This window comes from Lates calcarifer, linkage group LG12, assembly GCF_001640805.2.
Source record: "Lates calcarifer isolate ASB-BC8 linkage group LG12, TLL_Latcal_v3, whole genome shotgun sequence".
NCBI classification, from domain to species: Eukaryota; Metazoa; Chordata; class Actinopteri; family Centropomidae; genus Lates; species Lates calcarifer.
In genome coordinates, this window is record NC_066844.1 from 22998769 (window position 1) to 23210814 (window position 212046).

The window sequence follows — 212046 nt, forward strand, 5'->3', positions numbered from 1 at the left end:
TCTTTCTTGCCATCAGGCTTAGCAGTGCCACAGCACCCACTACCTCATCACTGCTGACTGAGATAACCACACATCACTCAGTTAAATTGCTAAATCACTAAATTGTACATGTCTATACACACAGATCTATTGTATCTATTATTCCTGTTTGTTTTTTTTAATTTATTTATTTTTATTATTTGCTGTATAAGTATTTTTATACCATTGTTGTTGTTTTGGTGTTAACTACATTCTCCTGTGCTGTCAAATTTAATTTCCTCTATAGGGATTTGTAGAGGTATAACACAACAACACACAAGACACTCAATACAACACAAACTGGACACCTGTCTCAGGAAAGTGCAAATGGACTGCACTTATATAGCACTTTTCTAGTCTTATCGACCACTCAAAGCGCTTCACACTACAGGTCACATTCACCCATTCACACACTGATGACACACATCAAGCACAAATCAGGGTTCAGTGTCATGAACAGAACAGAACTTGGAGTGGGTGGCATTTTGGATACTGTACTTAGAATCTGTGTTTTTGTTTGTATTGCATATATACTCCTGTTTTGGATATCAAGTAAAATCATTGTTTATTTCCTAAGTCAGTTGGTTTGCCTGATTAATTTTTCCATCATCATGCTGACAACATCCACTTCATGGATGAAATATTATGTTCAGCAGTTGTTTGTTAAATAGATCCCTGATAGGTGAGCAGCTCAAATGACCGATGAATGTTTTAATGGGAAGGTTGATAGTGCACAAAATAATTCTATAATTTACCACAAAAATAAATTTTATTTATGATGTAATTATTTTGACTCTATTTGTCTTGCACTTCCCTTATTTATCTTGTAGGAAACTCTGCATACTGTGAAAAAGTTGACATACAGTAGCAGCTTAAATGTTGACAAAGACCACTGGCTGAGCCTGTTGAGATATGAAGTAATATTCTTTTTTTCTCAAAGATAGCTAGACCTAGTCATTGCTACAATGGCTAAACAACCTATAATTAGTCCCTAAGGTCCCCTAGTGCTAAATACCCATCAAAAGTTTTACATAAGACTTTAGGTTGGTCTGGGCTGTCTGACATATTAGTCCTATTGGTTGTAATTGATCATGAAAGACAGTGGAGCCCTGATTATGTATGTAGATATTTTCTTACTGTCTTCGGAGTTATACATCAAGTGGCTGATTTTAACAAGTAGGATAGGAGAGAGAGGAGGTGCTCTGTCATCACCAGGTTCTGTTCCTGCGGTGTAATTTTAGTGTGATACTAAAGGCTGGTACCCAGAGCCTAATGTGTTTTGGCTGGACTCTGAGGGAAACCACCTCTCTGCTAGACCTACAGAGACAGTCAGAGGTACTGGTGACCTCTGTACTATCAGCAGCAGAGTGACTGTGGAGAGGAGACACAGCAGAGTCAGATTGGCCTTACAGGTATACGTGGGTTATAAAGTCCTCACATACTCACTTTGTTAAACCAATGCAGCTGAGTTATATTGCAAGATAAATACTATTCTGTTTTGTCTTATTTCAGCTGATGACTTCCAGGCTCTGGCTGGCATTCCTGTGCGTTGGATCATTGGTCCTGGGGTGTGTAGCATGTTCGCTGAATCAGCTTTGAGCATAGAGATATAATTGAACAAGGTAACTTGCACAAACATCAGCTTCATTTTATTTCTCTTACATCTATTTTGTTTCATTGTGTGTTTCAGAATTTAAAGACTGAGGGCTAAAGTTTAAACTTTTTTAAAATCTTAAGTGCTGTTATAAAAAGTATTTTTACATCAACAGTAGATCAGGTGACTATTTTTATGTAAAATGCACCACTAAGGAACACAGTGAATTATCACCTGACTGTAGTTACATTCAGCAAAGTTTCAGCTCATCATTTGTTTGTCTGGACCACAACTTTTCTGTTCTCACCAAAAATTCTCACTCAGAAAGCCCTGCTCAGCACCAAACAGATAGTCACAGTTAGACATTAGCTGGTGAAAATAGTAGAGCATTTAACTGCTCAAGAGACCCTTTTTTTTCTCCCACAAATTGATGGAGATCCAATCCGAGTTAAATGGGTTCAGACTATTTCTGGCCTTATTCCTCTTCTTGTTTCAGCTTAAAAATATCAGTGAAAGGCCTGTCTTCAGTTTTTAGGTTAAAAGGTCAAAAAACACAATTGGTTCTTCTAACAGCACCAAATTGTATCTTGATTAAATTTTGTATGTTGTGTAAATTTAACAACCTGAGTGACCTTCAGCAGTCAGATCAAGACCTTAAGTTAGAACAAGTCATGTTTAAGTTCTGAAGCAGCCTGAAAATAAAGACTACAAATTTTAAGTTGAATTGACTTGAAATTAACAAAACAACTCCCACTAAATCCTAGTATGATTCTTTCTAGTGCCCATCATCTCTTGTAAAACTGTCACCTTTTTATTTTGTACAGATTCAACAAACAAGATAAAATATGTTAACTGACAAACTTTTGGAGGTGCTGGTAAGACAATTTCCCATTTCCAGTCTTTGTGCTAGGCTAAGCTAACAGGCTGCAGGCATTAGCTCCCTCTTTCAGCAAAAGTAAGTGTGATTCAAAATGTCATTTCAAATTAAATTGAAATTGATTTGTGTTGAAATGAAGAGCCAGTGATTTCTAAGTTTGTAATCTGGTCCCATTTATAGCAAATATCAGATTATTCCAATGCACAGTAGCGCCTCAATATCTGCAAACAGCTCTAATGCAAAATACTTAATTCAGGAAAAAAGACAAACATTTTTGAAAACTTGAAAAAGGTATTTGACTTGGCACTGATAAAAATTTGAGGTAAGATGAGAAAATGGTAGAAAACAGTTTAATCAGTAAAAACAGGAGTAGCAGAGTAAAAGACAATCCTCTGTTGGGATATATCAGTGATTGACCTGGTAGTGTTGATTCTTATGGCATGAAATGTATACATTAAATTCATATGGTTGGTAAAAATGGCATCCAAAAACATCACAGTAATTCCTAAAAACAAAAACAAAGTCTGAATGTGTGAAGGGATTTTACATATTTACTTACATTTAAAGATATGTTCTTGATTCATTTACAGGCCACTCTGTACAGTAAAAATGGATTACAGCTCAAATAGTATTACAGCACAAATCTGCATGTGTTTCATTATTTTACAAAAGACAGAAGCTCCGTAGCTAATCTATAAAATACAGCTGTTTTAGTCACAGAACTCGAATGAATGCGTTCGTCGCTCAGATAAAATGATGAAAAATGAGAGCGCTTTAAAAGTCCATAAAAAATGTGCTCTCAGTGATTTACAAAAACAAACAAAAAGATGTATCAAAAGTCCTTTGAGTCCTTTTTAATTCTATACATGCAGGTTTATCCCCTCGAAGGCTGAGCAATTTCTCCAGCTGTGCCCCTGGTAACATCCTTCATTAGTGAGAACTAGCTTATGTGGAGCATCCATGAACAGGCAGAAAACAGCGATTCCTCTGCGTCTCGATCATCCTGTGCCTCTTGGACATGTAAATTAACTCAATAACCTGAGTCTGAACTCCTCGAACCTCAGACTGGCACAAACACGAACAGCTCCAACAGTAGCATAAACAGGCAAACCAGAAAGACAAAGTAGCTATGCATGAAAAAGGAATGTCCCTGAATGTTTGCAAGTCTACAACTAAATGACCCACCCCAAAAAAACATGACCTCTTTATTGTTCCACAGTCTTCAAAACAAAATATATATCCTGGAACAAAAAAAATCCACTACAAAATAAAAAAGTAAACTGCCAACAAATTTGGGCAGTAAATTAAAAAAAGTGCATTGCTTCAAGTATGTAAACAAAATGATTTCTTTAAAGGGAGAATGAAACTCGTATCAGTGTGCGTGAGCCTGGGCCAGTGCAGTGACTCCTGAGGTTTGGCACACATGTATGAACACACACACGCTACACACACACACTCTTCTTCAGAGGATCATGATGACAAGGGGCAAATTCCTTCTTTTTCCACATCGTTTTTTTTTTTTTTTTTTTTTTTAGGGGTGGAAGTCCGGTGCTCCCTGTTTGCAGTCAGTGTTGAAGAAGGAGGCTCTATGACCTGCAAAGACACACCCCTCCGTCAACGCGGTCACATGGAGGTGTTGCAGTGGCTGCCGGGAAAACAGGGATGGTGCATGGAGGGAGGAGGAGGAGGAGGAGGGTGAGTTCAGGACAAATGCAGATGAAAGACGCACAAACCAAGAAAGAACACAAAATGAAAAAATAAACATGAGGAAATGACATGCTTCCATACAGACAAACACACAGACACACACACTCTGGCTGTGAGTGGTGACAGATGCTAAAATGATGCACCAATCTGAAGACAGTGATCCTGATTGTTTTTGAATGAGGATCAGAGCTTCATGGGATAAAATTAAAGAATAAAAATCTATGATTTTTGGAAAGAGAAAAGGGGCAAAGAAGATTGATTAGTAAACTACAATTTATTTGTTTTTTCTGCTGTATTTCAAGAAACGAGTGTTTAAAAGTGGATTTGAGATTTGCTTTTAAGAGAATTAACATGTTAATGTCTGAAGCCGACAGACTAGAGGCAGACAATCTGTTCCTCCTGTCCACGGACTATGTCTCTACCTTAAACTCACCGCTCACATGCAAAAGTACAGAGAGTGGCTAAGATTTAATTTTAGGCTTTTATATAAGCAAAGTTCTTAAACAGCTGCTTCTGCTTTAAATAAAAATATCAATTGGAATACTTTACTTGCCTTACTGGGCTACGTGAATTTCTAATTGCCATTTTTCATGTGTTCTGTAGACAAATGATTAATTGATAATAAAAAATCTTTGATTGCAGCCTAAAAGATGTTTAGATTTCTCGAAGTAAGGTATCCAAAAAGTAATTTTTTGACTTGAAGAAGTTCAAACAGTACTCAGTCTACTTAAAGATACAGTATATTGTTATTCATGCTTGCAATAAATCTGCTATTTTTGCTTTGTCATCATGTTTACGCTGAACTAGGACTGTGGATTTTTCCATGATTAATTACTTTTAAAGAAATATATCAAGCTGTCCACTATAATGACTTAAAAATGTCTACATGCTACATGAGCAGTGAGTATAAGGTAAAGAGACTTTAAAAATATAAAACTGTTCCATCAGTGAGGGTGGATAGAAGAGCTGCTGTCAAACCTGCACATTCAGTTTCTCTCTCAGAACATTTAGATTCATACAGTTGTTAAAACTTTTTTTGGATCTCTCCACATCAGCTTTTACATTGTGGGTCATAGCAGGATGGGTGCTGTCTTCATTTGGCTTAACAATAACATTTAAAATAATTAGGCGGAAATGAGACAGACTACAAGCAATGAAAACAACACTCACTGAGGACGGCAGCACAAACTGTAGTTTGACACAGACAGTTGAACGAAACACTGAACAGTAACATCGACACTGAACATGTTTACACTGACAGTGAGTTCAGTTCTGCACAAAACAACATTTGGATGGTTCATCAATTTTTTTTCTCTTATTAATATCTAATATGTATTTGTATCTTTGTGTCTTAGCTAGTGTTTATACTCACTCTGATCCTGATGAGTCTCCGTCCACCGTCCCCGCCTTGATGCTCATGGCGACACCATTCAGGTGATCCGGTAGGCTGGGTTTAGCTGGGCCGGCTCGACTGTCACTAGAGGAGGATCCGTGCGGGGACGCTGTGCCTGGGGCATTTTCACACAGTTCATTGTGGATGCGATTGAAGCCGTTCCTCTCTACGATGGGAGAAAGCTGCTTTTTCTTTAGGATCCCTACATTGGATTAAAAACAAGATGTGATGAAACACAGCAATAGACAGGGAAATAATTGGAATATCATATTTAAAATCAAATAACATGGTGGGATAAATTTAGTTGTGTAGTTCCACAACAAGATAAAGATTTGATTTATGTATATTTTTGAAAAGTATTGGAGCATATTTTCCCAACAATATGCTCATGGTAAAGGTGTGAGACTGTGTGTGTGTTCGGCTGAACTTCACCTTTGTGAGGGTGAGCGTTGAGGTTGGGCAGACTGGGCAGGAGCACTGTCATGGTGTCCGGCGTCCGGTCGTCTGATAATGTCCGGGTGTCACGGCTGAGGCCTGGCTCAAGGTTGGATAGAGTCTCTGTCTTCAGTCTGTCTGCTCCTGCGAGCTCGCTGTCGTTCACTGCTGTGTGATCTCCAGGCCAGTACATCTTATTCAGACTGTTGTCTGGAAAACAAACAAAACAAATGGATGAATGGAGTTTAATGCTACTGTACTTGCTATGATGTACTGTGTGCTAATAATGTCAGGATTAACCTGTTCAAGATGCTCGAGATGCATTAATTGTCCACTAGTGTGTTAATGAATATATGTGGGGTTAAAAAGCTAGAACGCCAGAGCCAGAAATTACAGTTGTTTGCCTGTTTTCTGAGTCACAGGTCTGGGGTAGAAACAACAGTATACTTAAATATAATTAATAAATGAGAGGCTTAAAAAGGGGCCAGCTTCAGATGAGTGTCTGTACCATGTAGTTGAGGTCTCTTGGCCACATTGGATGCTAGGTTTTCCCAGCATTCCTCTGGGGGGAGGGGACCCTCCTCATCCTCGCTGTCAGAGGAGTGCGTGGAGGCGTAGGAACCACTCTGGTCATCCTCTAGAGACAGGTCACTGTCTGAGTCGCTGTCGTGATCTGCGCAGAGAGAGTAAGCAGTCAGTCCAGTGACACCTTTTGATGCAGGCGAAGTGAATCAGAGCTGGAGAACAAGAAACGTACCGTCCAAATGCTCTTTAGTTTCGTGGAAGAGTGAAGAGTGGTCGTTCAACGCGATGTGCGCCTGACTGTTACTTAACCCATCATCCCTGGAAAGAAACAAGAAGTCAGTTCACAGCTGCTCCTGTACTGCAGCATATCCATTTAAATTCTACTTATCTCTTCCTCACCGGAGAACAAATGGGACATAACTCTGCTGGCTCTTGCCGCTCTGCATAGTGCCATTCAGAGACACGCTGGAGTCTCCGAAGGGAAGGTGGTACAACCTCCCGTCCATGTAGTTTGTGTTGCATTTGTAGCCCTGAAAATACAGAGATGAGGACAGGAAAGTCTTTAACAACTCCTATACATGATTAACAGGCTATATATTGTTTCTGGTTGTGGTTGTTTGAGCTGCTGATAAAAGACACACTGATTGTGATGCTTTAGAGATAAGCTTGGTCTGAGATCACTACAGATGTAGTGTGTGTGATTCCTCTATCGCATGAGTTATCAGTGTTTTTAGGAAAGCTCCTGACATGTGACCAAAGCTGAGCTCTACGTCCCAGAGGTGTCAGACTGAATGGAGTATCTTATCTGAGTGTGGAACTCACAGAGGCCTTAGATTTGATCATATGATCCGGGCGCTTGCGGCTGCAGCAGTACTTCATGGCATTCCTTGCTTCCTTGTTGAAGACGACGCGGAAGAAGAAAACAAAGGGACCCTGGGGTTGGAGAGCAGAAGAGAGAGGGTGGTCAGGACAAAAGACAGGATCATCCCTTCAGATGGTTTCAGGGGGAATCAGAGGGCTCACCTGCACACAGTTGAACCCAGCAAACAGGTAGTGGAAGATGATCATGTCGCTGTTGACGGACAGGAGCGCCAGGAAACATGTGACGGAAACCAATAGGAGGACGCCACCTGCGGTCTTCAGGCCTGAGCTGCAGTGTACGAATCACATGAGAGAAAGCACAAAGAAGGAGGTTAGCGAGGAGCTGTCAGCATGATTTCTATGCATTCGTTGAACCGAAGACACGAGTCGATAAGAGATGATGATAAGAGAATGCACCAAAACCAACATCAGGAGTTCAGTAAAATCAGTGAAACAGAGCAGCACGTTGTTTGTGCCATGAAGAGCTGTGATCATGAACCTGAGGACACATCAACAGGGTAAAACTAGTCGGAGTAGCAAATGCTTTTACATGTTGGTGTGAAACGAACTTGAACATAAAAACAGGCAACTTTAAACTTGTTACACTCTGTCACAACATCTACAACTGAAAACAGCTTCTCCTCTCCTGCTGTGCAATGCATTGTGGGACAGCACTGTTAACACGTATTTAAATACTCAACACTAAATTTCATCTGCTACTTACTGCATTGTATGTACTCTTTTTCTTATGTTCTGTTTAAATTTTGTCTGTTGTTTATAGAATCAAAATCAACTGCCTGTCACTTCCATTTTTATTGATGACAGGAAACGTTTGTTGGGATGTCCTCGTCATTAAACGCTGATGGGAATTCCATCACTGACCTCCTCTAAATTCTTGTTGATCTGGTTTGATCAGGAAGTTGGCTGTTACAGTCTGGGAATTTTTTATAATTTCTACAAACATCTGAACATGTTGTAATGAAATAATAAATAAATTAACTGATTAATTAAATTAGCAGCAAACTCTTTGTTAAATATGGACAAACTGAGCATGGACAAATTTCTCTGCCTGAACAGCAGCAAAGTAACTTTGACTCTCTCTACAGCAGGCAGCATGCCAACAGACGTCAGTTTGATTAAAATGTTGGGACACTCACACACGAGACTCTTTCTTCTCAATGCTGTGGTGTCTCAGGGAGCAGGAGGCTCTGGATGACAGGATGTACAGGAAGATGTTCATCTGTGGACAAAATATCAAACTGCATCACTACAAACAACACGACAGGAGTTATTTTTCAGGTGAGTGAATTTGAATATTATGCTGACGTTAATCAAGCTGAACAGTGACGGGCGTGTTCACTGTAACAACATATTTGCTGCCACTCTGATGAGATCATCATGAGTCAACATGTTACATGGACTGCAGTGCTGGGAAAGACTAAATAAGTTTCCACGTGTGGACCACAGTGATCTGCCGGGACTCACCGATACCACCATGGCGATGGGTCCAGCAAAGCTCCAGATCAGAGTGTCATACATGGAGAGCCAACAGAAGTCTGGGTTCCCATAGCCTTCAGGGTCCAGTCCCACAGCCAAACCTGGAGACAAACACAGAAAGACAAGACTGTAGCACCAAACTCTTCATGTACCAGTTTGTTAGTCATGTTTCCAGTATTTCTGACATGTACAAATAAACAACTGTTTCAATTACTTCATGTGTAAGGCATGTTAGATTCCTTGATTCATTTTTAGCTTCTGTTGAAACATTTGTCTAACCTGAGGAGGTTCATCTGAAGTAGTCAGGTGGTGTAAAACAGCTCATTTCAAAAATAAAACGACATTAAACCCTACTACTGCACAAACTGAACAACAAACTGCAACAAAACTGAACGCAGGCATAACAAATTTAGACTGACAGGAGGAGCTGTATTTGATTGCATTGTACCTAATTAAGAGGTCTCTGAGTATCTGAGTTAAAGTTGAAACCGGCTGCGTTTACAGATTTAAGATACAATTTAATGGACTTTCTGAAGCTTTTGCCCTGCACTGTGCTCTGAAAAAATGAGGTTTCAGACCTGTGATGAAGGCAGGCACTCCCCAGCCAATTAGATAGTAAAATCTCATGGGTCCATAGTTGATGTCTCGCACTTCGCTGATCATGCGGTAGACGTGCAGCCCTTCCAGGAAGAGCCAGGAGAAAGTGCAGAGGTAGAAGAAGTGCAGCAGGATGGCAATGACTGTGCACAAAAACTGCAGGGAGAAGGTGAGGAGGGAGGATTAAAACACTGAGATATGGAAGGGAACATTATAGTGTGTAGTTTATACTGTAGTAGAGTATGTTAGTAAAGATGGAAACTGATTGATTACCAGGTTGTCGGCCTGGTTGATGCCCAGGATGAAGATGAGCTCAGAGAAGAAGAGCGCTGTGGCTCCGTTGTTGATTATACTCGTCTTGTTGCACTGCATGGCTCTCAGACAGAGTAGGAAGATGGTGGTGAGGAGGAGGAAGCCCAGCGTCACGCCCACTGTGCTCCACGTCAGGATTTTGATTGGCAGGATCTCTCCGTTCTGACACAAATGTCACAATAAAGAAAAAAATCGTTGAGTAACATGATGATACTGGTGGATCAGGTGGAAATAAAAGGTTTTTTATCACTCACTTCTCTCCTGGAGATGTCCATGAGCACAGCAAAGCTGGTCATGTGATAACACTGACAGCTGATGTGGGTGCTGTTTCTGAAAACCACCTCGCAGCCTTTCGCTGACCAGCCGCCGTTACCAGCACTGACAAGATACACAAAGACCAGAGGACCAGTGTGAGGGTTACACAACTTCAACCTATTTCTCATTTCATCACCAACTCTTCGTGTGTGTGTTGTTGTACTCACAGTATACTGTGGTTCCAGAAAACACAGATGGGTTTGGAGCGCTCCTCAGTGGTGACCAGGCGGAACTGCACAGTGATGGGTTTGTCCAGCGTGTGCTGCAGCAGCTCGTCGTTGTCGTGCACAGTGATACTCACCACCGGTGTGTTGATGACCGGACGCTTTGGGACACTGAAGCAAATATAAACAAAATGATAAAGTTATAGACTGCAGAGTTTGAAAGGGTGTTTTCTGTCAACAGAGCCCATTAAAAGACTGAAACCAGCAATGTATTAGTCAGTTTTCCAATAATTTCCAGACTTCCTTGCTCAGTCTGTCGCACTCAGCTCCAACCACATTTGTTCCCACTAAAGATGTAAATCAGGGAAAACTGGTCACAATCATCTGGTCACATAACTTCATATATTAAAAAGTCTCAGTAATTTCCTAAAACAGTTGTGTGCTGCAGTTTTTACCAAACATTACACAAAAAGAAGTAATGACATGTTTAATTCTGTAACTCTTAGACACAAAGCAAGTTAGATATATCAGAAATCTTGTGCACTATTTTATAAAGTTTACACTGAAGTTGAGAACAGCCATGAAATGTCAACCGTGTAAATTTCAGCTTCTCAAGATAATTAATGTAAAATATCACATAAAACAAAAGCTCTACCAACAAAACTAGACTGGTTAAAAAAAATGGATTTAATGTGATCAAAGTGAACATGCACTGATTTTTCTGGACAATACATAAGTGTCTTCATTTGGACGTTGTGGTGGATTGTGAAGGAAATTGTGTGCTTTAAATTAAAATGTTTGAGACAACCTGATGGCTGAGAGGTTGAGACATAAACCATGTAATTATTCTATCAGCTGTCTAACAAATAAATTAATTAAAGGATTAAAATAGAGGTTTGTTTGTCATCTCTCACCGCAGACTTCTCTTGTCAGGATCGTAGCTCTCTGGTAACAGCGAGGCCAGGCTGTGGAAGATGATCACGCTGGCGATGGCGTCCTGCTGGCTGTCGTCAGGGTGCCGCTTCTTCCTGTTGGCTGAGCGGTTTCTCAGCGAGGACTCTGGGAACACATCCAGGTGTCTGTGGCCCTTGGTGTCCATGGGTGGTTGGAAGACAGAATCAGGCAGCGTGACAGCGGTCTCCAGGTCCACGGGACGGGGGCCCCTCAGGGACTGGTACCTTGGGAGTTTGGCTCCGGCAAAATTCATCTTTTTCAGACGGTCCACAGAGATGACTGAGGAGAACAGAAATACAAAAAAAAAAACTGATTTAGAACACTAGAGCACTAGAGTGAAGAAAACGTGATGCGAAGCAGTATCTCACAATGACCTTTGGCAAGGACTGACACAGATTTTGGGAATACTGTTTTCTGTTCTTAGATGATTTACTGTGAGATGTTGTCTTGCTGAATTGTGTGTTAACAGCTGAGAAACTTCTAAACACTAAACTGTAAATTTAAGCCGGCATATCTTCTGTTCCCTGGTATAACGCTCACCGATGTGTGGTGTGACGATGGTGAAGGGGCTGAGGTAGGTCTTCCTCATGTTCTGTGCCAGTGTGTTTGCATATTCTTCATAGTGGCGCAGCAACGCTGCCGTGCCTGCCCTCCGAGTGCTGGATCAGCTCCCAGTGTGGCTGAGTGTCTGGAGACAGGATGGCGCTGCCCACACGGACCAGATTCTGTCAGAAAAGCAGTGAGAGTTCAGTGTGACAGGATGTCACAGTGGAGAGTGAAATGAAGTGTGATGTATTCCCTGCAGATACAGTGTGAAAGGCTGTGATGTCCCACCAGCCAAGACAGCCCTTCTGTTTATACACTCATTTTGTTTACTGCAAGAATTACAACAATCTATTGTTTTTATTTTGCTTCATGCTGTGCTACGAATCCTACTCTCTGTGTGAGCGAGTGTCAGACAGCATGTGGCCGTTCACCTCATTGAAGTGGACGTCCTGTGTGGCGGTGAGGTTGAAGCCCTGCTGGCTGCTCTCATGCTGCAGCAGACTCTGCGTGAGCCGATAAGCCACTTTCACATCGCTGCCGTAGTATTTCTCTGTGTGCAAGGTGGCGTTGGCCAACATGGCGGCTGTCTGCTGAACATTTCCAGAGTCCAGGAGAGATGCATTTCGAGAAAATTTCTCAGACTGGAGGAAGAGAAGGAAAAACACAACCATCAAGTAACCTGTGGACACTTTAGGGATGACAGTGTCTGGAATATCAAAGTATTGGATGCATGAAATAATCATGGTTCCCAGAAAATGAGGCCTATTGACTGATGATCTCTAGTGCTACCACTACAATTGATTGACAATTTTTTACATCTATAGACAGTCATGGTCACAATGAATCCTTCAGCAATGATTTTTGGTGATCCTTTGACTATTCCTCTAGCGCCACCATAAGGTTTTAAGTGAAGTGTCTCAACAAGTTTAGATTGAATTGCCATGACATCTAGTTCAGACATTCATGGTCCTCTCAGGATGAATCATAATAACTTTGGGTCAAATTTCCTTTAAATTCTGATTAAATATCTGCAAAACTATAGTAATATTCCCATCAGCCTCAGCTGTACTTTTCTAATTTGCAATATTAGCACGGCAGCTCTAAGATGATGAACCGTGGTACATTTAACCTGCTAAACATCAGAAAGTCATAATTGTTACTGAGAATATCTTGGCATGCTGACTCAGTACTCCGCACCCTCCACCCTCCTGAATGAGGACGTTATTGTGGAAATTACATTTAAAACCAACAGAGAGGGGAGCTACACACCAGGGCTTTCAGCTTGCTGAAGGTAACGGAGGTGCAGTTGAAGAGATTGGGAGGCAGCCAGCCCTTGTGCTCATCACAGTGTCGGATCGCCGTGCCTGGGAAGGAGGAAGAGAAGGAGTTATCACATGAGAGGTGAGGAATAGACTGCAGCCGAGAGAGGGCTTGAGGCAAGTTTCATATATTGCCATTATTATATGGTAATTTGATGAGCTGCTGAGAAACCATCATACCGAGCGTTCCCTTGGGACAGGGAACCGCTGCAGGGAGACCGAACTTAGTCCTGGGCCACCAGATCCCAGCCTCGATGGCCTGAGGGCAGCTGTCATAGATTACTGAGAGAGGAAGCAGGAAGGAGAGGAGAGAGACAGCGGGAGATGATGAGGATAAAAATAGAAACTTATTTTAATATATTTGTGGCTCTAAAGAAAAAAGGATTATAAATTCAGCATTTCAGTAACGTGACAGTAATCTGATGTATTCTGACCTTCACAGCCATTGGGAGAAACCTCAGCAAAGGGGTTGTCACAGCGGTCACACTGGCGTCCAATCACGCCAGGTTTACACTGGCACTGGCCACTCTCTCGGTCGCATGCTCTGGAGAAAGAGCCGACCGGGTAGCAGTCACACAGCAGGCAGGTGTCGCTGCCGTCGGGTCGGTAGTGGTTGTCCTGGGAACGTGAGTGGAGACACGGAGCGCTGATTAACGATTTTTTTTAACATCCATTTTTCATTCCTTTTCATTTTCATACATCTGCACATATTTCTACCTGACAGCTCTGACAAGCTGCAGCTGCCGGTTCAAAACCATCTGGCAGCTCAAGGACCAGTTTCTCAATTATATTCCCACCTACGTTTTCTTGTGCTGCGTCTCAGCGCCATTTTACATACTGACTTTAAGCAGGTATTGAGTGTGTTCACACAGACAAAGCAACAATATTCACTTTACTCCAGAAAATCTGTACGCAGACTAAATGTGCTTGACTTCTAAATGTGCTGTTTAAATTTACAAATTAAATGCAGCAGGTACGGCCTCCTTTAAATTATTTAATTAAAAGAGATCCTCCTGAGAGGACATGATTTGTGTATTATAGAACTGTGGGAAAATCAATGTTGGGAATTCTGGCACATTGATTCCTAAATGTATTGATTAAGTCATAAATCAATATGTCTTCTATTTCCCACACTTATTGGCTAAAATACCTGATGAATGGACTGATCTGGACTGATGTTTATGTGTCAGAGAAAATCACTGACTTCTTGAAACCAGACTGTGTAAATATATTTAATAAACACTTTCAGTTTAATCCTTACCTCCATTGTGTTCTGTTTTAGTGATTGCCACCATTTTATTGTTCTTTTCTGTCATATTTAAAAGGTGTTTGTCTCCAGTTGGTGTCCATTTTCTGTTATGTCTATGCTCTCTTTAAAAGTCAATAAAAAGAAATTTGAAACAGTGTTGGTAGTTTAAATCCTATCAAAAACATCTGTTGTTGCACATATTGTGTAATATTCTGTTAGAATATAATACCTGCTGTACATTATTATGTTGTATGTAATGGAGACACAGCTCTAAATGTCCAGCTCAAACCTCATGCACCTTCACATTCCTTTGATTGTTACACAGTGATGACTCAGGGCTGCAGATCAGCAGACTCACCTTACAGCGACACTCTCCGCTGGTCTTGTTGCAGTCAGAGTCAAAGCCCTTATCTGTCTGACAGTTACAGGGACCACAGGTCTTATGACCCCACCAACCTCTCGGACATGGCAAGTCAGTCCTGAAGGGATACACATCATCTGTTTAGTTCAGGAACTACAACTATCAACACACACACAGTTTAATATAAACATGGAAAAATGTACTTTTTCTCGCAGTAGTGGCCGAAGTAGTTGCTGGGACAGTCACAGGTGTAACCACGAGAGGAGCTCAGCTTCCTGGTACAGGTCGACTCGTGTTCACAGGGGTTCAGTGAGCAAACGTCAGTGCAGTTGGTGCCGTAGTAGCCTGTACAGAAAAAGTGAAACAAAGGAAAATGAGTCACTGTGCTGTCACAACATGAGTAGTGCCGGTAAACAAGGATAAGAGGAAAGGAGTATGTGTAAAAGGGCAACTGTGACACACAAGCAAAAACTGTAAACTGTTATGTTTATGGGAAAAACGCAAGTCATGTTAATGTGAACTAATTTAAAACAGATTTGTTGGTGTGAATATACATTTTTACATAGAATTCGAAAAATGTTTACAAAATAGTTTTATAAAATAATTTACAATTTACAAAAAAAATTATTCAGGAGATGGGATACGACACATAACGATCATTGTTATTGGCTTTTGAATGCGTGCGTTGACTGACCATTGAGGCAGGTGCAGGAGTAGCTGTCCCAGTCGTCACTGCAGTAGCTGTTGATAGGACAGGGGTTGGAGCTGCAGGGGTCGGGCACACTGCAGCCCGGCTCCACATTCATCTTCCTGGCCTGAGACAGGCTCAGAGCTCCGCCAACACGCAGACCCTGCAGGAAAACAAATAAAACACATGCTCACTAGGTGGGCTGCTCACTGAAATAGTTTGGATATGATCTAATTTTAGACATAATCACAAAGGTAGATATGAACGGGGTCTACCAAAGAGACAAACCTGTATGCAGCCACGGAAGCCATGCTGAATTTTCCCATCAGGCCTCGCCACACCACCGACGCTCACAGTCTTCAGCTTGGAGTCCCGCAGCTTCCCATCCACCTCCATACTGGCCTGAAAAGGTATATGACACATGATTTTAAGACTGCAGCAACAGAGGAATTTAACTCATAGTGGTTTAGTATCAGACTGACCAGGTAGAATCCATGGTCCAAAGATAACACGGCTTTGTGGTGGCTCGTTGCTCCTCCCAAAGTGCTGATATCCAGCTGCAAATGATGCCAGTCTCCGTCGTTCACCAGCACCTCCTCCATGCGGGAGAGAGTTGAGTCTTCGCCTCTGTGCAGCCCCATCAACACACTGCCCCCACGCAGCTACAGCGGGAGAGGGAGAGCGCCGAGAAACAGCAGGAGGGAGATTGAACCGATGTTCAATAACAGAGGAGGGCAGCACAGAGGGGAAAAAAAGGAAGAGAAAAAAAAGACCACCAAGAAATCAGCACTGCATCACATGATGAATAGAAACAGCTCCACACTCAGAAGTCAAACCTTGAACTGCTTCACATCAGCTGGAAATAGATTGTGTGACATTTAAGAGGCGTCAAATCAAGCAAGCTCACAAAGTAGCCGAGCGCAGGGCTGATAATGTCAAAGCTTCAGATTGTTACAATGACCATCTGATCGTTTGGCATCGTTTGTCTCAGTGACATGCTGTGACTTGGGTGGCCAACAGGTGGAGCCTTATTCTTACTTTGTTCTATCTTTGTGGAACTTCAGGTGAGGAACATTGTCATGCTCTCACTGGACCTCACACCCATCAAGAAACATGTTTTCACTTTTAGTGAGTTTATTTGAATATTGAATATTGCTCTTTCAAGTGACCATAAAGAAAAATAACCTTAAAATCCTTTGTATTTATTTCCTGTGTCCTGATGGTAATTTATTCTTATTCCCTCGAAGATACATTGACATTACTGTGTATTGCAACATGACTGTAAAACTGTCCATGGAGCAGAATAATGTTATGATGCAACTTGGCCTCAAGCAGTAGGCGACCAGAGTGTAGCCACAAAGTGTGTTTGTGTGTTTTTTTGGTGTGTGTGTGTTGCTCACCTGTAGTGTGAGGTTGTGCTGCTGACCAGATGAGATGTGCAGCAGTGTGGCGCTGGCCTGACGTGTGCGGAACATCAGCTCGACGTGCCAGGGGACAGAGGCCGCCGCCGCCGCCAGGTTGTTCCACTGCAGCAGGCTGTTACCCAGGAAACGCTGCGGGCTGGCCATAACTACAGCAAAAAAAATAAATGAGAGTGTTTCACAGTAGGTGACCTGAGACAGTGAATCATTACTGTCACCCAGCAGGTCCACTGTGTTCTCCGATCACTCATGAAGATGCTTTGTGTCTGAAATCAAATCAGGTGTAGTCCGACTGGATTTAAAGACCAACACCTGCACCGAACAACAGCTTTTTAAAAACATTTAAAGTGTTTAATTCTGGGCAATCGGATTTTCATCTTTATGTTCATCGACTGTGATGTTGGAGCTTCACTGTGCAGAGCAACATATGTGCAGAGTTTGACAATAGAAGGCTGTTTTTTCATTCACCTGCTGAAGGTGGGAAAGTTTCTTGTCATGCTCACCATCTTAAGTCAGATTTAGACTTAAGATGTGAACGTAAGAGCAGGATTTAAACTAGTCTGGGAGCCAATCGTGGCACAAAATGCAACTTTCTACAAGTGTGATGCAGAAACTTGAAACCTTTAGTGCACATACACTGAGAATGGTATTTCAGTCCAATAGTTAAACATTTGAAACTGAAAGATTTTCATAAATTCTGGATTTTTCAACGAGGGAGATGAACTAGACATAATTTTAAGATTTTTTTGTTGTTGACTGAATTTTTCTTTGTGTTAAAAATGTACCTGATGTTTAAAGCCCCAAATGACTGCTCTAAATCTTTTAGTGCAACAGTGAAATTTCAGTGTCACAACATCTTAAATGTAGTTTTAGTTCATGAATCAGAAGGAAGTCGTGGTGTTTGTTCACTCATGCACTGACAGACACGTTCTGGCTTCTTCACACATCAACAAAGTGACACAAAAGGACGCTCTGCCTGATGTGCCACAGCTTCCCTCTCTTTACGCTGTCTCTGTGCAAAGTGAAGAAAAACACCTCAATCACCCAGATTGAAACAATCGATTAGTGATGGTAAATAAACCTGATTCACCGTGGCTGCTGACTGGAGAGAAGAGTGGGAGGCAAAGAGAGGAACTGGTGGTGCAGTCAGTCAAAATGTTTGAAATTTAAAACCAGTATGTAAATAAGTTAGTGTTTTTAATCCTGTGTCATGCCTCAATTTTTGCATGGCACCTTATTTTATGTGTTATATGCTATTTATAGTTTGTTTTACTTCACTTGGTTTTATAGTTTTTGTTTCTGGATGTTCGTGTCAGATTAAATTTGTGTGTTTTGTTTTTCTTCTTTTTTGGTGAATATTTTGACAGGTATGTTTATGTGTCAGTTGTTTGTGACTGAATAAAACCAAAATAAACCATTTTAGTAATTTTATCTCTCCTAATAACCTCCTGTCGGTGTGTGACTGTCAGGCCAGACAAGCCACCGTTCTCATGAATATACGTATGTATGTGCATAAACAACTGCATTTTCAAAAGGCACCTCTAACGTTGACACTGATTTCCTAAGACTGTTGTTGGTGATAATATATTCAAGTCATCAAAGCTCATTAAATCACCTTTGGAGATCAGTAACGTGATCACACTGCATTATGCCTCTCTGTCCCACTTCGATGTTCCTATCCCACTTTTCCTTAGACATACATGCTCTGTGCAGCACACCTGTTCTTATCTGAATATCCATCTCCACTCCCTTTCACTGCAACCTCTAATCCACCATTTTATACCTGATCTGCATGAACACTCGCTCCAATAAATCTTTTCTTTCTCTCACTCCACTTCAAGCTAAAAACAAAGGTGTGTTTTTTTTGTGCTACAGTTGTTTAAACAGCTCATTTCCCTTCCTGTCTCTCTTCTCAAATTGCTGTAAACCATAAATCAGCACAGAAAACAGCTGCAGCGGATCAGGTGGAACAAAAACAGACACTGGAGAACACGAGGACAGAAACATAAGCTACCCACTCTATATCTTCAAGGAGTTGTAAAGCAATTAGTCTTAAACTAGTTCAGCATATTCCAAAGCAGAGACAATTCAACATCAAGCTGATTACTTCTCAAAACTGATCCTGCTTCTGTCAGAAATCAGGCGTTAAAACTACCGTGGTGTAATCACCAGGCTTTTTCTGACTGTGCTTGTCTAAAATTACGACAGGTGTTCCCAGAAAGCTGCTATCACTGATTTGACAAGCGCCAGGAGCTGCACTGCAGACAGTTGATTTTTAAATGTAAATGCGCCCATTTCTACTACTGTCTCCACCCTGCTTATTTCACCCTGACAGATGCTGGCTTCATGCTCAACGGCAAGTTCACTCCCAGGTCACAAAGATGGAGGAAAAGTCTTGGGCCAAAGCTGCAGACAAAATCAGTGTCAGCTCTTGTTTCATATGCGGGTGCTCCCACCCCGACGCCCAGCACTTCTTTACTCATTCAAACTCGTTCACCTCTTTCACAGTTTTGTCCTCCAAATCCGAGCGGGCAGTCGCAGCTGAAGGAGCCCCACAGGTTCACGCAGGTTCCTCCGTTCAGACACGGGTTGTTGTTGCAGAAATGTCTTTTGGCAGAGCATCCTGGGAGGGCAAGAAAATAAGAGGTTGATCTCAGTGTTTGATCTATCCTGCCTCATTATTTCATCAAGGTAGTGAAGAGTCAGAGGGTAATAAACTATTCATAGCAGGCACAATGATCACTTCCCACTGACTCTACTTCCCCACTGTGCTCATTATACTCCTTGTTATTCAAACTTCTCTCGCTTGGCTGGTCTAACAGTAAACACTGTTTGACTGCAAAACCTTCACAGGAGTAAGAGATAAAGCTAGAGGATGATCTTCAGGGGCAGGTCAGAATGTCACATACCTGGCAGCGTGCCATTGTTAGCAATGAAGCTGGCCATGTCAATGTGCTGGTTGTCGATACGCAGGTTCTTCATGCAGCCCACAAACTGCCGGTTGCGAACTGGAAAATCTTCTGGAAGTTTAGGGACTCCTCCGAGGAGCAGGGGCCCGGTCAAGTCCAGAGATCTGACGACACAGAGCCCGTTAACATTAACACACCCTGAGGTTTGTCCTGCCTCAACCAAAACACACCATCAACACTAATGTGGGGGGAGGAAAAAAAACGCATGAAAAATTCATCACAGAGATAGTTTTGCTGTGTTATCCTTCCCCCAAGAGATGAAAACAGAAAAAGGATAAACATCCCAATAAAAGAAAAAAGCAAAGCTCAGCTAACACCCTGGAGATGTGGAACTTCATCTCAAAACAAGTTTACTCTTTCATTTAATGAGCTGAAGGCAAAGAAAGTAATCAATTAAATTACTGGAGTCAATACAGAAGTAACGAGGGAATCAGTAAAGCAACGAGGAAAGGTTATTTATAGAATTCCTCCTCCAGAAATTAGATTTATCTTCCATTTCTTAATGAAGGAACTCATACGTCTGCTGATTGTACTGCTTACTTTTTGGATCCTGACTGGCTGCCTTGAGCAGAGCAGGTGTAGTTTCCAATCATGTGACCGAACCTCAGGGCCACAGAGGTGTCACAGTTGTCCACCGTCACCACGACCACCTTCTGATCTGAGGGGCCCTGCGGCAGGCCGGCCTGGTTTAAGATTGGCTGTGGAGAGAGAGACAAACTCATGAATAACAAGATGAATTCTGGAGCGCATTCCTTATGTTTCTGGGGAGACTTTGGTCAAAACAGCGAGGATTAAGGACACATGATGCCTTCATGTACGCACTTTAAGTTTTAGTGTACACTTGAGAATCTGGAGAACTTTCTAATGTTTGTAGCTCCTTAGTTATTTCTTCTTCTTTCCATCCAACTGAGGATTTAACAGCAAAATCTATGTTTTTGTTTTGTTTTGAGAATTAATCAGAGAATAATAATAAAGTTTTATTTTAAGTAGTTTCCATACATACGCACACAGCTCATTATAGCTCAGTGGAAACAAGAAAAAACAGCTTGATTTAGATGGACAGATAAAAGAAAGTCATTGCTGCTTTATGCCTTATAGCATCATATTCATTCAAGAGAGATTTGACAGGAAAATCAGAAACCGTAGTGTCATGCTTCTATTTTTAAAATGCTGGAGTATTTTGGTCACTTTGTATTTATAAATAGCACTGTGAGAGGGGTTGTTATGAAAATACCTCATTATTCTGCAGCATTTAAAAAAGGATTAATCCATAAAGAAGTGCACACATTTGTGGGAATCTCAGTCACTGTTAATCTGTACAAATCTTAATGTGGCTGATTAAAAACTGGAGCTTTTAAACCAGAAAACAACCACTAAATAAGTAATATTCAGCATCACACTCGGGTTCAAACCCTGTTCAGCTGCAGCTCGCTGTTGTTGCGTATTTTAATAATTCACATCATAACAGTCAGAGCTAAAGGCAGCGGCTGGTGAGCGAACACACACAGATTGATGCACACACACACAGGAGAAGGGTTTGCTCTCTGCAGGACATCTTCCCTGTCGACAAAGGATCTTCTTCATTGTCTGAGAAATCAATAGGAGGGGGAGCAACAAAAGGAGGAGGGGTCTGCGGGGGAGAGAATGATGATCCTGTCAATAAAAGGTTGCGACCTTTTTTCAAACTGGCCAGTGTGGCTGAGGTCACGCAGAGCTCATATTAACCCTAAGTGTAGGTTCAAGCTGGTGTCACAAGCTGAGAGCAGAGAGAGCAAACGACCGCCATCGTGCACAGCTGAGCGACCGGGCCGCCTGCAGGCGAGGACGGGCTGCTGAGCTGTCAGCTGGCCCGACAGGATTTAGCAGGAATTAGCTCATCTCATGTGCAGAGATGATATGAAGAGCCGGCTGATTGCTGATGGACTGAAAACACACATAAGATTTCTGTTCTTATCTTCTGGCTATTTAGATCTCTAAAATAGATCCCTCACCACTGTCTTCATAAGCCTCAGGAATTATAATTTCCTGATCGCTCTGCTGTTTTGACTGCCTTTGTCTTTGCTGTCTGATCCCTTAATTTAAAAGCCTGCAGAAAAGACACCCAGCTACAGATATACTGTAGATTTCACTGGCTGGTGAAACAGCTTTAGCAGCTCTATCATGGTAGGTTTATTAAGACAAAACACGCTACAGCAAGCGATATGGAAATGACAAATATAATTTTGGCCTAAAGCACTGCCACAATTGAATTTCTCTCACATGATTCTCTCATTGAGTAGATTAGATTAAATCTCTGTGAGCCTCTAATAATAGGAGTCTGTCACTAAGAGGCTGCAGTTAGTTACATTCCTGCGCTCAATTTGTGTCTTGTGATCACAGTGTTATAAATGAGATGAGACCAACATTAACCCTAAACCATCTGGCTGAGTTACTCCATCCTCACACAACAACACCTCACCTGGAACACGTCATCACTCTTTGTGAAACAGAAACGTCAGCTCTCGCTGTGATGTGACAGAGTAGAAGACGAATAGAGGGCAGCTTTATTCATTAGACTTAAAGGCAGTCTATCTAATAGTTACTGTGACATTTCACAGGAGAGGAGAAAGTTACAGATTCTCTTGGGAACAAGAAAATGAATGTCTGCACCAAATATTCTGAAAACTTTGACCAGCTGGTGGCACTAGAGGAGAAGTCAGGGTGCGCAAAGTTATTAGGATTCATCCTCAGGACACCATGAACGTCTGTATCAAGCTTCATGTCGATCCTTCTGTTAGTTTTCGAAATATTTCAGACAAAAGTGGTGGATCGACTGAATCAGGTTATAGAGCTACGCTGCTAGCATAGCTAAAATTACAGCTAAAATACTTAAAGCATAAACCACTAAACATTTTTTAGTGGTGTCTTATAACGTCTCCATGAGTTCAGACAAGGAAAATACAGGATGAAAACAGTCTCAGATGTTTGTGGTGTTATTATTATGATCAGTTTAATGGCCATGCCAGCTCATTCTTCTCTAGCTCATGTGACCAAACCACCAGACCAAAACTCTCTCAGTCATATTTCCAAGATCGACTGATTCACTTGAAAGCTGTTCAGTCATCTAAGAAGATCCAGCTGTTGTGTTTGCTTCTTGAAAACATGATCATTATTTTTCCGAGAAGCTCGGTGACAGTCTCCGGCTGTGCACAGGTATTTTGAATGTTCTACCATTTCAACAACAGGCCCTGTTGTCGAGCACCGTTCCCACAGGAAGTCCCAACGATTATTCTTGACTGTGAAACTCCTCTCTGTTCAGCTCTGAAATGTTAAATGGACGGAAACAGAGACTGAAGGTGGTCTTTACTTTTCAGTCGATGCTCCTTGCGGCCAATTTGTTACAAATTTGTTGATGATGAAACAAGCAAACACGGCGTGTGAAATTGCCAAAGGTGAAATCATCCGACATGCTCTTTTCCACGGTTTTCTGTGAAAGCTCTGAAACAGGCAGCGCTCCAGATTGGACGCTCCTTTCACTGACCTCTGCTGTCATCAGTCACGGCTGTTGACTCTCCAATAATGACTGTCTGTCAGGACGTCACTCTGCTGCACAAAACCCTGTCCTGTCAGAACTGATTGGAACACACATATTTGCTCAGGACCACATTAAACAGCGCTCTCAGCCGCTGTTACAGGGGATTATGGGAATATGAGTTCCCTGTCACAGAGGGCGACAGGGGTTGCGCAGGAGGATCATGGCAGAAGGCAACACAAATATGGGGTCTAAGATTGACTGGAAATACCATAGCAACAAGAGGGGTCGGCCCTGAAGCGCAGCGTCCCCGTTCAAAGCCCGAGTCAATACTTCTCTGGGCTTTTCTTTACCCTCCTTTCGCTCCTCTCCTGCTCCACTTTTCTATCGTCGCTGGAGAACAGAGAGAGAGGGGCACCTTCCCCGGGGCCGCATCATTCACTGCCCGTGGTCCCAAAGGAAGCAGAGCCAAACACAAAGGCAGCGGTCATTGCCATTCTCCACAGTCCCCCACCATCCTGAAAGCCACATTTCAATCTAAAATGCCCCCTCCCCGCCTCACCCTGCCCCACCCCCGGCGGACAGGGATGGGTCAGAGTGAGCCAACCGTGGGATACCTCTAGTGGGAGGAGCCATGTTTCTACATCAGCAACTTACAGGATGTGGAACATGAGGAGGATTAGTTCAGCTGGAGCAGCGAGACTGCAGCTGGACCTGGACACTTGTAACAAATACACTGATTTCACTTTAAAAATATACAATAATATATCAATATTCTTATGACAATGTGAGAGTGGGAAAGAGGTCACTCATAAAGATAAACCCTGAACTATCACGTATCAGCTATACAAGTTTTGCTCATAAGTAAGCTGTAACTTTACTGTTCTGGTTCACTTGGCCTCTGTACACTGGCTGATCAGCACCAAACACTCAGTTAGAGACTGGAACATTGAGCAGCTAAACAGCCTGACAAGAGTTGGTAGAGACCGAAGACAGAGAGTTTAATTCCCTCAAACACAAGTAGCAGAAGAAAAACAGCCCTGCTCCATGTCTGCTGGATGTGTAAATAACAACTATTTGTCAACTTAAAAGGTGAGGCTATGTCAATGTTACGTTCACAGCTGGTTTCTGCTGCTCACAAGTGGCCAAAAAAACAGATACTGCAGATGCACCGATATGCAAACCTCACATTACCAGGTTAATGACTTCTTCAAAGATGCAGCACACTTACAGATGGTAAAACTTCCAGGTCAGTGAAACAACAAAAGCATCAAAGCATCATTAGATTTTGGGGTTTGGTTCAAAAGTGATTAATGAGACTATAATGTCTTGTTGGCAAAGAGCCAACTCGTTTTTACCCAAAAGTCGACAAGTCTCTCCCCCTTCATCACTTCTGCTGGCTGAAATCTGACATGGCCATGTTGTCATACACTGAAGAGAAAATGTGTGCAGCGGGGGTGTTGCCTGGCAACATCTTTATGATGCAAAGTGACTTCCTCAATAGACTAAAATGTGACATGCTGTGCATTGGTCCTGGGTGGGAAAAGCACTGAGAGAGCAGAGACAACAGCTCCATACATTCCTCCAGTGGGCGAGTTGTTGCGATGTTCTTATGGAGAAATGTATTAGTCAGAACATATTTAGTCTTATCTGAGCATGTCTGGAAAAACAGTGGATTCCCACTCTCTGGCTTTCATTCATTAACCCCCCCTTTGCGCCCCTCCCTTCACTCTCTTGTCTGTGTCTCTCCCTCCGTCAGTGTCTTGTTGGAGCGTTAGCTCTCTTCCAGATCATCAGCCTGTCAGCAGCGATTCTTCAGTCTGACAGAGCAGCAGCACTGAAGAGGCAGAACAACAAACTTACACAGCTCGGGGTTTCCTGTCTGCGCTCGGGTTTACACCCACTACAGTTAGTCCTCTATGGACGTCCTAAAGACCTATGAGAACGTACGTCAGCTGCCAGTCATCACTGCAGACTTCTCCACATGAAAACTACAGTCTGTCACCTGCAGTGGATCAAACCTGTGACCTGATTTCACTCTGAATATCTTAAATAACTCTGTCTGGCACTGAGCTGCCACACCTGAAGAGGAGAGCAGCAGCAGACAGATAAAAGGCAGGAAATGAACTGAAGCTAAAACCAAATCCTAATAAAGTGAGGGCTCACCATGCTCACATTTGTTTATAGGAATAGTTTTTGTTTTTTTGTTTTTGTTTAAAATGCAGATGTTTAACAAGCAGACAACACTTTGGATGTTCTTGAGAAATGAACAAATGAAAACTAAGATCTTAAAATCTAATCATGAACCAGGCAAATCTGCAAATTCACTGTGTTTAAGGAAAAGTTTTTCTGTTGATTAATTTTCATTGTCATACCTTGTTGTAGTAGTGAACCTCCACCACGTGCCACAGGCCATCGCTGACACCTCCAGGGATGTGAGGGGAAACTGTGGTCTTAGTCTCACCTGTGAAACGCAGAAAGAGGTGAATGACTGCGCAGCACTCAGTATGAGGCTGAAACAAAATAATTTAAGAATGAATGAGCTAATAACTGCTGTACCTGCAGAGAAGGTGAGCTGAATCTGCTCAGTTGATGATTTCCATGGCGATGAAGTCGTGTTTCTCGTTGAAGCGGCCGTTGTAGAGTAACAAGCCGTTAGGCTCTTTGGTGGCAAATCTGGAAAAAAAAAGGGGTTACATTTTTGTTCACATTTTAAACTCATCACTATTTTGTGGATGTATTTTTTGTCTTTGTTCACCCTATACTTCAAATAAGTATGGTGATATTCTACATTTTTCCAGAAATGCAATAAAGCTAATTGACTGCTCCTACAAAAATATGGTCCCTCTGTATTCCTTATTGTGCCATTGAGCTCCACTGTTTCCCAAAAACTACTAAAAACAAATAAATAAGTGACCGATACACTGGCTGACATGTTCCTTCATTTCACTAAACATGGACACTCTACTTTATTCATCATCTTGCTGCTGCAAACACTCGCTAGAGCATCAAATGTGTATTAAACCACACAAGAAATTAGTCTCCTGTTTGAGTAATGTTTGCTGCAAACTAGTGTCCAGATGTTTTAGCAAATAAAAGAGGCTTTTTACAAATTTAAGTACCTAATTGTATCCAGGTTTTTTATATACATGTATATATACATACAAGTCTTGAGCAGTAACAAAAGGTCTTATGACTTGCACAGGATTTGTTGCCACTAATAAAAAAATTACAGTAACACCCTTCTTTAAATGTAAGGAAATAAACACCATGAGTACTAACATGTACTGTAAAAGCATATGCTGTCAGCCATGCCTGTGCTCCATGTTAACGGAGAAAAAACAAGAGAAAAGAAAAGAGGGCAGTGGTCTGATTTGGCCTATTTAAAAATATCCACACTATCCCCTCACATTCACCTTGTTTTCTCCTCACACAGTGATGCAGTGTGACGTGTAATTTACTATCGTGAAGATGAGCTCAAGACTGAACAATGCTGAGGTTTTGCAAAGATCACTGAACAGATAATGAGGTTAATCGTGAGCATGAGGTCAAGTTAGATTAAAAAAAGAGTTATATTTGCATCCCAGACGCAGTCAAGGAATACAGAATCTGCGTGCCATGAATAGATATCACAAAGCCACATTTAAGGACACACTACAACACAAAGATGGAAAACTAGGGCAATGTCAAAGCATCAGGGTGGGGGGGACGCATTACCGCAAGTAAGGAAGAAGTGCACGGGGAAAGACAGTTCAGAGTAATGGTGACGACAGCTACAAAATTTATTTTCTCATGGTGGAGAACACAGACAGCTGCCAGTGCTGTAACCACAGCCTCAGTCTCAGATTTCTGTTTGCATCTCGATGGTGAAACCAGAGTGCCCCCAGGGCTGTCGTGTCGCATGATCTTCGCATATTAATGCACATTTTCAATATATCTGCACATGCATAGTTCAAACTCTGGAACCAGACTGATGACAAGCGCCTCGCTCTCTAACTGGGATCAAAGTATGTGGTGGAGCACACGGTTTAAAAATATCACGCCATACCTGTCAGCTGTGGTCTGTGGTCGTAAATCTGATCCTGTGGAAATGGGTCACTGAGATACGTGAAAGTGTGTTAAATAAAAAAATCTAGTCCTAACTACTGGATTTATTCATTATCCAGCCCACAGGGGGCCCAACAATGAGTCTCCTGTGCACATCTGCCAGCTGTGAGGCATGTATCTATACCTTCTGGTCATTTACTCCATTAACATGCAGATTTATTTTCCCAGATTAGTTGTGTTTTAAAACACTGAAAACCACAAAGTTAGTGTGACTTCCTTCTCTCTACCATCAAGGCAGTCTTTTTTTTTCTAGAGGAAGAATATCTATACATGCTCTCAGACAACATGAGCAGCCGCTCTCTCCCCCGCCTCTTTCAGTCTTCAGGGCTTGAGGCTATACTGTACACAATGCTGTTCGTGCAGTATTCTTGAGCTGCAGAGGAGCCAGAGGGCACGGTACCGCTGACCTGCTTACTGAGGAAAACGATAATCACGACCTCAGAGGAAAGAGGATGCTGATGCTCCAGCTGATAACACTGTAACCAACAGAGACAGAGTCAGACAGCTACTATACATCCAGTTAAAAAAACAAAACGCCAACTGGAATTATGATCCGGAGTCTATTTCTCTTCAGTGAGCTTCCTAGTCTTTGACGTATCGATTTAAAAGGCTGCCCCACATTGCCCCCCTGCATCTCCTGAGCCCTCTGAACTATGAGGGTAATCAGCCAGAACTAAACACTGACTCAATGGGCATCACTGTGTGCCACATTAGGCACCCATCAGTAAAAATAACAACCAGTCTGCCCTTATGTAGGGAACCATGTCACGCTATGCTAACATGCTGCAATACATAAGATGTGTGCAGTGGGGAGGAAAAAAAAAAAGAGCTCTGTGTTGATTTTACAACCTGTAAGTGTGAAATAATGATGGTTCACTTTCCAGGAAGTGCTGGGAAAGAAGAGAAGAGAACAACTTCTAGATGGATTCAGATGACATTTCTGTGCAGACATTCATGGTCCCCATGTGGTGTACTGTAATAACGCTGGTGATGCTTTAAATTTTCATCTAGTGTCATCACCACTTGATAATTTTAATTTGTTCAGTACTTTAGTTTGTGACAAAACGCCTGCAAAACTAATGACATCAGCCTCAAGTGCCGGCAGTCAGTTCAGTTCAGCCACAGTTCAGTATCAGAGACATAAAGACGTAAAAGTGAAATATCATAGTCATAATCTGTACAGATCTAGTGCTGATCCCATCACACTCTGTGCTTTTTTGTGTGAAATCTCAGCCTTAATTGCAGAGCTCCAGAGCCAAAGCTGTGATAGAAAGAGACCTAAAATTAGCTGTCACTCTGCGAGTGAACAAGATCCACATCCTGAGCCGCTCCATCATAACACAAGCTCTTTCTGAGAGAAACCCGATCGGCGGGGGCTCAGGTAACAGAGCCACTTGTTGACCTCACCTGCCTCAAGCTCTCTGTATCAGCGCCTTTTAGACAGCAGCTACTTCACAGCTTCTCTGACCTGCCAGTGACATGTAGACCGCTTTCAAAACTGGTTTGAGCAGTTCTCAATCAAAAAAGACTGTCACCTGAACCTCGCTTTAAGGAGGGCCGGGTCCATAAAGCTCACAAGGGGGATATTATTTCCACCGGCAGCCATTGTGAGTGCCAACCCCTGCCGAGCACGTCTAAGGTGACATGAATTACAATAAGTAAAGCAAAATGGCAGGACACAATCCCTGTGATACCATCCGAGAGGTGATACTTGTTGTCACTTGTTGTGACAGATATCAAACAGAACGGACAGCTTTTATCGTTGATTACATTTCATCACATGGAGGATTCATGCAGACTGGAAGTCCCGCTGTCTTTGCATGTGTTCAGTATTCACAGCTCATCTGCTCATTTCTGAAGCACCCCCACCCCCCACTACAAAACGCTCAGAGGATTATCAGATGCAAGAAATTAGACATATATGGCAAAATCAACCCTGTCTCTGAGAAATTACATTTTACAAAGAAGGTGAAGATGAAGAACTTATTATTACTTCAGTAACTTTTGCTTAGTAAAACTAGAACTATGACTGTGTTCACAGCTACAGCCATGAGGTGAAATAACAACAAAAATGAAATCTTGCAAAAAGAGAAACTGACCTAAAACTATCTTGTCTGCTTTTAAAACTAACGTAATGAAAATTGCATGAGACAGATTTTTGTGCTGTGCAGAAAGGAGGAGGAACCACGGGCTCAAATCTTCGCTATTTTCATGAAATGCTAATTATGGCATGAGATGTAGCACCTCCAGCTCTCAGGGAAAGTGCCAACGTTAGCAATGGCACCTCTGTTTACACTTCTCATGTCATAACTTTTTCCAGTCTGAAAATAGTCTGAACTGAAATTTCTTCTGAGTCTTCTCGTATTTTTTCTTGGGTGTGGCATGAAAGAAAGGGGTCAATATTTAGTCCTGCCACCTTAATGGTAGTTAAAGGAATAGTTTGCCAAATATGATACTACTACCTGCATCTGTGTGGTGAATATGCAGCTACAGCCAGTTCGCTTAGAATAAAGATTGGAAACAGGGAAACAGGGAAACAGGTAGCCTGGCTCTGTCTAAAGGGAACAAAATTGAGCAGCACGCTCTAACACTCACTCTAGTTCTCTACACTCTGTAAGAAAACAAACAAATGAATTTTCTAAAATGTTGAACTATTCCTTAAAAGATGCATTAAACAGGCAAATGAAGCAAATAATTTGTCCTTTTCCAAATCAGAAGCCTCAGTATAAAGGGAGTCATTTGTTGCCTCACAGGTAGCAAAGCCTTCTGAGACTAATTTATGTTACTGGACTATCAAATAAAATTGATTTGATGTGATTTCACTTCATCTACACTGTTCATACAAAACACCAAGAATACATGGACTATTTTCCCCAAAGTGTTAGAGACTTAGAGAACAAGAACTGAAAATAAATGACTAAAGAAATATAAAAAAAAAAAAAAAAAAAAAGAACGAAAGAAAAACCACCAAGAATACACTTAACTTAAACTGACATTAAAAGGGAAGTTAACTCTTGAAAAATGACTAAGAAGACTCCCACTCTACAGTAATGACTCATCCAAAGACGGCCTCTCTCATCAGGCTTCACCTTGATGAGGGAGATTGTGCTGAAATAGGCCAGGCGCTGGACTCACAGCTCAACGTGACCAGTGACACTGACTGTAATAAGATCAGACTCACTCTTGGCTGAAGGATTAACATCCTAATGTTATGCAAGTCTTCTCTCCAAAAACACACCTCCCCTCTTCCCGCTCACCTTCTCTTCAACACTTAGAGCACAAGCTGCACTTCATACACACCTTCAATACTGAGTATATTTTAGCAGCAGTTCTGTATTTTTAGCTCAGATGATATAATCTGACACCAAAGTGGCTCTACAGAAGATGGCTGTTGTTCAGTGATCCCATTATTGCTATTAAACACCATTATGGTTACATAAATGTGAGGGGAGGGCGGGCACACTTCAGTGGAGAAAGCGTGAATGCAGAGGTAGGTAGGATGATGTGGGGGTGGATGAGGAGTGAATCACAGATTACTGAAAAGCGATGGAGCAGGGCAGGTGATGCAGGTGATGGCGCAGCTTGGGAGGGGGTGGTAGTGGAGGTGCTTACGTGAGAGAGAGGGTGAAGTGAAAGCGCTGGCGGAGGCCCTTGAAGGTGAGGAAGGAGTGCGGGGGGAAGTTGCGCGTGGTCATCTCGCAGTAGGGCTTCTCGTAGCCGCCTGGCGGACACTCGCACTTGAACCCGCCGACCAGCAGGTTGACGCAGGAGCCGCCGTTCTTGCAGACCCCCGGGGCGCAGCGGCCGGAGCGAGACGACAGCTCACAGCGCTCACCTGGACACACGGGGAAAGGGGGGTGACGGAGGAGGAGAAAAGGTGGAGAGAAATGAGGATTAATATTGTTTGTGACAAGCAACATCGCCTCAGTCGTCCCTGTGGCTTCCACCTCAGGGGCTCCACACTGACATATGCTTTCTTTCTGTCTCCTATATGAGCCATTATAGAGTGAAACATTATCCACCTCATATCAGTGAGTGTGAAATCTACAGCTGTACAGTTTCAAACAAACAGAACTGGAAGAAAAATAAATAATGACACTGTTGAAAAAGTGAACCACAGGAAATCTGACTTTAAATCACAAACACTGTTTTCTCTTCGACTGGGTTTCAATCTTTCTCTCCCCTCTGTGTCACACCCAGCATGACTCCCCCTCTCCCCACCCCCTGGGACCACGGCTGCAGTTTGTGCTGCATTCACATTCAGTGGGACGACATGACGGCTCAAAGCAGAGAGTCGGAGGTGTTCGTGCATGCAGACTCTGAAGCCATCAGACAAAATGACTGCAGTTTCTGCAGACTGCTGTCAGCTTCTTCACACCGCAGAGACACTCTGTGAGTTCATTATTACATTACAGTGATTTTTTTTGTGATTATCTTTTTTTCTTGTGATTATCTTTTTTTCTTTTTTCTTTTGCCTTTATTGCACAGTGAGAGGTGAGGTACAGAGAGTAAATGTGGGGAGAGAGAGGAAGGTACATCATGCACAGTCAAAACAGAGATGATGCAGTTACGTGATATGTGTCTTAACCACGAGGCCATGGACACGTCCCACATTACAATGATGCTCAGAAACAAAAACCAAGCAGATGTTTCCTGCAAGTCATAATTGGTCCAAAACTGATTTACTGAAATGTTCTTTTAAAGTAAATCTGTTTTGATGATTTACATTATAAAGTCTCTGTAACTCAGAATATGTTCCCTGCTCCAAAGTCAGGTCTTGATCATAAATAATTTGTTAGTAGTTTGACACTTATTAACCCACACACGTTCTCTATTCTAAGAACTAATACACAACTAGTTAATGGTGAATAAGTGTAGCCTAATATAAAGTGTTACCAGTGAGTTAAATTTCAGTGAGCTACTGATGAGTTCAAAGACACACAGTTCATGGAGATTGATATTGAGTTGATTTGGGACAGAGAGATTCACACACACCATACCTGCAGCATCGATCACATTAGTGCTGAAACAATTAGATGATCAATCAATAAGTCAATCAACAATTTTAATTTGATTTTAATTTGACTGGAAATGTTTGCTGTTTTTTTTTCCTATGACATAAACTGCATATGTTTGGATTTTGGACTGTTGAACGACAACTGTAATAAACGATTAATCACTTTACAATTATCAATGACAAAAGTAACCATGAGCTGCAGCCCCAGATCAAACTGAGCTGAACTGTGAGCAGTGCAGTGAGACACAGGACTTTGGGTCACATCAGGCCAACAAAGCAAGAATCGAACAGCGATCACTGCGAAGAGGAAGAGCAGCACAGCGCTGGATGCACAGAGAGAGCGACAGACAGCGAGACCCTGCGAGAGGGAGTCCTCCCTCTCCTCTGTGTTTTCGGCCCAGGCTCGCATGTGGCGTTTGTCTGGATCCTCGGGATGGGAGGCTGCAGCAGTTGCTCAGGCGAGACCGCTCGCTCTCCCATGCGTGAGCTGGAATTTGTGTCAAAGCCTCTCAGCCAGCAGTGTGGAAGACTTCCGCTGTGTGCAGCACTACTGTAACACTAGCACACACACACACACACACACACACACAGCGACCCCACATCTTCATCCAACACCACTGATACACAGGCCTTTTATTTACTCTGTGTCTATTAATCACTCTATTCACAGCCCACTGAAAGCAAGTTTCTTTTTCCTCTTGTTTTGATGCTGTTGTCTGGGTGCGTCTATTCAAACTGAACTCAACAGATGCTGGTTGAGACGTTAAAGCATCTGTTCATCATCATAATAATAATATCTTAAATTTATATAGCACCTTTCACGAGACCCAATGACACTTTACAAAGACAATGTCCAAACAAAACAAAATAAAGCAAGACTAACTGCCAAAGGCAAAATGACTCTGTACAATTACTGATTTTACAACTATAGATTGAAGCAGCTTAATTTTCAGCTGCACTTCAGTTAATGTTGGCAAATGATTAATTCATGCTATATAGTTTGGTGAACCTGTTGCCAGGTTGTGTGCAGGTTGTTGGGGTGGATCTTAAATTCACAAAGGAGAGCTCCTCCGATGAACTTCTGACCTCCCACTTTCAGGAAAAGCGCAGCAGAGCATTGAGACAAAACCTTTTGTTAAACATTTACCAGCATTACTACAGGCTTGATTGTTAAGTGGGAAAACCCTCTACCTTTTATAATTGAGGGTTTTATTAATGACGGTGTCTTTGCCTTGTGTGTCCACAACCAGGCATCTCTGAGCTCTAAATGTGTTTTTTAACCATTAATAAAGGCGTCAGTGACAACTTTATAAGTACGTCTTATTCTGAAGTGGAGTAAAAAGATGTGATATGTCAGGGTGCCATGTCTCTGTGTCACTCTGTTCCAGAAATAACAAGATGGAGCATAATAGCCCCTCCGATTCTGTCAGCCTGTCATGTTCTTACTGATGCTTCCTGATGACAAATAGCCACTGCTGGCCAGCCAGCTGGAAAATAAAACCTTTCTGTTACTGTGCTGTCTGCCTCGTTATTAATTCAGCAGTGCGCTGTAGGCAATAAACTACTTATGTTTCTTTAAACTGTCACGGTGGTCAAACATTACCATCTGACACATTCAGTGGGATTTCAGTCTCAGACGCTGAGATGGACTTCACTGAGGAAAATACACATTTAACAGTTAATTTTGCTGCAGATTCAGACACCTGCACCTCACTGCTGATGCCAGATAAAATGCTCATCAGTGTTTAGTTGATACCTATGGGACGTCTCCACCACAACGGCAGCTTTATGTTGCCAGGTGAGCAGCACACAGAGCGGGGCGGCGACGGCTCAAACAGTCACACATCCACTAAATAACTTGATCAATAATTCAAACACATCTCCTCTGCTCTATTTACATCGCCCTATAAGTCCATCCCAGCGCCCACACTCTGTCTGCTGCCAGCATGAATCATTAAGGCAGCAAATCGCACAGACACCTAGAGATCCTGTTTTTATTTAGACAGCAGCTCTGCTCTTTAATATCCATAGGTTCATATGTCAAACATATAGACTGTATTTGAACTGTAGATACTGTGACTGAATTGATTAAAAGATATATTTCACAAAACTTTACCTTTGAAACTGAGTTAAAAGAAACTATGTGCATTAAAGCAAATCACACCATGGAATATAAATTTAAATATTAACACTTCTGCCCACACATCAGCAAAATTATTCTTGTTTTTCTCAAATACAAAGTTAAATGTGTCCGTTTATCTGCTCTCAAAATGTCTTTGCTGCATTTTATCATCTCTAGTTCATCCTAAATTGATCCCAGAGGATTTTCACACAGAGAATAAACAAAATGTGACAAATAAGACTAATAACTGACCCTGCTTCCTGAAATTCAAGCCACTGCTGCAGATATTCACACTTAAAAAAATCCACACCAGCTCTTATTTGTCTAAGACCGGTAAACAATCAAGAGCAGTGTTCAGTTGTTTGATACTGCATAATTAAACCTTACAAGAGAGTTATCAGAAGTCGTAGTGAAACTGTGCACCACCTGAGTGTGCAAACTGTTCCTGCAGACAAGGTTTCCTCAGAGATCTTAAACCTGAACAGGTGCGTCTACGCTGCTAGGTAACAGCAGAGCATCAGCTCTCCCTCCTGAGCGAAACAGACCGGGTGGATCCCTCCGGGCAAAACCAACAGCACCAAGCTCAGAGGAGCTGAGAGCTGAGAGACTCGGTCTGTTCAAACACTGATGATTCCTGTGTTGACGAGGAGGTCGGTGTGAGGACGGTCAAAGAGCTTCTGCAAACACTCAGGATTATGAAGGTGAATAATGAGACAAGGTGATCAATAACACGACAGACACATGACCTCGAGTTGTGACTGTGATCAAATCTCCTTATCGCATTATAGGTCATGTAGAAGCTGAGGAGCAAACACACTGAAACACTTCTCACTAACTTAATTTAAACAGGACATCAACAAAAATGACCCAAAGCAGTATCTTTTGACTAATCTGATGATAAACTATTAGCATGGATCACCATAAACTTTAGGACAGATCTTCATTGTCTCTGCAGCTGCATCATAGTAACTTTTCATGTAGACATTTTAAGCTGTCCAGTTCTTTGCTTTATGACTAAATGACTAAAAAAAAGACATTTAGTGTTAGCATGTTGATGTTAGCTTTTAGCTCAAAACACCACTGTGCCAAAGTAGAGCCTCACAGAGCTGCTTGCATGCCTGCAGACTCTCTTTTCTTATGTTTCTTCAAACACATTTTGATGTTGTAAGTGTAGCATAAATCTTTACTGCTGTGGTTTGGAAATTAAAATCACAAAGCACAGCAGAATGAATTTTACGAGAATATTTCGAGCTCTTGACAAGCCTGTACATAACTAAGGCAATCAAATGCTCTCATTTCATTTCAACAAGGCCTGTGTGTCTGGCAGCATTTTTTAAAATTAATGCCATCTCTCAGAGGCAAATTGTAGTGGCTTTCAGTGTTTGGCAGGTGTTAATTTCAAACACTGACGTGAGGAGGTTTGAAAATTGGAGTGTGAACATTTTGCCAGTTTTTGATCCAAAAGCTTCTTCTGTGCACATTAGAACCCCACAAATATATCCTCAATTATCAAATGAATTACCAGAGGAGAAAAAAAATAACATTGATATCACACAGGGAAAAGGTGGACAGTTAGGCCTGCAGTCATTTTCATACAGACAGTCGTTGAGTCTTTAATAGATGAGTGTTACTCCTGTCTGTGTGTTTTAAGACAAACGTGTGTGAGAACTAAAGGTGGATAACATCTTGTTGTTTGATGTCTACATGACTCAGCCGAGCCAAATCATTCACTCACAGAGATGATGGCTGTTATATTTTTTTTCATTTTCTTTCCTGCTACCATCTGGCAACGCCTACGGTCCAACAGCTCCCAAACACACACACACACACACACACACACACACACACATCTATGTACCATTAACACATAAACACGCCACAGATTGTTCATCCAACTTTCTTACACACATAATCGCAGCTTTTCAGCACTTAGCTACCCACCCGAAACACATTTTGTGCTCACACACACTGAGCCCCACCACAGTTTGAAGACTTGATGAGCCCGACTTGCTGGAGCAGAAAAGTGGGAGCTGCAGATCACAGAGGAAAATACATCAAATGTGACCTGCCTGAACGACCTTGTTGGATCAAACAGTCTGGCAGTGTGATTTGAAGATCTTACATCATCAACTACAGAACCACATTCAGGCACATCAGGTACCTCTAACAGCACCAGGGTCCAAACCCCCACAGCTGATGGAAATCAACGTAGCAAACTGCAGTCGATGTCGCTTTAAGTGTAACCAAACGAAAACATGCCCGCTTCACCCACTCACACATTCACTCTCTGCCGATTCACGTTAAAAGCACCTGCATTTCAGCTCCAACACCCACACCTGTGCATAAGAATATGTAAGTGGCACTCAACCTGGACTCTGAGTGACTGAGCCCACACGCTCAAACGCCGACACTATTTCAGGCTTGATAAACAGCCGCATAAATAGGTGAAAAAAAACCTTTTAATGTTTGATGAGGAATAATGGAAACGATGCCATTACTGAGAGCACAAACACAACGACGTCAATTTCTGCACCGCAGTTTAATTCTTCTGTTTTTTGAACAGGAAAAACCTTTCCTCTGCCAGTAAATGGAATTGGTGGTTTTAGTTGAAGTAATAACTTTTCAGCTCAAATCAGAGTTTTAAAAAGGAGGAAGTGAAGTGGTCCTTCAGAGCGCACAGCTGCTGAACACCTGCACATGAAATATAAATGTAATGATTCTGTCCCAAAATGACTGTTACTGAAACAACAATAACTAGGATATTTAATGTGCACAAATATAATACACCCCCAAGTCACCAGTTATATGCTGTAAACACTCAGTTTATTAGGAACACCTAATACAACAGTGCTGCAATAAATCCTCCTTCTTGATGGTTATAATGTTTCTGCTTCAACTTTATGGCCGTTTTGGAGGCTGCAGTTTGTGCTGCTGTTGAACTGTGCAATATTTTATTAAGAGGTGTTTAAGTTAAGGATTTTTTCTTTCCTTCTCTCTCTTTTTCTACTGTAAATGATTACTATTTGTGTTTAGATAAATGCTGTTAATAAATGCTTTTCTAGTCTGTAAGGTTTTCTGTTGTTACACTGTGTATCAACCATCAATAAACTCTTTAATCACAGTTATGGGCGCTTTATCAGAGAAGTTATAATTGTTGACAAATGAATGAACATAACTATATACAGCTACGTGATACTGTGTTACAAACTGTTTATATGTTGGTCATAAACGCTAAGCAGTGGGGGGATAAAGTAAAGTGTTGCTCTATAAACACAAATAACAAACCAACCAACACGGTGCTTCAAAGACAAGCTGAAACTCTAAACCACATTAAAAAGTCAGGATTTGACCCACTTAACCTCTCAACAAAAAGACGGGGCAACTTCTCTAACATTCATACTGTATAAATTTGCATATTTTAATCCTCTTCCTCTTTAAACTCTTTTTCAACTTCTCCCTTTTTCCCTCAACCACAAACCGAGGGAGCAGACAGTCTTTAACCCTGTGAGGATGTGAATAATTTTTGGATCAGAGACTGAATAATTCCTGCAACTGGTTCGCAATTCTGCTGCCAACAGTAATAAATTAATTCTTCATTATCTCTGAAAACGGAAGCTTCTGTCCTCTCCGTCTCGACACACTGTGTGCTTTGTGATATATTTTTTTCCTCATCTTAGGTATTTTTACCACGGGGCATTTCACAGCCAGGGGGACATGCTCCATCTGTGCCGTAGCCATTTATAATGAATAATTTCCTTCCTTTACTCTACTCAGCGATACTACTCTGGACAGAGAAACTGCTGTTTCTTGTTTTCTTCGCTGCGAAACACTCAACACAAAGTAAAACTCTCTCTGAAAATCCCCAGCCTCCAAAATAAGCATCAGTGAGGAAACACAGTTTGTTATATCATCGACCTTCCTGCTCTTTGGACGTCAGCTTTGAAACACCGTCCACTCCTACAGCTCAGGATGAAGTTCTGAGTGTAGGTGTAAATACAGTAAGTACGTAGGTATACAGGTTATTCAGTAGCCTCAAGAAACACAGACAGAACGAAAACAAAATGAAAAATGCAGCAAAATAAAGCAAAAACAGATCATCATAAACAGCAGAATCTGAGAAATAAACAGCAATAACATTTAGCAGATCTACTTCTAAAATCACTGATATGTATAGCAACTGTTTACAGCTCTACAGCTACAACAGCGTTAATCAAATCAATAACTCATCACTCAGCCTTTGTCTGCACAGGACAGTCTGCGTCTATAAAGAGCCAGGTTCGATAAAGAGAGAGAAAGGGGACAGATGTTGACATTAAAGCTCCCGTGGGATATTGGTGAAGGAGAAGAAATTAACATTGTGAAGGCTGCGAGTGGACAGTCTGGCAGGAAAGAGGTGCCCTTTGACCTTCTGGCGGCACTACGCATTTGAAGGCATGACATGTTATTCAGGGAGGACTCATGGGAGTCTGAAATAGACAGTTTAGAAATGTAACTAGTAATCAGCCTGCTAGATGAAGCTCAAATTCAGCTGGTGAATCTGTCACCATTATCACCATAAACTGCATATTTGCTGTGCCGTTACAGAAAGCTTGACACACATAGTAACAGTAACTAAAGGGGGTCAATAGGTTAATGAGGTGATGCTGCTTCATGAGTAATTAAGTCTATGTAAAATGAGGGCTCTCACCTGTGTAGTCCTCAAAGCACTCGCAGGTGTAGCCTCCCTCTCTGCTGCGACACACTCCATGAGCTCCGCAGGGCTTAGAGTAGCAGAGGTCGATCTCCGTCTCACAGTAGTCTCCTGTGAAGCCGGTGGGACAGCGGCAGCGCAGCCCGGCGATGGGGTGGATGGGTCTGAACAGGATGGTGTCGGATGCAACGAACGGGGCCAGGCTATCAAACTTCAGCACAGACACACACTTCATGTAGTTCTCGCACGGCTCGCGGAGGCAGATGTTGTCATCGAAGGGAAGAACTTCCTGGGAGGAGATCTGGGCAAGGAGGCTGCGGTTCAGGTACAGCCTCTCCTGAAGCTCCTCTGAGCCGAAAAACTCTCCGCCTCCACTCTCGACCCCTCTCCCGGGCCTGTCGCTTCCGTGTCCGAGGCCTCCGGGTCGTTGGTGTCCCTCCCCGAACACGGGCACGGCCACAGACAGGCTGACATTGAGGATGGGAGCGCTGACGTCCGTGTCGTCTTGGATGTTGAAGATGACGACGTCCTCGGGGGCGGCGGACAGGACGCGGGCCACGCCGATCAAGAAACTGTGCGAGCAGCAGGGAGAGGAAGTGCTCCTGGGAGGTGTTGGCCAACCTCAGCGTGATGCTGTTGGACAGCATTTCATCGGTGATGATGGTGACTTGGAGGAGACACTGGGCCGACACAGAGTGGACGCCATCTGAGGAAGACAGAAGCAGACATGAAACTAATGTCACATCACAGCAGAGTTCATCACTAATGGACTTTTTCAACAGACCCGTTTCCATGACAACAGAGGATGAGAGGTTGTAAACTCTTCTTTAAACTGATATTTCTAAAGGTCAATAATTACTTTTCATGCTTAAAGGATAAAGCTGGTGATATTTCATGTTTTGTTATTTGTCAACAAATCCCATGAAAAGACCAAAACCAACAACATGTCCTGACACTCAAACAGCAGTAAACAGTGTGTCTGTTGGGAACTATGTGTTGTTCAGTGTAATAATGTGGTTGACTGATGTGTTTTTAATAGTCAACAGTGGAGTACTATGTTACAGAGGAATAAGCTACATCAGGCTCCGTCTACACAGACAACACTTGTTAGTGGATTAAATAAATCGTTGGTTTTGGTCTTTTCATGGGATTTAATTTCAAATATCAGCAGATTTATCCTTTTTAAATGACAGGATGTTTTTATCTTCCAAAAACTGTCACCTGTTGCTGCATTACAAGATGTGTTGATAAACTTAAATTCTGTGAAACTCAAAGCAACTTGCGATTGCAGTATCAACACATGGAGCAGCTGCGTCAACAGGGCAGATGCAGGTACACGCATGGTGGAGGATTTACAAGGCAGCTGCTCCTGAAACACCAGGCCCAGGTATTTGCATAGACCCACATATGTAAACAGACTAACAACATGGTGGCAAAAAATACCAGAGATTGAAGGAATAAAGCAAAAACAATGTCACTAACCGTGTATGAACTGACACTAAACGCTTTTTAAAGTCATATTTTTGGCCCAGACAAGTGTTTTTCAGGCTGTTTCTCATGTGCCAGGACAGATGACACATGTCTGCCAAGAGCGAGAGAGGGCAAGTGTACGTTTTCTTTCAATACATTCCAAGTTTCTAATCAGCAATTTCACGCCCTTATTCACGGCTCGCTCTGTCCTTTCTTTGTCCGGAAGCAGAGATGCTACTTCATTATACATGCCATACTGAAAGCCTGAAATCTCAAATACAACAGTTAAATTATTTCTCAGCTCAGATCTCTTGTCTGTGGTCTTGTTGCTTTGATACCGGATCTTGTTCATGTTTTATCCTTTATGTTTTTAATTCTCTGGCTTTGAATGCAGACATTAGGTGATTTAAAGTCTACTATTGTACAGTAGGTGTTGATTGTACAGTGTATTAATGTGCGTGTTAGGCCTTTATTAACCAAGTCAGACTCTTAATGTAGACATTGTTGTTGGTGGATAGAATTTAAATTATTGTTTTCATTGTAACATGATGTCTGTTTCATCATGTTTCATCATGTTAGGCCCTGCATGATGAACATACTACAGCCTATGATGTGCTCTATTTACACTCACTTACTTTCTTTGATGTTTTTCTTCTATAACCACATTTACAATAAAAATGAAAACTGCTTATCATCCAGTTTCAGCTGAGAGTCACTGACAGGAGCAGTCAGAGCACTCTGCTCACTGAGGAGTAAAATTATAATGAAAACAGCCTCGTTCTAAACTGTCCAATCACGAAGAACAAAAAGAACACACAGGGAAGTTCAGTGTGTCGCTAACAAGCATAAAACCTAGAGATCTCTGTCTGTTACAGCGTCTCTAAATTCTCTAAATCATGCAGAGAGAGAAACAAATGCAACAAATGTACAAGTCTGCCCAGTGACAAGGAGCCCAGGTCGTCACATAGTCGCACAACAAACAGTTTGCATAGAGTCTGTCCAAAACTAAACTCTGCACCTGAAAACGTCACAGTTAAACATCGGAACCAGTCCAGACGTCACATTTCACTGATCTCACTTTGTTCTCCCGTCATAACTAACCAACAGCTGATCTCATTGTCTGCAGATGGAGCTTTTAATGTCTGGGGAATAAAACCGCCTAAACATTTTCCATATAGACCATAAATATGAATCTGACATTTTCTGATTCTGGACAGTCTCAAGTAGAAAAAAGAGGCCACTATCATATTGTCTTCTTTCACCGCTGGCCTGTAGGTTTCTGTAGGAGCAAACACAGAACAGGCCCAATCAAATCAAATGTGTGATGAAAACAAGCCTCGGCCTCTCCCTCCAAAATGATCAATGGGCCACTTTGTGTTGGGGCGTCTGGAAGCTGGCCAGAGAGCAGAACCTGTGAGCAGAACTCACAAACAAACAGCACTGCCCAAAGTTACCAGATCCCTGTTTGGCACCGGGTGAGTTTAAACACAGAGTGCCAAGGGAGGGGGGAGGAAAAAAAAGAGGAGGGGGGGGTAGAGAGCGAGGGGGTCATAGAGGAAGTGAGACAGAGAAGCATGTTTGACACGGCTTTAATCCCTCTGCTTTCAGTCAAGCGCTTCCAGAACAGTAATAATACAGGGCCTTAGCAGAGGAAGTGGGGGAAAAAAAATCAAAGGAGAGACACAAACAGGGTCACTCCTCTAATTCACACTTTACTGTAAAAACACACACACACACACACACACACACACACACCTGTGTACACAAGAAAACACTTGCATATGACAGAGGAGAAGACAAAGGCACAAAACTGGAGGTTCTTTACTTTCTCACAGAGATGACAAGTTTACAACCAGAGAAGCAGCTGCTGATTGTTTTCATCATCAGCTGATCTGCTGGGTGTTTCTATGATAAGTAAGGCGGCGCTTCCTCATCTCTTGATTGTTAAATGAAATAATGGTTAGTTTTATTTCTTCTTCTCTTTCGTATTTCACTGACAGATCTGTATTGATGACATTGATCCAGTTTCACAAGTCACAGGGCAAAACGGTTGGGAACTGGTTTACAGTTAAATATTGAGTCCTTAAGACAGTTTAACAGATGATGTCTTCTGATAACTTGTTTTGTCTGACTAACAAATCTGCTAATTATTTTTTGCATTATTGCGAACTTTACATGTGATTTTAAGACATTAAATTCAAAATATTTTTGATTCATTGTGCATAGGGCTGCAACCAATGATTGTTTATAATTATTAATTAATCAGTAAGATGTTAGAAAATAGTGGGAGATAGCCTTTACATTTTCCCACAGCATACGTTTATTTATAGTCTGGTCCAACCAGCAGTTCTAGACTTAAAAAAGAAACTGGATAAGAAAACCATCAAATATTTACATCAGAGAAGCTGGAACCACAGAATCTTTGGCATTAAAAAAATTGACTTTAATCAAAATCTACTAGTTGATTTTTCAGACCTACATTACTGTCCGGAGATAAATTTGTGAAAAAATATTTGTACATGAACAGGGAGATGTAAACACAGTGACCTGAATGACCTTGAGATGTTTACGTAGAAATCTCAGCAGAGTCGTCATCGGCCATGTAAGAAAAACATTTGATGGTAGAAACACACACACACACACACACACACACACAAAAGGCTTATTGAAGTCAAGGTGAGGTCTACGTGAATCTGTCAGTGAAAATCTGACAGTTTTGCTTCTTATGATTCCAGGTTGTAGACAGAGGAGTGTTTAATCAGCCCTTGTAGGAAACAAACACAGTATTAAGTGCTGTACAGTGAAGCAGGAGTGTTATGACACTTTCACAGACTCACACTGAAATCCTTCCTAACCTGAAGAGAAACTACCACACAACAATCTGCTTTCTACCTCAGCCAGTTTCCTTTTCATCCACTCAGGTCATATTATAACTGATACTCTGCAGCAACAGTAGCCAGAAAAACACAGCCCTCGGTGAACAGAGGCTCTTAAAGGTTAGGCCGTGTATAAGGACAGACATCGCCTTAATTGGGTCCTTTGCCAATTCACATTCTTGGTTGGGAGCTCGGGCAGAGCTCCAGACGTAGACGCAGCGCTGGGAAACTGAGCGCGAGGAGAATCTCCCCTGAAAGGGACCAGACCATCCTTCAAAGAGGTCATTCTCCACGCAAGGATACTCCGCTCAGGAACGGAGGGGTAAAGCTGGGGCATTTTGGGGCCAAAAAGGAGGAAAAGGGGGATGCTTGGTTGGTAACGAGATGAGGTGCCAGCTCTGAAGTGTGACACTGCTTTCAGCCCAGAGCTCGACCCCCTCTGGGCCTCTGGGTGCCAGGAATGCTCTCAGCTAGGAAGTGGCGCCAGGGAAAAGATTAAACACACACTGAGGCTGCAGGACTGCCAAGGCTGTGTACGGCATTGTGTGTGTGTCTGTTTGTGTGTATGTGCATGTGTGGGTGGGTGGGTGGTGGTGATCCATACGTCAATATGAGCAGAGCAGAGTGTGTACATTGAAGGAGTGGAGGTTTAGTCATCACAGATTCACTGAAAGTTGTGGGAAACAGCGAGGCTTCAGGGCATTATAATTAAAACAGCTGAGTCCGTATTAAAGATGTGATCATATGAACCTCATAACTCAAAGCTTCAGGAGAGTTTCGTGCTTTTAAATCATAAGACTGATCAAAAACACTCACACACACAAAGCTAGGGTGTTTTCTGTTTTCAAGGCTGTACCTGAAAATCCAATTTGTACCGATCGTCAGTTTCCACCTTAAAGTGGAAGCTCCCTTTCATAAACTCGAATCACTCAGCATGTAAACAACAGCTCATCTTCCTAATATACAACCAGACAGATCAACAAAGCCAGGAAGTAGACAGTTCCAATAATAAACTGAGGCATGTAAGCAAGCAGGCTCATTATTATCTACAGAGAAGAGACACACAAGGGCCACATTTGACTATAGGTTGAGGCCTCCACACATCGGCGGAGAGCATAAATTATTTGGAGGTTGTTGAGGGGAGATGTACTGCTTTTTATCTTTGAAATATTAATGAAGCCCAGTTTCAATTGTCAGGAGAATTATGAGCAGCAAATACTCCACTGACATAATGTTATATGAAGACAAAGAGCCTTCAGGATGGCGTGTTTGTTGTAAAGAAACATGATCAAACAGAGATATATGGATTCCTGTGTTAAGCCTTCTCTGGGTTTTAGTGACTGGGATAACTCGACTGCCGAGAGAGAGACAGAGGGAGAGAGAGAACAAATCGGTGAGACTGGCCTAATTAGACCACAAAGTTGCCATCAAATCTCCCAGTTGAATCCCAGAAAATGTCAACAAAGTCATGGTGGATAAAGATCAGAAAGACTCTGTGACCAAATTACTGGGGACAGAGACATCACCCACAGCAGCACGACAGTAACCCCGGCTCCTCTCCCTCGCTGATTCCCTGTCGCTGGTGAAATGACAGTTTTACTTATTTACACTCATCTCTTCATATTTAAATATTTATATTTGGGATTTTTCTGCTCTGGGAAGAGAGAAGAGACAGAGTAGGCAACAAGTTACAAATACAGCACGTCTGATCCGAATCCATGACTACATGGAGCTGCCTCCAGTGAAGAAAAGATCACAGTGTATGAAGGTGTCACTGTCAGAGGACCAGAGGTTAGCACCTCCTCTAAAGATAGGACAATCTGCAGAGGATTCACCACAGCATCATTGCAGGATCTCACAGAGAACAAAACTAATGGAGCATTAAAACAGACCTCATTAACTGAAACCAGGACTTGAAGGTACAAAAAGACAGTGATAAACACAAGCTCCATTACAGGTAGCTCAGAAAATCACCTGATAAATGGTCAAATGATGCATCCTGACTTTACAAGTTGCCAAAATGCACGATTTGGCCACTGGTTAGCTTTGTTGAACAACACTGCTCAGCTCGAAGAAACCTGCTGAGAAACCTGTCAAGTGTGAAATACAACATTTCAAATAACACCATATTGAAGTCTACGATTAAAGTGCAAGCAGAGGTATTAATTCTGCGTACAGTTTTGAGAAAACACAATCTGTTTATAAATAGTTGCCATAAAAAGAAAAGCTGGGCCTTCGACAGCTTTACCAGGCAGCTCTGCAGACCAATCACAAGCAGGTATAAATATTCACCTGTGCTCCAGGGTAAAGAGACAAGACATCCAGATTAGATTCATGCAGTAGCTGGTATTGACTCGTGTCTTGCTCAGAGGCACTTCAGCAGGTCAGCTGCTCACCTACATCCTGCCTGCTCCGCCTCCTAATGTGCAGGTTAAACACCGAGCCAATGAAAACACCCTCTAGTTATTGTGGGGAGGGGAAACACTATAAAAATACCATTTATCAACATGACAGTAGGAGAGGCGATAAATAATCGCTCTTCAACAGCTCTCTCAAGCAGCCATTCATCACATGTCTAATGGTGCCACGTTAAGAGCGCCACTCTCAAACAAAACCACGTTAATTCTGTGATCCGGAGCGACTGATAGTCCCTGAGAGGCAGCTGTGTGTTTCACTGCAGAAGTGTGTCATGTTGTGGGGTGGAGGTGGAGGGGGGGGACCTCTGGGTAAGAAGGTAATGAGGTTCAGCAGGGCCTGTCTTAGTTATTCAGCATCAGTACGCTACGAGTACTCACTACATCAAAGAGCGCAAAGCCGGGGTCCCGTTTCCAAGATCAATAGGAAGATCATAAATTAAAAATCACTTTGGAGGGATAAGGCCTGTGGATGCCTCTGCAGTTCAGAGCCTTTACAGCTCCAACCAGCGACCCACTCCGCAAATGTACAAGTTTTTAATGAGTTTGATTGGAAAATAAGTATCCCCAGTTTTACCTCGTGTTTGGCTGTTTGCTTCAGGATTTAAAGCAGTGCGATCTGAACCCAGAATTACACGTAAAAATGCTCTTAGGAGAAAAACCTTTAAGAGCAGCTCTCAAGTGATCACTCATGTATGCTCAAAACAGAAATATTCAATCACATTTGCCATAAAAGTCCTTAAATTTCAGTAAGTGACGTTAACATATGAAATTAACAACAATCTGATATATTTATAATAATAATAATAATAATAATGATAGGAAATTGTCTGAATTAGAAGCAAAAAGAAAACAATCAGAAAAATCATATTATGAGAATTTTGGATGATAATGAGGTACTGATAGTGAAATGAAATCAGTGAACCTTTATTTTTGTTGTGTGCATATCTGGGGAACTCAAACATAAAAAGTTCTCCAACATCCAAGCTCAAATAATGTTAGTGAGCTACAACTAATATAAATGCAGTGTATTGCTTCACGAATTGTTCATCATGTTCAAACTGATATTTTATACAACCAGTCTTAAGTTTGTGCTCGTCTTCATTTTTTTACTGCATCATCTCTTGTGTTTTAAGTCATAGGATGTGATATACAGCTCTTTTTTCCCTTGTGTGTGTGTGTAGAACTAAAAAAATGAAGGATTTGTACTTTTATCTTTCTGTGTCACAAATAACATCCTGGGCTCTGAAACAGAAATAACAACTGTCTCTGCCAGGCCTCTGCAGTCGGTACAAACAGTAAAAAAAAACATTTTAATGAGCTACTACACTGAAACAACTGTCACAAGTGTCATGTTTGCATGTTGCTGACAAACACTGCACTGACAGGTCCACACAAGGTCAGAGAGAGACAACACGTCCGTACCACACACCAATCAAACAAACCACAGAGCCATGACCTCAGAGTACAGTCCCCATGGGGCCAACAACAGGACACAGTTTAATTTAATTTGAATTAAATACTCTGCCCTTGGAGTGGCCTGCACTCACATACATTAATTACTCTGCTGCTGCTTGTGTGTGAGAGACCCTGACTAATGTATTGAATTCCACTTGTTCTCTCTGAAACTCAACTGTGCCGTCATCTTGACATGTTTACGGCCAGTTCGAGACCAAATTTTACAGGTCACTGGATTGTAAATCTGGACAACAGTGAAATCAGACGAGGCTGAAACACTACAGAAAACAACCGGAGCTGCAACTGTTCAACACATGATGCTGCTTCAAAGAAAAGAAAGGAGCAGCTTGTGCATTTTTGTGAAGTACAGACCATTTCCAAAGAGGTTCATTGAGGAAAATATTAAAATATGATAAGAAATTGAAGCCAAACCTGGTCTTATTTTTCATTTCTGTTGCTTTGAGATCTTTGTGATTTCATGTGAATGGACCTCAGGTGAACGTACAGGAAGAGAAAGCACGCAGCAGGACAACAGGCCTAATCCTCACCTTCATACCAGCCACCAAGCTGAGGTTCAATTAACACTCCAGAGGAGAAGAAAGAAAAAACAAACCAGTCCCGGACAGACACTAATGAGCGCTGATGTGGGTTAAAGACTGAAGGAGCAGAAGTTTTTCATGATGTTGGAGCTCTGCGGCTCAGTGCTCTGGCAGAAGTGTTTAACACACAGTCTAAAATCTGGATCAAGCTTATCAGATGTCTCCTTCATTAAAACTGAGTGCACTCTTGTTTGGTGTCAATTTAATTTAAAAGCTGGAATCTCAAGTCCTGGCGATCAAAAGGGACGCAGTAAAATGTGGCTGGGGCGGCCTGCTTGAATTAACCAGAGCTGAAAGGTGAAACACACTCAACTGCTGCTTGAATGGGGGCTGATGACTGGTTGGGGGGTGCAGGCTATGAATTCAAAGGGAAGGACAGGTTTTTCATCCCATTACCCCTGTACCAACCCCCCCGCTCCCCTCTTCCTGACCCCCCACTAGACAAGTAACGGCCGAAGCTGACACCCCCCACCACCACCACCACTTTTCGCATAAAATACTGTTAACGACTCCTGCCAGGCCTCCATCCACCTACAGCGGCTCACATCATCGTTTAGCCATCAGAAATCAAGACCAAGGCTCAGCTGACGCAGCATGCCTGCCTAAGGATTTTAGAAATATTAAGGTTATAAAATTTCTCATTTAGTTATGTTACTGAACTGAATTTTGTTTCCAAGCCTTGTCTACAGGTATGTAACTCTTGTCACTAACATGTATTGAATGTCAACCTAAAACAGACCATTTCAAAGATATTTTGTCCAATTTGAGTCGCACATATCAGAAACTGCCTTAAAAACACAAACAATATGTAATATCTGAATTTTAACCTCACATGCTGTCATTAAACCCCCAAGATTTCCAGAGTGTCCAGTGTGTTGAATGGTGGCTACAGGCCTGTGCTCACTCTCTGAACCACAGTGCAACAGACACTAAAGCGTCTTCAGGTTCTGTAATGTGACATATATCCAGGTGAAACATTTAGGTTTTTGTACATTGAACATTAAAGGTCTCCTGGCTGTAACTTCATATTTAACAAACACACATACTGACCCACGCTGTCACTCTTCTAGCTGCTGAAACCCAATAGCAAATGTCCCAAATCATATTTGATTGGATACATTCATGTTTACACACTTATGTTAAAGATGAGTCATCAGGAATATTTAAACATTTAAATGCAGATGGAAATAGTTATTTTGATAGAAAAGTACTGCTTCAAATGAAGTTTTTGGCATAAATATAAATCAATAAATAACAAGATCATAAGATTTAAACTTCAAATGTGTTTTTGATTTCACTATGTCTTTAAAATATTCATAAAAATACACTATACTATTATCCTGTCACTACACACGTTTGGTGATGTCTATATTGCCGGGGCTTTAGAAGTCAAGACGGTTAAGAAATTAAATGCCTGGAGGGTAAAACATGCCATGAGGACCGGGACATCTTGAAGCTTCTCTGATCATCCAAAACATTCTTGAACAATTGTGGCTCTGGGAATTTTCAGACCACAATGACAGCAGACCGCGGCAGATTTGTGGTTGATTTGGGATGAAAGCTCCTCACCTCCTACCAAGCTGAGAAATTATTTGTTGGTTCCATTGTTGGGGGAACAGCTGAACTAGAAAATTAAACACCAACACCTCATGTAACAGAAAAACACACTTGCAAATCTCACCCTCTAAGGAGGGAATGGGCAGCATGCTTAAACTCCCACGCAGCAGATTTTCTGTTATCTGTATCTGAGCAGTGTTAAGGCCGTTACATCAAGCAACACAAATTACACTGATCATCATAATGTGCTATTATCAATTCCTCTGTGTGTTTGTTTGAGTGTTGCTTTGTTTGAGAACAGAAGAACATACAGGTTAAATAAATATTCATACGTTTCTCTGACCTTGTTTGTGAAAGAATGGTTTAAAATAAATCCAGCCGTGCTTTAACTGGTTGTTTTATCTTCTTCTGCAGAGCAATTAAGCCCAAGTAGTTAGAAAAAAACACAAGGATCAGCTGTAATGATAATAACCACAACACAACACCACCTAATTCTTACAGTCCCTGTGTAGTCAATAACAGAAACTGCTTGTGTAGCTCAATGTCAACCCAAGGATTTCAATCTAGAGGAGTCAGAGCAGACCCACAATCCCTCTCCTGATTCCTCCATTCAGGGGAAAAAAAGCTGACGGTGTTGGAGAGAGGCCATTCGTACTCATTTGCGGACCATGCCACAGCATCCCCCTGATGACACTTTCCTGCTGTATCTCAAAAAAAAAAAAAAAAAAACCACGAGAAGAGGACATTCTTCAGATTCTTCCTCAGTAGTGAAGCAGCCTCAGAGCCACAGAAAAGGAGCTGAACTCTTCCAATCAGAACATTTGCATATCAAAAGGAAAACTGCTGTCAGCACAACAGTAAAGAGACATTAGCATGCAGAGACGTGACCAAGCATGAGGCCATTATTCAAACGTACCAATAGTCGGTTGATAGATATTAGATACTGAGCAACCAGCAGCACAATACTGACTTAAAACAGGAGGGAGGAAACACCCAGAAGCCTTAATCTAGGTTTGATGCCAGTCCTGAAAACACAACAGCTATTATACTTACTTAATCTGACAGTTCAATGTTTGAACACAGATTCATTATTTTTGGAAAGACAAACTAGAAAACAGTCAACACGTCTTAAGAGTGAGACCACCTGCATCTAAGTGAGCGTTAAAAATAGTCACTACCATTCAGTCAGTGCCACCAAACTGTGAAAGCACAATGTCACCATTGCAGTAGCTCATGAGGAAACCATCTGTTTAGTTACCCTGATGCCCTCCTGTCAGTACTAATATAAATTAGACAGAGATGAAACATCTCAAACTCACACTGCGTGCTAAGGTTCACCACCTCCACCAGTCACACGTCTTACCCTCGTGTCTGACGTGTCTGATGTTGACAGTTTGCACTCCTGAGCTGAAGCATATGAAACCAGGTCACTGTGAAATCTCGGGTCTGGTTCAATACTAAATGAGCGCAATGTAGCGTAAAGGTAACGGCCTGTTAAATAAACATAATCTGTCACGTTCACAGCGTGAGAAGCCTGTACTTGTACTGTAATGATTTCTGTACTCCAGTGGAGGTCTGGAGGAAGGAATTATTATCGCTACGCAGAGAAAAGAGAAAATACTTCATTTGTTGTACTGGATCAGTAGTTCTGAACCTTATTTGTCTGATGCCGGTGAGACTCCTGAAGACAGCAGCACTGGTGCAAACAAGTGGACACAAAGACAGAGGGGGGTGGGAGGTACGTGTTGGGGGTGGGGGGCAGCCCCAGACAGAGCCCGCTCCCATTGTCTGCTGGGGCAGCGAGGACAATGCAGGACAATGCTGAGATATATGCAAGCACCATAAAGCCTCACCCCAGCGATGCACCAGCCCTAATCCTAAACACGATTTCCCCTCCTAACACATAGATGATGTCATCCCCCCCCCCAACCCCCCGACCCCCTACCCCACACTAAACCCTCACCCCATCTCCTCCAGACCTTCAGTGCAACCGAGCATGTAGGAGCGAGGGCCCACAGGAGGATGTTCCGCTGGAGAGGAACAAGCCGGCAGCGAGAAATCGGATACCCTCTGAGCGCATCTGTGTCAACGAATCAAAGAGCTTATAGGCGACACTATCATATCACCGTGAGCTTTAAACTCTCGAGTGCTTTCAAAACAGAGGGGCCTCTGAAGTCTGTCACATGCAAGACTAGACTTTATCCCTCTGAAAGACGGCAGATGGAAAGTTTATGTCTGCAGTGCCGGTTGACTTGGTGCACGTCCTGTAACAGGACAGGTCAGTGCGACCTGGAGCACTGCAGGTCCGAAGAAAGCCTTGCATGCTTCACTGGAAAGAGGGGAGGGGGGGGGACAGTTGCTCTTTAGAACTTTATGTGCCTCCCCTCCCCCCCATCTTCCCTTCCACAAAAGGGACCTTACCCCCTTGTCCCCACCCACAAGGAATTTCTCAGGCATTGCTGGGTTCACCATGACAACTGGGTGCTTAACAAAGCATTTCTCTTAGGCATTCTTCCTTTCACAGGGTGGGGGGGGGGCAACAGTCAAAGGAGGGAGAGACAGAGAGAGAGGGAGGTGGGGGGAGGATAGGGGTAAAGAAGAGGGAGGGTGGAGGAGCTTGAAATGATGGGAGGGAACAGTGGAAGGTTGCAGGGGTGAGAGCCACAGACCCGGGCAGATAGGAGAAAAATAGGGAACGGTGACAGGCAAACAAAAAGAGGGAAAAGAGAAACAGGATCAAGGTGATAGGTGATGTAAAAGGGACAAAAAGAAGAGAAACAGCGCTACACACATTCCGAGCGGGCCTGCAAGTGTGACTAACGCCGTGCAGGGAGGGCGAGGGAGGCGCAATGAATGCAAGGTAGAGCATTAGGGGGTGACTCTGGTGGCCACATAACACGGGCGAGCGTTCCCCAAGATGTGACTTTGAATCCTGTGAATCGAGCGCGAGGCAAACAGAAAAATTCATCGAGCATAAAGAACACAGAAACCCAAGGTACGCTCTGCTTGAGTGAAATAATTATATGTTGGCGAGGAGAAAAGTAATCAGAGTGGTCCAGCTGTTGGAGGCATCACACACACACATATAGATGGCAGATTTGTGCAGCCTGATGGTGTAATGTTACAGAAACAAACCCCTGAGAAAGTCCCCCCCACAGACAGTTTCAAGGTTTAATAGATTATAATGAAATTACGCTGGCTGTGAATGCCCTGGCTCTTACTTGTACAATATGTGATGGAGCAGAGAGTCGCCCCCATTAAAATTCCAGGCCTGTAGCTTTATCTTATGCAAGGATGGTGAAGGACAGGGGCCAAGGGGGCCTAACACAGCCTGAAAACACATTGAACCATACAGAATTCTCGCTTCTAGTCTGTATCTGATTGGAAAAACTATCTGGGTCTCATCTTAATATTTAAAACAACGTAGAAAAAGACAGACAATCTTGAGAAAACAGAAAACCTGATTCATATAAGCACATCCGCTGTCTGCCCCGGTTAGTCGGGCTGAATGCCAACACGTTTGGCTCAGACAACTTAAAGACTGAAGTAGTTCAACCTTGGAGCATCCACAGCCACTTCAGACCCACACTTGAAACCTAAAAGGCTCTCCCCCTCTGGACAGTGACCAGAGAAGAGAATATATCTGCTGTCCACCATGTAATTTGAGTGTCTGTATAACCTGCAGTGTGATGTGAGCTGAATCAAATTGCCATCATTAGTTGTGGAGGCGTGTTTGTCTGTTAAATCTCTGCATTGGTGCCTTCAAAGTGAGCATGGGAGGCGTGATATTGGCTCAGGACTCAGAATTTGATTAAAACAAGGACAAAGTGTCCTGATGACACAGTTGTAATAATGTACATATTGCATGTTTTCCACACAGGGAGCTCAGATCTAACTGTGTCACTCCTCCAGAGTCTTAATAACGCAAGAAATTTACAGAAATTGACATATCAACGTAATAAAACTACAAAGGACTCAACAAATTGATCTCTCATTCACACTGCCAAGCTATAATAACATGTTCAAAAAAGAAGCATAATGAAGGATTAGCTATACTTTCTATAGGTTAATTAACAAGGCTTTGAGGATGAAAGGAAAGCAGGGAAAAATTCTTTGCCATGAAATGCAAACACCTCTTTATGCAGGCTCACGCTTGCCTAGGAAGAGTGGATCAGCCCCAGAGTGTGTCAACACTGGTCTGACAGATCCCAGGATACAGATGCAGAAAATCTAATCCCACAGACGACGACCTGCCTCTCACCCTGCGGTGTCACCACAATTCTCATCATGATCCAGAAGTGACACATGCTGAATAGCATCGTCAGATTATCATTTTTTTCCTCAACATGGCAGAAATGTCAACTTGGATTCAACAAATCTTTTATCACCACAACATCGATCAATTAGGAGATATTCCTGATATGAGTTTGAGTCTATTTTCTGTATGGAGGCAGTCCCAGCACCCACACACCACTGCTGTAAATCTGACTCCTTAACATAATTAAATGGTTATAATCACTCATTTATGCCAGCACACACAGCCAGTGCACTATAAGGCAGCAAGATGTTTATGGTTTTGAATTAATATAATGCCAGTATGAATGTCAATGAGCTTGTTTGGTGAAAACTGTATTTTACTCACTGCATGTTACTGAAATCATAAAGAAATCTATGAGCATATTGATGTGAATCTTAGTTTATCCTCTCTGTTATCTGTCCTCTCACTTCCTCATAGATCATTTCTGTGCTTTTTGTTTGGCTTCACAAGTGAACTCCTCCACAGTTTAGCATAAGGTACACAATGAAATGCTTTGCAAAGATTTTTAAAGGAGAACATAACAATCTTAACTGATGTGAATTACATCTGAAGCATATACATCAAATTTTACAGCTATTTAATCCAGACTCTCTTTTCATTAGCAGAGGATCAATATTCTCACATTCATTCCTTTAAAGTGAGATATAATCAGGAACTGGCAATGAAAGTGTACATGTCTGCCATTTTGATTTAAAGAATGATATTATTTGTATTTATTTTTGTTTTTACATCCCCTGTAGATATTACGAGTTATTAGCATGTCTGCAGCATAAACAGCATCAGGCACAATAACTCATATGCTGAGCATGATGATAGTACAGGACGCGGGTTTAACAGGGATTAACAGATTACATATTATTTACTGATGTAAAGTGATTACAATAATTTAAATACATTAAATTACAGTTACTCCACTGGTGAGATTACGGGATGATAATCCTCATGGAACTTAAGTTAATCATTCTATATATTATTTTTAAAACTTGGGATCCAATTTGATCAGAAAACTGATTACTGTACGTGAGTGAGTTGAGGCAATGCAATGGATTATATTACTGAATTCAGTTTAAAGAAGATCATCATAATCTGTGGATTATTTAAAGGTTTCCCTCCCGAAGCTCCTGCACAGGAAACACTTGAAACGTAAAGCAACGTCTGGCTGCATTCAAACCATTACATCCATTTCGATATGAAGAGCGGTGCTCAGAAACGATGTTAATCACAGTCCAACAACATACAAAAGAGCCCATCAAAAATCGTCCATCATAAGGGGCCTCTTAAACGGCAGCATAAAGGGAGAGATAATGGGAAGACTTGGGAGGTCCCTGGAGGGAGAAGCCTTTGAAAATTGGGGTCAGCAGCATCTAGAGGAGGAGCTCATCTTCCTACCACATCTCCTCCTCCAACTGTCTAATGACTTCCCTGCTGTCTTACAGTACGACTGTATTTTCCAACGTGTCTCCAGTTTACACGACCACAACTTAACCCCCCTACACCTCCTCCTTCCTCTGCCCTGCTGCCTCCCTCCATCTCCCTCTGTCTCCTGCAGGGGTGCTGACACATAAACCCCAGCAGGTGCGGGACGCGCTGGGGAGACACGGCCTCTAATTGGTCCTTGGTGGAGTCACAGCTGTTGCCCCCAACCACAGCCTGGTATGAGCTCTAGTGCCTGCCCCTGAATAGACAGCTCACTATTGTTCTCCAGAGAGGCTAAGCACAGCTCCAATCCATTGTAACAACTACCCACGCTAACCATACAGTATCTGCTCCTCAGTGTCAACTCATCAACTAACAGGAAGCCACTTGATCTACTCCTCCACTGTCTCACTCATCTCATTCAGTCAAATCAAAGCAATCCCAAGGTTCCCACCAGCTTTAATCCTCCCTGTTCTTGTTAAGTATCTGATATAATCTTTAACCTTGATGTCCAGCATCTTAACAACACTCCTGGTTCTGTTTCTCCTTCTATTAGGTTATGCCAAGGTCAGAGAGAAGGCAGATTTACAGCGGATCACACTGCGTCAAATGAGCTCCAACCGAGGGTAACAGCAACACCCCTCCCACCCCCCACTCTCTGTGGGTGCAATTCAAGTTCAGTCACATATTTGGAGCAAATAAAACTCTGTAATTTGCACTGGCATGCAAAATTAAAGGTGCAGGGGAACACAGGCGGTTTAAGACATGCAGGTTAGGAAAGAGAACACCAGCAGCAATGAACAGGATAACAATTGTTAGGCTTGTTTCAGACCTGCATGATCCTTCTTATCACATACTGAACGTGGAACAAACAGCAATTTACATTTCAACTAGCTCTTGTTGTCTTTAAAAACTCTCTCAAACCAGAACCATCATGCTTTAACACTGTTGAGTTGGGAAAATTGACAGCTATTAAATGTCAGCCATTCTGTCAAATTAGAACAAGAAAACAACCCAGTCAAACAATACAAAACCCTAAAGGACATCAACTCTTAGTTCTGACTCTAAACAAGCTATAGAAACAGGCTGTAATTGAATTAGGTCTTTCATTGTACGTGGGAAGAGGGGTCTGATGGGCAATTATGGGGCATGATCGGTCTACCCACTGATGTGGATCCCACAGGATGCAGACATGCTCAGACAAACAGCTATTTAAATCTCAGCAACAGACGAGGCTAAATCAAGCTTGTGTAAACAAGAAAAGTCCTTAATGAGGGGTCCAGAAAAACTACAGACCACCACCACCCCCCTCTTATATGAAGCAATTTACCTCACTGAATTTGAATGCTTAAATAAAGACTTGGCAATGTGTGTGATTCCTTTTTTTCCTCAAAGTGGAGTGGCTTACAAATACTCTACACTGAATATTAATCCTCCTTCATGAATATTTCTATTGTAGAAAAATCACCCTGGAATACTGAAGCCAAGAAAGACATACTTAAGTCATCATCGCTTCCATTATCTGGTGAAGTGAAGCGAAAATGTAAATGAAGAGACAGGATGTGTTAGTGGAAATACAGGAGTACACCTCAGTAATACTGGTCTTCCCTCCCTCTTTGTACTATGTTTCACTCACTGGGTGGAGTCAGTAATTACAGACAGTTATCTCACCTGACACTGAGATCCTCATGGAGGCCTCCAGGGGCCGGTTGTTATCCAGGGCCTGGCTCAGCTGGATCTCCCCCGTGCTTTGGTTCAGCAGGACCAGGTTCAGCTCGTTCCCCACCTCGAAGCTGTAGTGGAGCTGGTCCGAGACGTCGGGGTCGTGGGCCGGGATGCGGCCGATCACTCCGGTGGGGAAGCTGCTGGATTTGTCTGTGACGTAGTTGTTGAAGATGATCTGGAAGTTTTTGAGCAGGGGCACATTGTCGTTCTTGTCCACAAGTTTAATGTGGACTGTGGCGCGGCTCACCAGAGGGGCAGAGGTGGCCTGGACCACGATGACATACTCGGATCTTGTCTCATAGTCCAGGTCTATTAATGTCGTCAGTTCTCCAGAGAAGATGTCCAGCTGGAAAACCTCTGGGATGTTTCCCTCCACTATTTGGTACATAATCTGTGCATTGCTGCCTTCATCTGGATCTGTGGCTGATATGTGTGCAACCACAACTCCTATGGGGCTGTTTTCCTCCACCATAATGTCAAACTCATCTTTCTCAAACACAGGGGGGTTGTCGTTAACATCTAGGATAGTTACTTGAATGTTCACTGGTGTTTTCAGAGCCGGAAAACCTTTATCCACAGCATACGCCTGCAGGCTGTAAACAGGCATATTTTCTCTGTCTAATCTCCGCAGCGTGCGAACAATGCCAGAGGTGGATTCAATTATGAAGTCTCCGTCACCGTCCTCCCCGCCCTGGAAGGTGTAGAAGACTCGGCCGTTGAGCCCGGAGTCTCGATCGATGGCAGAAACCTGGACCACACTGGTGAACACCGGGACATCCTCCATCACAGAACCCACATAGTGGTCTCTGAGAAAGCGGGGGGAGTTGTCATTGATGTCATTAACCAGTATCTCCAGGTAGGTGGTGTCGGACTTCTGCGGGATGCCGTTGTCCCGGGCGGTGATGGCGAGAGTGTAGGAGACCTGGTCCTCATAGTCTAGCTCCGTCTGCGTGGTGACAGCTCCTGTGTCTGGGTCGATGTCAAACTGGGGGATGCTGTCGTCCATAAAGTAGGTGATGCGTGCGTTCTCACCTGTATCTTCGTCCGTGGCGCTTATCACGACGACAGTGGTGCCCACAGGCTGGTCCTCATTGATGTTGACGGTGTAATGTGAGCTCTGAAACACAGGCCGGTGTGTGTTGGCATCCGTGACGTTAACAAACACTTTGGCTGTGTCAAAGCGAGTCCCATCACTCGCAGTGACAGTGAGGATGTACTGCCGTTCCAGTTTGTAGTCTAAAGGCAGCGCCAGCGTGATCAGCCCCCCTCCGCTCTGACTCGTGATGGAGAATCTGTTGCGGGTGTTTCCGCTGGATATCTGATAGGTCACCACACTGTTGATGTCCTGGTCCACAGCTGACACTGTCACCACGCTGGTCCCCACGGCTGCATCCTCATTCAGTCGCATGTAATATGCCTTCTGAGTGAACTCTGGGTTGTTGTCGTTGACGTCAAGAATAGTCATGCTAATGCTGGCTGAAGAGGACATGACGGGGTAGCCGTGATCGCGGGCCTCCACTCCAAAGTTGTAAAAGTCTACACTCTCTCTGTCCAGCTCGGCTGCCACTACAATCCACCCTGTGCTGTTGTTGATGGCGAAGGGGAAGTTTGGCGTGGTTTCAGTGAGGCGATACTCCAGCCTGGAGTTGTCCCCAGAGTCTGCATCCACTGCCTGGATGTGGATGATGGAGTAGCCCAGAGGCATGTTCTCCAGCACGGTGGCCTGGAACGGGGTGCTGACGAAGATGGGGGCATTGTCATTGACGTCCAACACCTGCACCGTCACCAGGCCGCTGATGTTGGACAGCGGAGGCCGTCCTCCGTCCTGAGCTCTAATTCTCAGGGTGTATTCTTTGTTTGCCTCATAATCCAGGTGACTCACCAGGTCCATTTTACCTGTCTGAGCATCAATGTAAAACTGTCCCCTGGTGTTTCCACTCATGATGCTGAAGTGAACGACAGCGTTGCTCCCTCTGTCCTGATCTGTGGCGGTGACCTGCAGGATCTCTGTATTAGGCGCCATGTCCTCAGGCACCTGGACCACGTATCGTTTCTCACTGAACTGGGGAGCGTTATCATTATCGTCCTCCACCACTATGTGAACAGTAGCTGTGGCGCTGCGGGGCCCGGGGTCACGACCTTGGTCATTCGCTTCAACTAGCAACATGTACGCTTCTACCTCCTCTCTGTCTACCAGGCCTTTAGTGCGGATTACACCAGACCTCGAATCAATTTCAAACACATCATTGGACCCATTACTGTTGAGGATGTGGTAAAGGATGTTCCCATTAACAGGTGCGTCCCCATCAGTGGCCCTCACAGTTAACACCTCATAGCCTATTTCTAAATTCTCTCTGATGCTTTCCTTATAGTCCTGCTGCTCAAACACTGGGTCGTGATCATTTGTGTCACTGACTGTGACAGTAAGTGTGGCCATGGCTGTACGTCGGGGCGTGCCGTGGTCGACCGCGGTCACACGAAACACGTGGGTGTCTTTTGTTTCCCGGTCCAGCACCTCCACTGTGGACACAGCACCAGTGGCCGGGTCCACAGCAAAGAGGTTGTTGGAACGGCTATCAAAGAGAGCCTCTATGAAATACTCCAGCCTGCCTGCCTCCCCCTCATCCGCATCCACGGCTTTCAAAACAACAACAGGAGTCCCAGCTGGCTTATTCTCTGCCACAGACACTTGGTACATTGGGGGCTGAAACTGGGGGCTGCTGTTAGTGCTTCTCCTCCTCCTGCTCACAATCCCTGAATCAGATTGAGCTGCTTTTTCTAACAGTTTCCCTAGGTGGCCCTGCCTGAAGGGGCCCTGTCCCACACGCCAGTGGATGGAGATGGGGTTGATTTTAGCACTCAGCCCGTTTCCTGTGAGTACATCACAGAGCAGGTCTAGCTCCAGGAGGGTGTCCTGCCTCCAGCACAGAGTCTCAGACACAGATAAGTCCCCCTCAGAGAAGTAAAAGTCCCGGCTGTTGGTGACTTTGCAGCGGACTGGGGAGCCAGGTATCAGACCTCCCACTGGAAATAAAGCAGAGCCTGCTTGATGGCACTCTGAGCGGTGGTGGCTGTGGGCGCTAAACAAACTAAGGACCTCCATGTCCCACTGTGGTTTTCTTTTACGCTTGTTTGAACAGTTCCTACCGTGAACATGCACCTCGTACTGGCTGGTGAGGAGGTGCCTGTAGCCGGAGTCCGTGCAGTCCGCCACAGTGTACACGGTGAAGGGGTTTGAGCGCAGCGTGGGACACTTTATCGAGTCCGAGACGAACACAATGCCCGCCGCCGAGTCAGTCTCGAGAAACCGCTCCGTGAATTTGGGAGCGAGTACCTGATCCAAAGTGCACCGTGCGCCCCGCTCCACGCCGGCCACCACAGTCCCTGGCCCGGCATCCTCACTGATGTGAACGTCGTAACAATGCGCCAGCGAAACCAGTTTGCACCACCAGAAAAACAACAACAAATCCCATTTAACGAAGTGCATCGCTCCTCCGTGTGTGTTCCTCCGGGTCTCCGAGTCGGGTTCTCTGCAGCTCCTTATTCCTTTAAACTTTCCGCCTGTGAGTTTCCCTTTGTTGCAGAGGAGCCATGCTCTCAGCGGGCGCACTTATCTCCGGTCACTCCGGTTGATTTGGAAGAGGTAAAACCCGCAGTAACCTTGGCCGGAGCTGCTCACACACACTCGCACACGCCGGCGGCAACAACAACAGCGGCAGCAACACCTCCGCTCCTGTCCGCACAACTCCGCTTGAATGGTAAAAAATGGCTCCTGCTCCCCCTGCGCCTTGAGGCTCCTAATTATCATAAACCTGTGTGTGTGAGTGAGAGAGAGAGAGAGGGAGGGAGAGAGAGAGAGCAGCTCTGTTAGGAGTCTGAGGTCTTGATAGAAAACCTGCCACTGAAGATAAATGATAATCTCCCAAAATCGTCATTTATCAACAGATAACATCAACATTAGGACGCAGCGACTAGACTTTCATTGGATTTGGTAGTTTACATGACAGCCTGCCATGTTTTAATGCTACTTTACAACCATCCAACAATCTTTGTAGTGCTTCAGGTACAGATGCAGACAGTGTTTGTCTTTGTTTTAGTTTAGTTTTATACAGAGCTACAGCAAAGAGCGAGATCTTGGAGATTATGTAGTGGTGACACATAACCACCTGCAACTACCCATGATTTCATCTTATTTATTATTTCATTATGACATCTGTGTTTACTTGTTTCAGCACTTACCTCCAGAAAGAGTTTTTAGTGATCATGTTTTCATCCAAGAGAAGTGTCTGTTGTTCAACAATCTTCCAAAACAGATTTTTCATGTTCAGTTCATGGTTCCATTTGATCCAGATCCAAAAGTGGAGCAGTAAAAATAAAATAAAAGTATGATCTAATTGGAAATGTAGGGATTTTAGCACATATACTTTAGGGACAGGCACTGAGATCACAACTATTATCACTATGAGGTAAACTCTGTTACAGTGGGATTAAAAAAGGGATAAAAACAGATAGATACCAGTGAAATCTGTGAAGTCTGTGGTGAAACCTGGAGCTCAGCTGATGCGCTGAGTGTCACTGACATCTAGTGGACAAACTGTGCTCACACAGCTCAGAGAGTTTCCAGCTGCTCAGCCATTATTTATGCTGCTCTCTGCCTCACTTCAGCATCTCCATGTTGACATTTGCGTTGTAAGAAATGCAAATGTCATCATGTTGTGCTAAATCTACCTAGACTGTCAAACACTCGTCTTAATATGAAAAAAATCACTGACAGCATTTGACAAAGTCGTCTCACCACACAGTCCATTTAGTAGCTGTTCTGGAGCTTTCAAATAATGACATTCCCATCAGGCTCAGCTGTGCTTCATGTTTTGTGCGAATTATAACAGAACAGATTAAATTTGTTAAATAATTAAGTAATTCTCAGATACTAAACCTCACATAGGCCTATACACATAATGTGTTTGTCCTTTATAAAATAAAATAAAAAATATACAAAGAACTGCTTAACATTAGCACATTAACATTGTTATTGTGCATGTTGCCAGTGTTAGCATTTACCTCACTGCTGTAACTTTAGAGCCTCACACAGCTGTTAGCATGGCTGTAGACTCTTTACTTGTTTTAACTCTCTGCCCGTCTCCAAAATCCAGTTCTGATCAGGCTGTAACAGATATAAAATAAACAGGTTGACAAATACTAACTGATATAAGCAACATAATATGATCAACCTTTGGGAAGCACTTTCACTCTCCTATAACATTTATTTACCATAAATAGTTTATAGCACACTATATAATGTAGTTGTACATATATATATATATAGGATATTTTAAGTGTTTATTAATTCACAGTATTTCTTTACATTCTGTGTTACTATATTGTCATTCAGAGTCTGTTTACCTCAGCTATCACTTATGGATGCCTGCAGGAGTTACAGTAGACCACAAATACATGAGTTTTATCTACTTACATCTGCACTGTTGTTATAAGCATTATTTTAAATGTTCATATGCAGCTTTTAACTGCTCAACAGTGGACTTACAGTTAAGTGTAGCCTACCTGGGCAGCAGCGTTTGCACAGTCTTCAAATCCCTGTTCAGAAGTGTTTATTTTTTACAGCGTGACACATCAATAAGAAACGGAGAAAGAAAAATCAGAACAAGAGTAGCTTTTTACCATTTTTATTGTTGCTGGAGGCTCTAATACAATATGAATCATAAGCTTTACAAAATAAAAACAAAACAAAAATACAACAAAAGATTCCCCTCCAAAATGGAAACAGTCAAAGGTTTCCACTGAGACACAAAGACAAACTGTGACCCCCAACAAAGACATAGTAGGTGAGGATAGAGAAGAGTTGAATAAGCTTAACAGAGGGGAGGCAAACCGTCATGTTATACACAGTGTGGGGGGCAGGGTTGACGACGAAGGTTCACCCGGTGATTATAACAGTCTATCCCCCCCATGTTTGATAAGTCTACATTTCCACTGACTGCAGCCCCATGCACCCACACAGGCTCGCATGCATGCGGACAGAGTGGAGTAAAGAATAAAAACCTTCCAAAACAAACCGAAGGCCGCCCTCGTGTCCGCACCGTTTACAACGGCCAGGAAGAATGACAGTTATACACGGACAGTTATAATTTTATACAAATATATCAGGGGGGGTGTCGTAGACAAAAATAGGTGCAAGAAGTAAATTTGATGTACATAATAATAATGACAGCCCCCGCCAAGCCTACATCACCTACAGCACAGTCCATGTCCGTTTCCTCGCCACAGAGGAAGAGCAGGGCCAAAGTCACTCGTTTCAAACTGACTGAGGACGCATCAGCTGTGAGAACATCAGGGATTATTACTACAATGACCCTCACACTGTAAGATTATCGTGGTAATACTATCATTATATTCATAACATGGGAGAGAACAGACAGAGAAGAGAGGGGTGAAGAGAGACAGAGGGAGTGAATGGCTTCATGGCAGATGAGATGCAATGAAAACAAAACCAGACAGAAAAACAAAACAAAAAAAAAAAGAAAAAAAACAAATAAGCTAAGCATTTTCTCCTTTTTTGTTTTTCCACAAATAATAAACAAGAGTGCAGCACTGAAACAGGCATGGAGGGAGAGATGTAAAGAAACAGAGAAAAGATGGCAGAGATGAGGATGAGGCGGAGAGAGTGAGAGAAGTCAGAAGAGAAAAAAAAATAGACAGTAGCATCTCTAGCTGTTATGTTTGCGTTTGAGTGCCTCCATCAGGTCGTTCTTCAGAGCCTCCTGCTTTGACTTGTCAGCCAGAGTCTGAACACTCCTGTTTGGGTGAAGACACAAAGAGAGGAGAGACAATCAGCATATGCACGACTAGATAGGAGAACAACAGTGGTGGAAAAGTTTCACCAGCAAGACGGAAACACGGTCTATAAGTTCAGGAGAAAAACATAATCTGTTTAAATGTGTTAGTTTTTCAATTCTGCCTCTCTGTGAAGAATACGTATAATCACACATTAAATGTAGGCACACTGCACACATGGAACATTAATGTCAGGCAAAGGAAACCAACAGTTACAGTTATTTGTTGTCATGCAGGTGAATCATGTGCTTTACCTGCATACAGAGTCATCCAGTACATTTTGCACTTTGTTGGCTATTTTAAGATTCATGATGAAGTGAGAACAAATTAATAGAATTTTATGTGCAAATATAAAGTTGAAACACCAGAAGTCGTCACTCTGTTTGGATCAGACTCAGAGTTTCTGAACGATATCACCCTGTTAAACTGACGAGAGTGAATATTTATGCTAATGACAGATTTTATTCAACACTGTAGTTTTTCTTCTTATAGGACAAATAACTACACACAGAATAAACACACCATATATGAAAACCTTATTAGGGCAACAAGCTGCAAAACATGAGGTGACTGCTTTAAATACTCAGCTGCAGTTAGTGTGTTGCCCCCTCACACAGATCGTCCGTTTGATTAAAAGGTTGAACACAATCTGCATAACATGCCTACACAGTCACTGACTGAGCAGCTGAGGAGCATGCAAATACGTTCATACTGCATACAGTCCTGCACACACACACACACACACATATACACACACACAGTTACCTGTGAGCCTGAACTCTGACAAACACTTCAAAACCACTACATCAGCTTTGTTTGATTAGCATCAATTCTACTTTCAGTTCTGGCTCGTTGTAGATGAATAGCCACAGCAATCATAATAACTGTGCTGCATATGACAAATCCATTTTATGTGACATCTCTGCTCTGTTTTATCTCATGATGCTGAAAATATAAACAATAATCTTAACGATATAAACCTGCATGATTAACTGACTGGTCATTTCAGCTCAACTATATCATTTCTATTCAATAAACATGTTCTTTTAGGAAGTGCAGTGAATTAAAAAGAGCCAGATGTAAATGTAACAAATTTATGTTGCAGGTCTATATCATCCTATAAAAAGACTATAAAAGCATAAATCAGATTTTATGCTTCTATCAAAGAGGCTAAAACAGAGGAAACTACTGCTCATTGTTTTAACTTTGCCTTGGAGCTGCTCTTCCTAAACACACAGTGACACATCTTAAAGGAGGCCATGGACAGGGCAGCAACATTTTCTCTCGTTCATTTTCTTCTTACCAGTGCACACAAATATGAACACACAAAACAAACACACTTCTCCATGCCAGGTTGTACCTCTGACCCTAGTCAATGAAGATCTGACGCTGGGTGAGAACCTGCGACAGCTCCTTCTGGAGCTGCCGGTACTTTTGGTTATCAGGCAAAGACTCAATAGATCTGGAGCAGAGAGGAGAGGCAGCGGGGGAGGATCGGTGACAGAGGACAGACAGTGATAAAAATGGCAGCAGATATAAGAGATAAAGGGCAAGAACAAAAAAAAAAAAAAGCCTTGTTGGAGAAGTTGAGGGGAGAGGTTGGGGAAGGGGAAGGAGGTGAGGTGAATATAGAAGAAATGCAACTGAAAAGGAGGTAAAATATCAGATCGAGAAATGATAGAAATTAAAAAAAAAAAAACAGGTGAGAAAATATCTGTTTAACAAGTAAACAGATGGAGACATGGAGGTAAACTGACTCTGGCTCTCAAGGAGACCAGTGCAATTATAAAGATTCCGCAGACCCTGCAGACTGGAGGTGCTGTAAAAGAAGAAGGTGGTTCAGGTGATACAGACAGCTCATGTAGTGTTACCTTAGTCCGTTGACGATGTCCTTGGTCTTCCCAAAGTAGATTTCATTCAGTGTGGAGCGAATCTTGTTCTCCATATCCTGAAACAAGTATGGAAACACTTTTAACTTTTAGAACGACCCCTGCCTGTTTTCTGGCTGTTGACTTTTTGGACTTGGTTTGGAGGCTGAACATGAGGCACAGTGAGAGTGGCTGATTATACTATACTATTATACTGACCTCAACAAGGCGGCCGATGTTGGCGATGTGGGGTGAGGATTCTCCAACCGTCTCATCTTTTTCCATCTGTGAAACAAAGAAACAAATTGGGTTAACGGATGACTGGAGCACAGTTGGAAGCACCAGCAGTTGTTTTTCGGGTCAGTTTAACACTGTACCTGTCTTGTAAGGCTGCCACCCAGGTTCATGGTACCAGAACCGGTCTTGGTTGTCTGGAGCCACAGCATGACGGTGGAGGTGAGTTTGTAGTGAGCAGTGCGACCGCTGGACTTCTCCTGTTCGCACAGGCAGAACAAGAAATCAGAGAATACTCCAAACTAGAAGGTTTTGCATTCTTAACTTCTTTACTGTTGCTTGTTTCCTGTTTTTAAATATCAGATCCTTTTGATTCAAACATCTCTTTTTTAAACTGTAACTGTTCTCTGCTGCAAAAACAAATAAAACCTTAGATTGAAAATAACAAAGGCTAGGCAGGAGCAGGTTCATATGTCAGCCTATTTCACATCATTCTTACCTGCACCTCCACCACATGGATGGAATCCCAGCACCCTTTGATCTTCTTGGATCCATCCCCAGCCTTCTTGATGAGAATAACTCCAGCAAAGCCATGATCCAAGTCCCAGAGGTACACGGAGGACACGCCACCCTCAAAGTACCTGAAAACACAGATGTCAGAGGTCACGACACGACTACACTGACGGTTTATTAAAAGCTCTGCATGAGGCTGCCTCACTGGTACTCACAGGTCTCTGTACTGGTCGAAGGCGTTATTGGCTTCGACCTCGAGTTTCCTCAGGCGAGCTGAAGGCATGGCACCATCTTCAATGGGAGGTTCATACTTATTACTCCATGGGGATCTGAAGTATTAAACAGAACAACAGAATTCAGTGCTAATACTAAATGTTTAGCTGTTGTGGGAGTTTATATGGGCATTAAATGTCTCTTAGCAGCTAAATCATTAACGTGAGACCAAGTAATGCTCACTGATTACAAGAGGCAGTTACACGATTAAAGCACATTGGATTTCCCTACATTTCTTATGAAATATTATGAAACACTTGCACAACAGTATCTATCTAAAGTTTGCTAACATTAACCACCAAAAACTTTATTTTAATGATCAATCAATCTTGCTGTAAAATCTGAATTCCTCAGTTTTACACTGACTTTGGTCCTCGTCCATTTCCTAATGTCATGACTTGGTATCAAACGGTCATACACAAACCATCCCACCAGATTCTCTGCCAGATTTAATTCTCAAGATGGGAGTTTTTATGTCTCAGTAAAAGTGAATATTATGTCTTTTAGCCAGGAAATCAGATTCAATTCTCCAGCCATTAAAAGTAAGCCAAAGCTTTATTTCCTTCACAGCCTGTGGCTTGTGTTCTCATGGCTGATTAACTGATCATAATGTAGTTAATGTTCCTTGTCCATGACTTAAGTGCAGTTGTGGACTCGACCTGTAGGAGTCGCCGTCTCGGTTGTAATCACAGAGCAGATAGTCTTTCCCCACAACCTTGTCCCGGGCAATCTTCAGGGGCTGGTCCACAGAGGAGAGGAGGTCCTCACACAGACTGGGCACCTGGACACAAAAAGTTCAAACACATTTACATTCTCTACTGCACAGGACAGCTGCTGCAGCACATCTGGACTCCTCAGCCACCTGGTTACAAGCCATTTTTGTCAAGTACGACTTCCTGTATCAGATGCCAGTATAAAAAAAAAACAACCTCTCAGGACTGTGGAGGATCTGATTAGGCAGCAAAAGACAACAATCCTGGCAACTGATATTCTCCTTTTACCTCAAAAATGATTTAAAGTTCTCGTCTTTCTCTCACATTCCAGCTTCACTCAATAAGCAGAGGTTACTGAGTGGAGCTGGAATAAAATATCAACGGGAAACATAATATCTGGAGGGTAAGGGGGTACAAATTACTTCTCACAGACTGACATGGACCCCCCTCGCTATGTCCTCCTGCAACACAGCATAGATACAAAGGAGGCCCTGTTTTTCTAAAAGAGAAAAAAAAGCCCCCACACCCTGAACACATACACACACCTGGCAGCCCAGACTGGGTGAGACAAGGGAAGGAGGGGGGAGGACAAAACCCAGTGGGAAGGATGGAGAGATGTGGGACAAACAGGAAAGACAGAGGTGGTTTCAGGTGATTCTGAAATTGCCAGGGAGGAGTTAGAGCAGAGACGGTGGAGCCTAAAAGTGCCTGGCAGTGGAGGTGATTGACAGCTGCGATAATCATCACTAACAACCGGACACAGTGAAATGGGTGAGGAGAGAGCTGAGGTTAAAGGTGTGGGAGGAGGAAGGTGAGCAGGTGGGGGTCCTGACCTTTAAAACAACGGATATTCCAGTGAAACAAGGTGCCATGCAAACACTGGGAAAAGTGTGATTTGATTTGTGTCTGATTTTGCTTTAATTTGTCAGACGCTGGAAATGCTCTGATAAAATGCACAGAAAAGGTCCAACTGTTTCAAGATAAGAAGTATTTTTGCAGGTATTTGAAGGAAGGAAGCAAATGTTTCATTTACAGGCAGAAATTAAAGTTGTCTAACTGCTGTATAGAGAATTAAAAAAAAAAAAAACCTACTACTTGACTTCCACTCTGTGCACAGAAATAACTGTGGGGTATGAAATGCTAAAAACAGCTTGCTTCAGTTACACAGATGGTAGAGTGATGTGCAGCGACAGTAACACTTGCACAGTATCGACAACAAACTTGCATATGTGAAACACCACAAATATGACCACAGAAGGCACGCACACACACTTTTGATGCTGCAAATCATACTGTAGATGTGTTGAAGATGCAGTGCACAACTCTCTCTGTATCATAAAGAATCTACTCAGTGATTTAACACAAAACAAACTCATTGATAAAATATTTGCGCAGCTGCAATGTAAATGTAAATGTGTACCACTAAAATTAAAATTGGAATAAGAAGAACAAGATTGAAACCCTCTTCATGATACTGAAACCTTTTATGTAAAAGTAATTTCACTATGCAAATATCTTTTATCATGCTACCACATAAACAGTCACATTTAAATACTTCTTAGTTGTTATAGTATTATTTAGGGCTACAGCTGATGATTATTTTCATTATTGAATTAACCTGCCAATTAGTTTTTCAAATAATCAATTAATCTCAGAAAACACTTAAAATGTCATGATAGGAAAAACAAAGACTTACCAGGTCAATGAGGTCACTGAGGTTCTTCTCGATCTGCTGAGGAGGCAGACGCCTCATCAGGTCCAGAGCACAGTCCAGCTGCTGGTCATTCTGAAAAACACACACAACCAACAGAGATGACACTTATTGCACTGTACTATCAGACTCAAGTTAAACACAGTTCAAAGCTTAACAGCACAGCAGCTCTCTTATCAGTCTGAACTGTCTGCTATGTCACATCTGTTTCACTGTTTTCTCTCAAAAACAAAATAAACTAAAAAAGAAAAAAAGCTAAATAAAAGTCACATTTCCAACATTGTAAAGAAAAATGGTTTTCAGCCCATACGTTTTTAGTTTAACAAAAACTGTTGTAACATGAAAAGAATGCTGTCTTATCATCTTTTATATGACTAAAACACAATTCTGTGGCAGACAGTAAATACAACAACAAGCAATTTGTGAGGCAACATAACCGATTCAAGATTTCCATTTGGGAAAAAATATGATAATGACAAAGACACAACTACGCGACTTTAAAAGGAGTTAAAGAAACTGGCAGAGTTTTGTTGTTACTAAGGAAAATACTGATGAGATAATGAAAAATTATAAAAGACAGTAAGTACACAAGAAGTAGAACCATCTATGTTTACATAGATTCACGTATTGAGGTCAAATATTAATTACATTATTAGTGATAATACAGAAAAAAACACTGAACTGAAAGCAAGGTCACAATTGTTTTACTACAATATGTTCTGAATCTCACTGCAGCTGAAGTAGAGAGCCAACAGACGAAGCTAAAATTATGTAAGATGACAAAATCAACCATCATAACTAAAAAAACTGATTCATATTTAAGTGGATTCTAACTGCCTGAAAACATCTGCTCTCAAACACTGTTTCATGCTGAGTTTGATTTAAAGTGTTCCAAGAACAACATTTAATACGATCTACATCAAACCAAAAGATCAGAGCGTAATTTAATTTATCAGTATTGGTGTGATTGTATTTTCAGCCTAATCAAATTCCAATGCTAGGCTGAGTTTTTTTTAATGGTAAACCACGTAGCCAGCTGTAAAATAAGCCCACATGTTTTCCAATGAAAACTGGAACCCAGCTAGCAAATGAAACGCAGAGTGAAAGAAAACTGTAATTTCTGCAAGCACTTTCAGTAAAAGATAATCTCTCACGAAATGAGACACTTTGAGTTGATTTTACCTGTACTTCAGCAGGGATTTACAGGTGTGCCACATCTCTGTTGACTGTGCACAGGACCATATTTATGCTGTGTCCATAGACGCAAAACACTCATCTGATCTTTATCTGAATATGAGGCTTTAGCAGTCAGAGTATTTTCCAAAGTCATTTTAATACAAAACGTCCTCCTTGTGTTTTGACCCCTCTACAAGTAAACACTGTCCAGGAAAACACAAACCTTTGTACTACAAAGACTTTGGAAGAGGAATGCTTGAAGCTTCAATGAAACTGTTTCAATGTTCATATGAGCATCTGACCACTGTTTTAAGACACACCTGAAAAAATGTGAACTGATCTTTTAAAGAAAAGTCCTGCTGTGCTGATGAAGAAGTTAAACTGAGAGCTTTACTTTCAAAATGGAGTTGGCTCTATAAGCTTTAAAGCAGGTTCACTTTAAGTGTGCTCTGTGCTGCTGTAATATGTAGGAAAATATACGTAAGCACTGGATCAGGACTCAGCACTGGCCTGTTCTCTATAAAAAATGACCACACTAAGTTCCTTCACTTCACCAAAACAGCACATTGATAAAGGCCTGCTACATTCTGTACGAGGGTATGAGGGGAGCTGCTGTGCAGGAAGTATTCACACCCTTGCAGGCAAACTGTGCCTGCACTGTGAGCCTACAGACACAACAGACATTTTCAGCTCAGCAGACTGAACAGTACTCATGATTTGTCATGTGAGTATTCAGCAGAGAAAAGGAGAATCAGGGCAGGTCATAAAGTGCAGAAAACTGTTCTGTGTATAAGACAAATCAGCAATGTCAGTGCAGATATTGTCCATCAGCTTTTAAAGGGTGCTCTTCATTTGGCTGTGGATGTGTGAGGTGTCATGTAGGGACAAGAGTGGGAAAAATACTTGAATGGAGGCACAGGTGTCACATCAGATGGAAGATATGTTATCAGCGGAGGATCAAAGGGCAGCAGGTAGTGTGGAAGAACAGCATTTTTTATGCACTGAGGTGAACTACAAACAGGTAAATATCAGGTGCAACACAATCATCATTCTGGTCAAACTTTTATTTTATCTTTGGACAGGTTTTAAGAATTGGCAAAAAAAATTAAGTTTTCCATGTGGAATCAGTCAGGATGAGCTTTGTAGAACAAATGTGCTTATAAGAGTCTAACATTTAAGCTCTTGTAACACATGGCTTTTTGTTTCTGTGCTGCACAAAGCTCTGAATTCAAGACAGCACAAGTTTCACGTACTCGTGATGTGGAAACTTCACCCACTGTGCCGCCTGGATTGTGGAGTAAGGCCAAAGACGAAACACCTGCTGTGATATCACTGACTGGGTGTGGCCAACAACATATTTTATCATACCCCCAAAATCTCTGATCCAGTGCCCATCCACACAGACGCCCTGACCAACCAATGGGAGTCAGTGACAAAGGCATGATCTCTCACCACCTGTCCACTCAGCCATCACTTTTAGTGTTGTGTCTGAAGCTCAAGAGCAAGCTGAAAGATTCATAGCATACTGAAAGGGGTTTCTCACCAGGAACTGGTTAACAGAGTCCAACTGGTGATTATTAAACTAACTTCCGTTTGGTGTCTGACCTACAATGCAATCATTTTTCTCCTCACACATAAGCACCTGATTGTCTCTGGTTGCGCCGTTTGTCTCTACTTTTCCCATCAACAATGCAATGAGAAGCTGTTTAGTGAAAAGTGAATGGACAATGTGATCAATCAATGACCTGCTGTGCTGTATCAGACAGATCCTGATGTATCTCATCCCAGTATAAATGTAGTCACTAAATGACGGCTAAAACACTCTGCTAACATCTTCTGATGCTCTTTATTCTGGGTTTAGCCGGGAGTCTCCACTATGAAACACTGCAGGAAGATCAATGAAGGAACTGGGAAGGTTTCAGAGAATGATCAGAAATACTGTAAAGTATAAGTGTTTTTAAACAGTCTAAGCTGCATTGTTACCACGGTCTTCAGCCTGACACTAACTGGGCCCGATTCCTTTTTTGGTCATGTTTTAGTTGTTTACTGAGGCTTTGTTTGGTTGTGTACTTAGCCACTCAAAACAAGTCTGACAGTGTGGTCAATGTTCCCAAGAAACTACAGTTTGTGAACCAGCCGATTCATTCAACTCCTGACGATCGACATTCCTTAAAAACAAAGTCTGCCCTTCTTTTGTGACCGTCTCTTTGTTATGCAAGAGTTTTGAGATATGTAAGGAAATATAAAATGTGAAACTTTTCTTTGGGCAGGGATAGCGCGGCCTGCATAGCGCAGCCTTCCCCCGGGGGTTTCTCCCCCTTAAATATGCAGTGAACAGCAGGATATAAGTGAGCAGAGGAGGACAGACCAGCCACAACATGAAACTCTAGGGAATGTGTAGGAAGATGTAGGTAGGGTGTGTAATAGTAGACGGACAAAACACATATTTTCAGCTACAGGTTACTGGCTATGCTACAATCTGGGCATTATCAGACCCTGCCATCAAAGTCACCTTACCTTGGCCTACATCTGATTGTCTTCAATGTTAAACATGCCTTCATTTACTTAAATGTCAGTGATAAATGACTGCTTTTACCAACCTAAACCAAATTACAAGCTGAGCCAAGAGAAACACCTCAACCTGGACATGACAAGTTCACTCATTTCTAAAGCTGAAAATGAAGAGAAGTTTTTCAGTGATCGTCCAAAGCAATAATAAAGAGGATTTATAATCACTGGAGACCATTCTGAAATGCTCCTACCAATTTAAAAATCATCAACAGTAACAGTTTTCTGTATTCCTACCTAAGTTCTGTGTTATACCTTTTAAATTCACCTCTCTTTTATATGTCTACAAAACCCTCCATCTTGGCTTATCTGTGAAGTAACTCCCCCTAACTGCTAAAAGTATACTCATGCAGCTGCCAGCTGGTCAAAGGACAATTTCATGTTAGAGAGGAGAGAACCGTCTTTCCATAAACATTTTCCTTAAAGGGTGACCCTGAACATAACAGCAATACCTCCTGTACCATTTCCTCCCCTCTGAGTTGCCCTTTGCCTGTCTTAAAATCACTCTCAGCTGATGAATCAGTCTGCTCCATCAGACACCTGCGCTCCTTGACGCCATGTTTACCAGCGCTCCTGTCTCTGTGTAAACACTAGCTCAGACCAACAACTCTTGGGGTCAGGGGGAGAGCAGTGGGGCTGAGCCAGCAGGATGGATGAGGTGAGGCTGGGGAGAGTGGGCGACTGCAGAGAAAAACCAGCTGCACTTCCCAACTCAGGCGTATTACGATTTCAGCCATGTGGAAGTACTACAGAGCACACGTTTATAAACAGTGTGAAAGCACAAGATGGTGCTCCATTATGTTAGAACGGATCACATTAAATACTAGGTTTTTGTACAGCACAAATTAATGACCAATTACACTGCTGTTACTGCCACATAAGCTTAAGGGGTAGAAAATATTACAAAAGTAAGGAATAAGTAAACAGTATCTGCAGGTGTGGTTTGTAGGCACTGTCAGAGCAAAACATTTCCCAGAGAAACTCATGATCAAATTCACAAGGAAGAAAAAACTCAACAGCAGAGGAGGTTGACAGCTTGACATGGTCTGGAAAAGGAGGAGCGAGGAGTCTTATTTTAGCTCCAGGCATCCCGGCGCTTGACTATTTTAGCCTGTGTGTGCGCGTGTGTGTGCACGGCTGGAGGGATTGTACGTGTGTGTGTTATATTAGGACTCCGCTCTAATACTATACACGAACTTGTGTCAAATCCAAAACATCCTGTGCTAACTTTATGCCTACGGGGCATCTAGCTTGGCTAACGGCTAGCTACTAGCTAACGAGCTGCTAAAAGATATAGCTAGTAGCCATTAGCCGCGAAGCTAATTCATTCGTATCCGGTAGGGAAGAAGTTTTGCAAACGGAGCAAGTTAGATATGCATCGGTGATTTATACACTTGGGTCATCCGTTGCTGCTGCCACTGCTGCCCCTCTCAGGTTACCACCCAGTACCCCCCCAGCTAGCCACAGCCTAGCTTAGCACCCCTAGCCGTTACCGCTTAGTTAGCAGAAGCCAGCAGCCGCACCACAGCCCTCCTACCCCGGCCCCGTCTCTCCCCAGCAGCCTCTGCCGCGGCCCTTACCATGTCTGCGGCGGTCTCAGCGGGGCAGGGGAGCACGATTTCACCGATGACTGTACACCTTAGCTTCGCTATGATTTATCGAATCGCTCCTCTCGTCTCTTGTTGTCTTGTTGTTGTTTTTTTAACCCCCCGCGGAAGATGTTTTGTTCGCCTCTCCCTCACTGAACCCAGCCCTGTCAGCGAAATTCACTTCCTCAACCGGGCTACAGGAAGGAGGCTGCAGGCAGAAAAACGGGCCCCGGTTGCACGTCCGGGTCACTCCGGGCTTTCTCTGCAGCAGCCAATAGCGAAGGAGCAAGAAATGCATTGCCAAGTATGGAAAGAGAGGAGTGGTGCAGTGAGTGTGCAGTCAGAGAGGGCAGCAGATACACAACTGCACTGAGGAGGGCACATGAAATTCAACTGGAAACTGATTTACATTTAAAACGAAAGCATACAAAGGAGGACACGCTCCTTTTACTAACACTTCTGTTCATCTCGGATGTTGTGCAAGTCATCATATTATAATTATTATTTGTGGGTTCTTTTTTGATATTTATTTTTGTTATTTTTTATTCTTTAGTATTCTGACATATATTTTGTGGTGAGCACAATTATCACCCTTTAATAAAACAATGTTTTGAATGTTTAATTTATTATTTTTGACATCTGTTATTTTCATAGAATGAATACATTTCAGTCTATAGCAGAGAATTTGTGTCACAGGATCATTTTTATGGTTTGTGTATTATTTATTTTAATTTTTATTTAATACTGGCATTGTCCATAATTAATGTACTTTATTTATGCTTGGATTTAGTTTCATTTGTTTTTGTCCAGCTGAATGTTGCCCTTACTTGCATTATGGTAATGGAAGTGTCAGGGCAGGTGTAATAAGGAAGTATATATTTTTTAAAGTTAGGTCTATGTACATTGCTGAAAGGTGTTTTCATGGGTTTAGTAACACCTGCAGTGACCGGTGATTCATTAATGTTATTTTTGATATTAAAACTGAATAAAATGAGTCCCTGTGATGTAACAGTACTGCTGATCACAGTGACATTCAACACCTGAATGTTTCAGCCAAACTTTAGTTTACTGTTTTGGTTTGCTGGTGTTCTGACTGCTTCTGAACTGTTCCCTCAGGTTGAGCTTCTGTCATAACTGTGGTTTGACAGAGCTGCAATCTTATGACCTTTAATGGTAAAATGCACACCTTTAATATTTTTCAGGGAATAAAACATACTACAAGTAAGAATCTTATGGTGCAGAGTCACTTGTGGGTGATTTTCTTCAGTTGAAGGCTGCACGGTTTGGCCCTGTCTGTTAATGTTTTTACTGCAACTAAAGCTGCTATTTCTCAGAGGTTATCTATCATGCGGTCTGTCAAATAAAAAAAGCATGGGGAAGTGACCCATACAAACCTACTTCCATGTATTTATTTATTTTTTACTATTTATAAATGTTTGTAATTCATTTCTAAAAATCTCCATATCAAAGCTATCATGACGTTGCATAAATGTGCTTTCTACCCTGAAGCTGAATGTGCATCCTGGATTGTTTGTAAATGGAAAACCTGCCTGTAAACCCCACCAACATCTGTGTATTATTGACTGTGTGTGGGCAGCAGCACTTTGACTTCCAGCATCTACTCTGCTGGAGTTTCATAAGAGGAGGACAAATCCAGCAACAAGCCTGAAAACGATCAGCATGACAAGGAATGGAAAAAGTTTTTTTTAAAACTACACATATTTTTGATTTTAAGATGGTGTAACTCAGTTTCTCTCCCAAAATGTATCACATCTAGGTGATCATCCAGCCAAAACATATTATTAGAAAGAGATTGAATCCAGTTGTGGATATTCTCAACACATGATACTATTACTGCCTGTGTAACATTAAGTGGGAACCCTTAGTTTTCTGTCCAGTATCTGATGTGAAACACTTGAGTGAGTTCATGAATCACTTCCTGTGCATATACCATATGTAAACAAGCAACATGGCCATCTCTACCAGCTGTGAAAACCATAGAGAAGTTATAAAACAAAGAGGAACTTATGTCAGATGAAGTCAGATGCATCAAATACAGACCACTAAACTGGCAGCAAGAAAAGTGATAAAATATTATAATTTAAAATAAAACATAAAAGTTAGGAAAAATGGTATGGCAACATAATTTGGAGTGGACAGAACATATGATTTATATCTAGTGTATAGGAATATGCAGTATAAATGACTGATAACTAATCAAGTTATATACCCTCATATACCCTGTTGTCTGACTATAATAATTATATAATTAATAAGTGATCAGGAAGTTCACTCATTCCAATTGATAAATTTTAATCTTTTGGCTGAATAAAAAAAAAAAAGAAACTGAGAAGCAAAACCATAATAAAAACGTATAAACAGTGAATGAAGGAGTTTGGTGGTGGTGGTGGTGGCCGGTGTTCACGTTTATGTTCCTCTCGCGATATCTTAGTAGCGCTTCCTGACATCAGAAAACATGGCAGACGAGTACGGACGAAAATGGGACCGGTGCCTTGCCGACACAGCCTTGAAAACAGGTTAATGTCTCTTCATGCATCCATTGTAATTGTTTACCGCTGTCACTAGGCTTCATGCAGAAGTTTACACCGGGTAAATAAACTATGGTTCAGGTCAAAGCTGAAGTCGAGGTCATTTTCTGCGGGACACTCGTCTGACCGGTCTGGGGCAGTTTACTGAGGTCAACCGTAAACTTGTTGAATGGATGAATGAACTTGTCAGATGAAAAGTCTGGTTAAGAGACACCATATAGCCTTTAAATACAAATACAGAGTGTGTGTTTTTTGATTAACAGACTCTACGGAGTGAGTGAATAAAGTCAGTGGTGAGGTGTGGAGTGTGTAGACAGTCGTAAAGGGTTATTCTGCCTACTTTGAGTTTGACTGTTTGTTTTCTCAGGTGTACAGGCTGTCTTATCTCTCGCCCACCTCAACATCACCCGCAGCCTAAATCAATATTTTACAATTAAATAGAAGCAGGGAGCAAAACGGTTCATAATTTCCTAGCTCCTTTAAAACAAACATGCAGGCGGTGTACAAATTACCAGAGACACCTTTTTTGATGAGGCTGTCTGAGCTGCAGTCTCCACTCAGACTACATCAGAGCTTAACACATGTTTTTAACCGTCACCATTAAAAAACAAAAGCAGATTTATCCATTCTGGAGAGACTGTGTTCAAAATTCTACATTTTTATGGAAAAACTGCTGAACCGAGGGAAGAAACAATTAGAAAATGTCTCTCCTAGCGTCGTAAAGCAAATACCTTTAAGCCAGTGTCTGCGAGCCAGTGCTGGTGATGGTCTACTTGTGTTAAGTGTTCCTGATTTTTGAGTCCTTTCCAGTTACCACCAACATCAGTTACACTCGAAAGTGGAAACACAACACACCAGCCTATTGCTTCACAGGCTTTAATCCAAATATAAATGAATTCCTCATTATTTAATCAAAATTATTTGCCCAAAGGCATTGGTTAGTGAACTCATTAGCACAGCATGAAGTGGACAAACATCCTACAACTCTGTTAAACAAATTAAGTCAACATTTGAAAATTATATTTGAAGATATTTTGGCCGATTTTCAGCAGGAAGTGAAGTAGTGAGAGAGGAGAATAAACTGACCAGTATTAGAACAAGTCATTTTTCAAATCACCTCACCCTGAAAACATCAAACATGTAACAACATTTACTTTAATCACAATCTAATATTTGATATTCCTGCTCTTCATGGCTGAAGAACAATACACAGGACTAAACTGTTCCCAGCAGACACGGTTAAAATTACTGCCAAAACCATGTGTTAAGTAACAACATAAACAGGGATTTTTCTCTAAGTCAATAATATTAAAATTAATAGATGTTTTGGTTTCCTTCATCGGCTCTGGCCGTCACTCAGCCAGTCAGAGCTGATGAAACAACACTGTGTTACTGTGTTGAGCAGATCACCATGGGGTCTTTCAGCAGGGTGTTGTTTTCAGATTTAGTTTATCTGTGGTTTTTGGTTCAGTGTTGGTCCAGCACTCAAATACTTAGACTGGCAAACAGTCAGTCCCAAAAGACACTAATGACATCAGTTTTGGCTCAATAAAATGTGTTTCTTGCTGCAAGGAAAAACATCTGCATTGTGGCATTTCTTTGAGCTCAGTGTAGCAAACTGCCAGCTGTGCCAATGTCTCTCTGGTAGCCAGAGAAACTCTGCAGTGTAAATTATGCTCGGGGGGTTGTTTAAAAAGGTTTTTTTATTCTGATAATTCAGGAATATAACCCTTAGCCTGTTTTGTGTAGCAGTGTGTTAATGACTCCTCTAGCCCACTTACGAAGGAAGCTCAGGGTTTTAGTAGCCAAGTGGTCAGTGATGAAAGTGAAGAGACCATGAGAGAAGTCAAATCCAACGTCTTTTAGTAAAGAGAACAAGAAAGCAGTTGCATGTGGATTGATGCTACAGAGGGAGACAAACAGCTACATCCTCTTCAGAACAGGAAAAAACAGTGTTTATGGGACACATGGTATTTAAATTGAGGAACTGGTAAATAATACTAGAGTGAAACAGACCAGAAACACAGTTCACTGCCGTCTTATTTGTTTCAGCTAATACTGGTGAAAATGGCTGAATGTTAACACTAAATAAAATGCACTGTTGTATCCATATGTATGTCTTCTTATGTATTAAGAAGATGAAGAGCTGCAGCCGTGTTGGCGTCTATGTGAATTTGTACTTTGGCACGGTGGTGCTTTGAGCTAAATGCTAACATCAGTATGCTAACATGCTCACATATAGCAGGTTTAATGTTCATAGCATGTTAGCATGCTAATGTTATCCATTTAGCAATAAACACAAAGTTTAGCTGAGGCTGATGTAAATTTTAGTTTTACAGGTACATAGTCATATCCAAAAGTGCTGCGCAAATTCAAAATTTTACCTGATGTTGTTGCCATATGAGGAATCATTATCCTGAGGGGGACAGTTGGTGAAACATTTCACTAAAGAACACAAATATCTACCTCCTTTTGGTGCTAGAGTAAAAATAAGGGAATCTGAAGTCTGAATCTGTACAAAATGTGGTGGTTTAGTGGTTTAGAGGTTTTAGTGTGGACCAAAGAGGTCAACCGACGATGTTGCTATCTGTACAAAATCAGGCAGTTATGTTTGATAAGATTATTTCTGTCATTAAAGCTGAGCAAACCCTAAACAGTGACCTCTTCAAACACAGTTCTATGAAGTAATGTGCTGTCGCAGTCATTTTAAAAATTAAATTTAAAACAAAAAACATTTCCAGAGTTACTGTATATTTTAATTAATCACAATGATTGAGAGTGACCTTCTTATTGATGCCTTTTGCAGAAAATAATCAAAGTAATGAAGAAATAAATAACAGCATAATTAACCAGCTCTGGACTTTATTTGCTGACAAAACTTAACTGCGTATTCTCAGGCCTGTGGGTTATACATTTCATTCCTCACCAGCACAAATGTTTTTCTTATAATCCATCCCCCTTAGAGATGTCCAGACAAAGAGAAAGAACGCCAGAATGAGATGTTGATCTGCCCTCATATTCTGCCAATGCTTTTACTGTATTACTGTCAGTGGAAAATCAGAGGTTTCAAAAATGCTCTGGCTGAAGAGCAAAGAAAGACAGAGCCTGTAAATTTAACTAGATCTTTTCTTGACATGGACACAGAGAGGACAGAGATTTTTTGTTGATCTGCACCGATAATGAGGATGTGCGGGAGCTTTTTGTGGTCTTGTCTGACATTTGTAAGTTGTGTAACAGGGAACAGTCTGAGGGTTCTGGTTCAGGCAGATCGGTCATGCTGCATAGCTCTCTGAATCCAATTAAGAGTCGGAGGGGCCCAAATGGCTGTTTTTATGTGTTTTCTGTGCTGGCTGGCCTGCTGTTGGGTGTGGTGTGGCCTGCAGCGAGGTGAAGTTAAGCGCACAAACACATTCCTCCTCGAGATCCCACTCTAGGTCTGAGCAACTTCTAACAACCCTCGCCAACTCCTGTGCCACTGACTTAACCTTTTTACTTCACCACACCGTGATAATACACTTACCTGCATGTGTGTGTGCTCTTTGACCCATCACCTCTCCTGCCCTCTGCGTCATGGACACTGTCCTGGCTCCTTTTAACTCAGCTCCCCCCTCTCTCGCACCCCCTTTTACTGTTTTCTTTCTTTCTTGGACGTTTGAGCTCTTGCTGCTTTTTCTCTCCCCCTCTTTTTCTAATGACCAACGTCTTGTGAACTTGTGCTATTTACCAACTCTTGCATCAAACATAATAGCCCCCTACCCCCACCCCCCTGCAGACCTCATTACAACAGATTTACATCTATGCCAGCCAGTTTTTATACTGATTCAGACGTGATCACATTACCTTGGTATTAAAGTCGAGTCATTAAGATGTTTGTTTTAATTTTTCTCTTCCTCTTTGCAGTAACTGGCCTAGGTGTGGGCATTGTGTTCTCCGTCCTCCTCTTTAAACGTAAGTTAAAGTAGCAAAAGTTTAAGTTAAACTTTAAAATGTCATGTACAGATGCTTTGTTACTCTCCCCCTAGGTCGCACATGGCCCGTCTCACTGGGTTCAGGTTTTGGACTGGGAATGGGATACGCCAACTGTCAGCATGACTTCAGGTCACCGTACCTGATTCATGGGCACATGGTTAAGGTGAGCACAGAGGGTGAGATGAGTTGTTTGTTGGAGGTTTATGACACACCAACGCGTCATGATTCCTGTGTGCCTGTGTGTCATTCCTCAGGACCAGTAATGAAGGACTAAAGATGACAAGGATTTGCCGAGGAGCTACTCATCTGTTTTTTGTGTTGTGTCCTTGTTGGTTTTGTTGCTCATTTCTGTCCTGGCACTAACATCCTAACCATGGTGGCTGTGCTTATCAAAGGGCAGTGAATGTATATTTAATAAAGTCATTATGGAAAAACTCTCTCTGTCGTTCTCTCTCTCTCCGTTTTTCTGTGTGCATGTTTGAGAAGAATGAAATGTGGTTTTGGGGGTGGGAGGTAATTTTGTGTGTTAATGAGCTGGGAGACTTGGGCTCCTGCTGTTTTGGAATGAGGGCCAGGTTCAGCATCTGCAGCCCTGTTAGAGAGTGGGAGGATGAAAAGTTGCACAGAATGATGGAATAAAGAAAGTGCAGTCAGTAGAGGAATAACATTGGTGTTGAAAGAGACTTTGAAAGAAAGAAAGCTGTGTTTGTATACGCTTGTGTGACATGAACAACCAGTTTACCTACTTACAGATTTAGTTTTCCTTGAATTTAGATCCCTCTCTGTTATTGAGAGAGGAAAGCAAACCAGTCTGGTCTTCTCTTATGTAGACCAAATCCAGTACACCGTGCTTTGTAGGCCTGCTTAAGTTGCGTGAGCTGGACAGGAGTGGTTTCTGTGACTGTGGCTGTCCTCGTCACTCCAAGCTTAAAAACCACATGTCCTCATATCAGGAGGAATCTCCCGTGTATTTGTTGGCTCGTCCGTTCGGCAAGTTTGTCTTGAGTGTGATTGATCGCTTATGTGTGGTTGCATGGGTCTGCTGGGAGAGAAGAGGGATTGTTTGTGTGAGCGTGTGCATGCTCACACGTTTATCCAGCCCCCTGGTGAAGCAGAATCTGTGGAATGCAGAGGAATGCCATTTCTGGACTGGAGCTCGGTGTTATTACTAACAGGTGAGTTCTGCACTTTGCACATCTGAACATAACACGTGTTGTACACTTTCTTATCAAAGAAAACACTGCTGCACGCACGCATGCACACACACACACACACACACTCACTCCCTCTCTCTCTCTCTGCCCCCCCCCCCCCAATCACAGTTAACAGTTTTCCAAGCAATGTAAGCACATGCATTCCTCCGCACAATAGAATTAAACTCATTCCAGTGTTTTCAAAGGCCTGTTTCTTCTGCAGTGGTGTGCTGCAATGCATCAGACACAGAGTAACCCTGTCAGAAATTAAGCCATGTCTCTCGTCCCCTGTCCATTAAAATATTTGTTTGCTAGCGAAGCGTGAAAAATGATAGGGGTGCTTATGGACACAAGCCAGGCTGAACACCTGTGAGTAAGGGTGCCCTGGTAGGATGAAGTGCAGGAATGGGATGTATGTGTGTGTGGGAGGGTGAGGGGGGACTGGTCACACAGCCGAGGTGCAACAGGACAGCCAAACCCATCGGCTATACCTGTCTGCGCCTGTCTGAAAAATTCTCCATGATGAATCATAATTACTGATCTAATAATGCTATCTAATCACATTTGATCGTCTAATGGGTAAAAACTGTTTAGTCAGTGCTGGTGAATGTCTGGCATGAACTATAAGACCAGACATGCCGTGTGTGCTGCTGCATGACTGCAAGCTGGAGCTGCTGTTGATGTTGCTGATGTTACCTTAAAAAGCCTCAAATGAGACTGATGCTTCTAGAGAAGGAATCTAAATAAGCTGATTTAGTGAACCTTTCATTGTGTGTAACTGTGTAATTTTCAGATGGATTGCTCCTCTATAGCATGTTTAAAGCTTTACTTAATACTTTTTTTTTGCAGATAATGTCTAACATAACTCATGAAATGTGATGCACTGCTGTCAAACTGCTCATCAGTAGATTGCATCTACATGTAGTATTAAGACTTGGTAGCACAGAGAGCAGTCACAATCAGCAGTGAAAGTAAAAAGTATTCTGATTTAAAATCTTGATTTGTAAAGTAACTGTAATGTACTGTAATTTTAACAACAATTTTTAATAACATTTTACTTGTGTACTGTCTATTTTCCTTGTTTCCCTCTCCACTGACTTCTATAGAAAGAAAATACATTTATCAGTAGCTGATCTGGACGTCATTCCAGAAATGTAGGTTCAATCCCTGTATTCCTATTTAAATAACATTTAAACAGAGTAGACTCACAGGTCTGCAAAACCAGGGAACATATTGGCTTTGATCAGCTCATGTGCTCATGATTGTGTCAGTGATTTCTCTCCAAATATTGAGGGGCCTTAATTAAATCAACTTGTCATGAGCATATGGTTAAGTAACCTGCTATTCATATTATTTCATCTTACTAAAGGTGCTTTTGATGTGCCTGTTCAGAGAAAAGTGTGGATCAGAGCAGTGATTCACATCTGTTTTCCAGTTGTACTGTGTTATTATACTGATTTTATTATGTTTCAATTTTTAAATCTAAAAACATATGTTTCTAAAGCAGCACCAGATGCATCTGCAAAAGTTAACGCATGCCCTATTTGTGTAATCTTGTTATATTTGCATACTTGTCCAGTAAATCTGATCTGCGGTCTCGCCTCGCTCCTACTTAGGGAAACATTTGAAACCTTCCCAATTCTTTCCCTCCCTCCCCGTTTTCTTTCGTCCAGAAACGGCACAGCAGGACCCCTGTCTGAGGTCTCAACCGCGCCTAACCTCTGCTTCAGAGTTTTACAACAAAAGACAACAACTTGGAAAGTGTTTTTCAGCGGACTTACATGGGAATTTAACACTGGACTGGGAAGCGAACAAAGGGGAGGGACGGTTTGAGCTGATGGACTCGGAGATGAGATAGCGCTCGTAACCGAACCCATCTCCCCATCCTCTCCTTCCCCGTGGACGGACGGACGGTTCTTTTTCTTTCCGGATGATGTAACTGTTTTATGACAGACTGAGCCGCTCACCAAGGGCTCACATTTTCCTTTAATTATCAGAGCACGGTTAATATCCGACGACGAGCCGCATCCTCTGGTTTTAGGAGCCCCACACATCCAGGTTTCGGTGAGGGGGCTCAGCTCAGCGGGACGTTGCGCAGTGCTCAACTGGCTGTTCCCAGGGGGTCGGTGAGCGGTGGTACAGTAAGTGTCTCATCTACGACCACTGTGGGGGCTCGTTACTCGGATAATACCTCATTACTTGTTTGAAAAGTAACGTTATTAGTACTTGCTAGCTTATCACCCCCCGATAGCTGCCGTTCAACATGTTCTTTTCCTCAGTCAGTTAGCTAGCCGACGTTACACTTGTTAAAAATGACGGTTGAAAATTTTCTCACGTCCGAAGAAACGTTAACTCGTTTTGTTTGTGAAAAAGAAAGGAAATCATATTTGCATAAAGTATATGTTTGAGAAGAAGTGGTTAATGTGATGAATAAAAATGGAAAAGCCAGAAATAGAAGATTTATTGACATTTCTGTAGCCTGTCTAAGCCGTTAACTCGAGAGTAATAACTGAAGTTAACGTGAACTGTAACGTTACGTTACTGGAAACTGATCCTCTACAACTGTTCAAATTGAATCGTATCAATAATAATAAAAGCCAAATAACATTTTAAAGTTGTCAAATTAAGATTTAATAGGCTGAATTATGTTAAACGCCAAAATGACTTTTTAATTTTATTTTTTTAAATAGTTTTAGTCGTGGCATGCTGCTACTGTATTTGAAACAGTAACTTCTCGTTCAGTCTTTAGAGCATGCTGCATTTAAGGACAGTTAACAGAGCCTACTTACAGTTTTCATCACTGTAAACAAAATCTAAGCCTAGACTCTTGAAGTCTGTCCAAAAGAAAGGAAGAAAAGAAAAGAAAAATCGGATAGATTTTTATTAAACCAAGTCCATCCCCCCTCACAGCAGTACACCGCAGCAATCCCTTCATGTTTTAAATCTTCATTATAGCCAGGGATGGCTCTGTTGGTTCTCAACGTCAGGTTACTGGTATCAGAGACATATGGAAGTGCTGAAAAGTCTGTAAAGAAGTCAACCTGGGTGACCACTGGCCACATTTTTATAAGCAGCAGGAGAAAACGATTTAGTAGGTTGTAAATGACGTGACTGGTTGAGGCATTTTTAAAGAGGAGAGAGAAAGAGAGCACAGGAAAGTTGTGGTATTACAGTCAGGTGGTATAGAGCAGACATTTGTCTCCCTCCCCCATCTTATATTGTCTCTTTTGGGACAATATGAACCCAGTATAATGCTCTCTCTGCAGCAATTAAGAAGCTGTCTCTTTTAATCGTTCAAATGAGCCCAGCCTGATAACTGGATAAAATATGAAGCACTTGGACCTCTGGGTTTCAAGCTGCTAATCACCAGGAAGTTGTCAATCCACATCAGCAGGGGTATGCAAAGTTCATATTCCACTTTATCTGTAGAAACCAGGCGATATGTGAGCAGTAGACATCAGAGGACATGTAGAGACTCTACATGCTCTTGTCAGTGCTTCTTTTGGGTGTGTGTTTTTGTCTCGAACAAGTTAACAGAGCGGTAACATGCTGTGGTTTTCTGCCCCTTTAGGTGCAGTCATGTGGCAGAGGATTCAGATTTGCTGCGCACTGTTTGCACTGTATTCAGCGGCACCGCCTGCACACATCAACCGCCTGGCACTGTTCCCTGACAAGAGCGCCTGGTGTGAAGCCAAGAACATCACACAGATAGTCGGGCACACGGGATGTCAGCCTCGCTCTATTCAAAACAGGTCAGGATGAAGGCCCTCTCTGTCTCTCTCTCTGTCTGACAATCTCTCAGTGCAGCTGAAAAAGGGGGAATAATGCGGAAATGTCTAGATGTCAATAAGTTGCATTCTCTGTGATTCAATTCAGTTTGTAGGGCAGGCGGGGGGTTGGCTTGTCTTCAGTTTGTATTCAGCGTGATGACACTGTCTCAGCTTTTAAATCCTGTCTTAAAATGTATTTATAGAGATTTACCTTCCTGTCTGACAGCTAGACTTACCCATCTGAATAACACAGCTCTGTTGTCTTACTGCCACAACTTGTTTTTACTTTGTGCTTGATTGTTTTTGAACCGTCTATTATGCTGCATTGTTTGCTGTTGTTTACATATCTGTCATCGTCTTTTCTTGCTGTCTCTCTGCAGTGGAAAGTGCCGCACAAATGAATCATTAATGTTATTATTAAGCATGAAAACTTGCAGAGACAAGACGAAATCACTGATCCACCCATTATACGTTTGTGTGTGTGCACTAAAACATAAAAAGTATGAATCAATAATAAACAAATACACTACACTATACAGAGCAGGTTTCACCTCTGATTTTCATGCATCAGTCTCCAAACTAATGTCATCATTGGCTGCCTGCATGGATGGAAAACCGCACTCAGACATCCAAATAATCATAGAAGGAAAACTACAGGCATTGATATGACAGGATAAGACTGGTAATACTCATATTGTTGCAAAAAGACCAAAACCAACAATGTGTTTGTCTGTATCTCAGTTTTCTCTGACTTCTCTATCCTGTCTGTGGCACCCAGCCCTGAGCCATTTGGTTTCTACTGGAGCTGTTACTCTTTAGACATGGGAACGATGTCTAACGCAGGGGGAAGAGCACACATTCTCATCATATCTATCATGGATATCATTTTTAATCAGGAGTTGGAGACCTGTGATTCACCTAACGTTTATGACTAACAGGTCTCCATTTTGTGATTGTGTGTTTGGCCCGAGGCATCCTCAGACTTGGTAAATCAGTTCGTATTTCAGACTAAGTGTTTTTTTCCTGCAGCTCTTGTTTACACAGACATGAGTGCTCCTGGCTGTGTGGCTGAATGAGGCATGCCGTGTCTGCAGGCACAATGAAAATAATGCACTCTCTCTTCCTTGCTGCAGAGCTTGTCTGGGCCAGTGTTTCAGCTACAGTGTCCCCAACACATTCCCACAGTCGACCGAGTCTCTGGTGCACTGTGACTCCTGCATGCCTGCCCAGACACAGTGGGAAGTGGTAAGAGTTATTGCACATTAGCTCATGTAGCAAGCACATACACCAACACTGGCTTGTCAAACTCACACACAAACCACAAGTTTCCAGCATGAAAGATGGCAAGCATGCACTGTTCATGACCAAATAAAAAACAGAGGAAAAAAATGGAGTTAGTTTAATAGATTTCTGTCACATTTTCTCTGGTTCTCTGTGAACTGAAGCCTGCTTTATATGTTCCTCTAAAGTTCATTGTCCCTTTTAGCCAGAAGGATTCCAGTCCTGTGATAACAAAGGCTTTGTGGTGAGGTGTATGTAGTTTGGAGAGCTGCCAGGTAGGCTAGGCGGGTGGGACCACAGGTGAGGTCACCTCATGTTTCACTGGAAAATATTGTATCTCTTGGACCGTGTAGCTGTTACCTGATAGATTAATGAATTTTCTCACTATTTTTGTTGCATGAGAAAGGCTGAAGAAAGTGCATTTACAGTCTCACCTTACTTCTAATCATTTGGAAATGGATGTTTCTGTCCCTGGTAAAGATTGTTGTTGCAGGACTTTATACAAAATTGAGTTTGAAACTAAACAGTCAGCTCTCATGAAAGAGGATACTGCTCCATGCTGTTTTGGCACTTGTGGCAGATCTTGATAAAACTGCTGAATGATCATTTTTCAGTGGAAACAGGGGAAGTTGCGTGAGGTCTGGAGAGCCGGCTGAGCTTGTGCAACACAGAGATTTACAGAGGGAGGAGGCTGTAAATTATCTGTTTTTCCTTTGTATTCTTTTTATCCACTTAGTGTGATAATAAAACACTCTAACAAAATTAGGAATATGATGGCAGGTGGCGCTAAAACACACATCAATCTACACTCATGTAGCAGAATGTACATATAAAAATAATATTTCCCCAGAAGAAGAGGTCGAAAGAAAATTCAATCACTGAATACACCATGAGATACTAACTGAACACAAGTACGTACATTTATAATATATAAATCACCAAATAAAATAAGGTAACAACCATAATAATATATAAACAACATACTCCACTAGTTCTTCTTATTTACAGAGCCACTGATTTATTTATTTTTTTCAGAATGTTATTTAATTTAAGAAAATAATGTTTTCTTATAGCTTTAGCATAGTGTTTTAATTTGTTTTATTTATGTTGTTTTATAAAGCAGGAAAGAAACTGTGAAGGATTCACCACATACTTCATACTTTTCTGGGTTTTTTTAATCCCAAAGGAAATTTTGTAGCTAGGCTTTAGACGCACAGGTTACAGGAATACAGTGATGACAATGAACTGCAACAATCGATAGTCAAGGACATTAAGAATGATATAAAATATAAATATTTAGAAAAAGAATAAGGGAAAATTGGTGTATTAAAAAATAAATATGTAAAACATCAGCAGATGAAGCCCAAAGTAGAGACACTGCTCCCATCCGTGTTTAAAGAAAGTGGGAGATCAAGACCAAGAGCAACAAAGTTGAGTTCCTGTTCAAGTAAACTACAGCTCAGTACCTGTAGATATGAAACAGGAATGCTCAGCTCTGTGTGTGTGTGTGTGTGTTTATGTGTGTCTACAGGTGACCCTGGAGTGCCCCGGCAGTGAAGACTCTCCTCGATGTGGATAAGCTGGTGGAGAGGATCTTCCATTGCAGCTGCCAGTCCTGCAGTAAGGAAGGCGCCCAGGAGGGGGCGGTGATGCAGCTGTATCCAGCAGACAATGGCATTGACACTCCGTCTTTATCCGACACCCTGAGCGGGGCCCAGTCTCACCCTCTGCCTCACTCAGACACACACTCTAATAAGCATGCTCACCCACACACAGACCACCACACACTGCCACACACATCGGATGGAGGGTAGGTCTGACTCCGTCTGTCACTCTGCTCATCTCCTCCGACCTCTCTACTCTCCTTCACACTGCGTTGTTTGTACCAGTCTGTAGTAATAATGTAAAGGCACTTTCAAAATAAGACTTCACTTTGTGTTAAAAAGTTTCTCTAAAGGCACACACACACACACACACACACACACACACACATACATACGCAAAGTCACTCTTGTATATAAACTCACACAGCAGCCTGTGCACTCTTTGTTTTCTAATTAACACATGCATATGTGTCCATCCAGACACAACTATAGTCTGTTAATGAGCTGAGTCTCATTACTTTTAATCTGCTTTGAATGCAATAAATTCTGTTATTGTTATAACTCCCTTTGTGTATTTTGTATTTACAAAAGTGCTAGTTTGCTGTTTTCTGTTGAGTATCACAAGAAACGCATCTGGACACACTTTGTTTTCTTTCTTTTCTTTTTTTTCTTTGGCATCAAACCAAAGAAATACCCACAGCTTCCTGTCGCTATTTCTAAAAATGAAGCTGTGTCTTTATGATCGTGTGGCTGCTGTGTGAATCTGGGCCATGTCACATGGTTCTTGTTTCCTACTATCGGCAAAACTCCAGTCACTGACAAACATTTAATAGATGTTGGTGCCACTCTCTGGAGCGCAGGAAGAGCTGCATGATGGGATGAGACGCTGCTGTTCGCTGCTTCACTGGCCTGAATCTGATGTCACAGAGCCAGAGAGTTTAATGAGATGCTACAGAGAAAGTTTTAGCCAGATGCTTCCTCTTGTTTGTCCATTTAAATCAGGATTTGTCTCCTTTAAAATAATACAGTCTTGAACCAACACTCATATGCTAATTTGTACATTAGAGGAGATACTGACTGTAATTGTTCCTGCTGCTCACACTGGCAGTGAGATGATCCATATTCCACACTCTGGATACGAATGCATTTTAAAGTCCAGGTGATGTTAATATCAAGTGGCATCATACAAAAGTTTTTTTAGTACTTAACTTTGGAGGATAGCCACATGATTTGGCAAACACAGACTGCTGATCTCCTGTTTCAAACGCTGGAGGAACTATAACAACTATAACAACAACCAGTAACTCAGGATGTGGCACTGTATTAAGATAAACTTCAACAATGTGAACTGATCCTTTGAAGTCCAGTGTTTATTCAGAATTAAAAAGTACACTACAGAGCACTGGTGGAAGAATTTAAGAGATCCAGTTCTCTTAATTAAGGTTCAAAAATGGGACAGTAATTGGCTCTAAAATGAATGTGGCCAATGTTGAGTCTTTACAACAGGATGTTCACAATGAAACAATTATCTTGGCAACATTTTACTTTACGGGTCTGTAGTTTCCAATATATTTCCTAATAACTTCTGGAAGGAGGTATGTAGTTTGTTTCCAATTTTACAGAAAATAAAAACAGTGTTCAATGGTTGCACGTCTAATTAGCTAATTCAGTTAACTGCTAAAATAACACAGTCTCTTGGTCAGGTTGCAGCAGCTCAGCTGAACAAGGCAAAAAATGTGAAAATCTGCAACCAGCCGAGCAAACAATCGAAGACATGAAGAAAAAAGTTTCTAATAAGAAGTGAATAGTGAACTAATATTTGTAGTATAGTGTAAGAGAAGCTTTTTCTAACATGGAAATCTGTGCTTTCACTTTATTTAATGTTAAATTACAATCACCTAATTTCCAGTAAGGGTGTAGTTAGTGATAGATAGATAGATAGATCTCCTGTTAACAGGGTTCATAGTTGGTCTCCATGTGCTACTTGTTGACCTGAAGTGCCACTGGACTAAGATGAATTACCATGGCAACCAGCAGGATGCTGTTCAGTAAATGGATGTTGAACGATCTCGTTCGCAGCCCGAGGCAGAGAGTGACAGAATTAGAGGTGGACATGCACACACACACAAAGCTTGATGATGGTCTTAAAAGGAAAACAAAGGGAACATGTTCAGTTCATGCTCTGCCGGGTTAAGGGAAGTGAATTTTACACAAAACAAACAGAGCGTAATAAAAAAAGAGAGAGATGCTGGAGGACATTACTGAGGAAGTGACTGCCAAAAAATATGTGTATGTGTGTGTGTTACCTTTAGTTTAAATAGTTCATAGACAGCCCAGCAGATGTCAGCAGATGTTACAGGATCTAGGACAGTTACATTTACTGCTCACCTCCTAACTCCTCTCAACTTCTCAAAACCAGACAACAAACCAAACAACTTCCCCCTCAGACTCTACACAGCTTCCCTCCTCCTCCCCTGCATCAATCATTCCCTCATCTTTCTCTCTCTATGTCCCGACAATATCTTTTTTTCCATTTCTCGTCAGCTCTGTCCCATATCCTCCCATCTTTTTTCCTCTTGTTCTGTGTAATTAAATTTGAACAGAGAAAGGTTGACTGTCTATCCGTGCTGCAAAACAAATCGATCATGTTCTTATCTCACCGCCGCACAGCTGACAGTGCTCTGAGGCTTGTGAGAGGCGGACTGCAGGGGGAGAAACTCGCAGGGACATTTCTGAACATATCACAGTGTACTGTCATATTTTAACTTGTTCTCTGATGTACAACTGTCCATTCTTTACAGTATGTGTGACCTCTGTGAATTGAAGTGCTTCCTAATGTAATTTTCTTGGGAGTTTATCTGATTATCTATCCTTAATAAGCTATTGCTGTTAGAGAGTGATTTAAAATGCAATTATTCTCTGCCATGTCAGATTGATGATGATGTGTACTGACCACGCCCAGGAGTACACGTCTATAACACTGCAGCAAAGTGAGACAAACTTTTCAGTTGCTGTTAAGTTGCTCTATTAGGTGCCAGATGCTAGGAATCTGTCCACTGCCAGCTCTAAAACTACTGAAAGCACTTTCTCACTGGTCCAGAGATTTGCATTTTAGGAAGTTCTACAATCGTTCAGTGAAACGGCACAGTTTTATTGGGGGTTTATGAGTTGTAACTAATGGCTCACTGATACAGCATTCAGCCTACTGGTGCTTGGGTGACAAATTAAAGGAAAGGGTGCTGAGCAGCACTGATTCTACTGAAGGGATGAATTACTATTCTCCAAAGGCATATTCATTCATTTGGTGTTTAGATGATGGTGGTGGACTAACAAAATCTCCCATGGGTGGTGTTCTCATGCGTTGTGAATGGGGGCAAAGTCATTCTGTTTCTCCACTCATGTCTGAGTCATGTTTTTCCCTCAGCCTGCATCACTCTGTATCAGTTATAATGTATTTTTTTTAACAATGTTTTGGTTGCCAAGTTGTGAGAACTCAGTCTGGCTGGTGATCAATTTGATACAGTATTTAATGCAATTCTAAATGTCTGCAATCAATGTGTGCTCACTGGTTTCTCATATTGTTTGCTTGGGTGCAAAACAGCTCATTTTACATTTCCCAGTACATTAGGTCAGGGTTAAAGAGGGTTGTCACCTGCCACAGACAGGGCACAACAGATTAATGAAGGCACAGCCTGATACCCACTGCAGGGCCTACTGTCAAAACATTTCACTGTGTATTAATAACTATCGTAAGCCATCAACTTTGAAGTAAATGCATGAATGTTAATGGGTCATTTAAGCGGTTTTTACATCAATCCATCATGTCTGCGGCTGTAAATGTTTAATAGGTTGTTAATAAATAGATTTTGGACCATATTTTCTGAAGCTCCTTCACAGAAAGTGAATTGATGTGGTAAAGAACTATCTAAAGGACGAAGGTGGTGTCAAACTGGAGGAAGATTTAAACTTATAAACGCTTTATAAAGGGAAAATGTACAGCAGTAAAGTGTAACTGTTGTTGTATATTTATACATATGCATGTTTATTTTTCACATTATGTTGTTCTTAATTTATGGGAGGGTGTGTGTTCCGTTGAAATTTGAATCTAAAGTTATTTCTGGTTTAAAATAACGCCGTTTATTGTTTGTTTGTTTACGTTGGAAATCGAACTGTTCTGCGTCCGCGCGAGCGCGCACTTAGCCGATAGTGCGCGCGGTCCGGAGTCGGTCGGGCGCTCCCGCAGACGCACGGAGGCTCCTCACAGCAGCATCACTTCTGCAGCGCAGGGTTCAACTCTCAGGTGCTTTCCTCTGCCGCTGTTTATTTAAAAAGAAAAAGAACGGCCACTGTAAGTACTGGTTTGATTTTGAGCAGAAACTAAGCGGCTCCAGGTCGACCAGTGGGAGAGGAGTTCAACAAACACACCCGAGAGATTAACGGGATTTGTACCTGCAGGTAGGAAACGAAATTCTCGCTCGACCCTTGTTTATAGGCGCTTTGCTTTACTACACTGTGTGCATGTGGTTATTATCCGTGACAGCGCTGTTTAACAGTTTACAGATAGAAAAACTGAAACATAAACATTATTACAGCCTCCAAAGCTTAAAGAACAAGGTGTCTCATCTAAAGCACTGACTTCATAGATGAAATCAAACTGCCCTGAAAGGACCAGGACATGTGTCCAGTCCAGTTCTGATGCTGACCAGCCCTGGTTTGTGTCCGCAGCTAAGCAGCTCAGGTTAAAAGGTTTCGGACAGATTGAGTTGAAGACGGATCGTATTGACATACAGTACGGGCTTGGGTGACAAAGCTCCCTGGTCGATGAGATCGACCAGAGGAGTGATGGGCAGACAGCTAAAGTGTGTGTGTGTGTGTGTGTGTGTGTGTGAAGTCAAAGCAGGCTATAGGTTCCTCATTTACATAGTCTAATGAGATATTGGCTGCCTGGACAGAAAGAAGAAGAGGGCAGGTGCTCTGTCTGTGCCTCACAATCCCGTTTAAGGTTTTTAAAATTCAGCTTGCATGAAAAAATTAGATACAACTGAAGTACAGCACCCTGTCTGCAGGGGAGAGATACACAAAGCAGGTGTCTCTGGTGTGTGAGTCAACATGAAAGTGGTGATAAACTAGGAAATATTTTGAGGAACTGGATTTTTTCCATCAGTTAAATATGTGTTTTCACAGAGGGTAGGTCTTTAACTAAGGCAGTACAGCATCCCTCTGTTCTTTGTCTTTTACATCCATTAAATTAACACAGTAGATCAGGGAATGTGCCTGTCATGCCAATAACCACCCTGCAGTCTGAATCTGACCAGCTTTAAACCTCTCCCTAATAACATCTCATCCGTCTCTGTCAGGATGTGTGGTATGGACGTGGACCTGGACGACGGCGGCTCGGGCGAGGAGGAGAAAGAGGAGGAGTTCTGGATCGGGGAGGGGGTGAAGATGCTGCCCCCTCCCGTGGCCCACAGCGAGGGCAGTGCGTGGGGCAGCCGCAGGGGCAGGTGCGGCTGCGTGGCCTGCGGGGCTGCTCTCGTCCTGTGGAACCTGTGTGTCATCTTGGCTAGTGCTCTGCTCCTGGCCGTGGTCTTCTCCGTGGTACTGCTGCCCGCGATGCTGCTGCTCTACGCCGGTTTCCTCTGCCACTCAAGGGTGAGATGTCAACAGAGATGTGGGTTCAGCTCAACAGATGCTTCTGTGATGTTTGTTCTCTTTGTGGCGAGGAAAAACTGAAAGGGAAATTTCACGGTTATTGTAGTTGACAGCTGATCCACTGACGTGATTTGGGGTTGTAAAGTTTCCTCAGAGCTAATCCTGTCTCTGGATGATTAGTCAGATGCTGGGTTGAGGCAGACAGAGGGTTTGGACCATAATATCAGACACAAGATACTGTTTATTAGCAGCAGATATCACAGTGGGCCCCAGAGTACAGTATTTCCACAATGCAAAATAATGGCAACAAAAATGTTGCAATTTAAAACATTTCTCACCATAAAGTACGTTCCAAAAAATGTGTCTGTTTCCCCTCGCTCATTTTGCAGATGTTTTTGTCAAGTAGATTGAGTGGACAAGCTGTCATCATGCAAATCAGTTTGTTGCAAACAAACTGAACACACATCTGTTTCTGTATTAATCTCTACAGTGTTCTGATCTGTTGCACAAAAACATACAGACATCAGTGTGTGAATGACTGTACTGCTGTAGGTGTTTGGAGCAAAATCTAATGCAAATCTAATGCATGTTAATAATGTAGGTAAAAAGAAATGTACTTGACTTCTCTGCAGCAACTTTCCAACAAACCAATTATCTAGATTTATACTCCATAAGCGACTAATCACCACGCTGGACACATCCTTAAAAGCTCTGTGATGTATGTGACACTCACAACTTTACTGTTGTCGTTCACTCTCCCTGCTCTTACTGTACTCTACCTCTCAACACCAAACAGCAGACAGATCAAAAGTTAGCTACTATCAAGGTGAACATAGCGCAACATTTAGCATCTGAAGAGCCAAATATTTCCCTCAGGAGTTAAAAACAGAACTAAAAGCAGAGTGAATACTGACCTTACGTCCATCAGGCGGCAGTGACTACAACTAAATGCTAATATTTCCCTGTATCTGCTCAGTGTGTGACATGGTCGCCATTTATGTCAAAGGTGATAATATGTGTGTTGTGTTTATAGTTTGTTCTTGCTGCCGCCAAGTGGCTAAAAAAATCACTTACTGCAGGTTTAGGAGAAACACTCCTACTGCAGTAAGTGAACACTCTGCCCCAACACAACAATATGTTAACAAATCATTTACGAGAGCATGACTCCCTCATTTAGTTTGAAGTTCGAGCAAGTGAGCCCATGTCACTTCTGAACAATGCTGAGATCATCTCTCATTAAGTCTGGCACCTGGCGTCTCTGTTGAAGGAAATAGATAATCAAAGCCTTCAGGGAAAGGCTCATTCAGGCTCATTCTTCATTTTTGTGCTCTTTTCTTTTCATTATGAACAACAAACCCATCCAAGAAGAACATGACTTAAACTTAGATGTTGAAGCTTGTCAGACAGTGTTCTCTGTAATGAGGTGAGGAGACAGGACGCAGCTCATTTTTTGTGAGTCACACGAGGGGCATACAGATCATCAGAAAAAGGTGGTGAGTCTAGGCGTCCTGCCAAGTAACACTGTGAAGACGGACAGCTGTGTCCTTGCCTCACCTGATAAGTCACAACGTTACATCCCACCCTTGATACAGTCGCCCTGATTGTCTCAGTTATGAATCATTTGGTTTCTGGATGTGCAGCTGCGAGTGACAGCGCAGACAAATTAAGAACATGCAAAGTGCGTGGGGGTGCAGTGCGACTATAATCGTGATTAGGGCAGAGCAAATGTCAGTTCAGAGCAAATAATGGCAGACAGTGTCAGTCAGAGAGTTCTTCCCATTGTGGCAACAGACTGAACATGGAGCGAGGGACCCACTGAGAAGTCAAGACTGTCTGATTTGCTGGCAGCACCAGCTGTGCACAGACACACTAACAGCACAATGAGGAGGGAAATGTACTCAGTAAAAGCACAGTGTGCACTTGACAGAGGTGTGTCTGTGTGTGTGTGTGTATGTGTGTGAAACACTACTGTTGCTAGGGTACATTTGTAAGAGGCGAAGTCCCTTTTTGAAGAAAACTTGCAATTGGAAATCGTTTAGCAAAATGGCTGCAGATGCGACCAAATCACTTTGAGTGTATTTGTGAGTTTGACTTCATGTGTGTGTGTTTGTATGTGTGTGTGTGTAACTCCGTTGTATGCTCTTGTGAGGATGTCATTGTGTACTTCTGCAGCTGCTAACCTCACACGCACTCTGATCTCATCCCTCGCGCCTTCTCTCATTATCCAGTCATTGTTTTCTTCTCTTCCCGCCTCTTTTCTTGATCTTTTCTCCCCTCTTTCTCCCTCCCTCCCCCTGCTCACTTCCTCCCTCTCGCTCGCCATCACAGGTGATTGACAGCTCAGAGGGTTACTGGCAGCTCTGAGCCACTTCTTATCTGAACTGTAGAGGGAGGCTGGGAGACACTCTGTTACACCCCACTACCTCCACGGTCCCACTTCTGCACCCCAAGCATATGCAAACGCACATGTGCACTCACTAATCACACCTAGCCACCAACAACCCCACCCTGTGCTTTTTTCCAGAAGAGGAGCAGCTCCTTCTGAAGCCAGAATACCTCTGTGTTTCTCCTCCTAGGTCCTTGACGCCCCCTCCTCCATCTGCCGTTATCTTGATGACAACAGCTGCTCCGCCCTCATCATCCTGGGCTTTGTGATGATGTCGCCGCTCGTGGTCGTGGCAGCTGCAGTGTTCTGTGGGCTGCTCCGAAGGTTTCGACTCCTGCTCCTCATTCAGCCGATCACACGTGCCCGGTACCAAGGGGGGCTGCTGGACTGGGTGGGCAGCGTCCACGCCTGGGTCTAACCAAGGCGGACAGGAGATGCTGAGGGTTCGACATGACAGTCAGGACGGATCAGAAAGTTAGATCAGTGTGACATCGACCAGAGAGGAACAGGGGGTAGCAAAATTATGAGGAGGACCTTAGTTGTATATTCCTTTGTTCTTAAAGTACAAGATTAGTTTTTGTTTGCCAGAGACAATGTCAATTCAAATAAATGGTAGGTTGATAAGGAAAAGTTTAAAATAGTGGGAAATACATTTATTTGAGTGGCGAGAGCCTACAACCTGCAGACAGTTAGCTTAGCTTAAAGACTATAAATAAGTGGAAACAGTAAGCCTGACTGTCCATAGTTAAACAGTACTCCACTGGAGCCTGGCAAACGCAAACACTCCATCTTTATATTTAGATTTTTGTAGGGATTAAACAAGATAGCATTTTCCCTTGTTTCCACTCTTTATGCTAAGCTAAGCTAATTACCTTTTGTCCATAGTTTTAATCTTGAGAGTGGTGTCGAATAAAGTGAATAATTCTGTTTTCCTATTACTTTCTTCAAATTCTAATTCTTCGTTGTGGTGTTGAACTGCGCAGTGAAAGGTGTCTCTTTTATTTTGTCTACCCCCTGCATGCTGCAAGAGTAAGATTGTGCTTAAGTTCATTGTAGCAATTTCCACCTCTGTCTTATTCGACTTTGAAGCAGAAACTGGCTAATTTTCAGTGATCACACAGATTACGAAACCTATTCAACAATCAAAATACAGTCCAGAAAGGAAATAAATCTTTACAGAAAGCAGATTATAAATGAAGACTCAAAGAACTGTCATTTTCTTTTGACAAAGGTTGTAGTAGTGAGTTTATGATGGCAGTATTCAATTAGGTTTTGTGTATAAAGCTAATATGTTTGTGATTTTGTATTGCCTGTTTGCTAACTTTGTTGACATAGTTACATGTGGGATATTCCCTGAAATATATAGCTGTGAAGTTATTTGTGGTTGTACATTAGAAGTCTAGCAAAGAGTCAAAACATAATTGCAAACATCCTATTTGTGATCTTTTTTAAGCTTAACTTTGGTCTGGTGTGTTGAGCTCTGTTCCCTGGGGCCTTCAAATGCTCTGAAAAACAAGGTGAATAATGTAAAATGTTTGATAAAAAAAGTAGCATATAAGGACTTTAATATTATCTGTGAGGTGACTTAAATGGGCAGCGATGTTGTTGTACTCAAACAAGTTTATCTGATGTGGCATCATTAGTGGTCTTGTCATGTGGGAGGGGGAGGGTGTGTGTGAAACATATTTCCATTTAGTGGATATTTCAGATCATATTGTGCCATAAAAACACACTCGCCTTTTTAAAACCAACAGGAGTTGACAGAATGACAAAGTAATGGCTGTTTAGTGGGGGCCAGGTGTTAAAGAGGGATTTAAATCATCAGACCAGGAGCTCATCCTGCCACCTCTTTGCTTTCAGGTCATTTAAATTCATCAGCAGCAAATACACTGCACATCCTTTTTATCAGTGTGTCCCGGCTTTGTAATTAAGTGTTCACATTTGAGGTTTCATTTCTCAGACGAAAGCCTTGAGTCGTATTTTATGAGCAGCAGTTATTACGTGCCCTGCGCCATTGTTATCATATTGAAATGTATTTGTTTTTTATTTAAATGTATTCATTTGTGTGTTTTGTCTGTTTATGTCCTGTAGTCCTGTTATTTATCCTCCACTGATTGTGAAATATTTGTTTACAGTAATGAACCCCTGCTGGTTCCAGTATTTAATAGAACTCGACAGGAAAAAACAAAGTTGATTTCTTTTCATTTCTGCCTGGTAATAAATATAACACTAAAAGTAATTTATTGGAAATATCACAGCAGCTAATCCTGGTCTATTTTTTGTTCAGCTTTTCATTTCAGTATCACCATGAAAACAGCTGTGGGTTGTCAGACTTTCCATCAATAAAAAGAGGACCTTTTATTTTTTTCAGCGTCTCTTTTGTGTTGTGACCTGTTTATGATGGTTTGATGAATAGAGTCCAGTGAGTGATGATTTAATATTCAGCTCTGACTCTGACTTTCTCTCTCAACCGTACATAACATACTCAAAAAACACACTAAAAGGTCATTATGACCTTAAACAAGCCAGAAGAAGAAAGTCTGTGACACAACCTCCCTTCAGTTTACCTGTTACACTGGTGCTCTGTGTAACTTAAAGGAAACTGTTGCCTCTGATTATGTGGTTGTCCAGTCTGTCCTGATGATGTACACAGTCCATTAAACCAGTTCAGCACTGTTGATATTGACAGATACATAACCACTCTCCTGCTCAGAGAGCCTGCAGCACAGGACCAGACCACAGTGAGATGGCTGTGTTCACCAAGCACTTTGTGTAAGCTCCTCAAAATATCTGCCTGACAAAAACACAGAAACAAAATGTTAGGACTGGACATCAAATTAAAGTCATTTTTTGATGAAGAAAAAAGTAACCATAGCACAAGGTATAAGGTAAAGAGTTTACTTGTTCTCCTAGTTTTACTTAAAATGCCTATTCATACTATTTTATTGAGTTGAATTGAGCCAAATTCTATTGTCAATCACAACAAACACATAATGGCCAGTGTGTAGTGAGGAAGGCTGATAAAGGCAGATAAAACAACAAATAACACATTCACAAAAACAGTCTCACGCCCGGCCCACTCACTGGCTGTCATAGAGCTGTCGACCTTATGATGATCTCCCTCGGCAGGTGGAGTTTGCCTAGTTGTCATGGAATTGTAGACATTCACAGTTTCATTTCCTCTGAGCACCTTAAAGAGATCTTGTTGATATTGGCTCAAAATTGAGACTGAAAAGCTCTTCTTGACCTCTGAAATTGCAGTTGTCAAAAACCAGCGACTCCATCTCCTGAGGAAAATCATGATCCAGTGGAAATCCCCGGATCAGCTGGTGAGTGGATATGAGCGAGTGAGAGAGGGAGTTTGTATCTAAAGCAGCTTCCAAGGTCAGGAGCAAAGTGTCAGTCTTACCATACGTTACCTTTACAGTCTGTCACACAACAGGGCTTCATCAGGGCTGATGTCGACAGCAGAGTCAGACAAGGTCATTCAGTGAAACCGGGCGGCTGAATCAGAAATCTTACTGGTTGGCTCTAACATTTACCTTCCAGACATGCAGTGCTACTGGTCAGCATTTGCTGTCACGTCAGCCGGTGACTCATGCCACTAAACTTTGAAGTCCTCCACTGCATGTGCACTGTTTGCTTTGAAGAGGCTGAAATATTGCTCAGCTTTTGTGTGCTCCCCTCAGAGAGACAGACAAGAACCAAACCGGATTTATTTATTTTTTTGTTTAAAATCGTCTTATAATGTGGGTCAATCACTTGTAACACTGTTCTCTGTTGTTAAGTGGTTGACAATTAGAATAGATGCAGAACATGGGGGAGGAAATTGCAGGAGGATGGACCAGACAAAGAGCTCTGAAAGCCAGAAACTTCAGCAAGTGCCTCTTTAAACTATAATTACAGATTATAAAATCCCTGTATCGCTGCTTGAAAGTGCTTCAGATTTACTTTTCATTAATGTCGCCAGTTCATCATTATTCATTTGTTCCATTCACACTGCCAAAAAACAAGTAATTTAGTCTAATATTTAGCATTTGAACCCTAGGATATTTCCACTTATTTTCAATGTGTGTGTCAATAGTTTAGTTTAGTGTGAAAAAAACCTAAATAACTCAGATCAAGATTCTGCAAAATTCATGTTAAAGTATCCTGAAACCATGTGAGTGAATTTCAGGTCATTTAGGAAACTGTTTTAGGACTTAGCAATATGGTAAATTGACCATTAAAATTTGTAGATTTTCAGTGTTAGCATCCTAACACGGTCACAGTGACAATGCTAACATGCTGACGTTAAATAGATTGTTTTTCATATGAATCATCTTAGTTTAGCATGTGAGCATGCTAAACAAGTGCAGCTGAGGCTGATGGAAATGTAATTTGCACATATTTGATTTTAAACCAAAGTATTGGACAAAGTGACATTCTGATCATGATGACAAAAAAGTTAAGGCATCACCAAATCCTCAAAGCAACATTTAACTGGGCACAAAATGTCATAACAATCCATTCAATGCTTTTTGAGATATTTCAGTCTGAACAAAAGTGGTGAAGCCACTGACACTGCTAGCATAGCTAAACATACTAACATTTTAGTAAAGCTGAAGTGTACAAACCTTTTTATGACAAAACACTGAAGTGAATCACAAATGCATCTCATCTGGTCCAATTCCAAATACAAAGATATCCTCTTAATACCTCACCGACTTTTTAAAACTTGAATCCATTAGTGTAAGGGTCCCTCCAGCTGCTCTTACCTGATCCACACATATCATCCGGGCAATGAAAATGTGGGTTTTCACCGCTGTTTCAAAGTAATGGATGCTTGTGTCTGCCTGAGTGCCTCTTTATAAAAGGAGAGTCTATTAGACAATAATTCAAAGTAGTCGCATGAGGAGAATACATGTACTGACAGGAATGATTTACAGCCAGCTGGGTTTTCAGGAACATTTGAGTTCAGATACTACAAACTGACAACTGCCTAAAGCACCATGAACCAAATATTTACAGATTGTCAGGCCCGGTCTTGTGGTTTGATGGTGATTTGATACTTTACTGCACCTGTGGTTCTCCGAAGGACAATCATCCCAGTAAATATGGACATTTGATTGCTGCCGTCACAGTCGTGGTAAATAACACTCTGTGGGTTATGATCAGCACTTTGATGTATATTTTGGTGCAACTTTCACACAGACCCTCACTCATTTGTCTCCATGACAACTTGGATTTTCAGGTATTTTCCATGGCAACCAAAGTATGTCAGAGGATCTGGTACTGATTATATATAATTTATAACTGTGGGAGTGTCACAAAGCTCAAAAACTAATATTGATATATGAGTAGCTGTCATGTGTGTGTGGTGTTTATTTCCTGTCACCACTTAGTGCAGCAAAGAGGACCAAAGCCTTAAAGTAATAAAGATGGCTCAGTGAGCTCCAGCATTAAAAAACCAGTGAGCAGCAGCTTTATGTAACCTCGCCCCAGTCAAGTCTGCCAAAAGACTGATCACCTTTTTCAACAATGTGTTGCAACACTATTCTAGTTGATATACAGCGTGGCCATAAAGTGTTGCCATAGGACAATGATGTGTTTTTCATTGTTTTTGTCCTGTACTCTAGCACAGTGGCTTTGAAAAGAAACAATGACTCTCTGCTTTAAGCCTGTTTGAGGGCTGAACAGTCTGGGCCTCAAATTTAGTCCCAGAATTTTCTGGGACAAAATATTTAAGTCTCTAAGTCTGTGCATATGCATATACAGTGAAATGTTGCTCATTTAAATGCAATGAAGCACTTACAGGAGACCAGACTGAAGGCAAATGGTCATTAAAAGAAGCAAGAAGTGAAGATAATGACAATATGGTGTTTGTTAATTGATATTTTGGACTCAGCTGCACCAGCTATTCATTTACCTGATCACTGAAAGAACCAGTGCACAAACTAGTTCTAATGTTGAGATTAGTTGTTGCTAAATATTTACACCCAGTAACTTACAGGCATTACTGTTAGCTTAATAATATAGAGGTATGTCCCTGTATGTTTTGATGGAGAAGTTGATGGTTGACACATCTGACCAAACACAATCTACCTCCAATTAGAAAACATTAGTCTAACAAGGCCAGGCTAAATAGGTAAGTTATGGTCAGTTGAGGTATTTTTGGGTATTTCTTGGGTTTTCTTGGGTATTTCCTGTTCATCCTAAACCACATGAGCAGTACACACCTGTTTCAATCTACAATAAGACATTACTGAAGTTTTAATGATGTAACCAGATTTGAAAATGGACAGAGCTAGGCTAGCTGTCTCTAGGTTAGGTTTCCCCTTGCTCCTGGTCTTCATGCTAAGCTAAGCTAATCAATACCCAGCTCTTGCTCCATGGTTAATACTCAGACATGAAAGTGTTATTGATTTTCTCCTCTAAGCTTCTGTTAGAAAGTGAATTTCTAAAAATGTTGAGTTGTTCCTTTAAAGTTGCAAGTCAGGATTGTGACTTCACAGTCGAGTGATAAGCACATCACCGCCCTAATACATCCTGATTGCACTGTATGTTTCAATTCTCAGATGTAATCAGATGAAAAACCTTTTAAAAGCATTTTATCACAGCCACTTCATTACTGAAAAATGTCAACAAGAAAAGTGGGTTTCTGAATCCAGTCCAAAGCAAACACAGGAAGGCTGATCATTACACACTGTCAACAAATTAATCTGCAGGATTACAAAAACCAAAACACTGCTCTAGTCATCCAACACATGACTAAACATGAGCTTCATCTGCAACACACAGCAGCAGGATTATCTGATGACGATGTTGGGTGCCTGCAGTGGTGTGGGCTGCAGCAGGGTGTGTGTTTTGGTGGATGCAGCAGTGAATTTGTTTGTGCCCCTCCTCCCTCTGTATCCTCCGGCAATTTCCTTCTCAATTATGCCTCCACCTAAACACTACTTCCAAGTGAACTATCATCGCCTCTATTTAAAGAAGGCTAGAATAGAAAAAAACATGCGCCTTCTCAGGGCTGAGCCGCTGAGGGTTAAAACACATTGCTAGTGGCTGCAGAATGGACACTGTGTGCTTCATTTAATCTGTCTCTATGGCAGCAGGTGTTTATAGTATGTTTGTTTAATGTGCGTTAATAAGTGGTGTCCTTACTCATAATGTACAGTGTGTCACTCTGATGTATGTATGTGTGTTTGTTTGTGTTTGTGCCTACACTGTGTATGCAGTATGATAGGATAATGTGTGCTGGCAACTGTACCCAGTGTGTCCCTCTTTTTATGGGCACGAGTGGCCAAGCAAATAACCGCTGTGTTAGTACACAGATGTTGGCCGGCACAAAATGAACAAACAAATTCAGATTCCTCTTTTTCGCTGCACATCCTGCAGCGGCCAACTGCTGGAGATAAAGCACAGGAATACAGAGGGATAATTACCAACAGGCAGCGAGGCGCGGCGCCTACAGCAGGCTGTCGGAAGAGACAACACTTCCAGGGTGGAGTGTGTGTGTGTGGAGAGATGAGGGCTTTTAATTGGCTTGATGAACCTTTTGTCATATAGGGTTCATTTGTACACACTCATCTAATTAGCCGCTGCCATGTAGGAGTTGTGGAAATCCTCCAGGGCTTTGGAGGGAAAGTAGGTGGAGAGGGCAGCATCGAAGCCAAACTGAGCGGCCAGCTGCCATCACCAGCTACAGCGCCAAACAAGACTGTTGGTGCTCAGTGATCCAGGAAGAGTCTCTAGAAGTAGCAGGTCATAGTCAGAATAACAAGGGTTTGTATGTTTGAGGGAGTTTGTACAGTATTCATTATTTAAAGGTCAGACTTTACAGGAATATGTTTTGTGTATTTTGGGAAACACACTTATGTTATTTGTTGCTGAGTGTTAGATGAGAAGACTGATATCACTCTCATTTCTTTCCACCAAGCAATGGTTAGCTTAGCATTACATAGACCGGAGACATGGGGGAATTAGAGATACTGGTTGAGCCTCATGATGACTCCCATGAACCCAAAGGATCCCTTGTTGGTGCATTATCTGGGAGGGTCACTATTAATTACAGCTGTTTATTAATTGATGATGTTTTAGTTTAGTTGTGCTGTGATCATCTTGCTGCTGATCATGCTGGCCATAGTAGAGGCTATCTGAGTGTTAATGTTTTGCTAAAGCAACACTCCAAGTGTAGCTGAATTAATCTACTGTTTGGATAGTGTAGACTATTGTAAACTATACTGAAGCATGATGGGGGTACAACAGCTCATCTATACGTTTGTGAATCCAGTTTCCTTGAAACCACATGAACTGACTTTACAGTACCTTTGGTCTCTTGTTTATGAATTGGCAACTATGGCAACTGAATGTCTTGTGGTGTCCTTACAGATGCAGGACTTGGACACCTGACTGAGGGGTTGTAGAATACAAGGCTTTTTTTTTTTTTTTTTTTTTTTAATGACAGCGCCGTATCATCCATTTTTAGGTTACAGAGGTAATCATGGCTAATCATGCTCAGTGCTAAGAATCAGTGTATTCTGTATCATAAATTGTGCTCACAATCAGAGGCAATCATGAGAGAGTATTCACAGTGCCGGCTTGTGTAATATCCCTCGTCTCTCCCTCTGGAACTCTGCCTGTAGGAAATGCGAACATGGCTTTTTAAAAAGGAAGAAGCTTTAACATTTTCAATCACTGGTATCAAAGGATAAAACAATCAGAGGTAATAAGAAAAAAACACAACACAGATGTGATTTCCTGCCATCATAATGATTTTTGCCTCATCTGTCCATTCTCCCTCTCTTGTCTCTTTCTCTTCTGCTTTCTGAAACACTCTTGTGAAAATGAATCTGTTCTATGAGCCATTTACATCAGGCTCTCTCAGTCCATTTTCCGCTCTTACACCGCTCCCCATCTCTCTCTCTCACCCTCTCGTACACACACTCAGCCTCTTTCCTGCGACAGAAAATTACAGCTCTCCCAGTATTTATCATCCCATCTACCATTTCTATAATCTCTCCTTCTGTGCGTCCCTGCCCTCAACACGCTGCCTGTTTGTTTCTCATACTCGTACTTGAAGAAGAAAAATTTGTTGCAGATTTGTTTCTTTCATTCACTAACCCCAGTCTCTCCAATTTCCTCCTCTCCTACAGTCTACAGTTTTTAGCCATGTTAGCTGTGTGACTCTTGGTTGGTTATATTGGTTTGTTAGTCCACCACTTTGTTTTTGACTTAAATATCTTAACAACCATTAAATGGACTGCCATGAAATTTCATTGGTCCCCAGATGATGAATCATACTGACTTTGGTGATTCCCAGACAAATAATATAACGCTACTAGTGGATGAAATTTATATATCTCAACCTCTGGATGGTGGATGGATAGACACTTAAAAAATATATATAGACATAGATTCATGGCTCCCAGACGATGTATCCTAATAACTTTGGTGATCCCCTGACTTTTCGTTTGGTGACACCATGAAACTAGTGTTTGTGGTTCAGAGTGAAATGTATCAATTATGTATTATTGGATGTTTTACCATGAATTTCAATTTGTGCACTTTTCAGGATGAATTCTGCTCAGTTTGTTGAGCCCTTAATTTTTCACCCTCCTCAGGTCAAATTTGGACTTTGTTCAAACCTTTGGTTAAAAACGTTGTGTTTATTTGTGTTAAAGAATCACTTCTGTCACTTTCAAGGTGTGACACAATGAATGCCTCCCAGGTGAGACTGATATGCTAATCAACATATTTAAATGATAATTGTGTCTTACTACTCTCTATGATGGTTGGCTTTTCACTACGCCTTCAAGTGTAGCTGTGATAAGCATCTATAAGCAGTTTTGTCTTCTGATGAAATCTAACAGCACGTTGTATGAACTATTTCTTTTTGAGCGCACCCTGACCTTAAGTCTTGTTTAAATGTCTACATGTTTTTCTGTTCACCTGTTTTAGCATTCTTTTTGATATTTTAACGTTCCACCAAGCCAGTCAGACAACCACAACTACTGTACTGCTCTCTCAGACTTTTCCAAATTAACCTGTGAACACAATAGTTTCTGCCCCCATGTCAGCCACGCTCCGTCTCTCATTACCCCCCACCTGGGAGAAGGAGATAGCTCCCACTATTATACATTATCTTTCCCCCCTTCTCCAGCTTTTCTCTCATTACTGTCCTTTCAGTTTACGGCTTAATACTCAGAGTCTTTACCAAGCACTGCCGTCCTCCTCTCGTCTTTCCTATTTCCAGAAAATTAAAATCCATTTTCCATCGGTCTGCTCTTGTCTCATTACAGCTTATTCTCCATCTCCTGTGGCTGCAGGATGAGAGGAGGAATAAACGAAGGCTTTTCATGAACACTAATTCCCTCCCCTGCGAGAGACCTCAGGAGGGGATCTCATTGCTCCTCATAGGGTCACTCAGGGCATAACACGTATATCACAAAGATGGACGATCTCTGATAAAAAAAAACATTAAAAAAAATGGAGTGACAGCAATGTATAGCTTATAATCTCCTTTACTCTGTTTTAACTCTGGTGAACCAATCAAGCAATGGCTGCTGTGATGATTAGTTAGTCCAGTTCCTCAATTAGTCATCAGTAATCTGCTAATTTAATTTATGAAGTAATTTTGATTAAATGCCTTCAAGCATACAATAAACCAACGGCAATAAACAAAGGCTTACAATGTTTAAATAATTAGCTCCTTTGGCAAGTTTTTAGTCTGGACTTTGCACTGCAAGATGTGAAATGCAAATCATGTTTTCCTCTCAAGGTAAAGTCTCGATGTTCATTTAGATAACTGATCTGATTAGACCCACCTAATGAATCTTAATACTGATGACTGCAGTGATGAGGAGATACAGTGTTATTGGTGTGATCGGGTAACAGTAATGATATTACCCATCCCAAGTGTCAGTACAGCGTCAATTTGCCACAGTAGATTAGATTAAGGTCCATTTAATGATTGGTTGATCAAAATAGGATTAAATGCTAAATAGTAAAAAGTGTATATATATGTCATGTTCACCAGTTTGTTGTGTTGTCTGGGAATTATTATACACTTTATAGCAGATACACAATGATCTCACAATGCAACATAAAAAGTAATGCGTCACTAATGTAGACCATTGTGCAGCAGAGAGACAAGGAGGAGGTCAATTTGGATGATTACAGGATATGACTAATGACCACATTAGTACTGAAAATAGCCGCCCACAGACACCATGGCATGACCAACGTGCTGCGTTTTGTTTACTCGGTTTGATGGTCCATGGTGATTTGATTGGTCTACAGGTTTGAATGGGTGCTGACAGTTGTTGCATGAGACTAAACTGGCTTTGGCTTAGCGTTGTGTCATAAATTAAATCAAAACCCCAAAGAAATGTTCACCAAAGTTAAAGTCAGACACTGACATTACTGAAATGAGAGACTGTTTGGGATGTGGAGGTGTCAGACACTCCTGCTCATATGACCAAAGACCTGGATCATGTTGAATTCATACAGAGAGATGAATAACTAGTTTCTTTTCACATCATATCCCATGGTGAAAACCAGAATGGCCTTTTTCTTTTGCTCTCTCTTGCTCTTCTTCACCAATAGATGTGTGAAGAAGTTTACAAATCTTCTCGACACTGATGGTGCTTTGGGGGTTTTCAGTAAATCTTCAGTGAAAAGGTCCTCCACCTCCTCTATGTTCACATGAAGGACTTCATTTGGCTCATTCTGAGCCTTCAGTTCCTCCTGTGTCTTCTCCTCAGTACGTCTGGGTTTCTCCATAAATGAATGTATCCTTAGGAGGATCGTATCTTTGAGCTGAATCTCCTCTCTGAGCCTCTGAACCTCTGCTTTAAGCTCTCTCAACTCATCTCTGGTCACTGTCTCCACCCGTTTCTCAGGCAGTGACAACTGACGCACCGCTTGCTGAGACAGGCGAAGAGCCTCTCAGTTCTCCAGTGTTTCCTGCAGCTCGCGTTGAATTCGCCGCCGCTTTTTCTCTACCTCCAGACGACTGACCTCCAGTGTGCTTTTCACTTCACTGTACTCCAAGACAGTCTGCCCTTTGTTCCTCCTCTTATCTCAAACCCAGGCCACTCAGAGTGCAGATAGCCACGTTGTCTCTGAATTGCTTTACTCAGACTTTAAACCAAAATTAAACATGCAGGTCTGAGTCATGGCCTGCATCATCTGCCAGTGTAAGTGACTAAAATAAAAACACATACACAATGTTAGTTTGTACTCACAAGTCTGCGAGAACAGAGCAGGAATGGTGGAGAAAGGCTGTAGATGGATTTCAGTCTTGATGCTGCAGCAGTAAACACAGTTCAGACTAAAGCTGTGTCACCAACGAGGTAGCACCTGCAGGCAGTTCAGTGTCTTACCAGAGAGGTTCACGTTTGCAACTTTTTTTATTTGATAGCGTCATTCTGATTCGTTCTGAGTATAGAACACTCATCTTCAGATTATTGTACAAATAGTAACATCAGAGTGTGAGTCCTGTCGAGACCCTCGCCTTGAATCTGTGAAATACAAGATCCTGACATATGGTTACTGAATAATAAATCTGATGTGTATTTTATTTTTAGCCTTGTTCAAAGACTATTTAGATCAGTTTTCATTTTGTTTTAGGATGATGTGAGACCACCAGTGCCCTTGCATCAGTCAGTTACAAAGTTACCTCCTTGTTGACTAAGTGAAGGCTTTCCATTGAGATTCTCAGGACGGCAAAAGCCGGGGATGTGATTGACAGCAAATGATAATCTCAAGGCTAAGAGGCCCTGGTCTCTTTGTGTAGCTTCACATTGAGACATGCCTGCACATTCCTGCACTGACAGAGGAACAGAGCTGCTGCTGTAAGATAAGGTACCTCTGGGATGCCATCATTTTCCTGTCTGTTCGTGGTCAGAGCCTCTGAAGCCGGTACAGAGGAAGACTAATGGTGGATAATGGATTACAGCAACAGCCTTAGCTGAGGACAGAAAAGTGGCTCATGTAGATTCTGATTTACATAAAAAATAAAATGACTGAAAAAAAGACAGTTGCATTATAGAAAACTCAAACTGTATTGCTTGTTATTTGTCTTATTAGAAATTAATTAATTAAGTTAATTACAAATTATAGAGTAATCAAGACCATAAGACATTATAAATTGGAATAGACATTTTACACATTTTACAAATCATCTTACAGCCGTTTAATTGGACTTGACCCATTATTTAGTTATACACTGTTTCCTCTCAACTGATGTTTTCCCAGACGACAATGTAAACTCTTCTCAAGTAAGCAGCCACATTACACTGCTGTCTTCCTCCTGTTAAGCCCTAGAACCATGAATGGTATTACAAGACAGGACGGGCTGGGGTTAGCATATTAGGATGTGAACGTCAGCAGAAGAAAAGTAGACATTCGTTGACGTTCATAGACGTTGTAGACATTCATCGTTTGAAGACGAATCTTAATTACTTTGGTGATGCCCTGAGTTTTCCTTGAGGTTTCTAGTAAAATGTTTCAACAACTATTGGACAGATGACCATGAAGTTTCACCCAAGCATTCATGTTCCTCTGAGTGTGGAGCGTAATCACTTTAGTGATCCATTGACTTTTCATCTAATGCCACCAGCAAAATTTGCCAGTAATTTGGAGAATGACTCATGACCTGACTCTGACTTTTGGACTGGGAATGACACATCCTAAGTGTGCGTGAGGGGAGTTTTAAAAGTCACAGGGGTAATTATGCTCTTGGTGAAGCCCATGATTGAGTAAAAGTAATCAGGTAACATTACTCACTCTGACCCATTTAAAACCATCAACACATTAACGTGCAGGAACATGCCCTGAACCAAAATCATATTTGATGAAAACAGGAACGCACATGGACAAAAGCTCTGCTAAAAACTAAGAAGTCGTCTTCGCTCTCCTCAGCGTGTTCCCCCCCGAGGTTGATTTTCAGGGAGTCTCAGTGACTGAACATTTTTTATCGTCCTCATTCATTTATCTGCCTCTGCAGCATCTCTGTCAGCAACCAGGCACACATGACTTACAGTGTGTATGTGTGTGTGTGTGTGTGTGTGTGTGTGTGTGTGTGTGTGTGTGTGTATTTTTGTTACCTCTTTGGGACCCTTCTGGCATAAACACTGACCTTGCTGGGACCAGTAGTTGTCATGGGGACCAAAGCCCGGTCCTACTGAGACAAAACATCATGTCTGAGGTGCTGGTTAACATTAAGGTTTGGCAAGAATTGCAAAGTAATGTCCTAACAAGGATAGCTGAGCAAACTTGTGTTTGTGTGTGAGTGTGTGTCTCCATAAAGGGATGAGCTTGGAAAATATGGCCCCTGCGCTATCAGCACACACACATATCCACCCATAAATCAAAACAAACACAAACATAAACAATAAGAGTGAGATAAAGAAAAAGAGATGAGAAGATAAAAGAAAAGTAAACACACACACACAGGTTTGAGTTTACTGCAAAAACATGGGCCTGTGACTAAAAATAATGTGTTTTAAACTTAAAACATTTGTTAAAAACTAACACTACATTTTTAATAAGGCACCCAAGTTGCAATTAATGACTTTATTAATGTTAATAAAACACTTGATGCTTTATAGATCAGTTAGAAACCAACAACAAGAACAAATTTAGAGTTGTAAGGTTGTGATCAATCCCTTTAGCTGGTGTTTAACCTCAGTATGACACATGCTTTGTCTTTTTAGCTTTTTATTTCATCAGGAATACCTTACAGCCTGGTCCACTGACCTTTAATCATCACCCACATCCCCTCATATACAAATATCAGAGAAGGATTTCATAACCATCAATACAACATATAGATCCTTTAATAAATGATGTTTTTATCATAAATCATGTCTTGTTAATCACAATGTGGAGATACTGACTAATTTAACAGCTGTTTCCCTCTGTCCTCTGAGTGCAGGTGTCACCTTGTTAATCACAGCTGATTAGAGTCAGCTGGTGTCTCAGGTGTGACATCAGTCCTGATTGGACAAGGGGGGCAGCGAGAAGCAGCACAGCTCTGAGTCCTGTGGAGGACTGGCAGCGTGATGTGTTCAGGGTTAACTACGGAGAGAACTGCAGAATGATGAGTGCTCTATGCAGCCGCGTGCTCCTCATGGACACAGCGACAGTGGAGGAGAATAACAATGAATTTGACAGACAGACAATGTGCTGAGGATGGAAAACTGTGGAGGTCAAGAGGGAAGGTGCATTTATCATGGTATAGAGGTTCTGCATTTGTTTGATTATAAGCATGTGAAGGACTCTAAACCATACTGAATACTGTCTCAATCCCAGCTTAAGACTGTAGAGTTTTACACAAAAATCCCTAATAACAAATTATGGATGTGGAGTAAAAGTGTTTACCAGGGAGAGGAGCTGTATAGAAAGCTGTTGGGTTGAGTAATGGAAAGTGTGGAGCTTTTGGAGCTTGAACTATATCAGGGAGCTGGATTAATTGAAATTCAGCCAGTTGCTGATTTTTTTTCCTGTCTGCCATTTGGCAAGATAATGCACAGTTTTTAGAGCTGCTGTGTCTGGAAATGACACTGATGAGAACAATGAGAGTGAACCGACCACAGTAAGGTTGTGGACTGTAAAACCAAAACAATGACGCCTCGTAAAGAGCCTTATTGAGCTGAGGGGACCTGCAGAGTTGGGTGATAAGTCTCTGTGACTTTGCCCTGTGGGTCACATCTTTCATCTCATGCACATTATCCATTGTTAATATAAAAACAGCGATAAACTGCAACTATAATCTGCTTTTTGCACGTTCCCCTATTTATGAAGTGCAGCACTAAATTGTTGGTGAACCCCCTCATGTTCTTCACAATAAAACCTAAAAGTACACAACCACACATGACCCCAGTACAACCCATCTATCTTATCTGTTTTTGTCATTCATGTGAAATGTAACTGTTTAGCTAAACACACTAACAAAAATAAAATGAACATGTATGCATCACAGATTAATTGGGTCACAGTATAATACATGTTAGTCAGCTACAATCAGCTGTATATGAACTCTGACTGCATGATGATATTTGAAGCTGTGCAAGAATTCATGTTTATCTCTTCATTTCTGGAAACATCCACTTTACCTTCAGCACAGCACAGTGTTTCTAACCTTTGTTAGGATAACGTTTCCAACGTTTTTGATGCCGAATCTCTAAAAACTGTCAACTCTTCAAACTCGAGATGCACTCTGAATCTATTCTTGTTCGCCTCATCTCACTCGTCTGCAGAGTTTTCACTCGACTCGAATGCAGAAGGTCCTTATACTGCTGTGCATACACTCTCAGCAGTAATGCTGTTTTGACACATTCTCTTTTGGCGGCATCCCTGCCATCCTCGCCACACACTGATATACACTGTATAAGCCTCAGAGAAATATCCTGTAATGTGGTGCACCAGGCAAACAGAGAGCACCCATAAATAAACCAACTCCCTCTCTGCCATTTCCCTCTCGATCTGCTGCAGAGCCAGGCTCCTCAGTTTGCCCCCGGGGGCAGATGAAAGAGAAATACTGATGAAGGGGAAGCAGCTGATAGACACCAGAGACAGCGAGGTGAAGGTGGAAATTGGGAATGAACTTAAGAAGAGTAAAAGGTCAGACGAGACGAAAGAACTGAAACTCAGTACGGCATTAATCAAATACAGCAGGAGGTTGTTGTCAACCTGTAATCTGTTTGGCTTACACTCCTCTGAGCCTGGAAATATCTGGAGAAAACAACACATAACATGAAGGCTTAGGCACTCATTACCTGAGCGACAGAAAAGTCTTTGGACTAAAATGAAAGATGAAAGGAAACATCTCAAACACCCAAATCCTACATCCAGTGAGTTTCATATTCTTATTTTTGTGTTTTGAGGCTCAACGCTCCTGAGAATCACTTCAAAATGTGTCTGGGAGTCATTGTGGTGCATATAAAATCAGAACAGGGGATTGTTGTGGTTTGCAGTGAGCAAATAAAACCCAGATTTTCAACCAAAATTCACAACACAAGCTAATTTAAATTTGACCTTTTGAAATTAAAACACCACAAAACAGGGCATCGTCCACATTATTTTGCAAGAGAAGCATTTTGAGTTTCAGGGATCGATTAATGTGATGTTTCCCAAAGCCCAAGGTAATTTTTTGTTTGAGTAACAGTGAAAAACCCAAATATATTCAGTTTACTATCAGAAAAGATGAAAGAAGCAACCAAATATTCACATCTGAGAAGCAGGAACCACTGAAATTTTGGGCCTTTAACTGACGGATTAAATACATGATTTATGGATGAAGTTTACAGAAGTACAGCTGAATTTTCTGCTGACTTAATTAACTGATAAATTGTTTCTGTTCTTATTTCAGCTACATAACATGCAAAACCTGCAGCACATGATCTGAACATACAGAGCAATGAGATGCAGAACACTATATACCATATGCATAAGTAAGACAACACTGCGCTGCATTATTAAGCACTTACTGAGACATGCAGTGCAGATACAAACAGTATACAATCATAAAAAGCACATACCAGCTTTTTCTGTATCATATGACCTTCATTAGTCGAAGGAGGAACATCTTTAATGTTTGTTACTTTTCTCAAGTGATAGTATCTACAGAGGAGCTGAGATTCTGCTTCATGTCTGAAAATCCACCACTGAACAGCTCTTTAAACACATGAAATACAAACTTATCAGAGTTTTGAAAAGAATTTAACAGACTGAAAACAACTTTAATACATGCAAAGACTGGATAAGAAAATGACAAAGAGATTTTTTTTCTCTCTTATCCTCCAAACATCTGTAAGAATGTAACTGGAAAGAGACGTACAGTAGTTGAAAAGTGACAGATTTAAGAGCTGGAGGCAGAGATTATAACTTAGACTCTGTCTAATCCCTTTAAACCAACAGAAGACGTCCTCGTTCTTCTTCGTATTTCTGCCTCAGGCAGGAATATGAAGCAGAAATACTGCTGCCATCCTTTTTCAGTCCTCTACCTGTCTCTTTATTGCTTCAGTCAGCACCAAAGAGCTGACTGCTTCTGAGTGTGTGTGTGTGTGTGTGTGTGTGTTTACAAGGGTATGACAAGTAGATGTATGAGGATTGCTCTGACAGTGCAGGACAGAGAAAGACATGGGTTGAGCTACTCGTGTGAACACTAACTCACACGTAAAACACTCTCCACACAAAAAAACCCTCAATAAACAGAGTAGGAAATGATAAGGAATTAGATGAATACACAGCTTCTAACACAGCATTACAAAGAGACTAAAATACATTGTAGATAACGAAGCGATGAACAAACACAGGACCATAATGGCGACAAGACATTAGCAAGTAATGTTATATACACAGAACTAAAGATCTACACATATCCTTAACAGAGAGGACAGAGATGAAGCTTTGACAGAGGAGTGATGAGGCCTCCATGTTAAACTGGATCAACAAGGAGAAGGAAGAACAGAGACAACAGCTACTAACACTGACTCCCTCACATCCGTTCCAGATCATGGTCTCATATCAATTCACACCTCGATTCATGTGACTCTGATGCAACTTTTACACAACACCAACCACTTACATGTGACTCTCACAGTGTGAATGAACAGCAGAGGTTTAAACACCTGTAAGTCTCCAATCAATCTGCTGCTTAAACCTTGCAATAAAAACAGTCTCTGACTTTCCATCATCTCTACAGTATGTTTCTAACTTGTTTATACATAAACAAACAGAAATCTAAAAATGACAATTCACAGGGAAGATTTATGGAGAAGAGCAGAAGTACTGAGGCAGGTGGATGATGTTCATCAGGAGTGAGTTGCAGCTTTCTTTTTTATATTTCTGTTTATGTTTGTATTAAATCAGCAAGAAACAACTATAGAAGAAGAAACGGGCCCTCGCACCCTGCGCCCATCAGGGGGCCTGCAGCTGCAGGGTTTAATGTAACTTTCTACAGACTGTATAATAATAACAATAATCTCTACAAAAACAAAAGGTTCCTTGCACCTTTGCTGCCAGGGACCTTCAGTGCTCGAGCCCTAATTACAAACACTAATTTTAAACATTTTTGACTGCCCTGTCGTCTTTGATGAAAATAATCTGTGTTTGTTTTTCACTGATCGCTGTTGATGAACTAAAGGCACTTCTTTTGTGTGGTTCCTTAAGCAAAATAAAAGTCATCAAAACAAACAAATAGAAAAACAGATCAATGTAATGACGCCAGTGGAAGCATTTCAGTCTTTTCCATTTCAGTAATTTTCTCTTTCAGTTGTTGTTGTTAAGGTCATTGCCGATATAAATACAAAAAAACCTGCTTTACAAGCACAAACATAAAATGACACAAGGAACAGCGTGAGCAGCATGAAAATGATCCTATCCACCACTGAGCACTTCAGCAAACCCCCAGGCTGTAAGGACAGTAAATGAGAAGAATGCATGGAGGGCCCTGGAGGCTCACTATAAACTCCAAACTGAGCAGATGTTTGAGAGTAAAATACAAAATTGGGATCAGCTGTGTGATACAGAAAAGAGCAGAGAGCCTGATGACGTTTATGACTCATCCTCTCTGACCTGTGGATACAAACACAGAGCACCTACACTAACAACAACCTGTCGCTGCTGCCAGTTTTACACACTGACACACACCACAACATTGACAGCTGAAGGAAAATGTTGCAGTGTGTCAGATACCAACAGGAAATTTAAAGGGCTCTTGTCTTAAAACATGCTGTTTCATTGTGACATGAAACCTGCATCAACTGACTTTGTGGCAACTTGGGGCTGAAGGCTGCAAACACAACACTGACACTGAGAGTCACTGGCAAAAAGTTTCCTGTTTGCACATCCAGCAGCAACACTGTCACGTGTCTGTCCAACTGGTGAGTGTACAATCAGTCATAATATTAAAACCACCTGCCTAATATTGTGTAGGTCTCCCTCGTGCTGCTAAAACAGCTCTGACCTGTCGGGGCATGGACACAGGACCTCTGAGAGTGACCTGTGGTGTCTGGCACCGGGACATTTCTACGATCACACATCAGTGTTGAGAAAACGATCTTCGAGCAAACTGATCTGCCAAATCGATTGAAAACACAGTAGTATGCATGCCAGGCCAGCAGATGGCGATGTAACTTGATGAACATAATAGCAGTGCACCAGGTGAGGCATTGCATCACAGTTTTCACAAGAACTGTGTAGTGCCAGTTTACATGGCGACAGTAAGGGTGGTGTTTCACTTGAACCCAAACCACTGTGAGAACAAAAGGCGAAAGGTTTACAGGGTTTACTGGCTCTAATATTCACTGTCTCTTTACCTCTGTGTTTGGTCTGTGGTGTCATTCCTGCTGCTCCATAAAATCCATTAAACCGGATGGATTTTACATCACTGACAGCACACAGAGTTTTACTGTTGGAAATCTCCTGTACCTACTTCCTCTCAGTGGGTTGAAGATATAATTTTTTATTAAACTGTAGAAATATGTGTCAAGATGGAAAGCTTTCATATGTTTCTTTAACAACTTACAAATGCTACTTTTCAGTTAAAATGTGCTCATACCTCCACCAGCCCTTGCCTTTCTTCTCTACTTTAAAGCACAGTCTGACTTATGTGGTGACTTTTGATGTTGTGGTTATTCGTTTTATCTCTGGAGGTTTTTTTTTTTTTTTTCAGTGTGTCTCAGGTAGTTCTGGGATGTACCACAAAGTCATTTTGGGATGTCACTGATGTTATCTTTTTTTTTTTTTTCACCCGCCTTGTCCTTTTTCATTTTTCATGCTTCTCCCATTTGCCTATGTTTAGATCAGGATGTGGGCGTTTAAAGGGAAGGTGTGTCAATTATATGTTTTGTCTGAAATATGTCTGGGAGGAAAGATCACCTCAGAGATGGAAAAGAGAGAGCAAAAGAAAGATTTTTTTTTTCTTTGAAGTATTGTTCTTTATGTAATCAACTCTCTCTCAGAAAATATATATAAAAATGAAATGAAATCCACCTTTAAAGATAATCCACAGATGTAACTAAACAATGGCTGTGGAAAATACTAGTTTCTGATTGACAGGCAGGTAAAGGGATAATTCAGGCTTTTTGATATGGGATGGATCTGACCAGGTAACTGGCAGTGAGATTTCCCAACACACTGCCACACAGAAACAGCAGCAAATGAAGCCGTAAGCAAAACCATTTTAAAACACAACACAGTGCTCGAACTGTCTAAAGATATAGAGTGCTTTAGTGGTATAGGCAGACGTTTTTGGAGAGAGCTAGGCTAGCTGTTGTCTCCATCATTCCAGTCTTTATGCTAAGCTAAGCTAATGACGTCTATTTTTCAGAACACCTGCAACAAACATCTGAAGTTTCTTTGCTCAGACCTGTCATTTGAACCAGTCTCTCTTTAAAGGAACTGTTAAACATCTTAGAAATTACACACTTTCTTGAACGAAAAGTGGTTAGCTTAGCTTAACGTATAGACTGAAAGCAGGAGGAAACCGCTTGCAGCACCAGCACCACCTCACTATTTAGCTTACACATATGCAGATGTAAATGGGCTAATGTAGAGATACAGTATGAGAGCACACTCTCATTAGTCTTCTCATCTCACTCTCAGAAACAAAATAAATGACAAAGTGATGATGAGATAAATCCTAAAGCTGATGCAGGGACATTTTATAATTTCATAGCTGAAAGGCTGTGGATTAAAAAATTCACAACTCAGAAGAAAATTATACGTCTAAGAAATGTCAATGAGCCCTGTGACTAATTCAGCATCAGTGATCCACAGTGTCCGCTGACATTATCAGAGCAGAGTTAATGCTCTGATTTCCAGGTTGGGGTGATACTGTAAAATAGCTGGAGCGGTACACAGTGAATTTAGTTTAAGGGTTGATCCTTCCCCACAGTACAAAAAAGACACCATCTACAAACTGACTTTATTTCAGTGGGAGGGTATTTTGACATTTGTCCTGTCTCACTGTTGTTTAGTCTTTTAGTTGTAGTGATGTCAAATGACAAATCTTAAGATATTCCTGGATCTGCACAAAAAAAAGAAAATCACTTGTTGCATCACTAGTTGCTTACAGTAAATATCTTGTTAAGTAACACACAAAGACAAGACAGGATAAAATGTGTCTAGCTGAGCTAAAACACACACCTGACGCTCACAATGATTAGCTGTCCAACATACAGACGCCAGGTCGATTGATCTTTAATTGATCTGAAACACTCATTGGTACCAGGTTGCAGGAGGTCACATGTGCTGCTATGTCATATTTCTTGCTTGTCGATTCCTGCTCAATGTCCCAAACAAAGGCAAATCAGCGGGTGCATTTGTTCGCCTGGAGCTTCAGCACAGATGGTGAAATATAGTGTGTGACCATTAGATCGACCTCACTGCTGTTTTTATGGTTGTATCGGTGGTTATTCTCTACAGCCTGCCAGGAATCAATGAGGAAATGTGCAGGATGTGTGCTGAGCCCAAATATGTTGTAACTGTTTGATATAAGCTGCAGATTTGTATAACGCTCACTGCAATGAAAACATCTGTGACGTTCAGCCACACCTGCAGATAACTGATCATTTTCCCCTCTGTGGGTCAGTCTGCTGGAGATTTTAATTAAATAGCAATGACACTAAAACCCAGCACAGAGTCAGTCCATCATTTAGACCACTTTATGAAACTGAAAGCACATTAATCTCTCTCGTTTCTGAGGCCACCCAGCTTCAATCATCAGGACAACCAATAAAAATCTCAGAGTTTGAGCAGAATAAAAGCCTCATGATGCCTGGAAGGAAAATGTAGCATCATTTTGTGGTTTGACAAAACCACAGTGTCTCGTTTATATGTTTTTAAATGAATGATATGTAGTGTTTTAGCCAATTTTCAGCCATTTATAGTTTCAGCTCAACATTTTCTAAAGTATTCTGTGCTGTTTTACCAAAGATCTTAATGAGTTTTTCCACCATCCAGAAAGACATTAGCTCACATTCATTTCCTAATAAAATCAATTTAGCAGAGACTTGAAAACTTGATTTAGGCAGTTCATCCACCACAGTAAACATCACCATCTGTTTTGTGTTACTGCCAAAGTTGCATTTCACTGCATCATTATACAGCTGTAAGAGCAGGCAAGCAGCAACATCACAGGTGTGACAAAAATAAAAAGTGTTCACAGTGATGCTGATGAAGCTTATGAAGACTTCCGATCTCTGTTAATATAATTTATATGTGGTTACATTTTAGTGTAATGTATGTTGCTGTATATATATATATATAATATATATATATATATATATATATATATATATATACCTTCAGATTGTATAACCCAATTTCTTTGTACAGTCAGATGACAATAAAGGCTTATCTTATCTTAATTACCTCTTTATATAGTAGTATTCATCATTAGTGGCATTGTTAGTTGCACTTGGTTGATGATTGACTGGATTAAATGCAGGTATCTAATCCATAATGTCGTCTCACTGATTACAGCCATTGTTGACAGCTGCTTCACATTAAAAGCATTCAAGTGGTAAAATGTGATCATTGTCCATCATCATCAAAAAGTGTCTTCAAAAAAACAGACAAGTCACTCTCATAATTTTTTTCATTGGCTGATCATTTTGAATTCTTGCAACAGAGTAAAAGAGGGAATAGCTACAGTGAGCTGTTAGAAGAAGAGTTACAGGTGACAGACTGATTTGTCTTTATTTAAACAATGTTTGTTTGTTTGGCTGCACTGTAAACAGACACACCAGGTCCTCCTCTGATGTATTTGTATCAACAAGTGCTTTTACCACAGGTGTGGCCAAATAAACCAGGACTGAAATTCTAAGAGCTACAACTTGAATCATCTTGTCCTAACCTCCTGTTTGAGAACCACTGATTTAAAACACAGTAGTACACTTTGAACAATGGTCTGTTGTATTATAAAGTACATCTGATTCGTCATAAAAGTATGTGTAAATACTGGTCCAGTTCTAGTTTTAGTGTCTTGTTCAGGCTTGAAGCATGAAGATAAAAAGTTTGATGAAAAATGAAAATAAGCAGCTCAGTTTGACATTATAAACTGGAAAAACAACGTGACAGCCTGGAAACTGGGCTCTGTTTGCTGCTCTTGTCCCATTACTAAAGAATGTGTATTTCAGCATTTCATAATAGCGTCATGTGACTCCTCTGGACTCAGAGCACACTGCACACACTTGGCAACTCCAACAGATGAAAAACAGAGCAGGTGACAAAAAGTCGACATCAAAGTGTCTCTCTTTAATAATCTGGACTTAAACATGTTATCAAACCTAATCTGAACCTAAAGATTAAACCAGAAAGTGAATGAATCTATAAATGACATTTAACACTCTTTTACCACCATCATACTCTCATGGCTTTCAGCAAAGGTCATGAAGCATGCATGCAGCATTGTACTATACTCAAATACATTTCTCTCTGCAGGCGTTCACTCACCGCTGCTGCTTTTTATTTTTTCCGAGCTCATTTTCCAGGTCTTGCGTCAGAGGAGAGCTACTTAACGCTGGCCTCACTTCAGTTTTGACCTCTGTTTTCTCTCCCAGTTGTCTCTGTTACTGTAAGCTTATTCTCCCTCTCGGTCTCCCTCATTCTATTTCCTGTATCCTTTCCCAAAAGTCCTGCATTTTTCTTCATAATGACTGTTGTAATACTTTTATCTGATCAAATGTGACTGGCAGACATTAAAGCCAATTACAGGACTTCAGCTGCTCCATTAGCTAAATGGTGTTAGAATCAGAAACCTGCCATCATCTGTTACGCTCCAGTCGACTAAATCAGCTTCCAGATGAATGGATGAACAGGATCTGAGTATGCTTTCAGAGTATGCTGTCGTAGTAACTAATTGGCGAAATGCCCACAGCCTTCATGTGTAGCCAAACTGCATTCATGAGGAGCTCCTCCGTGTTTTATGAGGCAGCTGAAGGTTAGTGCTCTCTAGACCAACACTGAAGAGTTTTATTTATTCCAGTGGTCTCATACCCCGACAGAGCTCTGAGACTGGTGATTAGATTTTACTCTGTGCCAACTTTCTAACACACAAATAGAGGAGTAAAGTCATTTCACACTCTGGACATTTAAATTGAAGCAAAATTGCGTTTTGTTTGTGTGCTGTGGGGCTTTGTCTCTTCCCTCACAATGTGCAACACCATAAGTACACATCAATCATAAACTGATAAACACTTCATATCGATTGAAGTTGCAGAAGTTATAAAATTATAGCTCCTGTTTTCTTACAATGTCTCAGTTGTTCTGTTTCTCTTCCCCTCCTCACTGTCCACTGTCCACTTTTCACTTTTTTAGCCAAGACAATGTCAGTCAGTCAGTCTGAGATATTTCAGCCAAAGTGGTTGGGACTGAAATATCAGTTGGATTGACATTAAATTTTGTGCAAACATTCATGGTTCCCAGAGAAGCAACCCTAATGACTTTGGTAAACCGCTGACCCCTGACAGATATTCATATTCCATATTCCTTTCATGTAGGTTCATCATCAGGTCAAAATTTCAGTTTGTCCATTACTTTGGTCAGCCATAGCTGAACATTGTCTTTACTGCTATTTAGCCAATATGCCCACGCTAATACCCTAAACTAAGATAATACACAAGGTAAACATAACACTTGATAAACATCAGCATGTTAGCATGCTGATATTAGCATTTAGCTCAAAGCACAGCTGTGTTCACAGATCCACTGTGATATCTGTCAAGACTCTGAGGCTGTGTTCTGCCCAGCGTGAAAAAACACAACCCTCTCATTCATTTGAATGGAGTCAGTCTGTCGGTGCACTGTGGGTGCCAACACAGAGGGTTCTGACAAAACAACACAGGGTCGTCCAGCACACGGGTTGAACCTGGTTCAACTCACACCACAATACAACACAACATCAGGCTGCTGCGTTTGCCAAGCGCACATTCCTGGTGGAGTACTTTGACACGTGAACTTCTGCTATCTTAGCTATCTGTGCAAACCACAGAGCAGTGTGTAGGCATCTGACGAGCTTTTAATTATATATTACAGCTATATCTATCATATATACTGTTACTCCAACTGGACTTCCTGGATTGGATTTCACTGTCTCACCTCTATCTGTACCTTAAACAACATGCCCCCACCAACGCTGTTTCCTGTGCTGTTTCATTATACAGCCTAACACGTGCATTGCACCCTTTGGCTCTTTGTCAAAAAAACATTCACACACAAGATAACCTGCACACATTCATACATGCCCAGACTCATAAACACACACACATTATGCTCATGTACATGTTTGTCCATGCAAACATGAGGAGAGAGTTGCCTTTGCCAAACTCTTCTTCATGGGAAATTCCATTTTTTTTATCCTACAGGGAGGTGCTGGTGATGGTGCAGGCCTGGACATGCATCAGACAGTAGATGAAAACGGAGGAGGAAGGAAGGCAGGAAGGAAGGCGCCATCATTATCAATCTGTCCTTTAAGTCATTGCCTTCTAATCAATACATGTAAGTGCTCTGTATATTGCGTTTTCGCTTCTTTTACAAGGGAGATTTTTGAGCTGTCCTTGAGGGCTTTCTCTTCCACCAGCGACGCAGCTCAAACATTTACTCCACTTTTTAAAGAGCAGGTTCATAATGAAAACATTCAGACTCAAAGGAAAATAGGTTACCACCTAATCCCTGTCCGGTGTGGTCAATATTATTGTATCACTGTGCTGTTGTGATAACAAATCCTGTTAATTTGTGTAGCAGAGGCAGAGAGCTGACAGTACATTAATCTGGAAGTTAATCAGCAGGACGTCTCAGCAGAGGCACAGCTCATCAACATGGTGTTAATAAAATGGCTTTTTAATAGCACATCTTCCCTCTTTTGTGCACAATCAGGCCGTGATTTTTTTACACTGTGAAGAATAAAATGCTGGTAGTTTGTTAATGAAGTGTGTTGTCATGCTGCATGCACAGAAGGAATTTATAATGCTGCCTGCAGAGCCTCCTTACAGATTAATTGAGTTAGGGACCATGAACACACACACTCGTACAAGCTTGGGCGCTACAGTGGGAGTTAATGTATCGCTTATTATACACATAACTATAAAAATAACAATCAATATGTTTTGAATGGAAGCAGAAACAGCATGGTTAAATGCACCAGGGAGAGTTACAGTCATGAGCTGCTGCTGATGGAGAAAAGGACTCATACATCACTTTATTAACAACGTGATGCAGTGTGTGGCCTGTTGACTGTATCTGCTTTATATGAATCTAATTTATCTTATTATTCACAGAAACCGTGAAGGTTTTAATAATAAGCTGTGATTCAAACCCATATTACATACTAATCATATACAATATGTATCACATACACATGGATGGATAACTCAGCAGAGATGCTAAATGACCACAAGATTCAAAATACTTGTTTTTCATCTCTTTGAGTCTGTGGCACAATTAGTGGTTTGTGCCCTAAGTCTCATAATCCATCCATAACTACATACTACATACATACTGTTTTAACAGTTCACCATACAGTTTACAATAATGAAACAATATGGGACATTGTAAATCAGTCGACTTTGGAAAGCTAACAACAGTTCAACTTCACAATTAGTCAGCAAAATGCTTTAGTTATGATTTAATGTTTTTGATTTCCAGCAGCAGCTCCCCCATTTCCTCTGTATATTGCATTACAGGAGAACAGTGTCTATAGAGCTCCAGGCGTCACGTGACTCGCTTTGTTTACACCGCCATGTTGGCAGCAGAAGCCTGAGCAATGTTTCAGACCTGCAGCATCCAGACATCCTGAGAAAACATTAATGTCTGAACCAAATTTCATGACGAATAGTTAAGATATTTCACTTTGAACCAAAAATCTGGTCCTGCTGGCATCATTGGAGGAAAGAAAAAGTCAGATTTATTCCCTGGGGACCTTGAATGTACAAAAGTTCACTAAAACCTATTAGATTGTTGTTGTGATTTTAGCCTGGATTAAAGTGGTGGGCTGACTGACTGACCAAACAAACAGCATTGCCACCCACAGAGCAATGCTGCTGGTGTGGCTAAAAATGTGAAGCAGAGTGTGGTCTATGACTGTGTCTGCTTTACCTGAGTATAAAGTTGGAAAAAAAACAGTGAAGCTTTTTTATGAAACTTTGAAAAGACCTGAAATAAGATCTGAATACTGTGCCTGTGTGACTCACAGGCCAAAGATGTTACGTCAGTATTTCACAGTATGAAGTGTGTTTCACTGAGCAGAAAGCTCAGGTTTAAATGTAAAATATCCATGACAACGGGGTTTAAATATGAGGAAAAGTTCAAGGATAACAAAATGTGCCCAATGGCGCATTAGATTCTATTGTCATTTAAAGCTATTATGTGCTTCTGTGATCCTGAGTGTGTGCATGTGTGTGGGCGTGCTTGTGTAATTTTTCAATTTAATTACGGAGTGTCTGGTGAGTTCAAGAGTGTGGAGTCAAGCTGGATTTACTGCTTCACACACTGTGACCTCGGATATTGAACATGAACTATATCTGAGGATGAAAACCAGAGGCATTTTAGAAAACAGCAACATATGACAAAGCCTCAACAGAGCTCACATTTGAAGGAACAATTTGACATTTTGGGAAAAACACTCATGTTGGTCTGTCAAATATGTAGCTATAGTTGGATTTTGCCCCTGAACAAACAACAATGAACGTGTTAAGTAGTGAACTACAGAGGTGCTTCTGCAGACTGAACCTCTGGTTTACACCTGCACTGTCTGAAGGGTTGATACCAGCCTGGTATGTAAACAAAAGTGTTTTGTATCAAGTATTGAAAGGTAGAATCAAAATAAGTCATTTTCATGCCTTCTTATCTTTTCACAATCTGTCTCTGCCCCACCCTGAAACACAACCTGCCTTGGGCGTTTTCACCAAATAAAAAAAATGTTAAGATGTTGTCTTAGCAGTGGTGGGCACATGCCAGGCGCTCTCCTCTCACAAAGACACATACAGTCAGTGCCCTCCATTAATTAGGCCGTTTATCTTTATCTGGTTACACAGACACATGGGGGAGGCAGAGACGTGGGTCCTGCTGTAGTCGAATGTAATAAATGCATGTGAATACCCTGCAACTGATCCAAGTTATCTTTCTGATAAGTGGCAGCTGTGGTATTTACTGTAATCCTGTCCAATGGACTGGCTGAACGGTTTTCTTTTCTGCTGTTTGATCCAAATGGATGTCTTGCCCTGCTGCTGTTTCCCAGAGTGGGGTCCAGTTTTATGGTCAGTTGGAGGGGCTTCCAGGGAGTCCCCAGAGAAAATGAAGAATGGATCAGTTTCACTGTTATTCCTCCAGCCATGGACGGATTAATGAACAGGCCTACTGGGCACAGGCCCAGAAACGGAGGGGTCAGGGGGTTTCCCTGGGACAGAGCATTTGTTTGTAGTGACTGTTAACACTTCTTATTACAAAGTCAGTCAAATTACAACAAAGACATGGAAAAGAAAGAGACACAATGACCACAATAACATAAAATGACCACATAAAGACACAAAACAACCACAAGGAAACACAAAACAACCACAGGGAGACATAAAATAATAAAAAATCACAAAATAATCACAAAGAGACTGACCATTCACCAAAAGATGCAAAACAGCCAGAGAGAGATATTAAAAGGACTACATGAAGACACAAAACAACCGCAAAGAGATACAAAACAATCACAAATAGACACAATCAAAAAAGACACAAAATGACCACAGGGAGACACAAAACAACCACAAAGAGACATAAAACAACTACACACAGCCTCATCATTTGTAATCATTTTACATCTCTTCCCTTCTGGCTGTCTTGCCCCCAGGAAGGAGGGGTGGGGTTGTCTTGTACTCATCTGTGCTCACCCATTATCATTCATGCCTCTAGCACAACATAATGTACAGTCAAAACAGATGTTATTTTTCTTGCAGCCACAGCAGACATTAATGTCTGGCATGTTCATGATGAGATTTTCTTGGTCCCCTGAGACACAGTCTTTTTTTTTTTTTACATGGGTGTCCATTTGGTCTAGAGCCTGAATGTTTGTATGATTAAGTGTGATGACCCCTGGACTGAGGAAATTACAGTACAGGAGGAAGCGGGGACCAGCAAGCGCCCAGAAAGCATCTGTCCCACAAAAGTCCCATCAGAGACCAATGTCCAGAGAAAAGTGACACTGATTTTATTTCCTGGCTCAGCAGCTGGAGGAGGAGGAGGAGTAATCCGGACCAGAAAGTGATCTGTGTACAGTCATGAAACAGTTTGGGAGAAAAGTAATCTTAAATCAAGTGACAGCACTGCGCATTTCTGCAGAGAGTGAGGTGCATGAATGACGCAGGTGTTTGCGGAAGAAAAGTTACCAGAGGAGCTGAACTCTGCAGAAGTGGCGGCACAGGCTGGGTCATGTGTGAGAGTGATCAGTACGATGGGAACCGGTGAGGAAGGATCCGGTGTCGGTTACTTCACCTGATTATCCTGTCCTGGTTTTTAATCACATTCATGACTTTTGACGCTGTCTGGAAAGGATGAAGGGCTTTTTACTGCGCTGCGTTTTTCTCTGGACGATGTTGCCGCGGAGCAACATGCAAAGTGCTGTACCTGCCACAGGTGAGTTGATAACATAAGATTCGATACAGATATAGAATAGAAAGAGGTACAGGTATGTGGCCGAATGAAACATTAACACCACAAAGACCTAATACCCGCATATAAAGTGAAAGGTAGCAGGCGTTTTCGTCCTCGGAGTCAGATTAGGAAAATTAGATGTTTTGTAAAAGGAGTCTGGGCTTAAAGTTAAACCGGGTGAAAAAACGAATTCCCCTTAAATTGTTTATATTACTAGTGCAAATACACTCTAAAACAAAGGGACTGTTTTCCTTACTGTGAGTAAAATATTTACACACTGCTGTTAATAAATGATGAGTCAGATCGCAGCACAACACAGTGAATGCACCATCACTGACATTTAATGAGTAGCAACAGGCCAAGAACATTTCCACAGTCTGGTTTGAACAAGTTGTCTCATGGATCGTGTTGTCCCGGGGCGTTAATGTGTGGTGATATATTGCACAATGGTTCATTACTTTTAATTTTATATGGTCGCACCTTTATGATCTAATCAATATAATGATCTGTAATAACCGTAATGAATGTAAATAATCGTAGTTATAGGAGACAGTATGAAGACTCACTGGAGAATCTGTTTTATTTCTCTTCACGTTTGTCATATATTTATTCAAGTAGCCTGCTACACATCAGCACAGCTTTTGAAGCACTTCAGTTTAATGCGTCTTTATTGTTCAACAGAGGGAAATATTTTACTGTTTACTCCACTGTGTTTATCTGACAGCTGCAGTCAGTGGGTACGTTAAAGATTAAATTCCACTTTAACTGTTTAACATTAACAATAAGTAATAATAATCTGCTAATCTGAAAATACACCACAGTAAAACACTCACAGAGGGCATTTCTCTGCATAATGCTATTACTTTTTTGCTGATAATATTAATGTACTTTTACTTAGGTAAGGATTTTAATGCAGGAGTTTTACCTCCAGCAGAGTATTCCTATATATTGGTGTGGTAATTCTTCCACCACTGCAGGTGGTGGAGGAGAAACTGGAAAAGGATCCAGGCTAAAGCTGTTTTGTTACTGTCTTTGGAACAAATTATTAGAGGGTATTAAATATAACAAGCTATGAGAGCCAATGGGACCTGAACCAGCTTATGGAAACATATGCAAGTAAACAGTGTGACCACTGTCAGTGCTGGTCTGCCCAAAAACATTTCAGCTGCCTGAGTTAATCCTGCTGTTTGTCATTGCATGAAGTTGGGGGACAATAAAGGGACAGATTTTTTTTTAACAGTCAAAATCATTGTGGCAGATTTTATGATATCCTAACCTTGGATGTAAATAATGACTAGACAGCTTTCTTAAAGGAGCAACAGAAGCACACAGCAGTCAGGAAACATACAAGGATTCAATAGGAGTACTGCACAGAGAACCAATCAATCTGCCATGTCATGTTGCCATAATGGATCTCAAAAAGCTAAATAAAACCAAGTTTTGTGAATTCTGTATATTCTTGTAGCGTGTCAGATGAGAGGAATAATACCTCCCTCATATCTGTTCACTCATATGAAGCTCGAGCAGCTAGTCTGATCCATGTACCAGCCAGACTCCAGGAAGTTACTGCTCCCAGCCGAAAAGTAGTCCAGCACGTAACTCCTTGTAAAAAGGCAAATTGTCGCTTTCATAGAACCAGGCTCAGATTCCCAATTTTCCAGTCTTTATGCTAAGCTAAGCTAACCCAGCTGTTGGCTCCAGCTTCATATTTAAAACAAATTTAAATTTAAACAAATAAGTGTCCTTTCAAAAATGTCAAACTATGCAATTTCAGATGGGTTTGGAGGGAAATATTTAATACTCTGGGACAAACTGTTCCACTGTTTGTTCTTCTGACAGAAAGTGTGGAATGAGGAGCAGTGATTGGTTTACAGATGTGAGAGGCCTGAAGGTAGAACAGGGGCCGAAGAGATTAGAGATAAAAACTGGTGCCGATCCATGCATTGTCTGGATCCTCCACATTATGTCAGTGCTGCAGATAAACTGTTTATTGTTCATGTTTAATTCATTGCCAGTAGCAGCGTTTTACTGTATTTTTTTATGGACAATAGGAGCTTTAATCTTAATATTGACTCTGACAGAGAGGATGTTGTGGTCTTTACAGGTGGCCGCAGCTAATTAAAAGAAAATATTTTGACTTATTAGCAAAGTTAGAGATCCCCTCAAAAAAAGCCTACATGGAATGTGTGGAATTTTTAATTAATTTGCGGTTTCCCTTTTCTGCAGGAAATCTGTAAACGTTTAAAGCAAAAAAAAAAGGAAACATGCAGTTGATGTGTAAAAAGTTCATGAGGAGTTTAGAGTTAGTCTGCGTTGATTCTGATCTGACGGAGACTGGATAGTCCACCATCTGTCTGTTTGATGTCAGTGCATGTTGATAGTGCACTCAGTGTACTTCACAGGAAGCATTAACATATTTTTCACTCATCTGTGCAGCTCTGCAGTGTGGCATATGGCCTTGGCACAGCTTGAAACCAATTAAATGACAGATGACATACTCCCAAATCTCCCTCTCTCTCTCACACGCATTCACATGCACATCTCCTCTGAGGAATGTAAAGACGGAGCAATTCCTCTACATCCCCATCAACAACCCTAATCCAGCCATGTCTCCTCATCTCTCTGTTTTTGTGTTCTCCATCTCATTTTCCTCTTTTAGTTTGTCCGCTGTATGTATATACTATATACTGTATATGTGTACAAATGTATGTACATATACACATTTCCACATACTTGAAACTTCAGCTTGTTCTCCTCTATCTCTTCTTGTAATCTGTGTAAGTTATTGGTGTTTCATTAAGATGTTGGCTGACGCCTCTTCGTCTGATTGCACTGTTCTCCCTCATTTCCTCTCTGCCTGTTTATTTTTCTACTGCTTTATTTTCTGCCTCCCTATAAAAGTTTAATGATTGTGGGCCATTGCTGCAATAAAATAATGGGTGTGTTCTGCAGAGGATCTGCAACTGGAAAAGACAGAGAAGTGCGAACGATACGGAAGAAGTGATGCAATAAAGCAAATGAGTACATCATGTAGTGGACATTTAAGAATGACTACTGGATGTGAGGGTTTAATCTATTCCCATTTAGCATTTAATCTGGTCCTCAATCTAAATTATTCCAAGAGCTAATGTCACTGCATTAGTTACAGTATTTATCTTAGGTGACGGTAAAAGACCAATATTTCATGAACCGGAGGCACCAAATGTACCAAAGGTCTCATGCAGTGAGCAGGATTATTAGGAAACACTCGCTGGTTTCCAGGAGAAAGGGATGAGTGAGTCACCAGATGTATTGAACACAGAGCTGATTGTACAGGACGGTGCTTGTAGGTAAAATGGATTCTTTTCATTGAAAGTTATTCCAGTAAGAAGACTTTTTGACGACAAAATGGAGCACAACTGCTTCTGAGAAATGATGATGGGTGAGATGAAGAAACCAGTATGTGTTCATTCAAGTGGAGAGATCCCAAGATGGGGGATGTGCTCTCTCTTCTTCTCTCTGCACTGTTTCTTTTTTTTTTCATTGATTTATTTACGATGTAAATCTCTGTCTGGTTTCATATGATAAATCGACTCCTGTGACCAATTCTCTTGGTTCCTTGCTATCATAAATCCTCCAATGTGGCACAATTTAAAATATTCTCAATGCAATATTTTTTGACGTTTCCATACAGTGCCAGCTGTATAGTGCATCGTTCCCAAGACTTCAGTGTTATGTATGAAACAAGACACCTCATATACCTGTTATTGCCTCTCATTCTTTATATTAATACTTCTCCAAGGACAGTAACTGCATGTGTGACATAAATAAGATCAGTCTTTCCTTAGATACATCAAATCATTGTCCCCTTTTTTATTTGACTGAGATATTAATGTAGTCATGATGGGATGATTCATCACTGCCAGCAGTGTCTAGTATCTCTGTGGATGCAGTGAAGGCATCTAATAAGTCACTGTGGTTTATGGAAATTCTACATTAACCCTTAATTAAAAACCTGCCTGTCTGTACCTTGAACTTTGAATCTGTTATTATCAGTATTCTTACATTAACATGGATAAAATGACTGTGTAATGAAAAAGGTTTCACTTGTTGCAACAAACCCACAGAGAATTATCACTGGACTCTGTCATTTTACCATCTTTCAGCTCACTGTTTTTGGTTTTCAAGTCTGCAGCTCTACTGTTTTGATTCACTCTCACCGCTCTCATCAGTGTTTTTTTCCAGATGCATCTCTGAAAACGTTACTACCAACCCAGCATCAAATATCAGACAAAGTTAAAGACAAGCTAGTGAACATAGTGGAGCACTTAGCAGCAATAAAGACCCAGATGTTTTCCTTAGGACTTGGTGGAGACCAAAACAACAGAAAGGAGAGAAAAACTGGACCTGCATTCGTCAGGTGTCCAGAAACATGCTTCTAAATTAACACTAATGTTACTGCATAATTGCTGAATGTGTAAATAATCTTTCTACTCAAGAATGTCTTATCAATTTAAAAAACTATTAAAAGGGAATAAAATTAATCACTAGTAAATATGTCAATAAAGAGAATGTGAGCATCCTCATATTAAGATGGCTGCTCTGTTTTTTCTCCTGTTGTTCACAGTGTTGAACTGCTGTGAAGGGGATGTTCTCATTTTGCTGGATTCTTCAGGAAGTATAGCAAACTACGAGTTCTCACGCTTGCTGCGCTTCGCTGGTGAGCTGTTTCAACCCTTCTCATTGGGCCGTGGGCACGTCAGAGTCGGGCTGCTGCAGGTGGGCACCAAGCCAAACCTGGTGTTCGGCTTGGATGACCACAGCAGTCAGGAAAGTCTGCAGAAAGCTATGCAACATGTCAGTCACCTGCAGGGAGACACCAACACTGTGGCGGCGCTCGGGGTGGCCCAGCAGCTCCTGACAGAGAATGTGCCAAAGATTCTGCTGTGGATGACTGACGGTGTGCAGCCTGGAGACGTGGACGAGCCCATGACGAAGCTGAAGGCTCAGGGAGTCTCTGTGTTGATTGTATCTACAATACATGGCAACTACCAGGTGTTACAACGCGCGGTGACACCTCCCCTAGAGTCCCACCTCTACTCTGTGGACATTGATAACATCGAAATCATCACAGAGGATCTGAGGGAGGCCATCATCAGTATGTGTGTGTGTTTGAAATATTAGCGCAGCGGCTCCATGGCAGATGTTAGAAAGTTATTTTTAGACAGGAAAAGTGATTTTTAACTACAGAATTAATCACTCCACTTTCTCTATTTTATCTTTTCTGCCTCTATCTCTCCTCCCCCCTCTCTCTGTCCCCTCATCTTGCCTTATCTATAGAAATTATTCGAGCAGAACGGCTGCGCGTGGTTCACTTGACTTCCCACAGTGCTGTGCTGCAGTGGCGTCCTGTTCTGAGTGCAGACAACGGTTACTATGAGCTCTGGTATAACTCCATGTCAGACACAGACCCTGTGACCAGACGTACCGTCTCAGGTGACTCCAGCTGGGTCGAGCTAACTAACCTCCAGCCTGATACCACCTACACAGCGTCTCTCCGCCCGGAGTCCAACCAGAGGCTGTTTAACACACTCTCTGTTAACTTCACCACACTTCCTGGTGAGATGATTTAAACTGATGATTTAAGATTTCCCCTTTAAATACATGTGTTTTATAATCCTGCAATGTGCTTAACCATAGAGAAAATAGTTGACAAAGCAATCTCACCACAAGGTCCACTCAGTTATAGAGCTTTTGATCATTTTTCATTATCTTCTTCAGAAGATGGAGTTTGTTCATGGAATTGAATTTCCATTATTCTCATAGAAAGATATTAGAAAACTGAAACCAGATCATTCAACAGGCAGAGCACTTGTCAAGAGGGTTGTTGTTTTTCCTCTATACAGATATTCATGCCATTAGGGAGCTGTTTACTGCAACATGAGGGCAAATGTCTGCACAATTACAGTTTGTAATAACACACAGTACCCCTGACTTGACTGCACAGCAATTTAAAGTTTTTGCAGTGTGATTGTTTACTTCAAGTGAGGTGTTCAGACAGGTAACTTTGGGTGTTTCACTACCATATTCACCAGATTCCACTTAATCTAAATTCAGTATTAGTTCATCTAAATGTGATGCTGGTACCCATCGCTCACCTGTGTCCCATCTTCCTGCGCTCACGTCAGATGTTTTAAGCCCGTCAGTGGTCTCCGTGTCAGACTCTGGCCCTCATCAGATCCGTGTGAGCTGGGGTCCCCTGCAGCCAGCTCGGGTCCTGAGATACACGTTAGAGTATGGGGTGATTCCAAGCGGACGAGTCCAGACTGTGACGTTACATGGCCAGAAAAACTCTACTGTACTTAGGGGCCTGGAGCCGGGCACGCAGTACCTGGTCACAGTCAGCGCTCTGCATAAGAATGGGAGAGAAATAGCCATGTCAGTGAAGGCATGTACTCAGGAAGGTATGCTTTCAGTTTGATGTTTGTATATCATGTTAATGTCTGTGTGAGTTTGTGTCTTTCTGCTGTTATTTCAGATAATTTTGTTGTCTTAGCTTAAAAGCATCACATTCTTTCTGTTCATTTCTCTGTTATGAAAGCTGACCTTTGGAAGTTGCCAATTTAGAGTTCTCTCATGAATCATCCCTACTTGTTTTCACAGCTTCATTTGACTAAACTGTTTAAATCTTCCCTGTTTTCTTTTGCAGCAGCTCTGCCTGCTCTGACCGACCTTCGGCTGACCCCAGTGGAGCGTCAGGAGGTGCAGGTAACGTGGCAGGCCAATCAGGAAGGCTTGAAAGGCTACTGGCTCAGCTGGGAGAGAGAAAACTCCCACATGTCCTCCTCAAAGTCCTCCTGTCTATCTGTCCCCTACTTCACGTTCGACACGGCTCACACACCTTGCCCCGAGCAGCCGAGTGTGTGTGTCTCCAGTCTACAGTTCAGGCCTGGGAGACGGGTTATGCTGCACAGCAGAGAGTCACTCAGGTTAGCTGAGCCAAATATTATCATCTACTTTTTTTCTTAATTCCTGCAATTATGTTCCTACATAGCAGGTTTGGTTCATTAGAGGAAGTGTAATTTCCTGTTTCTCTGTCTCTACTCTGATAGATTCCAGCCACAGGGGTTAACAGACTGCAGCAGAGTCTGCAGTAAAAAACATGGATGAAATCGAGTATTTTAAGTGCTGGATGGACTGGACTGCAAAACGTGTGCAGGACTGAGCTTTATTTCTTAAGTTCAATTTTCATCTTGAAATTAATTATAATAACAGAAAGGCTTTATCACATCACCCCAGCCCTCTGTCCTCACAATGGCTGAGTAAATACAGAGCATAATTAAGTCTTTTTTTCTCAATTGCAATTTCGTAGGAAGGCTGCCCGCCACAGCACCACACATTTGTTCAGATATATCCCAGAGTATGCAGATAGGCAACATTCACAGTCAGTATGAGGAACTATTGTTACTGACAATGATTATTTATTATTCTGATTAACAGTCTGTAATGGCAGCCTACTATTAAATTGCACTGTTACATTTACCTGAAATTATAAGAAAATGTCTTTATCTTCCTACCTGCCCTGGTGTCAGATCAAAATCAAAATTAGTAGTATCACTAGTTTTACATCTGAAAACATATAAATGATATCTTCTTTTCTGAACCAAGACATCTTTGAGGAACCATAAACCATGAACTTTGTTAACTATACAAGCACTCTAGCCTGAGCAGCTGAGCTGCAATAGCCTGATAATTAAACTGACTTGCACTTCATATTCACAGCAATACTCGTTTAAAGATGGAGTGCAGGACTTTTACATGTAAATGAATGTTGGTGTGACCAAGGTCACGCAATGCTGAGTTTTAAATCTGGTGTCTGTGGCGACATTCCTGCGCTGATATCCCCATAGTGATGTTTTTTACGTCACACAGCAATGATTAGTTTGCCAGTCATTAAAGGAAGCGATCCACGATGAGGACAAACATGTACTGCAATTACTCTCACTGCCAGGAGGGGGAGACAAAAGTTCCACACTGCAGGTTTAAAACTGCTGAAAACAAATCGCAAAAAGATATGAGCATCAGCTCAGAGGTCTGGCACTACGGTGGTATTGTCACAAGTCAACTTATCCCTCAAAACCTTTTTACTATGCAGCGTTTTAAATAAATGTAATATTTTTTCCACCACTAGTTTTCACATCAGTATTGTTAAATGAGTCTAATTTTAGCCAGGAGTTGAAGAAGCTTTGAATGCCAGGTGACAGGACTATGACCTTGCCTGTTAATGTTTTTCTCAGATTGGCAGAATCCTTGCTCTCACTGAAAGTGATTCATCCTTTGAAAGTTATAAAAGCAGTGTTAATTCATGAAAAAGAACAAAGTTCTGTTACATGCAGCGATATCAGCTCAAAGTTACTCTCTATAATCCATGGGCTGCAGACAAAAATCATGGTGGAGATAATGGACCAATAAAAATAATGCTGCATCATTGTGATTTTGGAATTTCTATTGTTTTAATGACCAAATTTAAGCTTGTTATTTACCATTGGTGGCCTCTCAAGTGACTCCTTACTTTGGATTTTTGATTGTGTTGATTACAGTAGTTTCAAATGTTAAAATTTGAAGCTGATCATGGATGAGTTTGGCCAGGAGAGACAAGTTTCATTCATCATTCTCTCAGTTTCTCAGTGACATTTCTCTCGGTTTCACTAAGTGACATTTGAACATTTTGCAGCAAATAAGCAGAAAATACTGAAGTCACAGACACAGGTGTGTTTCTGATTACCTGTCAGTGATAAAAAAGCAGGGAGAATGTGACGCTAGTAAAGAACAAAGATGATTTTATGTTATTGGCTCTTAAGAGCAGAGTAAATTCCTCTCTGTTTTGGCATCCTGTACTTCTGTACTGTACAGGGTACACAGTGAATATGTACTGTAAATATAATTCTTTGCTTTGTATTTAACTTTATGTGCTACTGAATTTGTTTAATATGTTTCTCTAGGCAAATTAAATGAAATAACAGAAGATTTCTGTAAAAATATATATATTTGCATAGTGTGCATATGCATTCTATTTTTTGTAACTAGATGTGAATAAAAGTTATGTATTAAAACTGTGTTGTTCTCTCTGGTATTCTGGTATTTGGTTGTTTATGGGTCCATCTACTGGCTTTAGGCTGTAAACAGAAATTTTAGTCTGAGTAAATGGTAAACTTCATGTCATCCTGTCATGTGACATAAATAATTTAGGATGATTAGAGGTCATGCTATGCTATGTTGTTTCTTCCAGTTAAACAGGGGACATGGGTATTTACTGGAATATTAGAATGCTGTTGGAATATAAGTGCTTGGTCATTAAAAGGTTTATTATTTTTAGATGATGTTACAGTTCAATAATGCAACCATGACCTTAATTTGTCCTCCTGGTGCACATGTTATTAAATACACTGATGTGTTCAATGATAAATAAATATAAAAGAGAGGACTAACTGCTAATTGCTGTTAAAAGCACTGTTAACTGCTAAGCATCTTCACTGTAAGATCGGAGAAAGACATTGCTCGTTACATACTGTATGTTTGTCTACTTTGTTTTTGTTTTTCCTTCACAGAACATATGCCACACATCTGAGCACTGCTTTCATGGTCGATGTTGCTGATATTCACACTCTGTTATTTGTTTTTTCCTTCCGAATCTGAATAATTAGGGCCCAGGCATGAGAAGACACAGATGATGTTAAATTGCAAAGCTTTTGAGTTTTCATTGAGAGGTGTGTCCAAGGCAGTATGGCGAATTTCAATTTCGAAGTTGTTGTAACTCATATCTACATTGTCCAATCTGCATCAAACTTCTTGTGTGATAAGAGTCTTGGCCTGAAGACATCTACATGTCAATATATAGTTGGAGTGCCACCTACTGGCTTCAGGAAGTGTCATGTTTTATACTGTGATGTCCTTCTCCTAGCAGGTTGACCAGATCCACCTCATATCTGGAAAAGTTTTAAGGATTCAAAGATGCTTCATTCAAGGGCATGTCTGTGGTGACTTGGCAAAGTTTAATGCTTTGCCATGGATTTATGTATACTCCATGGAGGTTGTACAGATCAGCATCAAATTTGGTCAGAAAAGCCGCATCAGCCGGTGTCCTGCCAGCACCCTAAGCATGCATGGATTTTCAGGGGCCTGATCAATGCTCCTTGCAGCTTTAATCTACATTCATTTTAAATATATCTTGCATGAACTCCCTGTTTATCACAATCCCTGAACCAGTTTATGATGAGTGGTGGCTTGTATGGGATATGAACTGCAGACCTCTTACACCCCTAACAACAATCAAACCCATAGACCCTTCACTTGCCTCTAATGGAGGCTTATCTTGGGCTTTGATGAAGGAATACTGGATACATTTGTTTGGTAGACGTGCTAACTGCTGTTACTCATGGGGTTTGTTCCTTGTTATGTTAGTGACCAATTTGATTTGTGACTGTTGTGGTTCATGAATGTTAAATGACAAGAGGACATCACAACTTGATTTACTGTTACAAACATAACATAAAGGTAACTTGACTTCTTTTAGAAAAAGAGTTTGTCCAGGGTTTCAGTGTTTATTAGCACCCACCTCAGGCCTGTTGACTTGTGTGCTTTTAGTTTTTTTGTTCATTTGCTGAAAACCTAGATGCAAGTACATACATGAAAACAAACAAAAAGGCTTCCACTTCCCCTAGGATAATGGTGTAACAAATCAGTTTGCAAAGAAAGCACATTTCACTCAGGGAAGCTGATTAATCTCTTGTGTTTCATGAAAGTGCACCTTGAGCTCCCCAAGGCATAAAACATAGTGTGGCTTTGAGGTTTTCTAACAGGGGTTGTCTTACCATAACGTAGCACATAGAAAGCTCTGCTGTCATTTTTTCGTCATGATGACACAAGTTGGATCGCCTTCTTCCATTGGCTTCCAGAAGGAGTGTCTTTTAGTGACTGCACCTGTGAAGATCTGGCAGAGCAAAATACCAGTAGGGTGATTAACCTGTTACTCAACATGTTGGTAGCATGTTGGCGGATAAAGACTGAGCTTTACTCACCAGACATACAAAAATTAAGATGAAACATGCTTTGAGATTTTAAACCAGCTGTTAAAACTGCTTCACAGAAAAGTTTAAGACAATGGCTGCAATGAGCGACCCTATGATGCAGGATAAAAACCAGGAGCTGGTGGGGATGGGACTTCGTGTCTCTGTGTCCCCTGTACAAACTGCTTTTTACATCATGCTGGTGATGATGGGCATCGTGGGTAATGCCATAGTGGCTGGAGTGATTGGTAAGAGTATAATTATGGATCGTGTTGGAGGACGCAACTCGGATATCATTATCATTAACATGGCATTGTCTAACCTGCTGGTGTCTATAATGAGGAACACACTGCTCGTCGTTTCAGACGTGGGACTCGAGGTATGTACTTTTTAAGATTAGTAGGTTTTAACAGAGTTCTTTGCATCTACAGAAGGTAAGTGTAAGTACAGGATGTTAGTTTTTTTATTTATACACCCATCCCTTTCATTTACAGCTGTATTCATCCAAAGAGTGGTGTCAGTTCCTGATGGGTGTCTGGGTGTGGCTGCGATCAGTCAACGTGTGGTCAACACTCTTCCTCAGTGCATTTCACCTCCAGACTCTGAGGCGTGTAGCTCCCACTATCGGGAACCTTAACGGGCCCCGGGGCATTCCACAGACCCTACTGCTGAGTATTGGCCTCATTTGGTTTCTCAACTATATTTACTCCATTCCTGCTCATATATTTTCCACTAATGGGAATGTGAACACCACAGAGGTGATTCCAATGGTTTTGCATGCTTCAGTCTATTTACTACAAATCATGTACACTTTACATTACAGGTAGCCATTTTCTAAACCATCCTTCTTGTTTTAAATGTTTTAAAGTATTTTATTAAATACGTATTTCCTATTCTAGGCATCCATTAGTTTCTGTTTATTTGTGATCATGTAAAAGTGACAAACATTTATGCAGGCTTATGTTTGTGGTGATAAGTTAGACAACACAAGCACATTTCAGGAGTCTGCTGATTGCTTATCACATTGTACAAAACCAGTGAGTGTCTGGAACAGCAGGAAAAAAATCACATCGAAAAATCTAAAACTGTATAGAATGTTTTCCAAAATGGACAGAATCAGTGTTACTGTATTTAAGGAGATAAAACTTCAAACTGGGCCACACCACTTCACCTGTGCATCTACCTGGCTGGCCTGCTGCAGCTCTTTTAATGTTAAAAAGCTCAAACAGGTGCTGCAAAAGGCTGTCTGTTGTCATGGTTCTCTGTATATACACTTATCTCATGCTCACAAATTAATCAAAATGCAGGAACAGTTAGAGAGAGTCAGAGTGGACAGACTACAGTACATGAATATGTTGGTCTGCCAACCCTGCAAATTAAATGATTAGTTTAAATTATCTCAGGAATGTAAAAATGTTTTATTTGTGGACATCTTGCTTTTCCCAAGGAAATTCAAACTTTTTGTCGCATCAATATATCCCTGAACCAGAGGTGCAGAAAATACTGATATCATGTAAACCAGCAATAGCACAGTCTAATATACTTTATCTGAAGTATGTAACACTTAAGTTCAAACAGTTCAGCAGTAAAATAACTGAGTGTCAAAAGTAGAACTACTTAACCTGAAGAAAAAGTATGTTAGGCTAAATTACTGTCTAAATATATGCTCCAATGTCTTTCCTCCATGTTCTGCCACCACTCCTCTTTCTTTCCCCTCTCAGACTCTGATGCTGGTGAGCAGCACAACACGCCCCCTGCTGGGCTGTGTGTGGAACTTTCCCTCCAGCTTCAGTGGCCTGGCCTATGCCACCACATCTATGGTGATTCATGAGGTAATTCCCATAGTCTTGATGGCTTTTACCAACCTGGGCTCCCTTTACACACTCTACACCCATGGCAGGACGCGCAGCTCGGTACAAGATGCACCTGTCATAAAACGGGTGCCAGCCGAGAGACGAGCAGCCAAGGTGAGGAAGAAGAAGGGTGTTTGGAGCTGTGAGGCTCTGAAGAGCTCTCTGAAGCCATTTAGATAAGCAGTAAATTAAAATGTTTGTCACTATATGTTATGTAATGTTATGTCATTATATCCCAAAGTGTGGGTTTCATTGCCCTTTGCCTTGTTTGATTTGTGTGATTTTCAGGTGATTCTTGCTCTCATTATGCTCTTCATTGCATCCTGGGGAACCAGCATTATCTCTGTCAACTATTTCAACTACAACAGCGGCTCCTCGGCTGAGTTTCTACTGGTCATTGCTCGTTTTGCTAACATTATCTTCATCGCCATGTCACCTGTTGTTCTGGCAGTCGGCCACAGACGGCTGCGTTCTTTCGTCAAGTCTCTGCTCTCTCACTGACAGAGCTGCTGGCTGACAGCTCACTCTGCTGACGTGGTGAATATGGGATGTTTCTCACTGTAAACCTCCACATATGTGTGTGTGACTGGAGATGGACTCAGTAGAGGGACAAAGTGTTAAAAAGTCATTAAGGTTACAAGGATTTGTGCTACATGACTACTAAATTCAATTGTTTATGTAGATGGGGCTCATAATCAGTGTGAAGTCTTTATTTTACAATTCAAACAAGAGGTCCAAATAAAAATAAAAACCTACTAAAACTGTCAAATCTGATTGATTAATTTAGATTATATTGTAACGTGTTTCCATCAGCTTCCTAGCCAATATCTGGGTCTGGTCTAACATTTTACTATATAAGTTCACAATATTTGTTGCCATGATGGCCTCTGATGTAACAGTCAGCAGCCAATCAGTGTGGTGTCCTCCATCATGGTTGTAGTCTGTCACTGCAGCGACCTGTAGCGCCCAGCAGACCACAAAGAGCGACACCAGTGACACGATGACGTGAGCTGCCTTGCGTTCAGTGGACACATGTTTGTCCAGCTCTCCAGGAGTCCCTCCTGACTCTCCCCCTGAGGTGACCGCTCTGATGTGCTTGGCCAGAGCGTGAAGCGTGGCCATATTAGTGCAAACCATCAGCACCAGCAGCAACACCTCATTAAGTACCAGTGAAGTGGAGGCGAAAGCGGAGCCCTGCTCGCTGGAGGGGAACTCCCAGACACAGCCCAGCAGAGACCTGGTGGTACAGCTGATCACCATCAGCTCCACGGTGGCGTTGCCACGAACATGGTGCTGAGTGCTGGGAGGACATTAAGTGCAAGTCACCCAACAGCCCACAGCTCGCCACCACAACCAAAACAGCACTGAAAACTTGGTTGTTTATGGGTCCATCTAGTGGCTTTAAGCTGCAAACAGATATTCTAGTCTGAGTAAACAGTGTAAACTTCATGTCATCCTTTATTTCTTAAATACTAAACCCATTAATGAAACATTCTTCCAATTAAACGGGAGACGTAGGTATTTACTGAAACATTAAAATGCTGTTTGACTTGCCCTGATAGAATTGACTGAGAAGTGCTTAGTTGTTAAAAGATGTATTATGTTTTAGATGATCTTACAGTTACTTTCAAACAATGTACCCACCTATTTAATTTGTCATTGGTTTAAATGTATTTTTTTGTTTCGTTTTTTTTTTTCCATCTTGCAACACCTTCGCAGACAGAGATACATACGCCACACATCCCAACACTGCATTAATGGTCGAAGTTGCTGATATTCACACTCAATTATTTATTTTTTACATATTCGAATTTAAATAATTTATGTTCATTTTAAATACCTCTTGCATGAACTCCCTGTTTATCACAATCCCTGAACCAGTTTATGATGAGTGGTGGCTTGTATGGGATATGAACTGCAGACCTCTTACACCCCTAACAACAATCAAACCCATAGACCCTTCACTTGCCTCTAATGGAGGCTTATCTTGGACTTTGATGAAGGAATACTGGATACATCTGTTTGCTAACTGCTGTTACTCATGGGGGTTTGTTCCTTGTTATGTTAGTGACCAATCTGATTTGTGACTGTTGTGGTTCATGGAATGTTAAATGACAAGAGGACATCACAATTTGATTTACTGTCAACATGATATAAAGGTAACTTGATTTCTTTTAGAAAAAGTTTGTCCAGGGTTTCAGTGTTTATTAGCACCCACCTCAGGCCTGGTGACTCAAACTCAAAACATAGTATTAAAGTGCTCTCAGGTTTTTCGTTCATTTGCTGAAAACCCACATGCAAGCACATACATGAAAACAAAGGAAAAGGCTTCAACTTCCCCTAGGATAATGGCGTAACAAATCAATTTGCAAAGAAAGCACATTTCACTCAGGGAAGCTGATTAATCTCTTGTGTTTCATTAAACTGCACCTTGAGCTCCCCAAGGCATAAAACATAGTGTGGCTTTGAGGTTTTGTAAGGGCCTAACAGGGGTTGTCTTACCATCACGTAGCATACAGACGGTTCTACTGTTGGATCACCTTCTTCCATTGGCCCTCAGAAGGAGTGTCTTTTAGTGACTGCACCTGCAAAGATCTGGCAGAACAAAATACCAGTAGGGTGATTAAACTGTTACTCAGCATATTGGCAGATAAAGATTGAGCCTTATTCAACTAACATACATCAAAAATGAAGATGAAGCATGCTTTGACATTTCATACCAGCTGTTAAAACTTCTTCACAGATAAGGTTGTTGAGACAATAGCTACAATATGACGCTGGATGAAGACGAGGAGCTCACGGCGAAGGGATATCGTGACTATTCGTCCCCTCCACTAACTGCCTTTTACATTGTCCTGGTGTTGCTGGGCATCGTGGGTAATGCCACTGTCATTGGGGTGATTGGTAAGAGTGTGATTACAGACCGTGTTGGAGGACGCAATTCGGATCTCATAATCATTAACATGGCACTGTCTAACCTGATGGTGTCTGTAGTGAGGAACACACTGCTCATCACTTCAGATTTAGGACTCAAGGTATGTAGTTTTTAAGATCAGTAGATTTTAACAGTGCCAGGGAGTTACCCTTTAGTTAGTTCAAAGGTATGTCTTTGCACCAGCTACCATACTGGTGGTCTGTGCCAACATGTAGATTAATGTTAAGAGGGTTTTGCCTGGGAACTTATGGTTGCCAAAAAGTTAAATAGATGTAAGACTTATTAGATATCAGATAGGTTCAGAGTTCTTTGTATTTACAAGAGGTAATTGTACAGGGTAGAGTTTTTATTTATACACCCATCAATTTCATTTACAGGTGTATTCATCCAAAGGGTGGTGTCAGCTTCTGATGGGTCTCTGGGTGTGGCTGCGATCGGTCAACGTGTGGTCAACACTCTTCCTCAGTGCGTTCCACCTCCAGACTTTGAGGCGTGTAGCTCCCACTATGAAGAACCTTCACAGGCCCCGGGGTGCTCCAAAGACCCTACTGCTGAGTATTGCCCTCATGTGGCTTCTCAACTATATTTACTCCATTCCTGCTCATATATTTTCTACTAACGGGAATGTGAACACCACAGAGGTGATTCCAATGGTTTTGCATGTTTCAGCCCAGTTCCTAACAAATCATGTACAGATTTACATTACAGTCATTCTCTAAACCACCCTTCTTGTTTTAAATGTTCTTTTAGTTTATTCTAGGCATCCATTCATTTCCGTAATCTGTGAAAATCTTTAGCTTCTTTAACCTGCTTGAATTATGTAACCCATCACAGTTAAAATCAAGCCTGCATTTGTCATTTAGCAACAGCATAGTATAACATACTTTATCTGAAGTACATTTCACTTCAGTCAGACAGTGTCAACAGTAGAACTATTTGTTCTGAAGAAAAAGTATGTTTGGCTAAATTGCTGTCTAAGTGTAAGTTCTAATCTCTTTCCTCCATGTTCCTTTTTCAGACTCTGATGCTAATGACCAGCACAACGCGGCCCCTGATGGGCTGTGTTTGGGATTTTCCATCCAACTACAGTGGCCTGGCCTATGCCACCACATCTATGGTGATTCATGAGGTAATTCCCATAGCCTTGATGGTTTTTACCAACCTGGGCTCCCTTTACACACTCTACACCCATGGCAGGAAGCGCAGTTTGGTGCAAGATGCACCTGTCATAAAACGAGTGCCAGCCGAGAGACGAGCAGCCAAGGTGAGGAGGAGGAAGAGTGTTTTTAGGTGTGAGGCTCAGAAGAGCTCTCTGAATCCATTTAAATAAGTAAATTAAAATGTTTAATATGCAGTAATCTTGTGAGTTTATTAATAGAACAGACAAACAATATCTAAATTAACTAATTTAGCAACATTTTTATTGGATTAAAAGTGACCTGCCCCAATCGTTTGCCTGGTGTGATTTTCAGGTGATTCTTGCTCTCATTATGCTCTTCATTGCATCCTGGGGAACCAACGTTATCTCTGTCAACTATTTCAACTACAACAGCGGCTCCTCGGCTCAGTATCTTTTGGTCATTGCTCGTTTTGCCTACATTATGTTTATCCTCTTGTCACCGGTTGTTCTGGCAGTCGGCCATAGGCAGCTGCGTTCTTTCATCAAGTCTCTGATCTCTCACTAATGGAGCTGCTGACTGACAGCTCACTCTGCTGAAGCACTGGAGGTGCAGCTTACACAATACCACTAATCATAAACTATTAGAGGCATCATCTTCTCTCAAAAATAGTTAAAGGCGGAGGTTCACAAGCATAGGCGTGAATGTAGGATGTTTCTCTCTGTAAACTTCCACATATGTGTATGTGACTGGAGATGGACTCAGTGGAAAGTGTTAAAAAATCATTAGGGTTACAAGGATTTGTGCTATATGACCACTGCATTCAATGCTTTATGTAGATGGGGCTGATGGTTAAACTCTGGCACAAAATTTGAAATATATAGATTTCTGGATCTGTTTAAAGACCCTTATAAAAGTACATAAGTACAAATACATCTCAGCTCAAAAGAAACAACAACAAAGCAACATGCTGTATCTCAATTGGACTTCCATTATTGGCTCTTTGTACTGAAATATCTCAAAATAAGCTAAAATAATACTTGACAAGCTCTGTCCAGGCAGTAAGGAAGATGATTCAAATAGATCATGCATCAGTGCTTATCTCAGCATAGATTTTTGGATCATGCAGTCACTCTTTGCATCATTTGCTTGTTCTAACTTTCTCCTCTACTTTTATGACTTTACTCTCTTTTTGAACAACAAAAACGGTTTGTTTTCCCTTTTTTCCTTGAGCCTTTGGGGATTTATTTCCCTGCTCAGTGTCCTCACTGTGACGTTCAAGAACTTTAGACCACCCCAGTATCATGCTACTGATTCTCCGCCTCAGTTTGCCATGTCCCAGGGCCACAACCATTGGACTGAATCCTACAAACAGCGAGGCAGAAAAATGGGAAACGGTCAGTAGCCCCTCAGCGTGGTGTCCTCCATCATGGTTGTAGTATGTCACTGCAGCGACCTGTAGCGCCCAGCAGACCACAAAGAGCGACACCAGTGACATGATGACGTGAGCTGCCTTGCGTTCAGTGGACACATGTTTGTCCAGCTCTCCAGGAGTCCCTCCTGACTCTCCCCCTGAGGTGACCGCTCTGATGTGCTTGGCCAGAGCGTGAAGCGTGGCCATATTAGTGCAAACCATCAGCACCAACGGCAACACCTCATTAAGTGCCAGTGAAGCGGAGGCGAAAGCGGAGCCCTGCTCGCTGGAGGGGAACTCCCAGACGCAGCCCAGCAGAGGCCTGGTGGTACAGCTGATCACCATCAGCTCCACTGTGGCGTTGCCACGAACATGGGTGCTGTACACCAAAGCTGGAATAGAGAAGACCAGGTTAGTCCCCCACACCAGCCCCAGAACGATCCATACGCGCCGTCTCTCCTTCTGCTGTGCAAGAGGTCCAAAGGTCACATGCTGTCGCCTCAGGGTAGTGCAATGGAAGACGCTAAGTGCTAGAGTCACCCAACAGCCCACAGCTCGCCACCACACCCACAGCAACATGAAAACTCTGCACCAGCCCGGAGACAGAGACACATTCAAGCCCAGGTCAGACACAAAGATGGGCACTGTGCGGAAAAGTGAGGTCAGCAGGTTGGCCAGGGACAGGTGCACCAAAATAGTGTCAGAAGGAGCGAGTCTTCGAGACGGACTCTCACTGGCTGACTGAAACACCTGAGAGTAAAAACAAGGCAGACTGAGAACAATGTTACCAAAAAACATTCAGCCCACAAGTACAGATGTAATAATCTATATCATCTCACCACATGGATGACCAAGATGTTTCCCAGGATGCCAGAAAAAACCAAGAGCCCAAACAAAATAGCGTCTACAGTGAGGACTTCTGACATGGCATCATCCTCTGCATGGCGACATAGTTTGCTTTTTCTTTGTGTGCAGCATGTGTGTGAGAGTAGAGAGAAACATCAAGGCTTCATTTGTACCCCTATTTCTGCTGCTGCTATTTTATATGTGCACACACAGATGAACAAATAGGTTCGTCACACTTAAGGTTTCATCTTTGCTGACCAGCTTCAAGGTCAATTTAGTTCAATGTGCTGATGCTTTCACTGTATATGCAAGGGCGGACATTTTCCATGCTTGCTCTCTGCGTCACTGATCGACTGTAAATGCAAAACTGTCTCTTGACCTGAATAAGCACATCAACAGATGTGGGTCGCCGTTATTTGTTCTGTTCTAGCAGCCTGTTCACATTAAATTATTCACACTTATCATCACTTAACTCTGTTATGGATGTTGGGCGTTTCCCTTGTTGGCTCATTTATTTTTCAGTTTACCTTGGAAATGTCCCATGACTAGCTGGGCTAAATGTAGTATCAGACAATCACATGTACCAAAAACTACTGATCACACAGATTTAACCAATTATCCAACGTGACCTTTCAGGAACAGGTGGTGCTGAGCCAGTCCCACTGATGCAGCATTTTTTCTCTTATTAGTCAGCCATTCATACTCTCCCTTGGTACTAATTGTTTGCTGGGTTGCCAAGTTTCCCTCTTGAGACGAGGCAATCACTGTTTAGAATAATCACCTTAGCACTGCTTAATTAAATGTATTGTGAAGTACAATGATGCATCTTGATCTTACGTCAATAATAGATTTCTTTCCATTGTGTTTGGCATTATTAATCATCATTATCATTTATTCTATTTATCGTTATTTCCTTCATTTTTAAGATACAATTGTGTAACAAAACATTTAACACCACAAACCAAGTTTAAGGGTGTTTAAGGCTGGCTTTTACACGATGATATAAAATAAAGAATAAATGACTAAGACCTCACTTAAGTATAATTTAAGTATTCCTGTAGTGGAGTCCATTTATCTCAAGACCTCCGAGGTCTTGAAAATGAAAGCAATACTTTTACGACAACATAAAACAATCTGATACAAAGACCCTGCATTTATTACTGTCTTTCTGAAGCTTATACTGTCCAGTTTTTGAGGCTGTCAACTGAAGTCTAACTTTTTAATATAGTGCAGCAGTACAGAAAAAAAAATAAAAATGTGCAGTCATTCTAATCATAAAATGTCACCAATATTTAACATTTAAGCATATTATTAAATTCAGATCAGGAAATATGGCCATTTTCTATGTATTGAAAGGTAATATTGAGTCATTGTTTAACATTGAATCAATTACCAAAACAATGATGGTTCAATGTAGAATATAATCTGTCCACAGTATGTGTAAACCACCATATTTCAAACACCTCTGGCTACATGTTAAAATAATGCAGGATTAGGAAAAGACACCAGACTGTTTTAGGAAAAGTGTTTGGGATGTTGCTGTAGGTGTTATTTGCGCAGGTGGCCTATAACAGCAACTCTGATCTGATGTGTGCTCCTCGTGGATGTGAGGGAGGTGCAGGTGAGCAGCGCAGGTGGGATGCAGAATAGTTAAAACTCTCCATCCATCGGTGTTGTCAGGACTCTGATTGTTGGCTCTGTTACTGACAGACACCTGAAGCACTGCGTGGGATGATGACTCACAAACCGACTGTTTATAACTACAAATATTTTGTGCACGCACCCACGCTCCCAAGCACTCCGCGGCGCGCGCCCCCCCACGTGCACTCTCACACAGCAGGCATCAAAGCCTTTACGTCAAGCCAGACAGGAAGAAGAAAGCAGATCTGATGGCACGATAGCCGGGTCCTCTCGTCCATCGAAACAAGTAAGTGGTTTTCATAAATGCCTCCGAGTCGCGAGCTACACTGAGGTGACTTTTATCACCATTTTAACCTATATTAAGTTCACACTGCAGGCTTATCCTATGCAAGGTCATACTCGGATTTCTTATTGACTACACGGACGCCTGATTAAATGTCATTTCTGTCGCAGATGCATACCCGCTTCTTTCGCCCATGGATGCGCTATCCAGTTTTACACGGATTTCGTCGTGCGCACTGAAGCTGAGCTGATCCTATGGCAGACATCAGCCCGCCTTGTACCGTCGCCCATCTGATCCACTGTGAGAGAAAATAACTCGATGAGAGGGAGTGAGATGAAAAGGCAACAACGACCATCACTACTCGCCTTATCGGCACTCCTGCTCTGCACATTACACCAGACGGCTGGGTCCGGCAGATCTCATCGCAGCAGCTCAGCATCATCACCATTATTATCATCATCAACAACAACAACATCCCCATCAGAGGTGAAAGGCAGGGATAATGTGGGGACGCCCCATAACTGGCTAAAACAGACTAACATCAGCTCCAACTATGGCAATCACAGCCACGAAAGTAGGCCAGCACCAAAGCTTGCAGAGGTAACAGGCCGGGTGAATAGCTTCTCTTTCAACACCAGCAGAGGCAATATTACTACTGTGATATCTGAAAGGTCTGGCAGGGCACCAAGCTGGAGCCCAGACGAAGGGGTGTCACCGCTGTGTGCCTATCGAGTGATTGAGGGAGGCATTGGAGGGCAGCTGTGTTTTCGAAACACACTGTTTGGGTACAAGTGTCCTAAGGGAGACTGCAGGACAGTGGTGTCTTTGGGGAATCTGGTGGCAAATATTCTTCTCAATGGCAGCGTACTGTTACAGTGGACCCACGACGGAGAATCCACGACGACCGGCCGAGATGTAAAGACTGGGGAGACTGCAGCTGGTCAGAAGGGCAGCAGGGATCCCGGGACGAATTCAACAAGAGAGGACACTCTGCGATCAAGCACTGCTTCCAGGGGCCGACGTCACAGACGAGGAGGCTTTGAGTTAAGCTGCTGGTGGAATGGAAGCTATACTCAGTTTGAGTGTGCTGGTGTCCATCTTGGATCCGGCTGCAGGGACTTTCTCCTGACCGAGCTGCACGAGAACATCCCCTATCGGCTCTGCCTGCACTCCCTGGCCCGCTCTGATCCGCCTCAGAGAGCAGACCAGCGGGACTGTGTAGAGTTTACCCTGCCGCCGTCTGGGATGCAGGACATTGTGATCGCCATGACAACAGTGGGGGGAGCTATTTGTGTGATGCTGGTCATCATCTGCTTGCTGGTGGCATATATCACAGAAAACATCATGAGCCCCACGACACAGCACACATACTCCTACCGCACTCACTCGCGCCACTGATGCACCACTAAATAAATAAAATGACCTACATTTAACATCCATGACCATGTCTAATCTCACAACCATATTCACTCATTACCCAAAATAACACTTTTTCAATCAGCCACATAATAAGATATATACATCCTGTTATGACTGAATTGAAGCACAATCTACTGTGGCTCTGCAAATAACATGCCTTGTCAACCTCTGCGAGGATGCACTGAACCAAAAGTACCGACAACCTACATTTAGTGAATACAGTGGTTTACTGTGTTATGTTTTTGTTCAAGGTCGTCCGTGATTGAGTCTGTCAATCTGTGTGCTGGCAGTATTTTCACAGCAATACAATTAATGAAATGGCTAATGGTATGTCAGAAACAGCAGTGTTGCTAAATGTGTGGCCTGTGAAAGTGTCCGGACCAGTCCTGTCATTGCTGGGTCACAGAAACATCTAACTTTACTGAATTACGTTTTTCCACTTGACTAAACCATCCCACCATCTTGTTTTGCTTTTAGGTCTGCATACAGTACAGTATGTATTTGTACCATTTTGTGAAGGGCAATACAATCTGGTGTACAATCTCTAAATACTGTGCCAAACATCTTGAGTTAGAATGCCTTTATGTCCTGCTGTCAGTGAATAAAGAACCATGAGGTCATTTGTAATACTTTGCAGCTGTCGTTATTTTCCTCTCTCTGTGTGTGAGTGTGTTTGCTTTCACATCCCAGGGCAATTTACGAGAAAACAGAAAGACAGGAATTTAAAATGAGCCTTTTTGTACAGACACAAACCTTTACAGGGTGATTACAAAACAGAAAAGGGGGCCAAATACATTCAGAGATGTTAAAGGGAGCACAGCCACAGAAATCTCTGCGGTCGTCTTAAGGTGTGTATTATCGTCATACTAGGTAAACACATAAATATTGGTACTGGACACAGGATTAATAGAATAAATAGAGGGGAAGTTATGCTTCAAGGTTTGTCTTCTTATGACTACTCCACTGTAAAAACTGAATCTACTCACATACTACTCAGGAGTTAAGAGTTGTTTTGCATTTTCAGTCAGGCTTTAGCAGCATTGTTAATATTTACTTGTGACACTTGAGTTGCAAATGTGCCAATATTTTCTATGTACCGCCATCATGATACATAGCATGCAGGATATTGCAATGCTGGCTCCATACTCCATACAAGGTATGGAGTAGATGATCTGATTAGAGTTTGGAGCACCTTGTTGCATAAATCAGTATATTAAGGTCACGCAGATTTCCTTTCTATACAGTCAGCAAGTTCAAACTGATAGCAGATATGCAGTACACAAGCACAAACATCTACTCTGCTTAATTAGGATTGACCTGATTTTTCTAGTGAGCGGGATAGCTCAAGAACAACGCTTTTTTGGTGTGTGATTTTGGTGTGTCTGGCTGTATAAATTTGCATATTAATGACATTAAACTAGTGTTGATGAGAAACGACTTATATTGAGAGCATATATTAGGGTCCAAAAGTCTGAGACCACTTTACTTTTGAACCTCACTGTATGTGTTATTTTATTCTTGAGGTCATGGCGGGACATAAAGAAATTCAAGTGCATGGTGGAAAAAACTCTAGATGTTCTCGTGGCCACTTTTACCAAAAGAAAAATATATTTATTTCGAGGAAAATCGTGTTTGTTTATTGTCGTCACGTCTACGTCTCTACATACTTCGTCTTGTCAAGTCAAAAACTCCGCCCCCACATGACATCACCTGATAAAGCCGTATTCAACTCACGGGGCTCCGCCATTTTAACTTCCTGCTTCAAAAGAAGACGAGCACGTCGCACAGTATTTGTACTCGAAACGCGCTATTGTTTAGCTAAACGTAGGGGTTTGTATTGTTGATTTTTTCTTACAGGGCTCAAACAAACTACCTCTGTTAGTTTCTGACAGTTTGTACCGGGTAGTTTCAACCGGGGGAGTCGCAATGCCGAGCCACCCGCTGCGTGTAGCGGTTGTGTGCTCGAGCAACCAGAACCGCAGTATGGAAGCGCACAATATCCTCAGGTAAAGACGATCCGCCGGGAAGAGGAGAAACGGAAAAACCCACCGCCAAGTGATCGAAATCTGTGCCTTATCGAGCTGTTTTCTGAGCCGGTCATGAGCCGTGCCGACATGGTGACAGATAGTCCGTCGGGCCTGCCTCAGCGCACTTTAACAATGGACTCGCTCCTCTGAGAGTCTCACCGGGGCCGCAGCGCACTGTTAACGCTGCTTTTCACTAGGTTTCAGGGTTTACAGAGGCCTAAATTAAACGACCACACAGATAGTTTCCAAACAGATTTCAGGGGCTATAAAAATACCGGCCCAAGTTCTTTGGGAGTTGTTTTTTTTTCTCACCCACATGTTGACAACAGCGCCCCTGTGTAGGCAATTTCCGGAAGGGGGGAACTGCAGCTGTGCAACACTGAGGGTCTTACCATCTCTAATCAATCCCCGCATTCACACCATTTAGGAATTTTGTCATTCGTTTTTATCATTTTTTTTATACAGACGGGGTGTGCTGGTTGCACAGTCTTGACACTTGGTGTCATTTAAATACAGCTGTTCAGTCATCACTGGGCGTTTTCTTCACAACAGGACAGGTCTTAAAACAAAAGCCAGGAGTCACATTAACTGTTCATGCGTCTCTGTATTGGACACTATGATCTACTGAGCAAGATGGCTTGTTGGCAACATACTGCCACCCATGTGATCAGCTGAAATAAAAATAATCCTGTCCCCGCTCTATAGGATATTGTTTATAACATAAGAGAAATTAGTCTGTCTTACATTGGTAATAGGATTTATTCAGATTATGACACAGCAGGGGAGAGAGAGCTGGATATGGTCCTACATACTAAACTGTGCAGTGATGTTTTAATTCAGTCTGTGACACACAACAACCACTGTTTTGCTTATTCATTCTGTTTCGGTCTCACATCTCAGGAGACAACTGAAAAGGCAGACTGTGTAGGATACACTGCAGGCGTGGAAAGATGCTGATTAACAAATTCTGCTTGTAATGTGTTCTTGTACCTGATGTTGGTTTCGGAAATGTTATGTAATTTACTCTCTTGTCCTTTCCTGTTTGCAGCAAACGTGGATTCGATGTGCGCTCATTTGGGACAGGGTCTCATGTGAAGCTACCCGGTCCTGCCCCGGATAAGCCAAATGTGTATGACTTCAAAACGACATATGAACAGATGTACAACGACTTGGTCCGCAAGGACAAGGAACTGTATCCCCTTCTCACTCACTTTTTTCCTCACTCTCTCTCTCTCTCACACACACACACACACACACAGACGTGAAGCCAGATAAGTGAACATGACCCATGTACACATATCTTGTTTAGGTATTAATCTTTTTGGGGGCTCACGCAAGTGTGAAAGCGCTGGAGCGGCTCAGCAGATCGGAGAGCATTGATGGGTAAATCACATGCAGGGATTTTAAAATGTGTTGCAGATGTACAGTATGCTTTGTTATGAAACCTGTGTAATGCAGAAACACCTGGCAATACAACAGCTGTGCAGCAGTAAGTGCAATTTGGTGAAGATTGTAAAACTGATATAGTCTCTTCTAACTCCCTAGCTTATACTGTTGCTCTTAACATTATTCCTTCTCAATGCAGTTTTCCTGTATTTAATATGTTGCAAATTTTCCCTTTGTCACAATAGGTACCTTTGCAGTTAGAGTAACGCCAGCATATTTTTTTAGGTTTTTTCTCTTGTGTTCAGCTTGATCTGGCTCACCTGTCTTTTGTTGTTAATTGCAGTTAATTGAATTGCTGGTGCACAAACACTGTAAAAATTGGTAATGGTGAAAAAACCTAAAGAAAACCACAGTAGAACTCCATTAGCAAAAAAAACATGGCCACAAGTAGATAATACTGGCTGAGAAAAACACTGGCCCTAAGGGTATTAACATTATTTCCCAGATTGAGTGTGCAGTAAACCAGGAATGGAATAGTTAGTCCTGTTTAAGATGTTATTGACTGTAGTGCCCCAAGGTAAGTTAAAGATGATCAGCAATAATCGCCTGCATTATTCCTCATTAGTGAGTGTATGCAGATGCAACCTAGTTGAGGGCACTCAGAAACCTTGGGCTTCATTACAAACAGCCTGTAAAGTGCCAGGGGAGTAAAAGCTGAAGTAATGAGTGATGTCTGCTGCATTTTATTTGTATATGCACAAATTGTCCTCATCAAAATAATTGCAGTTATTGCCCCAGTTAATAAATGCTGGCTGGCGGTAACTTTTGATCTTCACAGACACTGTTCAGAATTATTAATGTCAGCACTATCAGTAAGCAGCTGAATGTTAGACCTGCCCCCTTGGTTATTTATTTTACGTGTTTTTTCCCTCTGAAGTATTTCATTCAGATATTTTTTTTTTCTTTTTTTAATTAATGGCCAGGCTAATTGTAGAACTGTTCTGAAGCACATACAAGATAGCCATGTTGAAATATTCTGGTACCAAAGGCCTCTTTGGTAAACATCCAGCCTTTAAAGTAGGACAAAACCACTTCACCCAAATTTAACTTACTGTTGTGCTGTTGCTGATAATATTACTGTATTGCAGGTGTAAATGTTGCCAACCCATGGTAGGTCAAATCTGTATTCCTGCATATCAAAGGTGCCTTGTTACAAAATTTGTAAACTAGCTGTAAATTACTACCTCTTGAATAACTGTTTGTAGTATTCTTGCAACTTTGCATTGATTTCTTACAAATATAGTCCACTGTTATTGACAATTTACCACAGTGGTTGGTCTTTTTTTCTGTAGTATAGAGGTATTTTTGTTGTAAGAATGTCAGCCTGCCAGTGTCAGAATGGTTTGTGGGTAACATTAGATATTAAAACTTTGTTGAACAGATTAATCCCAGTCAGTTGAAGTGTCACATTTTATTTCCCTGAAATACCATTCTGTCTTGTCTGTCATAGTTTTTTTTTTTTTTTTTTTTTACAGCTGACCACTAACAAATAGGTTTTTCCTCCGGCCACTAGAGGGCGCTACAGTTTGACTAATGGAAACACTTGATACCATCCAAGTGTGTATGTACCTGTCTCTGTGATTTAACTGAGACATAGCCCCACAAGTACAAGCAAAATATACAATCATTCAGAAAAATGACATTTTTTCACACAGTCTTACTGAGTTTTGTTTGAAATCATGTCTCTGATATGTGTGATGAATGTGACATATTACCTTGAAATGTTTCCTTCGCTCCTGCTGTGTTCCTTGACCTTCCCACTCCTCAGATACACACAGAATGGCATCCTGCACATGCTGGACCGCAACAGGCGCATCAAATCAAAGCCGGAGCGCTTTCAAAACTGCAAGGAGAAATTCGACCTGGTCATCACCTGTGAAGAGAGAGTGTATGACCAAGTGCTGGAGGGTGAGGCTTGTTATAAGAACTGTCTTATCACTGGAGGAATATGACTGACAACTGAGTTACTTGATAAACAAATGCTTTAATACCACTCTTAATGGACACTTTTTAAAGCGGGTTTCAAACTGATAGCACAACACCGAGTCATGGCATGGTCTCAAACACTTTCTCTCATCCTTTGTTGCTCCACAGATCTGAACTCAAGAGAGCAGGAGACTTTGCAGCCCGTACATGTTATCAATGTAGACATTCAGGATAACCATGAGGAAGCCACGCTGGGCGCCTTCCTCATCTGTGAGCTGTGTCAATGTGTGAGTGTCTTCTACTGGGGTTCTCAAATACTGTGGTGCAGGCACAGTGAGAGCTAAGTCACCACAGAATAGTTTGTAGTTATTATATTTCAGCCGTGTTAAGACACTGAGTGTTTTATTAATAAAATGACACAGTAGATCCATATTTTCAGGTAAAATAAATTCAATAATTTTTATGTGTACATAATCTGCCAAGCCATATATTTCTAAAAGAAGAGATTCACTGGTCACTTTAATAAAAATGCTGCCAGCGCTATAAAAAGGTGCTAGATTCATAAATGGTGCCAGAGATTGATTGATTTGAATTCATTGGTGCAAATGAGTTGTAAGAGGGTGTGCATGTGCAGGTTGTGTCTAATGTGCTTCCTCCTCCTCCCCTTCCTCTTCCACCTCCACCCCTACAGATCCAGCACACTGACGACATGGAGAATGAAATCGATGAGCTCCTACAAGAGTTTGAGGAGAAAAGCAACAGGCCTTTTCTTCACACTGTCTGCTTCTACTGATGCACAATAGGAATTTGCAATAAACACAGACCCAGATTACAAGCAATCAAACAATAGAAAATGGACACACACACACACACACACACACACACACACACACACACACACACACACACACTTCCTGCTCCTCAGTCATCTAGAACACCATACATACACATTGTGTGCCTACACAGTCTGACACACACTCACACACACACACCACACATAGACACAGAGCTTTGGGTCAGGACCTAACAAATGGCTGCTGTTGGACATATTGGTGATGATGGGTTTTTCCTCTATGCAGAGGACGGACTCGCTGCTCTCGCTCTGCCTTTATTCCTTCGGATCAAGGTCAGGCCAAGGTCCTCCCTCCATCCCAGTCCAGTGAAATCACTCAACCATGTCTCCTCAGGGAGAGCCATAACATACACACCCCCTGGTCAAACAACGGCTTTACAAGTCCCTCTGATTTTTGTTCAATACAACCTATTGATGCTGATTTTTTTTTTCTCTAGATGATATATAATTGTAATTCATTCAAGCATATATGTCAGATTTTTATTTCTGACCTGGGACAGTGTAATTTTTTTTGTTGGGGTCAGACAGGGAGGAGAATTAATTGAATTGAATGCGTGTTTTGTGCGGCCGTGTGTTGTAGATTAGTTAGGATTAAGTTAAAGTGGGTTGGCTAATAATGAATAACCAAACCTAGTCCTCCCTGAGGCTCTCCTCCAATGTGTTTCCAATATAATGTGTTGATTCATATTTAAACTTGGATATGTTATCTTTCAGGGCATAGTATTTTTTTCTTTTGTAATTGTTAAAGAAGCATTGTAATTATATGCGAACTGCGAGCTCGGCTCAGAGTGCCTGAATTTTCTGTATGTACATATGAATCCACTAAAGAGAGAAACATCTGTAAGAAACATGCTGTGACTCTTTATTTGCTCTGTGATATTTGGTTCATATTAGAGCAGTAATACACTTAAAAATTAGCATATTACTTGAATTACATAGGTCCAGACAACCTGCTTACCTTGTTTGGTTTAGTAAGATGTCAGAGCTTTTTATGGACAAACACGGGCAATAATTTGATTAATTTTAAATACATTAACCAGTGAATAGTGGGTTAAAGCAAAAAATATATTTAAACCATGTCAGTTTGGCTTTGTTTGGACAGTCATTGCTGTCACTCTCCATTTTGTGGTTCACTGAGAAATTTTGTTAAAGTGGTTGAGGTGTGCTAAATAAAGCTTACCTGCGTGAAGCATAAGTAAATGTGTATGTAAATGTATTTGTGTACAATGGAGTCTATCTATCTATCTGGCCGAATGTATTCCGTTACTACACGTCTGTACTTTTCCGTTACTCGGTAGCAGCTGCTGCAATTAGCAAAACACTGCCGTTAAAAAACGTTAAAGAAAGTCAAAACAAACTACAATATGTTCAATATAAGGTCATTAAAAAACAACAACAACAAAGATATAAATATAACATGGACTATATTTCATTTTAACAAACTGACAAACTTACCCAAGCAACCGTAAATTGAACAGTAAAAATTAACGGCTAAAATCAAAAAACTTTGAGTCGAAATAAGTCTGACCGTTACAGCACCCGAGAGTAACCGTGGCAACTCAGTAGCTGTAAGTAGTTAGCAGGGACTGGCTAACCTGTTTTTACCGGTAGAGGTAAAAGTAGCGTGTCAGCTCCAACTGAGTCCTCCTCAGCGGTGTTGGGACAGCCTGAGCACTGAGAACACGGGAGGGACCGAGTGGATGTGCAGGCACGGACACTTACCGGTTAACTCAGGAGTGCCGTCGTCTCGTCTTGAAGCGCGCTACTTAACGTGTAAGCTAACTGGGGAGTCCGGATAATCAACACGATGCAATAATTTTATTATTGACGCTTGCTTTTACAACGACTATTAGCGAATACATCCATAGTAAGCCAGTTAATCATAATTTACTTGTTTCACACTGTTTGGACTAAGTGTTGATGCTGTGGTGTATCTCAGCTTACTTCAGTTGTTGTTTTGTTTCAGACTGGGACTATCTTGGCGGACATGAACGCACTTCTTGACCGCCTCCACAACTTTATCTTGCCGTTAATGCACGGGGAGGACCACGTCTGTGCCTGCACCTGCGGAAGGTAAAATACAAACCAGCTGTAACACCACCAAAACTGGTCTTAGTTTATATTGTATGTGTGGTAGTATTCCCAAACCTGCTTTGGTATGACTGCTGTTAAATGGTAGGCTACTGCATTTTAATCAGTATTTATTATGATTCTTCACCATGCACCCTGAGTAGTTATCTCTTGGCTTTCAGCTGGTCACATTAGTCTTCAATGAGATACTCACTCTGTGTGTGTTAAAGAGATGTTCAGTGTGTGTGGCGCTGATGCAGAGGGATGGAGCAGAAATCACTGCACCTGTTCCCTCTGGTTTGTGACTCCTGTGTGAGTGCAACATATGATCTGTTACAGGTTATATACAGGCCAGTTGTTAGTGATCTCTCTGTCCTGCTGTTGTTAACAATTTAAGTTCAACCCCATTGCATATACATTGCGTATGTTGTGTAAACCTTTATAAAGTAGAGATGCACCAATCAGCAGTGATATTAGCCACAAAAACTTAAAAAATATTTTTTGTATAACTAATATTTATAAGACTGGAATTTCTGTGCTTTTTCTTTGTAGATTGTCAATTAATACAGCTGTTAAGTTGCAGACAGAACGACAATGGTCTTAGTAGCACACTATTTCAAAGTTTGATTATTTTATTTTATTTTATTTTTTTAGGTAGCATGGTTTCACTCAGTGCTTTATAGCAGAGGTGGGCCACCTCACCTGAGATAAAGACCAGCTCCATTAACATTATAGAGAACTTTTTATGAAAAAAAGGCTTTTGTTTATGCTGTCATTTACAAACTTAAATGATCACAAAACATGTGCATGTGGGTCTGTTTGGCTTACTACCTCTGCTAATGTATTTCATGGGGGAAATCCTGGGCAAGATGAAATATTATAGTCTTTTTAATGGCTTAACAAAGTTTGTCTATCTCTTTGAAAAGCATGTGTAAAATTTATCAGATTAAAAAATACATGTTATTCCATAAACAAAGCCATGTTTCTTAATTCCTGGAAAGCTGACATTTTGGAAATTTTAGTTTATACCAAACCCCCCCCCAAAAAACGTCCTTATCCTTATCATCTTTCAGCATAATTTTTGTACTTTTGTACTTTTCTGTGTGTAAGTCTCCCATCAATGGCTGTTGTTCTGTCTGTCTGCAGGCATCAAGCCTATCATGTCATCCCGTATCATGGGGCTGAGGGCACGGTGGATACCAGAGAAAACTACTTCATCAGTAACACCATGACCCAGCAGGAGATAGATGTAATAACTGGCCTGCTCTTGGGCGTCTGCATCAGCTGGTTCTTGCTGTGGTTGGATAGTGTTTGGTGCTCATGGCTCAAATACAAGAGGGCAGACCAGCAGAACGGTGAGTAAGAAGCCAGAACTGTTCAGGTATTACAAGCTGTTCTATCCTCAGAGAAACCATATGGAGGAAATTGATGGACAGGGTGCAAACAAATGGCTTCTTAAGTGCCGTCTTTTTGCTCCCTTTCATCTCTTCTTGTGGTAATTGCTCTGAGTGATTAAATTGACCATTCCCCTTACACTTCATCCACCTGCAATCATACTGTAAATGTACATGCAGCCCTCAAACACAGGCCTGGCTATATATGTAGTCCATCTATTTCTTTCTTATTCAATCATCAAAATTAGATTTTTTTTTCTCTGAAAATGAAATCCCCTTTCTCAACCATTCTGATTTTTCACTTCCTTCCATCTCACACCACTGAAATCATGTTATTTATCCCTCCCCCTTTAAACACAGCCACATACAACACAAATTCAAGAGACTTTTCACCAGCCCAGTTTCCCTGTCTTTCTTTCCAGGCGTGGGTTTCTTGTCACGGATGCTCAAATTCAGAAACACAAAGGACTCATCCAGGCAGGTACATCCAACACGCAGTGGAGTGCAGGGGCAAGATGGTACACATGAAGCAAGCTGTGTATCATAATATTACCGACACATAAAAGATAAATGTGGATTAAATTCAGCAGTTATTGTGTGTTGTTTTCTGTGTAATAGGCAAAGGCCTGATTTAGTTGAAATATTAGTTTTTTCCTGAAGCTGAACACCCACTTACTATACCAGGAATTAAAAGATCAGAGAAAAGGGCTCAGCCTACAAACAGAGCCTAAAAATTATTTTTAAAAGAGGTGACCTTGTCCAAGTGTTATGGGAACACTGGAAATAACACTTTTGACAATTTGACTGTTTTTTTTAAAAGTCATGAGTTAAATAATTCCCTGTCATAAAACCCCTTCACTTTCCTGATTGTTTGGTTATTTATGTGAACACATACATCATAGTACATGCAGGCATCCTATAATGTCTGACAGGGAGTTTTATCATGCAGTCTATTCCAAACCAAGGACAGTTTCATGCCCTTGACTTTGCTTTGTAGAAGCAGCTTCCTTAATCCCTTGGCCATTACTGTGAAATATTGAAATCCCAAGTGGATTCCTATAGGACAGGTTCACCACCTTCTCCAATCTTAACCCCTCCCCTCTGTGTGCACCTCTGCTGTTATGTATTGTGTTTCTCCACCCTGCCTGTCTCTAAAAACCATATGTAATGCTTGACAATGTCACTGATAGGACCGATCTCTCTAAATATTACATCAGCATTTTAGAAGGGCCTGATAGGGCTAGACCACTCTATTTCACTGACTGCTGATTTGCAAATTCAGCTTTATATGAGACATTTTACATATAAACTCCTCTACAAGCAATAGTGTTGGTTGTGTGTTGTCATGTAATAACTGTGCCCCAAGAAACATCAACAACTTTGACTGTTTATAAAAACGCAGACTCATTTAATCATTTCAACAGAGACAATCTACTGTGCACAACATTTATATACTGTTATTACAGACACGGAGTCTGGTTTCCATGTAAAGTACACTTTTACAATGTATACATTATATATTAGAATGACAGAGTCTCAGTCGTCATTTGAGTGTTGAAAAGTTAGTTGATTAAGCTATCTCCCCCAACCCCGTGAACTCATAGTCTGTCATAAAAGACAGTCCAACAGGCTTTTGGACATACACTGACAGACTAGTTAAAGGGGCAGGACACTAATCTTTTAAATCCCATCAGCCCCACTGAGCAAATCTTTGACTCAAACTGGAGTTCCATCCTTTGGAGGAGAGGATCCAGTCTTGTCTTCCTTTTCTACTAAACTCTCCGCTGCGGTCGTAGCTTCTGCTTTGACAGCGCCTTCACAGTCCTGTGCAGCTGGGATGGCACTTTTGCCCTCTGCTGCTTGGTCGGAGTCTGAAGGAGGTGGTATACTGTCACGTTCTTGCTTTGTATTCATCTCGAGGGCTGGAGCGACCATCTCCTGAGCCTGAGGTGCCTCGCTGAGGGGCAGAGTGAAGCCCATTTTGCCTCCGCTGCCTGTCGCCCCAGCTGGGGGAGGTGTAAGGGTCTTGGTCTGAGCCTCCTCTTCTCCATGAAGCCAGTCCATCTTCTGAAGGTGTTGCTTGACAGCGTCATCGACCCGAGCATCGATCATTGCCTCTGTCAGGACGCCATCTTCAGAGGAATATGCTGCCGCCTACAGAAACATGAAACACAACACGTGTTTTCTACTCATCCATTTACTAAGACAAAAGAAAATCTTGTACCATCTTGAAGAACATCTCTATATAACTATGATTTACAGATTAAGATTACAGCAATACATCCATGACGACTTCAGGGCACATACCTGCCAGGCCACACCCAGCTTGGAGATCTCTCTTCCTGACATTCCCTCTGTCCTCTTTGCTATCTCAGAGCACTTCTTACCGTAGTCAAACTGCGCCAGCTTCATCCTCCTGCAGAAACCCAAACACAACACAGAGGTGACACAGTGCGAGTTTCCCACTGTTTGGCTGGCCTGGATGCAATTTCTTCCTGACTTTGATGTGTTTTTTGCAGCATACTTCATTGCTTCCTGGCCTGTGTGTGTCACTGCACAACCGCCCACCAGCCTCCATCACACATCTGAGCTCTTTGTAATTAATGCCTCAGCATGGCTGGCCAACCTTTACATGCCCAGCAGGCTGTTTCTTGGCCTTCACCTCAAAGGGCCCTGAATCTAATGAAACCCTCATTTTGACTTAGCCTTTTTAAGTGAAGGAATATTATGCAACTCCTCAAAGTGGCTAGAAATCAGTCTACATATGAGTGTGTACACATGGTGGACTGAACCTAATTAACTTGTTTCAGCATGCGTCCCTAGTATGCAGCGGCTTGGGATTGTGCCCTATTGTCACCAGCTGTGTTGTAGCGTTGGGACTGTACTCACTGCCTCCCTCCAGTGGCGGGCTCCAGCACATATTTGTCAAAGTACAACCGTACCAGCCTCTCCCTCTCCTCAGGACCCGGCAGAGCAAAGTTCACTATTTCATCTATGCGGTCATTTATGGCCCAGTCAAACTGCTCTGGTTGGTTACTGGCCAACACCAGCATGAACCTGCAGGGGAAAAAAAACACACAGAAATTAAATAGCTTAGAGATGTGCTGGGAGGAGTGTGAAACAGATAAGGACAAAGCGCCACTGTGGCACAGAAGGTGAACAAATGTTTACTTGTTGCTCTGTTCTCCAGTGCGATACAAGAATGCATTCAAAGTGGCTCTGAGGTCTTCACTGATCTTCTCCTACAAAATGCAAAAATGACAAATACATATAGTGTAATTAAAAGATCAATAAAGGGATAATTAGGAAAAATACACTTTGTAAAGGAACCTCCAAGGTATTGAAGAATACACTTACAGTGGATCTCTTGCGAAGGAAGGCATCAGCTTCATCAACAAAAAGCAGCAGCCTGTAACAAGATTAAAAACACAAAACAATCTCAGCGTTGATACTTTATCTTCAGTTCGTTCATCATCAGACTCCCTCTCACTTAATGTAGTGTCATACCCGCGTCGACTTGTGTTGGCCCAGTCAAAAACTTTATGCATGGCGGTCACACCATCACGACCCATGGGTGCTACATCACCACCGGTCATAATGGCATAGTCCATCCCAGAATGCATTGCCAGCTTCTACTCAGCACAAAGAGAAATGCCTCACAGTTAGATTAAGCATCACTGTCTGTGTATGTAACAGTTTACATTGTTCGGTCCTCAGGTGTACCTTAGCAAACAGTGTTTTGCCCGTGCCTGGGGGGCCATACATGAGGATGTTCCTGTAGAGGCCGTGATTCTGCCTTGTGTTTCTTGTTGCTATGGCGATGTCACGCACACGCTCTTCCAGGGAGGGCTGATAAAAAAGAAAAATCAATTTATTTCAAGTGGTCACAAAGCTTTAAAAATGCTAATTTGTTTCATCTTTAGTAAAGACTTTGATGTTCACTTACACTGAGCACAACTCCCTCGAGTGCATCCTGAGGTTTGCTCTTCAGCCTTTTAGTCGTCTAAACAGTTGAGGAGGGACAGGAACATTATAATTAGCATGTTATAATATGCAGTAACATAATGTAAAGAGGATGAACTGCTAATTAGCTACCTTGATTGGATGCTTGATTGCCTCTCCCACAGTGAACCGGGACGTCTCTCGCACCAGCGACGGCTTCCCAAGCCTCGCCTCGATGTAACGTCCTGCCACCGCTGTTGCGTTTCGGGCTGAGTACACGCCCACAGCTAAAAGGGTCAGTCCTGCCACCTGGTGATGTGACAGAACAGTTAGACTTTGTTCAAATATTGGTCACTGCAAGGATCAGGAAAATTACTTCATTCAAACCCTGTTTTTTCTTGTCTGTCTGTCAGTACAATTCAGCCCCTTTCACTAAACTAACTCTGGATGGAAACAGACGTCTCACCGTGGCTGTGACTTTGTCCCAGTCCGACACAAACGCCCTGAATCCTTCTCCAAACACGGCTCCTGCAGTCCTAAAAGTAAACACACGTTAACTGTCAATAGGTCAATAGGAGTGTTGACATATACAACTGATCATTTACTGCTGTGATGGTGACTGCATCCGTTTTAAATACTTCTTTAACATCTTCAGTTTCAATCAGACATATGATTCAGGACGCCAGGAACCACCAGTGCATTATGTTTTATCATCTCCATCATAAACACTGTAGAGTAAAATCACAGATGAGGTGATGTGTGTCTTACTTTATGGACTCCAGGACAGTCTGTCTGTGCTCCGCTGCCTTCAGACGGATTTGCTCACGGATTATATCGGCATTCTCTCTCTCCACCTTGGCTCGAGCTTTAGATTCAGCCTCTATACGCAGGAGCTCATTCTTGTGCCTCAGCTCCATCTCGTGCTCTATCGTCGCTATAAAAACCACGACACAAGGAGTACATGAACCACTGCTCTTCAAAAGTTTCGACAAGATCCTGTCATCAGTACAACAGTGGTGAAGTCTGTACCTTTCCTCATGGCCTCCTGTTTTTGTACAGACTCCTCCTGTTTGCGGAGGTTCTCCTCATTCAAGGCTTGCTGTTGGAAAAAAAAAACAGAAACAGTCATTAGTTTGGTTCTTCAGCTCATTTCAAAGCTCTTTATTCTAAATATGGAGGAGGTAACTTCACCTGTTGCCTTAGTTGGTCCTCATATCGCTGTCTGGCCAGCTTATCTTGGTACTGAGCTCTCTGTGGTGAGACAGAAACAATTAACTGTAACCACAAAACTCTAATTGGTCTGGTTCACTGCCTCAATATACTCTTAATTATTCTTTACTTTGAAGAAGGAGGATTTCTGTTCATACCGCTTGATGCTGCTTGGTCTCCTCATTCAGAGTTTTCCTCCTCTCCTCAGCCTGGATTCGCATCTGGTCGCCTTTGAGCTGCTCAACTGCTGCTTCATACTCCTGTTACAGCGACACACAAAGGATGCAAAACGTCTTCAAAAAGATACAGAATACACACATGGGCCTACATCAGACTAATGTTTTATTATGCGGTGCTTCTCTCTCAGCTGAACCTCACTAGCAGCAGCTACACGACCTCCTACCTTCATTTTGCTCTGGTGCTCCATCTGGGTGGTCTGCTCCTGCATACGAGCCAGATCCAGAGCTTCTTTGGCATGTCCTGGACAGAGGTGACATGGAAAGACAACAACACAGAGCTGAAAGACGTGGTTTACACAAAAAAGAGAGAGGGAGCTTCATTGATCGGTAGTGTGCAACCATGACTGAGCTGACTTTACTTTCTCTGGTTTTAACTGTTCAGGAAAATGCTTTGAATGAAATGATAAGCACATAACATGACAGAGGAAACATGTGAAATCTATTCATGTGTGTGTGTTAAGTGGAATTTGGGTGTTGCAAGCCAGGCTGCAAGGTGATGACCTTTGAACCCAGTCTACTAGTTTGAATGAAGGTGAGAGCAGAGCAGGCTTGTTCTCATAAACTGCCACAAAAATTTATTAAGATGTAATTAAATACATATGTACAGATGCTGTCTCAGATCATGAGGCCCACCCTCATTATCCAAGCTGCTGCATCAATTAAGCGACCACCACCATAAACCAGAGAGCAGCTGGATGCAGCTGCATCAAGACTTCAGTTGGGCAGTAATGTTGTTATAATCAGAATAAACCTCCGCCCCAGTGACTCTCACTGAGCAAACATGCCCCACTGAACACTTACGGGACTTGTCGAGCTCCTTGGCCGCCTGAGCAGCCCGCTCCAGCCCGGTGGGATCGAAGTTGCTCCATTTGTCCTTGGGTTTATCTCCGCCGCCGCTGGAGCCTCCGGCCGGCGGCGGCGGGGGGGGAGGCTGGACCGGGAGCCCGGGAGGAGCTTCGGGCTGCCCCTTGTTCAGGCCGAACAGCCACGACATTTTACCGAGGGCAAATAAAGCACAGTTTGGCCGGTTCTGTGTGGAGCGAGAGGAGGCAGCTGCTACGGATCTGTCACTGCACTTCCTCCACACGCGTGTCACGCCGCAATCTTCTGCGCAAGTGCAACGGAAAGCGCAGGTTTCTCTGAGCAACAGCGACCACGATTGGCTGATGGTGAGTACATCCTCCTCTCATTGGCTGTTTAAACAACGACGTTCACTAGAGGTCATTCATAAAGTCCCACCCAAAGTTGCTACGGTAGCCGCAGAGGGTCTGAATACGTGCAGTTCACATGGCGTGAGCATGGTTTTCGTTTGGTTGCATCAGGCTGATTCTGGTTTTGTAAGTCAGTGTCAATGACACTGATATGATGTGTCCTCTGCACCTCAGTTTTTAGCAAAGAGCAGTCAGCGGGTTTAATCTGTGAAGGATCCTCAGAAATAATGTTGGACTGAAGAATGTTTCGATTTTAAATGTGGGTGCTCATGCTTCTCAGATGCTTCTGGTTAATTGAATTTTAATAATTTTGTTGCAGCTATAGCCACTGAGAACGTGTAGTGTAGAATGGTTTATAACAGCTATGTTTTCAATGATAAAACTCGAGACAGGACAACAGAATATATATCAAAATGTTTAATGAACTAAACATTGTGAGGACAATCTTACCACAACAAAGGGTAAAATATATATTTACAGAGACAAAAGTCATCACACAATAACGATTGAGGTCACTCTTCTCTTCCCAACCTCCAAAAACACTCACAATCCAACAGCATCAAATCATAACTTAACAGAGGTTGTGTCTGATATACACAGGGAGAGTTTATGGAAATCGATAATCACCATCCTCTATCGTGAAAGTGGAGGCATTCAGGGCAGAGATGCTGAACTGAAGTCAGTGAATGGAGCAGGAGCGGATCTGGTTGCTGTGGTGTTTAATGGCAGCTGCAGGCTTGGATTATAATAGGGTAGGAAAAGCCACATAAATTTGTCAAATCTCCTTTTAGAGATGCACTGAGTTTGAACAGAATGGGTGCAGGGGAACATAGTGAGTAAAGAATCTGTCCATCAAGGCCAGGCACCAAGGCACTTCAACAGTAATCATCTGTCTTGCTAAAGTGTCCTTGAGTGAGAAATTACATCTCTTTCTACTTCAGGGACGAGGCTCTGTCGGTAGCTCTACTTCAGATTGAAGGACAAGGGGATAGTGACAAGGAAAATTTTCTCTTTTACACCAAAGACCAGTGTGCAGCTGACATTTGTGAGACACCATTATGTACCCATGTCAGATCATTTATACACAGTGCATGCAGTACTTCAGAAAACTGTCAACTCTCTGGTCAGTCAGTGAATTCAAACAACCCACGTTATGGTGGTCATGGTGGTCAGACTCTGGTCTCAATATGGGTCATTAAGCACGGGGCAACCCCGTTACACTGGACAAGAAATAAAATAAATTAACCTTTTATGATAATGTGAAAAATACTTGATGGATGAAACAGCAGGTGTAAAGCAAAGAGGTGAGTGTGTGTCTGGTCGACTGTTTCAGGATCATCTCATTAATCCAGGAGCGCTGCCCTTTAAACCACACAGCAACTGGTGATCCAAAAACTGTAGCAAGTCCTTTACTGCAGTAAAACAACACGGGAGAAGACACCAGGAGGCTCTTTGCCATCACCCAGCGCCGCACGGAAGCCTTCTTGTTTGCGAGCCTGCGCTAGCTTGGCGAGCGAGAGGAATGACCGAGGTTCTGTGATGGCCAGATCACTGATAACACGTCGGTTCAGCTGAACGCTGCTCTGTATGGAGGAAGACAGAGAAAAAAGGTGTTACATACAAACACAGTGAAACTTTGAAGCTAAAAGATCTGAGAGAGAACTGGTCTGATGCTGTGATATGTGACGCAATCTACCTTTGTAAGGTTGTGCATGAGGGCGGGATACTTCATGCCGTGCTCTCGTGATGCTGCTGCAATGCGTGTGATCCAGAGCTGAAGAGATGAGAGCACAATGGACAGATTAACAATTACATGTTGTATACACAATGTTATTCTTTGCAAGAACTCAACAAGCTTCCCACGCTGTTCACAATTAACGCACTCTGATGCAAGCTAAGGATGTGAATTAGCAGTACCCAGCAAATCTGATTTTTAAGTAAGTGATGACACAGTGCAAAAATAAGAGACAAGTCAGACTTAAGTATGAAAGTAACATGTGGTCTTTAACCTTGTTAATCATCTTGTGACCCCTCAGATCTTGGGGCTCCTTAGAGAATCCTGACACCTGTGTTGTCCATTAAACATGTATCCTGAAGTTCAGGGTCTAAAGGTTTAATACCACCTGGACTCATGGTCACAGACTGCTATTACTCTTGGATATGTTTAAACAGTATGTTTTTAAATGTGTATACAGCCTTAATGCTGATTATAACTGGGTTAGCCACATTATTTTCACTGCTTTGTATAATGTGGTTTGAAGAAGCAAATCTCCAATATCCAAAGAGACCAAGAGACCATGACTAGGCTCTGCATCTGGATTACACAGCAGTAAAAAAACGGTGACATTTCAGTCAAAATCTAAACGACAAATCCCTGACTGACTTTGGTCTGTGCACCAGCCTTGTGTTAGAGGACAATATATTTGTGTCTTACCGTTCTCATGTTACGTTTCTTCAGTTTCCGAGCTTTGGTGGCGTAGACGAAAGCCCTCCTGACCGTCCGCACAGCCAGACTGTAGCAGCGGTTCTTCCTGCCCCTGAAGTGCTGGTGGGAGAACCGACAGGAGGATGACTACCACAAAACTACCGTCACGATGCTTTAAATGTAAGATCAGGGCGGTGAGGTCACCTCTAAACAACAAAATACAGCCGACTGACTCACTGAATCGCCAGTCCTCTCAGGTGACTACAACACGATGATATAAGATACAACATTTAGACGGTGTGTGAGCAGGTTAGCACACTCTGCTCCGGGAAATAGTCCCGGCCTTACCCGCGCATGTTTGAGAAGTTCTTGAACTTTCCAGTATCTGTCGGGTCCACGATTTCGGATCCAACAAGATAACGTCAGGAACACCATGTTTGTTTTTCAGCCTACTTCACCACAACCTCCCTCTTAGCAGAAAGAAAACACTAGTATTAGTGACCTTAAGCCACTTCCACCTGACAGGAGACCGGATCCAGATCCACACGCCGTCTGCGTCTGACAAACGCGCTGGATATGTTCGGTTTAAAGCCCAGGACATCCGGCATCAGTGTTTCCTCTGCTCCGCCCGGTGTGCTAACGATTAGATCGGGAAAGACAACGAACACATTCCATATCAGAGAGGCTAAACTGTATGAGCGAAAACTAAAGAAACTACAGACAGAAAAAAGAATTTACAGTCGCTTCAAACAAACAATAAAAATCACGTACGTGTGGTTTTGAAGCGGGGAGACGTCTGTGAACGAAACACGCGCTCCCAAGAAGGCCGTGACGCAGCCACAGTGGATGCTGGGATTGCAGCCCGTGGAGGTCAGAGAAGTTCCAAAATGTCGGTTGCCTGCTTTACGTCCTTGAGCCGCTGTAGTGTTTTGGCGTTCCGCTCCCCCGCAGGGCTGGTGGTATGTTTGAAGTCATTAGACTAAGTAAACTCTTTACAGTATTTGTTGTTGTGAGGCACAGATATTGTCATGGAGATCCGTTGCTTTGCTCAGAGAAACACATTTCCGTTTGACAGCGGAGGGCTCCGGCTATGCTCTGAAGTCTGAGTTACGTAGTCTAGCTTTAGCCGCTAATGAGCTACTCCTCACTGTCAGCTGTAGTTAGACTGACTCTGCAACAACTTCTTTTAATATTTAAATTTCTTGGTTATCGGTTGGTGTGTTTAAAATCCAGACAGTGGTTCATTTAAACACTGTTAGCTAATTCTAGCCTTGTAAAGCAGTCCGACAGCTTCGTGTGCAAAATTCAGTCAAAACAATCAGCTAGACAAATATCATTTTATAACTTCACTATGTGCAGTGTTTCATATTCATAATAAAATCAGCTACTTAGAGTTTGTGCTTAAAAAAGAGAAAAGGTTCTGACCACTGATGTTGTTAGTGTGGTGTCTGGTTTAAAATGCAGCTATTTTGCTAGTCAACTAATGTTTTCCGACATATTTATGTAACATTGGCTGGTTAAATCTTATCGTATGTGAGGATTTGGTCTTTTTCTTTGTATTATGTCATATATCACTGTCTTTGATATTTCGCAACAATGAGTAATCCAGATAATAGTCAGCAGATACTGAAAACAAACATTGTTTGCAGCTCTTATTTACAGTTACCATGTAAGTTATCAAATCCAGAAGATTCACTGATAATTAAAGGTTCTAAGAGTAAAGTTTCTCTAAAGAACAGAAAAAGCAGGTTTCAGCTGATGTTTCAAAGCTACAGTTGAAAGCAGATGCGCTGATGTATCTTGAATCAGAATTGAATTAATGATAAGCTGTCATAGTCACCAAGACAAGAGAGCAAAAGGAGCAAAGATAGTTGTTTAAATTCCCATTTCATCATTCATAATGTGAATGTATCATGTAACCGTGCAGAAGTTTTTTCTTGTGTATAATATAAATGGTAGAAAGCCAAAATAATGATGTTTCTTTTCTTTTTGTCCCTGTTGTCAGGCGGTGCGGTACGCCCAGACAGCAGCAGCTCCAGCAGCACAGCCCAGAATAAAGAAGTTCCAGGTGTACAGATGGGACCCAGACACTCCAGGAGACAAACCCCGCATGCAGACCTACGAGATCGACCTCAACACGTAGGTGTCACAGCTTTTTTCTTTGCAGTGAGGAGGATGTGCAGTGGTGTGTCAGTGCAACTCTGTTCCAGCAGTTTGTTCTGGTAAAATAATGAGTGAAGTGGAGATGAATCATTTTCTATATGTTAACACACTGAATATGGTGGTGATGTACCATGGATGCTTTATGGACCCCTTTTAGTCAGTCTGAAACAATTATTATCTGTGTGAAATAAGTGTTTACTGTTATTAGAGTGAAGGTGCAGTGAAGAGGACTTAACAATCATTAACAATCAAGTTAAATTGCAGCTTATCTTTTGTAATGAATAGTGCTGACTGCAGCATTTTAAAGCTCATATTGTTTATGTCAATGATGGTAACAGATTTTCTGATTCTGGTCATGTTTATTTGTGCTAAGCAGTGGCTTGGTGCTTATGGCATTAAAAGCATCAGTTGAGCACGTGTAAACAGAGGGCATGATTAATGAACTGAGAACAGCCTTCAGGTGGATTTAACACAGGTGGCTCTGACAGCCTGGTATTTTTCCAGTCCTCTTGCTTCATCTCTTCCTCTAATCAGCTCAAGGAAACTCAACTCAATCTGTCAACATGAAACTGCAGCCAGAACAGCTAAAACTGCACTTCAGTCCTAGCACCTGTTAGGGTTTTGTTTGGTTAAACACATCAGAGTTGTTCCCTTTTACACTTTAGTTTCTGACTTGCTGGTTGGTTGTGTTCTTCTTCATCTAGTTGTGGCCCAATGGTTCTTGATGCTCTGATCAAGATCAAAAATGAGATGGACTCCACTCTAACCTTCCGCCGCTCCTGTAGAGAAGGTCAGTAAGATGGAGTATGTGCCACCAGATTTATATTTGTATTTGTTTTATTTTTTTATTTAAGGGGATACACCAAAGTTTTGGAAGTCTGCACTGTAGATTAATTTTATTTTTAAGTGATTATTTGTACAGTACTGTGGTGTTTTGTCTTCAGATTACCTCGGCTCAAATTATACTGAAAATGTTTTCATATCTTTAAATTGCAGGTATTTGTGGATCCTGTGCAATGAACATTAACGGAGGAAACACACTCGCTTGTCTCAACAAGATTGACACCAACATCAGCAAGCCAACTAAGATTTACCCCCTGCCACATATGTATGTGGTCAAGGATCTGGTCCCTGTGAGTAAAAAGTCCTGAATCAAATGCTACAAATGTACGTGTTAATGAGGCTACTGAGATTGAAAACAATCATTTCAGCCTCTTGTGACATTTCTGAAGCATTTTACAAAACTTTTTAAAAATTAAGTTTCATGCTGACGTGTTTTTTATTCTGTCTGGATTCCTAATTATACAACTGTGTTTGCAGGACATGAGTAACTTCTACGCCCAGTACAAGTCTATTGAACCGTATCTGAAGAAGAAGGATGAGACAATGGAAGGGAAGAAGCAGTATCTGCAGTCTGTAGAGGACCGGCAGAAACTGGTACACTGCTGTTTTTATTTTGACAGACAGGCTTTTCCAGAGCTCAAAGTCACATGTAAGTAAGTATCGTTTCTCATGTGTCTCCTGTGTAGGACGGGCTGTATGAGTGTATCCTGTGCGCCTGCTGCAGTACAAGCTGCCCAAGTTACTGGTGGAACGGAGACAAATATCTCGGACCTGCTGTGCTGATGCAGGTGTGTGAGCACATCAATTTAATGTGCTCTTAGAAAATTAAAAAAACATGAGTACTGATAACAGGTAAATATCCTGTCATCTCTCAGGCGTATCGTTGGATGATTGACTCCCGAGACGAGTTCACAGAGGAGCGTCTATCCAAGCTGCAGGATCCTTTCTCCCTCTACCGCTGCCACACTATCATGAACTGCACCAAGACCTGCCCCAAGGTAAACACCTACATCCACATTCCTGTACTTGAGTGTGTTCTGTTATTTGCGGAGGTGTGAAACTACAGCGATGTGGTTTTAAAATCATCAGATTTCCAATAAAAAGTTGTGTCCATCTGTGAAAGATTTCCATGAGGGCTGGTTTCGTGTATCCTTGTGCAGACCTCCTTCCTCACTCCTCCAGAAATAAAAACATTGCAACAACTTTCATGATGACAGATGTGATAGATGTTTGGGTTTCTTAAGGATTGAGGAGCGAGGAAAGTTCAAATAAAAGAACTGGGATGTTCCCTTTATGTTGTGTTCCTAAGACACAGACTTTGTGCATCATCCTGTCTCTCCATTCATTAAATATCAAAATGATTCTCTCTAATCTCTCCTCATCTGTCTCATCTTCCTCTCAGGGGCTGAACCCAGGAAAAGCGATCGCTGAGATCAAGAAGATGATGGCCACATACAAGGAGAAGAAGGCAGCTGCTGTCTGAAATCACAGCCGTCCTTCTGTAGAACTTTTCCCTCCATTAATAAATTATATATTGATTAAAAATGCATAATGAGGTCTGAAGGGCCAGTACACCAGTCACTGCCACCACACCCTAAAATCCAGAGTCAACCGATGGAAATGGGTGTGTGTGGTTGGAAGACTCGGTGTTAAACAAACGCACATGTACAGTATGAATGCAGGAGAGCGTGTGTCTGAGTCTTACACGTACCATAGCAGAGGTATTTATCTCCAGGTCCACTGTGTGTATGTTTGTGCACTTGAGAGACACAATGCTGCGTATTATTATTATTAACGTTTAAAAAAAACGAGGCGTTTTCATGTGTGTAAACTTTGTTTTTACCTTGTTGCTTTTCAGGTTAGCAGCTTGTTCACAGACATACAGTGTGTATATGTTCCCTCAGATCTTCCAACACACCAACAGCAGTCTTTGTTTTGATGGAAAATAAATAGTTGAAATACATGCTTTTGTTGTATTACCTGCTACCATTACTATTACTCCTACCATCCACCTACGACACCCACAGTCATTGGCAGTCAGTGTCCACTAGATGCTGTTATTGTGCAGAGCCTGAGCTGAACCATCAGCAGCTTGTTCACTGTCACTGGGTTCACTTGTAGCCTGTAACACAGGCTGAGGTTTGTGTTGATTTGTCTGTATGTGACAGAATTTCATCAGATTTTTACTCCAGGTTGTTGCATCTTATTGCAGTGTTCATGTATTGTGAGATTTAATAGATTTACTGTAGATGTTGGGCGTCTTTGACCTAAAGTGAAAGATAGAACTTCACTGAACAGCAAAGCTGGAAATGTGAAGCTCATGTTCAGTGTTTGTTTAAACTGAAGTGGAGTTAATTTAATTTCTCAGACATTATTTGTTGCTCAGTTGACAGAGGTGCAGTATATTGTCAGGGGGAGCGTGTTAATAAAGTAATAATTTGTTTCCTATCTAACAACAGTTAGAGGTTATGGGTTATGGTTGATATTTAATGTGGATGCACAAAATGTTGAAAAGTGTCAGAAGTTTTGTTCAGAGTGTGTTTGTGCTGCTGTAGTCTGAGTTTTAGTTTTATTAACAGTTAAAATCAAAGATGTTAAAGTGATGATAGCTGAGTGAGCAGAAACTTGCTGAGCTGAATATTTACATTGTCTATCTACCTCTGTCTTATATTTGAGAGCTGCTGTAGTGGTAAATTAGTTCCTATTTAATTGCAAAAGTTAAAAAAAAAAAAAAAAAAAAAAAAAACTCATGACACATGATACACAAAACAAACTAAACTTAGATTTGATCTTTTAGAAATGTAAATAAAAAAAACAGATTGCCAATGCATATCTACTACTGAACTGAATCATGAGATACATATATACAACATGCATGACATATAAATGACACAAGGAGAGAGAAGGCTGACACGACACCTAGCACCTATCAATATTCGATCATTGATCGATCATCGTTTCCCTCTGTTGACGTTACAGAATCTGAGAGCTAACCGGTTTTCGGTCTAAACCCTGGTCTTGGTGGGACCGGGGGTTGGGGGCTGGAGGCTGGGGCAGGACGGGGAGGAGACTACAGATGCGGGGTGGTACAATGTGGCGCTGCGAGGTCCTCCTGCACTCAGAGGACGCATGAGAGCTGAGGAAAGTCGGAGCAAACTGAACCAAAGTTAGGTAAGACACCAAATAAGTACCGTGTTTGCATTTTTAGTTTTTGGTTTAATCGGACTTTTTTGTTTTTATTTAATGCATATGTGTGCTCGGTTAGAGAAGAAGACTAAACTTGTGCAGAGAGTTATGAAAGAAAAAAAAAACAGTCAGGAGATGTGAGGTGACTTGTGCACAGACTGCGTGCAGACCGGTCCGTGTTTCAAGGACGTTAAAGCATCTCAGGCGTTTATCAGTCCGCTCAATGTAGACCGAATAATTGAGGATAATTTGCGTGCATGTTAATGGCTGTGGAGAGCTGACATGTGGTCCTGTGTTTTCACTGGAGAGAAGAGGGAGGAGGGACTTTACAGCAAAGCCTGCAGCAATGGCACTACAATGGAGAGAGAGTGCCAAGAGGGAAAACTCAAAAAAAAAAAAAAAAAAAAAAAACATCAGCTGCTTCCAGAGGGTGGGGGTCACTGAGGGCACATGGAAATATGAGTTTTATTTTTTATTTGTTTATTTATTTGTCATGGTTGCATAAAATCAAAAGGCGTAAAATAGATGACAGCACTGGAACCTCCTGTTGGTGTCCTCAGAAACTCTTACTAATGCGTGTGCGTGTTCTGTGTGTGTGTGTGTGTGTGTGTGTGTAGGTGGGGGGAGATGGGGTCTCTAGCTGGGAAGGGAAGGACTCAATGGGGAGAGGGGGGCTAATCGCTCCCAGATGTGTGCTGTGAAAACATATGGTTTCCGATAGCCACTGTGATGCACAAGAAGAATGTGTGTGTTTGTGTGTGTGTGTGTGTGTATTATCCTGGTACACAAACACACACTCACAGATTTATCGTTACACATGCAGAACTTGTGCAAACAATGTTGCTGTCACATGTTTTGTGTTCACTGTGGCCTCACAAAACTCTGAGTCAGAGCTCACAGGGTCTACAGTGCAGGACGTGTTAAAAAGCACCAAATTAACTGCTTCATGTTGTGTGTATGAAGTAGCCTACAGTGCTGCAGCGGAGGAGGAGCATTCATACTTTCCACAAAGTGGAAAAGTAGTTTAGTCAGTGCTGCAGGAAGCGAAGGTAATGGATTTTACTGTATGTAACACTTTGACACTGTGACTTCCTGCAGCTCCTCGACAACTTAAGAAAAAAAAAGAAAAAACAATGATGTGTTTTTTTGGCTGGGGATGTCTTGATGTTGTCAGTGTTCATGTTTTTCTGTCCACATGTCATTTTGACTCAACCTGAGAGGCTCTTTTGCTTGGTGAAGAAGAAAGAAAAGGGTTGGGGGGGGGGGGGGGGGGTTCGAGGAAATGACCAGTGAGGGCGACAGAAGGGAAATGAAGGATGTGGAGACAGACGGAGGGAGAGGGAGGGAGGGATGAAGAAAACTTAGAGAGTGGGGTGGGGTTGAGGGGTCCTCTGTTTCTTTTCCTGGAATGCAGCCTCGAGACTGTCTGCTGCAGCGAGGAAAAGTAGGAAAACAGAGAGATTGTTCTTCTTAGGAAGACAAACGTGCCACATTCTTGCTGTCAGAGATTTCTCCCCCTCCCTCTCCCCCTTTTCTCTTCTTCTGTTTGGGGCCAGTAGTTGGGGGGGTCGATGGGGGCAGTGGAGGGGAGGGGGTTTGAGAGGTGATGGAGGGCAGGGGGAAAGAGAGGAGACCAAAGGAATATCCAACTGAGCAGTTTTTATTCCTCTCATGTTCCTCTGTTTTGATTGTTCATCCTCTCCTCAATCTCCCCTCCAGTGCTGAAGTCAGTCTACCTCCCAAAGTGACCATGAGAGTCCTCCTACTAATGTGTATGCCAGGTAACTGCACCGTACTCCTCTATCAGCTGAAACTGTCGTCTGAAGGTGGTTCCAAATCTGAAGTATTTTTGCCATAATATCAAATATTCATGAAAGTATAAAAGCTAAAGGAATAGTTTGATGATTTGGGAAACACTTCCAGCCAGTTAGCTTAGCATAAACACTGGAAACAGAGGGGAACAGCTAGCCTGGTTCAATACAGCATAATTTCTCACGTACAACAACCAAAACAGCTTTGGCAGATAATTGTTGGATGCCATCACCCATAGTAAAGAAGTAGCTGATAAAATTACTTTTGAGGGCCTTTAAGATGTTCCATTTTTGTCAAATAGAGGTAAGAGTATGTGTTGAAAGTTAGGAGAAACAGACAATAATCTTATACTATTCATGATAACAGTAAGATATTGCAACTGTGAGAGTCCCATGTAAGAGTTTCAAAGCAAACACGACTGCAGGAAAATGTAATTTCCGAAAGAAACAACACATTCTTCCTCTTCCTAATGAAAACTGAATTTACAAGAGATAAAACAAACCTTTACTCAGTCTAAAACACGTAAACTGATGAGGGCAAATGGCTGAAAACACTGAATAAAGCATGGTGGTGTACTGCAGAGGGATTATTCAAGGCAGAGGCTACAGGACAATGGAAAATGTTGAAAAGTAGTGTAACATCAGCTCACGCACTTTAACGTTATTGTATGTTATTGTAGTTAGCACCTTAAAATGAGGTGAGTACAATGTTGAAAACTTCAGAAATGTAACACCTGGGGAAAAAATACCATAGCTCCTCAGTTACAGTATTCAGAGTACTTGTAATCACTGACTCTGGACCCCCTGCATCTCACTCATCACCTCATCTCTGTGATTACTCTATTTGTCTAAAATGTCAACAGTTCTGCTGCTCGCCCAGGCCCAGTTCAGCGACCCGGACGGGATTAATTATGGGGGTGAGTTCATTAAAAGAATATTGGCCTGGATTGTTCCAGCTCACCATCGGTTTGTATCAGAACTCCGCACATCTGTTCCTGATCTCTGGCTGTCCTCTGCTGTGTCACCTCGCCTCGAGGAGTTCTCCCTCTCCTCCTCCGATTGTTATTTACCACCCGCATAGCAACTGTTGTCACTGTGTAAACAGCTCTTTGATCGCTCGGCATGTTATTATTTGTAAACATCTTGCATATGAAGTCATGGATTACGCCCCCCTGAAGCGGCTCGTTTTCTTCGGCCTTGGCATGCAGGTGGTTCATTTCAAATGGAGCAGTGATTTTGTGTCTGTGTGTGTTTGTGTATTTGAGGGGGGTGGGCTGTAAGTGGTTTCACAATGCTGATCTCATGAAACATTTTTCTCTCCTGCTTGTTTAGGCAGCGAATACGAGCCAGATTATTTTTCAGGTAAATCACTTTCAGGTTCATGGAGATGTTGCTTGATGTTCTTGAAATGCTGCTTCTCTGTTTAAACGTCAGTGCACTGGACAAAAGGGATTTCTCTCCTTTTTTATTTTTATTTTTTAGTGAATCTTGATTCTCTTCCTGGAACCTACCAGCAGCAGGTTCGACTCGAACCACTGATCCGTCCAGAAAAATCAGGTATATCTGCTGAAATCTCCTCCTGTCAGAGTTACGTGCCCCTCCCTCATGTTATTATATTCAAAAGAAATTCGAAATGTGTCACCAACTAATTTTTAAATCTGTTTTCCATGTGAATGTCAGGGTCTGATTTGGAGACAGAGCCCACAGAGCCCGGCCCTCTCGGTAAGGAAGGTGCAGAGATGAGGACAGATAATTGGTTGTTTACCTTGAGCAGAGAAATTATTTTTCTGTGTGTTTTAATTTCCAGACTGCAGAGAGGAGCAGTATCCCTGCACCAGACTCTACTCTGTTCACAAGCCATGCAAGCAGTGCCTCAACAGCCTCTGCTTCTACAGGTATGCAGGACTTTTTGAATGACTTTTAAATGAGCAGTTCGCCCCCAACATTAACAGCCACAGTCATTGTCTCCCTTACATCAGTCTCTGAAGTTTGTAGGGCAAACAAACACACTGTGAGTCACTGTGCATTGCTCCATTTTCAGCCTCCTCCCAAACCAATTCAGACCGCTGTCGCTGCTCCAAAAAGCACAAAGTATCTGTCAGATCTCTCCAAACAGCTTAGCCACACAATCCAAGTGTGAGAGTGCAAACATAACCCAAATGTCCAGTATTTACCTAATACTTTTGGTGTAATCTCCCCATGGACAATGCAGGGGCCTTGGTCTATTCTAGCACAGATATCAGTGAGGTTAAAACTGAAATAAATCTAAGACTTTTGGAACCACAACGCGTTTATGAGGCACATTGTTGGGCTACAGTAGGATTGAAACAAAGTCCTTCTAGGCTCCTCATAACGTCTCTGATTGTGGTGTCATGTCTCTATGGTGCAGACGTAAAAAACAATGTTAAGGGAAAGGCTGACGTGGGTGTATAGCAGATTAGAAAAAAACAGTTGTCAACAAATTCCCTGAAAAGTTTTAATCTCTTCATGGGATTTGTTGATGATAAGAAAATTATAGAGTAGGAACAGGCTCGTGTTTCAAGTAGAGTTTTGACTGATGTGAAGATGACTGTGTTTGCATTTTGGAGTGGACTGCTCCTTTAACATCACTGGCACTTCAGCGTTTCCGCCTCACTTGTGACCTCCACATGTGTTTCCGTTCAGTTTGCGACGGGTGTACGTCATCAACAAGGAGGTTTGTGTGAGGACTGTGTGCGCACACGAAGAGCTGCTCAGAGGTGGGCTCAGTGTATTGTGTGTGTTAATGTGTGTGTTTGCATACGGAGGCTTGTTACTTGACCTCTGACCCCTCTGTCTGTGTTTAGCGGACCTGTGCCGTGATCAGTTCTCTCGCTGCGGCGTGGCAGCACTGAGCGGACAGTGTGCATCACTAGGAGGAAGCTGTGGAAAGAGCTGTGGTGGCTGCTGATTGAGTACTGAGATCAGGGACACTACCTGCCCAGATACTGCCGCTTTTCTACAACTCGTCCACACCCTGTCACGTTGCCCTCCTCCCCTGTACCACTCATTACTCTCGTGCGAAAAGCACTTCTGTTTTTGAAGATGTTTACTCTCTTTACCTTTATCTTTCCACATGTATGTCTGCCCAGTAGATCCTGTGTGTAAGGTTAAATATACTCCAAAGAAACTTTGATGATTGTATAAATCACTGGTGCTATAAAATCATCACACTGGTGCTACAAAAGTTAACTTTTAGAAATGCACATAAAACTGCAGAACATCTTTTTTTCTTTTTTTTGGCATATTGTATCATATTAATCTCATGCTTTGTGTTTGATGATATGTTACTGTACTTGTGTTGAGAAGCAGTCATTGTCTTGATGATCAACTCATCAATGGTGGCCACTGCGCACTGACATCAGACAAAACTAATCGGTATCCCGCCGTCAGCAGCCTCATCGTTGAAGATCATGAGATGTGTGAAGAAACAGGTGGTGAGCGACCTCAGTTTTTGTACTACTGCCACCTGGATGTGTGCTTAGCAACCAAGCAGCGAGCGTATAGAAATATATTCCAGTGGCGACAAGTGCTCTGCAAAGGCATCTCACAAACGGCCTCTGTACTACTGCTTTGTAAAACTGTCACTATAAAGACTGAGAAAAAAAATAATAAACTTTTTTTTTACTACAGCTGTTTCAGTGTGTGATTGAGTCAAACATGATTCATCGCTGTAACGTAATCTGAGGCTGCAGCTCGAGTGTGCTGAAAGGTATTTATGAAAGACGAGAGTTATGGTGCACACAGTGAGTTTATTTTCCTGCAAACATGTGGCCTCCATGTGTACTGTCCATACAAGTCATATTGCTGTAATTAATCATCAGCCAAGTAAAAAGTATATACACCTAATAAAACTAGAAATAACTAATATAAAACACTTACTGTTAAGTATACCGTCACTGTGCAGCACTCGGCCGCCTCTGGTCCCTTTTCTCGGTTATAAAATAAAGTCTATTCACATAATCAGTAAAATCTGTGTCTGTTTCTGAGAAACAAAAATACAGTGCAGTTGCTTCATTATGCTCAATTCGTTTGTTTCCTGGCACTCGCACACGGTGAAGACCTTCCTTCCTTCTTTTTCTGTCCTCGGCTGTTAATATAAATGTGGAGGAGTCGGGGGCCAAACTGCAAAACTGGCAGATTTTTTCCTTCCTGCGCTGCGTCCAGATTCTGTCTGGAGGAGAATCCTGCGGTGATTTGGGTTTCTTCTTGAATAAGAGCAGGAAGTTTGGGAAGATGTTGAGCAAGGATCAAGTACAGATGGTTGCCAGTAATCAGCGGGCTGCTGGCGTTTTCAGCGCAGCTGCTGAACCACATCGCCGTGCTCCCCTCGCCTGTCGTGTGTCGAGTTAAGTGTTTCTCTTACTGTACATCAATAAAACTCAGTCAGAATGAAACTAGTGTTCATTTCAGAGTCATAAAAAATAAAACAAGTAACTTTTTAAACAGTGGAGTTAGAGTATGAACACTTTTAGGAATGCTCCTGTGGATGAATATTGCTTTTCAGACATTCATGTTGAGTGGATTTTCCCTGGATTAGAAGGTGGTGCTTGCTGGTGATTCTGGGGTTTAAGCTGCATCTTCATTTCCCTGCCGACAATAAGGATGATGGGAGGGAGGGCTGCCGGCGTTTCATCTCCTGCTGCAGCTGCTCCTTCAGCGTGGATACCTGCAGGAGAAACAGCGGGTGACAAAACCAAATTTCACATTTCGATCTGTAATTTAGATCTCATGGTTACAAATTGATGCCATAAGGCTGTGCTCAGGGGGCTCCCACTGCTGAACCAGTGCAGTGTTCAGAGGTGGGTGACGCAAACAGTAGAGATAATCAACTCAGGCTGAGTGACGCTATGAAACCACAGTGAAATTCTTTAATTTCCTGGTTTTAAGTCAGTATGTTGTTATGTTCATGATTTGAAACTGTTCTGTGTGTGAAGACCGTCCATCTTCATGTTGAGTTTGTGCTCCATCGGCCTCCTACTGCCTCATGAAGTTTGTTTTAAAACATCACAAGGACTGAACAACAAAATGTCAAAAATCATTGTTGCAGGAAGCGAAAAGTGTCAAAGCGAGCGTGGTGTGTTTTACCTGCTCCTCCAGGCCTTTGACTCGGTGTCGGTGAGCTCGCTCCCTCGTGCCCAGAGTTCGCTCTATGTCCCTGAAGCTGGTCCTCAGTCTCTCTGCCTCCCGCTGAACCTCGTCACGCTGCCTCGCCAAACTCTCACACAGATTGTGAGACTGCTCCATCTCAGCCAGCTGAGTCTACTCAACAAACACACACACACAAGAGGAGGAGACCAAAATGTGAACACAAAGGAAAAAGGGCAGGATAGTGAGCACAAGGACAGTTCATACAGAAAGAGTCTAAACGACATTGAACACTGAATTACTGGAAATGATATGAAGAATTTGTACGTCTGTATTTGACCTATGTTCTGCTTCATGTATACAACGATTCATGTTGTTGTTTCCAGATCTGAAACCCCTTCCTCCCATCTGAATAAACTAATACAACCAGTTTCTACATTAATAATAAACACTGAATAATTAGGTATTTAGTCACAGCATTTACAGCTGAGTAAACATCATAAATCTAATGTTTCTTTCTGGATTTTTATTGATCTGGAAGTCGAGGTCATGTTTCCAGGTTAAAAGACAGAAATGTACACTGGTTCATCAAGACCCTGTAGCAAATGCTTGTGAGGTTGTTAATTGCTGCTTTAGTTGATGAATACTTCAGCAGCAAGCAAGCCTGAAATAAACAACTTTAACGACTGTTTCTAAATTCTTATGAAACCCACTGTAGCTTTATTTATTTGTTTGTTTATAGCGTGTCTGTGGTATAAAAACATCATAGTTATGATCGTTGTTTAGCATCGGAATACCAAAATGAGGCCTCCCTGAAATATCTACGTGCTTTGGCTGAACCTTTTGGTGTTTTGGTGTCAACTCCGGGAGGTGTCTCTGGAGTGAATCAGTAACAAGAATGAGTGGTGCAGAAATGAAGAATAACAGAAGAACAAGTCCTGACTTCAGACGAATCCAGAGCAGATTATTTTTTTGTTATACTGACCTCACTTTAGGACACTGTCCAGCCTGACTAACTTGTGACTTATGTATAAACTTTTCAAATGTAACATCAAAGCATTAAAGCCTCCTCCTGTAACACTCACCAGAGAAATGAAACCACTTTCTCATGCAAACAAAATCCCTCATTACTCAAGTCAGTAAAGACACCGAGTCGCTCACAGCGTGAGCAGAACGTTAACTGGAAGCTGTGTGGTTTCATAAGTGAAGAGGAAAGAATTTATGCACCACAAAATCATATTAAGTCCAAACTGTGGGATTAACTTTGTTTAAGACCAACATGTGTTTGTCCCTCAGTGAGACAGGATGGACTCCTCTCACCTCTGCTGGAGGTGAGAGGCAACAGCTAAGAAAACAACTTCTGTGCCAAGTCATGACACTAGGATTCACTTTGGTTTAACCTTTATTACGTGCAGTATGTCTCAATGAGGGTCGGCGTGTCAGTGTAAAGCAGATCAGTGGCTGCTCCCCACCTGCAGCATCAGTATCTGTTGCTGTGCTTCCTGCAGCTCCTGCTCAGTGGTGTTCAGAGAGCGATCCAAACGGCTCTTCTCTGCAGAAAGTCGCATGCTTCCCTCTTCAGTCTTCAGCTTCTGACGTTCAACCTGATCAGATATTGTAAAGTTATTTATAGATGTATAACCAGTAGGAAGAGTGAGATCCAGCCATCCAGAATGTGAAAACCTAATTGTGATTTCAAACTGTTTTCACATGGCGTATAGTAGAGCTACAAGTAACACTCATTTCTGAAACTGGCAAAACCCCGACATGTTTCCAGGAAGCCTCTGAATGTATTAAATCACAAAAGGCTCTTTGTAAAGCCGGTGCTGACCTTATCCAGTGTATTCCTCAGTGCGTTCTTGTCTTTCTCCAGCCTCACGGCCTGTCTCTCTGCATCTTTTTTCTCCGTCTCCAGCATGGCGACCGCTCGCTGCAGCCCACGCAGTCTCTCCTCCACAGCGAGCCGCTCCGTCTGAGCCAACTGGGCGCTGCGCTGAGCCTCCGCCAGGGCAGCCGAACGCTGACGCAGGGCCTGAGGGAGAAGGGAGACACAGGTCACATACAAGGACGTCAGTAGAGGAGAGCAGTGGTTACACTTTGGGTTGATGTTTGTTTGAGATTATCTTCACCTCTTGAGTGTTGTTGAGCTCAGCTTCCAGCTCCTCTCGCCTCAGCTCGCTCTGGTTCAGGTCGCTCTGCAGGTTTTGCATGCGCTCGGTGAGGGTGGCCACATTCCTCCTCGCTTCAGCAGATGACGCCCGCACTTCATCCATTCGTTCCTTAAGTGACAGAGTAATCATCACGTAAACATTCACTTCTCAACAACTTTATTTCAGGTCTGTTGTTCCACTGACCTGTAGAAGTCTTTTGTCCTGTTCAGCTGCAGTCAGTGACTTTTGCAGAGCGACTAGACGACTCTGTGTGCTGCTGTGAGCGGCCGCCGCCTCCTGAAGGCTCTGGTTTAGAGAAGTGGTTTTCTCTTTCAGTAAAGATTCACCTTCCTGAGCTTTGAGCAGAGCCTGGCTCAGCCTCTCCACCTCTCTCTGCAGCAGAGACACACGGACTTCTCCCTCTGCCACCTGCAGTTTGTAGAAATCAAACAAATGTGCAAAATATTCTGAAATTACAGACTTGTAAAATAAAGTATTATCGAAATAAAAGGACTGTGTATCAGTCTGTTGTACCTGTTTGAGGAGAGAGTCATGGCGGTCCTGGGAGGCCTGGCTCTCAGCCTCCCGGTCTCCCAGACTCAGTTTGAGCCTCTGCAGCTCCCCCTCCAGACTGCGCCTCCCCAGCTCCACCCTGGTGGCCCGGGCTTCAGCTGCCTCTAGCGCTTCCCGCAGACGCTTCCTCTCCGCCTCCAGACGCATCTCGGCAGCGCGCTGCTTATTTAACTGATCCTGCAGGAACAGAAGGAGGACAGAGACGTGTCAAAGATCAACACTTAGAGAACAGATTTCTTTGTTTGCACAGCGGAGACCTGAGTTTTAGACCCAGATTACAGACAGTTACTAAGAGGCCAAACAGACGCAGACGATCCACAGCTGCATCTAAGCTCCTGCTTTACTGGTCTCTTCATAAATCCTCCTGAGCCTTTTCAAAAATGCTTCTTGTTCTAAAAATGTCTTAATCCAACTAATATAAATTTCTCTCAAGCTCTCGTAAACTTTAATCTCTTCTCAGTAACAGCCTCACTTTCACTTTGTGTCCCTGCTCCTCCTGCAGTCCAGAAGGTGAATTATTATGAGAGGTGCTGGCATTAGAAACAGACATATGGAGAGCTGACATGGGACACCACGAGAGGTGTAACACTGTGTGTGTGTGGCATCTGTTGTTATTACATTCCCTGACTGTTTGTGCTTCTAGAAATTGCTCTACTGTCGAGCACTGCCATATGGTGATCATGACAGATCAGCAGCCACTGCTGAGCGAGTCACACGGACGTAGACGTGTGTGTACCTGTGTGTGTTTCTTATCCGTCTCAGAGGCCTGCAGCGCTCGCTCTAAATCCTTCACCCTGTCGGCGAGAGCTCTCCTCTCTCTGTCTCCTCTCCTCACTGTCTCCTCCTGCTGCTGGAGCAGAATCTGAGTGGTGGTGAGACGCTCGTCCAGACCACGCCTCCCTGCGATCACACACGTTAATACACATCAATACAAGACAACGTGAAGTATCTACAGCAGCTTTTAGTTTCAGTTCTGTCTGTCTATCTGTCTCTGAGATGGACAGGCAGTTGGAAATATCTGTGTGCTTGGTTTTACTGTTTTCCTTCTCAGATTACATGGACAAAAAACTAAAATGTTTAACCTTCTTGGTATTCCTGTAAGGTGTTTTGTAGCTGAGTGAGACGACTCTGAGCCGAGTCTCTCTCCTGTGTCAGCTCCTCCACCTCCCGCTGCAGGGCCCCCAGCTGGCATCGAGCATCATCCTTCAAAAATCAGCAATAAACACAGACTTGAACCTCACAAACAAAAAAATTATCCTTGAGTGATTATGAGTATTTACTTATACATTATACTGTATTTTTTCCCCTGTTGTTTTGCAGCTCTCTTACCCGCTCCCTCTGGGCGTCACGCAGCTCCTGGAGGAAGTCTCTCAGACCGCTTCGCAGCGTCTCAGGGTCCAGCTCCGGCTGAGGGAGGGGCAGTGGCGTGTCCCCCCTCTCAGGAGACAAGGCGCCCGAGCCTAAAGTATTGTCAGGGGTGCTTACTCGAAATTCTGTAAAAATGAAACATAAAGAGTTGTAATCATCTGCTGCAGTGTTTTCTATGTTGGAACATGTGCAGGAGGGGAAGAGAAAATATGGCTCTGATGCAACAGAGCCATATTTCAGTGGAGCACTCTGTCATATTTCTCAATAATCTGGTAAAAAAGACTTTACCGGTCAATTCTTCAATTTAATGTTGTGTGTCATATATTCTGTGTGTTTTTGATGTAATCTCATTGTGTTAGGTGCAGTGATTTCATAACTTTTTGGGTATTTATTGCAACGTCTTTACATCCTTATTTTAGTTGTTGTTAGTCACTACTTATGTATGGTCTACACAGTATATTATATTGTATTATATTGTATATTTATCTGTTCTTGTTTATTAAACATAGTTTAAGAATAAACATTAAACTGTCTACTTCATATCAACCCCAAGTTGTTGCCAAGGTAACAATTAAATGAGATCTGAATAACAAAGCTCTCGTCAAATTACTGTACTACATGTAATGTCAGAGTGTTGCAGAGATAAACCTGTGTGTGTCATTCTTACCTTTCGGAGGTGAGAGTGAGGAGCGCAGGGGTGAGATGCTGTGGTGTCGCGACATGGTGCCGGGTGATGCCGAGCTCCCCCCCGGGCTTCTCCCCCGGCCCCCTCTGCCGCCTGCCCCGATGCCCAGCGTTCTTGTCAGCGCCGACTGGAGACTGCTCAGACGAAACTCCAGGTCCCTCCTCCCAGCCTCGGCCCGGGCCAGCTCGGCCTCGGTGGCGGCCAGTCGGCCCTGGGCCTCGCTCAGCTGCAGGCTGGACTGAGCGGCGGAGTCCTGAGCCGCCTGAGCTCGCAGGGACAGGTTCTTCGCTTCGTCCTGAAGCTTCTTCTCGCAGCCGCGCGCCTCCTGCAGCTGAGCGGTCAGTTCTCTCTCGCAGCTGCGCCAGCCTGACTCGGACTCCATCAGGCGCTTTTGAGTCAGGGAAAGCTACAACAGAAAATAAGAATACAAATCACGACACAATGATGACAGAAATTATGACTGTGAATCTCTTTTACTCCTCCTCCTCCTCCTCCGTCACCTCTTTCTTAAGGGAATCTCTGGCTGCTTCAGCTTCAGTTAACTTCTGTTTGAGGGTGAAAACTTCTTTCCCTCTCTCCTCCTCTCTTTGCTCCTCCAGTGACAGGCGAGTCTGCATCTCTGCCACCTCCCTCCCTTTCTGCTCCTTCTCTCCATCCAGCACCTTCAGCTGCAGCCAAGAAAAGCAGAAATCACAGGGCTGTCACTCCACCAAGAAAAACCTGAAAACGTCATTGTGGTTGATTTCTTACTGACTAAATGTGAAGTCATGAGGCGTGTTATGTGACCTGTCTGCGGAGCTCCTGCAGTTCTCTCCGAGCTTCGAGCCGCGACCTTTCGACTTCTCTCAGGCAGCTCCGCAGCTCCGCCACCTCCTTCTGAGCAGATGAAAAATTCTCCTCCAGCACCGCCAGCCGCTGCTCCTTCTCCTCACACTGTCGTTTCACACTGACAAACCCAAAACAGTCACATTTACTCTTACACACTACTCTTGACACACCTACATTTGTCTCATCTCTGTCCCATTCGTTCAAGCCTTTACCTGATTCTCTCCGTCTCTGCACTTCGCAGAGTTTCTCTCAGCTGGGTGTTTGATTGGCTGAGAGTGTCCCTCTCCTTGCTGACGTCGCCAAGGTTGCGTCGCAGCTCCGTGCTTTCTCTCCTGTGGTTGTCTGCTGCGTCCTGCGTTTGGCTGAGACGTCGCTCGATGTCCAGCATGTCCCGTCTCAGCTGGTCTCTACTCTCCTCGCTCGCAGACAGAGAAGCTCTGCACTGGTCCAGCTGCAGGGTGAAACTCGTGTGTTATAAAATATAACTCGACAGATTTTGTTTTCTATTTAAAGTCATAACTTTTATGTTCTGTTTGCTACAGGATCATCTACCTCTTTGAGAGCGACATCAACACGTGACTGAAGGTCAGTGCAAGTCTCTCGCACACTGCGGAGTTCACGTTCGTGAACAGAGGCTGCATCCTCCAGCTGAGAGCGGAGCTCCAGCAGCTCAATCGTCAGCGCCCCAACTCTGACCTGCAGAAAACCAGACAGAGACTTAATTTAATTGATTTTTCTTATGCTTTTTATGTCAGATAAGACCGATGATGCTTCAACAACAACAGAAGATAAATTCAGAACAGGAAGTCACATCACCTGCTCCTGCTCTTTGTAATGAGCTGCTTCTCTGGACATCCTCTCGGCCTCCAGGGCTGCAGCTGACAGCTCGGCCTGCAGACTGGACACCCTGTCAGACAAAATTGTTTTCTCTGCCTCCTTCAGAGAGAGAGCCTGGGAGGAAAGAAAAAGTCTGGTTTACACAGAGATTAGAGCTAGAATCGAAGCACTGCGTTTCTACTCTGTATCTAATGAAATACCATGACAGAAAGTCAAGACGATGGAGATGAAACTGTTATCATATATGAGCACCTGCTTGTTTTCATCATCGTATATGGTGACAGCAAGGAGATGTTTAGCAGGATAAGAGGATTCCCATTTATGATTCTACACAATTATATACACGGTTCTCTACATCATCACAGTCCTTCAGTCCAGATCAGACCTGTTGTTTCTCCGTCTCAGCTTGCAGCAGACTCTGATCTCTGTCATGCTGCAGACTCCTCAGCTCATCCTGCAGCTCCTCTCTTTCTCTCTGCGCCCTGTGGAGCTGATCCTCCTGTCTCCTGCCTGAGCTTCCTCAGCGCGACCTCATGCTCCATCAGCAGGCTGTGCCGCACGACTTCCTGTGAAACAGAGCGGGCAGAAGCACAAACACGGATTAAAGAGTCATTAGCATCAATAGCCTGATTGCAGAAGTACGACAGGTCTACAAACAGCACTTGAAGTCACACACTGAACCGCTGAACCCTCTGACCTTTTCCGAGACCAGTCTCTCCACCTCCTCCTGATGTTCGGAGATGGCCTTGCGTAAAGATTGCTGGGCCTCCAGCTGCGCAGCGTTCAGTGCCTGAGTCAGAGCCTGTTTCTCCCTCTCAGCCTGGGCCAACGCATTCTCCCCATCTGAGCGAACACGCCTCAGTTCAGCTGGAATTCCCATCCAGGAAAACAAAGCAGGAGGGAAACACACAGAAATCAACCACCAGGCTCTTATCCTGTCATATCACAGACCAACTGACTTTCTCATCATGTCAAATATCTTCAGTTTTAGCATATTTGTGTCGTAGTTCTTCCTCTTTTGCTGTATTCATCTGAGTCTCTTCTCTTTTTTTTTTTTTTTTACATGATTTCCTCTACACTGTCTCCTGATCACTCACCAGCAGCAGTTTCACAGCGGACTCGAAGGTTTTGGTTCTCCGACTCCAGCTGCTCTCTGCGAGACTCCACCTGAATGAGCTGCTGCTGCACCTCGAACAGACTGGTCTCCAGGGACTCCCGCTCCGACCTGCAGGGTTAAAGTCACGAGTCAGACAAACACGTGTGCAGAATTTACGTGCAGCAAACAAACATCAACACGCACCTGAAAGCAGCCAGCTCCTCTGACAGCACAGTGTTTTCTCTCTCCGATGCCGTCAGCTGGACCACCAGAGCCGCCTTGTCTCGGGCCAGTTCTGCCCGACCGCGGCCGACCTCCTCCAAGGCCACCTCGTTCCTCTGGCCCTCTCCTCTGGCGAGACTCAACTCTGATCCCAGAGTGGTCACCTCACCGCAGAGCTGTCGACAGAGGCCGAGCACAAAACAAAGCCAGTGAAAAAAAATTACAGAAATGAAGAAGCGCGAAAACTTCTTCCCATGTGATGCTTCCAGGAAATATGCTGTGATTGTGTTATTCACTTTTTGGCATTTCATGCTATTGAGAAATTGGTATTCCCTTTTCCATTGCCGCTTCAGCCAATAAACATCTTTGAAACGCCATCGTAGCTTTATGAAATGATCTCCAAATGACGTCACATCATCTACTTACAAGGCATGTGACCTAATTGACAATTAATTAGGCCCATAAATGGCAGATGAAGTGTTTTTAGGTTGGATTTAACCTTTAAATGATTGTGTAATATAATCTTTTATGTACCTGGGTGACTCTCTCCTGCAGCTTAAGTCTATCAGCCCTGAGGCTCTGGAGCTCTGCCTCCATCCCGACCCGGCTTAGCTCGGTGTCCTGCAGCGACTGGTGCAGAGTGATGCGGGCGGAGTCCAGCTCCAGCCGGTCCTGCTCCAACCGGACCAGCTCATCTCTGATGGTCAGCTTCTCCTGCTCCGCCTCCCGTTTCTGAGTCTGCAGGAGGGCCTTCTCCTCCTCCAGCTTAAGAGACAGAGAGGAGGCTGAGACGTTCACATTAAAAGGCCCAGTTTTCTTCCAAGACACTGAATGAAAATGAATGATCAAACACGTCATACCACCAGGCTCATTTCAAGCCTGCTGAACCCTTTAAGAGGTCAAATCCACCCCTGAAATCCCCTTACCTGGAGGATGTAGGTGTTCAGGTCGACTTTATCCTGGGCCAGGCTCTCATTCATGCTGCCCATTTTGGCCAGAGAGTCTCTGAGACCTGCGTCCTCAGACTGCAGCTTATTGAACAGCAGAGAGAGCTCTGCATTTTTGCTCTCAGTCTGGAGAAATGATAAGTACCACAGCATAAACCATCAAGAGAACAGAAAAAACACAAAACTAAATCAGCAAACATTAAACGAGATGACTTCTTCTTACCCGAGCAAGTGCCTCGGACAGCTGGGCTTTCTCTCTCTCCAGCAGCTGCCTCTCAACCTCCCCCTGCTGGTGAGTTTCCTTCACTGCAGACAGCTCTCCACGCTGAGCTGAGGCGCGACTCTCACTCTGATCCCACTGTTTCTGTCTGTACCACGAAAATACACATGTAGCAATATAACAACACATTTTAAGGCTCCTAATGAGAGAGTGAGGCTCTGTGTGTTATTGTATAAAACTCATGGATCATGAGTCCTGAGGGCCCAGTATAAGCTGAAATATAACGTGTGCTTGAAGATAGAACAGTTTTATTTTCTCAGTATTTTATTCAGATTTTCTCTGAATGGCTTCCTATGAGCATATGCGCCGTCTGTTGGCTGCACTGGACCTTGAGGATTAGTGTCCACATCGCATTCACTTAATCATCATCAATTAGCCTACTTACATCCTCTGAGTCTCTGCCTTGGCCCGGTCTCTCTCCTGGATGGTGGCCTCCTTCTCCTCCCTCTCGTGGTCGCGCTCTCGCTGCGTGGACATCACAGTCAGCTGCAGCTTCTCGCAGTCCATCTGCAGGATCTGGTTGCTGCTCTGCGCCGCCTGCACGGCCTTCTCCAAGCTCACCTTCTCGCTGCAGCATCAGTGATGGATGCAGGAGAACACATTTTAGAGTTACAGTTTTATTCCCTGCAGGATTGGAGGATTAGAAGCAGATTGTTAAAGGTGATGTAACTGTTTCTAAACCTGGCCAGCGTGTCTCTCTCCTGCTTCAGGCGCTCCTTCTCTCTCTGTGTGGTCTCCCTTTCTCTCTGAGCAGCATCCCTCTCTCTCTGCAGGGCTTGGTTTCGCTGCTCTGCGTCTCTTTTTGCCGAATCTGCCTCTGAAAACTGCTTTCGCAACTGTTGTAATGAAGACTGGGTAGAGAGCAGACGCCCTCGAACATCCTGCAAAAACACAAGAAGACAGTGGAGGAAATGATGTGTTATATGTTCACCTATCAGGTACATTTAAACCACTGACAGGTGAAGTGAATGACAACGTTCCAAACTCCCCAGTCTGATCCAGCATCTGTGGGATGGGTTGCAACAGGTCAGATCAATGGAGGCCCCACAGGACCCAAAGGATCCACTGCAAATGTCCCAGTGCCACACACCACAGGACACAATTTTAGGGAGGTCCCACAGATGCTGGATCAGACTGAGATCTGAACAGTTTGGAGGCCACCTTGCGCTCTTTGTTGTGTTCCTCAAGACATTTCTGAGCAGTTTTTGTGGTGTGGTGGAGTATCGTCCTGCCGGGGGAGGCTCCTGTTACCATGAGGTGGGTGTGCTTGGTCTACAACAATGTTTAGGTGGGTGGTAGGTGTCAAAGTAACATCCTGATGAATGTCAGCACCTATGGTTCCTAAGCAGAACATTGTATTGTAACGATCAATGTTATGTGTTGCAAACGTTGCCTGGTTGTGTGGGGACATTCGTTGCATCTCTCTCTTGGTTCTGACCTGTCATGTCTCTCCACTGTCTGTATGAAAGACTTAAAATAAAACAAGAGGTTTTAACTGTGCTAAATATGCAGATGACATATTTATGTCTCTGTCCAAAGACTTAATGTTGTACTCATGTATGAAGCCGAGGCATCACATGATATCATCCTGAAAACACAAGCAATGTCTGTATGTGTGGGTGTGTGGTCCTCTATCATACTGACGGCTTTAAAAATTGACATGTCACCTGCAGCTGGAGCGTCTTGTTTGTGACTGCAGAGCGGAGAGCTGACAACGCCGCCTCTGGGAGAGCAGCCAGGGAGGACGGGGGTCGGGAGGGGGAGGACGACCTCCGAGGAGAGGAGGAGCGGTGAGGTGAGGAGCCGCGTATCAGGGCCAGCAGCGGAGCCCCGGAGTTGTCCTGGTCCGCCTCTGATGATGAGTCTGCATCTGACAAAACCGTCTAGAGAAGGAAATTAAAACAAGAAGCTCGCATCAAAACGGTAGATATGGACGTGCAGGTGTGTGTAGCTTTTTTTTACCTGAGCGATGTCCCGCAGTGTGTCCAACAGTGTGTCAGTGTGAGCTCTCATCATCTGCATGTCAGTCTCATCATTGCCACTCTGCTCCTGCATGGAAACCAGGAAAAGGAAGCAAAGACGCCTGAGTCACCTGAAGGAGGAGGGTTAACAGAGCTGAGCAATCACACAGCCTTTACAACGGTTCTCTCACCTCGAGCCTCCTCGTCAGGACAACCATTTCTCTGTCCCGCTCTTCCATTTGGCCCTTTAATCTCTCCGCCTCTCGCACTGATTCTGACAACCTGCAACACGACATCAAACATTAAATAAATCATCTGTTTGTGAAGACAGTGATGAAGCTGTCAGAGAGGTCCACACAGTCACCGACCTGACGTTGAGCTCGCTTCTCTCTGCGTCCGTTCTGGTCTGAAGATTCATCATCTCCGCCACTCGTTCTCTCAGCTGCTGCTCCAGCTGGACCCTCAGAGCTTTCTCCCGCTCCACGGCCAGAGCAGCTCCTCCCTCACGGCTGTGCATCGTGGCAGACAGCCCCGTGCAGGACACCTGGGCGGAGTGGGCCGCCCGAGCCAGCTCATTACGCATGTCAGACAAGTCCCTGTCGTCGGAGAGAGGGAGGAGACACAAAATGTGATTATGCATGCTTTCCAAAATGTAAACAACATGCAGTTTACAAATACATGATCTTAACCTCTCAGTGGAGCTCTTCAGCTCACAGACATGCCTCCTGAACCCGACCACCTGTCGCCACAGCATCAGCAAACGGCTGTGCTCACTGCTGAAGTAACTGTGGAAAGACTGGAGAGAAAACGACAAGTAAAATCTTCACATCTTCTTTCATTTTTAAACGCTTTACCGTTGACAGCATCCTTCCCCCACCTCCTCTTCTCTCCTCCAGTCAGACTCCTTTTGCTCCAGTTCCTCCCTGGCTTTGGTCCAATCAGCAGTGAGCCTTCGGATGTCCTGGCTGAGAGCCTCGTTGGCCAAACCGGCCTGCTCCAACTGCTCCCTCAGCATCGCGTTCACCGCAGACAGACTGCTGCTCCTGAAAACACAACGATGAAACACACACGGGAGAAAATGAACGACTTTGACAGAGTAAGTCGGGCGAAAACAAAGTGATGTTTTGACACGTCTGACGCATTAAACTCAGGAGACTGAAATTTTCAGCAGTATGTCTCATCTCTCATGTAACCAGTCACCTCTGTTGTTCCTCCTCCAGACGGATTAAAGCATCTTCCAGGTTGCTGCTTGATTCTTCTTGATGCCGACCATTTGACGATTCACTGTGACTCTGAATGAGAAAATGTAAAGTGTGGCAGGTTAATGTTTGTGTGAATAAAAGTTGGCTTCCTTAATATTACAAGTCAACAAACATCACTTACACTCAGCCTGTGTTTCTCCATCTCTGAGGACTTCTCCTGCAGCATCTGCTCCAGATCCCCACACTTCTTTTTGTACTGAAGCACCTGAAGAAGCAGCACAAACATTAGAAACCTGTCATGTCCCTCTGACTACATCTCAAGATAAAACAGTCAAACCTTGGCCTGCAGCTTCTGCACCAGCTGCGCCTGTCTCTGCTGACCCTCCTGGTACGCGGTGAGTTTGCGCTTGTAGGCCGCTTGTTCCTCGTCCAGCCGCCGGCGTAAATCCACATTCTGCTGAGCCAGGCTGCGCGACTCGGGCGAGTCATGGTCCCCGTCTCCCGTGTCGAAACGCAGTGCCTGCTCCAGCTGTGGGGTTTAATTAAAGTAAGAGGCGATGTTTAATTTTGATACAGAGATATTTCACTTTGAGAATCTTTGTCTACATGACCCCAACATACTCAGTGTGTGAGGCTGAAAGTTCGTCTTTGTCCTTGGAAACAGAAAGTAATCTCAACCTCACGTTAGTTGTAGTTGCTGTTCTGGGTCGTACTTTGGTTGTTTAATTTGATTCCCTGTTATTTTACACATGTCCAAACCTGTGTGTGAATATCCACTAATATCACGTTTATTATAGGACCTAGAAAACCTTAACTCAACCTCTTCAGCTCATAACTCGTATTGAGATAATGTTACAATATCTCTATGAGCACAAAGGGCTGTCAAGACACATCACTTTAATAAACACTGATGAAAAGCTCCTGATGATGCTGTAAATGTTTAACACTACATTGTGTATATAAATTCAAAAGCTAGCTCAGGGGTTTGGCCCCTAATGCCTGAGGACTTTGTGGGTCTGTGCTGCATGTCATTCCCCGTCTTTTCCCGTCTTTGTTGTGATTTCCTGATTGTCGAATAGCTAATAAAAACACAAAATTCAGACAGAAATATATACTTCTATAACAAATAAACTCACTGACAGTGATCATGAATAGTGAGATTTAACACTATAATATTTTCAGGCTCATCTTTTAATGCTTCAGTCATAATTGTAGCTCCCAGTGCTGTGAATGTGTATTTGTATTTTTATGCCTCTTAAATCAGGATCATATACTTCTGATTCCAGTCACTGACTCCAGTAGAAAGAGCTGCTGCACCTCAGTGTGGAGACTATTTACTTTAATGTTACTGAATGAAACTAGTTGGTTAGCTTTCTAAATGAAAGCATGTTGCAGTGAGAACATGTCCTGAATTCAGGACGTCTCAGACATTACTCCGAAGAGCTCGACTCAACTTCCCACAAAGCTGTTTCACATTGGTTTATAATGATTAATAGAGTTTTGTGAAGGAGCTTGAACCTGTTTCGTTCAGAGTTTTTGGATCTGTGTGTTTCCTTTCGTAATGTTCAGCCCAAAACGAGATGTGGTGCCCACCCACCACCACTACCACCTCCTCTCCACTTCACTGAAGCCCCCTGTTTACAGTTGCCCACGGTGACAGACGCCATGGCAACATTCCACTTCAGCTCATTCCAGCCCCCATCACCTGGGAGACCGGCAGATCCCAGACAAAGAAACACCAAGGAAAGAGGCAAATGGGGAAAAGGGGAAAGTGCTACAAAAGCCCCTTTAGGTGTGTGCAACCTGGAGGGTTTTTAAAGTCTGGCAATCTTCACTTTTTAGACAAAGATGGTCAAATCATGAGTAGAAACCAGTGTACTCAACCGGGATGTTATTCAGCGTCATATCTAATATCTGTCTGAGATTTGTTTTTATCCAACTCTCAGCTCACAGATTTTATTTCACGTCTTACTGCACCTCTGCCCATCCCTCCATCAGTGCCAGTTGTTGCTACCGTTGCTGTTGTCGTCGTCCCGGTGTCTCGCCTTACCCTCTCACTAATTGCCCCGTACTTGATGGCGAGCTCATCACGGTCCGCTCTGCTGTGCGCCAGCAGGTCCTCCAGCCTCGCCAGCTCTCCCTGCAGCACCCGGTTCTCCTCCTGGAGAGACATGACCGAGGACATGGCCCCTGCTGCTGAGAGGAAACAAAAACAGAGGCAATGATTAGGGCGAAGAGAAGGGTCACAACTTTTTAAATTTGACAGGATGGAGAGCAAACTGTGGCCACTCACAGCTATCAGTGAGGTTCTTTGTGACAATCTCTCGCACTCGTGCTGGTAGACATGTAGGGGGGGCGTCAGGTGAAGGACCTCGGACCGTCAGCCTCTTCTCCTCAGACAAAACACTCTCCTCCAGCCTCTGAATGCAAAGAACACACACAAACCCCTTCAGTTAATAAAAGAGAAAGACAACCATGATAGACAATAATAAAATATGAAGTAAAACCCAATATGCAGGTGATGACAACAATGAATAATAAACTGAAAGATGGTGGTGATTATGTCATTAAGTGCCACAAGACCAGGTGGTGCCACAGCAGTCACACCAGTCCAAAACTGCTGCGTAATGAAAACACAACACTGTCCTTATCACAAACAAGCGCCCACACAGCAGCACTGAAACTGAACATTTAACAAGCGGTGGGACATGGAGGAAGACCCGGCGCCCCTCACCTGTATCACAGACTCCAGTTTGTTGGAGTCCGTGTCTGAGTTTTCCGCAGCGCTCATCGCGGTGGCGGCAGATATTTACAATCCTCCTGGGAATGGGATTAACCCCGAGAAAATGCAACGTCTCCACAGGTTCTACGATCGTCTTTTTAGCTCCCCAACAGGTGCGAGAAAGAAGAACAGTTCACAGCCTCGGGCGGGTTATTTGTTGCTAATGGATCCGACAAAGTTTGGTCGCAGAGGAGCGGAGTGTGACCGTCCTGTCGCCTCCTCCTCCGGTAAAGGCAGGCACAGATTGAGGACAGCAGGATTAGTAGGTTTTAAGATGCACACACCCCTCCACCTCCACCACCAACACTACACTCTCACTGCTCGCACACATCTCGCCCCAGACCACTGGTATTCAGCTGCACAATAGCCAGAATAAAACTCGATTTTCAAAATAAAATCCAGAGTAAGGAAGGTCTTTTACTTTTATTTTGTCGATTTTTTTTTTTTTTTTTTTTACGAACAAATCAATTAAAAGATTATATTTTTTAGTAATTTATAACAGCATGTCTTTCCATGTGCTACTACTTAAAGGTTGTAAAGTAATTTTAACTTTGTACTGGACTCTCAGTTATGTGAAAAGACTAGTACTGCCAGTTTCACTGAGAATCAACAGCCCATGCATTGTGCAACCAGCCTGTGAACTCCAGAGTAAAAAAGTGAGCTGCTGGGCCTCAAGTGTCCTCCAGCTTAGTTCGGTCATAACGTGATTAACTTCTAATTTATTTAAGAATATGCACCATGAGTGTCTGTCTTACTGTCTTATATAAAGAAGAAACATCACAGTTTTAATATCTTTGATGTTTCTTCTTTATATAAGACAGGTCAAGTTTGGGTATGTACTACATGATTCCCACAGCCTGGAGGGCCCTGAGGGTCTGATGGCCTACCTTTTCCTGCCCTCATATATTGGGATCAGGGTCTAATCATGTTAAATTTAGATAGCTAGCCATCACCACTTCACAGTACTGCCCTCTGGGTGCAGATACAGGTCCCTGAGGTGCAGCAGGACTCGCTTTGGCAAAAGCCTGGTACCTGCAGCCCCAGCAGAGGGAACTGTGTGTGTCACGGTGTTTCGCCTATCGATGTTGTGTTGTACTTCTTGTATTTCTGCCTGTCATTGTTATGTGATGATGTGTGTAAAATGTAGTGCTGACTTTCCCTGTGCTGTACAGAGCTATGAAGTAATATGTCAATAACTCTAACTCCTGTGGCAGCTGAGTGTTAAACAGATAATGAGTGAATATGACAAAATATAGCTGTAGTCGTCGTTGTAGGAGAACTTATTGTTGTCATAATGCTGTACATTAATAAATACCTAAAAGTGACCTCATATTTTCTTATAACCACAATATGATGTGTTATAAACCATTTGATAAATGTTTGAAACTGATTATAAATGCTACAGAGACTTAAACTGTTTGTCAACATGTGAATGTAAAACTATGACATTAAACAGACTTAAACATGAGGGGGTCTGCACTGCCCTGCGTAGTGTTTGGATTGTCATAGTTACAGACAAGAGGTTCATTGTGTCAATACCAGACCCCCAACCCAGCCTTAACACACACACACACACACACTTTTATTTCTGTATTTGTGAGGACCCTCACTGACATGAAACATTCCTCAGCCCTATAACCATAACCTTAACCATCACAGCTACAGCCACTGGTGTTCACTGTATGTCTAATCTCAACCCTTATCCTAGCCTTAACTTCAATACCATGCTTTGACTAACACCGGTCAAGTGCTAGACTTTGGTGTTTGTGTATATGACTGGCACTGATTTAGTGAGAGTTTTGTATCTGATGAACCACACACCTGTAAATCTCTCATCTGCATTGTTGGAGCTGCTGTTAGTTTATGAACAGGGTCACCAGATTAATCTGACGGGCCGTGAGATGATTAATCAGAGAGGAAAGAAGAAAAAAACAATGTTCTGATTCACATATCTGTTTTCAGTTTTTGTACTTTTTCTCTAAGCTCTGATTTTTAGTGAGATATTGGATCATTTGAACATTAATGAAATGAAACCACGTGAGAAGTTTGGAGAGGAAAAAGTAACTAAAGCTGTCAAATAAATGTAGTGGAGTAAAAAGTATTTCCCTCTGAAGTGTAGTGGAGTTGAAGTATAAAGTTACATAAAATGGAAATACTCAAGTAAAGTAGAAGTACGTCTAGTTGCAGTGAACTACAGTACTTGAATGAATGTAGTTTCTCTCCACTGCTGGTCAAACTGAACCCAAGTACAGCCCAAACCTTTAACTTTTCACCGCAGCTGGGATTGAACAAGCCTCCATGTTTCACTGCTGAATAAACAGTTCCTGTTTGTTGCCCACATGCAGGGTAACTACAGGCTACTGCGTCTTTGATTCATCACCAACATCCTCTTTATCCAGACACACTGGACAACACAGAAATTCATCCAAAAGGACACGCCCAAGTTTTCAAAAGTCTGTGTCAGGAGTTGGAGGAGGCGGGAGGAGGAGGAGGAGGAGGAGGAGAGAGCGGCTTGTACGTTAAACTGTGCAGCATCCGACTACATTTAACTCATGATGAATTAAGTCTTTTTATAGTTTATTTATAGGCTTATTTATAGTAACACAGACTGATAAACGCGCCGCTGTGGAGACAACAGTCTGAATATGAAGGTTTTACAGAGCGATGTATCCACTGTGTCGCTGCAGAGGAAACATCCACTTCCCTGTCTGATTTATAATCTCACCTCGAGTGATCGGTCTGATGAGCGTCTCTCTGCCGTCCCTCCATTCCTCTGAGCGGCCTCTGAGATCACATATAGCGGCAGAAACAGTCCCCGTCCGCGGCGGTTACAGAGGTATCATCAGCTGGTTTCAGGCGCTGTGGTCTCGTTTAGAAAATCTGCTCCACGCTTTTTCCGGGGAGGGACTTCCACCAGCCTGCAGCCTCAATCCAACGCAGTCTGTTTACATGATGGTCTGCTGTCATCATGTCATATGATCACACACGTCTGTCAGAACATTTCTAATTAAATCCAACAATAAATGTTGTTGTTGTTGTTTTTTAATCAAATCAGTTGACAACAATGAAGAAAAAAGCCAGACAGTGGTAAAAACCTATTTTCTGAGAATCTGAAACAATCTGAATTTAAGCATTTTTATGACTTTTTTTCAGTATTTTCAGTTTCATTTTTCAGTGAAACAAAACGCTAAGGTAACACAACAGTGTTTAGTTTTTAAAGTGGCACATGTTGTTATTATACAAATCTTTATTCAACAGGTGTCTGTGCAGAGGGCTTCACTTGTTGGCAATTGGATCTGAGGATCTGAGGATCATTCAAACATCCCCTCAGGGTTTTTTATTTTCTAAAGGGAAGCAACAGCTCTGAGCCCTGTCTTTGATAGTGTGATAGATAAATGGAAGTTTACCTGATATAAATAAAGTGGTAAGGTTTATAAAACAATGTGTTGATTTTTCAAACTTTTGATTACAATTTAGTGTTTATGAAAACTTAATACTTTTATTAATAGACTGGTAGTGTGGTGAATAAACAGTTACTGAGTGTACTGTAGATGTAGATCACCGTTATGACTGAAAACATCTCTCCTGTTGTTTCTGCCTCCACCACTAGGGGTCCTGTAAAAGCCTGTATTACCATAGATTTTAAAATAATGTTTTATACAGCAATAAGAAACTATTTCGGTGAATCTGACTGAGTTTCTATCAACTCAAAATCTCTTAATTTAAAAAAGTTACAGTCAATCAGGTGACCTATAGATTATTGTGTTGATGACACTGAGGAGGTAACTCATAGACTGTTCAACATTGACCCCACACACTATATTATCAACAACTGTATGCAGTATCGATAGCTTTTAAAGACTCTGATGTTTGATAACATACTGCAGAAGTGAAGAGGTGAAATCTCTAACACGTGCTTCAGATTAAATCCTGTCTGTAATTCCACAGGCAGACACTGGTTACAGTTCACTGATCAACATTAAAAAAAAGAGAGAGAGAGCGAGCCAATGAAATATATAGTTTATTTACAAGAAGACATAGGTTTACATTTTATACATTTTAGATCTTTTTCAGAAAGGCACTTAATCAAATACACGATGCAAATGCAAGATTAAGGAAAATTCAATTTGGTAAAAAGGCACATTTTAAAAAGCAACAACACACGAGGAAAAGACACATGAAGGGCGTACACAAAGACAAACATGAACAAAAATATCCAAACTTTGAATGACAGACAAAATGGCAATCATGACTTTATTCCAACACCGCGATTAAAAAAATCCTGGTATTTCTTGATGAAGGCTTAAGAACCCTAATGTAAAACTAATCATCAAATATTAAAGTAGCTTCGTACGATCTCCTAAAACAAAAAAAACCTAGAAAGATAATTGTTACAAACAAAAAACAAAACACACACACCGGTATACAGCTAAACAAAACATGGATACTTCAGTTTCCCAAATGGTACAGAAAACCTTGAGATGAGTGATGCTGCTGTAATGAGATAACTGTATGAGAGCAGACGGAAAATAAATGCATGATGCTGTAACGACGAGGACCAGAGGGATACAATCAAATCTGGCTCTGGACAGATCAACAGTGAAAGGACTAGAAACTGAGAATAGAAATAAGGGAGGATTTGATTTAAGGCGATGTACAGACGATTTCACCTGGTTAGTGTGACGACGACAACCTTTCCCTTGAGCCATCAGTGTGCTCGCTTTTCTCACAGAGAGCCCCAACAGTGACGGTTTAGTGGTTACCTGACTACTAATAATCAACAGACAGATCCCACTGCAGAGCAGAGTGTGGAAAAAAAGATTGTAAAAAAGTATGTACATTGTGCTGTTTGTTCCTCCAGAGTGTGTTGGTGGGCAGGCTATAGTTTACAGACTCTTTACAGAAACAAGTGCAGTGAATGAGCCGGTCAAGTTTTTCCTAACAGTTCCTCTCTTTTAGTTTCTTTTTTTTTTCTTTCTTTCTCAGCCACAATGGTCCTGTCCGTGGAATGTGTGGAACCTGAGTGTGTGCATGTTTTCTCACGACTCAACTAAACTGCACCCATCCTGATTTGACAGCATCTTTACTGGAGCTGTGGAAGAGAGCGGGTGGAGGATGAGAGTGGTGATGGAAGAGACTCAAAAACCAGTCGTGTAAAAATAACACAGATATGACAGATGGATGAGATGGATGCTGGGGGACATTTACTAGAAGAACTTACTTGGAACCTGCAGATGTGAAATCCCCCCACACGTCAGCGCTGGGCTGGGCTGCAGGGACAGGGGAGCCGAAGTCTAAGAGGGGGGCTGTATGTGGAGAAAAAGAGTTAGAGAAAGCATGAATGGTTTTTATGTCGTGTAAAGATGTTTAAAGAACTTGATTTGTTATAAAAGCAGGATGATCACCAGTGTAAGTCTGAACAGCTGGGGCTGTCTGCTGTCCTCCAGGAGGTGGCATGATGCCTCCAGCCTTTGCTCCTGGTGGAGGTGGGAGCAGACCCCCACCCATCGGCCGCGGTTTGGCACCAGCTGCATCCTTCTTCTTGATGTTCTGTTGTCCACAGAATCATGACAGTTTATATATGTTCTACCATCATTTTCTTGTTCATTAAAATTTCATTATTATTGTCTCTCTCCATCTGTGACGTCTACTCACCCCGATGCTGATCTTAATCGTCTGTCCCTCTTTGAAGCTCAGGTCCAGTTTAGGTGCTGCGCTCTGAGTGGCTTCCAGTTTTGCGAGCTCACCTTCTTGTTTCACCCACCTTTAGACACAGAGATTGAAAACATAGTGGTTACCACTGGGTCAAGTAACACTTTAAAATGGTGCTTGGGTTGCTGCAGTAGCAGAAATAAGACATTAAAATGATTACTTATAAATGGTTCAACATTTTTATAATGCTACCACAGAGTTTAGAAATATTGTCACCTTGTTAACCGCTGACATAGTTCAACAAATATTTAACAATGAATGTTGCACTTTCCACCTTCATTTACGCATGAAAAAAGGCACAAAGATGAATCTAGAAACATGTAGCAGGTCATACAGAGAAATCATCATGTGCAGGCTGTGTGTGTAAATATACATCGGATATTAAAATGCCTGTGAAACAGAGGGCGACTCACTTAAAATGGTCTTGTAAAGCGACGTTGAAATCAAATGAGTCTCCACGATCAGCAAAACCCAGACCAATGAAAGCATGACGTCCTTCAGCCAAAGAGATAACATGTTAGGGACCTTAGTTTAATGAGTCTCACCATTATGTCACCTTTAAAATTATGGTGAGCAACGATGCAAAATGTCTTTGAATGTGCTGTTTCACTACCACCATCCAATCTAAATACTATTATCTAGACATGGAACAACATCATTACAAAGACTGACTGTAGTTTATTATATTTACAGTCTTGTTTTTTTCATTCAATTTATAAGTTTAGATTTGAATAGATTTGATTATATACTATGTTGTACTACATTGACTTTAAGAGACTTTTTGCATACTGTATTGTTTTATTCAAAGTATTTCTCATTTGAAAAGGATTTTATACAAACTAAGCTGTCTTTATTATCAGGCTTATCATATGTTTGGACCAACATGGACGGTTACATAATTTTAGGTGTGAAACTAAGATTTTATTGATATATTTCTGATGAAAGCGTCTTACCATTGCCATCTTCTATCCGGATCACAAAATACCTGCTGGAGTCTGTGACTGCTTCAACTGCACAACCTGGATACTGTTCAACCGGAGCTTGTGCAAACAGCTCTCCTGCAAAGAAAACATTTACAAATTTACACCACCGCCAGCTTGTTGACAAGCACTTTGATCACACTGTGACAAACGTGTGATACTAAATGTATTGTCTTTAAGAAAAGGAGAGATTCTCAGTCACTGGAACTGATGGTAAGAAAACTCTGAACATAGCTGAGCTGAATTTGAGACAAAATATTAGGATGAAATGTGAAAGGGCAGAAACACCCTTACATTATCTAGTCAGCTGCAGCTCTTTCATGGCTAAACTGGTGAGGATTTCTTGACATTTATCTCTTCTTCTCTTCACAGCTGCTCGAAAGTTCAAAGGAGCTGATAAAAGTCAGTGCTTTACTGATAATTCGTATCTGGTAAAAGGTTGATTGAGTTCAATGTGAAGCAGTTTGTCTCAGCTGAGAGACACAACCTCACATTTAGTTGTGAGATTTGTTCTTTACCTGTGTTTTTGTCTTCTAACTTGATGAAGGCCATCTTGCCTTTCGCAGTGATTTTCATCCTGCCACTCCATGCAGGCTCATCCAGCTTCCAATCAGCAGCGCTAGAAAAACAAGAAACACACATCTGAATATGAAAGTGGTTTGTGTAATACTGACCTGACTACTGTTTTCATGCAAGCAGCTGCAGCTTCTCACAGCAGGAGGAAGTGAAATTTCAAGTTTTTAGGAAGACGTTCACAGAAACAGTCTTTTGTTCTGCTGCCAGTAATCCTGTGGGCGACCACAACTAAAAAGATTCGGAAAGTAGCACTTATCTGCTAAATCTCTGCTTCGAGGCATCAACTGGTTCCTTAGCACAAATTCACTGGTACCAGCTTCTAAAATGTGAATTTGTGATTTGTTTCTGCAGTTTTCAGAGACAATAAACTCAAGATTTGAGGATATTTGTCTGTTGGTCTGATAAAAGAGAGAACTGGATGAGTTAACTTATGGTTTAGGGAATGATGACGGGCCTTTTTCACTGCATCATATGCACTAAACAATCATTAATTAATAAACAGAATACCTATCAGAAGTATTAATAATGCAAATTGGTGTTGGTTGCAGCCTTGTAGTACTTTTTATGAGGAAATAACACACCTTTGCCCTAGGTTTTTTGTGTTTATTACTTGGTACACACAAATAAATGTTATTTCATAAATTGTACAACTTTATAACAAATAAGAACAATGTAAACTACAATAATTTGACAGAAAGTCCCTCTACAAAAGAAATCTACACGATGAATGAGCCGTGAGTGTTGATACTTTTCTTCAGTGATGCAAATGTCTTAATAAATGTGATTTTAATTAAGTTAAACAAAAAATTATATGTAGGTGGCGCCTTTCATGAGTCCTGCCGTTTTAACTTCCCTAATTTTAATTAACGTTATCACCAATGTCGACGGTTTTCATGTCTTTCGCAACTAACTCAGTTTGTTCTGTTGCGTGACAGCAGGTGTGAGTTACAGGTAGGCTGTTTGTCAGTCGTGGTGTCCGGTTTCCGTCAACAGTTAAAGCGGTTAATTTGTTTGCAAACAGCGGTACGTGATAGCCACTAGCTTGTGTATCACCTGAGTCAATTTATGTGAATATGTTGTAGTTTACAGGCTGTGTGGGATATGAGAGTTGATTACTTTTAGCAAGGAAACAGAGAAAAGTAACACCCGTCTATGACAACGACGGTCTGTCCGATAATGGATCAATTTCCGTTAAATTAGCTCTGCTGACCGACACTTGTCTGTTACAAACGTTACCGCGCTCAGAGCTCATCTTACCGATATCCACGATTAGTGGCCCGCGGCGGGATCCGGTAAACATGAACCTCGGGTTTTACGCAGAGCATTGACTCGTAACTGTTGTCTTCTGCCATTTTGTCAAGTTTTGACTAACTAAAAAACCAACTTCCGACTTTTGGTGGACACCACGGGGCTGAATCAGACGACAAGATCCTACAGGAGCCGGGCTGCGGATCCAGACAGCGCCCCCTCTGGTCAGGATGGTCCGAGCACCTGAGCAGAAACATATGGACACTACAAAACCTAAAGCTGGTTTACTTCATATTGTGTCGTGTGAGGTCAACGGCCTCCATGTTTTAGTAATAATAGAATAATAACGGTGTAATACTTCAGCCTAATAGATGCTGGGTTTATTTACTGCTGTTTGCTTTTGTCTAAATTCCTGCCTCAAGTCCATAACCTGAGCTCAATCCCCAAACACTAAGCCCTTATAGACTTCTATTCATATCAACTGTTTGCAGCGTATGAATGCAGGAGGTTGCACAGGCTCTCAGTGCTTTATGAGGAATGAGAGCACTTTATAAAATCACATTACCTGGGGTTGAGGCATTTCTGTGTCCAGTGATGTGAAAGACTCATATTACACACACAGGTTAATACAGTTGAGTGTGTGCCTCTTGGTCTCTTAATTTAATAGCCCACCTTATAAATTGTCAGCATGTAGTTTGATCAAATCAGTCGAAAACAGATCATTAATCATGACTTTGTGGCACAAAAATAGACACAGTCCTTACTGCTATGTGTATGTGCCATTTTTAAAAGAGTTCTTTTTTATTATTATTATTTCGACTTCAGACTCACACTGTTGTTCTAGTTTTAACTCAACACCATTGCAGAGTTTGAAAAGGGCTTGGAAAGTCTGTGAGAAACCTGTGAGCACTTGTTGAAAGCACTAAATGTTTATGTATTTCTTTATAATGCACCTGTAATCATTTGTGTCATTGTGAGAATAATGATTCTTTAATAAATGTCTTTATATTGATCACAAACTGTTCATTTCTATCTGTATCACATTCAATAATTTAGAAATAACATGTTTTGAATTCATACAACTTTCTGCTCAAGGCCCAGGTTCCATAAAAAATAAAAACACAAACATTGAGCTCTGTTCTTAAAGTGTGTTTATTAAAGGGTATTCAAATGTCATTTGTGTTTTTCAAGTTTCAAAATAACGATGACATCAAATCAGCCTCAAACACAACAGGTGGCTGTGAATGACTGAAACAAAGCATCATGGGTAAATCACACAGGTACAGGATGGTTATTTGCTTTTAGTTATGAATTTAATATTATTATGAATCCCTTTCTTTTCAGTAATTGAACCCGACCACTGGGAGCAGGGAACTAAAGGCATGAATAGATTTCAATGACTTTCCATTAGCAAACAACAAACTCCTCTGACTTTAAGTTTTTTACTTTTTATCAGGTAGTGAGGTGGAACAGGTGGAACAAGCACAGCAGTTTTAACCATACTGATAAGCTTACTCTATGGCACATTTACTCACTGCAAGATGATTAATTTACTGTTAATTATACTATAATAATAACTCTTTACTGTGAATATTGCCAGTTTACCTGAAATTATTTGGAGGAATTATAGTGAAAGCACAGCCATGGAACACTCTACTGCACATTTACTGATGTGGTGTGGTTTTGTAGAGCTTAGTGCCTCAATTACATTGGATTTATGCAATAATAATTAACCTGACACATGTACAAAAAGCAAGATTAACCGGCACCACTCATTGGAATGTGAAACAGAGATACTTATTATTTAAGGCAAAGTGTCAAAAGGTTCAAAACTTGCTGCAGGTTAATGTTATTGTGAACCTCTCAATATACCAGTACCAGATGATGTACTCGTGACTCATCAGTATTTGATTACATTATTGATTTCATGGTTTGCAAACTTTTATTTTCAATTGGTTGCAAACAAGCAGATAATGTTGTAAAAACCCTGGTGTAAAAAAGATAAAACACACCACAGAAGACATTTATCACAACCAGGCAGTGGAATCTGAACACTGATTAAAAGATGAGATTTCCATTATTATTTTTTATATCATTTTTGTAGTTCAGTTTACCCTGACAGAATATTTGCCAACAGGAAGCATGTCCTCCTTCACACTGGACATGAAACTGTTATTTCTGAATAATTAACAAACATCATTTTAAATAGCACACAGTCAATCCACAGACTGCAATGGTGCATAAACAGATAAGTTGCAGTTGGCTGTAAGAGAAGTTCCAACTTAGCTATGCTGATAAGAAGCAGCGAGACAACACAAACAGAGACACTGAGGCATCATTACTTCAGATTTTCAATTCATGGATAGGTCCGACTTCTTCAGATTTGATGAACTTTAATAAGAAACTACCTGTAAAGCTTCCTATGCAGGCTACATCATCTATTCTGTCACTACTGATCTCCTGGCTTAAACACACTATGTCTCAGAAAAAGAAAAAAAAACACAAAAATGAAAAAACAATGTAAACTGTTTAAAAGAAAACACAGCACAAGTAATTAGTCACGACGTAAAAACAAATGATAAACAAACAAAAAAATCCAGGGAGTAATTTCATTATTTATTGCCTGAATAATCTTAGATTTAGTGACACTCTGTCCTACCGATCTTTAATCTTTGGCCACAGGCTGTGTGCCCACCGGGCATTTCTTCAATAGCCACCAGTACTAAACAGAGGCCTGTGGACTGTGGAAAGTGCTGGTCTGGGCCACTACGGTGTCAAAACACACATTTGAGCACACGGCACTTTTACTGAAAGGCTGAATCAGTATGACTTTCTATCACCTCGCAGCTCAAGCTGCTGAACACACAGTAAAACTCTCGGCACTGTCAAGCACTTAATTTCCACTGAACCCAACAGACTGAGGCCAGCTTCCCGGTGGACACCCAGCCCATAATCCACGGTCCGTCAGTGGAAAGGCCAGCTCGTTCGTTTGCGTGTCTCCGGGGGGAATTCCCCCAGATTCACAAGCTCTCTTTATTCTCCCTGAAGAGACAGACACCTGATGCCCTGGTGCTCGGCCGGCCAATCAAGACTTAAAATCGTAGGGCACCTCATGGTACATCAAAGTATCACAGTGTGTAGGGATGTGAGGCAAAAGCCTGTTCACAGTGTGGAACAGAGGGGGTTTCAGATCTCTGGCTGATCTCTGCCAGCCCCTTGCGATGTTCCACAGAGGGGAAAGACAAGGCGAGAGGCAAAGACCATGCCAGTAAGCAGAGTAGAGAGAGAGAGGGTGGAGAAGTTCGTCACAATCCATGTTACGTCTTTGTGTTTCTAATGTCTGTCAAATATTTAGGTCATCCCACCACTCTGCTCCTCAAACCACACACAACCCCTTTTAACTGCCACCCTTCATGGCCTCACAGGGAGACAGCTGTTTCCTTGCGGCGGGCAGCTCACGTTTATCTGCAGAGTCGAAAGCCTGAGGTGCCATCTGGGCCGGTGGGCTGCCGGATCACATGATTGTTTGGACGAACTGGTTCTGATGGTTGCTGCGTGCTCAGACGAGCTGGCCTAATGACAAGGGGAGAAATGAGGAATAAATGACAGGTGTTTTCCACTGATATTCATCTACGTCATTTCTCCTCAGCTGTGACAAATGTGGATTTTGTTGTTTTTGCAACAGTAACGTCTCACCTGTCCTGGCATGGATTGTCCTGAGGTGTTTCATCTGAAGAAGCACTACCCAAAATCCTCCTCCTGGCCTCTGCATACTCTGCCTCCCTTTGGGCCAGAGACTTCATCTGCTGAGAGGGGCGAGACGAGGAGGCTGGGTTTCCCGTGGTACCGTTGTTTGTGGGGCGCTTTAAAATTCTGATTTGTGGTGGGGGCGCTGCAGGCAGAGAGTCATCCTGGATTACTATAGCAGTTTGCACAGGTGAACCACCTGAACCAAGGCTGGACTTCCTGCACAGGTCAGAGAGCGTGAGAGAAATAAAATTCTAAGAAACATATTTCATTTACACATTCATGTCATGTATTAAAGATCTGTGTTAAATGTTTGCTTACTTTGCCTCCTTATTTATCTTCAGCTTAGCTTCAAGCCTTCTCTCTATTTCCTGAGGAGAAAGACATGTTTATTGCATTTTTATTACTGTCCAACAAGTTAATCTGATTGAGCTGTGCAGCAAACATATTCATGAGGTCTGTTTTTCTAAGCTGCTGGCATGAGAGAAAACACACCTCTGAAAGATGCTGCGACACAGTTCAATCATTACAAACCAATAATCCCTCACTATGGTGAGGATCTGTTTAATCTCTGGTCACTCATGACCTACAATAGGCAATGCAGATATAGTGCTCTCAGTTATACCATATGGAGAGCCTCTCGTGGATCAAATTACATTTATTGATGATATTTGTTGTTCGTTGCGGCTATGCATCTACTTCAGCTTTTTGTTGCATATGGTATTTTAACAGATGGTAGCTTTTAGAGTTCACTGTGTTCAGTACTGGCTTAATTTTTATATTTCTTGTGTGATGACATGTGATTAATCTCTCCATGAACAGAAGCTGAAATGCATATGTTAATGTTAAGCCAATACAAAGTCGGCACAGTGAGCTTTATACACATCTCAATAAGACATCTGAGCAGGAACCAGCAAATGTTTGGCATTTTTACTTTAACAATGATTATTCAATTATCAAAACAGCTGCAGATTCATTTTCTGATTGACTAATTGTTGCAGCTCTAGTCCAAAGTACCCATACAAAATATTGTATTGATAGTAGTGGCAGTAGGATCAATGCCCATGATCACATCCTGAGCAGCTGATCATTCTTCTCAAAGCTGCAGTATCTGCTGCTGGTGTGTTTCTGCATTTGTTATTTACCATTAACAACTTGGATAATTAACTGTGAAACGTTTATTATTCGTGGTTAATTAACATATATTCCGAAGCAGTCTACTAATCATGCATTTACCTCGTAAATCAGGACATATTAATCTCCCTTACATGATAGTACTTTTGCTGATTTTAACAAATATATAATACAAATATAGAAATATTTGTAATCCTGGCTCTGGTATAACCAATGGAATTGGATCAAAACCATTTTTTAAAAGTCCAAACACATACTGGAAAACCTGTTCCTGATTATTCTCAGTAAACCTGACTTACTACAGTGTTATGGTCTTGTTGTGATTCACCTCAGTGCAGTCTGTCATTTCCGCAATGGGCGGGTCTAAACAATGGTACCATTACAGGAAAAAGTCTACTTTGTAAAAATTAAGTTTTTTGTGGTTACCCGTTCGGGTTTTAAATAATCATTTTGATGAGCAGATGAAACGACAAGAAACCAGGCTCAGTCCCACGTCGTTACGGGACAGCGAGGCCTGCAGGACTGAGCCAGAGACAGAGGCTGCTGTCTTTGATGAGAAAACAAACTGAAACAAATAAAAAATAAATATGTATTTGTATTCAAGCGCCACATACACCCAGCGTATAGCGGATACTTGCTAAGCCACGGTCGAGCTGAAATGGGGTTATACCCTGGGTTTAGCGCGACATGTGTCCGTGTTTCTCACCCCGCTGTCCGCTGCCTCTTCCCAGCTCTCTGCAACCTCCTCATCCTCCATGTTTAACAGGACTGTTGGCTGGTTACCTCTTCGGCTCCACCGGCTAACTATCTCCCATCCACGCCGAGGGCATGGGACGGAGGGTGGCGCCTGCACCGGCCGGCCTGCGGGGAGCTCGATTTAACGGGGTTTCGTGATCAGATGAGGGCTGAAGGACCGGATTCACAGACGTTTCCCCGGCCGCGTGTTAGCTTGTTAGCTTACCGCTCCACTTAGGGCTTCCCCCCCTCCGGCTGCCTGTTACTTTAAATTTGGCGTCACGTCCACCTCGGTAAATCAACCGGTCGCCGGTGTCAACCTCACTCCGCCCAGGCTTCAAAACAACCACTGTACACAATAATTTCTACCTGTCGACGGTTGTGTCAGTTGTGGTTTAACCCTTAGCTCCATTAAACGACACTGACGTTTAGCCATCTACTCGACAGTTAAAGTTAACGGAAACTTAACGTAAAATGCTGAGCGACGGTTTTCTGCTCCACTGTTGTGACGGGACACATTGTAGTTTAAAACCGACACTTAAATTTATGGAAATAAAGACACCAAATGTTTTAAATACTTTTTTAAACACCTAGACCACATTGGATCAGGTCTAGATCAAAAACCACCATATTTGGATTTGTCAAATTGTCCCAGAAAAGCTAAATACTTTAAAACACAGTGTCGGAGTTGCGAGGCCTTTAAGGTCTTTGTGAAAATGCAGGAAATGTACTTTTTTTGTTTTTTTTTCATTCAGACAAAATAGTACCAGGTCAAAACCAGAGGAGAGGATTTGAAGATACATAACAAGGTTACTTTTTATTGCATAACGTTGTGTTTGGCTCTGGTGATGACTGACACAGTAACATCTCACTTCAGCACACTGCTGTTGTTTTTGTGGTGGACAGGTTACTGTTAGTTGTCTGTGTGACCTTACTTTTTTACCAGAGGCCACAGAGATTAATAC

General features: G+C 42.2%; 19 protein-coding genes and 1 long non-coding RNA gene across 25 annotated transcripts; 11 read left to right on the forward strand and 9 right to left on the reverse strand.

Moving 5' to 3' along the window:
• Positions 1–2825: 2825 nt before the first annotated feature.
• celsr2 (cadherin, EGF LAG seven-pass G-type receptor 2) lies at positions 2826–61063 on the reverse strand. Its single transcript, XM_018681365.1, is given in 37 exon segments — positions 2826–4134; positions 5569–5791; positions 6022–6234; positions 6533–6697; positions 6782–6867; positions 6949–7079; positions 7372–7482; positions 7573–7699; positions 8568–8650; positions 8896–9008; positions 9486–9660; positions 9778–9978; positions 10071–10194; positions 10299–10466; positions 11210–11528; positions 11790–11895; positions 11897–11974; positions 12227–12436; positions 13065–13159; positions 13295–13396; positions 13549–13732; positions 14722–14842; positions 14928–15069; positions 15419–15575; positions 15701–15814; positions 15895–16074; positions 16813–16982; positions 19331–19456; positions 19743–19906; positions 20343–20500; positions 25689–25777; positions 25873–25900; positions 25902–25989; positions 31033–31255; positions 39247–39811; positions 39813–39955; positions 57029–61063. Coding segments are annotated over 37 exon segments (9045 nt in total). The 5' UTR covers positions 60570–61063; the 3' UTR covers positions 2826–4112.
• Positions 61064–62750: 1687 nt separating this feature from the next.
• On the reverse strand, positions 62751–74799 carry capzb (capping actin protein of muscle Z-line subunit beta). 2 transcript variants are annotated; one of them, XM_018681366.2, is made up of 10 exons: positions 74571–74799; positions 69232–69321; positions 67482–67603; positions 66765–66878; positions 66536–66677; positions 66180–66296; positions 66022–66087; positions 65806–65882; positions 65295–65396; positions 62751–63895 (listed from the first exon to the last, which is right to left on the reverse strand). In XM_018681366.2, the coding sequence occupies exons 1-9, from the start codon at positions 74571–74573 to the stop codon at positions 65303–65305; spliced, it is 825 nt and encodes a 274-aa protein (XP_018536882.1). In that variant the 5' UTR covers positions 74574–74799; the 3' UTR covers positions 62751–63895; positions 65295–65302. The 2 variants fall into 2 exon arrangements, with proteins under 2 accessions (XP_018536882.1, XP_018536883.1); XM_018681367.2 differs by lacking the exon at positions 65295–65396.
• A 2191-nt stretch (positions 74800–76990) lies between these two features.
• Positions 76991–81534, forward strand: LOC108886484 (MICOS complex subunit Mic10). The gene is made up of 4 exons (XM_018681368.2): positions 76991–77116; positions 81029–81076; positions 81151–81260; positions 81352–81534. Exons 1-4 carry the CDS (start codon positions 77056–77058, stop codon positions 81358–81360), a joined length of 228 nt encoding a protein of 75 aa, XP_018536884.1. The 5' UTR covers positions 76991–77055; the 3' UTR covers positions 81361–81534.
• Positions 81535–83934: 2400 nt separating this feature from the next.
• Positions 83935–89506, forward strand: nbl1 (NBL1, DAN family BMP antagonist). Its single transcript, XM_018681369.2, is given in 5 exon segments — positions 83935–84431; positions 85862–86042; positions 87194–87305; positions 88873–88911; positions 88913–89506. Coding segments are annotated over 4 exon segments (567 nt in total). The 5' UTR covers positions 83935–84431; positions 85862–85869; the 3' UTR covers positions 89156–89506.
• A 3651-nt stretch (positions 89507–93157) lies between these two features.
• On the forward strand, positions 93158–99349 carry LOC108886492 (transmembrane protein 88). The gene is made up of 3 exons (XM_018681376.2): positions 93158–93400; positions 94303–94597; positions 97174–99349. Exons 2-3 carry the CDS (start codon positions 94304–94306, stop codon positions 97399–97401), a joined length of 522 nt encoding a protein of 173 aa, XP_018536892.1. The 5' UTR covers positions 93158–93400; position 94303; the 3' UTR covers positions 97402–99349.
• Positions 99350–99412: 63 nt separating this feature from the next.
• Positions 99413–133829, reverse strand: LOC108886494 (uncharacterized). The gene is made up of 3 exons (XR_001961457.2): positions 133751–133829; positions 111074–111147; positions 99413–99777 (listed from the first exon to the last, which is right to left on the reverse strand). It is a non-coding gene; the product is annotated as an uncharacterized LOC108886494 (long non-coding RNA).
• LOC108886488 (von Willebrand factor A domain-containing protein 1) lies at positions 127057–136708 on the forward strand. 2 transcript variants are annotated; one of them, XM_051074367.1, is made up of 6 exons: positions 127057–127595; positions 132220–132750; positions 132933–133211; positions 133781–134056; positions 134305–134581; positions 134705–136708. In XM_051074367.1, the coding sequence occupies exons 1-6, from the start codon at positions 127514–127516 to the stop codon at positions 134760–134762; spliced, it is 1503 nt and encodes a 500-aa protein (XP_050930324.1). In that variant the 5' UTR covers positions 127057–127513; the 3' UTR covers positions 134763–136708. The 2 variants fall into 2 exon arrangements, with proteins under 2 accessions (XP_050930324.1, XP_018536887.2); XM_018681371.2 differs by having other exon boundaries at positions 127068–127595; positions 134302–134581.
• A 2044-nt stretch (positions 136709–138752) lies between these two features.
• LOC108886490 (olfactory receptor class A-like protein 4) lies at positions 138753–141012 on the forward strand. The gene is made up of 4 exons (XM_018681374.1): positions 138753–139037; positions 139153–139416; positions 140380–140625; positions 140800–141012. Exons 1-4 carry the CDS (start codon positions 138753–138755, stop codon positions 141010–141012), a joined length of 1008 nt encoding a protein of 335 aa, XP_018536890.1.
• A 2270-nt stretch (positions 141013–143282) lies between these two features.
• On the forward strand, positions 143283–145140 carry LOC108886543 (olfactory receptor class A-like protein 4). The gene is made up of 4 exons (XM_018681469.2): positions 143283–143546; positions 143824–144087; positions 144465–144710; positions 144919–145140. The coding sequence occupies exons 1-4, from the start codon at positions 143283–143285 to the stop codon at positions 145129–145131; spliced, it is 987 nt and encodes a 328-aa protein (XP_018536985.1). The 3' UTR covers positions 145132–145140.
• Positions 145141–145648: 508 nt separating this feature from the next.
• Positions 145649–146953, reverse strand: LOC108886544 (olfactory receptor class A-like protein 4). Its single transcript, XM_018681470.2, has 2 exons — positions 146818–146953; positions 145649–146728 (listed from the first exon to the last, which is right to left on the reverse strand). Exons 1-2 carry the CDS (start codon positions 146902–146904, stop codon positions 145706–145708), a joined length of 1110 nt encoding a protein of 369 aa, XP_018536986.1. The 5' UTR covers positions 146905–146953; the 3' UTR covers positions 145649–145705.
• A 1682-nt stretch (positions 146954–148635) lies between these two features.
• fndc10 (fibronectin type III domain containing 10) lies at positions 148636–150796 on the forward strand. Its single transcript, XM_018681372.1, has 2 exons — positions 148636–148751; positions 148919–150796. The coding sequence occupies exon 2, from the start codon at positions 149067–149069 to the stop codon at positions 150144–150146; it is 1080 nt and encodes a 359-aa protein (XP_018536888.1). The 5' UTR covers positions 148636–148751; positions 148919–149066; the 3' UTR covers positions 150147–150796.
• Positions 150797–151895: 1099 nt separating this feature from the next.
• On the forward strand, positions 151896–157267 carry ssu72 (SSU72 homolog, RNA polymerase II CTD phosphatase). Its single transcript, XM_018681375.2, has 5 exons — positions 151896–152173; positions 153243–153386; positions 155409–155548; positions 155735–155853; positions 156258–157267. The coding sequence occupies exons 1-5, from the start codon at positions 152094–152096 to the stop codon at positions 156357–156359; spliced, it is 585 nt and encodes a 194-aa protein (XP_018536891.1). The 5' UTR covers positions 151896–152093; the 3' UTR covers positions 156360–157267.
• Positions 157268–157931: 664 nt separating this feature from the next.
• LOC108886493 (transmembrane protein 240) lies at positions 157932–160469 on the forward strand. Of its 2 annotated transcripts, none has more exons than XM_018681377.2 (4): positions 157932–158192; positions 158386–158492; positions 159636–159844; positions 160306–160469. In XM_018681377.2, exons 2-4 carry the CDS (start codon positions 158407–158409, stop codon positions 160428–160430), a joined length of 420 nt encoding a protein of 139 aa, XP_018536893.1. In that variant the 5' UTR covers positions 157932–158192; positions 158386–158406; the 3' UTR covers positions 160431–160469. The 2 variants fall into 2 exon arrangements, with proteins under 2 accessions (XP_018536893.1, XP_018536894.1); XM_018681378.2 differs by lacking the exon at positions 157932–158192 and adding an exon at positions 158193–158286.
• A 793-nt stretch (positions 160470–161262) lies between these two features.
• Positions 161263–166387, reverse strand: atad3 (ATPase family AAA domain containing 3). Its single transcript, XM_018681370.2, has 16 exons — positions 166075–166387; positions 165438–165514; positions 165193–165294; positions 165017–165076; positions 164855–164924; positions 164594–164759; positions 164292–164361; positions 163979–164134; positions 163830–163886; positions 163607–163732; positions 163391–163515; positions 163241–163292; positions 163055–163125; positions 162773–162940; positions 162191–162299; positions 161263–162037 (listed from the first exon to the last, which is right to left on the reverse strand). The coding sequence occupies exons 1-16, from the start codon at positions 166265–166267 to the stop codon at positions 161600–161602; spliced, it is 2040 nt and encodes a 679-aa protein (XP_018536886.1). The 5' UTR covers positions 166268–166387; the 3' UTR covers positions 161263–161599.
• Positions 166388–166886: 499 nt separating this feature from the next.
• Positions 166887–169620, reverse strand: mrpl20 (mitochondrial ribosomal protein L20). Its single transcript, XM_018681382.2, has 4 exons — positions 169258–169620; positions 168919–169029; positions 168181–168258; positions 166887–168067 (listed from the first exon to the last, which is right to left on the reverse strand). Exons 1-4 carry the CDS (start codon positions 169342–169344, stop codon positions 167894–167896), a joined length of 450 nt encoding a protein of 149 aa, XP_018536898.1. The 5' UTR covers positions 169345–169620; the 3' UTR covers positions 166887–167893.
• A 94-nt stretch (positions 169621–169714) lies between these two features.
• sdhb (succinate dehydrogenase complex, subunit B, iron sulfur (Ip)) lies at positions 169715–173878 on the forward strand. Of its 3 annotated transcripts, none has more exons than XM_018681383.2 (8): positions 169715–169868; positions 170915–171048; positions 171777–171862; positions 172069–172205; positions 172393–172509; positions 172602–172703; positions 172791–172913; positions 173318–173878. In XM_018681383.2, the coding sequence occupies exons 1-8, from the start codon at positions 169797–169799 to the stop codon at positions 173396–173398; spliced, it is 852 nt and encodes a 283-aa protein (XP_018536899.1). In that variant the 5' UTR covers positions 169715–169796; the 3' UTR covers positions 173399–173878. The 3 variants fall into 3 exon arrangements, with proteins under 3 accessions (XP_018536899.1, XP_050930331.1, XP_050930330.1); XM_051074374.1 differs by having other exon boundaries at positions 169741–169779; XM_051074373.1 differs by having other exon boundaries at positions 169760–169865.
• A 1078-nt stretch (positions 173879–174956) lies between these two features.
• mfap2 (microfibril associated protein 2) lies at positions 174957–180562 on the forward strand. Its single transcript, XM_018681381.2, has 9 exons — positions 174957–175086; positions 176821–176882; positions 177776–177829; positions 178245–178274; positions 178395–178469; positions 178593–178634; positions 178720–178807; positions 179577–179650; positions 179738–180562. The coding sequence occupies exons 2-9, from the start codon at positions 176852–176854 to the stop codon at positions 179839–179841; spliced, it is 498 nt and encodes a 165-aa protein (XP_018536897.1). The 5' UTR covers positions 174957–175086; positions 176821–176851; the 3' UTR covers positions 179842–180562.
• A 100-nt stretch (positions 180563–180662) lies between these two features.
• On the reverse strand, positions 180663–197204 carry LOC108886495 (rootletin). Its single transcript, XM_018681379.2, is given in 38 exon segments — positions 180663–181599; positions 182019–182192; positions 183491–183622; positions 183850–184050; positions 184148–184297; positions 184373–184597; positions 184703–184918; positions 185478–185641; positions 185824–185944; positions 186071–186234; positions 186777–187200; positions 187295–187462; positions 187581–187740; positions 187835–188073; positions 188175–188318; positions 188439–188573; positions 188845–188961; positions 188963–189025; positions 189157–189326; positions 189557–189684; positions 189760–189953; positions 190312–190542; positions 190704–190850; positions 190948–191092; positions 191390–191572; positions 191686–191885; positions 192672–192887; positions 192967–193053; positions 193157–193247; positions 193334–193561; positions 193655–193761; positions 193843–194008; positions 194166–194257; positions 194349–194432; positions 194505–194696; positions 196218–196363; positions 196461–196587; positions 196902–197204. Coding segments are annotated over 38 exon segments (6075 nt in total). The 5' UTR covers positions 196959–197204; the 3' UTR covers positions 180663–181512.
• A 3750-nt stretch (positions 197205–200954) lies between these two features.
• necap2 (NECAP endocytosis associated 2) lies at positions 200955–205643 on the reverse strand. The gene is made up of 8 exons (XM_018681384.2): positions 205475–205643; positions 204160–204260; positions 203615–203719; positions 203075–203156; positions 202605–202713; positions 202355–202499; positions 202171–202255; positions 200955–202041 (listed from the first exon to the last, which is right to left on the reverse strand). Exons 1-8 carry the CDS (start codon positions 205567–205569, stop codon positions 201996–201998), a joined length of 768 nt encoding a protein of 255 aa, XP_018536900.1. The 5' UTR covers positions 205570–205643; the 3' UTR covers positions 200955–201995.
• Positions 205644–206599: 956 nt separating this feature from the next.
• LOC108886501 (SUZ domain-containing protein 1) lies at positions 206600–211527 on the reverse strand. The gene is made up of 4 exons (XM_018681386.2): positions 211053–211527; positions 209534–209583; positions 209162–209431; positions 206600–209038 (listed from the first exon to the last, which is right to left on the reverse strand). Exons 1-4 carry the CDS (start codon positions 211101–211103, stop codon positions 208927–208929), a joined length of 483 nt encoding a protein of 160 aa, XP_018536902.1. The 5' UTR covers positions 211104–211527; the 3' UTR covers positions 206600–208926.
• Positions 211528–212046: the final 519 nt, after the last annotated feature.

Bases quoted from the DNA above. Each gene is read 5' to 3' on its own strand.
- capzb (XM_018681366.2), bottom strand. The intron at 66,297-66,535 runs GTAAGAATGATG...CTGTGCGAACAG, and splicing joins TCCATGTGGTGGAGGTGCAG to GAGAAGTCCAGCGGTCGCAC. The intron at 65,397-65,805 runs GTAACACTACAT...TCTCTGCTCCAG, and splicing joins GACATCGTCAACGGACTAAG to ATCTATTGAGTCTTTGCCTG.
- sdhb (XM_018681383.2), top strand. From the start codon at position 169,797: ATGTCGGTTGCCTGCTTTACGTCCTTGAGCCGCTGTAGTGTTTTGGCG. The intron at 172,510-172,601 runs GTACACTGCTGT...TCTCCTGTGTAG, and splicing joins TAGAGGACCGGCAGAAACTG to GACGGGCTGTATGAGTGTAT. The intron at 172,914-173,317 runs GTAAACACCTAC...TCTTCCTCTCAG, and splicing joins GCACCAAGACCTGCCCCAAG to GGGCTGAACCCAGGAAAAGC.
- LOC108886544 (XM_018681470.2), bottom strand. From the start codon at position 146,904: ATGTCAGAAGTCCTCACTGTAGACGCTATTTTGTTTGGGCTCTTGGTT. The intron at 146,729-146,817 runs GTGAGATGATAT...TTTTACTCTCAG, and splicing joins ACATCTTGGTCATCCATGTG to GTGTTTCAGTCAGCCAGTGA.
- mrpl20 (XM_018681382.2), bottom strand. From the start codon at position 169,344: ATGGTGTTCCTGACGTTATCTTGTTGGATCCGAAATCGTGGACCCGAC. The intron at 169,030-169,257 runs GTAAGGCCGGGA...TTCTCCCACCAG, and splicing joins AACTTCTCAAACATGCGCGG to CACTTCAGGGGCAGGAAGAA. The intron at 168,259-168,918 runs GTAAGACACAAA...TCATCTCTTCAG, and splicing joins AGAAACGTAACATGAGAACG to CTCTGGATCACACGCATTGC.
- LOC108886484 (XM_018681368.2), top strand. From the start codon at position 77,056: ATGGCAGACGAGTACGGACGAAAATGGGACCGGTGCCTTGCCGACACA. The intron at 77,117-81,028 runs GTTAATGTCTCT...TCCTCTTTGCAG, and splicing joins CGACACAGCCTTGAAAACAG to TAACTGGCCTAGGTGTGGGC. The intron at 81,077-81,150 runs GTAAGTTAAAGT...CTCTCCCCCTAG, and splicing joins CTCCGTCCTCCTCTTTAAAC to GTCGCACATGGCCCGTCTCA.
- LOC108886493 (XM_018681377.2), top strand. From the start codon at position 158,407: ATGAACGCACTTCTTGACCGCCTCCACAACTTTATCTTGCCGTTAATG. The intron at 158,493-159,635 runs GTAAAATACAAA...GTCTGTCTGCAG, and splicing joins TGTGCCTGCACCTGCGGAAG to GCATCAAGCCTATCATGTCA. The intron at 159,845-160,305 runs GTGAGTAAGAAG...CTTTCTTTCCAG, and splicing joins GAGGGCAGACCAGCAGAACG to GCGTGGGTTTCTTGTCACGG.
- LOC108886543 (XM_018681469.2), top strand. From the start codon at position 143,283: ATGACGCTGGATGAAGACGAGGAGCTCACGGCGAAGGGATATCGTGAC. The intron at 144,088-144,464 runs GTGATTCCAATG...TTCCTTTTTCAG, and splicing joins GGAATGTGAACACCACAGAG to ACTCTGATGCTAATGACCAG. The intron at 144,711-144,918 runs GTGAGGAGGAGG...TGTGATTTTCAG, and splicing joins CCGAGAGACGAGCAGCCAAG to GTGATTCTTGCTCTCATTAT.
- necap2 (XM_018681384.2), bottom strand. From the start codon at position 205,569: ATGGCAGAAGACAACAGTTACGAGTCAATGCTCTGCGTAAAACCCGAG. The intron at 202,714-203,074 runs GTGAGTCGCCCT...CTGTGTCTAAAG, and splicing joins GCTTTACAAGACCATTTTAA to GTGGGTGAAACAAGAAGGTG. The intron at 202,042-202,170 runs GTAAGTTCTTCT...TCTCTTCCACAG, and splicing joins TTCACATCTGCAGGTTCCAA to CTCCAGTAAAGATGCTGTCA.
- LOC108886501 (XM_018681386.2), bottom strand. From the start codon at position 211,103: ATGGAGGATGAGGAGGTTGCAGAGAGCTGGGAAGAGGCAGCGGACAGC. The intron at 209,584-211,052 runs GTGAGAAACACG...CTTTCTCCTCAG, and splicing joins AAGAGGCAGCGGACAGCGGG to GAAATAGAGAGAAGGCTTGA. The intron at 209,039-209,161 runs GTGAGACGTTAC...CCTTGTCATTAG, and splicing joins GACAATCCATGCCAGGACAG to GCCAGCTCGTCTGAGCACGC.
- fndc10 (XM_018681372.1), top strand. From the start codon at position 149,067: ATGAGAGGGAGTGAGATGAAAAGGCAACAACGACCATCACTACTCGCC.
- mfap2 (XM_018681381.2), top strand. From the start codon at position 176,852: ATGAGAGTCCTCCTACTAATGTGTATGCCAG. The intron at 176,883-177,775 runs GTAACTGCACCG...AAATGTCAACAG, and splicing joins CCTACTAATGTGTATGCCAG to TTCTGCTGCTCGCCCAGGCC. The intron at 179,651-179,737 runs GTGGGCTCAGTG...GTCTGTGTTTAG, and splicing joins ACACGAAGAGCTGCTCAGAG to CGGACCTGTGCCGTGATCAG.
- LOC108886490 (XM_018681374.1), top strand. From the start codon at position 138,753: ATGGCTGCAATGAGCGACCCTATGATGCAGGATAAAAACCAGGAGCTG. The intron at 139,417-140,379 runs GTGATTCCAATG...TTCCCCTCTCAG, and splicing joins GGAATGTGAACACCACAGAG to ACTCTGATGCTGGTGAGCAG. The intron at 140,626-140,799 runs GTGAGGAAGAAG...TGTGATTTTCAG, and splicing joins CCGAGAGACGAGCAGCCAAG to GTGATTCTTGCTCTCATTAT.
- LOC108886488 (XM_018681371.2), top strand. From the start codon at position 127,514: ATGAAGGGCTTTTTACTGCGCTGCGTTTTTCTCTGGACGATGTTGCCG. The intron at 132,751-132,932 runs GTATGTGTGTGT...CCTTATCTATAG, and splicing joins TCTGAGGGAGGCCATCATCA to AAATTATTCGAGCAGAACGG. The intron at 134,057-134,301 runs GTATGCTTTCAG...TTTCTTTTGCAG, and splicing joins GAAGGCATGTACTCAGGAAG to CAGCTCTGCCTGCTCTGACC.
- ssu72 (XM_018681375.2), top strand. From the start codon at position 152,094: ATGCCGAGCCACCCGCTGCGTGTAGCGGTTGTGTGCTCGAGCAACCAG. The intron at 155,549-155,734 runs GTGAGGCTTGTT...GTTGCTCCACAG, and splicing joins GTATGACCAAGTGCTGGAGG to ATCTGAACTCAAGAGAGCAG. The intron at 155,854-156,257 runs GTGAGTGTCTTC...CCACCCCTACAG, and splicing joins TCTGTGAGCTGTGTCAATGT to ATCCAGCACACTGACGACAT.
- LOC108886492 (XM_018681376.2), top strand. From the start codon at position 94,304: ATGTGTGGTATGGACGTGGACCTGGACGACGGCGGCTCGGGCGAGGAG. The intron at 94,598-97,173 runs GTGAGATGTCAA...TTCTCCTCCTAG, and splicing joins GTTTCCTCTGCCACTCAAGG to GTCCTTGACGCCCCCTCCTC.
- atad3 (XM_018681370.2), bottom strand. From the start codon at position 166,267: ATGTCGTGGCTGTTCGGCCTGAACAAGGGGCAGCCCGAAGCTCCTCCC. The intron at 165,295-165,437 runs GTAGGAGGTCGT...TCGCTGTAACAG, and splicing joins AGCACCAGAGCAAAATGAAG to GAGTATGAAGCAGCAGTTGA. The intron at 163,126-163,240 runs GTAAGTGTATTC...TGCATTTTGTAG, and splicing joins TCCTTCGCAAGAGATCCACT to GAGAAGATCAGTGAAGACCT.